Genomic DNA, 244,157 nt, shown 5'->3' on the forward strand with positions numbered 1-244,157 from the left:
GGAAAAGGTTGCTGAAGAGATAGCAGATGCATTGGCTATGATCTTTCAAGAATCACTTGATTCTGGCATGGTTCCAGAGGACTGGAAAATTGAAAACTTTAAGAAGGGATGAAGGCAAAAGAAAGGAAATTATAGACCAGTTAGCCTAACCTCAGTTGTTGGGAAAGTGTTGGAGTCTATTATTAAGGAAGAGGTTTTGGGGTTCTTGGAGACTAATGATAAAATAAGTCAAATTCAGCATGGTTTCTGTGAAGGGAAATCTTGCCTGAGCAATCTGTTGGAGTTATTCATGGAAGTAGTAAGCAGGATGGACAAAGGAGAGACAGTGGATGTCATATACTTGGATTTTCAGAAGGCATTTGATAAAGCGCCACACATAAGGCTGCTTAACAAGATAAAATCCCATGCCATTACTGGAAAGATACTGGCATGGATAGAGGAATGGCTGCCAGGCAGGAGGCAGCAAGTGGGAATAAAGGGGCCTTTTCTGGTTGGCTGCCAGTAATTAGTGGTGTTCCTCAGGGACCGCTACTTTTCACATTGTTTGTCAGTGATTTAGACAATGGAATTGGTGGCTTTGCGGCAAAGTTTGCGGATGATACGAAGATAGGTGGAGGGGTAGGTAGTGCTGAGGAAACAATGTGATTACAGCAGGACTTAGACAAATTGGAAGAATGGGCCATAAAAGTGGCAGATGGAATTCAGTGTTGGGAAATGTTTGATAATGCATTTTGGTAAAAGGAACAAAAGTCCAGACTGTTATCAAAATGGGGAGAAAATTCAAACATCAGAGGTGCAAAGGAACTTAGGAGTCATCCTGCAAGACTCCCATAGGGTTAATTTAGAGGTTGAGTCTGTGGTGAGGAAGGCAAATGCAATGCTGACATTTATTTCAATAGGAATAGAATATAAAAGCAAGGAGGTAGTGCTGAGGTTTTATAAGACACTCGTCAGGCTGCACTTGGAGTATTGTCAACAGTTTTGGGCCCCATGTCTCGGAAAGGATGTGTTGTTACTGAAGAGAGTCCAGAGGAGGTTCACGAGGATGATTCTAGGAATGTAGGGGTTAACATATGAGGAGCATTTGGCAGCTTTGGACCTGCATTTACTGGGATTTTGAAGAATGCGGGGTGGGGGGGAATCTCATTGAAACCTACTGAATATTGAAAGGAATAGATAAGGTGGTTGTGGAGAGGATGTTTCCTATGGTGGGGGTGTCCAGAATTAGAGGACACAGCCTTCAAATTGAGGGATGACCCTTTAGAGTTAAGGAGGATTTTTTTTAAATCAGAGAGTAGTAAATCTGTGGAATGCTCTGTCACAGACAGCTGTGGAGGCCAAGACACTGGGTATATTTAAAGTGAAAATTGATAGTTTCCTGATTAGTCAGGACATCAAAGGTTATGGTAAGAAGGCAGATGTATAGGGTTGAATGGGATCCGGGATCAGTCATGATGGAATGGCAGAGCAGACTTGATGGGCTGAATGGCCTAATTCTGCTTCTATATCTTATGGTCTTATAATAAAAAGTGAGAGTGACATTGACTGTTACTTGATGCAGAGTGATGCACCAATTAAATGCATTTCCTGTTAAAAGTTAAACGAAACCTCTTGCCTTCCACGTTATATATTAATGGATGCCAGAACTGATGGCTTTGTGGCCAACTCTGCAGATGATACAAAGGTAGGTGGAGGGGCAGGTAGTGTTGAGGAAGCAGAGTCTGTAGAAGATCTTAGACACATTTGGAGAATGGGCAAAGAAGTAGCAGATTTTATATTGTGTATGGAAGCCCATGGTCATGCACTTTGGTGGAAGGAATAAAGGCATAGATTATTTTCTAAATGGGGAGAAAATTAAAAAATCAGAGGTGCAAAGGGACCTGAAAGTCCTTGTGCAGGATTCCCTAAAGGTTAACTTGCAGCTTGAGTCGGTGGTGAGGAAGGCAAATGCAATGTTTGCATTCATTTCGAGAGGACTGCAATATAAAAGCAAGGATATAATGGTGAGGTTTTATAAGGCATTGGTCAGACCACCCTTGGAGTATTGACAGCAGTTTTGGGCCCCTTTTCTAAGATAAGATGTGCTGGCATTGGAGAGAGTCCAGAGGAGCTTCATGAGGATGATTCTGGGAATGAAATGGTTAACATATGAGGAGCATTCAAATGCTCTGGGCCTGTACTCATTGGAGTTTAGAAGAATGATGGGGAATCTCATTGAAACCTCTCGAATATTGAAAGGCAGAGATAGAGTGAATATGGAGAGGATGTTTCCTATAGTGCGGGAGTCTAGGACCAGAGGGCACAGCTTCAGAGGGATATCCATTTAGAACAGAGATGAGGAGGAATTTCTTTAGCCAGAGTGTGGTGAATCTGTGGAATTCATTGCCAAAGATGACTGTGGAGGCCCAGTCATTGGGTATATTTAAAGCGGGAATTGATAAGTTCTTGATTAGTCGAGGCATCGAAGGGTACAGGGAGAAGGCAGGAGAATGGGGTTGAGAGGGATAATAAATTAGCCATGATGGAATTGTGGAGCACACTTGATGGGCTGAATGGCCTAATTCTGCTCCTGTGTCTTATAGTCTTATGGTCTTATCAATATGACTATGTCATAAAATAATTTGCAGCGTGATGGACTTTTTGACTAAGCATAAAATTACCTTAATTTAGCAAGGGAAAGAATTATCTTCAGGGCTTTCCGCATTGGTTTATTTCCACAAAGGGTGGAGTCTATGCTGAATGAAACATCACATGAGCTGAAGAAAAAAATATTCAAAGAAAGTATGTGACACTACAAAATGCAATCAGTGTGTCAAGGTTAAAAGGCATGCCTCAGTTTGCCCAGGCATGCAAAAGGTTAACCCATCCTTGCCAATCAGCTCTCCCATGGAAGCCAATGATAGGAGCATCGATGCTCCTGTGTGAAGTTATATAGTGTTGCGTGTAAAGCTCACACACATCGAAACCCACTTGAGATGGAGCGCCAAACCACAGGCCCTCCAGCAAACAGCAGGAACATAGTCAATGGATTTGTCACCTTCTGCTGGAGCCAAATAATTGCTTCATTTTTTTTCGTGGTACTGAGTCTATTGCCTCAGGGAAATCGTTTGTGGGAATACGGGGTTGTAGCCAACAGCCTCATCTGTTAATTACAACCATCACCTCTCAGAACCACTTTGACTCCAATAGACAGTCTCTAAACAAACCTCCTATAATACACATAGACTTTTTGTTCCAGTTTGAAAATGTGCCCTGTTATTTCAATAGCTACACTTATATACTAAGACTCCTTCACGATATAAAGAGAGTGAAATTTCTCCCCATCGCATCATGCCACACTAGACTCTTAGACTCCAAACTGGATCCTCTCTGTGTTGTGAAATAAACATTCAAAATACACCCTGCATCTCATCCAAGAAGCAACCCTTAATGCTTGGGATTCTGGAAGACCTCCTTAAATGAACAAAAGGGCCTTTAACAGAAAATGCTGGAAATTCTTAGCTGGACAGAAAACATTTGAGGAGAGACAAGTATTTCAAGTTGATAACCTTTTAGAGTCCTTGATAATGAAGATGAAAAATGAGCTGAGGGGTTGGGGAGGTGGATAAATGGAGAAAGGAGAGGGCAAGAGACAGAGAAATAGGGAAGGATTTATGGTAGAACTACTTTAGTTGAGTAGCGTTCTATAAAATTGGGTATGCAGCTTTTGTTCATTTTTTTCTTTTGTTTAGAATTATGGTCTAATATGTTCAATGCAAAATAAGGAGTTGAGAGGCATATTGTCAGGAAATATAGAGGCGTGGAGCATGACTCAGTTATCTCCTGAAGTGTCAAGTCTTACAAGTTGATATTATTAATGTTTACTAAATAAAGCCAAAACACCGAAGGCTGTGGATCTCTCCCTGATTGTCAGAAATTTGTCACATTTACACCTTTCAGACTGGACTCTATCTGGCATAATACTACTTCCCAAATGCTTATTGTATATCAAGTCAGAATACATTTTAAAAAAGCTGAAGACTTTTACTTCAATCCCCCCCTTGGACACTGAACTCCAGGTCCTACTACACTTTCAACAAAATCTCGGAAGTAAAGAAGTAGGTGCTGGTTTATTTTTTTGTCAGCATTAGGGCTGAGTTCTGTTGCAATTCTTTCATCGATGATGTTGGCTCAGTTTTTATCACTCACTATTAGAACAGCCTGACCTGCTACAGTCCATCATAAAAACAAGAGATTCTGCAGATGCTGGAAATCCAGAGCAACACGCACAAAAATGCTGGTGGAGCTCAGTAGGTCAGGCAGCATCTACAGAAATGAATAGAACAGTCAACATTTTGGGACGAGACCATTCATCTGGACTGAAAAGTAAGGGGGAAGAAGTGAGAATAAGAAGGGGGGTCTGGGGGAAGAGAACAAGCTGGGAGGTAATGGGTGGGTGGGGGACGGGGTATGAAGTAAGAAGCAGAGAAGGCAAAGGGCTGGAGAAGATGGAATCTGATGAGAGAGGGCAATGGATCATGGGGGAAAGGAAAAAAAAGAGGTGGGGCACCAGGGGGAGGTGACAGGCAGGTGAAGAGAAGAGGTAAGAAGCCAGAGTGGGCAAATGAAGAAGAGGGAAGGCGAGGGAGAAAAGTGGGCAGAAGTTGGAGAAATTGAATCAGGTTGGGGGTTCCCCAGACGGAATATGAGTTGTTGCTCCTCCACCCTGAGAGTGGCAGAAGAGGAGACCACGGACTGACATGTTGAAGTGGGAATGGGGATAGGAATTGAAATGGTTGGCCACCAGGAAATTCTGGGGTTTTTTTGCAGATGGAGCTGAGGTGCTCAGCAAAGTAGTCCCCTAATTTACATGGGGGCTTACCAGTGTAGAGGAGGCGACAGCAGATTCACAGGCGAAGTGTCACCTCACCCGGAAGGACACTTTGGGGCCCTGCATAGAAGTGAGGCAGGACGTGAATGGGCATGTGTAGCATTCCTCTCACAGGGATATGTGCCAGGAGGGGGAGTAGTGGGGAAAGACAAATGGAGGAAGTGGTCCCTGCAGAAAGCAGAGACTGGTGTGTAGGTAAAGATACGTTTGGTGGTAGGAGCCTCTTGAAGATGGGGGAAGTTACGGTGAATGATGTGTTGGACGTGTGAGGCTTATGAGGTGGTAGGTGAGGACAAGAGGAAATCTATCACAGGAAGATGGACTGAGAGTGGATCTCTGGGAAATGGAGGAGATGCAGATGAGGGCAGCATCAATGGTGGAGGAAGGGAAACCTCTTTGAAGAGGGAGGACACCTCTGATGCCCTGAAATGGAAAGCCACATCCTAGGAACAGATGCAGCAGGGTCAAAGGAACTGAGAAAAGAGAATGGCATTTTTACACAAGACAGAGTGTGAAGAGGTATAGTCAAGATAGCAGTGGGAATCAATGGATTTATAAAATACATCAGTAAACAGTTTGTCTCCAGAGATGGAGACAGAGAGATTGAGAAAGGGGAGGGAGGCATCAGAAATGGACCAAGTGAACTTAAGGGCAGGGTGGAAATCGGAGGCCTAGATGACAAAATTATTGAGCTCAGCATGGGTGCATGAAGCAATGTTTCTAGTTGCATTCCACCACCAGCTATAAGGAGTTGGTATGCTCGTTTTCCCCAGGACTATCTGGGCTTCCTCCAATTGTTCTGATTTCCTCCCATATTCCAGAGATGTATGGGTTAGGGTTAGCAAGCTGTGGGCATGCTATGTTGGTACCAAAAGCATGGCGACACTTACTGGCTGCAACACAAACAGCACATTGCACTGTATGTTTCGATGTTTCAATGTACATCTGACAAAAGTTGCCGAGAGTCAGATTTTGGCCTTAGTTGAGGAATGCTTGGGTCCATACAAATGGGTAGCTCATGCAGTATTGGCAAGAGGAGAGGATCCCTTTTATTGAGTGCCTTGTTGTTCTAACTCATAGTATTACATATCCTTTCTTTTAAATGTAAATACTTCTGATGATGAACCAATGTTGAATTTGAGAGGACATGAAACATTGCACTTCATGGTCTGAGATTAAAGCATTTTTCTGCAAAGGTGTTTTTCTCCTTGGAATGCGAGAATCTTTGCCAAGGCTGTCGCTTATTCCCCACCCATAGATACACTGGGATGTTGGTTGTAATGGAGCAGTTTGCTGGAGGACTGTTGAATCATATAAAATTGAAGAAGGTTACAACACAGAAGGAAGACATTCAGCCTTATCTCAGTGTGCTGTCAAAAAAGGACGTCAGGTTACTTTTACCTCCCAGCTCTAGGCCCATATCGCTATCATTATGACTCCACATCCAAATAACATTGTAAACGGTGGAGCTTCTACCTGACAGTGAGTTTCAGAATTTGTTGCAGGCGTTTTCCCTCAACTCCTTTCTAATCATTCTATAGTTAAATCTATTTCCCCTGATGTCTAATCAAAAAGGAAATCAGTGTTATTTGTTTACAAAAGCCTTTGATAATTTTATACTCAAATAAGTCTCTCCTCAGACTCTTTCATCCCACAGAAAACAGCTCACTCCCCACATACAGCCCAGGCTGGCTGGGACCAGTTCTCTGCCTTCCTCTAAAGGATGCTAGGTATGGCATAGCAGCTTTACGGGTTTGAACTTCTGAACATAAATGGTTAATGGAAACAAAATGCCTTGTTGTAAGTTACATTGTTGAACCTCTTTAAGGGACAGAAGGATACTAGGACACAATTCCTACATGCTGTGGATATTCAAAGATCAAGAAAATTCAGTGGCGTCCAAGAACACCCTCAAGCTGAGGTTATTGTTACAGGCACAAGTATGGTGAGGTACAAGTGCAATGAAAAACTTGCAACAACATCACAGGCATGTAGATTTAGACAACACAAGAACATAAATTATATAAGACAATAAAGAAAAAGACTGCAAAATAAGACATTAGTACAAACGTAAAACACAATCAGAGACAAGTCCATGGTAATACAAGAGATGGTCCACAATGTTCCATTGCTGAGATAGTCATGCTCTATTCTGGCTGCTGTCGTCAGGAAGAAGGTACAAGACCCTCAGAATTTGCACTAAAGAGTTCAGGAACAGCTATTACCCCTCAACCATCAGACTCTTGAACCAAAGGGGACAACTTCACCCAACACTGAAATGAATACAATCTATGGACTACTTTCAAGGATTCTTCATCTCTTGTTCTTGATATTTATTGCTTATTATTATTTCTTTTTTTGTATTTGCGCAGTTTGTTGTCTTTTGCACATTGGTTGTTTGTCCATCTTGATGTTAACAATCTTTCACTGATTCCATTGTGCTTCTTTGTATTTATTGTGAATATCTGTAAGAAAATGAATCTCAGGGTTGTATATGGTGGCATATATGCACTTTGATAATAAATTTACTTTGAACTTTGAACTTTTGAACTTTGGTCACACTGGTGAGAGGGATCAACTCAGGAGATCTGGGTCAGAGTCATAAGGAAAATGTATGGGAAGTGACATTGATCGAATGGGCAGCCAGAGACTTTTTCCCAGGGTGAAAATGGCTCATACAAGGGGGTACAAATTTAACATGATTGGAGAAAAGTGTAGAGGTAGTAGTAGAGACAGGTACATTAGGGATATTTAAGAGACTTTGATAGACAGATGGATGATAGAAAAATCTATGGTTATTTGGGAGGGAATGGTTAGATTGATCTTAGAGCAGATTAAAAGATCAGCACAATATCCTGGGCAGAATGGCCTGTACTGGGCTGTACTGTTCTATGTTCTATGAAAACCTCAACTGGGCCGCAACCCTCCAGATGGTTGTAAGCTTGCGATACAAGAGGTGGGTTTGAAGCAGGATCTGAGGTGAGATGTTCCTCAATGGAGTAGGTCAGTAAATTAAAAGGAAATTACCTCAGTAAGGTCTCCAGTGATGGGTTGCAGTCTGTTCAGGGGTGTTCCCTTTAAATGATACTGTAGTGGAGAAAAGGGCACAGTTAGAACCTGGTTGCTCTGAAGAATCCCAGTGACAGACGTACTCCTTATCAATAATCACTTTTACAACTCCCAGAGGGAAAATGCATCATTAAACGTGCATCCAATGCAGTAAGGGCGTTAACTGAACAACTGTAGTTCATAACTGGAAGGTCGGGAATGGCACAATTCAGAGATAAGATGTTCCACGTCAGAAAACACATGTCATGTGTTTGAATTTCTTGGCCTTTTTTTATATCTGCTAAGCTGCATTCAAATTCACGGCGTAAATACGAGAGGCTCTGAAGATGCCAGAAATCTTGACGTTTCGAGCCGAGACCCTTCATCAGGACTGGAAAGGTAGGAGGCAGAAGCTAGATTAAGAAGGTGGGGAAGGGGAAAGATTACAACCTGAGACCAGGTGAGGGGGTGGGGGTGGATAGAGGAGGGGGATACTGTATTTGAACATATTTTCTAGTTTATCAATCCAGGTTTACCAGGTTACTAGCTCAGTAAGCACTATACTAACGTATAGACAGGGCTTTAGTGAGTCATAACTCCAATGAGAAGAAGAGCAGTACAGTGATGTATTGATCTTCTGAATGTTGAGCGTAGGCTATTTGCCGTCCTGCTGTTGTCTGTCAGAAGCCTGAGCCCAAAAAGCTAAGCTAACGCTGCAGTGCACTGTGGGGAGGGGGCGAGGTTCGACGTTAAACTGAGGCTCAGTCTGTTCTCGCACATGGATGTACACAATCCCAAGATGGGAATTCAGTGTCCTACCAAATAACGGCAAGGAATAGATTGTCTGGTCCATATACCACCTACTCCTTTTTATTCATTTGGAGATAGAGCACGGTAACAGGCCAACTTGGCCCAATGAACTCAGGCTACCCAATTACACACGTGCCAAATGAACCTACTAACCCACATGTCTTTGGACTGTGGGAGGAAACTGGGCCATCCAGAAGAAACCCACATGGTACAAGGAGGACATACAAACTCTTTACAAAGAGCAGCGTGAATTGAATCTGGGTCGCTGGCTCTGTATCAGTGTTACGCTAACCACTATGCTATCATGATGCCCTCATTATACTTATTCTCTGTGGGAGCTTGCTCGACTCAATTTGGCTGCTGTGATTCATTCTTTATGACGGTATTAATACTTCATTGGCTGTGAAGTGGAATGAGATGTCCTATACAGGCACAATGGGAATGCGAGACTTTTTTTTATTGAGAGTCATATTCCTGTCCATATGAAGCCCCCTGCAACTAAGTGAAGTCACACTTCTATGCATTTAAAAGGATTTCTCAAAAGGTTCTTCTTGGAACCTGGCTCCAATTTCACTGCAAATACCGAGCAAAATCATCACAGACATACTTGTGCAGCCAGGAGACAGAGCAACCAGAGAGGAATTCCAACCCCATGGAATCGGAAATTATGGAGGACTGACAGTCAGACAGTAATCTTTTGAGTACAGCTGAAATGAATATCTGAAGTGGGAAGAGAGCATCATAAAGGCTTGTTAATAGCACAAGGGGGGGGGGGATCAAAAGAGTTTCCTTAAATTATGTACAAACCAGTCTGGGTCTTAAAGACCAGATGAATCCTCTAAAATAATAAGCTATGCACATACACAACAGAGAGAAGCAGAGAATAACTAATGCATCAAATGAATTTTTCTCATCATCTTTCATGGATGAAGCCTGAAAAGTACAATCAAACCAGTTGAATAATCCCTAATATATGCGCATGTGTTATGCACATGTTAGAAAAGAACTCAAAGTATTAAATATATGAAAGGCACCTGGCCCAGATGGGTTCCACCCTAAATCCTCAAAGGAAAGATAGAGGAAATAGTTATGACACTGGTTACAATTTAAAAGACCTCCATAAATACAGGGATTGTAGACAGTAGATAGTTGTGGATACAGCTCTGCACCACATGGACACTGGCCTCCACTCCATAGACCCTGTCTAAATTTCTCACTGCCTTGGAAAAGTAGCCACTTAATCAAAGATCTCACCCACCACAAATATTCTTTATTCTCTCTTCTCCCTTTGGACGCAACGTACAAGGGCCTGAAAGCACAAGCCACCTGGTTCACGAAGCAGACTCAATGGGCTAAATGGCCTAATTCTGTGCCAATGTCTTATGTCTTATAGACAAATTCTATCCTACTGTTATAAGAGTATTGAATACGATAATATGGACTCTTAACCTCATAATCTACCTCTTTATTGCCTTTCACGGTATTAACAGTATTTGCCTGCATTGCACTTTTGCTGTAACTGTAACATTTTATTCTGCATTCTGTTATTGTTTTCCCCTTGTGTACTGAGTTGCTGCCACATGATTGGCTTATTATGCTTTTGCATTAACGAGCAGGTGTACAGGTATTGGCTTGAACCAGTCTGGCTATTCTCCTCTGACCTCTCTCATTAACAAGACATTTTTGCCGACAGAATCTCACTCTGTTCTTTGCAAACTCTAGAGACTGCTGTGTGTGAAAATCTCAGGAGCTCAGCAGTTTCTGAGATACTCAAACCACCCGTCTGGCTCCAGCCCATTCTGATGATTGGTCTGAACAACACCTAAACCTCTTGACCATGTCTGCATGCTTTTGTGCACTGAGTTGCTGCCACATCAGTGGCCGATTAGATATTTGCATTAACAAGCAGGTGGTCAGGTGAATAAAGTAGCCACTGAGTTTATTGAAGCCCCTTAAATTCAGGAAAAGTTATTACCCTACAACCCTCAGTCTCCTGAACCAGCGTGGATAACTTCACTCACCGCAACTCTGAACTGATTGCACAACCTACAGACTCACTTTGAAGGACTCTACAACTCCTGTTCTCAGTTCTATTTATTTGCTTATATTTCAATTTGCACAATACGTCTGTCCTTGGTCCCTCATATAATCGCCATTATGAAGAAAGAAAGGCAGTGCCTCTACTTTCTTAAAAGTATGTGAAGATTTGGCAAGTTATCTAAAACTGACAAACTTCTTATAGATGTGTGGTGGAGAGTATATTGTCTGGTTGTATCACAGCCTGGTATGGAAACATGAATGCCCTTGAATGGAAAATCCTAAAAAAGTAGTGGACACGGCCCAAGCTATCACAGGTGAAGCCCTCCCCACCACTGAGCACATCTACACAGAGCACTGTCGCAGGGAAGTAGCATCCATCCTCAAGGCGCCCCTCTACCCAGGCCGTGCTCTCTTCTCACTCCTGCTATCAGAAAGAAGGTACAGGAGCCTTGGATCCCACACCACCAGGTTCAGGAACAGTTATTACCCCTCAAACATCAGGCTCTTGAACCAGAGGGGATAACTTCACTCAACTTCACTCACCTCATCACTGAACTGTTCTCACAACCTATGGACTCACTTTCAAAGACTCCTCATCTCATGTTCTTGATATTTATTGCCTATTTATGTATTGTTATTATTTAAATGTTTTTCTTTTACATTTGCACAGTTTGTTGTCTTTTGTTTTTCCATCCTGTTGGGTGTGGTCTTTCATTGAATCTATTGTGTTTTTTGTATTCACTGTGAATTCCACAAGAAAATGAATTTCAGGATTGTACACGGTGACATATATGTACTTTGATAATAAATTTACTTTGTACCTTGAAACATGTGTACAGAGGAATGCTTGGATGAGGAATAGGAGGAAAACATCTAAATTGGTGGTATCATCAGAGGAAGTGTGATACAGGAAGCATAAACTAGGAACTAGAAGCAAAGTTGGCAATGGAATTGATGTAATTTAAGTTTAGATGGGATACAACATAAAAGATCTGAGAATCAGAACATTGTCCTGCACATTCCACAATACGACCATAGGATGTAAGAGCAGAGTTGGACCATTTGGCCCATCAAGTCTGCTGCATGTAAATCATGGCTGATTTACTTATTTATTTTCCCTCTCAACCCCTTTGGAACAAGTATGAGGAGACATCAGACAGTCTCTGCAGTGTAGAGATCAGTTCATCAATCTGCAACAGTCCCTTCCTTGTCAACAAGCTTCATAGTTCACTACAGGAATTGGGTGTTGCTCGTAAGACCAGTATTTACTGCCCATCCCTAATTGCCTTTGAGATGGTGAACCGCCTTCTTGAATGTCTGTAGTCCTTTAAATGAAGGTACTCTCACAGTGCTTTGGGCAAAGGAGTTTCAGGATTTAGATCCATGTTAATGACGCCATTAGGGATGGGCTTCTTTGAATGGGGAATTGCCAATTCGTAAGAAGCTAAACTGTGATGAGAATCAGAACTGAGGTCATGGTCAAACTGATAGTTCATAATGAGATGATTCAGAACAAGTTGAAGAGAAGGACTCAGAGAGAATGAGGATTTTAAGCATAGAATGTTAGAAACAAGGTCATAGAGTCATAGAGTGCTACAGCACAGAAACAGTCCTTTTGGCCCATCTAGTCCATGCTGGCATGCTTTACTGCCTAGTCCCATTCACCTGCACCCGGGTCATAACCCTCCATATCTCTCTCATACATGCACCTATCCAAAACTCTCTCAAATATTATAATTGAACCTGCTCCTACTTCAGCTGACAGCTTGTTCTGCACTCACACCATCCTTTGTGACTGGCAGAAGTATGAAGGGATTAAGAAGAGACCAAAAAGCAAAATTTTAAAAAATTGCAGATGCTAAGACCCTAAATCAAAAGCTTAAATCATTGGATATACTCAGCATGTCAGAATCAGAAACAAAATCAGGTTTATTAACACCAGCATGTGACGTGAAATTTGTTAACTTAGCAACAGCAGTTCAATGCAATACATAATCTAGCAGAGAGAGAAAAAATAAAATAAGAAAAATAATAATAATAAATAAACAAGTAAATCAATTACATATATATTGAATAGATTTTTAAAAGTGCAAAAACAGAAATACTGTATATTAAGAAAAAAGTGAGGTATTGTTCAAGGGTTTAATGTCCATTAGGAATCGGATGGCAGAGGGGAAGAAGCTGTTCCTGAATCGCTGAGTGTGTGCCTTCAGGCTTCTGTACCTCCCACCTGATGGTAACAGTGAGAAAAGGGCATGCCCTGGGTGCTGGGGGTCCTTAATAATAGACGCTGCCTTTCTGAGACACTGCTCCCTAAAGATGTCCTGGGTACTTTGTAGGCTAGTACCCAAGATGGAGCTGACTAGATTTACAACCCTCTGCAGCTTCTTTCGGTCCTGTGCAGTATCCCCTCCATACCAGACAGTGATGCAGCCTGTCAGAATGCTCTCCAAGGTACAACTATAGAAGTTTTTGAGTGTATTTGTTGACATGCAAAATCTCTTCAACCTCCTAATGAAATATAGCTGCTGTCTTGCCTTCTTTATAGCTACATCGATATGTTGGGATCAGGTTAGATCCTCAGAGATCTTGACACCCGGGAACTTGAAGCTACTCACTCTCTCCACTTCTAAACCCTCTATGAGGATTGGTATGTGTTCCTCCATCTTACCCTTCCTGAAGTCCACAATCAGCTCTGTTTTACTGACGTTGAGTGCCAGGTTGTTGCTGCAGCACCAGTCCACTAGTTGACATACCTCACTCCTGTACGCCCTCTCGTCATCACCTGAGATTCTACCAACAATGGTTGTATCATCCACAATTTTATAGATGGTATTTGAGCTATGCCTCGCCACACAGTCATGGGTATACAGAGAGTAGAGCAGTGGGCAAAGCACACACCCCTGAGCTGTGCCAGTCTTGATCGTCAGCGAGGAGGTTATGTTATCACCAATCCGCACAGATTGTGGTCTTCCAGTTAGGAAGTCGAGGATCCAATTGCAGAGAGAGGTACAGAGGCCCAGGCTCTGCAACTCCTCAATCAGTATTGTGGGAATGATGGTATTAAATGTTGAGCTATAGTCAATGAACAGCATCCTGACGTAGGTGTTTGTGTTGTCCAGGTGGTCTAAAGCCGTGTGGAGAGCCATTGAGATTGCAACTGCCATTGACCTATTGTGGCAATAGGCAAATTGCAATGGGTCCAGGTCCTTGCTGAGGCAGGAGTTCAGTCTAGTCATGACCAACCTCTCAAAGCATTTCATCACTGTCGATGTGAGTGCTACCGGGTGATTGTCATTAAGGCAGCCCACATTATTCTTCTTAAGCACTGGTATAACTGTTGCCTTTTTGAAGCAAGTTGGAACTTCCGCCCGTAGCAGTGAGAGGTTGAAAATGTCCTTGAATACTCCCGCTAGTTGATTGGCACAGGTTTTCAGAGCCTTACCAGGTACTCCATTGTGACATTCCGCCTTGCGAGGGTTCACTCTTTTTAAAGACAGCCTAACATTGCCCTCTGAGACAGAGATCACAGGGTCATCAGGTGCAGCAGGGATCTTCACAGCTGTAGTTGTGTTCTTCCTTTCAAAGCGGGCATAGAAGGCGTTGAGTTCATCTGGTAGTGAAGCATCGCTGCCATTCAATGCTATTGGGTTTCACTTTGTAGGAAGTAATGTATTGCAGACCCTGCCAGAGTTATCGTACATCCAATGTCACCTCCAACCTCATTCGAAATTGTCTCTTTGCCCTTGAAATAACCCTCCGCAAATCATACGTGGTTTTCTGGTACAGGCCTGGGTTGTCAGATACACTCATCCACATAGCTTTTAATGAAGTCTATAACAACTGCAGCATACTCATCCAGATTCAAAGATGAATCCCTGAATACAGTCCAGTCCACCAATTCAAAGCAGTCCTGTAGGTGTTCCTGTGCTTCCCTTGTCCATACCTTCTTGGTCCTCACTACTGGTGCTGCAGTCTTCAGTGAGAGGAAAACAGAGGCAACGTTTCAGGTTGGCGAATCACATATAAAGAAGTCATCAACCAATCATATTAATGCTGCTTCACTCCCAGCAGATGCTGTCTGGCCCATTGAGTATCTCCAGCATTTTCAAATGGAGCAGAGTTCTCTGTGGTAGAGGGTTCTCTGTGGTAGAGGGAGTGACTCAAGTCAGAGGAGTGATAGTGAGAGCAAGGAAGGTGGTGTGAAATATAACCGCCAGCATCAAGGACCAAGGTTCAACTTTATTCACCATATACATTTACATGTATTAGGAATTTGTTGAGGTGTGTTGGCGCAACAAGCAACAGAAAACAACAACGTTCAACAATTGTGAAGAATATAGAATTATATTACAATAAAGTTAGGTTAAAGTAACATAGGGAATAAAATATGTATAAAAATGCCAGTATCTATTTACAATGTAAACAGCGTTGTAACAAGTTTTTATGATGCAGTGCAGTGATGGAGGTAATAGATAGAGGGGGTGGGGAGGGGGCTGACTAGAACGGTTGATCAGATCATCTGCCTGGGGGAAGAAACTTTTAAGAGTGCATTAAGCTTTAATAGCGCTTTACAGAAAGGAATTTTTGGAAAAGACAGTTATCAGGGTGTTGGTCCTTGTTTTTCTTTATGTTCTTGGAAAATTCACAATACTAAAATCATGAAATGGTGGCATTTTAGTAAATGTGTAGGCCACTATTATTTTTCTAAAAAGATTGCTACTACACTTTTGCAGAAAATCTAAGCTTCTGTGTTAATCTAGTTCAGTTGCCCTCATTATACTCCAACATTTTTAAACACTTTAGTGATGTGAAACGGACTGCATTTTCTGGACTCAGTAGGAATGGATTGTCTTTACGCAGGTGAATACAAGTCCATTGATTGGTTGGGCCACAGCCCCAAAAGCTCACCTGCAAAATTTGGTCTTTAAAACAATGTGTGTCTAATGAAGAGCCTTGTTAAATGGCTAAAATATTTGAGCCCACTAAAATCCAATTAATTTTTAAAGGTTAAGTTTTACTAAATCACTTCACACTTCACCCGTGTGTTGGATTAATTGCCAGGTAATTGCAGATTACCCTACCCTACAACCATCAGGCTCCTGGACTGGTGTGGATAACTTTACTCACCTCAATGCTGCACTAACTCCACCATCTATAGACTCACTCACTAGGACTCTAGTGAGTCAAATTCAGTATTATGTATTTACTTTTTAAATTATTTGCATAATTTGACTTATTTTGTTCATTGGTTGTTAGTCAGTCTTTGTTATTATTAATTTTTCATAAATTCTATCGTATTTCTTTATTTTCCTGTAAATACCTGTAAGAAAATAAATCTAAAAGTAGCATGTATGTTGATAATAAATTTGCTTTAGACTTTTAAAATAAATATTCCTGCTGACTCATTCTCTCTCTGTCTCTCTTTATCTCCCTCTCCCTTTCTTCCACTCACGTTTGCCTCCCAGATTCCTGATTCCACTTTCCTTCTCTGATCTGAAAGACCAACTTCACTTGCTGAGGCGGTCCTGGGGCTTCAGTGTCAGCCGGTCCTCCACCAATACAGTGGAGTGAAGTAGATGGACCAGAGCAGGGCACAGCTCCTCGGGACCGAACAAGAACTCCAGGTGGTTTTGCTCAATCATTTATGGAGGTCATGGCCGAATTTAGCAGAGTGGCTAGTGCAACGCTGTTATAGCTCGGGGTATCGGAGCTCAGTGTTCCTCTTTAAGGAGTCTATGTACGTCCTCCCCGTGGAATGCGTGGGTTTTCCCTGGGAGCTCCAGTTTCCTCCAACAGCCCAAAGATGTGCTGGGCCGGTTAACTGGTCATTGTAAATTGCCCCCTGATTAGATTATAATTGTTGGGGGTTGCTGGGCGGCCTGGCTTGAAGGGCCAGAAGGGCCAAATCCATGCTGTATCACTAAATAAAATAATAGAAGTCCACTTTTCCAGTAATTCTTTCAGCACATTATATCCAAGGATCTGTTGATCTCAGTAATTGAGTATTCAGAACTCGTTAAGTTGTGAAATTTCTCCTCATTCTAATCATACGTGCCTGATATTCTGTTCTAATATTATGACCCTAATTCTAGTCCTTCCATTAGTGGAAACAATTTCATGTTGTTTATCCTCTTATAACCCTTAATCATTTTATATACTGTGGTTCAACAAGATCACATGTCATTCTTCTCCTCTCTAGGTAACATTGACAAATCTAGTTAACTCTTCCCTCTGTCCCATCCTCCAGTCTGCCCTCTTACTGTTCTCGGTCCAGGGAATACATCCCTCTTTGATAAGTACATTCTCCTTAGGTGCCACAAGACTAGACAGTGCTCCAGGTCTGGTTCTATCAAGCCTTTGCACAATTGCACTAGAAAGTAATTTGTGCACTCAATATGCATCATGCTAACCCTGACTTCAATGGAGCAGAATTTCAGAAGTCCAATTCAAACGTACATGAGCACCACACGTACAACAGAAAATAAGTCTCTCACCCTTATGTTCTAATTCTATCTACACTTCCCGCTGCTTTAGTAAAGCAGCCAACATTCCTTCAACCATTCAGCAAAACCCTAATCACTACAGCTTAGCAACACTATGACCACTTTGCACTAAAATGGACTATTTTTGTTCTAATTGTGCTTCCTTGAAAAAATTAAGTATCATTTATGTTTTACTTGTGAACATTGCTTATATGATGTTATGTGACTGTGATGCTGCTGCAAGATCTTCATTGCATATATGTATTTGTGCATACAACAATAAACACGACTTTAACTTTGACTTTTGAATATAAACAAGGATCCTTCCCATTCCAATCATTCTCTCTTCTGGCACCATAGTGGCGTGTGGAAGATAAAAAGGCCTGAAAACATATACTGCCAGGCTCAAGTATAGCTTCTACCCATCTGTTACTTGAACAGAGCATCTATACGCCTAACGTGAACTCTTGATGTCTGAATCTATGTTAACATTGGCCTTGCACTTTATTTGTCTACCTGCACTGTGCTTTATCCGTATACTGCATTCTACTTTCTTCTCCTTTTGTACGACTTTGGGGTTTACTTACATATGGATTGTCTGTCTGGGTGGCATGCAGACAAAAGCTTTTCACAAACACAAGAGCCTCTGCAGAAGCTGGAAATCCAGAGGAACACACGCAAAATGCTGGAGGAACTCAGCAGGGCAGGCAACATCTAGGGAGAGGACTGAACAGGCTGAGACCCTTCATCGAGATTGGAAAGAAGACAGAATAAGAAGGAGAGGGAAGGGGAAAGAGTGCAAGCTAGCGAGTGGTGAGGGACTAGGTGGGTGGAAGGCGGAGGGGGAATGAAATAAGAAACCGGGAGGTGATAGGTGGAAGAGGTAAAGGGCTGGATGAGAAGGAATCTGATAGGAGAGGAGAGTGAATTATGGAAGAAAGGGAAGAAGGAGGGGCACCAGAAGGAGGTGATGGGGCAAGTGAGGAGCTTTTCACTGTACACGTAATAATAATAGACCAGTTACGAATCACAATCAATAGATCAGCACAGCACAGGAACAGACCCCAGACCTGCATCAAATGTTATGCCAATCTGAACTAATCCCATCCGTCTGCACGCGGTCTGTACCCCTCTATTCTATCTTCATATGTCTGTCTAAGTGCCTCTTAAATGTCGCTTTCGTATCTGCTTTGATCACCTCGCCCACCAGTGCGCTCCAGGCATCTACCACTTTTTGTGCAGAAAAGTTGCCTTGTAAATCTCATTTAAACATCCTTCCTCTCAAATGAAACCTACGCCCTCAAGTAGTGATATTTCCACCCTGGGAAAAAGGCTCCATCTACCTATCTATGCCTCTCATCATTTTATAAACATCTGTCAAGCTAACCCCTCAGTTTCCAATGTTCCAGACAAATCAATCCAAGTTTCTTTCTTATTAATTAAAAAGCTTTATTGGATTCATACATTCTCCTGAGGTGCCCAACCTCTCTTATAGTTAATACATGCCAACATCCTGGTGACACTCTTCTGCATCCTCTCCAAATCCTCCACATCCTTCTTACAATATAGTATCCAGAGCTGCACACAAAACTCCAAACTGAAGTTTTATAAAACTGTGACACAGCTGATCAACTTTTATACTCAATGCCTCGACCCAATGAAGGCAAGTCGTGCTGTATATCTTCTTTACCACTTCTGTTGCCACTTTCAAAGAGCTAAGGACTTGAAAACCAATATCTCTCTGTATGTAAATGCTCCAAAAGGTTCTGCTATATACTATACACCTTCCTCTTACATTTGCCTCCCCAAGTGCATCAACTCACACCTGCTTACATTAAACATCCAGGTTAAGCCATTTCTCTGCCCAAATTTCCAACTAATTTATATTCTGCTGCATCTTTTGACAACCTTCCTAACTGTCCATAGCTCCACTAATTTTCGTGTCCTGTGCAAAATCATTACTTAGACCATGAATATTTACATCCAAGTCATTTATATACAGTGCCTACCAAAAGTATTTCCCACCCTTGGAAGTTTTACAACATTGATTCACAGTGGATTTAATTTGGCTTTTTTGGCACTGATCAACAGAAAAAGACTCTTTTGTGTCAAAGTGAAAACAGATCTCGACAAAGTGATCTAAATTAATTACAAATATAAAACACAAGATAATTGATTGCACAACTATTCACCCCCTTCAAGTCAGTATTTAGTTGATGCGATTTTGGCAGCAACTACAGCCTTGAGCCTGTGTGGATGGGTCTTTATCAGCTTTGTACATCTGGACACTGCAATTTTCCCCCATTCTTTTTTACAAAACTGCTCAAGCTCTGTCAGATTTCATGGGGATCGTGAGTGAACAGCCCTTTTCAAGTCCAATCACAAATTCCCTATTAGATTGAGGTCTGGACTCTGACTTGGCCACTCCAGGATATTAACTTTGTTGTTTTTAAGCCATTCCTGTGTAGCTTTGGGTTTATGCTTGGGGTCATAGTCTTGCTGGAAAACGAATCTTCTCCCAAGTCGCAGTTCTCTTGCAGATTGCATCTGGTTTTCCTCCAGGATTTCCCTGTATTTTGCTGCTTTAATTTTACTTTTTACCTTCACAAGACTCCCAGGACCTGCTGCAATGAAACATCCTCATAGCATAATGCAGCCAGTACCATGCTTCATGGTAGGGATAGTGTATTTTTGATGATGTGTGGTGTTTGGCTTATGCCAAACATAGTGTTTAATCTGATGGCCATAAAGCTTAATCTTGGTTTCATCAGACCAAAGAACCTTCTTCCAGCTGACTTCAGAGTCTCCCACATACCTTCTGGCAAACTATAACCGAGATTTTGTGTGAGTTTTTTTAACAGTGGCTTTCCCTTTGCCACTCTCCCATAAAACTGTGACTGGTGAAGCACCCGGGCAATAGTTGTTGTATGCACAGTCTCTCCCATCTCAGCCTCTGAAGCTTGTAACTCCTCCAGGGTTGTCATAGGTCTCTTCCTGTACTCCCTCACTAGTCCCCTTCTTGCACGGTCACTCAGTCTTTGAGGACAGCCTGCTCTAGGCAGATTTATAGCTGTGCTATATTCTTTCCATTTCTAGACTTACCTGTACTCCAAGGGATATTTAGTAACTTGGAAATTTTCTTGTATCCATCTCCTGACTTGTGCTTTTCAATAATCTTTTCATGGAGTTGCTTAGAGTGTTCTTTTGTCTTCATGGTGTAGTTTTTGCCAGGATACTGACTCACCAGCAGTTGGACCTTCCAGATACAGGAGTATTTTTACTACAATCATTTGAAACACTTTGACTGCACACAGGTCTCCCAAAACAGATCTCCATTTAACTAATTAAGTGACTTCTAAAACCAATTGCCTACATCAGTGATTTTTGGTGGGTCATATTAAAGGGGGGGGGGTGAATATTATGCATTCAATTATTTAGTGTTTTATATTTGTAATTAATTTAGAACACTCTGTGGAGCTGTTTTCACTTTGATACGAAAGAGTCTTTTTCTGTTGATCAGTGTCAAAAAAGTCTAATTAAATCTACTGTGATTCAATGTTGTAAAACAATAAAACAGGAAAGCTTCCAAGGGGGGGTGATACCTTTTATAGGGACTGTATATTACAAAATATTTGAAGTCCCTCAACTGAACCTTCTGGAACATTGATGGTCACAGACCTCGAGGCAGAGAAGCACCCCTCCACCACTACCCTCTGTCTTCTATGACAAAGCTAATTTTGTGTCTAACTTAGGATCCACCATGGTGAATCCGCAGGAGGACTAATTGCACAAAAATTACTCAGTAGCATTTATGAGTCTCGATCTCAAATTATATAGTGTAATTCATTATATATTAAGTTATTGAACTGCTATAAATGTTTTACACAAATTATTTTTGGAATTTCCCAACTATTATAAGAGTTTACATACCCTTGAGACACTTAATGCATGTATAGATCAATGGATGAGGGTTTTAGCAGAGGGCTACAGTCAGGTGATACTACAAAGATCAAAAAAGGGATCTTAGACCCAAGAGATTCTGCAGATGCTAGAAATCCAGAGCAAATCACATACAAAATGCTGGAGGAACTCAGCAGGTCAGGCAGCATTTATGAAGAAGAATAAACAGTCGACATTTTGGGCCAAGACCCTTTGTCAGGACTGAAAAGTAAGGGGTAAAGAAGCCAGATTAAGAAGGTGGGAGGAGGAGAAGGAGTACAAGCTGGCAGGTGGTAGGTGAATCTGGGTGAGTGGAAGATGTGGGATGAAATGAGACAGGTGGAAGAGGTAAAGGGCTGAAGAAGATGGAGTCTAATAAGAGAGGAGAGAAAGGGAAGGAGGAGGGTCACCAGAGGGAGGTGATGGGCAGGTGAGAAGAGAAATGGTGAGAAGGGAGCCAGAATGAGGAATGGAAAAAGAGAGAAAGGGGAGGGAGGAAAATTGATGGAAGTTGGAGAAATCAATGTTTATGCTATCAGATTGGCTACCCAGATGGAACATAAGGTGTTGCTCCTCCAACCTGAGTGTGGTCTTATTATGGCAGTAGAGGAGGCCATGGATCGACATGTCGAAATGGGAATGGGAAGTAGAATTAAAATGGTGACCGTCGGGAAACCTCACCTTTTGTGGTGGATGAAGCGAAGGTGCTTGATAGTGACTGTTCAAGTGGAAAACAGCCCAGAACTTTCAGATGAACCTGTATTGAGCAGCAGGGGAGTTAGGGGGAGCCAATACAAGGTCCCTAGCTTTAAAATGCCTGTCTTTGACTTGTCTTATGTTGTTCACCATTCTTACCTTTAATTACCAAAATAATGTTGCTAGTACTAAGTTTCGGCATTGTATTAAAACAGCAATTAGTGTGTTAATTCCACACAAAGTACTCCATACTTTAGACAATAAAAACTTGAAACCTTTGGATTGTAACGTCCACAATAGTTAATAGAACCTAAAACATAGAACATTACAGCAAAGTACAGGCTCTTTGACCCATGACATTGTGCCAACCTTTTAACTTATTCTAAGATCAATCTAACCCTTCCCTCCCATATAGCCCTCTATTTTTCTTTCATTCAAGTGCCTATTTTAAATTTCCGTAAAGTATCTGTCTCTACTACTACTTCTAACAGTGCATTCCACACACCTATCGCTCTCCGTAGAAAGAACTGGACACTCTACCTACACCTCTTGTCTTCTTATGCAAATCTATAAAGTCACCTCTCATCTTCTTTCATTCCAAAGACAAAAGCCATAGCTTGCTCAAACTACCCTCATAAAACATGCACTCTAATTCAGCCAGCATCTTGGTAAATCTTTTCTACACCTTCTCTAAAGGTCCCATATTCTTCCCATAATGAGGCGACCAGAACTGAACTCAATACTCTGAATGTGTTTTAACCACAGTTTTATAGAACAGCAACAGTACCTCGTGCCTCTTGAACTCAATTCCCTGACTAATGTAGGGCAACACACCATATGCCTTCTTAACCACTCAATCATCTTGCGTATGTTTTTGTTGCAAAACATTATTGGACTTTTGGATCCTGGAGCCCTACGTTTTCTCAATAAGTGTGCCTTGGGATTGTCTTTGAGCCAAGCAAACTTTGGTCAGTGCCAGCTGAGTAAGTTTCTGTGGTCTGGATTGCTGTTGGGATATTGTGTGTACCTGGGCTTGGCAAGAGAAAAACTACTAAGCTGTTAGTCCCTGGCCCTTCCATCAACTCAAAGAGTGGGATTACGTGTGGGTCCTAAAATCTGAAGAAAGTTTTGATGAAGAAAGTCCTTTAGGGCCCTCCAGCTGTAATCACTTCCCATCACTGTCTCTAGAAAATGCAGGGTACCCTGATCCCCAAAGTACCCACGGGAGATACACTCTGACTATGAACCATCCTTTAACAAAACTGGGCACTCACCAATACTCAGTGCTCTTGCTCACACTTTCAAGTTCATGATGCGTGTGATTAATTGTCTTCATGTAAGAAAGAATAACTGACAAAAGACTATGCCAAAATATGAGTAATATTTTAATAACCTTTTTTTCTGATGCTCAGCAGAAACTTTATAAACTGGTTCATAGCTCTAAGCGTGCAAGGTCAGAACTCATGTAGCAACAGGGGGATGGCATAGTGGCACAGCTAATAGATCTGCTGTCTCATGTTTCCAGTGACCCAGGTTCAATCCTGACCTCCAGTGCTATCTGTGTGGAATCTGCACGTTCTCTCAGTGACTGTGTGGATTTTCTCCAAATTGCCCCTAGTATGTAGGTAAGATTTGGGGTGAGATGAAGAGAATAAAATGAGATTAGTGTAAAATTAGTATTAATAGGTGATTGATTGGCACAGATTCGATGGGCTGAAGAGCTTCTTTCCATACTCCATTCATGTCAAACCAATAAAGCTGGTGATGCCTAATCTCTTCTGCCTGAACATGGTCCATATCCCTCTATTCTTTGCACATTAATGGGTCTAAGAGCCTCTTAAATGCCTCTACCAGATCCTCCCCCACCATTACCACCCTTGGAAGTTCATCCAGACACCCTTCAATTGCTAAGATTCCTTAAATTCACTTGGTCCATTTCTGACATCTGTCTCCTTTCTTAATCTCTCTGTCTCCATCTCTGGAGACTAACTGTCAACCAACATATTCTAGAAACCTATCAATTCCCATGTCAATCTTGACTATACCTCTTCCCGCCCTGAATCCTGTAAAAATGCTGTTCCCTTTTCTCAGTTCCTTCATCCCCGCAACAACTGTTCCCAGGATGAGACTTTCCTTTCCAGGATATCAGAGATGTCCTCCTCCTTCAAAGAACAGGGTTTCCCTTCCTCCAGCATTGATGCTGCCCTCACCTGCATCCCCTCCATTTCTCAGACATCTATGCTTACCCCATCTTCCCACCACCTTAAAAAGGACGGATTTCCTCTTGTCCTCACCCACCACCCCATGAGCCTCCACATCCAACATGTTATTCTCTGTGTCTTCTGCCGTCTTCAGTGGGATCCTACCACTAAACACATCTTTACATCCCACCCCCAATGTGGACCTGTTGAGATGGTAGGCAAATTGAAGTGGATCTGAATCGCTCCTCAGGCAGGAGTTGATGTGTTTCACCACCAACCTCTCAAAGCATTTCATCAGAGTGGATGATAGTCACTCAGGCAGGTTACTATGTTCTTCTTGGGCACCGGTACAAATGAAGACTGCTTGAAGCAGCTGGGTACCTCAGACTGCCAAAGTGAGAGGATAAAGATATCAGTTAACGCTCCAGCCAGTTGATCAGCGCAGGCCTTCATTACTCAGCCAGCTACCCTATCTGGGCCATATGCTTCCGGTGAGTTCACCCTTCTGAAGGACGCTCTCATGTTGGCCTCAAAGACCGAAATTCATGGTCTTTGGTGGCGGTGGGAATTTGTGAAGGTGCCTCCGTATTATAATGGTCAAAGTGAGCATAAAAGGCATTGAGCTTATCTGGAAGCGAGACCTTGTTTCACCTACATCGCTTGGTTTCATTTTGTAAGAGGAGATGGCGTTCAAGCCCAGCCAGAGCTGTCAAGCGTCCTTTAGTGATTCCCGTTTAGTCAGGAATTGCCACTTCACATGCGAGATGGCTTTCTGGAGGTCATACCTGGACTTCTTGTATTTTACCTGGTCACGAGACCTGAATGCCACCGATCGGGCCCTCAGCAGATTACCGATCTTTTCCTCATCCAGGACTTCTGGATGAGGAAAACAAAATGATTTTGTGGGGATGCACATGTCTGTGACTGTTTTTATAAAGCCAGTCTCATCTCCTTTTAACTCTCCGTCTCTAACCTTAAATGCATATTAGACACTTTGTCCCTGGGAAAAAAAGATACCAGCTGTCTAATCTATCTATGTTATAATCTTCTGACAGGTCTCCCCTCTGCCTCCACCGTACCAGAGAAATCAACCTGTTTCACCACCTCTCCATGGGCTCTAATCCAAGCAGTATCCTGGTAAACCTCTTCTGCACGCTCTTCATAGCCTCTGCATCCATCCTATAATGGGGCTGTCACTATTGAATGTGATACTACAGATGCAGCATAACCAGAGTTTTAGAAAGCTGCAACATACACTCAGTGGCCACTTTATTAGGCACCTGTACCCCTGCTCGTTAATGCAAATATCTAATCAGCTAATCAAGTGGCAGCAGCTCAATGCATAAAAACACGCAGACGTGGTCAGGAGGTTCAGTTGTTGTTCAGACCAAACATCAGAATGGGGGAAGAAATGTGATCTAAATGTCTTTGATTGTGGAATGATTGTTGGTGCCAGATGGGGGTGGGTTGAGTATCTCAGAAACTGCTGATCTCCTGGGATTTTCATGCACAACAGTCTCTAGAGTTTACAGAGAATGGTGTGAAAAACAAAAAAAAAATCCAGTGAGTGGCGGTTCCATGGGTGAAAATGCTTTGTTATTGAGAGAGGTCAGAGGAGAATGGCCAGACTGGTTCAAGCTGACAGGAAAGTGACAGTAACTCAAAGAACCACACATTACCACAGTGGTGTGCAGAAGATAATTTCTGAATGCACAAAACATCTAACCCTGAAGTGGATGGGCTACAGCAGAAGACCACGGACATACACTCAGTGTCCACTTTCTTAGGTACAAGAGGTACATAATAAAGCGGTGACTGAGTGTAACTTTCTGACTCGTGAGTTGTATTCTTAAAACTGCAAGTCTCAATGAAGGAATAGGTGCTGAGTCGCCTCATATTTCAATGGAGAATGGCAGGTTGCAACAATTATTTCATAAGAGCAGACACACTAAGGTGTTTCAAACTTTTGTTAGAGTAGGCATATCCTGGATTTTTAAATCCAGCCTTCAAAAACTGGGACAGAGGTTATGTCATCCTGCCAGTATTGTCACCCAGTGATTAACTAGGAGGCAGGTTTTCTGTCTGTCATGTTCAGGCCAAACATAGAACATAGAATAATACAGCACAGAACAGGCCCTTCGCACCCCAATGTAGTGCCAAGTTTATAATCTACTCCAAGATCAATCTAGCAATTCCCTCTCCCATAGCCCTCCATTTTTCTTTCATCCGTGTGCCTATCTGGGAGTCTCTTAAATGTCCTTAATGTACCTGCCTCTACCACCACAGCTGGTATACAGTCCACATACCCATCACTCTCTGCATGAAACATCTATCTTTGTTGTCCCCCTTTTACTTTCACCCAGTCAACTTAAAATTGTGCCCTCTCATATTAACTATTTCTGCCATGGGGAAAAGGTCTCTCGCTGTCCACTCTATAAATGCCTCTTATCTTCAAAGGTTTCAAAGGTAATGTCAGAGAAATGTATACGATATACATCCTGAAATGCTTTTTCTTCACAACCATCCACGAAAACACAGGAGTGCCCCGAAGAATGAATGATGTTAAATGTTAGAACCCCGAAGTCCCCCCAGCTCCCCTCCCTCCCGTGCATAGCGGCAGCGAGCAACAATCCCCCCTCCCCACACCAATAAAAGAAAAGCATCAGCACCACCACCGAGCACTCGAGTGTGAGCAAAGCAACAGCAAAGACACAGACTTGCAGTTAACCCAAAGACTTTGGTATTCGATATAACACAGGCTCTCTCTCCCTAATAAGGGAGAAAGAGATGTCTCCGTTTCACAGCGAGAGGGGAGACATAACAAACAACTCGCTGGTTTACGATGTTAAACGTCCGTTGCATCGTTTTTTCCGAGCTCTGTGCCCAAAGATCTTGGGTCTCGGGGCCCACAGCCTTAGATCTTCCATCTCACATGACACATCGATCTCTTGCCCGGACACCGAACTCCAATCCCCCCATCTCCAGAGCCACAAAACCTTGGTCCTCTGAAGGCAAGTGAAGCTCTTAGGCTGAGCCCTTGATGTGCCAAATAACAGCCATTCATGAAACCCCAAGAGTGGGTCGCAAAGAACTATAGTCAGCGTGTAACTCCAGGTCAGGGTCTTCAAAAGAACCTTGAAAGGGAAAAATAGAGATATTTAAGATGGAAGTAGAGCTGATTCTGAAGATGCAAGCAAAGGAGTCGCTGTTTGGCACCATTAATCCTCTTAAGCTCCTCCCCGTTAGACCATAAGACCATAGGACATAGGAACAGAATTAGGCCATTAGACCATTGAGACTGTTCTGCCATTCCATCACGGCTGATTTATTTAATTCCGACATCCAAATCGTTGACATACAATGTGAAAAGAAGCGGTCCCAACATCAATCCCTGCAGAACACCACTAATTACTGCAGCCAACCATAAAAGACCCGTATTTATTGTCACGCTTTGCCTTCTGCTGGTCTGCCAATCTTATCATATCCATGCTAGTATCTTCCCTGTAGTACCATGGGCTTTTATCTTGTTAAGCAGCCTCATGTGCGGCACCTTGTCAAAGGCCTTCTGAAAATCCAAGTACACAACATCCATTGAATCTCCTGTCAGTTATTTCCTCAAGGAATTTCAGAAAGGTCTATAATGCTGCAGACTATTTTATGACATGCATAAGGCTATTGATAAAACCATATAAGATATGTCAGACAAGATTTCCCTTTAAAGAAACCATGCTGACTTTAGCCTATTTATCATGTGCCTCCTAGTACTCCAAAGCCTCATCCTTAAAGGCTGTTAACCAGACAGGTGACAATTGCAAGCTGTATATATATTGCATTTTTTTTCATTCTTTTTCTTGTTTTGATGTGGACGTCCAGGTTTTTGTTTTTCCACTGTTTTTGTAAATAAAAGCACCTCAATCTATTTTTGCGACTCAAGCCATCTGGTTATTCTTCTTAGACAGTTGACCCACAGTTACTCGTGACAGATGGACTTCAACATCTACCAACCACTGAGGTCAGTTTAGTGTGACCTAACTGGCCTATAATTTCCTTTCTTCTGCCTCCCTCCCTTCTTGAAGAGTGGAGTGACATTTGCAATTTCCCAGTCCTCCAAAACCATTCCAGAATCTAGTGATTCTAGAAAGATCGTTACTAATGCCGCCACAATCTCTTCAGCTACCTCTTTCAGAATCCTAGGGTGTAGCCCAAAGGTGCAGGTGACAAATCTACCTTCAGACCTTTCAGTTTCCCAAGCACGTTCTCCTCAGTAATAGCAACCGCATTCACTTCCGCCACCCCCCCCCCCCCCACGAAACTCTCAATTTTTCTGGTGCTGGTGTTTTCCATAGGGCAGACTGACGCAAAATACTTATTAAGTTCATTCGCAGTTTCTTTGTCTCCCATTACTACCACTCCAGCATCATTTGCCAGTTATCTAATATCCACCCTCACCTCTCTTTTACTCTGTATATATCTGAAAAAGTGTTTGGTGTCTTCTTTTACATTATTAGCTAGCTTACCTTCATATTTCATCATTTCTCTCTTTATAGGTTTTTTAGTTGACCTGGGCGGGCGGGGTTTGAAAGCTTCCCAGTCCTCTAACGTCCCAATACTTTTCACTATATTATTTGCCCCCTCTTTTCCTTTTATGATGTCTTTGACTTCCCTTGTCAGCCACAGTTGCCTCATTGTCCTTTTAGAATACTTCTTTACCTTTGAAATGAATCTATCCTGCACCTTCGAAATTGCCCCCAGAAACACCAGCCATTGCTGTTCTGCCATCATCCCTGCTAGCGTCCACTTCCAATCAACTTTAACCACCTCCTCTCTCATGCCTCTGTAATTCCCTTTACTCCACATGAAACTGATACATCTGACTTTATCTTCTCCCTCTCAAATTGGAGGGTGAATTCTATCATATTATGATTACTGCCTCTTAAGAGTTCCTTTACCATAAGCTCCCTAATCAAATCTGGCTCATTACAAAACACCCAATTGCCTTTCCCCTAGTGGGTTCAACCACAAACTGCTCTAAAACGTCATCCTGTAGGTATTTTACAAATTCCATCCTTTAGGATCCAGCACCAACCTAATGTTTATCCTTAGATGTTAAGCTCCCAACTATGATCTTCTTTCAGCCACGACTCACTGATGCCCACAATATTATTCCTGCTGATCTCTAACTGTGCTACAAGATCATCAACCTTATTCTATACACTGTGTACATTCAAATATAACACCTTCAGTCCTGTATTCATCACCCTTTCCGATTTTGTCCTCATGTTACACTTCAACTCATCCCACTGACGGCAATTTTGCCCTATCATCTGCCTGTCCTTCCTCACAGTCTCACTACACACGGCATCTAGTTGTATAGCAACTGCCCCTTCCTCAGCCCTATCACTCCAGTTCCCATTCTCCTGCCAAATTAGTCTTCTGATGCACCCTTTTCAATCCTTCAAAGCGAAAAGCCCTAGATTGCTCAACCTTTCCTCATAAGACACGCTCTCTAATTCAGGCAGCATCCTGGTAAATCTCTGCTTCCTCTCTAAAGCTCCTACATCCTTCCTATAATGAGGCAACCAGAACCGAATACAATACTCCAAGTGTGGTCTTACCACAGTTTTATAGAGCTGCAACATTACCTCATACCTCTTGAAATCAATTCTCCAACTAATGAAGGACAACTCACAACATGCCTTCTTAGCCATTAGGTATCCATTCATATTAATCCACTTACCAGTACCCAGACCACAGGTTTCTTTCCTTAGTGATACAGTTGCTCCTTTACCTACTTCTTCAATGTTGTGAGAGCACCTGCTTTCACTCCACATTCCATCCACCTTCTGAGTGAAAGAATGCTTCCTCAGATCCCTTATAAACCTCTCTTCACGCTGCTGCCATTGCGAAGGAGGTACAGGAGCCTTAGGTCCCACACTACTAGGTTCAGGAACAGTTATTACCCTTCAGGTTCTTGAAACAGCTAAGATAACTGCACTCACCTCAATACTGATGGCTGGTGGTGTAGTGGAACCTGCACCAGACTTCAAGGCGAGAGGTCCTGGGTTCGAATCCGGCCAGCTCCTTGCATGCTTTCCATCCGTGCTGGGTTGAGTGTCAAGCTAGCAACTCTGCCTCGTAAAAAACAGACAAAAATGCTAAAGAAATGGCAGGATTGCTGCCTGATGCGCCACAAAAATTATGAGGGGTATGGATATGGTAAATGCGCGTAGACTTTTTGAGTGAAATTAGAGCTAGAGTTCATAGTTTAAAGGTGAATGCTGAAATACTTAATGGTGAAACCTGAGGGAACTAGGGAAAAGAAAAGATGGGCCGTAGGGCCTGTTTTTGTGCTGTAGAACACTATTAATATGATTCTATGACTAATATCTCCCTGCTGTTGTCGTGTATTTCCTGTATCTTCCTCACCAGTTTACCCATCACCTCTGCACTAACATTTCCTGTATCCTGCCCCTATCCTCCCAGTGCACCTGTGGTCAATTCATTAGTGAGAGAGGGAGGGGGTCAGAATTTCACATTAGTTAAAACGTTTTATCTAGAATCTCACAATCCCAGCTATTGAAAGCTTTAGTGCTCACTCAGGTGTGTGTCCAGTGCCCTACCCTCTTATTGAATAATGTTTCACACAGGGTATCACTGTAGAATTAAACACTTTATTACTTTATGGCTCTCAGCCAATCACAAATCACAGGTCGTAAACACAAGAGACTCTGCAGATGCTGAAAATCTAGAGTAACACACACACACAAAATGCTGGAGGAACTCAGCAGGGCAGACAGCATCTATGGAAGGGAACAAACAGTCGATGTTTTGGGCCAAGACCCTTCATCAAGACTGGAAAGGAAGGGGGAATAAGAAGGTGGGGGAGGGAAGGAGTACAAGCTAGAGGGTGAGAGGTGAGGCAAGGTGAGTGGGGATGGTAGGTGCGTAGGGGAGGGAGGATAAATTGAGAAGCTGGGAGGTTAGAGGTGGAAAAAGTAAAGGGCTGAAAAAGAAGGAATCTGATAGGAGAGGAGAGGGGGTCATGGGAGACAGGGAAGGAAGAGGGGTACCAGGGGCAGGTGATAGACAGGTTAGGAGAAGAGAAGAGGTAAGCGGGGAGCTGCCGTCTGTAAGGAGCTTGTGCTTTCTCCCCGTGACCGCATGGGTTTCCTTTGGGTGCTTCGGCTTCCTCCTACATTCCAAAGATGTAGAGGTTAGGTTTAGTAAGTTGAGGACATGCTATGTTGGCACTGGAAGCATGGCGACACTTGCAGGCTGCCCAGCATAATCCTCGCTGATTTGATTTGATGCAAATGATACATTTCCCTGTATGGTTCAGGGTCTACATTACTAATAAAGCTGATCTTATAATTTTAATAAAAAGTTTGTATCTCTGTCATATCCCTTCATGATCTCAAGATATCCCTGGTCACCTTAACAATCATTTAAACTTGTCACTAATATAATGTAGGAAACTTGATAGCTGATTTGCATTCAACAAGCTCCCACAAGCATCCTGTAATAATCTCCCAAACTCTGGTTTTGTAACAGTGCTTGAGCAATTGGCCTGCGCACTGGAGGTGACTCATGCGCTTTTGTCAAGTCATAAAGTAACACAGCACAGAAACAGCCTTCGGCCTAACTTGTCTACACTGATCAAGATTCCCATCAAGTACAAGTCTACCTGCCTGTCACAGAGCCCCAGAGCATGGGTTCATTGCAGAGTGAAGCTCCCTCTATACTGTCCCATGACATAATTCCAGGGTTGGACATAGAGTGAAGTTCTCTCTACAATGTCCGGTCACACCTTCCTAGGGTTAGATACACAGTGAAGATCTCTCTACACTGTTCCAGCATACCCTCCCCGGACACAGGTTATACACAGAATGAATTCCCCCCCTACGGTGTCCCGTCACATATTTCCAGGGTTGGTCATAGACTGAAGATCTCTCTACACTGTCCCTACACACACTCCCAGGACTTGGGTTAGATACAGAATGAAGCTCCTCTTACACCGTCCTGTCACACACTCCCAAGGCATGAGTTAAGCCCCACCCTATTTATATTTGGCCATCCAGTAAGGAGGGGGCATGGAGGGATAAGGATGTCTCTGTCAACTTGCTCCTGGGGCTGGCGAAAACAGTCATCTGTGGGTCTTGGAAACAGGTGGCGGGAGGATCTGCCCGGGCAGACTGCCTGGCAATGTTTAGGGGGTATGTTCGTGCCCGGGTAAATATTGAAAAGGAACACGCGCAGTCCACGGCGACCATGGAGGCGTTCCAGGACTGTTGGGTGCCACGGGAGGTAATTGCCATCATTGACAGAGATGGAACCATTTTGGTTTAATGTGTATTGTCTATTTGTAGTGAAGTAATTGTGTTAGTCACTGATTTGCACTGTTTTGTATATACAACACTGAATTTGTAATAAAGATATTTTGTATGAAAAAAAGGCATGGGTTAGACACAGAGCAAAGATTCCTCTACACTGTCCTAGGACACACTCTCAGGACATGGTTTAAGCACAGAATCAAGCTCCCTCTACACTGTCCCATCAGACACTTCCAGGGTTACGCTTTCTGAACAAGTGATTTGAGATCCTTTACATCCATACAAAAGGGCAGAAACAAAACTTAAATTTATTGCCTCATCCAAAATGTAACAGCAAGAATGCATTCTTTGGTACGTCAGTGTAAGTTTCGTGCTCAAAATTCTGAAGTAAACTTTGATGCCACAAACTCCAGTGCGTTGAATCTTGTTACTTAGCGCCGAGCTCCATAACGTTATTTGGCAATCAGTCTTCTTTTATCACTGATATGTATCTGTGAATAAGATAAAATTTCACACATTGCAATCCTTCCGGTCTTCAGTTATAATGTTGCAACCTGCATGAATGAGATCAGGATCTGAATCAGAATCGGGTTTAATATCACTCATAGGACAAGCTGTCCAATCTAGGAATCATCCTGGTTAGTCTCCTTTGCACCTGCTCTAAAGCTTCCACATGTTTACTATAATGAGGTGACCAGAACTGAACTTAACACTTCAAGTGTGGTCTAACCAGAGTTTAATAGAGCTGCAACATGACTTTAATGCTCTAGAATGTAATCCCCCAACTAACGAAAAGGGAGTGGTCACTGATTATTGCACAATGATTAATTAAATTAACAGCTCCCCAGCAAACGAGGTAGCCTATGCCTGCATGGAGCAAGACTCAGACAACGTTCAGGTACAGACTGATAAGTGACAAGTAACATTGTGGAGACAGATACATTAAGGACTCTTAGATAGACACCTGAATGATAGAAAAATGGAGTTCTATGTTGGAGAGAATGGTTAGATGAATGTTAGAGTAGGTTAAAAGGACAGCACAAAATTGTGGGCCAAAGGGTCTGTACTGTACTGTAATGATCTACAGTGCCTATAAAAAGTATTCCCTACTCCCCTTGGAAGCTTTCATGTTTTATTGTTTTACAACATTGAATCACAGTGGATTTAATTTTGCTTTTTTTTGTGATCAACAAAAAAAGACACTTTTGTGTCAAAGTGTAAACAGATCTCTACAAAGTGATCTAAATTAATTAGAAATATTAAACACAAAATAATTGATTGTATAAGTATTCACCCCTTTCAAGATGGTATTAAGTAGATGCACCTTTGGCAGCAATTACAGCCTTGAGTCTGTGTGGATAGGTCTCTAGCAGCTTTGCATATCTGGACACTGCAATTTTTCCCCCATCCTTCTTTACAAAACTGCTTGAGCTCTGTCAGATTGCATGAGGATCGTGAGTGAACAGCCCTTTTCAAGTCCAATCACAAATTCGCATTTGGATTGAGGTCTGGATTCTGACTTGGCTGCTCCAAGGCATTAACTTTGTTGTTCTTAAGCCATTCCTATGTAGCTTTGGCTTTATGCTTGGGGTCATTGTCTTGCTGGGAAACAAATATTCTCCCAAGTCACAGTTCTCTTGCAGAGATTTTACTCCAAGAGTTCCCTGTATTTTGCTGCATTTATTTTACCCTCTGCCTTCACAAACCTTCCAGAGTCTGCTGCAGTGAAGCATCCCCACAGCATGATGCAGCTACCACCATGCTTCACGGTAGGGATGGTGTGTTTGTGATGATGTGCGGCATTTGGCTTACGCCAAACATAGCATTTAGTTTGTTGGCCAAAAAGCTCAATTTTGGTTTCATTAGACCATAAAACCTTCTTCCAGCTGACTTCAAAGTTTCCCACATGGCTTCTGGCAAAATTTAGCAGAGGTTTCATGTGTGTTTTTTTTCAATAGTGACTTTCTCTTTGCCACTCTCCCATAAAACTGTGACTGGTGAAGCACCCGGGCAACAGTGGTTGTATGTGCAGTCTCTCCCATCTCAGCCACTGAAGCATGTAAATCCTCCAGAGTTGTCATAGATCTCTTGGTGGCCTCCCTCACTAGTCCCCTTCTTGCACAGTCACTCAACTTTTGAGGACAGCTGCTCTAGCCAGATGTACAGCTGTGCCATATTCTTTCCATTTCTTGATGATTGACTTAACTGTATTCCATGAGGATATTCAGTGACTTGGAAATTTTCCTGTATCCATTTCCTGACTTGTGCTTTTCAATAGCCTTTTCGCTAAGATGTTTGAAGTGTTCTTTTGTCTTCATGGTGTAGTTTTTGCCAGGATACTAACCCACCAGCAGTTGGACCTTTCAGGTGTATTTTTTCTACAATCAATAGAAACACCTTGACTACACACAGGTGATCTCCAGTTAACTAATTTTGTGATTTCTAAAACCAATTGGCTGCACCAGTGATGATTTGCTGTGTCATATTAAAGGGAGGGTGGATACTTATGCAATCAATTATTTTGTTTCAAATTAATTTAGTTCACTTTGGGAAAAATCTGTTTTCACTTTGACATAAAAGAGTCTTTTCCTGTTGATCAATGTCAACAAAGCCAAATTACATCCACTGTAATTCAATGTTGTAAAACCTGAAAATTTCCAAGAAGGGTGAATACTTTTTATAGACATTGTATGTTCTGTGTTCTTTGTTCTATCACTGACATATGATGTGAAACTTGTTGTTTTGTGGCAAGTACAAGTAAATAAAAATTAACTGTAATTTACAGAGTCAGTGACCTGGCTTCAATTCCACCGCTGTCTATAAGGAGTTTGTCCATTTTCCTCAGGACCATGTGGGATTTCCTGGTGCTTCAATTTCCTCCCACTTTCCAAGGACATACAGGTTCGTAGGTTAACTGGTTAGAAGGACGTAATTCGGTAGTGTGTACTGTCACAGTGCTGTACCTCTAAATAAATAGATAGTGCAAAAGGTGAATAATGAGGTTCATGGGTTCATTGCTCTATGCTGGGAACACAGCTACTTACAGAGCATATGGAATTCTCATCTCAGTCACGAACCTAGTGAAGTCCAGATCTTTGTTTGTTTACCAGTATACTTTGTGTCAGAATTATTTATCAGTTAACTTCCTGCCCAGGCAAATCAATATTTCTGTATGTCATAACAAGGGTGAGTCATAGCCTTCAAATTCCCCATCAGGCTACACATCAACCTTTCTAGGCCACTAGGTTAAATCTGTGGAAATTCCCACAAAACACTTCCTTCACTGCAGATACTGCAGCAATTCAAGGACACTCACCACTAGCATCTCAAGAGGAACCAAAGTGTTCAAATCCCATTAGCTTCTGGAGAAACTGAAATAGGCTTTAAAAATCTGAATGAAAGGAGCAAGTGTCAGGGGGAAATTAGTTATTAATTCTTTAATGTTGTTTTGATAAGAGGAAACTGCACCAATGGACAAAAATTTTGGGAAGGTCTTAAAGACTTAAGGCAGTTCCTCAAGAAGGTGGCATCCATCATTAAGGACCCTCACCACCAGGGATGTGCCCTCATCTCATTACTATCATCAGCAAGGAGGTACAGGAGTCTGAAGACCCACACTCAATGATTCAGGAGCAGCTTCTTCCCCTTCATCATCAGATTTCTTGATGATCCATGATGCCATAAACACTACCTAATTTGTCTGTGGAGCAGGATATCATGGAGTGAGTTGGAGACAGTTCCTTGTGGACTTTGTACGCCAATTCTAAAAAGTGACAAGGATGTGTCAGGACTTGTCTGCAGAGCGGGAGATTGCTTGGGTTAATGGTAACTAGGCGGCCCAGGTTTGATTCATTCCAAAGATGAAGAAATTTTCAAAAGGGAAGATGAGGCAACTGTGGTTGATAAGAGAAGTCAAAGACAGCATAAAAGTGAAAGTGTGAAAATAGAGCAAAAATTTGTGAGAAGTTAGAGGATTGGGAAGATTTTAAAAATTAACAGAAGGCAACTAAAAATCTTCCCAATCCTCTAACTCCTCACAAATTTTTGAAAGTAAGCTTGTCAAAAATATAAAAGAGGATATAAGTTTTTTCAAATAGATAAAAGGTAAAAGAGAGACGAGAGTAGATATTGGATTGCTGGAAAATGATGATGGTGAGGTAGTAATGGAGGACAAAGAAATGGCGGATGAACCTAATAAATATTTTACGTCAGTCTTCACTGTGGAAGAGACTAGCAATATGCCAGAAATTCAAGAGTGTTGGGGGCAGAAGTGAATATAGTTGCCATTATTAGGGAGAAGGTGCTTGGGAATCTGAAAGGTTTGAAGGTAGATAAGTCACCTGAACCAGGTGGACTGCATAACAGAATTCTGAAAGAAGCAGCTGAAGAGATTGTGGAGTCATTATTAATTCTTTCAAGAATCACTAGATTCTGGAATAGTTCTGGAGGATTGGAAAATTGTCAATGTCTCTCCACAAGAAGGGAGGGAGGCAGAAGAATGGAAATTATAGGCCTGTTAGCCTGACTTCAGTGGTTGGTAAGTGTTGGAATCCATTATTAGAGATGAGGTTTTGGGGTACCTGGAGGCATATGATAAAATAGGCCAAAATCAGCATAGTTTCCTTAAGGGGAAATCTTGTCTGACAAACCTGTTGGAATTTTTTGGGGAAATAGCAGGCAGGATAGACAAAGGAGAGTCAGTTGCTGTTCTTTACTTGGATTTTCAAAAGGCCTTTGACAAGGTGCTGCACATTAGGTTACTATACAAGATAAGAGCCATGGTATTACAGGAAAGATATAGCATGGACAGAAGATTGGCTGTCTGGCAGAAGACAAAGAGCAGGAATAAAGGGGGACTTCTCTGACAAGCCACCAGTGACAAGGTGTGCTCCGCAGTGGTCAGTATTTGGACCATTTCTTTTCACATTATATGTCAATGATTTGGATGATGGAATTGATGGATTTGTGGCCAGCTTTGCAGATGATACAAAGATAGGTGGAGGGGCAGGTAGTGTTGAGGAAGCAGGGAGACTGTGGAAAGACTTGGGCAGATTGAGAAAATGAGCAAAGAAGTGGCAGATGGAATACAGTGTCAGGAAGTGTCTGGAATATAGTGAAGCGAAGCGTATGGTCATGCACTTTGGTAGAAGGCATAAAGGTGAAGGAACAGGGGGCACAGGCACAGAATAGAGAGACGTCCCTTTAGAACAGAGATGAGGAGGATTTTCCTTAGCCAGAGGGTGGTGAATCTGTGGAATTCATTGCCACAGATGGTTGTGAAGGCCAAGTCATTGAATAAATTTGAAGCAGAGCTTGATAGGTTTTTGATTAGTAAAGGCATCAACAATTATGGGGAGAAAGCAGGAGAACTGGGTCAAGAGGGTTAATAAATCAGCCATGATGGAATGGCAGAGCAGACCTGATGGGCTGAGTAACCCAATTCTGCTCCTATTGTGGTCTAATTATTCCCTTTTTTGCACTACTGTATTTATTTATTTTGTAATTTATAGCAATTTTACATCTTTGCACTGTACTGCTGCCGCAAAACAACAGGTCCCACGTCATATAAGACAGAGACAATAAACCAGATTCGGATTCGGATTCTGAGTTTCTGCCCAGAGGGTGGTGGAGGTCAAGACATTGCATAGATTTGAGGAGAGTGTAGATAAATATTTGTAACATTGAGCAATTCGGGATATGGGGAACTGGTAAAGACACTACCTCACAAATACTGTATAAGGTGATGGCAGATGAACCTGTCAATCCTGTACATGGTGGCATCGCTGACTGGTGGGGTGAAAGAGATTACTACAGTCACTTTCCTTTCCAATTTGCTATTAATGCATCTCTGTCCCTTCCCTTTTGAGCTATTAATTTCCCATTAAGGCAGGTTGTTGTAAGTGACACCATCCTTTTACATTCACCAATTATGTAGGTATTGCTCTAGCTAGTGGATGATTAATCTGATGTGCTGGCATTGGAGAGGGTCCAGAGAATATTCACAAGAATGATCCCAGGAATGAAAGCGCTTACGCATGAGGAACTTTTGATAGCTCTGGGCCTGTAGTCACCGGGTTTTAGAAGAATGAGGGGGGATTTCATTGAAACTTAATGAATATTGGAAAGCCTAGGTAGAGTGGATGTGGAGAGGATGTTTCCTATAGTGGGGGAGTGTAGGACCAGAGATCACATCATCAGAATAGAGGGCCATCCCTTTAAAATAGAGATGAGGAGAAATTTCTTTAGCCAGAGAGTGGTGAATCTATGGAATTCATTACCACAGGTGGCTGTGGAGCCCAAGTCATTGGGAATATTTAGGACGGAGGTTGATAGGTTCTTGATTACAGGGTGTGAAAGGTTGTGGGAAGAAGGCAGGAGAATGGGGTTGAGAGGGATGATATATCGGACATGATGGAATGGCAGAGCAGACTCAATGGGCCGAAAGGTCCATTTCTGCTCCTACTGTATGCCTTATGGTCTTATCTCTGTCCATTCTGTTCTGAGCTATTAATTCATCATTAAGGCACGGTTAGATGTTTCTCACCCTCTGCATGCCACCTTGGCTGAACAGAGAAGCACTTTTAGTAATAAACTAAGACTAATGCACTGCTCCAAAGAGCGTTTTATGGGGTCATTCTTACCCTCAGTCATCAGGCTCTATAATGAGTCAACCTATAGCCGGGGATGTGATCTTGTAATCTTTGACTTGTAAATCCTGTACCTCTTATTTTTAAGGGATGCCACCACCAAGCACATCGTTCCCTTCTCTGACTTTTTGCTTTCCACAGGGATCGCTTCCTACGCGACTCGCATTCGTCCCTCCCCACTTATCTCCCTCCTGCCACTTATCCTTGCAAGCGGAACAAGTGCTACACCTGCTGCTCCTCCCTCACTAACATTGAGGGCCCCAAACAGCCCTTCCAGTTGAGGCGACACTTCACCTGTGAGTCTGTTGGGGTCATCTACTGTATCCAGTGCTCCTGACGTGGCCTCCTGTGTATCGGTGAGACCCATAGTAGATTGGGAGACTGCTTCACTGAGCACCTACCCTCCACCCACCAGAGAAAGTGGGATCTCCTCGTGGCCAACCATTTTATTTCTACTTCCATTCCAATATGTCTATCCATGGTCTCTTCATTACTGTTGCAATGAGGCCACCCTCATTGGAGGAACAACACCTTATATTCTGTCTGGGTAGCCTCCAACCTGATGGCATGAACATCAATTTCTGACATTTCCAGTAATTCCCCCCCCCACCCCTCTCTTTCACCATTCCCCATTCCCCATTTCTGTTTCCCTCTCTCTCCTTATCTGCCCATCACCTCCCTCTGGTGTTCCTCCCCCCTTTTCTTTCTTCCATGGCCTTCTGTCCTCTCCTATTAGATTCCCCCTTTCTCCAGCCCTTTATCTCTTTCACCAATCAACTTCACAGCTCTTTACTTCAGCCCCCCCCCCCTTCCTGGTTTCACCTTTCACCTTGTGCTTCTCCCTCCCCTCCCCCCATCCTTTTACTCTAACTCTTCAACTTTTTTTCTCAGAGTTCTTGCTGAAGGGTCTCGACCCGAAACATTGACTGTACTCTTTTCTATAGATGCTGCCTGGCCTGCTGAGATTCTCCAGCATTTTGTGTGTGTTACTTGGATTTCCAGCATCTGCAGATTTTCTCTTGTTTATTTTTAAGGTAACTTATTTTCGTTCTGATTTCTCTTCTGATATTTATATACCTGTGCACTTGTAATGCTACTGTGACACTGTGCTTTCCTTTGGGATCAATAAAGTATCTATCTATCTAGCTTTCTAAATGGCACATCCTTTTGCATTTCTCCATTTTGTAGATACTGCTCTTGATGGTGCATGCCTCATCTTGTTTTCCTCCATTGCCCACATCAGGTGCTTCCATTAACTATCTCTATGTTGCAGTTAGGACTGGGAGCACCAAAGAATTTTCCCATCAGAAAACAGTGAACTTAATTGTACTGAACTTAACTTAACCTGTACCACCCTCCAGCTATGTTTAAGCTTGTGTCATTACAGAGAAGGCACAACAGCGCCTCTACTTTCTTAGATGTTTTTGCAGATTTGGCATGCCATCTAAAACTTTGACAAACATCTGTAGATGCACAGTGGAGAGTATCTTGATTGGTTGCATTATGGCCTGGTATGGAAGCACCATGCCCAAGAATGGGAAAAGCCCGCAAAAAGTGATGGATACAGCCCAGTCCATCACAGGCAAAACCCTCCCCACCACTTATCGCATCTGCAAGAAGCACTGCTACAAGAAAGCAGCATCCATCATCAAGGACCCCCACCATCCAGGCCACACTATTGCCATCAGGAAAGTGGTACAGGAGGCTTATGATCCCACATCACCAGGTTCAAGAACAATAATTAACCTTCAAGCATCAGGCTCCTGAACCCGCATGGTTAACGTCACTCCACAATTCATGTTGTCAGTATTATGTAATACTTATTAATTATTATTTGTGTTATTTTGTATTTGCACAGTATGTCTTCTTTTGCACTTAGCTTGTTTGTCTACCTTTGTGTGTAGTTTGTTGTTTTTTTTTGTTCTATTGTGAATGACTGGAAGAAAGTATCACAGTAATGTAGCAGCTAGTGCGACATTCTTACAGCTCAGGGCGTCCGAGTTCAGAGTTCCTTTCCTGTGCTGTATGCTCTCCCTGTGACCGGGTGCTCCGGCTTCCTCCCACAGTTCAGAACGACATTCTGGTCAGAAGGTTAATTGGTCATTGTAAGTTATCCTGTGATTAGGCTCGGGTTAAATCGGCGGGTCGCTGGGCGGTGCAGCTCGTTAGGCCGGAAGGGCCTGTTCTGCACTGTATCGCTAGATAAGTTTAAAAATGTACCTCAGGTATATGGTGACTAATGTATCTAAGGTATATGGTGACTAATGTATCTAAGGTATATGTATTTTTAGAATAAATTTACTTTGAACTTTGAGCTAAGGTCATCCAATTTAGTGTTAAATTGGTTTATCATTTTATCCTTAGTTTTCTTGTATCTTTGTTTTTAATGTTGCGCCTTCCTCTTCCAGTCCATTTTGAGGACAGGACCATGGGAGTGCGCTCTTTCTGTTTCAACCATCTCCATTATTAGGTGCAGGAAATATGCTCACAGAACAAGTCCGACTGGTTTTACTTGTCCCCATTGTAGTATGCATTCTTATGCTGCTGCATTGTATTGCGCTGCGTTGGTCTTTGCTATTACATAGACTTACACCATGGAAACAGGCTACTGAATCCAATAGTTTCGTTCCAGTGTTTATGCTTCACGCAAGTTTCCTCTTGCCCTTGCTCACCCAAAGTTTCTTTCCATTCCTTTCTTTAGCTTGTTTACTTGGTTCCCCTTAACTCCACCTGAATTATTTACTGCAACTCCTTGTGGTAAGGCAGTTCCACATACCACACTTTGGCTGAAGCAGATGATCCTGAATTGCCTAGTGGATTGATTAGTGACTATTTCTCAGACTACTGGGATGCCCCTTCAGAACAGATGAGGAGGAATTTCTTTAGCCAGAGGGCGGTGACTCTGTGGAATTCATTGCCGCAGACAGCTGTGGAGGCCAAGTCATTGGTTGTATTTAAAGCAGAGGTTGATAGGTTTTTCATTAGTAAGGGTGTCAAAAATTATGGGGGAAAAAACAGGAGAATGGCCTTGTTCTGCTCCTATGTCTTATGGCCTACTTCGCATTATTGTGCCCTCATTCTGGCCTCAAATACAAGTGGAAACATTCTCCATACATCAAAACCAAGAAACACCTTCACAATCGCATAGATCCTAACCATGAGACCATAAGATAGAAGCAGAATCCAGCCATTCGGCCTATCAAGGCTGCTCCTCATTCCATCATGATTGATTTATTATCCCTCTCAATCCCATTCTCCTTCCTTCTCCCGTAACCTTTGACACCCTTACTAATCAAGAGCCTATCAACCTCTGCTTTAAATAAACCCAATGACTTGGCCTCCACAGCCGTCTGTGACAAAGAATTCCACAGATTCACCACCCACTGTCTAAAGAAATCCTCCTCAACGCTGTTCCAAATGGACGTCCCTCAATTCTGAGGCTCTGCCCTTGGGTCCTGGACTCCCCCACTATAGGAAACATCCTCTCCACATCCACTACAATCAGGAATTAAATATTTGATAGGTTTCAATAATTAATTCAACCAAGTCACATGTTAGTTAAACTTCCTTGAAGAAGGAAAGATCCTCAGGTTACTTCTTGTTTTCCAAATAAGTGCCAACCTCTTGTTTCTGGCATTATTCTAGTCAATTCTTCATTACACTCTCTCTGTGCTTCTTTCATGATGAGGACAACTAACTTGTTCAGCAAAGAATATCAGGTCAAAGCACTGATCATCTCTGTTGCTAAGTACCTCTTCTGGTACACAACATGGCCATATTGCTCACAACAGTGGCAGAATTCCCATCAGAGCACTTGTTTCGGATATCAAAATCAGATTTACTGCATTTATCAGATTTCAGATAAATAGATCAGATTTTAGATTCAAATTTATTTTATCACATTTAATAGCCCATCAGTGATAGTCAGTCAGGCATGAATAAGAAGTCAGAAGATCGAAATAGGTTCAAACAGCATTTTAGTGCCTGCAAACGTCTCTTTACAATCAACAATTTTTGAAATGATGTCAATGCTGCAATCAAAAGAAGAAAATGTCCTCACACTGAGTGTCCTCTACACTCAGTGGCCCCTTTACTGGTTACCTCCTATACCTATTAAAGTGGCCACTGAGTGTCTGTTCGTGGTCTTCTGCTGCTGTAGCCCATCCACTTCAAGGTTCGATGTGTTTTGCGTTCAGCACACCTCGGTTGTAACATGTGATTATTTGAGTTACTGTCGCCTTCCTGTCAGCTTGAACCAGTCTGGCCATTCTCCTCTGACCTCTCTCATTAACAAGGTACTTTCACCCACAGAACCACTGCTCACTGGGTGTTTTTTTTCCCACACTATTCTTTCTAAACTCTAGAGACTGGTCTGCATGAGAATCCCAGGAGATCAGCAGTTACTGAGGTACTCAAACTGCCCCATCTGGCACCAGCAATCATTTCACAGTCAAAGTTACCTAGATCACATTTTTCCCCTTTCTGATATTTGACCTGAACAACTGAACCTCTTGACCACGTCTCCATGCTTTTATGCATTGAGTTGCCACCACATGATTGGCTGATTAGATATTTGCATTAATGAGCAGGTGTACAGGCACCTAATAAAGTGGCCACTGAGTGAACACCTGCCTGTGATAGAACCTGCCTGACCTGCTGAGTTCCTCCAGCATTTTGTGCCCGAAATGATAATGGTGCCTCTTGCCTATCTAACTGCTTGCCTCAATAGCAATTCTAATCTGTTTCCATCAAAAGTACATCACTGGAACAAACTACTGCAAGTTATTGATCTCTTTGTGGTATTTTGCTATTCTCCTGCATTACTTCCTCTAATGATTTAAGATTAAGATTTAAGAGATTTGTTTTAAGATTCATTTTATTTCTTACATTCATTTCACAACATGAGGGAGTAAAAATCTTTTATGTTGCATCTCCATCGCTATGTACAAGCAATAAGAAAGGGAAATGTGGGAGGATATTTCCCAAACACTAAGATTTTATACATAATTGACCTGTATACATGTATATACAGTCAGATATACAATCACATCAATGTGTATTGATAAATCTGATGGCCTGGTGAAAGAAGCTGTCCTGGAGCACATTGGTCCTGGCGTTAATGCTGTGGTACCGTTTGCCAGACGGTAGCAGCTGAATCTGTTTGTGGTTGGGGTGGATGAAGTTCTTCATGATCCTCCGGGCCCTTTCAACGCACCTGGTGCTGTAAATGTCCTGAATAGAGGAAAGTTCACATCCTCAGATGTACTGGGCTGTCCGCACCACTCTCTGTAGTGCCCTGTGACTGAGGGTGGTACAATTCCCATACCAGGCAATGGACACAGTCATCTAGGATACTCTCGATGGTGCCCCTGTAGAAAGTCCTGAGGATCTGGGGACTCATGCCGAACTGCGATAAATATTTATTTTTGTTCTTTTCTCCTGTGTCTGTTGACTTGGTTCTCCTTAAATACATCAACGCCATTTCCCTCCTAACACCAAACAGCCCCACCTTATCAATTATAAGGCAGAAACAGTTTCTCCTGATCTATTATTGACTCCTATTTTCATGACCCTATTTTTTTTGGATAGTTTTGCCCCCGAATCCGCCCCCCTATCCTGTAATCTTATTTAACATGATTCACATCATGTACTCAGAGAGAGAGACAGGAATTTAGAGGTTTTATGCATTCCTGATGGGATGTAGTAAAGGTAAAATAATGGTGTAAGTTGCTAAATCTACGAAGGTTAGGCTGCAATAACTTCAAACAAAAACATATTATAGTAGGTGGAGAGAATTTTAAAGGCGTATATGTAAGAGCACATATTCAAAACTATAATTTATTTTGACTCACATTTCTATCATTACCTTTAATTAACCAGCCCCTGCAAACAAGAACATTTGGCTCGCAAGCCAGAAATGAGAGACACCCCTCAGCCTTTAATCTTGTGGGGGATTATTTTACAACCCTGCCTGCCCGAGGTCATGTTCTTAAGGCATTGTTTTACAGGCAGACTTTTGAAGAGCAAAGCTGATTCAGCTCTCAGCCTTCTCCCCTACTTTCTGAAGGAGCCGACTCAGTCTCTGCAGGCGCCAACCACCTTCCAGCATCTTGCCCCAGATGTCCATTCTTCGCTCACGTGCCCAGGCAATGAGACCAAAGGACCATAAGACACAGGAGCAGAGTTATGCCATTTAGCCCTTTGAGGCTACTCCGCCATTCCATCATGGCTGATTTACTATCCCTCTCAACCTCAATCTCCTGCCTTCTCCCCGAACCCTTTGATGTTCTTACTAATCAAGAACTTATCGAACTCCGCTTTAAATATGCCCAATTACTTGGTCTCCACAGCTTTGTGTGGCAATGAATTCCACAGATTCACCACCCTCTGGCTAACAAAGTTCTTTCTCATCTCTGTTCTAAAGGGATGTCCCTCTATTCTGAGGTTGTGTCCTCTATTCCGTACTCCCACACAGAAGGAAACATCCTCTCCATGTGCACTCTATCTAGGCCTTTCAATACGATAGATTTCAATGAGATGCCCCCTCATTCTTCTAAACTCCAGCGAGTACAGCCATCAAATGCTCCTCATATATTCAGCTTTTCATTCCGAGGCTCATTCTCTTGAACCTCCTCTGGACCTTCTGTCAGCACATCCTTTCTAAGTTAATGACCATCTTTGTTACTTCAATCGGGATGTTTCAAGCAGAACCAAGTTTCATTCTAACTCAGCATCATACACACACACACACATCACACACACACACACACACACACACACACACACACACACACACACACACACACACACACACACACACACACACACACACACACACACACACACACACACACACACACACACACACACCATACTAAATCACAGCTGCTAGAGCCACTGCCTCCCATACTGGTAATCTGAGTTCAATCCTGTCCTTGTGTTCTCTCTGTGATCATATGAGTTTCCTCCAAGTGTTCCAGTCTCCTCCAACATCTCAAAGAGATGCTGCTAAGTTCAAAGCTTAAAGTAAATATATCTCACCATATACTACCTTGAAATTCGCTTTCTTCGAAGTTCAAAGTACATTTATTATCAATAAATTATTATTTGTGCAACCCTGCATAAATAATTTCTTGCAGGCAGCCTCAATAAATCCAATAACCATAATAGAATCAGTGAACATCTGCACCAACTGGGCATTCATTCAGTGTGCAAAAGACTACAAACTGTGCAAATAAAAAAGAAAAATAATAATAATAATAAATAAGCAATGAATATCGAGAATATGAAACGAAGAGTTCTTGAAAGTGAGTCCATAGGTTGTGGGACTATTTCAGTGATGGGGCAAGTGAAGTTGAGTGAGCTTATCCCCTCTGGTTCAAGGGCTTGATGGTTGAGGGGTATTAACTGTTCCTGAACCTGGCAGTGTGAGTCTGAGGCTCCTGTACCTTCCTGATGGCATCAGTGAGAAGAGAGCATGTCCTGGATGGTGGGGTTCCCTGATGATGGAAGCTGCTTTCCTGTGCCAACGCTCCTTGTAGATGTGCTCAATGGTGGGGAAGCCTTTACCTGTGATGGATTGGGCCATATCCACTACATTTTGTAGGCTTTTCTGTTCAAGGGCATTGGTGTTTCCATATCAGGTCGTGATACAACTAGTCAATATACTCTCCACCGCACATCTATAGAAGTCTGCTAAACTTTTAGATGTCATGCTGAATCTTTGAATGCTCCTAAGGAAGAGGAGGTGCTGCCTTGTTTTCTTCACAATTGCATTTAGATGCTGGGCCCCAGACACGTCCTCAATTCCTTGGTCCTCAGCCAAGGAATTTAAAGGTTGCTCACAATTGGCGACTGTACATTACCTCTTGTGAGTGGTAAAATCTGGGTGCTGAGGAGGTTACAGAGAAGATGTCAGCACAGGAATGGGATTGTTCAGTAAACTGGCATCGACTCAAAGGACAAATGCTCTCCCAGTATATTGTGTGAAAATATGGCTAGACAATGTTCATTGGAAAACAAATCCCTAACTGAATTTACCCCTTCCTAGCTCTTTTCTATTTTCTATGTGTCTTTTATGTCCACACACGTCCCAGAGTACTTTTCTGCCAAAGGATTTCTTTTCGTACATAACATCAGTTATGGTGTAGAAAATGCAGAAGCTAATTTATGCATAGCAAGTAATATGAGAATGTTGGCTGGCTGAGGGATATGTATTGACCAGGAGATGTGGGATGACTCCTCTGGCCTTAAAATTAGAGAGTCATAGAAAACTACTACACAGAAACAGGCCCTTCAGCCCATCTAATCTGTCCCAAACTGTTATTCTGCCTAATCCCATTGACCCACACCTACACCACAGGCCTCCATACCCCTCCCATGCATATGTCTATCTAAACTTCTCTTAAGTGTTGCAGTCAAACTCACATCCATCATTTCCGTTGGCAATTCATTCCCCACTCACACCACCCTCTGAGTGAAGAAGTTCCCCCTCGGGTTGCACTTAAGTTTTTCACCTTTAACCCTTTGCTCTCTTTCTGCACTACTTATTTATTTTTATGTATTTCTTATTGTAAGTTATGGTAATTGTTTTGTATATTGCACTATAGTGTTGCTGCAAAACAATTTTCACGACATTTGTCAATGATAATAAACCTGATTTAGATTCTGACCCATGACCTCTAGGCCTAGTCTCACACAAGCTCAGTGGAAAAAGCCTGCATGCATTTACACTATCTATACCCCTCGTCATTTTGTATACCTCCACTGAATCTCCCCTCATTCTCTTACACTGCAGGGAATGAAGTCCCAACCTGTTCAACCTTTCCTTGTAACTCAGGTCCTCAAGTCCCAGCAATGTCCTTGCAAATCTCTTCTGTGTCATTACAATCAGTCACTGTGTTAGTATAGGAAACTTTACAACTGATTTTATGTCCATGTCTATACCAAACTGTAAACATTCAACCAAAGCAAGAAAAATCAGAGCAGGTTGGAGGTAAAATCTCAAAGGAAATGTTCTGTTTTTACTATACAGAGGGGAAGAGGGCAGGAAAGGCTATAATTAAAGCAATATATGGTCCTGATATTGTTACGCCCATTGTCTTGTAAAACAGGCTTGAAGTGCTTTGCTGGTCAGTAATTATATACCTTTCATTGTCAGTAATGTTCTAGCCTGCAGCCTCCTTTTGATCTTTTGCATGCGTTTAGGCAAAGCAAGCAAGACCCGACTAGCTCTCAGGAATGTATTCGGGTGACTTCAGGTGGATAGAGGAGACCTGTTGGTATGCTCATGATCAACACTCTTCCAAATCCCAAGGTCAAGTGGCAGAATGAAAAGAATCCTAACTCGAGCCTTCCATTCAAAAACTTGTTTTGCAAATAAATGTGACCAGATGAAATGCCTCTTATAACTAGTTAGTCACTGTAAATGTGTTCCCATACATCATAGAAAATAGAACAGTAGAGCACAGTACAGACCCTTCAGCCATGATGTTGTGTTGACCTTTTAACCTACTCCAAGATCAATCCAAAACTTTACTCCCACATAGACCTCCAATTTCTTTCACCTACATATCTAAGAGTCTCTTAAATGTCCCTATTGTATCTGCCTCTACTATCCCTGGCAGTGTGCCCCACACACTTATCACTCTATGTGTAAAAAAACAATATTTGTAAAAATTATACTCAGCAGTTGCCTACACAATTCTTTGCTTACAGACTATGATCTTTACTGTGGCAATTGTATGAACTGGTGTAAGAGATGAGGCAATTAGAGCTGATTGCCTGCAGCCTGCAGCCCTTTCAGTCCCTCAACCCTCTTGCACTATTCATGGGTGGAATGTGACCAAACCCAATGTAATGATTTTTGGCTCTTATCCTGTCATACAGGTTGATAAAAGTGCATCAAACCCAAGATTAAAAATTATCAATTGAACTAGCTACAGGAGAGTCTTTCCTTTTACAGAAGAATTCCCAATTGCCATCAGCCTCTGCGTGTAACAAACAAGATTCCGGAGGAACTCAAAATGCCTGGCATCATCTCTGGAGGGAAATGGCAGCCCAGATAAAGGCTTTCAACCCAAAACATTAACTGTCCATTTCCATCCACAGATGCTCCCTGACCTGCTGAGGTCCTGCAGCAGATTCAAGGTTCAAGATCTGTTTCATTTGTCATGTGTACGTCGAAACATACAGTGAAATGCATTGTTTGTGCTTACAACCAACATACCCGAGGGTGTGCTGGGGGCAGCCCGTAGGTTTTGCCACACATTCTGGTGTCAACGTAACATGACAACAATTGTGGGCACATATTGTTTGTTGGTACGGATTCCAGCATCTGTGGTCTGTTGCATCTCCACTCTACTCTTTGTGTTAGATGTATTTTGCTTCTTAAAGACTTTTCTTCTAACATCCTGCCTAGATTTGAAGATCAGAAGAAATAAGGACTTTCTATCCATCCTTGCCAATTCTTCTAGAAACCTGAAAACTTTGACAAAATCATCAATTAGTTTTCTAATTTCCACGGAATATCATTTTAGTTTTGTAAATTCTTAATATAACCTTTGGAATCTGGTATTATTATTCCAGTGCCATTTAAAGGAAAACCAAGTATCTTTGCAGCTCTAGAACATCACAGGAGGAATTGTTCAGGGCAGTATTCTTGGCCCAATCATCTTCAGTTGCTTCATCCATGTCCTTCCTTCCATCAGAAGGGCATAAGTGGGGTTATCTATGAATGATAGTACGATATTCAGCTCCATTCCTCAAGAAAACATAGCAGCCCATGCCAACATGCATCAAGACCCAGACAACATTCAGTCATGGGTTGATAAATGACACATAAAGCCTGTACAACAGAAGTGCCAGCAAGAGGAAATCTAATATTCAATGTCAATGCCAAGTATCTGGTCATCAATATCCCAGGATCACCATAAGCCAGAAATTGACCTGGACCGGCCATACAAAGACCATGGCAATGAGTGGGTCTGAGGCCAAGTTCCCTGCGACAAGTGATTCCCCACCTAAAATTTCCAGGTCTTTCCACCATTTACACAGTACAAGACCAGAGCCTGAAGCAAAACTTACATACACAAATGCAATTCCAATAGCCCTCAAGATTCAGGACAAAGCAATCAGACTGAGACTAGAACTAGAGGTCATACGTTTAGGATGAAAGGTGAAATATGTAAGGGAAGTCTGAGGGGAGCTTCTTCACTCATCTGGTGGTGCAAGAGTGGGACAAATGTGATGTAGGTTCTATTGTAACTTATAGCATAAGAGAAGTTTGGATAGGTGCGTGGATGAGAGAGGTATTGAGGGCCATGGTCCAGCTGTAGGTAGACGGGACTAGGCAGAAGATCGGGCTGGCATGGACTAGATGGGTTGTAGAGTAACAGTCATGTCACTCGACCCACCTCTTAAGGATTCATTCTCTCCACCACTGGTGCACAAGGACTCAAGTTTGAACCAATTATTAGATGTACTATTGTTATTCATCAATAGCTACCCAGCAGGATCTCCCAAACATGTAACCTGTAGCACCAAGAGGGACGAGGGCAGCAGGTGCATTGGAACACTACCATCTACGGGTACCTCTCCGGGTCACCTGATGTCCTGACTTGAAATATATCACTGGTGCTCTGCTATCACTGGCACTCCCTACCCAACAGCACTGTGGGAGCACCGTCAGTAAACGCTCAGCAGCATTCAATGAACCTTCTCAAGGGCAGTTACCAGTGGACAAAGTCTGGACACACCAGCACCATCTGGATCCTGAAAAGGAATAACAATTAATAACAAATACTATTGAGTGTGATATCAATAATAAATCTTGAATTGTTCCAATGTGATCACCAGCAATGGCCCATTAAACTCTGCAAAGTTCTATAAATAACAGGAACAAACTGATCAGCAAGTACCCCCCAGACAGTGGGACCTAGGATCAGAGGTCATTACGAGCATGAGGGCCGGTGCCCTCCTAGGTCAGTGAGTTGGCGAGTCCAGAGTTCGAAGCTTGAAATTCTGGACCCTGTCATCAGCGAGTCCAGAGTTTCGGGGTCCCGTCAATTTCAAGTCCTGGGGTTGATAGTGAAGATTGAAGGCTGAAGTCAGTGAGTCCGGAAGTCAAGGGCTGATAAATCCTGGATCTGTGAGTCCACTGGGAAACTCAGAGGCCCGATGTCTGAGAGTCCGCAAGTCTCATAGAGGCTGGAAGCCTGGAGATGACCTGTTCTTGGCTTGGAGGAGTGTGTGTGTGTGTGTGTGTGTGTGTGTGTGTGTGTGTGTGTGTGTGTGTGTGTGTGTGTGTGTGTGTGTGTGTGTGTGTGTGTGTGTGTGTGTGTGTGTGTGTGTGTGTGTGTGTGTGTGTGTGTGTGTGTGTGTGTGTGTGTGTGTGTATAAAAGGGATGGAAGGGGCTTATTTTGCTGTTGTTCTGGGCATGCTATGTTGGTGCCAGAACGTGTGGTGACACTTGCAACCTGTCTCCAAGACATCCTTAAGTTGTGTTGGTTCTTAATGCAAACACATTTCACTATGTTTTGATGCACATGAGATAAATCAATGAATCTGAGTCAGAATGTTTCTACTTCTCATGTTTTCATTCTCTTTTGTTCTTATCTTTGTTTCCAAATGCCTACCATGACAGAGTAACACACACAAAGTGCTGGAGGAACTCAGCAGGTCAGGCAGCATCTATGGAGGGGAATAAACAGTCAATGCTTCGAGGCAAGACCCTTCATCAGGACTGGAAAGGAAGGGAGGAAGAAGCCAGAATAAGAAGGTGGGGGGAGGGGAAGAAGTACAAACTGCCAGGTGACAGGTGAGACCAGGTGAGGGGAAAGGTGAGTGGGTGAGGGAGGGGGGAGATGAAGAGAGAAGCTGGAAGGTGATAGGTGGAAAAGGTAAGGCATACATAGCCATGACATAGTATCTTGTTATCAGTAAAGTCACTCTATAGTTGGCAGCCATGCCTTCAGCTGTGAAGATCCTAAGCTCCATAATTCCTTCCTTAAATCTCTTCCTTTAAGAATCTCTTTAAAAAATTACACATTATCTGTTCAAATACTTCCTCATGTAAATTGTATTTGTAAAGTTGTGTGTAATTACACTCATTTGAAGAAGTTCAAGATGTTCAGCATGTTTAAGGTGTGTTGTTGCTACTATTTGCCTGCAGTCTTTCTGGCAAACTCTTTACAAAATAGAGACAGGTTCACTCACAGATTCCGCAACTGACAGATCCCACACCGGCAGGTTCAGGAACAATTATCACTCAACAATCATCAGGCTCCTGAACCAGTGTGGATAACTTCACTCATCTCAAACTGAATTGTTTCTACAACCTATAGCCTCACTTTCAAGGACTCTACAACTCAAGTTCACAGTATTATTTATTTACATTATTAAAAATATTATAAATTTATTTGCATAATTTGTCTTCTTTTTGCACATTGCTTGTCTGTTTTTGTATATGTATAGATTTTCATAAATTATCTTTCCATACTTTCCTGTAAACTACTGCAAGAAATTAAACTCAAAGTAGTATATGGTAGCATACTGTATACATTTTATACTTTGATAATAATTACTTTGACTTTGACTTTGAAAGAAGAATCTATTTCTTGCAGTGACAACAATTTTCTATGATTTCTAGATTCAAAGTCACGATTCAAATTTAGTTGTCACATGTACATCAAAACATACAGTGAAATGCATTATACTCCAATGCCATATTCAAGTTTGCTGACAACACCACTGTCGTTGGCTGAATTAAAGGTGGTGACGAATCAGTATATAGGAGGGGGATTGAGTGGTGCCACAACAATAACTTCTCCCTCGATGTCAGTAAGCCCAAGGACCCGATTATTGACTTCAGGAGAAGGAAATCAGAGGTCCTCATCGAGGGTCAGAGGTGGAGAGGGTCTGCAACTTTAAATTTCTTGGTGTTATCACTTCAGTGGATTTGTCCTGGGCCCAACATGTAAATGCCATTATGAAGAAAGCATAAGTGGTTTGCACAGATTCAGCATGACATCTAAAACTTTGACAAACTTCTATAGATGCGTGGTGGAGAGTACATGAACTGGTTGCCATCACAGCCTGGTTTAAAAACACCAATGTCCTTGGATGCCAAACCCTCCAAAAAGGAATGGATACGGCCCAGTCCATCATGAGTAAAGCCCTCTCCACCACTGAGCACATTTACACTGAGCGCTGTCGCAGGAAAGCAGCACCCATTATTAGGGACTCCCACCACCCAGGCTTCTCGCTGCTGCCATCAGGAAGGAGGTACAGACATCTCAGGACCCACACCACCAGGTTCAGGAACAGTTCTTGCCCCTCAACCATCAGGCTCTTGAACCAGAGGGGGTAACTTCACTCAACTTCACTGAACTGTTCCTATAATCTATGGACTCACTTTCAAGGACTCTTCACCTCATGTTCATGATATTTATTGCTGGTTTATTGTTATTATTTCTTTTTTTAATTTTGTATTTGCACAGTTTGTTGTCTTTTGCACACTGGTTGTTTGTCTACCATGGGTGTGGTCTTTCATTGACTCTGTTATGTTTCTTGTATTTACTGTGAATGCCCACAAGAAAATGAATCTCAGGGTTGTATATGATGACATATATGCACTTTGATAATAAATTTACTTTGTACTAATGACCAATACAACCCCGTGCGTGCTGTGGGCAGCTGATGGGTGTCGCCACACATTCTGGTGCTCTCCTTATTTAAAAAACAGAGCTGCAGGGTCTGTTCAGTGTCCAGAAGGTCTGTATCTTCCTGTGCTTAATCTACCACCCAGGTTCAGAGTCAAAATCCACGGTTACACTGCCACAAGACTGCTTTATACCACACTTCTGCTATGGTAAAACACCTCAGAGTGCTTCTGAAGAGAATGATCAAACATTTGTTTCTTTACTTATTTGGAGATACAGGTCCTTCAACGAGCTGTGGTACCCAGTAACCCACCTACTTAACCATAGCCTAATCACAGGACAATTTACAATCACCAGTTGACCTACTAACTGGTACTTCTTTGGACCGTGGGGAGAAACCAGAGCACCCGGAAGGAACCCACACGGTTCACGGGGAGAATGTACAAATTTCTTACAGACGGCGTCGGAATTGAACTCCAAACCCCAACACGCCAAGCTGTGATAGTGTTGCGCTAGCTGCTACACTACCACGCCACTACATGGTGCCCCACATTAATGAGGCATAGTAGTGCGGTCACTCAAGTTGAGTAGGATGCTCTCCTAAGGCATAGTCAGTTGGTGGGTCCTCGTGACTGAAGAGGCTGATCTGGGTTCCAAATAACCAGGATGTTACAGTGAATTCCCTTAGTGCGGAATGTCTGTGTGTGACTTTGTTTAATGTGGGGAGGCTGATGCACGGGCAGCCACTACACGGTCCTTGACAGATCAGGGTCAGGGTCCAGTGGCATGGAGTGCAATACGACTGGGGACCCTTCACTGCTGCAGCCTTCCTCCACCTATGATCTATCTTCATTCAATAGGGTTCAGTAACAACAATTTATTTGAATCGTCCTTCCCAAACTGCCTTTCACCTGACTCATTGGGAAAACCACATATTGACTTATTGTGTAAAGCTTCTGAGAAATTTCATGATGGTCCATCCCTCACAAAAAGAAACCTGCTTCCTGCAGGAGGTTCCAACATTTAGGAAATATAAGGAAACAGACAAGAAGATACTTATTTCAAAACAGAGCCATAAACTTGCAATTGTATCATCCTTTAATGTAGATAAACACTGATAAGGAAGGAGTAATATGGCATAAAAACGACAACCTTTCCATCAACATCAGTAAAACACAAGAGACTGCAGAGAGCTGTGGACATGGCTCAGCACCTCACTAAAACCAGCCTCCCTTCCATAGACTCTGTCAATACTTCTTGCTGCCTCAGTAAAACAACCAGCATCATCAAAGACCCCACCCACCCTGGACGTTCTTTCATCTGCCCTCTCCCATTGGGCAGAAGGTATAGGAGCTAGTAAACAGTACGAATAATTTCAAGGACAGATTCTATCTCGCTGTTATAACACCATTAAACAGTTCCCTAGTATGATAATTTGGAGTCCTGACCTCACAATCTAACTTATCTTGCACCCTATTGTCTATCTGCATTGCACTTTCTCAGTAGTTGTTACGCCTCATTCTGCATTGTTATTCTTTTACCTTGTCACAATGCACTGTATGCACAGTATGCAAGACAAGCGGAATTGGTCAATATTGACACATGTACCGAAATGTCAAACAACCAATTCCAGTTCCAGATCCAATACCCATGTTGTCTGTTACTGCATATGGGGATTGGACATTGAATATAAGATAGAGGAGTCTAATGATGATGGAAAGAGCAACAAGGAGTGGCCTAAGGTAAGTGAAAGAGCAGCTTTAGGAGGAACTGAGTGTTGAAGGTTTATGGAGAGAGTTAGACTCTAAATCACCAATATTAGTGAGGTATTCTCCCTAAGTGGCTAATTTATGTAATATGTATGGCATTTATTACAAACCATAACAGTTAGAGGAGTTTTATTTTTTATTTTGTTGAGATACAGTTCAGAACTGTATCAGTTCTCCAGTTCAGGACAGGAAAGGAATGGAGGGTTATGGGCTGAGTGCAGGTCAGTGGGACTAGGTGAGAGTAAGTGTACAGCATGGACTAGGAGGGCCGAGATGGCCTGTTTCCGTGCTGTAATTGTCATATAGTTATAACTGGCCCTTCCAGCCCTTCAAGCTGCACTGCCCAGCAACTGCCGATTTAACCCTGACATAATGAAGGAACAATTTACAATGACCAATTAACCTACCAAATGGTACTTCTTTGGACTGTGAGAGGAAACAGGAGCACCCAGAGGAAAACCACACTGTCACGGAGAGAACATACATGGAATTGAATCCGGGTGTTTTCCCTTTTAATATGCTGTCTACACACTGTGTTTTACCTTTCCAGGGTTGCTAGGATGAAATCTGACATTTTTGGTCAGTGCAAGGAACTGAAGTGACTGACCCAACCTATGCTCCTCACCCTACCCCTGCCCCTCCCTCTACCTTTCTTTCTAGCTTCTGCCCTCTTCCATGCCGGATCTGATGAAGCATGGAATGTCGACTGCTTGTTTTCCTCCATAAATGCTGCCTAGCCTGCTGAGCTCCTCCAGCGCTTTGTGTATGCTGATTTCCAGTCTCTCTTGTGACTGAGCAAAGCATTATCCATCATAGAAATAGATTGGGTCTATCTCAGTCAATGTGGGTGGGAGAGGAGTGAAGAGAAAAACTCTAATTATTTCTAAATATAACTCTTAAAACGTTCCTACTCTAATTATGTTATTGGTTCTGGATATTAAAGGAAGAATTACTGTTTATCACTGGCTACTAAGTGTTCACACCTCAAAACTAGACTCTGTTAAGAATGGACATGAAGGTCAAAGTTCCTGTTGGGAAATCTTTGGAGTATTTGCATTTGAAGTTTGTGTACTTAGTTTTCCTAAAGAGAGCCTAGGATCTTATTGTGGTTATGATTCATCAGGAAACTTCAAAAGGGTTGCGGCAGGTTTTCCAAGAGCTACATTGTGACATCAACAACAAAGGAAGAGTGATTAAACTGGTAAATAGAAGTTTACAGGCAGACAGGGCAAACTTCCAAACTGGCCAACCTCATCAATTTGAGGCTCAGTCCATTTGACTGCTTGGCCATGAAGCCACCCATCTAAATGAGGCAGAGCATCCAATAACTGTCATTGGCCATGCCTACACTTTCATGCCTATCATGTCCAGACATCTATCTCCTCCTTAAATATGTCCAATGACTTGGCTTCCAATGCCTTCTGTGGTAGAGAGTTCCACAGTTCCATTGTCTTCTGAGTTGGAAAATTTCTCCTCATCTCATTGCTTAGCGTCAGAGCCTGCCCCCCCCCCCCTCATTTTAGACCCTCTGCAGCCAAGGGAAGCATCCACCCACATCCAGTCTCCTCAACCCTGTCAGAGTTTTATGTTTCAATGTGAACCCTTCTGCTTCTTGTAAAAACTAGTTGACCCGGTCTTGAGAGAAACAACATGACAAGGGAAATTGCACCAAATTTTATCAGCGGCGTATTTGTGTTTGATCTTTGTGTACTTAGTTTTCCTAATGAGAGCTCAGGATCACGCTGTGGGTGTGATTCATCAGGAAACTTCAAAAAGGCTGCTGCAGACTTTCAAGACTGCATTGTGACATCAACAACAAAGGAAGAGTCATTAACCTGCTAAACAGTTGAGATCAACAGATAAAGTTAAAGACTTAAGAAGATTAGCTTTATTTGTCATATGTACATCAAAACCCACAGCAAAATGCGTCATTTGCATCAACATTCAACACAGTCAGAGGATGTGCTGGGGGCAGCCTGCAAGTGTCGCCATGCTTCTGGTGCCAATGTAGCATGCCCACAACTTACTGACTCTAACCAGTACACCTTTGGAATGTGGGAGGAAACCAGAGGACCCAGAGGAAACCCACACAGTCATGGGAAGAATGAACAAACATTCTTGTAGACAGTGGCGGGAATTGAACCCCAGTCTCTGGCACTGTAAAGTGTTACACTAACCATTACGCCACTATGATCTCTCCTTATCTCAGGAATCCAACTGGTGAAACTTCACTGCATTTGCTCTTTGAAGAATATATCTTCTTGTATGAGACCAAAACTGCAAGCAATGCTCAATGAGTGGTTTCATGATGACCCTGTACAATTGAATTGAGACATTATAGTTCCTATTCTCAAAACTCCTCACTAAGAATGCAAAGTCATGAGGGCTATGATAGGGTGAATGCATGCAGGCTTTTTCCCCTCAGGTTGGGTGAGACTTGAACTTGAGGTCATAGGTTTAGAGTGAAAGCTGAACAATTTAAAGTTAATTTTAAAAACCAACTATCTAAACTATCCAAGTCTCTCTGCAGGCTCTTGCTTCCTCAACACTACTCGCTCCTCCCCCTACCTTTGTATCATCAGCAAACTTAGCCACAAATCCATTAATCCCCTAGTCCAAATCATTGACATACATCGTAAAAAGCAGTGGTCCCAACACTGACCCCTGTGGAACTCCACTGGTAACTGGCAGCCAGCCAGAGTAGGATCCCTTCATTCCCACTCTTGGTTTTCTGTTGATCAGCCAATGCTCCACCCATGCTAGTAACTTCCCTGTAATTCCATTGGCTCTTACTTTTCTAAGCACCTTGTCAAAGGCCTTCTGAAAATCCAAGTACACCTCATCTACTGCATCTCCTTTGTTTACCCTGCTTGTAATTTCCTCAAAAAAATTGCAGTGGGTTAGTCAGGCAGGATTTTCCTTTCAGGAAACTGTGCTGGCTTTGGCCTATCTTGCCATGTGCCTCCAGGTACTCCGTAATCTCATCCCTGACAATCAATTCCAACAACTTCCCAACCACTGATGTCAGGCTAACAGGTCTATAGTTTCCTTTCTGCTGCCTCCCACCCTTCTTAAATAGCGGAGTAACATTTGCAATTTTCCAGTCATCCAGTACAATGCCAGAATCTATCGATCCTTGAAAGATCATTGTTAATGCCTCCGCAATCTCTCCAGCTACTTCCTTCAGAACCCAAGGTGCATTCCATCAGGTCCAGGAGATTTATCCACCTCAGACCATTAAGCTTCTTGAGCACCTTCTCAGTCGTAACTTTCACTGCACATACTTCACTTCCCTGACACTCTTAAATGTCCGGTATACTGCAGGTGTCTTCCACTGTGAAGACTGATGCAAAATATGCATTCAGTTCCTCTGCCATCTCTGCGACTCTCATTACAATATCTCCAGCATCATTTTGTATTGGTCTTACATCTACCCTCAACTCTCTTTTACCCTTTATATACTTAAAAAAGTTTTTAGTATCTTCTTTGATATTAGTTGCCAGCTTCCTTTCATAATTTATCTTTTCCTTCCTAATGACCTTCTTAGTTTCCTTCTGCAAGTTGTTAAAAGCTTCCCAATCCTCTATATTCCCACTAGCTTTGGCTTCCTTGTATGCCCTCTCTTATGCTTTTACTTTGCCTCTGACTTCACTTGTCAGCCATGGTAGTGTTCTTCTTCCCTTCAAAAATTTCTTCTTATTTGGAATATATCTGTCTTGCACTTCCCTCATTTTTCACAGAGACTCTATAGAGGGGCGTCCATTTAGAACGGAGATGAGGAAGAATTTCTTTATCCACAGAGTGGTGAACCTGTGGAATTCGTTGCCACAGGCAGCTGTGGAGGCTAAGTCATTGGGTATATTTAAGGCAGAGGTTAATAAATTCTTCATTAGTCAAGCCATGAAGGGATATGGGGAGAAAGCAGGAGATTGGGGCTGAGAGTGAAATGGATTGGCAATGATGAAATAGTGGAGCAGATTCAATGAGTCCTCTCTCTAATGGTGTTATGGAATCTGAGGGGAAATTTCTTCACTCGTGGGTGACGTGGGGCAATGTGGGTGTGGAATGAGCTGCCAGCAGTTGTGGTGGATGCAGGTTTAATTATAATATTCAAGAGAAGATTAGATGGGCACATAGTATGGAGGGCTATGGTTCAGGTGCAGGAAGAGAAGACTAGGCAGAAAACCAAGCTGCAAACAGTATAGGCACTGAAGGGCCTTCTTCAATGCTGTAGAGCTGTATGACATTTAGTCAGTAAGACATAGGAGAAGAATTAGCCATTTGGACCATCATTCCATCATGGCTGATCTATTATTCTCTCTCAACCTCATTCTCCTGCCTTCTGTGGCAATAAGTTCTACCGATTCACCGTCCTCCTCATATAAGTCATTTTATTCGAGGCTGTGTCCTCTGGTCCTAGACTCCTCCTCCATAGGAAATAACCTCTCCATGTCAATCCACTCTGTCTAGGCCTTTCAATATTTGGTAGGATTCAACAAGGTTTCCCTCCTCATTCTTTCAAACTCTAGCGAGTGCAGGCCCAAAGCCATCAAGTGTTTCTCATACATTAACCCTTTCATTCCGGGATCATTCTTACAAGCCTCCTCTGGACCCTCTCCAACACCAACACATTCTTCCTTAGATATAGGCCCAAAACTGGTCATAATATTCCAAGTGAGGTCTCATCAATGTCTAATAAAGCATAATCATTACATCTTTATTTTTATATTCTAGTCCTCTGGAAATGAATGCTAACGTTATATTTGCTTTCCTTACTACTGACTTTTTCTAAGTAACACACACAAAATGCTAGAGGAACTCAGCAGGTCAGGCAGCATTTATGGAAATAAGTAAACAGTCGACGTTTCAGGCTGAGACCCTTCTTCAGGACTGAGAAGGAAGGGGGAAGATGCCAGGATAAAACGGTGGGGGGAGGGGAAGGGGGAATAGCTGGAAGGTGACAGGTGAAACCAGGTGGGTAGGAAAGGTAAAGGGCTGGAGAAGAAAGAATCTGATAAGAGAAGAGAGTGGACCATGGGAGAAAAGGAAGGAAGAGGGGACCAGAGGGAGGGTGGTAGGCAAATGTGAAGAGGTAAGAGGCCAGAGTGGGGACCAGAAGAAGAGGGGATGGGGAGGGTATTTTTTCACCAGAAGGAAAATTCGATATTCATGCCATCAGGTTGGAGGCTACCCAGACAGAATGTAAGGCGTTGTTCCTCCACCCTGAGGGTAGACTCATCTTGGCACAAGAGGAGGTCATGGACCGACAGGAAAGGGAATTAGAATTAAAATGTTTGACTACCAGGAAGTTCCGCTTTTGGCGGATGGAGCAGAGGTGTTCGATGAAGCGGCCCCCCCAGTTTACAATAGGCCTCACCAATGTAGAGGAGACTCCTAAGTCCCTTTGATTGTCCAATTTCTGAATTCTCTCCCCACTTCAGCAGGCAAATGAATAAAATGGAATTAAATCTATTTAATTGCTATTTTCTGTTGTCACATTCTTATGATGAAACATTCCATACTTGTAAATCATTAATCTATAGCTGGTTCCTGTCAATCACATTCTCCAAAAGGTGTAATGTTGTGTATAAGCCAAAGAAAAATTCCATTGCATTTTGAAAGTAAAAGTTTGTAATGATGCAATGTTTCTTGTATTCCTGCCTCTCTGCCAAGGCTGCACACATACTTTCACTACAACTCATGGAGGGGCAGAGCTGGGATGAGAACCTCCTCAATCATGGGGCTTTGGGAGTGACAAAGATGCTGTTTTTGTTGATGTTTTTAAAAGTTTACAGTACTCAATGCACCTACCACTAATTTAAAGGTGTTTTGTACTGATTTTTGTATGTATTTTTAATCATGAATAAAGTCTATTTTTTGAAATTTTAAAAAAGTACATGCTTGTACACCCATTACTCTTTATTTAGATTTAATATAAAAGCTAGAGTATGCAGTTTCCCACACAAACTGAAAAGCTCTGTGGTTTTAAGATTAGTATGTTCATGCAGCAGATTGTCTCATGTCATCAGCAGTCCCAGGGAATATACCCATACTGTCTGTGTAAAATCACTGATCCAAGACAGTTAAATCTCATAAAGTCCTTCAGTCTGTCCCAGTCTCCCCAGTTCATGTCAAACCTTCCCCACATTGTACAGCTGCTGCATATTCAGTCCCTTATTTAGCTCCTTACAGAGGTGCACCACACACACACACACACACACACACACATAAAAGATGAAGCAATAGGACATAGAACAGTATAGCACAGGAACAGTCCCTTCAGCCCACAGTACTGTGCCAAACCAATTAAATTAGTAATCAAATAGCCAACTAAACTAATCCCTTCTACCTACACAATGTCCATAGCCCTCCCATTCATGAGACTATCTAATGTTCAGAAGTAAAGATATCATTTCTCCAGCTTTAAAACTGCTCGAAGCAGATTGTCAGGCTGGCAGACTACAATGGGTGACTGATTTTTAAACACTAATTTAGTGGTAGTGGCCATTAAGAAATATCCAATACTTTATCTCACCCAGTGTAGTAGTTGACTACTGGGGAATGTATTGGAATTGGTTTATTATTGCCACGTACTAAGATACAGTGAAAAGCTTGTCTTGCATACTGCTCATTCAGATCAAACGATTACAGTGCATTGAGGTAGAACAAGGTAACACAATAACAGCGAAGAATAAAGCGTAACAGCTTCAAGAGAGAGTGCAGTGCAGGTAAACAATAAGGTGTAAGATCATAACAAGGTAAATTGTGAGGTCAAGAGTCCAACTTGTAGATGACCCCACAATTCAGTGCTTCCTTTCACATACTACCATAAGACATAGGATCCGAATTAGACCATTCAGCCCATCAAGTCTTCTCCACCATTCCATCACGGCTGATTTATTATCCATCTCATCCCCATTTTCCCACTTTCTTTCTGTAACCTTTGACGCCCTTACTAATCTAGAACCTATCAACCTCTGCTTTAAATATACCCAGTGACTTGGCTTCCACAGCCGTCTGTGGCAATGAATCCCACAGGTTCACCATCCTCTGGCTAAAATTCCTCCTCATCACTGTTCTAAATGGAGATCCTTCTATTCTGAGGGTGTGCCCTCTGGTCCTAGACTCCCCCACTACAGGAAACATCCACTCCACATCCATTCTATCTAGGCCTTTCAATATGTGGTTTGAGAAGCCAATAGGAGTGTCCGTGGCAGATCCTGGGAAAGGTTCAATTTTGTCTTCACACACCTCCTTCCATTAGAAATTACTGGAGAGTAATCTGGGACAGAATCTCAGGGTAATTCTCTTTCTAAACCCAGGGGCACTAGTGTAAAACATTGTAGCAAAGGGCAATCAAGCCAGAACATGCACAAAACACAGTGATTAGTTCTCAGAATAATTTATTGGCAGGGATGCACTTAAGGATGTTGTGAAGACATGAAGAAGGCTATAGAAATGCAAATTTATTTCCTTCCTTTCTTAGCCTAAATACCACAGGTGCAGGTCTAGTTGTTATTCCCTGGTGAGAAATCAGGAAAATCTGGCTACTTGAACCAAACCATTGCTGAGATTAGCACAAAGCAAATCCACCCTGAAGCTATGACCTTCCTTACCTGTGAATATCGAGGATTTAGCAGCAAAACTGTGTACGGTAGAATTAGAATACTTCAGCAATCCGAAGGCATTTTCATTCATTTATTGCTTGGATAAAGTCACCACATTTATTATTGATGCTTCGTACCTCGGGGTCTCTTTTTCTGTAGAAGTTCTCATATTCAAATTCATTTATGTATCACCTGTACTTTGAAACATCAAAGTTTTCAAAACTTTGTTTCACTGGCATGGAAATGCTTCTCCCACGGATGAGCTCAATGCCTTCTATGCTCACTTTGACCATCAAAACATGGAGGCACCTTCACAAACACCCACAGCCCCTGATGATCCTGTGATTCCAGTCTCCGAGGCCGATGTGAGAACATCCTTCGGAAGGGTGAACCCACTGAAAGCATCTGGCCCAGACAGGGTACTCAGCCGAGTACTAAAAGCAAGAGGATAAGATGTGAGAGAATAGGACCAATCAAGTGTGACAGTGGAAAAGTGTGTATGGAACCGGAGGAGATAGCAGAGGTAATTAATGAGTACTTTGCTTCAGTATTGGAAAAGGATCTTAGTGATTGTAGTGATGACTTACATCGGACTGATAAGCTTGAGCCTGTAGATATTAAGAAAGAGGATGTGCTGGAGCTTTTGGAAAGCCTCAAGTTGGATAAGTCACCGGGACCAGACGATATGTACCCCAGGCCACTGTGAGAGGCGAGGGAGGAGATTGCTGAGCCTCTGGCGATGATCTTTGCATCATCAATGGGGACGGGAGCGGTTCCAGAGGATTGGAGGGTTGTGGATGTTGTTCCCTTATTCAAGAAAGGGAGTAGAGATAGCCCAGGAAATTATAGACCAGTGAATCTTACCTCAGTGGTTGGTAAGTTGATGGAAAAGATCTTGAGAGACAAGATTTATGAACATTTGGAGAGGCATAATATGATTAGGAATAGTCAGCATGACTTTGTCAAAGGCAGGTCATGCCTTACGAGCCTGATTGAATTTTTGTGGATGTGACTAAACCTGTTGATGAAGGAAGAGCAGTAGATGTAGTGTATATGGATTTCAGCAATGCATTTGACAAGGTACCCCATGCAAGGCTTATTGAGAAAGTAAGGAGGCATGGGATCCAAGGGGACATTGCTTTGTGGATCCAGAACTGGCTTGCCCACAGAAGGCAAAGAGTGGTTGTAGACGGGTCATATTCTGCATTGAGGTCAGTGACCAGTGGCGTGCCTCAGGGATCTGTTCTGGAACCCCTTCTCTTTGTGATTTTTATAAATGACCTGGATGAGGAAGTGGAGGGATGGGTTAGTAAATTTGCTGATGACACAAAGATTGGGGGTGTTGTGGATAGTGTGGAGGGCTGTCAGAGGTTACAGCAGGACATCGATAGGATGCAAAACTGGGCTGAGAAGTGGCAGATGGAGTTCAACCCAGATAAGTGTGAGGTGATTCATTTTGGTTGGTCAAATATGATGGCAGAATATAGTATTAATGGTATGACATTTGGCAGTGTGGAGGATCAGAGGGATCTTGGGGTCCGAGTCCATAGGACACTCAAAGCTGCTGCGCAGGTTGACTCTGTGGTTAAGAAGGCATATGGTGCGTTGACATTTATCAATCATGGGATTGAGTTTAGGAGCTGAGAGGTAATGTTGCAACTATATAGGACCCTGGTCAGACTCCACTTGGAGTACTGTGCTCAGTTCTGGTCGCCTCACTACAGGAAGGATATGAAAAACATAGAAAGGGTGCAGAGGAGATTTACAAGGATGTTGCCTGGATTGGGGAGCATGCCTTATGAGAATAGGTTGAGTGAACTTGGCCTTTTCTCCTTGGAGAGACGGAGGATGAGAGGTGACCTGATAGAGGTGTACAAGATAATGAGAGGTATTGATCGTATGGATAGTCAGAGGCTTTTTCCCAGGGCTGAAATGGCTAGCATCAGAGGGCACAGGTTTAAGGTGCTTGGAAGTAGGTACAGAGGAGATGTCTGGGGTAAGTTTTTTACTCAGAGAGTGGTGAGTGCGTGGAATGGGCTGCCAGTGACGGTGGTAGAGATGGATACGATAGAGTCTTTTAAGAGACTCCTGGACAGGTACATGAAGCTTAGAAAAATAGAGGGCTATGGGTAACCCGAGATAATTTCTAAGGTGCAGCATTGTGGGCCGAAGGGCCTGTATTGTGCTGTAGGCTTTCTATGTTTCTAAATACCTATGCTGATCACTGGCCAGAGTACTCATTGATACCTTAAACCTCTGGCTTCGGCAGTCTGAGGTGCCTTCCTGCTTCAATTACGTCAGTGCCTGGAGAGAACATGGTACACTGCCTCAATGACTATTGTCTGGTAGCACTTACATCCACTATGAAGTCATGCTTTGAGAGGTTGGTGATGAAACATATCAACATCTGCAGGAGAAGCAACTTGGATCCAGTCCAGTTTGCCTACCAGCACAACCGCCATTTCATTGGGTCTTCACTCAACCCTGGAACATCTGGACAACATCAGCATTTCATTGACTACATCTCAGCGTTCAATATTATCATACCCTCAAATCTAATCAATAACCTTCAGGACCTTCTCCTCAATACCACTTTGTGCAATTGAGTCCTCGATATCCTCACTTGTCAGTTCAGATTGGCAACAACATTTCCTCTACAATCCCCATCTGCCCAGGTGCACCACAGGGATGTGTGCTTAGCCCCCTGCTCTACTCACTTTATACTTCTGACTGTGTGGCTAAGCACAGCTCCAATGCCATACTTAAGGTTGCCAATAACACCACTGTTCCTGGCTGTGATGAATCAGCATTTAGGAGGGAGATTGAAAATCTGGCTGAGTGATGCCATAGCAACAATCTCTCACTCAATACCAGCAGAACCAAGGAGCTGATTATTGACTTCAGGAGGAGGAAACTAGAATTCCATCAGCCAGTTCTCAGTGGGGGATCAGATGTGGAGAGGGTCAGCAACTTTAAATTCCTCGTTGTTATCATTTCAGAGGACCCTGTCCTGGGTCCAGTATGTAAGTGCAATTACGAGGAAAGTACTCTATTGCCATGCTGTTGCCATTGGAAAGGAGGAACAGAAGCTATAGGCCCCACACTACCAGGTTCAGAAACAGATATTACCCCTCAACCATCAGGCTTTTGAACCAACACTGAGCTGATTCCACAATCTATGGACTCTACAGCTCATGTTCACAGTATCTATTTATTTATTTGCACAGTTGTCTTCTTTGCATATTGATTGTTTGTTAGTCATTGTTTATGTATAGTTTTTCATTGATTATAATGTATTTCTTTCTTCTACTGTGAACGCCTGCAAAAATTGAATCTCTAAGTAGTACATGGTGACATACACGTACTTTGAGAATAAATTTACCTTGAAATTTAATTTGGAGAGATGATTTTCATACTAGTCAAGTTATATGGGTGAATTCAAATCTATTATATCAAAACATAGACAACCCAGCACCTTTAAGCCATTGGAGATACCAAACAGCCAGATTCTCCATAGAATTGGATTTTACTCCAATGAATACTCAAACAAGCTTTAATTTAACTTTATTTAAATTTTACACAGTAATACAGCAAATTTTCCAGTGAACCCATCGAGTTTAAAGAGAGAAGTAAAAGCTCCAGTTGTAAACCTGCCCACACTCCTGGCCCCTGGTGTTTGGGACACATCTCAGCCCCCATTCTGGACCCTGTCTGTGGTCACGATCCAGGCTCCTGTCTCCAGCCACAGAGCTCATTTGCATTCAGGACCCTTGTCTCACATTCCAGACAAGCGAGCAAGTCGGATGCCAAACCAACAGAGCCTCCAAACTATCGGCTGTCAGACTATCGGAATCTTTCTGTGGGTGGTATAAAAGAGCCATTTAAAAAATCTGTGCTTTTCATAACATCACAGATTAGCCATTGGTTCAAATCAGGTGGAAGGGTCACAGGACCGGTCTTTGACCTGAAATGTTAACCTTTTTTAATTTAAAAAAATTGTTTAGAGATACAGCATGGTAAAAAGCCCTACCGGCCCAAAGAGGCCGCGCCACCCAATTACACCCACGTGACCAATTAGCCTAATAATGCGTACATCTTTGGTCACAGGTGTTGTAATAGCATTATACTGTTATGTTAATGTGCCAGCCTACTGTGTGTACTACCATGGCACCCTACAATGCTACTATGCTATCTTTCTTCTCACTCCACAGATGCTGCCTGACCTGCTGATTGTTACTGATAGTTTTCTTTTTCATATTTGTGATGTTTCATGTTCATCACCCAGGACTGGATTACTGCCTACAGGAGGTCTGAAAATGCTGCAAACACTCAGCAAGTTAGGTACCATTATAATTACAAAAATTACAAAATTACAACATTTTGCAATTACAAAAACACAAATAATAACTAAGTAAACAAACAAACAAACAAACAAATAAATAAATAGGCAGATAGATAGATAAATAAATACTACTGAGAACATGAGTTGCAAGTCCTCGAAATTAAGTCCATAGGTTGTGGAATCATTCAGAGTTGGGGTGAGTGAAGTTATCCACGCTGGTTCAGGAACCTGATGGTTGAGGGGTAATAACTGTTCTGAACCTGGTGGTGTGGGACCTAAGGCTCCTGTACCTCCTTTCTGAAGGCAGCATTGAGAAGAGAGCGTGGCCTGGATGGTGAGTGTCCTTGATGAGGGACGCTGTTTGCTGGTGGCAGTGCTCCTTGTAAATGTGCATAATGGTGGGGAGGGATTTTCTGTGATGAGCTGTGCTGGAACTAGGAAGGTAACTGGAACACCCAGGAGAGATTGTACTTGGTAACAATCAAGGCTTTTAATTTTAGATGATGTCACCTGCTATAAGAAGCTTAATTCCCTATTAACAATTAATGATCTTGCTCGGATTTACAAGGATTTACAAGAACAAAGAGATTTGCCAATTGTAAAATCTGCAAAAGGATGTTTAATCTTTTTTCCACATACTCTTGAGGAGATTCACATAATTTGTACTAATTTGGTGAAAACCGGCTTAAGTTTTCCAAAATGTGGGTGCCAGCCAGTGAGCAGCTGAGAAAAGAGGGGAAAAGTTCCTGGTCCCACCTCAATCTTTGTTCACGTTTCATCCAAGCCTGTGAGGGTGATGAAGTGGACTAATGGACAACAGAATAGCTTCAGTAAATCAGCTAACGAAAACAAAGACCCCACCCACCTCAGACATTCGCTCTTCTCCTCCCTTCCATCGGGCAGAAGATACAAAAGTTTGAAAGCACGTACCACTAGGCTGAAGGATACTTTCTACCCTGCTGTTATGACTACTGAATGGTGCCCTAGTATGAGAAAATGGCCTCATGACCTCTCCCAATTTACCTTATTGTGACCTTGCACCTCACTATCTGCTTGCATACACTTTCTCTGTAACCATAGTACTTTATTCTGCATTCTGTGATTGTTTTCCTTGTACAACCTCAATGTATTGTTGTCATGAAATAATCTGTGTGGATGGCATGCAAAACAATGATTTTCACCATACCCTGGGTCATGTGACAATAATAGATCAATTTACCAAATTTATCACATGTAAACTCTTAGATAGGTACATGGATGGTAGAAAAATGGAGGCTATGTAGAAGGGAAGGGTTAGATGGATCTTAGAGTAGGTTAAAAGGTCGGTTCAACATCGTGGGCCAAAGGACCTGTAGTATGCTATACTGTGTTCTATGTTCTAAATTTACCTCAGATAGAGAGAAGCTGCCAAGAGACTCATCTTCCACTGTGATGTCTTGTGCATCCAGCCAGTGCACAACCGTGGCCCGACGGCAGAACGCTCACCACTCAAATTGAAGGTTGCGAGTTGGAACTAGAATACCAAATCCAGACGGTCATTGCCCTGGTCAGACAGAGGGACTCCTGCACCGGTAAAATACTGGAGGACCACCAAACACCAGCCTGTCCTCCGCTCTCGTCTTCGCCGACTTCAACCTTATTCGATGCCTCAATCAGAGAGAAGCAATGGAGCCAATCATAGGCTCACACCTCGACTCCAGGTTTTCAGGCCTCCAGGCCGCACACTCTGCTCCAAACCTCACCAAACTCCCTTGGAGATAAAGGAGCCAGATCACTCAACTGGCCCAAAAATGGCTATTGAAATGTAAATCACAGGTTCCAATCACACACAGCTCAGTAACAGAATCATATTTGAAAGAAGAAGAAGTAAAAGAAGTAGTTTCGTAAATTGGTTGCATTGTTTGATTTCAGCATTTAAGAGAAATCTGGATAGGTGCATGGGTATGGGGGGCTGTGGTCTAGGTACAGGTTGATGGGCTAAAGGGCCTGTTTCTGCGCTGTAAAGCTCTATGACTCTAATATCCAGTAGTGATCTGACCGGTGTTACCTGAGTGCTCCGGTTGGCCAGTGTGTTTTTGTACGAAGACCAGAATTGTATTTCCTTTACCAACTTGCATCATGATGTTATTGAATAATATTCAGTCATTAGAGTTACCAGCAAGCTTGCTCACACCCGTGGAAATGTATTCCCAGCGAGAGTCAAACCCTCAGGCCCCACAGGAAGCATACTCTGTACAGAGAAAACAAAACATTCAGAAAATAAGTTTTGTTTTATCCAATCTGACTTTTCAAGTTCCTATCATTTCAGGATCACAGAAGTCTCTTCGTTAGATCTACACTGGGGCCAGGTGAGAGAGAGAGGAAGCTGTTGATCCCTTAAAGCACACCAAGTGAAGTGGACGTAAAAACGTAGTGATGGAAAGGCCCGACATCTACCACAACAAAAGCTTTGTGGCTCCCCAATTAAAAATAAAGATACTTGGGAAGTGCAAAAAACTGCTTCAGGGAATTTTTAAAATGCTTTCAAATTTCCATTAGCTGATTCCTAACGTTAGCTTCAATTACAATTATAATAACTTTATTAAAATCAACAAGCTAAAACTTGCGCAGTAATCAGTAATCAAACACTGCTGGGATTGCAAGTGTAGGGCCAGTGATCGACTGACCGTCAGAACTGGGACGGGCAACTTTCAATACATTTTTTTCATGGATCTATGAAAATTAGGAACCTTTTGTGTTTTGCATATGCAGGCTATTTCTGAACTGCCTTCAAATGTGTCTCTTTCCGACCTCACCAAAGGCACAGAGGCAAAGGTTGCAGAGGTAATTGGTTTAGCACAATGGGAGGACGTCTTCCTGTGCTGTACTGTTCTATGTTCTATGTTCCAGATAGCCAATCCTAATGTCTACAAGCAGTCCTGGACATTAAGCATTGGCAATCTACATCACTATATTATTCACACACATACATCACCTGAATGAGAAACAAAAAAGGAGCAAATGCGACTTTGTCCTTCCTTCAACACAGGGCTCAACATCAAACATTCTTAATCTGTGTTGCTTGGTTACATCCTGTTCAATTACAGTACCTTGTGTTTATAGACTGGCTTTAATGTAGCAAAATATTCTTTGCAGGAGTATTATTAAATAATATTTAACATAGTCAAGTAAGGAGGTAACTGAGGCTATCACAAAGAGAGGCTCTACGGAGATTCTTAAAGGAGAAAAGAGGGATACAGAGAGATTTCCAGAGCTTGGCTTGACTTACTTCCCCTCCCCCCATCTTCTTATTCTGGCTTCAGCCCCCTTCTTTTCCAGTCCCAATGAAGGGTCTTGGCCTGAGTGTCGACTGTTTATTCCCCTCCATAGATAATACCTGAACTGCTGAGTTCCACCTGCATTTTCTGTTATATATGGAGAGTGGTGGAAGAGCAGACCAAGGAGTTACAAAAGAGTTCCTTTCAGAATGTTTGTACTCCTTCCCCACTCCCGTCCTTCTTATTCTGGATTCAGCCCCCTCCATTTCCTGTCCTGAGGAAGGATCTCAGTCCAAAACATTGACTGTTTATTCCTCTCCATAGATGCTGTCTGACCTGCTGAGTTCCTCCAGCATTTTGTGTGTGTTGCTCAAGATTTCCAGCATCTTCAGAATCTCTTGTGCTCGCAATACTGTATATTGTGAGTTTCACAATGAGCGTCCAGCTGAGTATTGCTTTAGCTCCCATCAAAACAAAACATTAAGGAGACACAACTGAGATTATGTAGATGGATCTTAACTGAAGAAGGTCCAAACAACATTACCATGTAATACATTTGCTTAATGTACTAGTATCCTCTGAACATAGAAACCACAGCTAGTAACTTTGAGATAATCACCACACAAACTCTTCAAAATAAAGTGGAACAATATTCACAGTAGCTGAATACATTGACTTGAAAACAAGCACTCATAAATTAACATGTTTATCATGCATTTATAACTAACAATATTCAAGAACTTCTACACACATATATAAAAGCCATGATTGCAATATAGATTAGAGATCATCGTAATGGAAGACACTACCCTTTGAACTACACACCCTTCCCCACCTTCTCACCTACTGAAAACCAGCTTGCATCTTTTACGGTTCTGATGAAGGGTCACCTATTTGAATTATTGGTTGTTTCTCTTTGCAGAGATGCTGCCTGACCTGCTCAGTTTTTCCAGCACTTTCTGCTTTTGCTTTAGGTTTCCACCATCAGCAGGTTTTTCTTTGAGTTATAGATCCCTTCCTCTTCTTAAGAACTTCTCTCTAAGAACCCTTTGACCTGCATCTCCTCTTAACCTGGATATTCAGTGGCATGCACCTAGATCCACATCAGTTTCTTGCAGATTGATAAATTGCAGATCTGTTTCTCTTTGTATGTTTTTTAAAGAAGCAATCAAATGTAAGTCCAATTATTGCATCTCTTGTTTCCATTGAATTCACACCTCTGTAGATAGATAGATAGATAGATAGATAGATACTTTATTCATCCCCATGGGGAAATTCAACATTTTTTCCAATGTCCCATACACTTGTTGTAGCAAAAACTCATTACATACAATACTTAACTCAGTAATAATATGATATGCATCTAAATCACTAACTCAAAAAGCATTAATAATAGCTTTAAAAAAGTTCTTAAGTCCTGGCAGTTGAATTGTAAAGCCTAATGGCATTGGGGAGTATTGACCTCTTCATCCTGTCTGAGGAGCATTGCATCGACAGTAACCTGTCGCTGAAACTGCTTCTCTGTCTCTGGATGGTGCTATGTAGAGGATGTTCAGGGTTTTCCATAATTGACCGTAGCCTACTCAGTGCCCTTCGCTCAGCTACCGATGTTAAACTCTCCAGTACTTTGCCCACGACAGAGCCCGCCTTCCTTATCAGCTTATTAAGACGTGAGGCGTCCTTCTTCTTAATGCTTCCTCCCCAACACGCCACCACAAAGAAGAGGGCGCTCTCAACAACTGACCTATAGAACATCTTCAGCATCTCACTGCAGACATTGAATGACGCCAACCTTCTAAGGAAGTACAGTCGACTCTGTGCCTTCCTGCACAAGGCATCTGTGTTCTGGAAATAATTTCCTCAGGTTAGCATGAACCAGATTGGCTGAAGGGCCTGTTTCTATGCTATATAACACAATGGCTCTGTCGAGTCCTGAACTACCCTCTATCACAGTATCCCCTTGAAGTTTTGAAACATAAAACAGTTGACATTACCTATTTTGGTAGGAAAAGAAGAAGTAGAGCTTTATTGAAGTAATGATAAACTGGGAGATGTTGATGTGCAAAGAACCCTGGGTGTCCTCATAGATTAGTCACCAAGATCAGACATGTAGGTGCAGCAAGCTGTTTATGAGTACAACGCCACAGGGCCTCAGTGACACCACGTATGTGTGCACTTTTAACCTCCTTATCTGAGCAAGAGGATACATTCCATAGAAGGTGTGCAGTGATGTTTCAACAAATTCTCAGATTGGTTGGACTGTCGTATGAAAGGAGATTGGAAATGCAGCTGGAATTGATTCATTATTGCCACGTGTACCAAGATACAGTGAAGAGCTTGTCTTGCGTACTGTTCAGATAGGTCAGATCATGACTCTCTTGACCAGGTCTGCATGAATTGCTGCCATGTGATTGACTGACTAGAGATATTAGCACTAACAAGCAGGCGTACAGGTGTACCTGATAAAGTCTTATTATGTACATACATTCTCATTCATAATAGAGCAACCAATATCCTCAAATTGTTTCTGAAATTGATCTCTCTGATATTGGACAAACTTGGATTGTTTTCTGTGGAGTGGTGCTGGCTGAGAGGAGATCTGATAGAGGCACAGATAGAGTAGACAGACAGTGTTGTTTTCCACATATCGAAATGTCTAATACCAGAGGGCATGTATTTAAGGTGAGAGGGGTAAGTTCAAAGGAGATGTGAGGGGCAAGATTTTTACACAAAGAATGGTAGGTGCTCTGTTTAACTTGGTCTGTGCCTTTAAGAGATTGTAGCATTGTCCATATGATCAAAACTCCGCCATGGTCAGTCCCAAGCTCGGTTGTGAAAGGAGGAGGGTTGGGCATGGTACTAGCAACCCCACCCTGTAAAAATCTAGTGCTACAGAAACATCGACAGAAGGTCCAAAGATCTCATCCCTGGGTGAAGAAGGATTTAAGCCATTAAGATGTATGAAGTCCCGAAGTGGAAGCCACAAGTCTGTGGAACCCACAGAGCCATTCAACCTTCTATCATCCAGGACTACCACCATTGGAACATGGAATGTAAAGAGCCAATGTGGACTCCCCAGGGAACGTGAAAGAGAGGCAGCCCAAAGAACACCTGGTGACACAACTTTGAAGCTGACACCTAGAAGATGGGTTCCACCTGGGACAACTTGAAAGAATGGTCCAGGACAGAGGAGTCTGGTGAGCTGCCACCAGCAGCCCATGCCCCAGTGGTGATGATGGGCTTAATTAACTAATATATGAAGAAGATTAAGGACAAATTTATAGATCTTTCAAATAGTTATCAAAATTATTTCACAATCGGAATGAATAAATGGAAATTATTTATTCTTTTACTGAGATTACATTAAGGGTACCATCTGGCCTATTGCAAATTTTTCTATTGGATGCACATTCAATTTAATTTTGAAAGTTGCTTTTGATTCTCTTATCATTTCAGACATATCAGAATTAGAGAACATTTACAAGGATGTTGCTGGGATTTGAGAACCTGAGTTATAGGGAAAGATTAATAGGTGAGAACTTTATTCCCTGGAGTTTAGGAGAATGAGGGGAGATTTGATAGAGATATACAAAATGATGAAGGGTATAGATAGGGTCAATGCAAGATGGCTTTTTCTTTAGCTTGGGTAAGACAAGAAATATAGAGATCATTGGTTAAGAGTGAAAGGTGAAATGTTTAAGGGGAACATGAGGGGGAAATTCTTCATTCAGATGGTGGTGCAAATGAGGAATGAGCTGCCAGCGCAAGTGGTAGAATCAGGTTCAATTTTAACATTCAAGAGAAATTTGGATTGGTAATGGATGGGAGAGGTATGGAGGGCAATGGTCTGGCTGCAGATAGATAGTATGAGGCAGAATTTTCTTTTTGGCACAGACTAAATGGCATGAAGGACCTGTTGCTGTGCTCCATCAGAGCTACCCACTATGTGTAAAAAATATCTCATCTGGCCTCTGTTCTTCCACCAACTATTTTGAACACTGAATGCAATGGATTGTCATGGGAAAAGCCAATCATCCAAAAAAATTAGCGAAAATCCTGAAATAACTTATGAAGTTTTCTAAAAAAAGTTGACAGAATTTTCTGTGAAACGCAAACATATTTGGAAGTGGTTGGGCGTGGCAGTACGTCTTCAAAAGTAAGGAGCGGCTTTGATAATTGTAAAATGCAGCCTGAGTGTGAGCAGCTTTGCAAGAAAAAAAGAAGGAATTCTGTCTCTTTAAAATACATGTGAACCCACCCATAAACAACTTAAGATACAGCAAAGTCTGGCGTCAAACAGGCGAGTCTGGAGACACTAATGACTGTGCACTTGAACAACAGTCCCTCAGCGCCATGAATCAAAAGAGGCAAGGCAGAGGTTTATGAGGAAGTGTCTCTGCTGCTGCAGGTGTTTCGTCCATATCAAAGGTAGACCAACAGGAAACTCCAGGTCTCAAGATAAAAGCTTTCAGCTCGTTACAGTCAATCCAGCCTGGATGTCTAAACCACAGAATTCAGACTGCGCCAGCTGGGATCACCCCAAAAATTCTCCACCCAGCCATTCCTGAGAGAGAAAAAAATCACGGGAGCATTTTCTCCGTAATACCACCCCTTTAAATTGCCAAGATGACTGAAGGAAGACTTTTATAGCAATGTCCTGTATTTTTGAAAAATGAAACATTGCTCACTCATTGCTTCAATACTGGTTCAAATTAGATGTATTTAGTTTGAAAGACAGAACAATCAACCCAGTTTTTACTGTTCTTACTTCAGGTTTCCTGCATCTGACAGTTTTTAATATTCACTTAAATGTTCTTAGCTGCCGAGTAACATTTTGAACCAAACGTCAATACTGCAAGTCAGTTTATATTATATTTTCATATTCGATAAATTTTTATGAATAATGATTTATTTTTGTGAGCATTTTCACTAAGTTAGGGAAGTTTTGTTTTAAACAATTCAATTTTGCTTTGAAATGATAAGCTTTTTAATAGCTCAGTTTTTCTGATGAAGTATACAATTACGTTTAATCAAAGGCACAAAATATGTGGCTTTGAAATCGCAAGGTTAGTTAGAGGTGAAATGTTGGTACAGAAATATTTATAAATTGATAAGTTCTTTCTAGTTGTGAGGTTCCAGCTCCAGGTCATGACCCTTCTTGAATTAAATTTCTGTGTAATTTGTGCTTTTATAAACTTCTAACACTTTGCAAAATCTGATAGTCAGGTATTTTTATAGTTCATTTCTTGAACTTCTTTGGTAGAACATAGAACACTACAGCACAGTACAGGCCCTTTGGGCACAATATTGTGTCGACCTTTTAACCTGCTCCAAGATCAATCAAACCCTTCCCTCCTATATGATCCTCTATTTTTCTTATAGAACACAGAACATTACAGCAAGAAGATAAAACATTACAGCAGAACATAGAACACAGAACATTATTCTTAAAAGATACAGCATTGCGTCTGATGAAAATACAATCATGAGTATACAATAAAGGTTCTAACAGAATCTCTTTTTATATCTAAAGTACAACTTGACTATATTTTAAAATTTTATCCCTTAAACTAAGTCAATACTTTTATTGGGTGTATATCACTACAAGTATCTTAAACTCTTAGAACAGACGTGTGTACTAATGTTTCAAACATAGTGTGTCATTGGCCAGTCTGGGGTTGACACCGAAGATCGTTCGGAAGTCCAAAAGTCAAAACCTGGAGGCCTAAGCTGCCGTTGGAGAATTGTCTGTTTGTGTGGGTGTGTGGGAATGAGGATATGGGCTTGTTTTGTTGTTTGCCATGTTTTGTTGGATGTTCTCCTAACGAATATTGTGGGTATGCTTTGTCAGCGCCAGAATGTGTGGCAACAATGCCCCCTGTGTGGCAACACTTGCAGACTTCCCCCAACGCATCCATAGGTTGGTTGTTAACACATTCAGCACATTTCTCTCTATGTTTCCATGTACACATGCTAAATCAATGAATCTGAATGTTTATGTCTAATAGATTTCTAAAGTATCTTTTCACAAGAGAATTATTCCTGATTCTGGGATTGTATAATAATTCTTTGACCACGCTTTATTTTATTTGAGTCTCAAGTTAATAACATCTGTTCACCACTCATTCCCATTTACATTTAATATTGTTTGTACCTCTGAGATGTGCATGTGGCTCCAAATGTCTCCTCCATTGTTCCCACCTAAACATTTTGATACAAAAGTGGAATTATTCCCTCATTGTCAAGCCTATGACCCAATAGTCCTCTGGAGATAACATCAATCACCTCTACATCAACAGGTTTATCAACTGGGCTACTGATGAGATGAGGCTGGGGGGGTAGTGGGGGCAAGTTTTTGGAATGTGGTCTTTGCCACCAGAAGTGCTTGAGAAAGACCATTGCATTATATAAGGGTAACTTGGGGAGCAATTGTAGTAACAGGAAATTCAGGTCTTGAATAAGAGTGATAAGCTAATTTTGGAATGTTCTAACAAAGATCAGGCAGCATGGTTGCAAGAACGCCCATTTTGATGTTCTAACTAACTGAACAACCCAAGAGCAATGTCCTTTACCAATCCATCTCTTCTGAACAACATTACCTTCCAACAATATAGGTCCTGACAAGACGGTGGAAAATGTGGACTACTATGTATATTTTGGGATTTTGGGAGCTATCCCTCAGTGAAGGCAAACATCCATTGAACACCATCTTTAATGAGCCAGTAAAACGTTTTAGGAAAGGATATTTGAAGTCTGTGAACTCAATCTGGGCACAAAACTATTGGTCTATTGGGGAGCTAAGATCCTTGCTCTCTGATATGCTTCTGAGACCTGGGCTAGCTACAGCAGGCATCTCAAAATAAAATCAGTGTTTTCTTCACAAAATTCACTGGCAGGACAGGTAAGCCAATGTCAGTAGAAGTTCCTAAGCCATGATTCCCACTACTAATATCTTACTTACACCTAGTCTGCTCTGTTGGACAGGCTATTATATCAGCATGCCAGAACTGGACTCCAAAACAGGTGTTCTGTTCTGAGCTGTGTTATAGAAAGAGGTGACCAGATTGATAGCAGAAAAGACTAAAGAATGTTCTCAAAGCCTCCTTTGACAAGTACTTACCAACAACCCCACCAATTCCTCAGAATCTCTGGTGCATGACCACTCCCAGTGGAAAATAGGCATGCAGAATGCTATTGAGAACCTGTGGGCCATTCATTGGGAGCACTCACAGGTCCTACACAAGTGACTTAAGGATTACACTACCTCACAGACTAAAAACTACATAGGTCCCATCTGTGAAAGAGGCTGCCTTTCAAACATACCTTATTCGCCACCTCAGGAACCCACAAAACCAAAGTCACCCTTGATCTCAGGGGCTATCTACGTAGGATTGTTATTTAGCTCATACTATTGACTCTACAACATTATTGAGTCCAATGAGGCCCTCCGTTGGTCAGAGTTGACCATGGATATTGCGTCCTGGCTGTCTATGTGACTCCCGAGCCTGGGCAGTACGAAATGGAGAGCAAGCTGTTGTCCACGTAGCAAGTTCCCCCTCTCCACGCATCTGATGATTGGAAAGGAACAGCAGAGACCGATACAGTTTGGTACCAGTGGTGTCACAGGAGTTGCCAGTCAGTGCTGAGCTCAATGTAGGACTGCCTCGGGGACTCCAGCTCCGGATTTTCCCTCAGGGTTTTCCTCCGAAGCCTTCCCCATGAGCGGAGACAGCCGCAAGGCAGCGGAGGTTTGAGATCAGAGTTTTCCTTCTCCTAGATGAGCTGCCAACTACGGCTGACGAGCCCCATCTGCCCGAAGCGACTGGTTTTAAGGTGCCAGTAACCCGGCTTTGCCTCTTCTCCTGTCCGCCGGGCTTAGTGGCTAAGGCACACGTGAAGTAGCTGAAGTAGTTTGAGACGCACCATTGGGAGCATTTAATAGATAATGGGAGCTTATCCCCATTACCACCCCCAGTGACTACAACTTTCAGAAACCTATTGAGTCCAGTGGCATTTAATATAATGCATTCTATCTGAGCAACGGAAAAGTATTTGAGGTGTTGTCAGCACCAAAAAGATGTTTAAAATTCAAGAAATTAATTCTAGACTGCATTTTCTTATTAAAATAAGAACCTCATAGAATAAACCCCATGAAAATCCAAAGGTGCCACATTAGGGAAAATGATATCAAGAAATAGTGTTGGTCGATATCATATATATATAGAAAGGTGCCAGGGAAAGGCCAGCAATATGATGAAGGATCGCAGCCACCCTGCCTATGTTCCACTGCCATCAGTGAAGAGGCTATGCAACATCCACACCAGGACACCAGATGCAAAAACAGTCACTTCCTCCAAGCCATCAGGCTGAACAACACCTCCACCCATTAACCACCCCACCACCATTTCCTGTCAAAGTCACCTTATGTAGAGACACTCCTGTACACAGCGTCACTTTATGGACAGACAATCGATCTGTGTATATCAGCTAGTCCTATATATTTACATTAATTTTGTTGTTTTATTATTCCTTATTGTATGATTTTTGTGCTGCATCGGATCCAGAATAGCATTTACTGTATTTCATTTTCCTTTACATTTATGTACTGGAAATGTCATTAAACAATCTTGAATCTTGAATCAAGAGACCTCCTCTTCAGAAAGAAGATTGGCCAAAACAGCTGATGGCTTTGGTGGATACTTTTATAATACGCAATTATATTGATATAGATTTCAAAATTATATTAACATCATATAAAAGAAAATTTCAGATGTGCGGCAACAAAGGCCATATGCGCAAGAGCATTTCAGTTACTGCACGGCCACGCACCTGCGCAATTTAGAGGGAACCGTATTCTCTTTTCTCCACCTTCCAATCTGGCAGAAGGTTCAAAAGTCTGAACATAATTACCACCAGGATCAAGGGCAGTTTCTACTCCACATTAATGAGACTATTGAATGGCTCTCAAGTATGATAAGATGAACTCTTGACCTCACAATTTATCCCATTATGATCTTGCACCTTATAGTCGATCTGCATTATCTGTAACACTTTATTCTGTATTCTGTCATTGCTTTACCTCAATGCACTGTTATAATCAACTGATCAGCATGGACAGAATGCAAGACAAGTATTTCACTGTACTTCCTGTACACTTTACTAGTTACCTGCAAAGTTTTTCCCTTCAAACACTTATCCCAGTGTAGGAAGACACAAGAAATATTAAGATATGAGGAGGTAAATTCAGTGGGGCAAGAGCAGGCAGAAACAATTGACCTACAGTCGTGCTGTTTGTAGATCTTGAGTAAGAGATGAAAGTCTGAAGTATGGGATTGGGGGAAGTATGGGAAGTATCAGATTAGAGACTGTGGAAGGGAGATCTCTTGGTGTGATGAAATCTATAATGGTGTGGGAGACTGTGGCCTGGTGCTTGTTGGGGGGTTCATGATGCAGAGGTTGCCTGTCCAATTCTAATCTGAAACTCAATGATTGAAAATGCTTTCATCGGCCTTTCAGATGCATAGAAAAAGCGGATTGAGTGGCTGATGAATTTAAGTCAGACAAGTGGAAAAAGCCCACTTCTGGAAAGTGTTGTAGGACTATTAAAACAAAAACCTCATGCCATCTTAAAAGTTTTCCCCCCAGGCAGTTAATATAATCAGCTATTCTGGTTTGCTCTCCTCCCATCTATTACCTCATCTTGAGAAAACCTGCAGATGCTGGAAATCCAAAGCAACACACACAAAACACTACAGGATCTCAGCATGTCAGGCAGCATCTGTGGAAAAGGGGAAACATTCAACGTTTCGGGCCGAGGTTCTTCTTCAGGACCCTGAAGAAGTCCTGAGCCCAGTAGGTCAGGCAGTATTTACAGAAAAGAGGAAACAGTCGACATTTTGGGCTGAGATCCTTCTTCGGAATCCTGAAGAAGGGTCTCGGCCCAAAGCATTGCATGCTTAACCTTTCCTTAGATGCTGCCTGACCTGCAAAGTTCTTCCAGCATTTTGTGTGCATTACCTCATCTTATCACTGCACTGCACTGCAGACACTTCAAACCACTTCTTATAACGATGTTTACATTATAAATACATGCTGGTAGTTATGTATTTACGTATATTTTATTCCACATCCGTCCTTTAATCTCTAATTTCTAACCTTTTTTATATAATCCTTAATTCTTCACAATTGTTGAATGTTGTTGCTTTCAGTTGCATGTCACACCAACGCACCATGGCAAAATTCCTAATACATGTAAATGTATATGGCAAATAAAGTTTATCCTTGGTCCTTGATGCAGTTTGGATAGTTAAACCAGGGTCAAAGGACAATACAATGAATATCCACAATGCATTTCAGAACCCTGGGGTGTGTAATAGATCAGGGACCTAGGGGTAGAAGCACAAAGTTCCCTGAAAGCAGTGATGCAGGCAGACAGGGTGGAGAAGAAGGCATAGGGCATATTGCTTCAGTGGTCGGGGCACCGAGTATAGGAGGTGAAATGTCATGTTGCAGCTGTACGTGGCATTGATGAGACCACACCTGCAGTACCGTGTGCTCACCACACCATAGGAAGGATGTGACTAAGCAAGAGAGCATGCAGAAAAGATCCACAAGGATTTCTCCAGGGCTGGACGCTACATTTTGTAACTTCAAACATTAACTCATTCAAAGGAAGACACGGGAGTCCGAGATGTGAGTCTAACTTTGAGTTTACTTTAATTGAGGCATGTGGTAGTGCAATGACGTCTGCAATTAACGTATCCATTCATATAACTCGTAACAAATTATTTAAGCAAACAAGAATGCTTAATCAACCAACATATAAACAAGATTACTGAACCATTACTTAAACATCAAATATACAACACTGGAGAGCTTGAGTTATAAGGAGAGGCTGGGCATGTTTTCCCAGGTACATGAATGTGGAAGAATTTAGTCCAAACAGAGGCAAATGGGAACTGCTTGGATGGGACCTTGGGCAGCAAAGATGAGCTGAGCTGAAGTGACTCAGATTACAACACCTTCCTGCTCTAAAAGGCTCTCCACAGAACCCCTCTGTTTTCTTGCCAACTTTCTTGAGTCTCTGAGTTTTGGTTATGAGCTCTTGCCAGTGGAAACTTTCTTCTCATGTATTCAGGCAAAACCCTTCATAATCTCTACCACCTCAATTAAATTTCCACGGAACTATACTTGGCCTTCTTTAAGGAGAACAGTCCCTCCTGCCCAATCGTATGAAGCATATTTTCAAATGTCTGTAAAACATAGCTGTTTAACATAATTACTATTTTTTTTTATTTTTGAGCTTTTGAATCAATCCTCTTGAATAGGGAGATCTGAAACTTTTATAAATCATACAGGATCAGAAACACATGTGTGGTTTCAATTTGAAGCTATTACATTCCTGTTCCTTCCAACACCTTTGATAATGTTTAGCCATGAAAGAGAAGTGGGGATGAGGTGAGAGGAGGGAAAGCAAGCATAGGGAATGGTTCAGACCATAAGACATAGCTGCAGAATTAGGTCATTTGGCCTATCGAGTCCACTCTGCCAATCCATCATGGCTGATTTATTCTCCCTCTCAACCCCATCCTCCTGCCTTCCCCCCATAACATTTGACGCCATTACTAATCAAGAACCTGTCACACTCCGCTTCAAACATACCCAATGACTTGGCCTCCATGGTAGTCTGGCAATGAATTCCACAGATTCACCACCCTCTGGCTAAAGGAATTTCTCCTTATCTCTGTTCTAAAGGGGTATCCTATTCTGAGATTGTGCCCTCTGGTCCTAGACTCACCCATGATAGGAAACATCCTCTCCATATCCACTCTATTTAGACCTTTCAATATTCAATAGGTTTCAATGAGATCCCGCCCTACCACCAATCCTTCTAAACTCCAGTGAGTAGAGACCCAGAGCCATGAAACACTCCTCATATGTTAACCCTTTCATACACAGGATCATTTTCGTGAATCTCCTCTGGACCCTCTCCAATACAACAATATACTTTCTTAGATAAGCGGCCAAAAACTGCTTCACAAAATTCCAGGTGCAGTCTGACCAATGCCTTATAAAACCTGAACATTACATCCATCGATTCTTGGTTAAACACAAGAGATCCTGCAGATGTTGGAAATCCTGAGCAACACACACAAAATGCTGGAGGAACTCAGCAAGTCAGGCAGCAGCTGGGGAGGGGAAAATCTGTTCATAAAGTTTTGCATTTACTCCTTGACATATGCAGCGTGAGATAAAGCTCCTTGACCACAAGGCTCAGCAGCAAAACAGCAGCCTCTAAACCACTTTGGTCACTGTCCATTTTCAAAAAAAAATGTGGAGGGGAATAAACAGTCAATGTTTCAGCCTGAAACCCTCCATCAGAACTGCAAAGGAAGGAGACAGAAACCAGACTATGAAGGTGTGGGGAGTAGAGCAGAGAGCACAGAACATAGAACATTACAGCACAGTACAATCCTTTCGGTCCACAATGTTATACTGATCTTTTAACCTATGCCAAGATCAATCTAACCCTTTCCTCCTACATAGCCCTCCATTTTTCCATCATCCATGGAGGGGAAGGAGTACAATCTGGTAGGTGAAAGGGGAGACCAGGTGAGAGGGAAGGTAGGTGTTTGTTGGGTGGGGAAGGGGGAAATGAAGTGAGGAGCTGGGAGGAGACAAGTGGAAGAGGTAAAGGGCTGAAGAAAAAGGAATCTGATAGGAGTGGAGAGTGGGCCATGAAAAAATAGAAAGAGAAGTGGAACCAGAGGGCAGATGAGAAGAGAAGGGGTGAGAGGGTAACAGAATGGGGAATGGAAAAAGACAGCTGGAGAGATGGAGGGATGGGGAGAAATTACTGGAAGTCAGAGAAATTGATGTTGATGCTGTCAGGTTGGAGGTTACCCAGACTGAATATGAGGAGCCGCTCCTCCAAACTGAGTTTGTCCTCAACATAGCCACAGAGGAGGCCATGGACAGACATTGCAAAGTGGCATCGGGAGGTCAAATTGAAATGGGTAGCCAGCAGAAGATCCTCCCTTTTGCGACGGACAGAGCGAAGGTGCGCGACAAAGTGGTTCCCCAACCTGGGTCAGGTCTCACCAATGTAGAGGAGGCCGAGATGCAGGTGAGCGCAGCCTTGATGGTGGTGGAAGGGAAACCCCACTCTTTGAGAAAAGAGAACATCTCAGATGTTCTAAAGTAGAAAGTTTCATCCTGAGAAGAGAGGCAGCTGAGACGGTTTGGTGGGGTGGGGCGAATGGTTTGATCTGGGGCTGGAACCTAATGCTGCAGCAAAAGTTAGTAAATATGAGATCCAAGACATTCTTAGAACAAACTCAGCAAGACTCCTCCAGTGATTGTAGAAAGGATTAATCTTCAAAACACCACAAACCACAAAGCAAGGCTTTTGTATTCAAAAAAAGGGCCCATTACTTTTCCATGTATAATTCAAAAGTAGTGTCAAATCCAACCAGCAGTCTAAGTCATCTGTAGGCAAATCAAAAATAAACTGCAGATGCTGGAAATCTGAAGTAAAAGTTGAAAGTGCGGGAAACTGATTTTTGGTTGATGTTTCACTTTGTCTGCACATGGGATTCTCGAAGCAAGCACCCTCTTTCAAGATCCAATTTTGTAATCAATTACCAGAAAGCCAGGGGAAATGCTTCAATTATCTCCTCAAAAGCACCTTGAGAACATGTAACGTCTTAATGTATGGAAATTTCTTGCCCACACAGACTTAAATGGGCATCTGAGAAGGCACTGAGAGTTTCAAGTGTCTGTAAGTGGAACACATGGAAGATAGGTGCAGCCTGTGAAAGGAAGGACACCACAATTCAACCCACCATCACTACAGCCTAACTCCATTTGCCTCATATGTGGCTGAATCTTCAGATCCCACCTCAGAACTTGTAGAACTGGAATGACAAGTCATCCTCGAACCTGGAAAATGATTTGCAAAATGGAAAATAGTAGTGCAATTGTTAAAATCTGAAAAAAAGAAAATGATTGGAATTCTCAACTTTCCAATGAAAGGTCATTTCCCTGAACTATTATCTCTGTTTTTCTCTCCACAGACCCACTGATTATTTCCTATAAATCTAGTTTTCACTATTAAAAAATCTGAACTCAAGAGATTCTGCAGCTGCTGTAAATCCAGAGTAACACACATCCAGTGCTGGAGGAACTCAGCAGGTCAGGCAGCATCTATGGACAGGAATAAAGAGTCGACGTTTCTGGCCAAGACCTGATTCCTGATGAAAGAATCACTCACTTCTGCTCCCCTGACAATCTTGAATTTCTGACATGCTGCTAGCATCTTCCACAGTGAATACTGATGCACAGTACTTATTCAGTTCATCTGCCATTTCTTTGTCCCCCTTTACTACTTCTCCAGCAGCATTTTCCAGCGGTCTGATGTCCATCTCTCCTCTCTGTTACCCTTTATATATCTGAAATAACCTTTTCTATCTTCTTTTATATTATTGGCTAGCTTACCTTCTTATTTAGTTGCCTTGTTGGTTTTTAAAAGCTTCCCAATCCTCTAATTTCCCACTAATTTTTGCTCTATTATATGCCCTCTCTTTGGCTTTTATGTTGGCCTTAACTTCCATTATCAGTCATGGTTGCATCATCCTGCCTTTAGAATGCTTCATCTTTGGGATGTAACTATCTTGCACCTTCCGAATTGCTCCCAGAAACTCCAACCATTGCTGCTCTGCCATCATCCCTGAAAGTGTTCCCTTCCAATCAACTTCGACCAGCTCCTTTCTCGTGCTTCTGTAATTCCCTTTACTTCACTGTAGTATTGACACATCTGACTTTAGCTTCTCCCTCTCAAACTGCAGAATGAATTCTATCATATTATGATCACTTGCCCCTAAGGGTGCTTTACCTTAAGCTCCCTAATCAAATCTGGTTTATTACACAAACACTCAATCCAGAATTGCCTTTCCCCTCGTGGGCTCAACCACAAGTTTGCTCTAAAAGCCATCTTGTAGGCATTCAACAAATTCTTTCTCTTGGGATCCAGCATTGGGTGCTCTAGTTTCCTCCCACATTCCAAAGGTGTACAGATTAGTGAGGGTTATAGTTATAGTTTGGCACAGGTAGCATGGTGACAATTGCGTGCTACCCCCAGCACATATTTGGAAAATATTTGTCGTTGACACAAACAATGCATTTCACTGTTATGTTTTGATGCTTTGATGTACATGTGACAAATAAAGCTGATCTTTATACTTTCCCAGGCCAGCAATAGCTATTATGAGAGGGCATATTTTTAAGGTGATTGAGGGAAAGTATAGGGAGATGTCAGAGATCAGTTTGTTGCACAAAGAATGGTAAGTACATGGAACATACAGCCAGGTGTGGTGGTAGAGATAGATACACTAGAGGCATTAAGGATGAAAGAAAAATGGAGGCAAGGGTTAGACTGATCTTGGAGTAGGTTAAAAGGTTGGCGGAACATTGTGGCTGAAAGGCCTGTTCTGTGTTCTGTGTTCTATTTCAATAAGGCTAACACAATTTACTAAAATTTAGAAACTAGAGACCCATTCTATTCCTTCTCCATCCTATCTCAGAATATAATTCAATGAACCTCTGCTTCGCTATCTCTAAGAGAAATGAATCCAAGCCACACGTTATACAGGACTCCAGGTGTGGTCTTACCAAGCCCTGTATAATTGTATAATTGCAGCAAGTGCCTTACTCTTGTAGTCCAATCCCTTGGCAATAAAGGCAAACATACCATTTGCTCTCTTAATTGCTTGTTGTACCTGCACATTACCTTTCTGTGACTTATATACAACAACTGCAAAATCTCTTTCATGACAATATTTATCAATCTCTCACTTATTAATTTGTAAAGCTGTTTACCAACATCCACTAGAAAAGAAATGTCTAAAACAGAGCAAAAAGTCAAACTCCCTCAATGATGTTTTCAATCATTAAACAAATAATCTTTATATTCAAGTCCTTATAATCTTTACAGTATATTCTCATATATGTACAGTATTAACAACAGCCTAATTTGTGGGATGCCACTTTGCAAATCCCTTGTCTGAAATGATTCATTAATGACTATTTTTTGCTTAAACTAACTTTCTATTCATGCTGTTCAATTGCCTTTGATACCATTAGCTTTAATTATCCTGCTGAATTTTGGATGAGTCACTTAATCTCTCAGTGGATACAAAAAAAATCCCTGACGGTACTCGTAAAAGAACAGAGGAATTACCTCTCACTGTCATTCTTTTATTTTAAAAATAGATTTTATTCATAATAAATAATATACACAAAAGAGGAAACACTACAATTTTTTTCCTATTCGTGGTCATTACCTTCAGTAATGTAAAGATACACTCCATGGGCCACTTTATTAGGTACACCTGCAAGTATCTAATCAGCCAATCATGTGACAGCGGCTCAGTGCATAAAAGCATGCAGACATGGTCAAGAGGGTCAGTTGTTGTTCAGACCAAACATCAGAATGGGGAAGAAATGAGATCTTTGACTGTGGAGTGATTTTTAATGCCAGAAGGTGACAGTAAGTGAATCAACCACGTGTTACAACAGTGGTGTACAGAAGAGCATCTCTGAATGCACAATATGCTGAGCCTTGAAGTGGATGGGCGACAGCAGCAGAAGACCAGGAACACATATTCAGTGGCCACTTGATGTAAACTTATTTAAAAAAATCAAACAAAGCAGAGCGCCATGCCACTTGCACGACCCCTGTGATGCCCTTTTCATTGTATGAGGGGCTTCTCCACCTGACTCCACCCCTCCCTCAGCAGATACTCCCCATATCTTGTCTTTTCTATTTTCAAAAAAATAGACCTTATTCATGAGCTGGCAATTAGCATATCCTCACATTGTGTTGGTTGCCAATGCAATCAAAGCACTTCACTGCATGTTTTTATGGATATGTGATTAATAAATAAATCTAAACTAATCTAATCCAAATATACTGACTATATGGAGGGAGAAACAGTGCAAAAATAACCCCATTACGTTTGAGGTTCAATAGTGTAAATTTAAAACAACACAAACAAACAGCATCATTGCCACTGATGTGTCCTCGTGAGGTGAATCACACTTTCATGATTTGAGAGGTTTCCCCGCCTTACTCAGCACCTCCATGAGAGGTAGCGGAAGAAGCCAAAACTGTGGTCGGGAAGGACCTCAGCTTGTACACTAGCAGCCTGGACTGCGCGACTTAGCAGCATTTCTTTACAGACACCTCACTGTGCTCAAAGACCAACAAGTCTCGAGTAGATCAAAGATTGTCCTTCACCAAATTGACGATTTCCAGCAGCGTTTGATGTCCATCGTGGTGTGTTTCCCTGGAAGCAGCCCATAGATCAGAGAGCCCTGTTACACAGCTGCAGGGGAAGAACGAGACAACGACCTTTGCACCTATCTCAACACCCTCTTAGCAAATACACAATCTGCAAAGAGGTGGGGGGACTGTCTCTTCTCCACCACAACCATCCCAAGGGCAGCATACACTGTGGATAATATGTCGTCTGTAGAGGAAAGCTCTGACTGGGAGAGCACCTCTCACCATCAACCAAGCACGGTCTTGATGCTTGTTGGTCAGATCTGGCGATATGACATTCTGTCAGATGACTTGGACTGTTTGTTCAGGGAACAAACCCACAGGATTCATGGCTTCCCTGTACACAGTGTCTGCAGTACATTCCATCTTGACCACTACTTGATGGACTTATAGTCAAAGATATTTACCGAAAGAGCTTTTCCACAAAGGACAAGAAGTGCAGCTGATTGGGGCATTGCACAGCCCTTCTGCAACACCACGAACAGGTAGAACCTTAGCATACAGTGACACTTGATGTCGATGTACTTGGGGTTCACACACCAAATGATTAAACCAGGGTGATGCCAATTTTAGGTACACTTTTGCCCCCATTCTCAGGGGACGTGCATCGTAATCCATCAGACTCGCTCCATCTTGGACCCCCAGAAAAACTGGAAGATGTCCCAGGTTATTACTGAGGTGAAGAACAGGAAACAAGCACACATTTGTGCCCATACAGCAACTCTGAGAGCATAATGCATGTGGTGATCAAGCTCTTCCCAGTTATTGGCAGAGAACACTGTTTCCACAGGCCAATTTCCTTTGACCTTCCCAGTCCTCTCCCAACCAATTCTTATTACACACCTTGGATAGCAGTGCAATCACAAGTAGGTTTGTAGATGCTGGAAATCTGGAGCAACACACTCAAAATGCTGGAGGAACTCAATGATCCTGGCAGCATCTATGGACAGGAATGGACAGCTGCTGTTTTGGGTCAAGACACTTCATCAGAACTGGAAAGAAGAGGTCAGAAGTCAGAATAAAAGGGTAGTGGAGGAGTAGAAGCATGAGCTGGCTGGTAGGTGGATCCAGTTGAGAGTGGGAAGATAGGTATAGGGGGAAAGAAGAGTAGGAATGATGAAAGAAGCTGGAAGATGATAGGTGGATGTGACATCGGGCTGAAGAGGGTGGAATCTGATTGGAGAGGATGGAATCTGATAGGAGAGGACGGTGAAAGGAAGCAGTTGAGGAGAGGAACTGGAAGGACAAAGTGTGCAATGGGCAGATCGTGGAGACGGGGAGAGAAAAGAGCTGGGATGACGGGGCTGATGGGATAAGGGAAAACAAAGGGGAGGAGGTAGTTAGAGAAATTGACCTTCATGCTACGAGACCAAGGCCAAGTATGAGGTACTGTTCCTCAAATTTGTGTCTTGCCTCAACTGGCATTAAAGGAGTGTGGGAATGGGAAATGGAATTAAAATGGCTAGCTATCAGGAGATCCTGGCAATTACAGAAGATGGAGTAAAGGTGTTCAATTAAGCAGTGCCCCAGTCTACGACAGATCTCACTGAGGCTGAGGAGTCTGCTCTGGAAGCACTGGTTACAGTAAATGACACCAATGAATTCACATGTAAAGTTCTTCACCTGGACGGGAGTGAAGGAGGAGGGGAGGAGGTGCAAAGGGCAGGTGTAACACTTAGTGTTGATACAGGAATAAGTGCTTGGAAGGGAATTGGTGGGGCGAGACAGGTGGACAAGGGAGTCATGGAGAGGGTGATCCCTGTAGAAAACAGAGAGGGGGAGATGTGCCTGGTGGTGAAATCCCAGATGTAGATGTTGAGGAGGTTGAGGAGGGTTGTGGGGTGGTAGGTGAGGACAAGGAGAGCCCTATCCCTGTTGTGTCTGGGAGGGCAGATGAGAGCAGATGTGCTGGAAATAGAGCAGATGCAGGTGGGGGCTGCATCAATAGCAGTGGAGGAGGAATCCGGTTTCCTGAAAAAAAGGGCACCTCAGACGTCCTGGAATAAAAGACCCTCATCCCGAGAATAAGTGCGGTGAAAATGGAGGAACTGAGGGAAGAGAATAGCAAGATAATCAGGTGCAGGTTCACTGACAAATGTCATGAAATCTGTGGTTTTGTGGCAGCAATACAGTGCAATATATAAAGATTACTATAAATTACAATAAGAAATATAAAAAAGTAAATAAGTAATGCAAAAAGAGAGCAGAAGTGAGGTGGTGTTCATGGGTTCATGGACCGTTCAGAAATCTGAAGGCAGAGGGGACAAAACTGTTGAGTGTTTGTCTCCTATTCCACCTCCCTGATGGCAATAATGGGAAGAGGGCATGTCCTGGGTGGTGAGGATCCTTAATTATGGATGCCAACTTCTTGAGGCATGGCCTTTTGAAGATGTCCTTGACGGTGATGCAATGCCAATGATGCAAGTAATAGGGTGGGAAGAGGTGTAGGTGAAGTCTCCGTAGATGGACCAAGTTAATTTGGGGAGAATTTAATGACAATGTGTAATTTTATGATTATTATTTTTTTCTCAGCTCAAGCTGGTAACACCTGAAGTACGGGCAGAACCAAGCATGCTCATTTCTCAAGTGCTCGGAACTTTCAGACTATTCTGGTGGCATTTAGTATTATGGTTTTCTGAAGATTTACATAGATACTACTGTGTTGTCCTAATTGTTTAATGCTATTGCGTAGTATCTTTGGGATGATACCAGTTGTAGATATTACTATTGTGACAAGGTATACCCTGTTCATGTTCCAAAGTCTTTCAATTTCCTCTTTTAATTCAGCATATTTCTGGTGTTTTTCACATTGATTTCTGCATGTTGTGTGTGTTTGGAATGGCTATATCTGTTACATAAGTTGTTCTTGCTTGTTAATCCTGTAATATTATATCCAGACAGTTATTATGGATTGTCCTATCTGTAATAATATAATTGGTCTTAATATAATTCTTGGGATTTTAACCCTAAAACTGGATCAGGCTTGTATTTATAAAGTATGATTGTGTTAAACTGATACAGGATCCTGTAATGTGCTGGATTGTTTCTGGTTTTCCTTAGCATTTTGTATATTTATCATCTTGAATTTGTTGGTCTTTTATTTTTTATATATATTTTTTAATGTTAAGCACCCTCTTGAAAAGCACCTCTTTTTCTGGGAAGAGGTCTCCAACTTTGAGCCAGGCATTCGATGCTTCCTTGTCAACATCTAGTCTGCTGAGATCGTGGGGATGTCTTCCATGGAGGGGCATGCTCTTCCACTGGCTAACTTTTCTTCAATAGTGATAATTTCTTCATTTTTCTGGGTTGTGCTCTCATTTAAGTTTAGTGATGTATACTTATCAGAATTGCATATGTTTGCATGGAGTGCTGAATCCTGTTTTCATTGATGAAAATATATCCTCAGAAGTCTTATCTGACTGCTGTATAGATTATTATTGTTGTTGTTATTATTATTATTACTATTATTACTAGTACTACTACTCTGGACAACAAAGATTTAGCTTCCTGAAGACTTTTGGGTGTATCTTACGGATTTTGGGTTGTCAGTCATGAAAATCACCACGAAATTTCCCTATTATAACCATATAACCATATAACAATTACAGCACGGAAACAGGCCATCTCAGCCCTTCTAGTCCATGCCAAACACTTACTCTCACCTAGTCCCACCGACCTGCACTCAGCCTGGACACTTAAGCAAGAAGTCTCAGGCACTGAGTACAAATGAAAATCATCAACAAAATGTTTTTAGCTTATTACGGAACATGTTTTTGAAATCACCCATATTTGTTATTTCAATTCATAATTCAAGTCAGAATAACTGATGCCAAAATTAGGGAAGGCATTTTTGTTGGTCCACAAATCAAACAGGCAATTCAAAGAACTTCTAGTTGGACCAGAGAAAATCGAACGGAAGGCAATCAAGGATGTTGTTGAAAATTTTCTTGGCAGCTACAGATCACCAGACTACATGCAGCTGGTTGACAACATGCTTCAAGCATACAAAACCATGAAGTGCAACATGTCACTAAAGATTCACTTTCTACATTCACGCTTAGATTTCTTCCCTGCAAATCCTGGTGCTGCCAATGACAAGCATGGTGAAAGGTTTCGCCAGGACATTGTGGTCATGGAGAAATGGTATCAGGGCAACTGGAATCCATCAATGCTGGCTGATTATTGTTGGACACTAAAGTGAGAAGCCTGAGGCACTGAGTACAAATGAAAATCATCAACAAAATGTTTTTAGCTTAGTTGAACTATTGAAAAACGATGGCCCCGTTATGCAATTAAATGTATTATATTCAATAAAAGTTAATTTCTTGTTTCCCCAAATTCCTACATGATAAAAGTAGTCTGAAGTTATATTTGTGTTCTGCTTTAAGCAGTCCATTATAAACAAAAAAAAATTGAGGAAGCAAATCTTTTGAAAAAAATTGTTGTCCAGTGTTATCATTCAGAGATTATACCTGTGTCATCCGCAATTATACACATATGACCAATTAACCTACTAACCTGTACGTCTTTGGAAACAGGAGCACCCAAAGGAAACTCAGGCAATCATGGGGAGAATATACAAACTCTTCACAGAGGCTAGCGGAGTTGAACACAGATCGCTGGCACTGTAATACAAGCTGCCAGGCTACCGTGCTGCCTCTAAGCATGATTCAACAATCACAGTTCTGGGGCAGTGAGTGGCTGACAATTCCATATCTTGTGAACCAATAAGTGATAATAAAAATAATTACTACAAAGTAAAATCAAGTTCCCACACAGAATTGGTTAACAATTGCCATCACAACCATCCAACTATCTTGACCAGTCCCTTCAGCTCCAGAACAGGTATCAATGCCTGCTGCATTTTTTCCTCCAGTACTATTGGATTTTTAATCACAGTATTCCAATACTTAATAGCACAAGATGGAGAGCAATCCAGATAAAAATATCCTGATCTCTTCCTTGTTAAACACTGACTACAGGAGTAGACCCATTTTCATTCCTATTTAATTGATTAATACTTGAGGTAAACTTAATAGAGCAATGGAAATGTACCAGCAATCTGTGCTCTTTCACATGGCCAGCACAGACAAAATAAACTGTATGGCTTCTCTTGCATAATTCTAGTTGGATCACTTATATTCATACTTATATTGATTTGTGTCACAAAATACACTCAGCAGGTATTTTATTGGGTACCTTCTGTACCTAATAAAGTGGTCACTGAGTGTATATGTGTGGTCTTCTGCTGCTGTAGTCCATCCACTTCAAGGTTCAATGTGTTGTCCATTCAGAGATGCTCTTCTGCACTCCACTGTTGTTACACATGGTTATTTGAGTTACTGTCACCTTCCTGTCAGCTTGAACCAGTCTGGCCATTCTCCTCTGACCTCTCTCATTAACAAGGTGTTTTTACTCTCTGAACTGCCACTCACTGGATATATTTTTGCTTCTTGCACCATTCTCTGTAAACTCTAGAGACTGTTGTGTGTGAAAATTCCAGGAGATCAGCAGTTTCTGAGATACTCAAACCACCCCGTCTTGCACCAATAATCACTTCACAATCAAAGTCATTTAGATTACATTTCTTTGAGTATGAGTCAGTGGACTAGCAGTGTTGAAGGACTCATCTAAGGATCTGAATGAATACACCATGGTTGTCAGAGATTTTATAAGAACAGTGTAGGTGAGTGTGTCCTCACAAAATCATTCAGAGTCCTCCCTAACCAGAAGTTCTGGATGAACCTGCAAACTGCTGAGGGCCAGATCAGTGGCATTCAGGTCTGGCGACCAAGTGAGATACAAAAGGTCCAGGTATGATCTCCTTAAAGACATCTCGCGTGCGAGTGGCAATTCCAGACCAAACTGGAATCACTGAAGGAAGCTCAACATCTGTGGCAGGGCTGGAATGCTATCACCTCCTACAAAGTGAAACCAAACTACACAGGCGACAACAACACTTCACTCCCAGATGAGCTCAATGCCTTCTATGCTCACTTTGACCATTAAAACATGGAGGCACCTTCACAAACCCCCACAGCCCCCAACAACCCTATAATTTCAGTCTCTGAGGCTGACATGAGAACATCCTTCAGTAAGATGACCCCGTGAAAAGCATCCAGCCCAGCCAGAGTACCTGGCCGAATACTGATCAACTGGCTCGAGTGTTCACTGATAGCTTTAACCTCTCGCTTTGGCAGTCCAAAGTACCCACCTGCTTCAAGCAAGTTTCAATTATACCAGTGCCTAACCTGCCTCAATGACTATCATCCAGTACCACCTACATCCACTGTGAAGTCGTGCTTTGAGAGGTTGGTGATGAAACATATCAGTACCTGCCAGAGAAGTGATCTGGATCCACTCCAATTTGCCTACCACCACAACAGGTCAACAGCAGGTGTCATTTCCTTGGCTCTTCACTCAACCCTGGAACATCTGGACTACAGTTCAGCATTCAATACCATCAGCTCCTTAAAGCTGTTCAATAAGATTCAAGATCTAGGTCTCAGTACTTCCTTGTGCAATTGGATCCTCAGTTTCCTCACTTGTGGACCACTGTCAGTTTGGATTGGCAACAACATCTCCTCCACAATCTCCATCAGCACAGGTGCATCACAGGGCTGTGTGCTTAGCCCCCTGCTCTACTCACTTTTTCCTTATGACTGTGAGGCTAAGCACAGCTCCAATGCCATACTTGTTGCTGATGACACCACTGACGTTGGCCGAATCAAAGGTGGTGACAAATCAGCATATAGGAGGGAGATTGAAAATCTGACTGAGTGGTGCCACAACAACAATCTCTCACTCAATGTCAACAAGATGATGGAGCTGATTATTGATGTCAGGAGAGGGAAACCAGAGGTCCATGAGCCAGTCCTCATTGGGGGATCTGAGGTGGAGATGGTCAACAACTTTAAATTCCTCAGTGTTTGCACAATATATCTGTCCTGGGTCCTGCATGTAAGTGCCATAATGAAAAAAGCAAGGTAGCGCCTCTATTTTCTTATAAGTTTGCAAAGTTCTGCATGTCATCTAAAACTTTGACAAACTTATATAGATGTGGGGTGGAGAGTATATTGACTGGTTGCATCATGGCCTGAAATGGAAACACTAATGCCCTTATATGGAAAAGCCTACAAAAAGCAGTGGATTCAGTCCAGCACATTACAGGTGAAGCCCTCCCCACCATATCTGTATGGAGTGCTGTCACAGGAAAGCAACATCCATCATCACCATACCATCCAGACCATCTCACTGCTGCCATCAGAACCCACACCACTGGATTCAGGCTCTTGAACCAGAGGGGATAACTTCACTCAACTTCACTCACCTCATCACTGAACTGTCCCCACAACCAATGGGCTCACTTACAAGGACTCTTCATCTCATGTTCTCGATATTTATTGCTTATTATTATATGCTTGTTTTAAGTTTTTTGTATTTACTGTGAATGCCCACAAGAAAATGAATCTCGGGGTTGTATGTGGTGACATAGGTGCACTTTGATAATAAATTTACTTTGAACTTTGTACTTTAAGGTAGTCAGAATATTTTTTCTCACAGCAGAAATGTCATAGGTTAGAGGGAATAACTTTAGGTGAGAGGGGAGAAATTTAAAGGAATATGCAATTCCATATTTTCACATTGTGGTTGCTCCCAAAACATGAACTGTGTATTGAGGCCTAGGTCATGAATCTTATTGAACAGTTTGATGGTATTGAATACTGAACTGTAGTCGATGAAGAGTATCCTGATGTATGCATTTTCGCTGTTCACATGCTCTAAGGATGCAGCCTCGCCCGCTAAATTCCTCCAGCAGATTGTTTTAGTTTGCTTCCAGATTCCAGCATCTGCAGTCTTTTATGTCTCTCGTGTTCAAAGGGACTCGGTGGCGACAGCAAAAAAAAATGCGCTGTTCCCATTAAGTTTACTGATTGCCTATTATTTTCTGACCTGTAATCGGCGCAAACTGAAACACGGCGTGGCCCGCAACGCCGCTCCCCCCTCACTCCATTCCGCACCTTTTCAAGGTGCTTTTGAAGAGCCTGTGCATGGTTACTACATTCCTGTACCTCACCTCTACTCACCTTCCTCCGCGTACCTGAACATAAATCAGACAAAACTGCCGTGGACTTTAAAGGGGAGTCGCTTCTGTAATTACAAGCCAGTAGAAAAGCTGCAGGGAACTGAGAATCGCGGGCGCCCAAAAGTGTGCGGGACCCTGATGCTTTAGAAACCCCGAAGTTGTGGCTGGCTGGGGTTTGTTAGGATTCTCCGCTGCAGGTTAATTGTCAACGCGTGGGGGATAAATGCCATCCTTGAGTATTTTGGGAATGTGTTAGTTTAGTCTGTGTTAGTCATGATTTGTCTGGTTTTTGTTTAGGATGTGATTGTACAATAGTACTGTATTGGTTTGAATTTATAATAAAAGTATTTTTGTAAAAACAAATGCGTGAACTTCAGTGGAGAAGGGCCTGCAGTTGTAAAGCGCCTTTTCCACTGAAATCCACTTAAGGATTAAGAATCAAATTTATTTGCCATATACAGTACATTTCATGTATTAAGAATTTGGTGTGATGAGTTGGCACGACATGCAACAAAAACAACATTCAACAATTATAAGAATAAAGAATTATATAAAAATAAGTTTAAAGTACGGATATAGAATAAAATGTGCATAAATCATAAATACCATCATGTATTTACAGTGTCAACAACATTATAAAAAATGGTTTAAAGTGTTAAGACCCTTTGCAGCCAATTAACTCCAAACTTTCGGATGTATTTCACAAATGGTAATTAATGCTAAGCTGATAATTAATTTTAAGTGTTAAGAATGACGTTTTATTTTTGTTAACTGAAAGAAAGTAAGGGAAATGGGGTGGGGGAGGCAGCTGTACAGCATGTCTGGCAGAGATCTCACCGTTCTAATCCGATTGAAAAGCTGAATACGTAGTTCCTTGGGATCTAAGGTCCCTGAAGGTGGTTACACAGGTTGATCAGGTGGTTAAGAAGACATATGGCATACTTGCCTTAATTAGTCGAGGCATTGAATTCAAAAGTCAGGAAATTATGTTGCAGCTTTATAAAACTCTAGTTAGACTGCATCTGGAGTACTGCATATAGTTCTAATCGCCCCCCCCCCCCCCCCCCCCCATTATAGGAAGGACGCCGATGCTTTGGAGAAAGCGCAGAAGGAATTTACCAGGATACTGCCTGAATTAGAGTGCATGTGCCAAAATGAGAGGTTGGACAAGACTGGGTTGTTTTCTCTGGAGCAGCGGAGGCTGAGGGGAGATCTGATAGAGGTTCATAAGATTATGAGAGGCAAAGATACAGTAGATAGACAGTACCCTTTCCCCTGGGTTGAAATGTCTAATACCAGAGGGCATGCATTTAAGGTGGTGGGGGGGGGGGGGGTAAGTTCAAAGGAGATGTGAGGGGCAAGTTTTTTTATACAGGGAGCGGTGGGTGTCTGGAATGCGCTGGTGGTAGAGGCAGATACATCAGGAACGTTTAAGAGACATTTAGATAAGCACGATTGTGAGGAAACTGGAACAATGTGGACATTGTATAAGTAGAGGAGTAAATTTAGTTGGCTGTTTGATTACTGATTTATATGTTCGGCACAGCATTGTGAGCCGAAGGGCCTGTTCCTGTGCTGTGTTCTATGTTCTATATCCAACCATCTGATCACTGAGACAATGTTCTATACAGAGTTGCATTGTTCAATAGTTAACATGGGGCTCTGTTTAACTTGGTCTGTGCCTTTAAGACCACTACGCAGTGAGAAACCCTCAGGACGGTGGCACAATCGCGCAGTGCAACGCTTTACAGCGCAGCTGTAGAGATCAGGGATCGATTCCCGCCGCTGCCTGTAAGAACTTTATACATTCTCCCCATGACCGTGTGGGTTCCCACAATCCAAAGCCGTACGGGTTAGGGTTATTAAGTTGTAGGTATGCGATGTTGGCGCCGAAAAAGTGGCGACACTTGCGGCCTGTCCCTGACACAATCCTTGATGGTTTCAGTTGACGCAAATGACGCATTTCATTATATATATTTTTTGTACATGTGACAAAGGAAGTTCATCTCTCTTTATCTTAAACAATAATGTGACTGAAAATAATCACCAAGGGACATCACATCTTGCAAAACTCAGCTCTTGACCTTGGTAGATAACAAATAATAAAAGTTACTGTCCGTAATGGCTTCTGCATTGTGTCGCTGTATAGAAACTTGAAGTTGCTCATAGCTCTCAAAGGGATTAAAAGGTTAGCCCCCATTTGCTTTCTACTCTTTCTGAGATTGTAGCATCGTCCTTAAGATGAAAACTCCGCCATGGTCAGTCCCAAGCCCGGTTGTGAAGAGGAGGGTTGGGCATGGGGCTAGCAACCCCACCCCGTAAAAACAGACATGATAGAATGACGAAGCAGGCTCTATGGGCAGAATGGCCAAATTCTCCTCCTACGCCTTATGGCCTTAAGCCTTTATCACTGACTTTCCTAATTCTGAATACATTTTATACCTATCCACTCCAACAAATTTCTTCATTATTTTAAGATCTCTAGAATTTTTCGCGTAAATTTTAACATTGTCGATAATAGGTTCCTGTCTGCTAAATTCAGCCATGAACAAACCAAGTTAACTTTAATCACAATAAATGGCGAATGTTTGTATTATAAAACGGGTATGTTTCTGTATCATTATGTGCATGATACGTGCAATATTAGGTGTGTCGGTGGATGAGTAGCATATGGAAAGGGGTGTTTAATTCTATATATACACCTACTAACACACCCAGTGATGCATATACTAACGAATACCTATTTGTGCCACCACTAATGCATAATAGAGAATAGGTGCAGGAGTAGGCCATTCGGCCCTTTGAGCCAGCACCACCATTCACTGTGATCATGGCTGATCATCCACAATCAGTACCCCGTTCCTGCCTTCTCCCCATATCCCTTGACTCCACTATCTATAAGAGCTCTATCTAACTCTCTCTTGAAAGCATCCAGAGAATTGGCCACTGCCTTCTGAGGCAGAGCATTCCACAAATTCACAAATGTCTGGGTGAAAAAGTTTTTCCTCAACTCTGATCTAAATGGCCTACACCTTATTCTTAAACTGTGGCCTCTGGTTCTGGACTCCCTCAAAACAGGGAACATGTTTCCTGCCTCTAGCGTGTCCAATCCCTTAATAATCTTATATGTTTCAATCAGATCCCCTCTCATCCTTCTAAATTCTAGTGTATACAAGCCCAGTCACTCCAATCTTTCAACATACAACAGTCCCGCCATCCTGGGAATTAACCTCGTGAACCTACGCTGCACTCCCTCAATAGCAAGAATGTCCTTCCTCAAATTTGGGGACCAAAACTGCACACAATACTCCAGGTGTGGTCTCACCAGGACCCTGTACAACTGCAGAAGGACCTCTTTGCTCCTATACTCAACTCCCCTTGTTATGAAGGCCAACATGCCATTAGCTTTCTTCACTGCCTGCTGTACCTGCATGCTTACTTTCAGTGACTGATAAACAAGGACACCTAGATCTCATTGTACTTCCCCTTTTCCTAACTTGACACCATTCAGATAGTAATCTGCCTTCCTGTTCTTGCCACCAAAGTACAGTTTGTAGATAACCTCACACTTATCCACATTAAACTGCATCTGCCATGCATCTGCCCACTCACCCAACCTGTCCAAGTCATCTTGCATTCTCATAACATCCTCCTCACATTTCACACTGCCACCCAGCTTTGTGTCATCTGCAAATTTGCTAATGTCACTTTTAATCCCTTCATCTAAATCATTAATGTATATTGTAAATAGCTGCAGTCCCAGCACCGAGCCTTGCAGTACCCTACTAGTCACTGCCTGCCATTCTGAAAGGGACCCGTTAATCCCTACTCTTTGTTTCCTGTCTGCCAACCAATTTTCTATCCATGTCAGTACCCTACCCCCAATACCACGTGCTCTAATTTTGCCCACTAATCTCCTATGTGGGACCTTATCAAAGGCTTTCTGAAAGTCCAGGTACACTACATCCACTAGCTCTCCCTTCTTCATTTTCATAGTTACATCCTCAAAAAATTCCAGAAGATTAGTCAAGCATGATTTCCCCTTTGTAAATCCATGCTGACTCGAGTACACCCTTTGTAAATAATTGACGTTCACTTTTATGGTTAGCATTACGGTTAATTTTATGATTAGTTCTTCACACTCAAACGTCCAAAGACAGCCTGAATATTTTCCAGTGTTAACATTTAATATTAATATTTTTAAATGTTTATAGTAGAATATATTGTTTGCAGCCCATAATGTTAATAGTGACACACAAAATGCTGAATGGACTCAGCAGGCCAGGCAGCATCTATGGAAAACAGTACAGTCAATGTTTCGGGCCGAGCATTTTGTTTGTGTTGTCTGCAGATTTTCTCATGTTTGTGAATGTCAATAATGATCCCATCCAATTCATTGTTTTGTTTTGTTTAAGCCCATCTCCCCTACTGGGGCATCGGCCATGGACAGCAGTTCACCAGAGATCTCTGTCTTAGGCCAGTCCTTCAAGTTGTCCCCAGGTGTAGCCCATATTCTTGGTATCCATCCTCTCCCAGGGATGAGGTCTTTGGCGTTTCTGTAGCACTAGGCTTTTACGGAATGGGGTTGCTAGCCGTGGGACCGTCCATGGCAGAGATGGTCCATTCATAATCCATTGCAAAACTTTCCAAAAGACAACAAACAAAAGTATATATCTCATAATCGACCTTTAAATTTAATATTATATAATTATACTAATAGGATCTGTCTTGTGAAAAGGTATTTATTATTATTTATTTAGAGATACAGCACGGTAACAGGCCCTTCCGGCCCGGTGAGCCCGCACCACCCCATTACACCCATGTGATCAATTAACCTCCTAACCTGTAGGTCTTTGGCATATGGGAGAAGACCGGAGCACCCAGAGGAAACCCACGTGGTCATGGGGAGAACGTACAAACTCCTTATGAACAGCAGCAGGAAATGAACCTGGGTTGCTGGGCGCAGTAATACATTACGCTAAACTCTACGCTACCATGACGGTGGCAACTGTTTTAACACGATTCTAATATCTCAACAAAGAGTCACAAGAGTCTAGCTTACACTGAAATATGCTTTGGTGAAAGCTGAGTTTGAACCAGATTTGGAATGTATTTAACCGTAGATTCGTTGGATGAGAATATCCACAAGATTCGTGCATAGGGTGCTAAAGGAGGTGGCCCTGGAAATTGCGGATGAATTGGTAATCATTTTCCAATGTTCCTTAGATTCAGGATCAGTACCTGAGGATTGGAGAATGGCTAATGTTATCCCACTTTTTAAGAAAGGAGGGAGGGAGAAAACAGAAAACTATCGACCTGTCAGCCTGACATCGGTGGTGGGGAAGATGCTAGAGTCCATTATTAAGGATGAAATAGTGGCATATCTAGATAGCAGTGATAGGATTGGGCCGAGCCAGCATGGATTTACCAAGGGTAAATCATGCTTGACTAATCTGTTGGAGTTTTTCGAGGATGTAACCAGGAAGTTAGACGGGAGAGATCCAGTGGATGTAGTGTACCTCGATTTTCAGAAGGCATTTGATAAAGTCCCACATAGGAGATTGGTGGGTAAAATCAAAGCTCAGGGCACCGGAGGAAGACATTGACATGGATAGAAAACTGGTTGGCAGCTAGAAAGCAAAGGGTAGCGGTGAATGGGTGTTTCTCGGAATGGCAGGTGGTGACTAGTGGGGTGCCACAGGGCTCGGTATTGGGACCACAGCTGTTTACAATTTACGTCAACGATTTGGATGAAGGCATTGAAAATAACATCAACAAATTTGCTGATGATACTAAGCTGGGTGGCAGTGTGACATGTGATGAGGATGTTAGGAGAATTCAGGGTGACTTGGATAGGCTGGGTGAGTGGGCAGATACTTGGCAGATGGCGTTTAATGTGAATAAGTGTGAGGTTATCCACTTTGGGAGTAAGAACAGGAAGGCAGATTATTATCTGAACGGTGTAGAGTTAGGTAAGGGAGAAATACAAAGAGATCTAGGAGTCCTTGTTCATCAGTCACTGAAGGTGAATGAGCAAGTGCAGCAGGCAGTGAAGAAGGCTAATGGAATGTTGGCCTTTATTACAAAGGGAATTGAGTACAAGAGCAAGGAAATCTTCTTGCATTTGTACAGAGCCCTGGTGAGACCACACCTGGAGTATTGTGTACAGTTTTGGTGTCCAGGGTTAAGGAAGGACATCCTGGTTGTAGAGGAAGTGCAGCGTAGATTCACGAGGTTAATTCCTGGGATGTCTGGACTGTCTTACGCAGAGAGGTTAGAGAGACTGGGCTTGCACACACTAGAATTAAGGAGATTGAGAGGGGATTTGATTGAAACATATAAGATTATTAAGGGATTGGACAAGATAGAGGCAGGAAATATGTTCCAGATGCTGGGAGAGTCCAGTACCAGAGGGCATGGTTTGAGAATAAGGGGCAGGTAATTTAGGACAGATTTAAGGAAAAACTTCTTCTCCCAGAGAGTTGTGGGGGTCTGGAATGCACTGCCTCAGAAGGTAGTGGAGGCCAATTCTCTGGATGCTTTCAAGAAGGAGCTAGATAGGTATCTTATGGATAGGGGAATCAAGGGATATGGGGACAAGGCAGGAACCGGGTATTGATAGTAGTTGATCAGCCATGATCTCAAAATGGCAGTGCAGGCTCGAAGGGCCGAATGGTCTACTTCTGCACCTATTGTCTATTGTCTATTGTCTATAACTCTCTTGGAGAACTAAATAGAAACAGAAACATACAAAACCTACAGCACAATACAGGCCCTTTGGCCCACAACGCTGTGCCGAGCATGTATTTACTTTAGAAATTACCTAGGGTTACGCATAGCCCTCCATTTTTCTAAGTTCCATGTAACTATCGAGGAGCCCCTTAAAAGACCCGATCGTATCTGCCTCCACCACCATCACCAGCAGCCCATTCCATGCACTCTCCACCCTCTATGTAAAAAAACTTAACCCTGACATCTCCTCTGTACCTACTTCCAAGCATCCTAAAACTGAGCCCTCTTATGTCAGTTATTCCAGCCCTGGGAAAAAGCCTCTGACTATCCACACGATCAATGCCTCTCATCATCTTATACACCTCTATCAGGTCACCTCTCATCCTCTGCCGCTCCAAGGAGAAAAGGCTGAGTTCACTCAAGCTAGTCTCATAAGGTATGCTCCCCAATCCAGGCAACATCCTTGTAAATCTCCTCTGCACACTTTCTATAGTTTCCACATCCTTCCTGTGGTGAGGTGACCAGAACTGAGCACAGTACTCCAAGTGGGGTCTGACCAGGGTCCAATATAGCTGCAACATTACCTCTTGGCTCTTAAACTCTTAATCCCATGGTTGATGAAGGCCAATGCACCGTATGCCTTCTTAACCACACAGTCAACCTGCGCAGCAGCTTTGAGTGTCCTATGGACTCAAACCCCAAGATTCCTCTGATCTTCCACACTGCCAAGAGTCTTACCATTAATGCTATATTCTGCCATTATATTTGACCTACCAAAATAAACCACTTCACACTTATCTGGGTTGAACTCCATCTGCCACTACTCAGCGCAGTTCTGCATCCTATCAATGTCCCACTGTAACCTCTGACAGCCCTCCACACTATCCACAACACCCCCAACCTTTGTGTCATCAGCAAACTTACTAACCCATCCCTCCACTTCCTCATCCAGGTCATTTATAAAAATCACAAAGAGAAGGGGTCCCAGAACAGATCCCTGAGGCACACCATTGGTCACTGACCTCCATGACCTGTCCACAACCACTCTTTGCTTTCTGTGGGCAAGCCAATTCTGGATCCACAAAGCAATGTCCCCTTGGATCCCATGCCTCCTTACTTTCTCAATAAGCCTTGCATGGGGTACCTTATCAAATGCCTTGCCAAAATCCATATACACTACATCTACTGCTCTTCCTTCATCAACATATTTAGTCACATCCTCAAAAAATTCAATCAGGCTCATAAGGCAGGACCTGCTCTTGACAAAGCCATGCTGACTATTCCTAACCATATTATGCCTCTCCAAATGTGCATAAGTCCTGCCCCTCAAGATCTTCTCCATCAATTTACCAACCACTGAAGTAAGACTCACTGGTCTATAATTTCCTGGACTATCTCTACTCCCTTTCTTGAATAAGGAAGCAACATCCGCAACCCTCCAATCCTCTGGAACCTCTCCCATCCCCATTGATGATGCAAAGATCATTGCCAGAGGCTCATCAATCTCCTCCCTTGCCTCCCACAGTAACCTGGGGTATATCTTGTCCGGTCCAGGTGTCTTATCCAACTTGATGCTTTCCAAAAGCTCCAGCACATCCTCTTCCTTAATATCTACATGCCCAGTCTTTTCAGTCACTACAATCACCAAGATCCTTTTCCATAGTGAATACTGAAGCAAAGTACTCATTAAGTACCTCTGCTATCTCCTTCTCATGGCCCCTTCTGGCTCTCCTAATTTCATTCTGAAGCTCCTTCCCGCTAGCCTTCTAATCTAAAAGATATCTACTATTACCTAGTTTTTTTAACCTTTCATAAGCTTTTCTCCTTGACTAGATTTTCAACAGCCTTTGTACACCACAGTTCCTGTACCCTACCATCCTTTCCCTGTCTCATTGGAACATACCTATGCAGAACATCACTCAAATATCCCCTGAACATTTGCCACATTTCTGCTGTGCATTTCCCTGAGAACATCTGTTCCCAATTTATGCTTCCAAGTTCCTGCCTGATAGCTTCATATTTCCCCTTAGTCCTATTAAATGCTTTTCTAACTTGTCTGTTCCCATCCCTCTCCAATGCTATGGTAAAGGAGATAGAATTGTGATTACTATCTCCAAAATGTTCTCCCACTTAGAGACCTGACACCTGACCAGGTTCATTTCCCAATACCAGATCAAGAACAGCCTGTAGGCTTATCTACATACTGTGTCAGGAAACCTTCCTGAACACACCTAACAAATTCCACCCCACCTAAACCCCTTGCTCTAGGGAGATGCCAATCAATATTGGGAAAATTAAAATCTCCCATCACGACAATCCTGTTATTATTACTCCTTTCCAGAATCTGTCTCCCTATCTGCTCCTCGATGTCCCTGTTACTATTGGGTGGTCTATTAAAAACACCCAGTAGAGTTATTGACCCCTTCCTGTTTCTAACTTCCACCCACAGAGACTCAGTAGACAATCCCTCCATGACTTCCTCCTTTTCACTATCTCTGATCAGCAGTGCCACGCCCCCACCTCTTTTGCCTGCCTCCCTGTCCTTTCTGAAGCATCTAAAGCCTGGCACTCGAAGTAACCATTCCTGCCCCTGAGCCACCCAAGTCTCTGTAAATATTGGTCATTTCTCTCAAACTCCTGGCAAAGCTTTCAATACAACTGAATGATTCCTCAACTTCCTTAGAAGAGTCAATCATGTTGATGTGGACTAGACTCACATTGGGGCAAGTAATTATCACAGCCTACCTTCCCTGAAGGACATCTGTAAACTAGATTGGTTTTAGATTATTGTTTGGTTTCTTGATAATCTTTACCCATACCAAACGTTAATATCCCAAAGTTGTATGCGTTCAGTAAAAGAACCCTGTTCTCAAAATAAGTTGTTTAGCTCACTGAAGGATAATGCAGTCATTATGCGTGGTTGAGGTTGTTTCAGAGAATGGAACAATATTATACTTAATCGACAACTTAAAGTAAGATATAACAGGAATTAACACCAAAAATAGAGTCAGTTACATATGACTAAAACAGTGAATAGAACAGATAGCAATGAATATTAAGGTTTGAAGAGAGTAAGGAAATAGACAAAGTATGCCAATTGCTGAGAATATATTCGCCACAACTTTTAATTCAGAATGGGCTTGTGAATTCTTCTGCAAGTTGTGGCTTAACCTCTTTATTTGGAACATCTGCTCTATTTGTTTCACGAACAGATGGCTCCACGGATCGCGAGAGTAAGGCATCATTGTGAATGTAAAACCTCAAACACAACTCAACCACTCGGCTGTACCATCTGGGAATCGTGTATATTATATCAGAGAATGCCCGTCATTTTAAGGTTTGTCTTTGATGATTCAATTATTTGCGTTTATCTTATACCCTGTGTCCCCCACCCCTCTCTCTCTCTCCCCCCCCACACACACTCACACACACACAACTCTCTCTCACGCATTCAAAAATCTGTCTCTCACTCACACCCACCCACTCTCTCTCTCTCTCTCTCTCACACACACACACACACACACACACACACACACACACACACACACACACACACACACACACACACACACACACACACACACACACACACACACACTTCCTGTTTCTAAATAGCACTGCAAATTTGAACTTTTTTAAAGGCGCGTTGAAAACATTGGTGTCATTCCCAAGTGATGGGAGAAGGTGGGTACAGATTTTAGTAACCATTTTTTTTTCTTCAAGCCAGTTCTGCAAACAGTAACTAACTCCCCACCCGGCAGGGTAAGAATCCTTCTAATTCCCTTGTAAAGCTTCTTCTGAAAGCGATTTGCAAGATCACACAAGTACTTTACACGGATCTAAACCAAATTAGCGTAGATGGCGAAAGCCTGAAGGTACAAGCAGAGAGCAAATGAAGTTTTGTCGGTCAAGTCTTCCCAAGTCAATCGATTTGACATTTCTCCGGCGCATTAGCGTCCTTTCAGTGTCCGGGACGCCGGAATTAAACACAGAACTGTTTAAAGTTAGGGCGAGAGTCACACAAACTCCTGCTTTAGATTGTTTAATGTCATTTCAAGTACACAAGTGTAAAGGAGAATGAACTAATTGTTACTCTGATCTGAAGCAGCACCAAAACAAAACAGTAAGATAAAGAACACAACAAATATAAGTACATAAAATAGCTTATATACATAGATTGATTGTATGCCACTGGTTATGCCAATTGTAAATCCTTAAACCGAGCTTCTCCGCTCTGTGAAACAACTTTGTCATTATTTAGCATAAAATCACTTTCATTTCTAGTTTTTGATCGTACAATTCTTATTTTTAAAAATCCCACAATCTCATTTACAGATACGAGTACGTCGGTTGATTTGCGAAATGGTCTTGTACTTTCTGCTGCTTTTAATCTAAATTCATGCCCGACCTCCACGCTCACCTCAAGTGTTGTCATTGAAGAAATAAACCATTAGACCAAAGCACGAAATCCGAATTATTATTGTGTTGACTAAGGTCCGGCGCGGCTTGTGCAATCCTGCAAATGGTTCCGTCACGCCAATAAACTCACCCCCATATTCCAAACCTTTTATCCGTTTACTCTACCTACAAACCGCCAACGTTCCCCACAATTTCCCCATACATCCCTTCCACACATGTAAAGCTTTATCTCACTACAACAACTCCATGGATCAAACACTGCATTCCGCCTCCCCAATAAATTGACCGTGTACCAGCGATATCATTTTTTTATATTTTAACCGGAGATCGAATCTTCTCCACATCCCCGTCGGTCCAAAATGTTAAATTTTACTCGCTTCCGCCGGGTTGCGGAGACAGAAGATGCTGTAAGATTCTGTGACTGCAGGTACTGGAATATGGAGCAACAATCTGCTGGAAGAACTAAGCGGGTCAAACAGGACTGATACACATACAACAAATGTTGGAGGAGCTCGCAGGTCAGGCAGCATATGGAAAGGGATAAACAGTCGACGTTAGGGCCGAGACTCTTCATCAGGATTGATGCAAGGTTTCGACACGGATTTCGGTCCCACAGAAGCCACTGAGTTCTTCCTGCAGATTGTATGAAACTAGCAGGCACCCTCTGTGAATGAGGGATTTGCAAATTGTTCGTTTCGAAGTCCCATTGTGAACGGTTGGATTTGTCTATTCATTTAATTTGCTTTCGTCCGAAAATCTTGTTGTTTACTAAAGCTATTAGCGTTTCACTCTTCTATTGTAATTCCATTCACAGGGCGTTCAGTTCAGGGGACACAATTTCTCAAGTCAATAGAATCATGTAACATAATACATTCAGCATCTTATTTCCTTTCCAAACGGAGATTCCCACCGTACTACAAGATTAAAACCTGATGCAGAAATATTTACCGCAAACTAAGTACAAAGTTAGTGAAGTCGACAAATGAATAAATTCAGCCCTGATGTGATGTGATCTTCTTTTAGACAAGTGTGGGCAATTAATCTACCGATTTCAATGTATTGCTTGCTACCGTTTTTTTTGCGATTCCCGTTGGAAATGGGGGTGAAAATCTAAAACAACAAATATGCGGCAATAAAGTTGGGTCGGTGTACGGTTAGATGAAAGATTCCTACTCCAAATGTTAATCAAAAAATTAAAATTAAAAATATCTCCCTTTTGTTGATCCGATCTACAATGCAAGTAGTAGCAATAGAGGCTCTCCCGCTGATTAATTTAACGTTGTAGTTGAGCGGTAGCGATATTAGTTGGCAGACAACCCACAAGCACCTCTGAGTTTTAAAGTGAATTTATTATAAAAGTACATATACCGTATATTACTCCAGATTCATTTTCTTGTGGGCATTCACAATAAATACAAAGAAACACAATAGAATCGATGGAAACGTACACACTAAATACGGACAAGCAACCAACGTGCGAATACAAAAGGGTAAAAAGTAATGATAATAATAAATAAACAATAAGTATGAAAAATATGAGTTGTAGAGTCCTTAAAAGTGATTTTATTGTATGTCCATATGTTGTGGAATCAGTTCAGTGTTAAGGTGAATGAAGTTATCCATGTTGGTTCAAGATGAGTAATAACTGTTCCTGAACCTGGTGGTGTGGGACCTGAGGCTCCTGTACCTCCTTCCTGATGGTAGCAGCGAAAAGAGAGCACGGCCTGGATGATAGGGGTTCTTGATGACGGATGCTACTTTCCTGCGACAGTGCTCCTAGTAAATGGTGGGGAAGACATGACCTGTGATTCCTGCCTTTGATTGCACTACATCGAAGTTCCAAGGATCCCTCTTGGCCCTTCCCTTCTCCCTCATCTTCATGCCTCCTCTCAGTGACCATCCGCGGTTAAGAAATGCGCTTTCACGTGTAAGCTGATCACGCCCCGTTTTACCTTTCCTCCGTCTACTTCCACCGGACAACCAATTGTTAGACGGTGATGAATTGGTCAATGTATTTTTCCAGTTCATTATTTTGACTCTAACTCCCCACTCCACTCCCATGGTTGATGCCTGTCTGTGGAATTTTTCGCACTTGATCAGGCCTCGTCGAAACTGGACATCTACATGAGCCCTAATCAATACCAAGCGTGGTTCCTTCCGCCCGGGATCACCCGTCCCTGTCACGCCATTACTTACTTGATTCCTTGTTGGCATCTCACAAAATTGCAGAATGGTTACCACTGGGTGGAGGCAGTTCGGCCCATCGAGTTCTTACCGGCTCTAAGTACCACCCAGCTAGTCCCCATTCCCAACTCGTTTCCTAAACCCTGATTTTTTTTCCCGTCTTTCAAGTACAAACTATGAATTCCCTACCACCTGCCCGGTCTCATCACGTATGAAGCGCCAGTTTATACTGTTTACTTTTTAACTTATATCATAAATGCTAAATGTCGATCTTCTGGAATATATGTTATTATTTGTTAATTTATTTGTGGTAATATTACTGTTTATGTTTTGTGTGAGTTATACAGTATGCACCGTGTTGTGCACCTTGGTCCGGAGGAACATTGGTGTGTTTTGCGGGTATACATGTATATGGTTGAATGAATTAGAATTAAGTTTAATATCGTGAAATGTGGTGTTTTGCGACCTTGCAACACATAATTCAAAAAGCTATAAGTTATAATGTATATAGATATATCCAGTATATATATTAAATAAGTAATGCAAAAAGAGCAAAAAAGAAAAAAATGGTGAAGTAGTGTACTTTGGTTAATTATCCATTCAGAAATCTGCTGGTGGAGGAGAAGTTGTTCCTAAAACGTTGAGTGAGTGTCTACAGGCTCCTGTACCTCTTCCCTGATGAGAAGAGGGAATGACTAAAAACTTGAACTTGATCTTCCTTTTTAACCACTATTCGTAATTTCAAAAGACACCTATCCATATCCGTTTGCCCTCTTCCCATCTGTTTCCTTGTAGTCTAACTCCAGTACATTTCAAGAAGAGCTTGTAACGTTATGTCTGTTCCACTCTCCATGGACGCTGCTTGACCAGCTCAATATTTTCCGCTATTTTCTCCCGTTTTAGTCCCGTCCACTGATTTTCCTCGCCAACCCCATTCCCCCAACTCGCCCCCACCACACTCAGGTTAAAATCCCTGTGGCGTCCGCACATCTCTCGGATCATAGTCTCCGACTTTCCCCTACCTAACCCCACCGAGTCCGGTAGAAGTAAACCTATCCTTTATTCTCTACAATTCCTTCCCTGAATTTCCCGCCCGCCAGTCATTTAAAACATATATCATTGCAGCGGAAGAGACATTTTGGCCCCTCGTAACCATGTCGCCAAAAGAAAAATACCTATTGCAACTAATCGCAGTTGCCAGCTTTCAGACTGGAAACCTGCAAAGTCAAGTGGTCGCCCAAGCAGTTTTAGAGTGATACAGCACAGAAGTGGATCCTTCGGCCCATCACGTTCATGCCGACAACAACACCAATTTACGATAATCCCATTTTATTCTCCCCACGTTCGTCAGATTTTACCTCTCTTATACACACTAAGGACCTTTTACAGCGGACAATTAACCTAAGAGCCGGGGTGTGGGAGGAATCCACGCAGTCACAGGGAAAATGCGCAAACTCCACACGGACAGCACCGTAACCAGGACTGAACCGGGGTCACTATACTAATGTGCCGCCCGTGGATTTTACCGTAAACCCCATGAGGTTTTCTCTCTCAACTACTATTTCAGTCAATGTGTCCAAAGCTCCCATTATCCTATCCGTCGGTCAATTAATGACAAACGTTTTGGCCAATTTTGGATCGGCTATCCAATGTCCCGCCTACCCCTTTCCTTGTTTTTGTCTGCAAATTGTTACAAGTGGTCTCAACACTCAGAGCGATGAATGAATACACCTTGTACGTTTTCTTCTTCTCAAGCCCATCACGCCTACTGGGGCTTAGCCCGCCGACATCAGCCCGCCAGACGGCCAGAGTCCTCTTTCCTGGGCCAATCTTTCAAGTTGTCTCCAAATTTAGCCCATATTCAAAGATCCTTCCTCTCCGATGTTTGGAGCTTCTGTTGGCGTTTCTGTAGCTCTGGGTTTTTAAGGGAAGAGGTTACTAGTCCCATGTCCAACCCTCCTCCTTTTGCAGCCAGGATTGGGACCGTCCATGGCGGAGTTACAACTTGTACGTGGGTACTTAGCACTATACAACGGGGACATAAACACCTCTTTATTATAAATGGATCAGAAGTAGCAATCTCCAATAGGTAATTGACTTAGATGAATGGTGCCGAGGGTACTTGGATGCACTTTGTACACCGTTGACCGCGAATCCATCATTCCTTTGCGCGATGTGGCAAGTTCAAAGGATACAAGAGCCAACACGTCGGGTTAAGGAGGATCGGGTCAGTTTCAGTTCACTCCCAGTAAAAGACTGCGAGCTATTTCGATTGCGAGAATTTAAAAGTTTACCTGAAGTACGATTTCAAGTTGTGGATATTTTAGAATATCCAGAATATTTCAGAAAACACCTAATATGTTCAGAAATCGAATGAATTACCTTAAACTACAATTCAGTTGTGAAGCCAATTCTCCCCAACCCCCAAAATTAACGAAATTTCGTTTGTGGTCTGAATTTCTTCTCGTAACCACCCGACTCAGTCCCATCTCCAATGTGTTGCGAGCGTCTCGGAAGACGGCGTAAATTGGTCCACGCACACTCAAAGTTCCGCCATAGTTCACGAATCCTCGATCTAGTTTGGTGGTGTGTGGAATGAACCCGATGTCAAAGATGAATCACTATACAGAGAGCGCGATACTTGTGACTCCTATAGGGTGGTCTCCCAAATTGATGCAAGGTTCTTCATAGTTAGTAAATAATTTTGGACAACATCTGCTGACGTTATTTGTGAAACAATCTTAACTCGTAGCAGAAGCTAACGGACATCAATTCCGTTAGCAAGTGTATAAGATTGTTAAAAAGATGTAGTGTACAGAACACAAGGTGTATTGATGGTTTGATACAGACACCAGTAACAATCTGCCGGAGGAAATCAACCGGTCGGGCCGCATCTGGGGAGGGGGAATGAACAGTCTATATTTCGGGTAATATTGGGTTTATTACCGTCATTTGTACCAAAATACAGTGAAAATCTTTTGGTTGCATGCAGTCTGGATAGATCAAAAGTGCATCGAGACAGTAAAGAGAGAAAACGACTATAGCACAACAGGTACAGAGAAAGTGCTGTGCAGGTAGACAATGGTCAGGTAGATTAGGAGATCAAGATCGTTAACTAGTGCTTTCATCTGGACTGGATTAATAAAATGTTCTGTTAAGAGGCTGGCTTTCGCGGTTGTATGGTTATATTATGAATATTAAAATGAATGTTAAACACACCTCCACCTCCCGGCTGATAGAAGCTTCAGGGGTGTCGGTTGGAGATCTTGTTTGGCTGCGGTTGTTTTTTTTTTCCCGAGGTTGCACTTTGGTGTCGAGTCATTGGTTGGGAGGGGCCAGCGCCCGATCCGCAGTAAAAAAGAGCAACTCGTCCAACCCAGCCAGCGCAGAAGAAGAAGGAGCAGTTCGGAATCGCTTGCGTCCAAGTGCAAGCGTCCAGGTAACCCGTTGCTTGCCCGGCCCCAGGGTAAATACGATCCATGACCTAACCCCTTGCGGAAATTCGACGTCTCGAAAAAACCCCTGAGCCTCAGGAGAAGGGTTTGCTCTGGTCAGCCGAACACTCCGCGCGGCTGGTGTACATCACCGTGCGTTCACGGAGAGAAGGAAATCGGAAATTTACTTCGCCGGCGACAGTGCAGGTAGGTGATCACTTTGTCCAGTGTTCTCGGCGGGGACTGGGACTCCGTCCGCGAGAACATAGTGATTTCTGCACCTCTTCCCTCGCTCATGGGAGGGCGTTGGGATACAGTAGCGCTAGCTGATACATCCCCTCCCGGATTCCTTGCAGGCAGGCCGGTCCTCTGGTCGGTGGGACCGGCAGGCGAAGGTTTGAAGAGAGAAGTGTTTTTAACACCCAAGCCCTCGCGTTCCAATAGCGCCGCAGTCAGTGCAGGGAAATGCACACAAAATGCTGGAGTATCTCAGCAGGTCAGGCAGCATCTATGGAGAGGAGTAACAAACAGTCGACTTTTCGGGCCGAAACCCTTCATCGGGACTCGCTGATAAAGTCTGTGAGTTAGTGGAGGTTTCCGCCTTATCTCTATACACAATTTTAACTAAATAAAAAGAGAGCTTCGCGTTTCTGTAGTCCACCATTACCTCGGGAACAATCCAATGCGCTGACCAGTCACAGAAGCAAGGCTTTGAAAGTTGAGAGTCACATTCAGCATGGAAACATGCCTCTGCGGTTTAACTCATCCACGTCTACCCGAGCTAGTCCCATTGCTTGAGTTTGCCCTATGTCCCTCCAAACCGTTCCTATCTGGCTTCCTCCGGCAGACACCTACCAACCACTGATAGGAAGAGTTGCCCCTCGGGTCCCTTTTAACTTCTCTCCCCTGTCACTTTAAATCTAGGCTTTCTAGTTTTGGACTCCCCTACCCCGGGAGAAAGGCCGCAAATATTCACCATATCTATGTGATTTTATAAACCGAGTTAAGCTGCTGATGCAATGTCGTAAACAATTAAACCTAAAACGGGAAATGGTGGACAAATCACGAGTGAGAGCTTCAACAGGTGGTTTCAGGTTTTATATGAACGTTTTGAAATGTAGTGCTATCAGCCAGCTCATTATGTAGCCGGGACTAACTTGACTTTGTGGCGCGCAGCAAACGGATGCTAATAAGAATCGGACACAAAATGCTGGAGGAACTCAGCAGGTCAGGCAGCATCTATGGAAATGAATAAACAATCGACGTTTCGGGTCGAGACCCCTCATCATTCCTTTTCATAGATGCTGCCTGACCTGCTGAGTCCCTCCAGCATTTTGAGTGTGTTACTCTGGGTTTCCGGCATCTGTAGAATCTCTTGTCTTTCTAATACAGAATCAAGAGTGTCTGTGTGTGTGAATCAACCAAGTATTTCCTTTATCGTTATGATACGCTAATTTATTGACATGCAAATATTATCTAGTAATTCAATAATCTGAACATTTTTATTGTTGGAAACACGACCGCAGCTGCTGAAATCTGGAAGGAAATGGACAATCGACATTTGAAGTCCAGTCCTTTCAGCTTGACATGCATATTTCCCTTCACAGATGTCTTTTGATCAGCTGAGATCTTCCAGCAGTTTGGATTACTTTTATATTCTTATAGCTCTTGCGAACACTTGCAAAGCCTTCACACGCACTCAACGCTTTAGGAACAGCTTCTTCTCCGCCATCAGATTTCTGAACGGACAATGAACCAACCCATGAGTACTTCCTCAATATTTTGCTCTCTTTTTGCACTTGTTTAATGTATTTTAAATATATTTCTTATTGTGATTTATAGCTTTTATTATCATATATTGCAATGTACCGCTGCCGCAAAACAACAAATTTCACGACATATGCCACTGATATTAAACCCAATTCTGAAAGTAAGAATCTCAAAGTACTTGTCTCCGCGAACTAAAACACATGCGAGAGGGGGAAAAATCACAAGCGGCATGAGTACCCGTTTTCCGTCACGGGTACCCATGATAAGAAAATAACTCCGGTTTCCAGATAGGGTGGCGTCCTGAGCCAGAATGAAACCCCGTATTGAAATTAGCGAAAAAGGAAAATTCATTTTGTGATTTTTTTTTGTTATACGGGTTTCTATAGGGCTATGGACACCCACGATCCTGAAACGAGATTAACAGGAAATAACAATTAGGCGATGCTTAGTTGGGGTTTTACAGCCCACGAGTCTGTAAATCTCATGGTTTGTTAGTACCAGCCACTATGTACATTATATTCACTTTCTTTAGTATATTACGGGATTAGAAAAAGAATAAAACGATGCAGGGTGGTGCAGTAGGGCTTTGGTCCGGGTGCAGGTCGATGAGACTAGGCACGGAGTAGATGGGCCGAAGGGCCTGTTATTTGCTGCAGTGTTCTGTGACTCTATATAACTCTATGATTGGTTGATAATTTGAAATTGTTCCTCAAAACGATTAACAGAGAAAATGTACCTTGGACGAATTTTGAAATGTATATTGTTGAGTTTGTTAACGCTGCGGGCGAGGACTTGTTAAAATCCTGTCACGGTTGGCCAATCGGCAGGGCTCTAATCTCTTCGACCCTCGTGAAATGAATGGTGGCCTTCTCCCGGAATGATCCGAATTCTAACTTCGAGAGTGTGGCGAAGAATTTGGAAATCAAATTCATTCGTTTTTGAATGAACCCTCTTTCGGGGTTGTCATTCACAGCGAAAGCTCAGAGTGTCTCGGGAAGCTGAAAAACAAACAGGTTCAGCGCAGTTTGTAAAGTCTGTGGCCATAAATTAATACCTACGACCAGACGCAAAGTCTAGTATTTTTTGCGCTAAGATTAAATTCTATTTCTGAAGCAAACAACCCACAATCAATGTCCGCTTCACTCGTCCAAACGCGTCTCAAGAGTTTGAGAACGTTAATCATAATCATTTCTCTTTAATCGAATGTTTCATTTTCAACAATTTCTTTTCTCTTTCTAGTCGCGTTTAAAGTAAAATAAATGCAAAAATCTGCAACTAGATTCCTATATATAACCTATATATATTCCTATATATAACCTATTAATTATGTACTTTCAAACTCTCTGTATTCATGTTTCATTTATGTTTGTTTAAAATCAATAAAAAGATTTTTTTTAAAGATTCCTATATGGGGAAAATGCGCAAAAAGCTTCCTAAGTATAATACCGGCCTCAGGATTAAAGATTTTGAAGGGCTAGTAACAATATTTATAGATTTTCAAGAGACAAAAAACGAACTTAAATTGTTCAAAATGCCAGCATGTAATATTGAAACATCCCAGCATTGTATATTTTCCCGACGATAAAATAACAATGTTAGTACTACTTAAGTGTCAAAAGTACATTGATAATATTGGGGACAAGTTGACAATTTGAAGTAGTTTTCTTTATTGTTGCCTGTAACGCATGGTGACCGCTAGCAACCAAACCGTTCTTTGAATTTTAAGACGCCGGCCTTGGTAAAATTAATGTCAGCCTCAGACCATACGACCATAAAAGAAAGGAGCTGAATTAGACCATTCGGCCCAATAGAGTCTGCTCCATCATTTCATCATGATTGATTTATTATCCCTCTCGACCCCATCCCCCGTAACATATGACACCCTTACGGATCAGGGACCTGTCAACCTTGCTTTAAATATACACAATGACTTGGTCTAACTGTGGCATCTGTGGGAATGAATCCACAGATTCACCACCCTCTGGCTAAAGAAGTTCCTCCTCATCCCTGTTCTAAAGGGGCATCCTTCTATTCTGAGGCTGTGTCCTCTAGCCCTAGACTCCCCCCACTATAGGAAACAGCCTCTCTACATCCACTCTTTCTAGGCCTCTCAATATTCGATAGGTTCAGTACACCCCCTCCCACCCCATTCTTCTAAACTCCAGCGAGTATGGACCCAGAGCCATCAAACGCTCCTTACACGTAAACTCTTTAATTCCTGGGATCATTATCGTGAACCTCCTGTGGACCCTCTCCAATACCAGCACATCTTTTCTTCGATAAAGGGACCAAAATTGCTCACAATACTCCAAATGCTGTCTTACCAATGCCTTATAAAACCTCCGTATTACAGCCTTCATTGTCACACACGGTGTTTAAACACGTTAGTTGATTCCCACGTCCATCAAAATGCCATATCACTAATAAACAGCTTTGACCAAATTATACATCAATAAGAAACAGCTAAAAAAAACATCAGTAACGTGAGCTGGAGGATAGATAATGTGAATTTCTTCCGATACCGTAAGCGCAGTTTACATATATTGTCGTTGGGCGCGCTGAGATCTGTGGAAAAGCTGTAAAAGAACTACAGTATATTGCAGCTTTATAAATCTAGCGTTATTCCGCATCCGGACTATTGCATTCAGTTCTGGTCCCCACATTTTCCCCAGGGCTGAAATGGCTAACACGGGAGGGCACAGTTTTAAGGTGCTTGGAAGCAGGTACAGAGGAGATGTCAGGGGTAAGTTTTTTACACAGAGATTGGTGAGTGCGTGGAATGGGCTGCCAGCGACGGTGGTGGAGGCGGGTACAATAGGGTCTTTTAAGATGCTCCTGGACAGGTACATGGAGCTTCGAAAAATAGAAAGCTATGGATAACCCTAGGTAATTTCTAAAGTAAGTACATGTCCGGCACAGCATTGTGGGCCGAAGGGCCTGTAGGTTTTCTGTGATTATACGAAGGATGTGGAGGTTTTGGAAAGCATGCAGAAGAGGGTTACCAGGATGAATGCTTGCATTAGACGGCATGTGCAAATACGGAGTTGGTGGGCTGGCTTGGGACGTTTTCTTTGTAGCGGCGGAGGCTGAAGAGAAGTTTATAAAATTATGATAGACGGCATCTCTTCCCCAGGCTCTAATGTCTAATAAAATATATTTAATGTGAGAGGGGGTAAGTTCAAAGGATGTGTGTGGGGCAATTTTTTAACAGAGTGCCGGGTGCCTCCGGAGGTAGTGGACGATAGAGTCGTTTAAGAGACTCTTCTATCGGCTCATGAATGTGCCGAGAATGGGAGTAATATGCTAATTCGGCGCAACATCGGGAGCCGAATGGTCTGGTTCTATGCTGTTCCGAGAGTCACAGTCCCTTCAGTACATGGAGTCCACGCCGAACACGTGATGTATCCGTAAATAAATTATCAACCACCGGACACCATTCTAATTTCTTTTTATTCGCGCAACATTCCTATAAAACTCTCCCCAGATGTTACCACTGCCTCAAACAAGGGAAAATCTGAAGACGCTGGAAATCCGAGCCACGCACACAAAATGCTGGATTAATTCAGCAAGCCAGGCAGAGTACAGTCGACGTTTCGGGCCGAAACCCTTCGGCAGGACTGTCCCTCCAGCATTTTGTGTGTGTTACTGCTGCCTATACACTAGCGGCAAGGTGCAATGACCAACCAACCCATCAAAAGACTGCGCATCTTTGAGGTTTGGGAGGAAACGGGAACACCGGGGAGGGAAGGGGGAGACCTACACGGTCACGGGGAGAATGCAGAAGTAAACGTGCGCAGAGAGCACCCGAGGTCAGGATTGAACTCCGGCGCTGGAGAGGAAGTGGCTCTTATCGCTACGCCACCCTGCCGCCTAATATTCTTCCCAGTTCCTCCGGAAAAAAGGATTGGGCAACGGAACTGTTTTCTTTCATTCATTTCATGAAGAGTTTGGACCGCTTGAGCGACTACAAATGGTACACGAATATTTATCCTTCCTGTAACAGCTGCCCGCAGACTTTCGCCAAAGCTGGGCGTCAGGCAGATTGATGTTCTAGCAGTTCTGTGGAGTTCGGGTTGCAGACCTTGAAGAGGTTGCAAAGGGTAATGAACTTTTTCTAGTATGTAGGAATGATTGGTCTGCGGTGGGAACTGGTGCAGCGAGATCTGATGACGGTGGGACGCGATGAACGGGAGATCTGGTGGGGATAAGCTGGGGTAGGTGCAAAAGGCGGGTGACCCGACGGCTTAGAAGTCTTGACAAAGACGAAGGAAACAGTTCAGGAGAGATTAGACGCTGGAGATCTGGTAATATTTTGACGACTCATAGTTGAAGAAATGTACAAGAAGCGCTGCCACTAGAAAGCAGCATCCGCCATCATCCAGGGCATGCTCTCTCTTGCTGCTGCCATCAGGAAGGAGGAGGTACAGGAGCCTGAGGTTCCACACCTGCAGGTTCAGGAACAGTCATTACCCCTCAACCATCAGGCTCCACCAGCGTGGATGACTTCACTCACCTCAACACCTAGCTGATTCCACAATCTATGGACATACTTTTAAGGATTCTACAACTCGTGTCCTCAGTTCTATTTGTGTGTTTGCACAGATTGTCTTCTCTGCTGTTTGTCGATCGTTGTGTGTAAGTTTTCATTGATTCTATTCTATTTCTTTGTTTTACTGTGAATGGTCACAAGAAAATGAATCTCAGGGTAGTATATGGTGACATTTAGGTACTTTAATAATAAATTTACTTTGAACGTTGAACTTTGACTCATACGTCTGACGAAGCAACTTGAACTAAAAGTTATTTTGCTGACGTGATGAGCAAGAATTAAAACTTTGGGAACTCTGTTATCAAAGGCAATCGACTAATCATTCTCCCAAAAACTAATAAGAGCCCCTGTGTTGTCTGCAATTTCCCCAGGTGCTTAGTTTTCCACAACCCAAGATGTGCAGGTTGGACAATTGGCCGCTGTAATGCAAAATTTAAGTGGAGAAATGGGGGGAAGGATCGCTCAGTGAGGAATGGGGCTGTTCTCTGAGTTGACATAGTTTAATGCATTGAAATGCCCTCCCTTTATGCTGCAAGGAAGTATAAGAATGATCCACTCCAAGAAATACTAAACTCCAGGAAATAGCAAAATATATAATAAACACAAGAGATTCTGCAGATGCTGGAAATCCAGAGTAACATAGAAAATGCTGTTGGAACTCAGCAGGTCAGACAGCATCCGTGGAGAGGAATGTTTCAGAGTGAGTCCCAATGCTGGGTCTCAGCCCCAAACATCGACTGTTTATTCCTCTTCATAAATGCTGACTGGCCTGCTGCGTTCCTCCAGCATTTTGTATGTGTTATTCAAACAAATAAAGTGAATCTTTAAATCTTTAAGATCAACCAAATACTTATGGAGAACTAGGCAAACAAAAGAGATTCTGCAGATGCTGGAAATCCAGAGTAACACACACAAAGTGCTGGAGGAACTCAGCAGGTCAGACAGCATTTATGGAGAGGAATAAAGAGCTGACATTTCAGGTGGAGAGCTTTCATCAGGACTCAAACATCAGGATTTCAGGCTCTCAGAAAAACATTCAAGAGTCTGGAATACTCTACAAAATTTAGCTCCTGATTTGCGGGCTAGAAAACAGACTCAGTTGAAATCCATGGGGTGAATTGTTTACTGATCCATTTTGAAATAGGCTGTACAATTACTAGCAAATAAATTTGTAAATGATGCAAATCTGAGATAAGTCTGTTCCTCTTTCCGCAGATGCTGCATGACCTCTGACCTGCCAACTGTTTCCAACATATTGTGTTTTTATTTGTGTACGACTACTAGCAATTGTTTCCCTCCTATTTGCCAAATTTCTCCAGTTTCAATAGTTCATTCCTTTTTGATAATGAGTGGACACCCTTGGTACAGTCAATCAGTGGGGTGGATGAGTGAACAATGAGCTAAGTTTAGGTGTAATGGTCTTTGTGGAGTCTGCACGTTGCACGTTCGCACCATGGCAGTTTCCTTAGGTCCTCCAGTTCCCCTCCCACATCCCAAAGACGTACTGGTTGGTAGGGCAATTGGTCGCTGTAAAACTGCAAAGAGAAGCTCAAATTTGAGCACTGACTTAAAAACAAAATAACCTTGATTTAATACAACTCCTAAATACTTTACTGGGAAACCTAAGATTCCTTCAAATCCTATATTGAATCGGGTGACTTTAATTGGTAGGATCAGGCAGCCATTGATATGGATCTGCAATGGTTATCCAACTGAGCCAACAATCCAAATGTTTGGACTGATAATCCCAGGATGACAAGTTCAAATGCCAACAGAGCAATGGGAAATATATTTGAATTAAAAAGCAGGCACTAACAATAGTAACCATGAAATTGCAATGCAATAAAAGAAATCCTTCTTACCTCTGCTCTAAAAAGTTGCCCCTCAATTTTGAGGCTGTGCCCCTCTAGTTCTGGATACCACCACCATAGGAAGCATCCTCTCCCCATCCACGCTATCTAGTCCTTTCAACATTTGGTAGCTTAAATAAAGTTGATCTTCTATCCTTTGTTATACTGTCTACCTGCCATTCTTCAAGTCTATTTCCATTCACAGATGCTGCCTGAACCATTGTGTTTGTCCTGCTGGTTTGTGTGTTGGTCCAGAGGTCCAGGACCTGCAGACTCTTGTGTCTCCACTATATTCTATATTCTGCAGTCTGCCTTTAATTATCTCAATGTACTTACGTATGTATGGTATGATCTGTCTGGATGGCATGCAAACAAAACCTCACTATGCATGGTGCATGTGACAATAATAAACCAATAACAGCAGCAATGCAAAAAGATGCACCAATTATCATCCTTATCCTGTCTAATAGTGACTTTTGGCCCATTGCTAAGTCGTTAATATTCAAATCCCTTGTGAAGTGGCCCAGTGACCCACTTCAAAAGCATTTAGGAATGGAAATATATACTGTTTTGTCAAAAACTCTGACATTTAGTGAAAACATCAAATATAACTTTGACCTTACACAGGCTGGATTCTTAGCAATGATTATTTTCATCTGGGTTTTCCAGTTTCTTCTCACATTCCTAAGAAATATTGACTGATAGTCTAATTGCTCCGAGTGTAGATAGATAGATAGATAGATACTTTATTCATCCCCATGGGGAAATTCAACATTTTTTCCAATGTCCCATACACTTGTTGTAGCAAAACTAATTACATACAATACATATTTTAACTCAGTAAAAATATGATATGCATCTAAATCACTCTCTCAAAAAGCATTAATAATAGCTTTTAAAAAGTTCTTAAGTAGTTTACTTAAATACATTAAATACAATCAACCCCAGCACTTTATCATATCTTACTCCTGGCGGTTGAATTGTAAAGCCTAATGGCATTGGGGAGTATTGACCTCTTCATCCTGTCTGAGGAGCATTGCATCGATAGCAACCTGTCGCTGAAACTGCTTCTCTGTCTCTGGATGGTGCAGAGTTGATGATGTGGGGCAAATGTTGTGGGATCATTGTAGGATTACAGAGGGTGAGAGATGAAGGCTATGCTGACTGGTTGCATCATGGTCTGGTACACCAATTCAAATATGCAGGTCCACAAGAAGCTGCAGAGAGTCGTGGACTCAGCCCAATGCAACATGGGCACATCCCTCCCACCATTGAAAGTATCTACATGAGTTGATGCCTTAAGAAGGCAATGCCTGTCATTAAAGACCCCACCATCCAGTCCATGCCATCTTCTTGCAATCACCATCAGGCCAAAGGTTCAGAAACCTAACTCCCACACCATCAGATTCAAGAGCACCTACATCCATTCAACATTCTGTTCCTGAACTCACCAGCAAAACCCTAATCACTACCTCAACATTAAGACCACTTGGGCCAGTTTGCAGTACAATGGACTAAATTTCCTTTTTTTGTTTCAATTCCATTCTTCCTTGTATGAAATTGTATACTTTGAAATTGTTTGATTTTCCATTCTTTCTTGTATGATTTTGTAAACTTTATGTTAATTTATATTTTTCTTGTGTATTTGATTCTACGTTCATGTGCTGCTGTTTTCATCGCACCTGTGCATATGACAGCAAACTTGACTTTGACTATTTGGCTTTGACTCAGCGGGCTAAGGGGTCTGTTTCTATGCCCTTCATGACCTTCTCTGTTAAATATGAATGCTTCTTGCAGTTCGGTATTGATGTATGTTAGTTATCTTGTCGAAGGCACACAGCTGCAAAGGGTTGTGAAACAGCCACGTTCTTCCTGTGGCAAGCTTGCAAATGCATTGATTAAATGGCGCGCTATTATAAATTTGACAAATCTAATGACAAGCTTGACTTGATTTCCCCCCCCCCCCCCTCGCTGGCTCAGAAAGAATCATCCTTTATCCCCCGCTAACATCTCCTATCTTTTGCAGTCGGCCTCGGCTCCAGGTGGAGATCGTCTTGGCAATGCAAACGGCCACATGGAGTAGCATCGGGGAACAACCGGCCTCGCCTCTAACCTCCGGCTTCAACTCGTGGAAATCGGCAGCCCTTCCCAAGAATCTAGGCATCGCCACGTCCGGAAGCAGTGCCTTCAGCCCCTCAAACACAGGTCCCAATTTTTCCTTGAATAACAAGTATGCCTTACTCAACAGCCCAAGCTTAAAGACTCAGGATTGTGGTCAGTTTAAGCCCAACCTCCAGTCAACGGTTGAATACTTTTCAAACCCCTTGCACCCACGTGTTGACATGGCTCACTATCATGACTCCTGGTTTAGACCCTCTCATCAAGGGGGTCCCTCTGAAGACGGGGGTCTCTCGGCCACCTGGTGGGACCTACACGCTGGCTCGAGTTGGATGGACCTGCAAAATGCGACAGCAGGTCTACAGAACTCGACTCATCCAGCTGGGTTTCAGCCACCTCTGGGCAACTATGGGTCTGAGCACCAGATCTGCGGCCCCCCAACTCACCTCTTGCAGTCCAACCAGGTTATGATCAACCAGGACGGATATAAGCAAACTGAGCCTGTCCAGGAGCCCCTGGTCTTGAACCAGACGCTGGATGGAGCCTCTCGACCAAAGGGCACCCGACGGTCATTGTCTCGAAGCTCGGCGCAGGGGAACTGCCGTTGTCCCAATTGCCTCGAGGCTGAGAGACAAGGGGCATCGGTGGAGGGAAGCAACAAGAAGAAAATGCTGCATAATTGCCACATCCCCGGCTGTGGGAAGGCATACGTAAAGACCTCTCACCTCAAGGCTCACCTAAGGTGGCACAGCGGAGACCGGCCTTTCGTCTGCAACTGGCTCTTCTGTGGCAAACGCTTCACCCGCTCTGACGAGCTCCAGCGTCACCTGCAGACCCACACGGGCTCCAAGAGATTCCTCTGCCCCATCTGCAACAGGGTCTTCATGAGGACCGACCACCTAACCAAGCACATGAAGACACATGGCGAGGCCAGCCAGGCGGGCACCAAAGAGAGTGGCAGAGAGGGCAGCAAGTGTATCTCACTGCCTGGGCCTCCCCAGTCTCCGGGAAGCCTGCAGAGAGACTGTGAGGGGAAGGGGGTCAGCGATGGACTCCCAGTTACTGATGTACAGCAAAACTGAGACCTTGCAAACATGTCTTCATTGTCAAATTTAGGTATTGTTAGTTTGTGAAATAGTTGCACTTGCTAAGCGCTGTATGTTATGGTATAGACTCTGAAGGAAGTTCAACATTCCCAGAAAATGTTACCCTTCTCCAATAATCTTTGCATTATTAAAGCGGCACTAAAAGGCATGGTGGAAATCTGTTTTATTTTATTTACAAAAATGAGAAGTTATGACATGGAAGGAGGCTATGCAGCCCAGCTGGTCCTGCTGCCCACCCCACTGCCCCCCTCCCCTTCATGCCATTTACTTCTCCTTTCAAGTACTTATTACCGTCCGTAATTGAATCTGCTATCACAGTGCCCTTCATATTTTACCTCTCCTTGTCCAAAAAATATTTTCTCATGTTGCTTTCGTTTTCTTACCAGTCACCTTCAGGCTATAAACACACAAGATTCTGATTCTGACACATGGATCACAAGGTACCTTTACTGTATTGCACACCATTAACACAAGATATTCTGCAGATGCTGGAAATCCAGAGCAACACACACAAAACACTGAAGGAGCTCAGCAGGCCGGGCAGCATCTAGGGAAGGGAACAAAGAGTCAATGGTTTGAGCTGAGACCCTTCATTAGGACTATGCTTCTTAATAATTCTGTCAATGGGAGTGCTCTGACTAGGACCTTTGTTATATAGGTACCTCGGTCAGATTCTCTCATGTTCAAAGATGAACAACTTATCCAGACCATTCACATTTCAAGAACCATGCTAGTACCTGGGGTGGAATGGTAGCTTAACAGTTAGTGTAACACTTTACAGTGCCAGCAACTCAGGTTCAATTCGTGCTGCTGTCTGTAAGGAGTTTGTACGTCCTCCCCACGTCGACAAGAGTTTCATCGGGGTGCTTCAGTGTCCTCCAACATCCCGGAGTTGTACGGGTTAGTAGGTTAATTGGCCACATGGTGTAATTGGGCAGTGCAGACTCATTGGACCATGTTATTGTGCTGTATCTCTAAATAAGCAAATCTCTTCTGCACCATCCCTATGGCTTTTACTCATTTCCTTAAGTGTAGTGCCTAGATCTGGATACAATATTCCAGATAGGGGAATATCAGTGTGCATTTTACAAAGTCTCATCATGGCTGGTTTGCTCTTGTTTCTGCATGTCACTGTTAGGATTTTGTCTCGATTGTGCTCAACCTATCCATGTACCACCAGGTCACTCTGTTCCTTCTAGAACTGTGCACTCTCATTTAATGTTCTCTCTCCTCTTCCTACCAAGATATAATGCCACATTTTTCTGTGTTAAATTCCTCGTGCCCATTCTGCCAGCCAAGTCCGCTGCTGCCCTGGCATTTCACCATATTTCTAACTTTTGTGTCATCTACAAAATTTGGAAATTGCGCCCTATACCTCCGAGTGTAATATGTATTAAAATATTCAACATTCCTGGTATCAGTCCCTGGGATGCTCCACTGTAAACTTCTCTTATCAATAGAACAATCAATCATCCACTACTACTCTCCTTTACCTGTAACTTAGATGACTTTCTCTCAGCATGGTAGCTTAGCGGTTAGCGCAATTGCTTTACAGTGCCTGCAAACACCGATCGGGGTTTAATTCCTGCTGCTGTCTGTAAGGAGTTTGTACGTTCTCCACGTGACTGTGTGGGTTTCCTGCGAGTGCTTCAGTTTCCTCCCATATTCCAAAAGCACACAGGTTAGGCTTACTGAGTTGTGGGCAAACTATGTTGGCGGCAGAAGCGTGACAATACTTGCAGGTTGCTCCGAGCACAAGCCTCGGACTGCATTGGTCATTGATGCAGAACAACACGTTGCACTGTATGTTTTGACGTACAATGTGGCAAATAAAGCTAATCTTCATCTCCTTCTTATTGCTCATTATTCCATGCACTTTAGCTGAGATTACCTTGAACTTCATAAATTGTCCTCTGAATCTCCATATACACTGCATCAGCTCCAGTTCCCTTACTGAAACTGTAATCTCATCAGTTATTGCAACATAATTTGCCTTTAATAAATCTATACTGTCTCACATGAAAAGACATAAAAAGAGCAGTGTTGCGATAATCATGGGCATTTTCAATATACAGGTACATTGGGAAAACCTGGTTGGTGCTCGATCCCAAGACAGGGGATTTGTAGAATGCCCGCGAGATGGCATTTTAGAGCAGCTTGTTTGGTTGAGAACATGAGGGGGAAAGTAATTCTGGACTGGCTATTATGTAATGACCCAGATTTAATTAGGAAGCTTAAAGTAAAGGTACACTTAAGAGGCAGTGATCATAATATGAAAGAATTCACCCTGCAGTTTGAGAAGGAGAAGCTAAAATTGAATGTAGCAGTATTACAGTGAAGTAAAGGGAATTACAGAGGCATGAGAGGAGCTGGCAAAAGTTGATTGGAAGGGGACACTAGAAGGGATGATGGCAGAACAGCAATGGCTGGAGTTTCTGGAGGAAATTTGGAAGGCACTGGAAAGATGCAACGCAAAGATGAAGAAGTATTCTAAAGGGGGGATGAGGCAACTGTGGCTTACAAGGGAAGTCAATGACAGCATAAAAGCCAAAGAGAGGGCATATAATATAGCAGAGATTAACAGGAGGATAGAGGATTGGGAAGCTTTTAAAAACCAACAGAAGGCACCTAAAAAAGCCATGAAGAGAAAAAAGATTAAATATGAAGGTACACTAGCCAATAATATAAAAGAAAAGACAATAAGATTTTTCAGATACATTGGGAGTAAAAGAGAGACAAGAGTGGATATCAGACCACTGGAAATTGATGCTGAAGAGGTAGTAATGTGGAACAAAAATTGGTGGAGGAAATTAATGAGTGTTTTGCGTTGGTCTTCACTATGAAAGATGCCAGCAAAATGCCAGATATGCAAGGGTGTCAGGAGACCGAAGTGACAGTCGTTGCTATTACAATGGAGAAGGTTCTTGGGAAACTGAAATGTCTGAAGGTAGATAAGTCACCTGAACCAGATGGACTACACCCCAGGGTTCTGAAAGAGGTGGCTGAAGAGATGGTGGATTACTAATGATCTTTCAAGAATCACTAGATTCTGGAATGGTTCTGGAAGAGTGGAAAATTGCAAATGTCTCTCCACTCTTTAAGAAGGGAGGGAGGCAGAAGAAATGAAATTATAGGCCTGTTAGCCTGACTTCAGTGGTTGGAAAGACAATAGAATCTATTATTAAGGATGAGGCTTCTGAGTACTTAGAGGCTCATGATAAAATAGGCCAAAGTCAGCATGGTTTTCCAAAGGTTGCTTGACAAATCTGTTGGAATTCTTTGAGGAAATAACAGGCAGGATAGATAAAGGAGAATTAGTGGATGTTGTGGACTTGGATTTTCACAAAGCCTTTGACATTGTGCCACACATGAGGCTGCTTAACAAAATAAGAGTCTATGATATTATGGGAAAGGTACCAGAATGGAAGATTGGCTGACTGGCAGGAGACAAAGAGTGGGAATAAAGGAGGCCTTTTCTGGTTGGCTGCCGGGGACTAGTGATGTACCTCAGGGGTCAATGTTGGATGACTTCTTTTCACGTTGTATGTCAATAATTTGGATGAAGGATGGATGGAATTGGAGATGATATGAACATAGACAGAGAAGCAGGTAGTGCTGAGGAAGCAGGGTGTCTGCAGAAGGAATTAGAAAGACTGGGCGATTGGGCAAAGAAGTAGCTGATGGAACATAGGGAACGTAGGGAAGTGTATGGTCATGCACTTTGGCAGAAGGAATAAAGGCATAGACTATTTTCTAAATGGGGAGAAAAATTCAAAAAAATCAGAGATGCCGATGGACTTGGGAGTGTCACACAGGATTCCCTAAAGGCTAACTTGTAGGTTGAGTCAGTGGTAAGGAAGGCAAATGCAATGTTAGCATTCATTTCAAGTGGACTAGAATACAAAAGCAAGGCATTTTTCAGGCTGTTCGAACTATTGTGAGCAGGCCCCATATCTAAGAAAGGATGTGCTGGTATTGGACAGAGTCCAGAGGAGGTTCACAAGAATTATCCCACGAATGAAAGGGTTAACATTTGAGGAGTGTTTGATGGCTCTGGCCTGTACTTGTTGGAGCTTAGAAGAGTGAGGGGGTATCTCATTGAAACCTATTGGATATTGAAAGGTCTGGATAGAGTGAATGCGGAGAGGGTGTGTCTAGGACCAGAGAGCACAGCCTCAGAATTGAGGGATGTACATTTAGAACAGAGATGAGGGAAAATTTCTTTCGCCAACAGGTGGTGAATGTATGGAATTCTTTTACACAGACTGCTGTGCAGGGCAAGTGACTGGGTATATTTAAAGTGGAGGTTGATAGATTCTTGATTAATCAGGGTGTCAAAGGTTACGGGGAGAAGGTAGGTGAATGGGGTTGAGAGGAATAATAAATTAGCCATGATGAAATGGTGGAGCAAACTTGATGGGCTGAATGGCTTCATTCTGCTCCTGGGTCATACAGTCTTATGGGTTTTCCCCATTCCAAGTAACTGCTAATTCTGTCCCTGATTATCGCTGCTAAAAGTTTTCCCATCATAGGTTAAACTGACTGGACGATAGTTGCTAAGAATCCCCTTCCATCAGGTTTTCAATAATTACCCAGTCGTCAGGTACTAGATCCACACCTACATATATTTGGAACATCGTGGCTGGTAGCTTCATTATTTTGTCATTTCCTTCTCTCAGCAACCTTGGATGCATCCCATCTAGACCAGATGATTTTTCTACTTTCAGTATAGCTTGTTGTTCAAATACTTCTCATTTAAAAATGTAATTTATCCAGCTACATGTTTCTTTGCTGAAACTCCAGCAGCACACCCTTCCTTTGGACTTCAGCCACGCTCCCTCACCCATGAGTAAGTTGTCCCTGACTGATACTGCCTCTTTTCTCACTTCCTGTTCACTGTAGATTCTCTTATACTGTCTCCTTGCCTTTCATTTACTTTCATCATTAACTTTCCATCATTTGTGGGCTTGTGTTCCAGTTCTGTAGATCCCAGACGTGGTAATGAAGCCAATGCTGGCATGGGGCAGGTGGAAGGTGATAGGGGAAGGTGGGTGGATAGCATACAAGGTGGTCTTCTGATCATAATGTATTGAGCACCTCCACACCATCTACCATAAGTGGGAATACCCGGTGGCCAAACATTTTAATTCCAATTCCCATTCTCATTCCAACCTGTCGATCCATGACCTCCTCCTGTGCCAAGAAGAGGCTACCCTCAGGGTGCAACACCTTATATTCCATCTGGGTACCCTCCGACCTGATGGCATGAGTATTGATTTATTCTTCGGGTGAACACATTTCTCTCTCCCTTCCTCTATTCCCCACTCTGACCTTTCACTTCTTCTCACCTGCCTATTACTTACCCTGCATCCCCTCCTCGTTCCCTTTCTCCTATTGTCCACTCTCTTCTCCTATCAGATTCTTTCTTCACTAGCCCTTGACCTTTCCCACCCACCAGCTTTCACCTATCACCTTCCAGCTAGCTTCCTTCCCCTTCACCCTGCTTTTATTCTAGTATCCTTCTCATTCCTGAAGAAAGGTCTCAGCCCAAAACGTCGACTGTTTACTCTTTTCCATAGATGCTGCCTAACCTACTGAGTTCCTCCAGCATTTTGTGTGTCTTGCCTCAGATTTCAGTAACATTACAATGCTCCTTCAGCATCTATGGAGGGGAATATACAGTTGATGTTTCATGCCAAGACACTTCATTAGGTCTGTGTGAAGGGCCTCAGCCTGAAATGCCAACTGTTTGTTCCCCTCCATAGATGCTGCCTGAACTGTTGAGTTCCCCCAGCATCTTGCGCGTGTTGCTCAAGATTTCCAGCATCTGCAGAATCTCTTGTGTTTACAATGCTCCTTCTCCACCTTGAGCAGCTATGGACCAGAGATTCCCAAGAATCGATGGAAATGATGCAATTCTTCAAGAAGGCTTTGAGTACATTCTTGAATCTTTTCCTCCATCCACCTGGTCATCTTTTCCCATGACAGACTCCAATTGAATAATACCTTAATACCTCGACACATAATATAACCATGTCTCTTCATAGTCATGTGGTGTCTTTCCTAATTTCAACCATATTCTAATTTTGCCCTGAGACATTATAGTCTGTCCCAACCATTCCCTGAGACAATCTATTACATGACCAAACAACCTGATGTAGAAAGAACCTGATATCAAGCTCTCTCATTCACTTGTTGATCCAGGTTTCAGAATCTGCAGTCCTTTCTGCTTCTCATTCACGTATTGCCTGCTTTAACTCAGTGCCTATCCATTAATGACCTCCGATTACTCTTCTTATCGACTCCAAGGAAAAGAATTGTATTTGTAAAGAAAAAGAATACAGTGTTAAATCTCCTTACGCTTCTTTGCCGCAATGAAAATTATTGCAGGACCTAAACTTTCTCCTAATAAATTTCTATGCTGGGATCCTTCTGAAAAATCTGCTCCCTGAGACACAAAAGATTCTGCAGATGCTGGAAATCCTGAGCAAAACACACAAAATACTGGAGGATATCAGTAGGTCAGGTAGCATCAATGGAGAGGAATATCAACAGTTGATGTTTTGAGCCGAGACCCTTCATTAGGACTGATGAGTCTTAATGAAGGATCTCGGCCCGAAATGTCAACTGTTTATTTTCCTCCATAGATGCTGCCTGACTTGCTGAGAATCTACTCTCTTAATTACTTTAATGTCCCCTGTTAGGAAAAGAGTTGGCCAATTACTTTCATTTCATGAAGGATGTTTCCTCCTTCGAGTCTTTGGGGTTAGGGATGTTTTCTCTCAAACCTTAAAATGCCAAATTGAACAAAGAAACACTGTTTCGCACAGATTGGAGATCAAGTGTGATTATGACAAAAGGATTTATTTACAAAAGTAGGTTGATTTTACAAATCATGATCTCTGCGACAAACTGCATAAGAGACTGGGACATGCTGCATTGGAGGAGTTGTCATACCTGTGCTGCAACCTGCTTTTGTGACCTAAAAAGACATTGTTCACAGAAACATACCATACCTATTGCAGCATCTTCTTTGTAAATTAACAAATGTACATTTCTTTGTTTTCTTAAATTTTAATAATGTCTGCGCTTCAGAACAATTCACCACCTTGAGCATTACAAGATGTGTTGTTTTATTCAGGCATTATCAAAGTGCAACTATCTTTGTCAAATGCTCTAGCCCTCTTAATGAGCTTTATGTGGGCTTTGAATGGAGGAGATTTTCATGTCATAACCAATACAACATTCCGAAGAATTGGTGCTCAGCCTGGAAGTACAGCAAAGAGATTGATCAAACATCTTGAATATTTCCAAAGAAGAGTTTACTTCACACCCTTGGTATTTTTATATCTATATATCAAAGAAAATTGATTCACTTCTCATTATCCAGGCAAGAGTTTGACGGCAATAAATAAAACACTAATGAATTTAGTTGTAAGATAGAGTGTCTACGATCTCCTAGGGTGCAAGTTGCAAAATATACCGCAGTAGTCCCAATAGCTTTTTAGAGTCAGCATCATGTATACAGTGTGAAAATGTGTCAAAGCATTAATAGATGAGAATGGGTTTGCTTGTTGCCTTTCGACACACCAGAGTGATGTGGCATAGAACAAGGGAGACTTTGAAAAAAATCAAACTTAAATAATTTTTTGGTTAAAGAAATCACTACTTCTGGTAGGTTATGGTTGTGAGTAGTTTTGTCATGTTTTTTTTAAAATACTGTACCTTCTTACATGCATTTTCAGATGTCTATTCTTCTGTTTTATTCTGTGGACATTAATGTAATTTTAATAGTTTGCTTCCCATGGAAAGTGGATGCATGGGAATGAAATGACAAAACTTGTCCTCCAGAAAATGTGAACCATCGCACATGGTATTGGATTGGTGCCAGGAAGTCAATCAATATCCATTTGAAGTTATTGGACCACTGGGATAGACACTGAAATGTTTAATAAAAGGTATATTTACATTAAAATGGATACTTATCTTTTTTAATGTAAATGTTTAGAATAAATCAACTTTTAAACTTGTTTTGTCATTTTCGGATTCCTTCACTTGAGAGCGATTGAAAACACTCCTGCTGGTGTTTGCTGTGGGATATTGGTTGTTGCCAACTACAAGGTAATCTGGTGGTGAGCTACTAGTTGCAACTGCAATAGCAAATAAACAATATTAATCAGCAATCCTATAGAGAAAAGCTAAGCCACTTCTTCCTCTAGTAGACACCTCACAGCTTTAGACATTGGCCCCTTAAAGGACCTCTTGATGAAGACGCTGTTCTTGTTTTTCTTGTTCCAGCACCCTAAACTTAAACCTTCACCTCCTTAGTCATACCCATAGCTCTGAAGATCCAGACTATCAGATGCTCCTGTCTTCTGAAGTGTTTGCTAATGTTTTAAAAATAATCTTTCCTGTGAAATGGGCATTGCATTTATGAACCTTCCCTGATCGCCACTGGTGGCAAATATACTACCACACCAATGATAGATAGGGATTTCCTGCCAACCTACTATACTCTTAATTGGTAAATTAAATGGGTTTATTGTTGTCTTGTGTATTGAGCTACAGTGAAAAACATGTTTTTGCATGCCATCCATATAGATCATTTTATTATAACAGTGCATTGAGGTAGTTCAGGGAAAAACAATAATAGAATGCAGTATAAAGTGTTACAGTGGAAGAGAAAGTGCAGTGTAAGTGAACAATAAGGTGCAAAGTCATAATGAGTTAGATTCTGAGGCCAAGAGTGCACTATTATACTCTACTGTAAGATGTTAAAGAAAAACAAAATAATAAAATGAGAAATTCCAAAAAAATCTGAATTACCAACAGCTTCATTGGTTTCCATAAAGGGAAGCAAAGGTTAACATTGAAATCTTCACTCTCAGCCAGATAGGAAACATTTGCCCACCTTTCTCTGAATGGAAGTGCTGGAGTTCCAGTGTGTTCCCACTTTATATGCTTACATGTAACCATAAACCCTTTCTTACACATCACAACCCAGGAGCTGTGTTAAATGTTCATGAGATAGAATAAATTTGTTTCAGTTCAACCAAATTTGGAGCATGGTAGAACGTTACGCATGGGACTAGTCCATTCAGTCTTCTGGCTGAAGATATGCTTAAACTTTGCGTGAGTCTTCACTCTATTCTCTACCCCAACCCCTCCCATCACCCAACAATGTCAGGGCGGCCCTTTTTTCCTCTGTCCTGTTTGTGGTTCCTCTCAAAACCTGGTTGATCAGTGCAATATTAGGTAACTCGATCCCCTCAAACCAACTCTTGTTGCTGAATATAATTATCCATATCATAAATGTTGCTCAATGTAATAATGGTGGAACAAAGCAGATCTTACACAGTTCCAATGGTGCTCAAACATTCAGAAATGAAATTCCATGTTTTGACATTACTGTACTTGTATTGCATCATATACTCATCCCCCAAAACTCATCTCTAGGTTGATAGGTTCTTGATCAGTCATGCATCAAAGGTTCCGGGGAGAAGGCAGGAAAATGGGGATGAGAGGGGTAATAAATCAACCATGATGAAACGGCGGAGCAGACTAGATGGGCAGAATGGCCTGGTTCTGCTCCTATGTTTTATGGTTGTAAAAAACTTGTCTAAAGAGTGTGATATACTAGAATTCTGCTCTGTAGTTCAAATACTGAAACGTTTGTTAAAGTAAAACATTCCATTGAACTCCTATGACCATATGTCCTTACAGAATCTGGAGGGCAGAAATTCAGCTTGGGAGGCGACTTTACACAGATGGTATGGACCCAATCTTCCTTTATGCACGGCACCTGATATTCAGGTCCACTGGCCGCAATGCAACAAATATTGGGAACTGAATCGAAGTCCTCCCCTAATGAACCATCTCTCAAGAAAAATTTCTGCTCTCCACGAGTTTATGCTGTGAAATACATACACAATAGGATAGTAATGCTGTGCCTTTTATTTAATTAACATTGTCCTTATAAAAAGAAATAAAGTTTTGTTTTCAAATGTTTCGTTGGCCTCTGGTGTGATTTCTCAGGAGGACAGATTTTATAATGTGGCATACATTCCACAAAGTGGGGAGAGAAAACAATGCTGAGCGATGAGACTTTCATTATTCAATGTTAGCATTCCCACTGGTGTTATTGCACATTCCCTAAATCCATTAGAACTTGGATTCAAAATCACCCCTGACTAAAATAATGAATGATCTTGAAGAGATTTGGCATGCCAACAAATAGATGTACCATGGGAAGCATTCTGACAGGCTGCATCACTGTCTGGTATGGAGGGGCTACTGTACAGGACAGAAAGAAGCTGCAGAGGGTTGTAAATCTAGTCAGCTCCATCTTGGGTACTAGCCTACAAAGTACCCAGGACATCTTCAAGGAGTGGTGTCTCAGAAAGGCAGCTTCCATTATTAAGGACCTCCAGCACCCAGGGCATGCCCTTTTCTCACTGTTACCATCAGGTAGGAGGTACAGAAGCCTGAAGGCACACACTCAGCGATTCAGGAACAGCTTTCTTCCCTCTGCCATCCGATTCCTAAATGGACATTTAATCTTTGGACACTACTTCACTTTTTAAAATATACAGTATTTCTGTTTTTTGCAAGTTTTTAAAAATCTATTCAATATATGCACAGTATACCATAATTGATTTACTTATTTATTATTATTATTATAGTTTGTTTTATTTATTTTTTTCTCTCTGCTAGATTATGTATTGCTTTGAACTGCTACTGCTAAATTAACAAATTTGACGTCACATGCTGGTGATAATAAACCTGATTCTGATTCTGTTCTCTCTGCTGATTCTAAGAAGCCAATTTCACAATGAAAAAGAGCAGTTTTATTGTGATGTGTTGCAATACAAAATTACACACCAGATATTAACCTTGTTCACAAAATCTCCAAATTGGAATGAGTTAAACACTGTTGAGAATGACAGTGGGGAGGAAGGATGCTTGACCTGGGGGGTGTTTGAAGCTAAAACTGGGTGAAAGGAAGGTTCGCTGCTCAACGAGGGAATAGCTAGATCTGTCTTCGGATTTTGTGCAGCATAATATATTTTATATAATATAATATATTTTCATTATAACACTGCAGCTGTAAGATCCATTGAGACGAAGGTCACCAACTGAATTATAATTTGCAGGAAGTCTCTTAGCAACAATACTAAACATTGCAGCGTTGTAACAAAAGAGCTGATGTTTGTATAAGGATGGACCTTTTTATACCTGTTGGGTTCAATGGTTCTGTGCAATTTTAGTAACAGCAATGACAATATTTCACAGCTTTGCCCACAATTTCAGGTCGGTTGAATTAATGGTGTGTTTAATCAGCCACTGTTGTGTGCAGGTCATCTTGACGATGAGTTCTGCGCCTGCACGTTTCAATGCAGATGTCAGGGGTGAACTGTTGGTCAGATACTGGACCTTTGGCTCCTGCTCCAGCAGTGGACCCAGCAGCTGGTCCAGGGTGAAACCTACATGTATAGAGCTAAGGGCCTAAATACATTTCATAAATATCTATCTACCTTACTTACAAGCCATGGTTGTCATATCCAGTGCTGCTCACTCACTTGAATAGGATAACCAACCAAAATGGGCATGAGCAGTAGGCAGTTTCAAACCATATGACTCTTAAGACCACAAGACCTAGGAGCAGAATTAGGCCATTCAGCCCATTGAGTCTGCTTCACCATTCCATCATGGCTGATTTATCATCCCTCTTAATCCCCTTCTCCTGCCTTCCCCCTGTAACCTTTGATGCCCTTACTAATCAAGAACCTATGAACCTCCACTTTAAATATACCCAATGCATTGACCTCCTCAGCCATCTGTGGCAATGAATTCCAGGAATTCACCACCCTCTGGCTAAAGAAATTCCTCCTCATCTCTGTTCTAAAGGGATGCCCTGTTATTCTCAGGCTGTGCCCTCTGGTCCTAGACTTCTATACCATAGGAAGCATCCTCTCCACATCCACTTCGTCTAGGCCTTTCAATATTTAATAGGTTTCAGTGAGAACCCCCCCTCATTCTACTAAACTCCAGGGCCACCAAACACTCCTCACATGTTAACCCTTTCATTCCCAGAATCATTCTTGTGAACCTCCTCTGGACCCTCTCCAGTCCCAGCACATCATTTCTTAAATAAGGGGCCCAAAACGGCTCACAATACTCCACGTGTGGTCTGACCAGTGCCTTATAAAGCCTCAGCATTAAACATAGAGGCCTTTTAGATAGGCATATGAATAGGAAGGGAATGGGGGGGGGTGATATAGATGATACTACAAATTATGAGGACAGGCCATTCAGCCCACAATGATGTACCAATTCTGATTCCAATTTATACTAATAGCTCTCTTGCTGTGTATATCCATATCCCTCCATTTCCTTCATATTCTACCTAAACATCTCTTAAACTGCACCAAACTGCCAGCTTCCACTACTATCCCTAGTAAAGGGCTGGTAGTGAAGCTGTCCAAAACAGGAAATGGTGCATGGATGACAGGAAAATGGAGGGTTTTATGTAGGAGGGAAGGGTTAGATTGATCTTAGAGTAGGTTAAAAGGGTTTGCACAACATTGTGGGCCAAAAGCCCTCTACTGCGCTGTAATGTTCTATGTTCCATTCCAGGTACCTACAACTCTCTGTCTAAAAAACCTGCCCCTGATATCGCCTTTAAAGTTCTCCCCACCCCAACCATGCTCTCTGGTATTTGACATTTCTACCCTGGGGAAAAGACCTGGATTGTCTAACGCCTCAAATAATTTAAAAACCTCCATCATGTCTTCCCGTCAGCCTCTGGCATTCTAGGGAGGACAACCCAAATTGGTCCAATCTTTTCTTATAGCTCATAACCTCTAATCCAGGCAGCATCCTGCACCCTCTTGTGCACCCTTTCCACAGTCTCCTCATCCTCCCTATAATGGGATGACAGAACTGCACAGAACACTCCAAGTGTGATCTGACTAGAGTTTTATATAGCTGCAATGTGACTTCCTGATTCTTATACTCAACACTCTTCCCAATGAAAGCAAGTATTCCATACACTTCCTGATGAAGGGTCTCATCAACTGTGTACTCTTTTCCATAGATGCTGCCTGGTCTGCTGAGTTTCTCCAGCATTTTGTGTGCGTTGCTTGGATTTCCAGCATCTGCAGATTTTCTCTTGCTTGGGACTTTCTTTACCACTTTTTTTGTTCCAGTTTATTCAAGTTTAAGCTTAATTGTCTTTCAACTATACATGAATGCCAATGAATATAACCAAATGAAACAGCATTACTCTGGGGCCAAGGTGCAAAACACAGCATGGTGATATACAGCACAAGGCACATACAGCACATACAAGCTTCCAACATATAAAATTCTTAACTTAATCTTAATATTTTACTTATTTTTATTAACACATTTTAATTAAATTTATTATTTTAATTGTTAAATCTACTTAATTTTTCAGTTAATGAAATCTCTTTCAACTGCTTGTAAGTACGCCATTTACAACAACGAGCCTTCAAAAAGCCAGCAAGGTGGTTAGACTGGGGTCATTAAACCTTGTGCCCCACCCAACTCACAAAGCCACCATTGTCTGGCCATGGGATGAGTGCAGGGTGTTGACTGAATCAAGGACAATTTAGTCCATTTTAAACGGACTTCAGGGGAACTTCACACAGATGCAGTAATAGTCACATTGCCATGCTTGAGGTGTTTTTGGTAATCCTGTTAGTGAGGCTACGGCAGAAAGAGTGAGTTCTGGGTAGTACCAGAGACCTAATCAACTCACCCTAAACTCCAGTTATTACCATCAGGCTCCCTGACCAGTGTGGATAACTTTTCATCTCAGCTGTAAACTGATTCTACAACCAATGGACTCACTTTCAAAGGTTCTACAACTCATGTTCTCAGTGTTATGTATCTTATCTTATCGATCTATCTATTTACTTGCACATTTTGTCTTCTTTTGCACATTGGTTGTTTGTCAGTCTCTGTTTGAGTGTAGCTTTTCATTGATTCTATTCTATTTCTTTGCTTTCTGCAAGAAAAATTAATCTCAAATTAGTATATAGTGACTTTGATAATAAATTTACTTTGAACTGTTGAACTTGGAATCCCATCAAAGCAGTTGGGAATTCCAGTTCAATAAATTAATGAGCAACTGTCAGTAATGATGAACATAAGACTGCTGAATTGTTTTAAAACTATTTGGTTCTCTTGGGAAGGTAACCTGCCATCCCTACCTGATTTGGCCAGTATGTAACACCAGCAAAGTGATTGGCTCTTCCCTGCCCTCTAAAATGGCATGTTTAGTTCAGGGGTAATTGGTAATAAGCAATAAATGTTAGCTCAGACAGTGATGGCCAGATCAGAAGAATGGATCAATTAGATTAGTTTCGGGCCGACCTCTCCAGTCTGATACAAATATCTCAAATGGAAGTGTAATATGGCATGATTTTATCAAAGTCACCCTGACATTTTGCCTTCTCTCTCATCGTTGCAGCACAAAAATGCAAACTGTGACAATGCCAGTCAGATCAGACTTCCACTCATAGATTGACATTCTGTTCTAAGACACCCGCTTCTGGTGGCATCAGCACCATTCACGTAGTCTTAACCGACGTTGCCAAATAGATCGCTAACTTTAACACTGAACTGTGACTGTTTCACTAGCTGTAAGGATATGTAGAGCAACACACACAATATTCCTCCACATATGGAGGAATTCCTTGGGTCTGGCACATCAATGGACAGGAATAAACTGTGGCTATTTTGGACTAAAACATCATGCACAGATAAATATTGAATACAACGTTTGCACTTACAATCATTATTCCACCTCGTCTCTGATTGTCAGCTTGCAAACTTTGCTACCTTTTCAGATTTTAAATCACTTCCTATTAGTAACCTGTTTGATGGTCAGAAATTCAGAGGATTTGATCTGATGTTGCTGAACGGATTGCTAACATTCACATTGAAGTATGACTGTTTCCCCAGCTGTAAGGATATATAGAACCACACACACACACACACACACACACACACACACACACACACACACACACACACACACACACACACACACACACACACACACACACACACACACACACCCCTCCCCCCCCCCCCCCCAACCTGGAGGAACTCAGCAGGTCAGGCAGCATCTATGGAGAGGGATAAAGAATTAACATTTCAGGCTAAGAAACTTCATCAGGATTATGGATATACAGTACTGTGTAAAAGTCTTAAGCACATATATAAAACTAGGGTGTCTAAGACTTTTGTACAGTAATGTGTTTGTCTTATGTATTGCACTGTACTGCTGCCACAAAAATTCAAACTTCAAAACATAGTTGAGTAATGATAAACCTGATTCTGATATGGGTCTCTATTGTGGACTGAGAGAGGGAGAGAGGGAATCATGGTTGGGAAAAGGGGAAGGGAGAGGGGAGGGAGTGGGAAGCACCAGAGAGACATTCTGTAATGATCGATAAACTAATTATTTCAAATCAAATGACCTTACCTGTTGTCCCAGGGCTGGGTGTATCTGCACTGGTGCCACCCCACCCCTGGCACTCCTTCTCTGACACCTGTCTCACTCCCCTCCCATGGCTCTGTCCACTCACGCCATTCTCAACGTCTTTTGCTCCCGCCAGATTTACAAACTCAGTCTCCACTCCATTGATAAATACAGTACTGTGCAAAAGTTTTAGGCACCCTAGCTATATATATATATATTGCACCCTATGTCACCTCTTCAGATTTTAAATGAATTCTTATGAGTAGCCCGTTTGATGGTTAGTAATTCAGTAGGTTTGATTTGTTTTGCTTCACTTTCCTTCACAAAGGAATTTCCTACACTGTTTTCTCTGAGTAAACTTCAGCCCATCCAAATGCTCCCAGTAAGTTATCTGACTCCACGTTTTCAGCACCACCGTGCTCACTTACACCTGGGCCTAAATGACTCAGTGCTATCTCCATGTTCAAAGTTCAAAGTACACTTATTATCCAAGTACATATACATGATACAACCTTGAGGTTCATCTCCTTACAGGCTGCCAAGAAAATTCAGATTCAGGTTTATTTATCACATGCACATTGAAAAACACAGTGAAACGTGTCACTTGCATTAACAACCAACACATTCTAACACCAACAGAGCATGCCCACAATGCTCAGCAGTACAAAACAGAACACAACAAGCAACAAAACAAGCCCTTTTCCTCCCTGCCACCCACCCACACTCGGACAGTCCTCCAACTCCTTCCATTATCTTGTCACTCCTCGCCTCCTATATCACCTCCAGCTCGCATTCCCCATCGTTGCAGTTCATCGCCCTCCCTCTGACCTTCAGCTGCCTAGGACCCAAACTCAGGCATCTTAAGATCACTCTACCTTATGGCCCTCTGAGCAAACCTTTGGTCATTTATCCTTATGAATCTTCCTTTGCCACTATGTCAATTTTTGGTGGATTATGCTTCTAAGAAGTATGTTGCAATGTTCACTTGTTTAAAGGAGTTCCATAAATCCAAAATTCCATTGCTCTTTTGGTCAGAGTGAAGCCATCATTAAAAAGGCGTCTCATGTAGTTCCCTTTAGTAAGTCAAGAATCTGAGGGTTCCCAGTCACCAATCGAAGCACTCACTGAATATATTATTCCATTTACAGTTAATCCAGACATAAAAAGACTCCATTTGGTTTTGTTTATGGACAGTACCAGAAAGCAATGAATACTTTCTGTATCATATCATTTTCAGAGGGTTAAATATAGAATTATGGAGAGTTAGACATGAGTGGAAAGGCTATAATTTACTTTGGTGGCATCAGAAACCACGATAGCAGCTTTTAAGTGAATTATGAATGTTGCCTCAACCCAGAGATTAAATTATAGCTTTCCACTGTCTACCATCTGTGTTTTCTTAAAAACAAAATACACAGCACCCTCAGTCAAATGGGAAGGATGCTAATCATTCCTATAGGAACACTGCCGCCAGTAAATCTGTTTTGCTAATCTCTTCCTGTGTTTGTCTGTAGGATGCTTTGGTGGTTATGCCTTCAGTCAACTAGGCACCATGGTCTGGAACTTGTTCCTTGCATCCAGCAAGCTCTCCGCCCTTCAAACCCTGTCAGAAACCACTTTCCTTGACCGCCTTTCTGGCATCTCCTTCTCTGAGTCTTGAGTCTACAATGTGGTGTTCCAAAGTTCTGTTGGATCCTGAAGCTTTTGCGATCCAAAGGATTCTTCGGAAGTTAAGAATGAGGCTTACGATCGTTTTATTGAGTGTTGCAAGAACAAAGAAGACAAAGGAGTGTGAGGAGAGAGAATGAAGGAGAGCAGAGCAGGGGAAGAGAGCCTAAGGAAAAGAAATGTGGTCTGGACCACTGTTAATATTAAATTCCATTGATAGCATTAACCAATCAACTAGCCAGACTCAAATAATATGATATCTGCCACTAAAACTAAGAAATTTCCAGAAAAATACAGAGGAAACTGTAGCCACTGAAAAACTCACTGAATGGTTGTATTATATAATAGGTGATTATATAAAAATACAAACAGCCATAACAAAGTTAAACTAAAATAAAAATAGCAATTCTACAGCCCTATCCAGCAGTTCCTTGGGATAGTTTTCGATATCGAAGACAGCACACAAGGGCAAACTGTTAATCCTGTAGCTTTCTTGAGAACCACAAGAGCAATGAAATACATACAATAGTGTGCAAAAGTCTTTGGCACATATATACAGTATAGCTTGGGTGCCTACCGCTTTTGCACAGTACTTTGCAATTTTAAATATTGCACTGCACTGCTGCAAAAAAACAAAACAAATTTCATGACATACATGAGTGATGATAAACCTGATTCTGATATGGGTCTCTGTTATGGACTGAGAGCGGGAAGGGGGCAGGGAGAGGGGAATCATGGCTGGGAAAAGGGGAAGGGAGAGGGGAGGGAGCGGATACACCATGGAGACATTCTATAATGACCAATAAACCAAATGTTTGGAATCAAATGAGCTTGCCTGGTGTCTCAGGGCTGGGCGTGTCTGCACCCGCATCACCTCCTGTCCCTGACACTCCTTCTCTGCCACCTGTCCCACACTTTTCCCACAGCGCTCCACCCTCACCATTCCCAACATCCTTTGCTCTCACCAAATTTACAAACTCACTCTCTGCTCCACATTGACAAATACAATACTATGCAAAAGTGTTAGGCACCCTGGCTATATATATATATATATATATATATATATATATATATGTCCCTAAGACTTTTGCACAGTACTGTAGCAGATAACTTTTTGAAATAATGAGGGATAAGTTATCAGGACACCTCCATTTGCTTTCCTTTGAATAGGAGAACAGAATTTCTACATCTGCTTGGAAGTGACCAGGGTCTTTATTTAATGTACAGTATATTCTGAAAAACTACTCCTCCATTGGTACAGCATTTCCTCAGTAGGAGTTTGAGGAAATGTGCTATGTCACCAAAGACATTAGTAGATTTCTACCTACATACTGTGGTACTGATATGGAGGGGAGAATGCACAAGATCAAAAAAAGCTGCAGATGGTTGTAAACTCAGGAAGCTCCATCATGGGCCCTTGCCTCCTCACCATCAAGGGCAGCTTCAAAAATGATTCCCTCCGAAAGACAGTATCCATCATTAAGGGCCCTCATCCTTTAGGACATGGCCTCTTCTCATTACTACCATCAGGGAGGAGGTCTATCAGGAGCCAGAAGACGCTCACTCAATGTTTTAAGAACAGCTCCTTCCTCTGTCATCAGATTTGTTTATAGTCCGTGAACCCATGAAAACCACTTCACTATTTCTAGTAAAACACACAGACTGCTGGAGGAACTCAGGAGGTAAGGCAGCATCGGTGGAGAGGAATAAAGAGTTGACGTTTCAGACCGAGACCCTTCAAACCTTCATCAGGACTATTCTACTCTATTTTTCCTCACTATTTTTGCACTACCTATTTATTATATACAGTATATACAGGATATATATTATTTATAGTGTGTGTATATATATACTGTAATTTATAGTATATTTAATGTATTGCATGGAGCTGCTGCCACAAAACAACAAATTGTGTGACATACAGTATGTCAGTGATAATAAACCTGATTCGGATTCTGATTCAGAACTGGCGCTTGGTTGAGAAAGATTTTCAAGAGTCTCCTGAGTGAGCATTGAACCCACAACCTCCAACACAATAGAAAAAATGTTGCCATTGACTCCAGACCAAATATTATCAAAACACTCAAGGCTGGACAAAATTCCTTCTTCCTTTGAACTAAAAGTGGATCTCTTTGCATCCACTCATCCAAACGGTATGACTGAAGTCTATGTGGATCCAATTTGGAGAACGTTGGTACAGCATGGTGGGGAAGGTGGAATTCATTGCCTGAGATTCTGGCCTCTGACATAGCCAATAACTCTACAACTCATCTTCTCACTATATTTTAATTATTTGCACAATTTGTCTTCTCTTGCACATTGGTTGTTTGTCTTTGCTATGTAGAGTTATTCATAAACTCTGTTGCTTTTCTTTATTTTCCTGTAAATGCATGCAAAAAAAGAATCGCAAGGTAGCATATGGTGACATACACTCAGTGGCCACTTTATTAGGTACACCTGCACACCTCCTCATTAATGTAAATCTCTAATCAGCCAATCATGTGGCAGCAACTCAGTGCATAAAAGCATGCAAACATGGTCAAGACGTTCAGTTGTTGTTCAGACCAGATGTCAGAATGGGGAAGAAATGTGATCTAAGTGACTGACCATGGAATGATAGTTGGTGCCAGATGGGGTGGTTTGTATATTTCAAATCACTGATCTCCTGAGAAAAACAACAAAAAAAAACATCCAGTGAGGGGCAGTTCTGTGGGTGAAAGTGCCTTGTTAATGAGAGGGATCAGAGGGGAATGGGCAGACTGGTTCAAGCTGACAGGAAGGCAACAGTAACTCAAATAACCACACGTTACAACAGTGGTGTGCAGAAGGGCATCTCTGAATGCACAACACGTCAAACCTTGAAATGTCAACTGTTCATATTCCCCCTCCATAGATGCCGCCTGGCTTGTTGAGTTCCTCCAGCATTTTGTGCGTGATTCAAATGCTCAAAGAGTACCTGCCTCTACCGTACCCTCAGACAGGTTCCAGCCAATCTCTAGGTTAAAAAATCCCTCCTCATCTTCCCTCTAAATCTTTTACCCTTTACCCGAAACCAATGCCCTCTATTAACTATAAACTACCCTCATAGCTTAGTATACTTCTTTCGGGTTTGCCCCCACTCTCACCCATACACCCCTCCTCCATTCCAATGGAAACCACCAAAGACCCTTCAGTCTCTTCTTCTAACTAAAACACCCTGGTGAATCTCTCCTGCTGTCACATCTGACTTGTGTGTGCGTGCCCTTAACTCCTGGTGGAGCTGTCGGGGTGCCGTAATGACACCAATCTTTTTGGTGATTGCTTATCATACGGCGTGTCTTGGGCATCTGAAACCTGGCGGAGCCCATCCCTCTCCAGGATTATTTTTTACGAGGTCGAGTTGCTAGCTCGACACTCAACCCAGGCACGGATGGAGATCATACAAGGGAGCCGGCCAGATCTGAACTCGTGACCTCTCACCCCAAAGTCCAGCGCTGATGCAACTACGCCACCAGCCAGCATCTAACCATCTGTGGCCTAATTAACAGTTTATACAATTGCACCATAACCTCCGCACTCTTATATTTTCTTCTTTGACAATTGAAAACAAGTATCCTGTATGCTTTCTTGACTACCTTATCCACCTGTGTTGCCATTTTCAATGAAACTTTAGATGTGTACACTAACGTACTCTCCCTTCAGCAGGTCCTAGGGTCCCACCATTCATTGTGTATCTCCTGTCCATATTAGTGCTTCAAAAATGTATTGTTTCAAATTTTCAGGATTAAAATCCATTAAACCCACCATTGAGCACATTTACAAGGAGTGCTTCCACAAGAAAGCAGCATCCATCATCAAGGCCCTCACCATGCAGGTCATGCTCTCTTCTCACTACTACCACTGGGCAGGAGGTACAGAAGCCTTAGGTCCCACACCACCAGATTCAGGAACCATAGGCTCCTGAACCAGTGTGGACAACCTCACTCACCACAACTCCGAACTGATTCCACAACCTGGAGACTCACTTTCAATGACTGCAGCTCATCTCTTCAGTATTAAATTTTTTAATTTGCAAAATTGGTCATCTTTTGCACATTGTTTGTTTGTCAGCCTTTGTTTATTAATAATTATTCATAAATTCCACTGCAAGAAAATTAATCTCAGGGTTGTATATGGTGACATACTGTATATTTACTTTAATATTAAATTTTCTTTGACTTTACCATCTTACCAACTCTTCAACTGCCCTCTTTGGACTCACAACCACCACCATTTTTTCCTATCATTTGCAAACTTATTAATCATATATTCATATCCATACTGTTCATGTATAAAACAAATAGCAAGGGTTCCCGGATGGTTCCCTGTAGTATACCAGTGGTCAAAGGCTTCCAATCAGAAAACCAGCCCCTGACCATTGCTCTCCACTTCCAATCACTATGCTGGCTTTGCATTCAGTTTACTAACTCGCTCTAGATCCTGTGGGCTCTGTTTTTGGATGAGTCGCCCATGCAAGACCTTATCAAAGATCTGGCTTAAATCCATGATGACATCATCATTGCACTACCCTCACTGACACACTCTGATACTCACACTCAATTATATTGGTCAGACAGGATCTCTCCTCAACAAAGTCAATCTGACTAATCCTGTCCCTCAATATTACCCTACTATGGATGTTAGACTCACTGGCCTATAATTATTTGGCTATCTCCACTGTCCGTCTGACATAAAGGTACAACATGTGCTCTCTCCCAGTCATATGGATTTTTATCAGAACCTTAACAATCTCCTCTCTTGCCTCCTGCAACAACCTTGGATTCATCTTATCAGGCCCTAGCAATTTACAGTAACTTTAAACCCACTAAGGCTTCCAATATTTCCTTTTCAATGGTGTTTTGCTCTAGAATTTCACCTATTTTCTTCCAATTTTCCTTCTTTGTGCATTTGTCTTTGCTATTTTTGTTCTTTATCCAACAATGCCACTGTTCAGTTACAGTTACAGTTACAGTCTCATCTGACAGACAATAAAGTAAATTCTGTTTTCAGATACTTAAAGCTCTTTTAAAATTCCTGAAATCTCAGAGGAACAGCTCCTCCTAATGGTCGAATGGATAAATGCAAAACCTATAATTATGCAAGTTCTTCAGTAACGTTTAATGGCAGCTGGCAAGGTGCATTACCGCCTTCTACTGAGTTGGTGTGTGGAGCAAAGAGACAAGGAAGTATACCTACTAAATCCACCCCCCCAAAAAAACTCAAATATTATCAAAAAGTCTAATGCTTTTCAGAAAGTCAAATAGGCACGTATATACATTACAATGGTAGTGATACCCTAATAAACTTTCCATGTTAAACTGTGTCTGTCCCAAAGATCTGATTTTCTTTTGCACCTCATAGGACCTGGATTCAAACAATGCATGCTGCACCATTTCTTAACAAGTGCCCTCTCTACAGATGCCCGTATCATCAAGGAATTATTCAGCCTAGTTTGTCCAATAATTATAACTTCTTCTCTCTTTTTATACCCATCTCCAGTTGAGCTCCCACCATTCGATGAACTTTATATAAATGCCATCCTTTTTCCTTATCCCAACTTTGTTGCCACAGTGATTGAATAGACTTTTTAATTGTGGTTTTCACAACCGCTTATGCAATGTCACCATTATATTTATATCCTTAATTTTAAATTGGCAAGAATATCTGTCAACTTGTTTCCTTCAAGCCCAACATGGAAAGGGACCCATGAGAAACAGATACACAGACCTAGACCCTGCAGCCTCAACAGATGTTGTCAATCTCAAGAAGAATGTCTGGCCTACAATTTGAAATACCTGTTTTAACAGATAACAAGGCAGAATGATTCGGAGCACAGAAGTACAAAATCAGGTCGTACTTTTTCGACCCATTCCAAGGCTAAGATGATAGCAATCATCTCAGACATGAATACTTATATTTTGTCTGATAATCTTTTCTTAATAGTCACTTGAAACTTTGGAACAATTGCGGAAGTTCCCAGTGGTCACATGAGTTTACCTGATCCGCAATCAGTTACTGACAGAGTTGCCGAGCCTCTATGATTGCGTGTGGAGTTTCCAAGTGTTGGCAATTAAGATTGCAGGCATTCCTACAAGCAACATGGAGAAAGTTTAGCAAAACATTACAAGTAACATTTGCACTATTTATTTAAATTAATTTTATATATATATACACACACGCACATTTCTTATAGTAATTAAAGGTATTTTTAATCATTGCACTGAACTGCTGCCGCAAAACAACAAATTTCATGACATATGTCAGTTGTTACAGATTCAGCAACAATAAATATACAAGTGAGGGAGGGTTTTTATAACAAATAAAACATTTATTAAACACTGAAAAACAAACCCCCAAAAGTAAACAAACAACTAACGCAACCAGAAATCAGCTGCTGTGCGGCAGCTTGAACAGTTCTTAAAGCGATAAAGCAAAAATAGTTCTTAAATCGATGTTGCAAAAACAGTTCTTCAAAGTAGTACCGCAAAAGTTCAAAATGCTTACAGTCCATTAAAGGAGAGACTTTTTAGATGATTTAAATTCTCTTTCACGTTTTGTTGCAGTTCCCAGTCGAACTATACTTTTCCTGGAGAATTTACGAAGATGAAAATGAAACGGCTTAAAGGCACTGACCTTTCCTTGACAAAACTGTACCCAACCCTTTCTGCTATTATTTGCAGGGGTTACCACGGGCACAGCCAACGAATTCCTTCCGAATGAGGATCAAACAAGGTCAAACCTATTTCACCGTCGAAATCGACTTTCCTCGATCTTTTAGCTCCCGAACTCCGATCTTCACTCTCCACCAATTTTTAACTGGCAGTATTATAAAGAAACTGCCAGCAATGACCTTTTAAACTTTAGGCATTAAATAAAACTCCACCTTTCAACCAAACTGCGTCATAATATTGGACCACGCAGTGGCATGGAGTTAAAACGGCAAATCCAGCCACGAACTGCCCCTCCTCACAGGGAGGGGTCCTTCTTTTATACCCTGTAAAAAAAACCTGTCACATGACCTCTACTGGTGGGAAATTGACGTCACTCCACCATCACAAGACCACTACCTTAAGTCCAGTATAGCTTCAACACCACTGTCACGTGACAAGTACAAGATACCCACGGGTACGTAACATAGTAATATTAAACCTGATTCTGATAATTTCAATTTGATGTTGAGACAGACAATTGGGACAAAGGGCTTTATTGTGCATTGCAGAGAAGTGGGAATATTTAAAAAATAGTTTCTTAAATGCGCCTAATGTATCTACCTCTACCATTACCCTTGGCAGTGTGTTCCATGCACACACCAATCTCTGTGCAAAGAACTTGATTTTCTCATCCCTCTATACTTCCCTCCAGTCACTTTAAAATTATGCCCCCTTCACATCAGCCATTTCCTCCCTGGGAAAAAGTCTTGGGCTGTCCACTTGATCCATGCCTCTTATCATCTTGTACACCTCTATCGTCACCTTTCATCCCAATTCACTCTAGACTCTTTCATCCTATCCTCGTAAGACATGCTCTCTAGTCCATATAACATCCTGGTAAATCTCCTCCGCACCATCTCTAAAGCTTCCACATTTAATTTGTGTTCCTTTATTATCTTTGATTATATTCCAGCAGTAATTGTAATGTAGAAATGAGGCAATTAATTTACAGATGGCAAACTCATACAAACAGTATGAGCAAAAAAAGACACAAAATGCTGGAGGAACTCAGCAGGTCAGGCAGCAACTATGGAAATAAACAAACAGTCAATGTTTCAGGCTGAGACCCTTCAGGACTGGAAAGGAAGAAGGAAGATAATCCCTAGATCAGACTAAATAATCTGCTTTGGTAAGATGAAAGGTTGCTAAATATTGGCCCAGAATTAACTCCTTATTCAAAAATAGTATACGTCCACTGGCTCTCTGAGTTCTGAGGTGACAGGTGAGCCTCTTTAATATATGGAGCAGGAGATGCCTAACAGGGAGTCAGATAAGAAGGTTTTAAAGCAGTGTCCTCCTTTTGCTATCTACACAGTGCTCCTGACGCAGGGACTGAAGGTTCTCAATGCTATCCAAAACAGTCCATTTCCTCTTTAATTGACCATGCACCAGGTATTTTTGGTTTTGATCTGGATTTCCACCAACTGCAGACTTTTTTTTCTCCAAACCCTACAGTGTTAGTCACTTTGACTCAAAAAGTGCTGAAATTATGGTGAGAGCTGACATAGATTGGGTGGCTGCTTTGTCAAGCACCTTTGCTTCATCCATCGCAAAATAGAGGATCTCCTGGTGGCAACCCATTTCAATTTGATTTCCCATTCCCATTTTGACGTGTCTGCCCATGGCCTCCTCTACTGCCACAATGAGGTCAAACTCAGTTTGGAGGAACAACACCTTATATTCAGTCTAGGTAACCTTCAACCTGATGGCATTAACATCGATTTCTCTATCTTTGGATAATTTCTCCCCTCCTCTCCTTCTCTATTTTACCATTCCTTATTCTTGTTATTGTCTTACCCCTTCTCTTCTCTTCAGCTGCCCATCACCTCCTTCTGGTTCCTTCTGTTCTTCCTTTTTTTCATGGTCCATTGTCCTTTCCTATTAGATTCTTTCTTCTTTAGTTCTTTGCTTCTTCTACATATCACCTCCCAGCTTCTTACTTCAACCCCTTCCCCAACCCACCTTCCACTTCACCTGGCTTCACCTATCACCTACCAGCTTGTACCCCTTTCTCCCTCCCCACCTTCTTATTCTGGCTTCTGCCGCTGTCCAATTGAGTCCTGATGAAGGCTCTCGGCCTGAAACATCGACTGTTTGTTCCCTCCATCGATGCTACCTTATTTGCTGAGTTCCTCCAGCATTTTTGTGTGTGTTGCTCAAGGTTTCCAGCATTTGCAAAATGTCTTGTGTTTAGGAAATTATGGTGTGTTGTCCTAATTCCCTTTTTGTAAGGAAATCTCTTGGCAGCAAGGGTGGCTTGCTTCCATTCCAATTCTGAGTGTTCTGAGATGGCTGATGAGGGCAAGGTGGTACCTGTAGACTCTATCACAGTTAGTAGTTAGGGAGGCAGCTCAACCCTTTACACTGGGCTTCTGTGTACTCCCAGCATGTAAATGCCATCTCAAAAACTACTCCTCCATTTTGAGTAGCCATGTTCCTGGGGCTACTAGGGTTGCTACACCTGGTCATTGGTGACTTTAACAGCATCCTTGAATCAATTGCTCTGTATTGCTGTGATTGAGCTCAGAGTAGAATTACTTTCAAAGTTCAAAGCAAATTTATTATCAAAGTACATCAGACTCATTTTCTTGTAGGCATTCACGTTAGAACAAAGAAATAAAATGTAATCAATGAAAACCGCATTCCAAAGATGTACGGTTTGGGTCAGTGACTTGTGGGCATGCTATGTTGGTGCTGGAAGCATGGTGATACTGGCAGGCTGCCCACCACAATCCTCGCTAATTTGATTTGACACAAACAATGCACTTCACTGCATGTTTTGATGTACAAATGACAAATAAAGTTAAATGTCAGCACTTTAGGGGCCAGTAGATGGCTTAAACAGCATCCTTGAATTAATTGTGCTGTATTGCTGTGGTTGAGCTGAGAGTGGAATTCCTTTGGAAGCCTGCGTCAGCCTGCCCAGTGGAGCTGATCAAAGTCTGGGAGAGGATGCTGACTGCAGTGTGCTAATCATGCTGATTGATTTGAAGGATGTTTGCAGAGACTGTGCTGACTCTTCAGAACTTTGAGGTGCCAGCTACAAATAATCAAAGTCTCAGGAATGTGCATGTGTCAAGGAATTAATGCTGCCCATTGTCTGAGATTCACGCTGGGTTTGAGGGTTTAATCACAATATTCATTTGCATTGTTGGCCAAGGGTTCTGCAAACTCACTGAACGTAGAACATAGAACATAGAAATCTACAGCACACTACAGGCCCTTCTGCCCACAATGTTGTGCCGACCATGTAACTTACTCTAGAAATTGCCTGGAATTTCCCTACCGCATAGCCCTCTATTTTTCTAAGCTCCATGTGCCTATCTAAGAGTCTCTTAAAAGACCCCATTGTATCCGCTTCCACCACCTTCGCCAGCAGTACATTCCACGCACCCACCACTCTCTGTGTGAAAAACTTACCCCTGACATCTCCCCTGTACCTACATCCAAGCACCTTAAAACTATGCTCCCTCATTTTAGCCATTTCAGCCCTGGGAAAAAGCCTCTGACTATCCACATGATCAATGCCCCTCATCATCTTATACACCTCTATCAGGTCACCTCTCTTCCTCTGTCACTCCAAGGAGAAAAGGTCAAATTCACTCAACCTATTCTCATAAGGTATGACCTCCAATCCAGGCAACATCTTTGTAAATCTCCTCTGCACTCTTTCTATAGTATCCTCATCATTCCTGTATTGAGGTGACCAGAACTGAGCACAGTACTCCAAGTGGGGTCTGACCAGGGTCCTATACAGCTGTAACATTACCTCTTGGCTCTTAAACTCAATCCCACGGTTGATGAAGGCCATCACACCATATGCCTTCTTAACAACACTATCAACCTGAAGGTGGTAGTGAATTTTATTCTAATCATTCTTGCATGGAAATCATCAACATAAGAGATGCTGGAAATCCAGAGCACCACACAGAAAATGCTGGAGGAACTCAGCAGGCCAGGCAGCATCTATGGAGAAGAATAAGTAGTCAATGCTTTAGGCTGAGACCCTTCTTCAGGTTCCATGTTACTCTGTACTAAAATAGATTATGTTTGCTCTGATTCACCATGGAACTGATCACTGAACACAGCCTGTGGACTCACTTTCAAGGACTTGATGATTCTTGTTCTGTTCTACTTATTTATTGTCATCATTATTTGTTTTATTTTGTATTTGCACAGTTCATCTTCTTTTGCATATTGGTGGTTTCTGTGTAGTTTTTCATCGATTCCATTGTATTCATTTGTTCTACTGCGAATGCCCGCAAGAAAATGAATCTCAGGGTAGTATATGGTGACATAAACGTACTTGGATAATAAATGCACTGTGAACTTTTTTACTCTAATCAATATTAAGACTAACGCGTGTGGTGTCTCCTTTTAATGCTAAGGTACAGTAGATTTTCATCTCTGATCCTCACTAAAATGGAATTTGAAAGATTGTGAGAGTTCATTATCCGTGTCATTTCGTGGAGCCCAGGAGATGAAGAGATTAAAATAAACGCGGAACGTCTTTACGTACGAGTTACTGTTCCACTGGAGTGAGGGAGTACAATTGCTAATGGAAGAGCGTTTCATTTCCGAGACCACAGCACAGGTTCTGAAAGATTAACCCTACCAACACAGCAACTGTCAGCTGACCGAGAAGGCGAGAGAGAGAGAGAGACATTCGTCCGAGCTCAGTCTGAGTGCTGCTGAGACTTTCTGAACGAGGTAAGGACGTAATTTGGAGTTACCCGTTGAATTTTCTAACCCAGCCTTCCTTCGCTAACAGCTAAAGCAAGCACAGTGACGGTGCTCTACTGCCGAGGAAGTTGATCAGGGGCGTGTTGCATTGTGATTAGCAAGGTGCATGGGATTTACAGGGCCCGGCTGCTGCATTGTCGCTTTCGGTGTGTTCCATGGTGAAATGGAGTTCTGCTGGTGTAATTGTGTTATTCTCCCCAGTAAGAGGATTTAGATTTGGGCCCAGTGAACAGTTGAGCTGTTATTGTGGTCATCAAGGATTGACGCAGTCACACTTCCGGTCATGATCGGCATAGAGATAGCTTTTCTGCTGGCCAGCCTTGGTACCCCTCCTTGCCTCTTTCTTTGGAAGGCCGTAGATTCAGATCCACTCCAGAAATCTGAGATGTGGCCCGGTTGACCTTTCCAGTGTGGGACTGCGTTGTGGGAGGTGCTGCCTTAAGGGCACGCGTTAAATACAATTTCCATTCAGGAGGATAGGTTCTCTATTCGTACGAGATCCAGGAAACTCATTGTAGTTTCCTTACAAATATTTATGCCTCATCAGCTTTTAACCGGTTAATTCATGTTCCTGAGTGTGGCTTTCTGCCGTGGGCTAATTGACAGCTATATTTCCCACAACAGCGACAGTAGTTCTTAATTGGTTTTAAACCCCTGAGGTCCAATAAGGTATTATAATAACGCAATGTGCATAAAGTAGGTGGGGTCTGCCAGGTTCCCAGAGCTCATTTGTTTGTAGAAACTACATTTTTTGTATTTATTATGCACTCTTTATTAAAAATAGTTTTCAAATGTGTGCTGACATGGTGTGAATTGTAATAATGTTTTGCCTGTTCTATGTTGCATCATCAAACTGCCCTAAAGCCCATCTTCCTTGCTTGAGGCTGGATGTTCAGTGAGATGTGCAGCTGTGGGAGGTATCACATTCACTGGAAATATTCACAGGGGTGAGATAGGGACCAGGAGCAAGACAGATGATTCTATTTTGAATGAATGAAATTAATTTATTTCAGTCAGTACAAACATAACAAAAAGCATGATTTACAACAATGATTTCATAGGACAAAATTACAACAAAAAAAAGATATTCTTTAAAACAGACCGAAAGGGTGTAGGCTGAAGCTACAGCTTATTATGCCTACCCCGCTTACTTATTCAACATATTTGGTGTCAATCATCACATTTTGATTAGTAAATTTATTATCAAAGTACATTCATGTCACTATATACAACTCTGAGATTCATTTTCTTGCAGGCATTCACAGTAGAACAAAGACATGATAGAATCAATGAAAACTACACAAAGACTGACAAACATCCAATGTGCAAGACAATGTGGAAAAAATACAAAAAAAACCTGATAATTATCTGTTATAAAACTGATATTATTATTAATAATAAATAAATAATACTGAGAACATGAGTTGTAGAGCTCTTGAAAGTGAGCCCATAGATTGTGGAATCAGTACACAGTTGAGGTGAGAAGTTGTCCACGCTGGTCCAGGGGCCTGATGGTTGTAGGTGTTATGTTACTTCTGTTTAAACATACCGCAGGCTAACAATAAAGAATCATATTCTGGAAGAATTAGAGAACTTTTATTTACGGAAATAAACAAACCATCTTAACCCTGCCACATTCTGGCAAATCCCACACATGCTTAGTGCTCTCCAATCAGGAACTGGCACATCATTGCATGAGGTATCACCGCAGTAGGGTAATAACTATTCCTGGGCCTGATGATCTGTAAGGGTTCTTCCTTACAAACAAGAGCTCTGGCTGATGGTAGCTGCCTTGGCTAACAGTGAGAGCGCATAATAAGCTTTGGACTGAATGTATTTGTACTGTGGCCGTGTAAATTGACTTATTGTCATGTTTAGCTAGGTGCAATGAAAAACTTTACATGCCAACCTTACAGACCTTTTCATTACAACAGTCCACTGAGGGAGTACAAGAGAAAACAATAACAGAATGCAGAATAAAGACATGAAGTCTACAGATGCTGGAAATCCAAAGCAACACACACAAATTGCTGCAGCAGGTCAGGCAGCATCTATGGAAAATGAGTAAACTGTCAACATTTTGGGCTGCGAAGTCCTGCTGAAGGGTATCAGCCCAAAATATTGACTGTTTACTCTTCTCCATAGATAATGCTGAGTTCCTCCAGTGTTTTGTGTGTGTGTGTGATGCAGAATAAAGTGTTACGTTTACAAGGAAAGTGTAGTGCAGGCAGATAATAAGGTGCAAGGCTATAATAAGTTAGATTGTAAGGTCAGGAGTCCATCTTATTGTACAAGGAGACAGATTCAATAATCTTATTTTAATAGGAAGATGGAAGCTATCCTTGAGCCTGGGGGTACATGCTTTCAGGCTTTTGTATCATCTGCCAATGGAAAAGAGGAGAAGGGAGAATATCGGGGTGGGTGGGTCTTTGATTATTCTGGCTGCTTTACTGAGACAGCGTGAAGTGTAGAGAGTTCACGGAGGAGAGGCTGGTTTCCATGATGTGCCGAGCTGTGTCATTTTCAGCAGTTAGATTCCTATGAGAGAGAACCTTTCATTCTAGAGTAAAATTTCTAACTAAATTGGTATGATAACTTTTTTTTTGAATGAATTTTAATCTTGGTGTTGATGCTGTTATAGGATTGACAATGCCCAACTTTACTTTCTCTTGAGAAGATGCTTGTGGGTCATTGTTAAGGGTGGTTCCAGAGTTTTAAACCAGAGACAATGAAGGAATATCATGTTCTCTGGATTTCCAGCATCTGCAGAATCTTTTGTGTTTGTGACAACAAGGGAATGATTTTTGGCTTGGGGAAAGTTTAAGGCTTGGTGTAATCAATCCAATCCAGACTTTGGTGTCATCTCTCCCTCTCATACAGAATGGCAGCCAGCACTCTGTGTCTTCCCTCTTCCTGTGACTGCTTTGTTGCTCTCCCACCGGCCACTGAAAGGAGGGAAGTGATTTTTGGAAAAAATTCGGACAGACCACGGGAGGAAGTCCAGGAAGTAGTCTACTTTCCTGCAGCTGAGCATGCAGAAGGCTCCAAGGTAGAGGTAAGAGATGGGCGTAGCATCAGATGCGCTAGTTCCAGACACATGAGGAATCTAGTGAATCTAGGCTGAAGAACTGAGCCAACCAAGCACTGTTATACCTCCAGTCTTCTGATTGAGAATCAAATGGGGCTTTGTTCATACATGTCCCATGTAATCTAATCTTAGTTTTTGGAAGGACCTTGAGGAAAATGTGCAGGAGTGGGCAACAATATAAATTGGTTGTGTACGCATCAGGACTGAACTGCATAACGTATACACATTATAAATTACTTTTTGGGAAACATTTTTGGAACAAGGTGATCTCACCTGGTCCCTCAACACCACCTCTTTAGTCAAGAACACAAAGCAGTGTCTCTGCATCCTAAGGATATTGAGGCAAGTGACTCCTCCACAACCCCCCCCCCCCCCCAATCCATTCTACTCAAATTTCACAGGAACACTGTTGAGAGCGTCCACCAGCTGCATCACCGCCTGGTACGGGAATTGCAAAGCATCTGACCACAAGTCCCTACAAAGGATTGTGAGGACTGCTGAGGGGATCATCAGGTCTCTCTTCTACCCATCAGAGACATTTATCAGGAGTGCTTCATATGCAGGGCCTCAGTATTGTCAATGATCCCTCCCATCCATTCAACAATCTCTTTGATCCCCGACCATCAGGCAGGAGGTACCTTGGCATTAGGACAGGAACTGTTAAGATGGGAATCAGCTTCTTCCCTCAGGCTGTGAGACTACTGCAACCATCCAGGTCTCACCACGTTCGAAGCACTGGTGGCATTATACTGTTTACTTTTTAACTTGTGTTATAAGTGCACCTTATTACTTGATAAGTTATTGGTGGTAATATTACTTTATGTTGTGTGTGAGCTCTGTATGCTGTGCTATCCACCTTGGTCCAGAGGAATGTTGCTTTGTTTAGCAGTATACATCTATATGGTTGAATGATGATAAACTTGAAAATTGTTAGAATTGTTTATTATTTGTTTTGTTCCACTAGTGCAGATTTTCTGTACACTAATTAGTTCCACCTCCTATCATAGTATCATAAAATATAATAGCGTTAGAAAAGGGATGGGTCATCTTCTTTCAAGCCTAGTTTCAACATCAAAGACAAGCAGTCTTGCACTGAGATGGGCCATGGGGGTGGAAGTAGAATTTGCAGGTCATTGCACCGAATACCTTTCTGATTATTTTTTGAATGTAGAACATTAAACACAGTACAGGCCCTTTGGCCCACGATGATGTACTGACCTTTTAACCTACTCTAAGATCAACCTAACCCTTCCCTCTTAGTAGCCCTCCATTTTTCTATCGTTCATGTACCTATCTAAGAGTTTCTTAAATATCCCTAATGAATCTGCCTCTTCAGCTACACCTGGCATGCACTACAACTCCCTGTAGTTAAAAAAAAACACTTACCTCTGACATCCCACCTATACTTTTCTCCAATTGCCTTACCCAATTTCCCTCAGGATCAATAAAGTATGTCTGTCTGTCTGTCAAAAATTCAGCACCCTAATATTAGTGTTGCCAGGGACGGTGGTAGAGGCAGATACATCGTGGGCACTTAAGAAACTCTTAGGCGCAACACAAAAATGGAGGGTTATGTAGGAGTGAAGAATTAGATTGATCTTAAAATAGGTTAATAGTACAGTAGAAGATTGTGAGCCGAAGGGCCTGTACTGTATAGCACTAATGTTCTCTGTTCTACGTAATACTTTTCCAATGTGTTCCCGTTAAAATGCAGTTATGATGCTACTCCTTTCCTGAGTTCCTTAAAATCGTACATGAGCTATACAGCTCCTTAGTCCTCCATTTAGCTAAGTAATGATTGCCCTGTACCTTAACTCCATTGCCTTGGTGCCAGAATTTTTAAAACTCTTAACTACCTACAAGTTGTAAAATATTTAATTTGTTCTCAGCCTCGATAGAAATTGTTTGTGGGTGGGGTATTCTAGATTTCCACTGCCACATGTGAAGATCTGTTTCCTAATGTAATGAATAAAAGAGGCTGATTTTAAGGAATCCTTGAATCAGGTTTACTGTCACTGACAAATGTCATGAAATTAGTTGTTTTGCAGGAGCAGTACAGTGCAACACATAATTACTATAAGTTATAATAAGAAATGTATGAAAAAATAAGTAGTGCATAAAGAGCAAAATAGTGAGGTTGTGCCAATGGACAAAGCATAAATCTTATGGCAGAGGGGAAAAAGCTGTTCCTAAAACATTGAGTGTGTGTCTTCCGGCTCCTGTACCTCCTCCCTGATGGTAACAATGGGAAGACTGCCTGTCCTGGGTAGTGGGGGTCCTTAATGATGCTGTCATTTTGAGGGATAGCTGTTCAAAGATTTTCTCGATGGTGAAAGTCGTCCCTGGCTCTTTGTGCTGGATTCCTCCGTCGTTTCTCTCTTTGCACCCACATTACATCATTTAATCACCTTAAACAACACAATCAGACTGAAACTTCTGAAAGATTCCACTTTAATAGAGATCACCATGTTACAAATAGTGCATTACTTCTCTCTATGCCCATTTTATGGAATCAAAGAAGGACCCATACTTAATTCTATGTTGTGTTTTATTGAACAGTGCACATACATTGAAATTGAGCAGGTGGAGAAGACACATGCAGTGATTCTTAGTCGCCCGGCCTGGTTGTGGGGAGCTGAAATGGGTGCCAACGAGCACGGCGTCTGCATTGGCAACGAGGCTGTGTGGACCAAAGAGCCCATCAGAGAGGAGGAGGCACTGCTTGGAATGGATCTTGTTAGGTAGAAGCTTGTGTTTTATTTATTATTTAAAGATTAGCTTTAACTTGTTGCATGTACAGGTTTCCCCCGCTATCCGAAGGTAGAGCGTTCCTATGGAACGGTTCGTAAGCCGGAATATCGTAAAGTGAAGAAGCAATTACCATTTATTAATATGGGAAAAATTTGTGAGCGTTCGCAGACCCAAAAAATAACCTACCAAATCATGCCAAATAACACATAAAACCTAAAATAACAGTAACATATAGTAAAAGCAGGAATGATATGATAACTACACCGCCTATATAAAGTAGAAATACTTTTCTGCAATCATTGCAGCACTGTCTAGCGTAGCGTATAATCTCACTACGTACCGGAAGCAGTCTCACCAGAAGCAGCCTCTCCAGTAACCTTTAAGCTATGAAGCTGCCAAATCATACCAAATAACACGTAAAAATACACAGTCTATATAAAGTAGAAATAATGTACATACAGTGTAGTTTCACTTACCGGAATCAGGAAGACAGTGAGCACACTAATGATGGTGTGTTAGGCTGAGATTGCTGGGAACTTTTCGGCAGCTTCAGTATCAGCTGAAGCACTATCTCTAGTAAACGTAAAACTACGAAGCTGCCCTCACCTCAGAAACCGATCAAACCACCCATGACTACCTTTAAATTCCACTTTTGCAACACTTTCATCACCATTGTCCAGTGCTTTCTGTTTCAGCTTATTAAATAGACTGACTGATTTCTTCTTAAGTATAAGATAACTTAAAGGAACACCATGCTTTGTACACCCACCAATCCACTCAAGCAATAGACTTTCCACTTTATCCATTATTGGATACCAACTAAGAGAGACCACTTTGCTACGAGCAGAACCAACAGTAACATCGGCAGCTTTCAAGATTCTTTCTCTGCGTATAAATACTGTAGTGCGAATGGTGGACGTGGGCAAGTTCAACACGCAGACAATGTCCTTACTTCGTTCATCATGATCAAAACGCTTTATTATGTCTAGTTTTACGCTAAGTGTAACACCCTTACGCGCTCTTTTAGGCTTTTCCGATACCTTAGAACTCATCTTGCTAACGGATGCACAAAATAAATCAACATAAAGCACAGATGCTCACAGGCACGTGTTTAAGCAATGGCGGCTAGAATGCAGTTCCAGGGGAGGAGCTTGGCTGTTCGGAGCGCATGCTGCCTTTTTTCGTAACAGTGAAAACACCAACTAATGTAGGCCTTTCATAACAGTGAGTTGTTGTAAAGCAAACGTTCGAAAAACAGGGGCCACCTGTACAGGTTTCCCCCGCTATCCGAAGGTAGAGCGTTCCTATGAAATGGTTCGTAAGCCGGAATGTCGTAAAGTGAACAAGCAATTACTATTTATTGATATGGGAAAAATTTGTGAGCGTTCGCAGACCCAAAAAATAACCTACCAAATCATGCCAAATAACACACAAAACCCAAAATAACAGTAAAATATAGTAAAAGCAGGAATGATTTGATAAATACACAGCCTATGTAATGCAGGAATACTTTTCTGCAATTATTGCAGCACTGTCCACTGCAGCGAAAATCTTATGCAAGTGCTCTCGGCAGAAAGACTTGGTGCAAGCGCTCTCGGCAGAAACACACGGTGCAAGCGCTCTCGGCAGAAAGACTCTTTTCAGTAAACTTTAAGCTATGAAGCTGCCAAATCATACCAAATAACACATAAAAATACACAGCCTATATAAAGTAGAAATAATGTACGTCCTGTGTAGTTTCACTTACCGAAATTGGGAAGACAGTGAGCACACTGATGATGGTGTGTTAGGCTGAGTCGTCGGAGGTTGGGGTGGTGGGAGGTAGAGGAGACTGGGGTGTCATCTCATCGTCGTCTGTTTCCACCAGGGCAGACAGGTCACCTTCCATGTCTGCCTGCCTCGATGTCGAAGGTCGAGTTTCATCGTCTGCTGTGGCTGATGTGGAAGGCTTGAAAAACAACAGTATGCTTGACTGCTTAGCCTCACGCATTTTTCTATCATACAGTTCTTTGTAAGCACTCAAACCATCCTGCAAATATGCCCTAAACCTACCCTTTCAAAATTAAAGTCATACTTTTCTGCAATCACTGCAGCGTTGTCAATTGCAGCGAAAATCTCACACAGTTGCTTCACGTTTAGTTCCTGGACGACTTCACTTTCGGGCCGTTCACTACTGCATTCGGTTTCAATTGTTATCCTTTCCTCTTCATCAGCTCTTCATCTCTCATCTTTGGTCATGGGATGCCAAAACCTCTTCAACATCACCTTCATCAACTTCCACAAACCCTTAGCCAAACTCACTATATCCTTACTTCTCTCACCACGATCGAAACACTTTATTATGTCTAGTTTTCTGCTAAGTGTAACACCCTTACGCGCTCTTTTAGGCTTCTCTGATACCTTAGAACTCATCACTAATGCTCACAGGCACGTGTTTAAGCAATGCCGGCTAGAATGCAGTTCCGGGGGAGGAGCTTGGCTGCTCGGCGCGTGCGCTGACTTTTTTTGCACGCTGCCTTTTTCGCGCACTGCTTTTTTTTTTGTAACAGTGAAAACACCTTCTGTTAGCGAAAACAGGTAGGTCTTTTGTAACAGCGAGGTGTCGTAAAGCAAACGTTCGAAAAACGGGGGACACCGTACATGGAAACATACAGTGAAATACCTCGTTTGTGTCAATGACCAACACAGTCCAAGCTGTGCTGGAGGCAGCCCGCACGTGTCACCATGTTTCTGGTGGCAACGTAGCATGCCTACAACTTATTGACCCTAACCTGTATATCTTTGAAATTTGAGAAGAAACCGGAGCACCAGAGGAAACCCACATGGTCACAGGGAGAATGTACAAATTCCTTACAGGCAGCGGCGGGAATTGAACCCTGATCACTGGTGTTGTAAAGCATTGCACTGACCACTGCACTACCACGCTTGGTTTTAAATATGAAATATAATCCTGTTAGTTTTGCATTAAGAAAATAATCCCACTGATTTTAATTGTTTTTGTAATTTGTATCCGTTTTAAAAATTCAGGATCTCGGCTTTGCTGGCAAGGCCAGCATCAATTTGTCATTCAGAGGCAGCTGCCACCTGTGATTGGCAAGTTCAGGGCTTGGTCGTGCTCATATTTCCAAATTTGGATTTATATGCAACCATCAGAATCAGGCTTATTACGATTGACTTGTATGTCGTGAATTTGTTTTGTTGTAGCAGTGAAGTGCAAAGACATAAAATTACCATAAATTACAAAATAAACAGTACAAAAATACAGGAATAATAAAATAAGGTTAATGGACCTTTCAGAAATCTAATGGCAGAGGCTAAAACCTGCCAGTAACAGGAAGTGGGCATGTTGCAGATAGAATCAGAATCGGGTTTAATATCACTGGCATATGCCGTGAAATTTGTTGTTTTGTGGCAGCAGTACAGTGCAATAGATAATTTAAAAAGCTATAAATTATAATAAGAAACTAAATAGTGGATTTTGTTTAATTGGGACACATTGGGACCAGTACTTTTTGTTTAATTAAGGGGCAGTCCCAACTAGCCGAAGCTTCATGGAAATAGTTAAAAAGGTATAAAAAAGACAAATTGTTTAACTAAGTAACATATATATTGAAATGAAATACAGGACAAATTGGAACACTACCAATGCTACTACAGTCCTATAAAACTGTGTTCTCAATAGCTATCAACGGAGGAATTCAACCAGTATATGCTACCATGTTCTTTTGGTTGACTTTAAATTTGACTATTTACAACCCTGGCCGTTACTTGCATCTTCGAGCCCAAAACCACAGTGAGCAAAACAATTCTGAATTGTCCTACTGCTTATTTCTCACCAACTACCAATGGCAAAAATCACTGCTTTTTGAACACAAACACACGCAACTGACGCTTTTTAAAAACTGTTTGCTCTAAGCACAGTGTAGTGTCTAACAGCCATACAAGTGCACACGACTGACCTTAGTTAGAAACTGTTTGTCAACAGTCTCCAGTCCCAATTAAGCAGCATAATATTTTAAATACATAAATAAAGGGAATCCTGGCTATTTTCTTGATTAATTTTTCCTTTAAGAGTTATTTCAAATAAGCAGCTGCCCGATTAACCAAAGGCCCAATTAACAGAAATCCACTGTATATATAAAAAGTATATTACTTAAGTAGTGCAAAAAGAGAACAAAAAAAAGGGAAGAGGGCATGTCCTAGGTGATGGGGGTCCTTAGTGATGGATGCCACCTTTTTAAGGCATTGTCATTTGAAGGTGTCCTCAATGCTGGCAAGGCTAGAGCCCATGATGGAGCTGGCTAATTTACAATTCTCTGTAGCTTTATCCCAATCTTGGGCAGTGGCCCCTCCATAGCAGACGGTGATGCAACCAGTTAGAATGCTCTCCACATAGAGCTTTACGGCACAGTATAGGCCCTTCGGCCCACAATGTTGCCAACTGAGGGTCCTTTGTGCTGCATGTGAGCGCCTCAGTAAAAGACTCATCTATGAAGTTTTCAGCTTCCCAGATGGACCCAAGTACAAACGTACATCCAGCTCCAGTTCCAGTTCCCTGACCTTGTCAGTTAGGAGATGAAGTTGGGTGCACTTCCCTCCACATACAGTTATCCGTTGGGTACCCTGAAACCCCACATCTCGCAGGAGGAGCATTCCACTGCCTGAACTACTTTCCTGGCTACACTTGTTATAACTCTGATTTCTCAAACTTAAGTTCTAGCCTGCGCCTATACTCGCCCATGCCTGACCACTCTAACACTGGCCCACTCCCAGAATGACCACTCCACTTATATGTCACTTCTTTTTATTGGCCCTTGCTGAGTGTCTGAAATATCATCATGATTGCAGCCGATTGAGAAGTTCTGAAAGGCCCTGAGTGCTTTTTAAACTCGCTTGGCCTCACCGATGAACAGCCTCTTGCAATGATTGCAGCCCGTCAAAAAGTTCTGAAAGGCCCCAAGCTTTTTTTTAAAACCTTGTGCTGTGTTGGAGTAAGTGTCTTGACTTGCCTGCTCTTCAAAAGCCACTCTGCCATGGGAGGCAGGGACTGGCCCATATAAGGAGCATTCCAACCCTTCCCACGAGCTTCTGTTCAGCTGATGACATCACAGTGCCAGTAAGGTTTAAATCTGGGATGTGGCCTCTTTCTCCCACATCGGGTCGCTGTGGACTAGGTAGATGACAGGTGTCATGGAAATGGTAGACAGTACGGGTTATGCTGTAGTGAAGGCCCGTGCACTCACTTTAGTTACATGTTTGTCACTGTGTGTATGTTCAGTGTCTGTTTTGTCCTGCCTCTTCGGGCACTCAGTTTGGATAAGTATCTGTAACAGGATATAGCTTGAAGGGTTATTGAATGTTTAGTGTCATAATCTTGTAATTTAGGGGATTTATCTGTGTACTTGTTTGACTTGGATGCTTGGTTGAGCGTTTCACTGTGTGTCTTGTAAATAACCAGTTAGCAATCAATGTCTTCCGTTCCACTTACTGAACCAGTGAATCTGCATCCCTGTCACATGCTGCCGCACCAGTGAACGACCTCTCACGAACAGAATCAGGTTTAATATCATTGGCATATGTTGTGAAATTTGTTGTTTACGTCCACAATGCTTGTCGGCCAGAAAACAAGGCAGAATTGCGATAACAAGTTATCTTTTTGAAGAACATTACCAAAGTAGTTGATTTGATTTGAGTTCAATGCCTTTCTTTTTTGTTTCTAACCATGAATGACCAGTTTTATTATATTTAATTTCACAGCTCACTATAATAGTATTTGAACTTCTGAATGTTACATTGTCATCAGTTGATGCAAAAATTCCACTGTCTCTTATTAAAAAATTTGAAATTAGTTAATACTTGTATTAAAATAGATGGAAGAACATGCTTCGAGCTTGTGGAAAAATATACTTAAAAACAAGTCTCTATAATAAGTTGTTAAAACATTGATTTGCCAACATTACTGACAATCAAATAAACTCTTCTTGGGCTTCCAGCCAGGTACAGGTATTGATTTTTAACCAACGTTTCAATGACAAACTCTGCCATCTTCATCAGGGATGATGCCTGGGTATATTTAGTCCAGTGGTATTTATACCCCTGTTATCTGTCCCTCCTGATTAGCTAGTCCTCATCCAATCAAGTTTCTGCTGTCCCACTTTGTTTGCAGTTGAATTCCAGTTCTTACTTAGAGCGATACCTTCGTCTTTGTTAAAATTCTTTTCCTCTAGTTTTATTTCAATGGCTTCCTTCACCAGGCGGTCCCAAAAGCCATTGGTGTGGCATCATGGTTTTGTGCCGTCAAAGAACAAGGAGAAACCCGTCACTACCACCTGTCTTCCTTGTATTTCCTTGGTTTCTGGAAGGATTGCCAGGATACTGAAGAAATACCAGATTAATACCATCCATAAACCTGTAAGGAAGCTCAAATCACAGTTTACGTGGGTCAAAGATGACCTGGACTCAGGTTGGTTGGTGTTTACAGGATTCCCTGTGAACGTGGGGCAGCGTATATCGGCCAGACAGGACACATGGTGGAAACCCACATAAAGGAGCACAGGAGGTGTATCTGTTTGGGTTACCCGGAGAAATCGGTGGTAGTAGAACACTGCATTCGCAATGGCCACGCCAATGGCTTTTGGGACCGCCTAGTGAAGGAAGCCATTGGTCAGTCTTCATCCAATCAGGAGGGACAGACGACGGGTATAAATACCACTGGATTAGACACGCCCAGGCATCATCCCTGAAGAAGATGGCAGAGTTTGTCATTGAAATGTTGGTCAAAATCGATAATTGTACCCGGCTGGAAGCCCGAGATGAGCTTATTCATCATATACGCCAGGAAAACACTATATCCTTTATTACTGACAGTCAATTCATTTGTAATCAAGTGTTATCCACTTGATAAGTGTTGAACAAATTTTTATCTCAATTACAAAAAACTCATAGTTAAATCATCTGGATTGCAACACATTAATGTTCATGTAACAGATCTGCAGGAGGATGTTAGCAGGTCAAGCAGCATCTGTGGGGAAAGGAACTGTCAACATTCAGGTCGAAACCCTGCCTCAGAACTGAGAATGGCGAGGATAGATGGCCAGTATGAGGAGGAGAAGTGGAGTGCTGCGACAGAAGCCTAAGGTGATTGCTGGTCTAAAGAGGGGTAAATGAAATCAGGCAAGTTACATTAGGCTGTGGAGATGGAGGGGAGGTGGGGCTGGGAGACAGTATCAAGTGGATGATAGCTGGAGGAGAGAAAGAGATGTGGGGGAAGAAGTGTGCTAAGTTTGGAATCGGTTGCAGGGAGCAAAGCAGAAACCCAGGGCCACCAGTGCTGAACTCTGATAAGTAAATACACTCAGTGGCCACTTTATTACGTACCTCTTGTGCCTATAAAATGGTCACTGAGTGTGTGTTTATGGTCCTCAGCTGCTGTTCAAGATTCGATGTGCATTCAGAGATGCTCTTCTACACACCGCTGTTGTAACGTGTGATTATTTGGGTTGCTGTTGCCTTCAGCTTGAACCAGTCTGATCATTCTCCTCCGACCTCTCATTCACAAGGCGTTTTCACCCACAGAACTGCTGCTTACTGGATGTTTATTGTTTTTCACACCATTCTCTGTAAAATCTAGTGCGTGAAAATCCCAGGAGATCAACAGTTTCTGAGATACTCAAACCCACCCTGTCTGGCACCAATAATTATTCCTCGGTCAAAGTCACTTGGATCACATTTCTTCCCCATGCTGATGTTTGGTCTGAACAACAACTGAACCTCTTGACCATGTCTGCATGCGTTGAGTTGCTGTCCCACGACTGGCTGATTAGATATTTACATGAATGACCTGGTGTACAGATGTACCCTATAAAGTGGCCACTGAGTGTACAATTATTGTTTATGTGAGACTTCATAATGAGTTTGACATACAGGGTTCTCCCCCATAGAAATGTTGAGCAGACAGACGTGTTTGCGAATACCATATATTGTACCCTCTTCCTCTTTTTAATTCCTTTTTTCCATTCTTGTGTCAGGCTTGGACTGGAGAGAAGTACCACAGCTAAAGAAGCTCTGCATGTTATCACCTCCCTGGTGGAACGACACGGTCAGGGAGGGAACTGCAAGGAGTCCCTGGAAGCATTCAGTTACTATAATACGTTTCTACTTGTGGACCGGAGAGAGGCCTGGGTGCTGGAGACCTCTGGGAGATACTGGGCTGCTCAACAAATTACAGGTTAACCGTGCTGAAAGAATTGAAAAACAATTTGAGAGTGTTCTTTGTCAATTGAGTGCTGTAGTCCACAGTTGTCACATTGTGGTGACTTCTAGTCACTGCACCAAAGCAAAACTCCAATATATTTCACAACCAAATACGTAATTCATTTCTGAGTAACGCACACAAAATGCTAGAGGAACTCAGCAGGTCAGGCAGCATCCATGGAAAGGAATAATGAGCTAATGTTTCAGGCTGAGGTTCTTCATCTAGACTTCCATAGATGTTGCCTGACCTGCTGAGTTCCATCAGCATTTCACATGTGTGTTGCTCTAGATTTCCAGCATCTGCAATATCTGTTGTGTTCAATAATTCATTTCTGAGACTTAAATTACACAGAGCTCAGAAATGCACCTTTGACCCAGCAATCCTGTGCCAACCACCAATTAATCCCATTTTGTTCTCCCCATATTTTCTTTAACTACCTCTTCCCCCTTCCCCCAGATTCTAGAGGCAATGTTCAGTGGCTAATTAACCTGCCAAAACCACATCTTTGGATTGGGCAGAAATTGAGGCAGAAACCCACACAGACACAGGGAGAATGTACAAACTACTCACAGACTGCACTGGATATCGTTATTTGTTGCTATGAGGCAACATATCTACTAGCTGCACTACTAGTAATGGGATATGTAAGCCTTTCTTCTAGCTACTTTGTTTTAAAAAACAAGTGTAATACAGGATTGCCAATACTGGATCAGTGATGACTTCAAGTATAAATTTGCCCAAATACTTGTGTCAGATGGCCTGATTAAAATAACTAAATTAATGAAATGAAAATAAATTATTTTCCTTACATTGGTTACATAAGACTAAGTCACTTGGCCTCCCTTCCATCTTTAATGCAATATATTTTTCATCTAGTTCTCCTGTTAGAATGTAAAACAATCTGTAATATGCAGCACAACACACAGAAGATGGTGGAGGAACTCAGCAGGTCATGCAGCATCAATGGAGAGGAATAAGCAAACTTCTGGCTTCTTCCCTCTTCCTTTCCAGTCTGGATGAAGGGTCTCACTCAAACATTGACTGTTTATTCCTCTACAAAGATGCTGCCTGACTTGCAGAGTTCATTCAGCATTTTGCATGTGTTGCTCTGGATTTCCAGCATCTGCAAAATCTCTTATGTCTGCAATATCCTGTAGTCCATTGTTCCTTCAAATACCTGACCCACCAAGTGATCTTTGATAATCTGAGAGTAAACTGGGAAAGAAGTGTGATTTAATGATTTAGCTACATACTGTTAGTTAAATCAAATCCCTTTTGAATTTGTTCTAAGCCTTTAGGATTTGGAAATACCTTCGAATTGTTTCTTAGTCATTCAAAACTGCAATGTTAGGAACACATTGGTGCTGTTTGATCACAGTGTGGTAAATTTAGTATCTTGGTGTCAAAGCCAGAAACTATGGAGTTGGGTTTGCAGAAACAAGGTACTCATTGCTGACCATAACCTGCCGAACTTCCAGTTGCCAGGAGATTTATTTCTGATAACCAGCTCTCCTCCAGTGAAATCACTTCCCTGGATATACACTTTTATAATTGTGATCTTCCAGTGGGATTATTCATCTTTTCTTATTACTTGTGCACCATCTAAAATGAAACATTGAGTAGTGATGCTATACATAGACACATGGATTCAGTCTATATTTTTCATTCTCTGGAATTGGGAAATTATACTCTAACTGCAGGAAAGTTGATTTCTAGTCTGTGATTAAACCAACTAGTCCTCATAAGGGTTCTCGTAAATGCCTTAAGTGCCCTGCTCTGTAACTGATCTTTGTATTAATTGACCTTGAGTTTCAGTCGAATTGATATTGGCACGCCTATCAGTGCATTCCATGCACCAAACACTGCGTGCGTGTAAAAAAAATCAACCTCCAACATCTCTCCACCCCCCCCCCCCCCCCAACATATTCTCCTCCAAACACCTAAAAGTATTAGCATTTCTGCCCTGGGAAATAGTTTCTAGCTATCCTTTCGATCTGTGCCTCTTATCTTATACACTCTACATTCTCCATCTCTGACACCCCCCCTCCTTTCTTGATCTCTCCCTCCATCTCTGGAGACAAACTCTCAACCAACATCATTTATAAACCTATTGATTCCCATGGTTATCTCAACTATACTAACTCTTCCCACTCTATCTCCTGTAAAGATACTATTCCCTTTTCTCAGTTTCTTCGCCTCCACCGCATCTGTTCTCAGGATGTGGCTTTTGATTCCAGGATATCAGGGATGTCCTCCTCCTTGAAAGAACGGGGTTTCCCTCCCTCTCCTATTGATACTGCCCTCACCTGCATTTCCTCCATTTCCAGTACGTCTGCACTCACTCCATCTTCCCACTGCTGTAATAGTGGTGCTGTGAGAATTACATTCCTGGACTTCTCTAGTGCTTTTAACACCATCCAGCCCAAGATCTTAAGGCACAAACTAACGGAGATGGGAGTAGACTCTCACATGGTGGATTGGATAGTGGACTACTTGACAGATAGACCTCAGTATGTGCGGTTGGGAGACTGTAGGTCTGACACGGTGGTCAGCAGCACAGGAGCGCCGCAGGGGACCGTGCTCTCTCCGGTCCTGTTCACCCTGTACACATCAGACTTCCAATATAACTCGGAGTCCTGCCATGTGCAGAAGTTCGCTGATGACACGGCCATAGTGGGGTGTGTCAGGAATGGACAGGAGGAGGAGTATAGGAAACTGATACAGGACTTTGTGATATGGTGCAACTCAACCTACCTGCATCTCAATATCACCAAGACCAAGGAGATGGTGGTGGACTTTAGGAGATCTAGGCCTCATATGGAGCCAGTGATCATTAATGGAGAATGTGTGGAGCAGGTTAAGACCTACAAGTATCTGGGAGTACAGTTAGACGAGAAGCTAGACTGGACTGCCAACACAGATGCCTTGTGCAGGAAGGCACAGAGTCGACTGTACTTCCTAAGAAGGTTGGCGTCATTCAATGTCTGTAGTGAGATGCTGAAGATGTTCTATAGGTCAGTTGTGGAGAGCGCCCTCTTCTTTGTGGTGGCGTGTTGGGGAGGCAGCATTAAGAAGAGGGACGCCTCACGTCTTAATAAGCTGGTAAGGAAGGCGGGCTCTGTCGTGGGCAAAGTACTGGAGAGTTTAACATCGGTAGCTGAGCGAAGGGCGCTGAGTAGGCTACGGTCAATTATGGAAAACTCTGAACATCCTCTACATAGCACCATCCAGAGACAGAGAAGCAGTTTCAGCGACAGGTTACTATCGATGCAATGCTCCTCAGACAGGATGAAGAGGTCAATACTCCCCAATGCCATTAGGCTTTACAATTCAACCGCCAGGACTTAAGAACTTTTTAAAAGCTATTATTAATGCTTTTTGAGATAGTGATTTAGATGCATATCATATTTTTTACTGAGTTAAGTATTGTATGTAATTAGTTTTGCTACAACAAGTGTATGGGACATTGGAAAAAAAGTTGAATTTCCCCATGGGGATGAATAAAGTATCTATCTATCTATCTAGTGATAGAGACCCTCTTGTCTTCACCTACATCCCCATCAGCCTCTGCATCCAGCACATCATTCTCCACAACTTCTGCTATCTGCAAAGGGATCCTACCACTAAGCATATTTCTTAACCTTCCCCGACCACCCCCCCCCCCCTCAATTTCCACAGAGATCGCTCCCTCTGCGATTCCCTTGTCCATTCATCCCTCCCCACTAATCTTCCTCCCGGCACTTATCCCTGCAAGTGGCCTAAGTGCTACACCTGCCCATACACCTCCTCCCTCACCTCCATTCAGGGCCCCAAACAGTCCTTCCAGGTGAGGCAACACTTCACCTGCAAATTTGCTGGGGTTATCTATTGTGTTCGGTGCTCCCAATGCAGCCTCCTCTACATAGGTGAGACCCATCATAAATTGGGGGACTATGTCATCGAGCACCTCCGCACTATCCACCAGAAGCAGGACTTCCTGGTGGCCAAACGTTTTAATTCCGATTCCCATTCCTGTTCTGACTTGTTGATCCGTGGCCTCCTCTTATGCCAAGAGGAGGCAACCCTCAGGGTGGAGGAGCAACACCTTATACCCAGACAGAGTACCCTCCAACCGATGGCATGAATATTGATCTCTCCTTCCAGAGAACAAATTCTCCCGCACCCCCCCCCCCCCCCATTCCCCACTCTGACTTTTCACTTCTTCTCATCTGCCTATTATTCTACTATTTCCTCCTGGGTTTCCTCCTCCCCTTTCTCCTACTGTCCACTCTCCTCTCATATCAGATCCCTCCTTCTCCAGAGCTTGACCTTTCCCACTCACCTGGCTTCACCTATCACCTTCCAGCCCACCTCTCTCCTCTCCCCTCATCTTTTCATTCTGGCATCTTTCTTTCCCCCCCCCCCCCCCCTTCTATCTCAGTCTTGAAGAAAGGTCTCAGCCTGAAACATCAACTGTTTACTCTTTTCCATAGACGCTACCTGACCTGCTGGATTCCTCCAGCATTTTGTGTGTTGCTCTGGATTTCCAGCTTCTGCAGATTTTCTCATGTTTGTGATTTGGATCTCCATAAAGTTATCTTTTATCCTCCTCCTCTCCAAAAAGAAAACTCCTAGCTTCTCAACCTGTCCTCTAGCTGTTCATGCCTCAATGAGTATGTACGCATGTCAGTTAAAACAGGGAATGCCAGATACATGTGCCAGCTGAGGCAGCATCTGTGGAAAGAGAAACGCTCAACATTTCACTGAACCCCTTTTATTCTGTTTCCACAGATCCTGCCTGACCTGAGCATCTCCTGCATTTTGTGTTTCTATTTCAGGTTTCTAACACTGGCATTTTGTTTTGATTTTCATCCGATAAGCTATGCTGCCTTGGATTAAATGAAATGCTCTCTTTAAAAAGGTCACTGCTGAAGAATTAACCATTTGATTGTTTTAATCAGAGTGTTGTTGACACTTGCAGTAATATTCACAGTATGACTGAAGAAAGATTTGAGACAAAGTTAATTCAGTATTACAGTCTGTATACACCCACAAGAGAGTACCCAGTTCCTTTAAGCTCCTATGCTTTTTATATTTAACAGAAGGTGCCAAAAATATCTCAAATCAGCTGACCATCACCACAGAGATCAACGAGGAGCACCCTGACCTTCGGAATTACGCCCAGAGTCAAAGATGGTGGGACGGTGAGGGAGACTTCAACTTCTCACAGGTTTTCTCTCCAACGAACCCACCAGTGAGAATGGAGGCTGCAAAGGCTCGTTACTCTGGAGGCCAGGAGCTGCTTCGTAAGCAAGAAGGTGAATAAGAACCCAAGAAACAGTTGGCTATTGCATGTTCGAATATCAGGAAAGTGAGGTCAAATTAGAGCTTTGATCATTTGGAAACGCATTTATTGGGGCTCCAAGTTTTGTACACAGCAACATGGAATCAAGTTCAAGTCTAATTTTAATTGTCATTCAACCAAACGTGTATTTTAATTGTCATTCAACCAAACAGTTGAATGAAACAGTGTTCCTTCCAGGGCTAAGGTGCAAAACAGTATATACAGTCACAAAAAATAATCATAAGCATTTGAGTGGCATAGATGGTGCATGGGGTGTTGTCCTGAAGCCACGTTTCTGCAAAAATAAGTACACAGCAGTTCCTCATTTCACGCTGGTTCAACAGACAAAAGCGACACTGGAGAGCAGTACTGACGGGAGGGGCCAGACCCCAACCCAGCATGGATAATATTTCCAGTATGCTCGTCGCATCTCTATTCTGTCCCACATTGCCTCTGGTGCCTCCTTGCATGGGTGGCTATAACAGGTGACGTTGTGGCATCAGGGCCTTTAATCACAAGAAAAACATTTAAGGCGCACATTTGCACCATTTGTTGGACTCGGAGACACCGCTGCAACAAAGCACACCACCATCTTACCAGAATTTCTGCAATGTCTCTTATCATCTATGAGGAAAATAGAATTCTAACTAAACAAAAGAAAAAGCACAAAAAATGCTGGAAATATTCAGGCTGTATCTGTTAGAAGAGAAACAGAGGTAGCGGACCTACATCAAAATCTCAACCTACATGACTCTTTTTTTAAAAACTTTTTTTATTGTGTTTTCAAATAGTTACAGAATAAAAGTGTGTGAAAAAGAAAATATGTGTTACCCATCCCCCCTCCCCTTAACCCCTCCCCCCTAACATCCCTATTGAAAAAAAGAAGAAAGAAAGAAAGAAAAAAAGGAATGCCTGGATATTGGAAGATCCCCACATGCTCCACGGAGTTCGTAATAACTTTAGTATATATATTTATTTCTTTCCCCAAGTAACCAATTATTTCATCTTCGGAGCACCTATATATTTAATCCTATCTTGTAAATAAGGGTGCCAAATTTTCAAAAATGTTTCATATTTATCTCTTAAATTATAAGTAATTTTTTCAAGTGGAATACAGCCATAAATTTCTTTCTTCCAACGATCTATACTTAAATATGTATCCGATTTCCAAGTAACTGCAATAGCTTTTTTGGCTACTGCCAATGCAATTTTTATAAATTCTTTCTGATATTTATTCAATTTGGATATCGGTTTTATCCCTTCAATATCACCTAGTAAAAGTAATATTGGATTATGTGGAAGTTGTATTCCAATAATTTGTTCCAATAAAACTCTTAAATATGTCCAAAAAGGTTGAATTTTAGAACAAGACCAAGTAGAATGTAAAAAAGTACCAATTTCTTGGTAACCTACATGACTCTTGACAAACTGTGTCTGCCTTAGCTGAAACATTGACTCCTTTTTCCACAGATGCAGCCTGACCTGCTGAGAATTTCCAGCATTTTGTGTTTTTTTTGTTCTGGCTAAACTGCTCTACAAAAGTGGTTATGGTTCAAAACTAACTTTCTGAGATTGGGTTTGAGGAGATCCAAGTGTGAGTGCAAGGGATGACCCAGGAACAGCATTGATGATGAGTTACACACACAAAATACTGGAGGAACTCAGCAGGCCAGGCAGCATCTATGGAAAAATGTATAGTTGACATTTTGGGCCGAAATCCTTCAGCAGGACACTGAGACTTGAGTCCTGCTGAAGGGTTTCAGCCCAAAACGTCAACTGTACTTTTTTTCCATAGATGCTGCCTGGCTTGCTGAGTTCCTCCAGTATTTTGTGTGTGTTGCTCAGATTTCCAGCATCTGCAGATTTTCTCTTGATTGCTTGCAGTGCATTCTTTAGACTCTGATCAAACCTTTCCACCAAGCCATTGGTAGCTGGGTGTAGGGTGCAGATGTAATATGTCTTATTCCATTCATTTTCAGGAAAGACTGAAATTGTTCCACAACAAACGGTGAGCCATTGTCACTGACTAAATGTTCTGTAACACCAGACTTTGAGAAAAGTCTTCTTGGCACATCAACAGTGTGCAAGGCTGTAGTGGAGTCTATTGGGAAAACTTCTGGCCATTTTGTAGCTGCATCCACTACTACCAAAACACTTGTGCTCATGAATGGTCTGGAAAAATCCACATGAATCCTCTGCCAGGGCAATGCAGACCATTCCCAGAGATGGAGAGCGCTGTTCTTGGCATGCTGAAGAGTGCATGGCAAGCTGCTTGATCTGCTGATCTACCCCAGATCATCAGACAGAGCTTCACGCCAACACTTTCATTTTGACCAGGCCTATATGACCGGCATGTATCTTTTCCGACACTTTAGCTCTCAGCTTGGATGATACAACAACTCTCAAGCCCCACATAAGGCAACCCCTGTCAAGGGCAAGTTCATCTCCGTGCTGTTAAAAATTGTGGAACTGGAATTTCTGCTGCACATTCCAGCCACTTTTGGTGGCCATGTGGACCTGAGACAATGTGGGATCTTTTCTAGTTTCCCTTTGGATCATCTCTGCCGTAACAGGGAGACTATTGATTTGCATTAGGGAGAATACGTCAAGAAGAGTGTCTCTTTTGTAAATTGTTCAGGTATTTCCTTTTCCAAGGGTAAACGGGACAATCCATGATTAGTTGTTCTCTTGAATTCGATCTTGTAATTGTGTCCTCCAAGAAACAGAGCCCACCTCTGCATTTGTGCTGCTGCTGTGAATTGAAAATGGACTCTAGTGTCTGATGATCAGTAATTCCCATTACTTCCCATGCAAGTAATGGTTGAAACGTTTTAAACCCCAAACCAGACTCAAGACCTCTGTCAAACTGTGCATAATTTTCCTCTGCAGCGGTAAGGGAGTGTGATGCAAAGCTATCAGGCATTCACTTCCATCACTCAAACCATGACTGCACCTCTACCATAAGGTGAGGCGTCGCAGACAAGCTTCACTGGATGAGGTAGATCATCATATGTGAGTACGGTGTCTGACTTTAACTTTACCATTCTGAAAGCCACTTCACACTCCTTTGTTCTTCCTTTTCTTCCCGATCTGCAGTAATGAGTTCAACGGGTGGAATACAGTAGCCGGGTTTGGCAGAAACCTGTTATAGTAATTGATAAATCTTAAAAAGGACCACAACTGTGACCACAACCTTGGGTCACCCACCATTGCTTGAATTTTCTCAGCATGCTTGTGTAATCTTTGTGCGTCAGTGGTGTGACCACAGTAAGTGATGCTTGGTTTAAATAATTTACACTAGTCGTGTCATGCTCTGAGCCATAATCTTATTGTTTTAACACCATCTTGAGATTTTGGAGATGTTCCTTGTCATCCTCAAGTACCTGAGCCTTGAGTACCTGAACAGCCTTGCAGCACCTGGTCCGTAGCTTACTGTCAGAGTGCAGGTGCAGATGCTACTCTAAAAATAAGCCTATTATAGCGATAAAGCCATTTGTTGTGTTTATGGTGAGAAACACTTTGGACTCTGCTTCCATTTCCATCTGTAGGGAGACCTCAGCTAGATCTACTTTGCGGAAGTGTTTTCCTCCAGAAAGGTTTGCAAATATATCCACTATCCTTGGCAGAGGCTATCGATCTACTTTCAGTACTGGGTTGATGGTGACCTTAAAGTCACCACAGATCCTGACAGACCCATTCTTCTTACCTACTGGGACCACTGGCGTTGCCCATGGGCTCCACTCAGCCTTGAAAAGAATTCCTTCAGCCTCCCTGTGATCTAGCTCACTGGCTACTTTATCACCGATGGTATAAGGAACAGGACAGGCTTTGTAAAACTTGTGTGTGGCATTTTTATTTAACACTAATTTACCCTTGATATGTTTTTGAGTTTTCCAATGCCATCCCTGAACACTGCTGTGGGATCATCCAGTACCTTTCTTAATCCACTTTCAATTGACTCTATTGCAGGGAGTGTGGCATGCGAATGATGAATGGATCTTCGATCAAGTTGTAGTTATCTCAGCCAGGATCCCACAATGCTGGTCCTTCTGTTTTTACTGCATACAAGCCCAATGTGGTTTGTTGGATGTTCCATTTCATTGTTACAAATGTCATTCCCACAGGAGTTATCTATTCCCCAGTATAAGTTCTTAGCTGGATATCAGTCAGCTTCAGTTTGGTATCTTTGAAATTCTGCTTAAACTCATTTTGTGGAACAACTGAAACAGCTGAGCCTGTGTCTAATTCCATTTTAATTAATTTGCTGTTCATTTTTGGTGTAAGCCATATTGCTTTTCTATTGTTAGTTTTCACATTATAAAACTCAAGGCTACCCAGTCCTGTGTCATTCCCATCATTATCAGATTTTTCATCAACAACATGCAGATTAGTGTTCTTTTTGAAACTACAACTTGACTTTTTATCTTTATCTCTTCCCTGTGCAGTCTATATATTTTGTCTGCCCGACATGCTCTTTGAATGTGTTCTACTTTGTTGGATTTTCTGCAAGTTTCACCCATAAACCTGCATAGTTATGGTGAATATGATCCCCTGCCACAACGGCAACAGAATTTGTTCAGCCAGGCAGGTTTCTGTTTAGATGTTGCAATTTTGTTCACGCTCACTTTCATTCCTGACAGTGACTCATTTGTGTCTCTGGCTGCTGTTTCCATTGATATAGGGATTTCAGCACCTCTTTTTAATGTAAGTTGAGCTTCAGTTAGAGCTGATTTTGAATGCTTTCTTGTAAGATTCCACAAACTAAATGATCTCTTAGTGCATCATTAAGCCCATTACTGAACTGACAATGCTCAGACAATTTCTTCAATTCAGCAATGTAAGCTGAAATGGACTCCCTTTTGATTCCGCTTATGAAACCTAATGTGTTCTGCAATCAGCAATGGTTTTGGTTCTAAATGTTCCTGTATTACGTTCATGGTATCAGCAAAGCTCATTTCAGCTGATTTAGTTGTAGCAGTTAAACTCCTAAGCAAGCTGTATGCTTTTCCACCCAATGCACTCATTTCTTAGCGGCTATTCCTTTTGCTTAAAAATACTGCTTAATTCGTTCAGTATACACCATCCAGTTATATTGTGCAATCAAATGCATCTATCTTTCTGATGTAATCAGCCATTTCTGCTTTTTTAAATTTATTATTATCATCTGGTACTCATTGTTTGTGAACCTCTGGCCATGCATCTTGCTTGTTAATTTTGTCTGTTTTCTGCTTTTTTATTAACTTCACTGTCCCTCTCTCCTTCCAAAGAAACACGTGCTGCACTTATTTTTTAAACTCTAATGTCTCTCTCCGCTTCTGACGGGAAAAAAACATGCTGTGCTTCAACAGGTAGGTAGTCATCTCAAGTTCATTCTAAAATTTCCTCAAAGGTTTCAAAGGTACATTTAATGTCAGAGAAATATATATAATATACATCCTTAAACGCTTTTTCTTCACAGCCATCCACGAAAACAGAGAAGTGCCCCCAAAGAATGATTGACAGTTAAATGTTAGACCCCCCCCCCAGCTCCCCTTCCTCCCGCAGGTAAGCGGCAGCAAGCAACAATCACCCCCCCTCCCCATCGGCAAAAAAAAAGTATCGGCACCCACCACCATGCAGTCAAGCGTGCAGCAAAAGCAACAGCACAGACACAGGCTTGCAGTACTCCAAAGACTACGCGTTTTCACCCGGTATTCGACATACCACAGGTTCTCTCTGTCTCCCTAATAAGGGAAAAAGAGATGTCTCCGTTTCACAGCGAGAGTGGAGACATAACAAACAGCTCACTGGTTTACAACGTTAAAAGTTCATTGTGTCGCTTTTTCCAAGCTCTGTGCCCAAAGATCTCAGGTCTCCGGGCACACAGCCAGAGATCTTCCAGCTCCCACGACACCGGTCTGTTGGAACACTGACCTTCGATCCACCCATCTCCAGACCCCCGAGATCCTAGGCCTCCAAAGGCGAGCCGAGCTCTTAGGCCACACCCTTGGCATGCTGGATAATGGCCAGTCGTGACACCCCACAAGTGGGTCCCATTCCCACAATGAACAAAGTCAGCGTGTAACTCCAGGTCAGGGTCTTCAAAAGAACCCTGAAAGGGAAAAATAAAGATATTAAAGATGGAAATAGAGCTGTTTCAGAAGATGCAAGCAAAGGAGTCGCCGTTTAGTGCCACCTTAACACCACTATTCTCATTGCTACTATTATGTTTTGTAACTCCAGAAACTAATCAGTAGGAAAATCACGGGAGCCAAGATGTGTGTGTTTAGTCTTTTTCTTTAGTGAGCTGCACACACACGGCGTGATGGCATAATGATGTATGCCATTCATGTACTTTTTGCATTTAACCCATAATGAATTATGTAAACAAACAATGCTTAATCAAACAATATATTTACAATATTACTCAGATGTTACTGAAATACTAAACACACCACCATATACTACCCTGAAATTCATTTTCTATCAGGCATTCATAATACTATAGAATAAATGAACAACTACACATTGACAAGCAAACAGTGTGCAAAAGACAAACTGCAAATACAAAAAAAACCACAAATAGTAATAAATAAATAATGTTGAGATCATGAGTTGTAAACTCCGAGAAAGTAAGTCTATAAGTTGTGGAGTCAGTCCAGAGTAGTGGTGAGTGAAGTTATCCACGCTGGTTCAGGAGCCTGTTGGTTGAAGGGTAATAACTGTTCCTGAACCTGGTTGTGTGGACCCAAGGCTTATTCTTAATTCCTTGGTCTCACTCCTCAAATTCCTAATGAAGTATAGTTGCTGGTGTACCACATATCAAACTCTGCACAGAATGAGGAAGAAGTTGGTGGGGGGGAATGGCAGCCATTGAAGTTAGGTTATAGAATATAAATAATTTTCAAATTTATCTTTAACGTAGTATTTACTCAGAATATTCGATTTTTTGATGTATAGCCACATTTCTTCATCATAACAACTATCCATCCTCTTACAGGTGGAAATGGAGGGTTAAAAATCAGATTGAATTCCTATAATCTGCTTTTTTGTACCTGCTGAAACATGAGTCAAATCTTTGGTTTATTTTCTGGTCCATCATAGGAAATGGAAGGGATGAAATGATCAATGTTTATCTTCTTTATCTACCATTCTGGAAGTCGAGTTTGCACGAATTAGTCTTGCCAATGCAGCCAGTATTTACCAGCCTTGAGAAGGTCATATGTCCCGCTTGGTGGCGCAATAATATCAGCGCCGAACTCCGGAGCGAAGGTTCCCGAGTTCAAATCCAAGTCGGGTTGAGCGTCGAGCTAGCAACTCGGCCTCGTAAAAACAAGAATAGCTTGCTACTGAAACACTGTCATGACAGTGCCCCGATAACTCCACTGCCGTGTTAAGGGCTATTCTTCTTCTTTGAGAAGGTCATGGTGAGCTATCTCTTTGAACCACTACAGTCCACACAGTGGATGAACTCCCAGAGCAAGATTAGGGAGGGGCTTTCCTGGACATTGACCAGCAATAATAAAAGATAGTGATACCTTTCCCAGTTGTCACGGTACATGGGTTGAAGTGAAGGTGCTCGCTCCCCTGCATTTGTTGTGCGGATCAATAAACAATCTGCTGGAGGAACTCAGTGGACCGGACAGCAACTGTGGGAAGAAAAGAACTGTTGGCATTTTGGGTCAAAAGCCCTGCGTCAGGATGAGTCAGAACATTGATAGTTCCTTTCCCCTATAGTACTGCTCGAGCTCCTCCAGATTGTTTTTTGCTCCAGATTCTTGTGTCTCCTCAGTTGCCCGCGAGGCTGGGAGGTGAAGTTAAAGAAGTCTCTCTGTGTTTCTCTGCAACCATTTCGGAGCTAGGATACATTGCAGCCAAAATGTGCCAGTGGTCGAGAGCTTGATATTAATGACACTGGAGTTATTGACCAGTAAATTCCATCAATTAATGTACAACAGACCCAGATACAATGCAACGAGCTGCTTGTCTTCAGGAAACTAAAAGTTCTTTTTTTATTGTGTCACTGTAGGTAGCATTAAAGCAGAGACTATCATGGACATCTTGCGCAATAAGGAGAGTGGAATCTGCATGGACTCTGAGGCTTTCTGTACCACTGGCAGTATGGTGTCCATCCTGCCTCAAGATGATGCCTTGCCTTGTGTGCACTTCTTTACAGCAACCCCTGATCCTTCAAGGTCAATAACCCACCATTGGTAAACGCACTCAGTGCATTAAAGTGTAGTGTTGAAAGATTCTACCACTTTATCCTGGTATCTGACTGACGTCCACCTTTGTAAAGTTATACCTCTTATCAGCATTGCCTTAAAGTGAAAACTTCAAAAAAAATTATTAAGACTAAATGAGAAAATGTAAAATTGAATTCATTTTGCAATTTGTATAACAGATTAATTATATTAGAACTGACCTGATTACCTTTAATGTCTATGCTGGAGGGGTTAGAAGTGATATTAAGAAACATTTTACACACCATTATTCACATGTAGGAGGATGGTTACAATATTTTGATTATTTAATTCTTCTATCTGTGACCTTTTTCCCTTTCGTGTTTTGCAACTCTTTTATTAATAGATCTGTCTTCAAACCCTTTATCTTTATTGATGATGTAACACCGGTTTCTATGGTGATTTCTCCATCTTATGGTGAGGAGGATCCTGTCCGGAGGAAGCCGCGGTTCCAGAGCAAGCCAGATCGCAGGCATGAATTGTATAAGGCACATCAGCAAGCCAAAGCTACAATGGAGAGTGGACAGGTACTGTTGCTTTTAATTTGGGGAAAGAACTATAGCAAAACTCTGATCATAGAACCATACAACATTACAGCATAGAACCAGGCCTTTTGGCCCTTCTTGGCTGTGCCAAACCATTTTTCTGCCTAGTCCCACTGACCTGCACCTGGACCATATCCCTCCATACCCCTCTCATCCATGTACCTGTCCAAGTTTTTCTTAAATGTTACAAGTGAACCCGCATTTACCACTTCATCTGGCAGCTCATTCCACACTCCCTCCACTCTCTGAAGAAGCCCCTCCTAATGTTCCCTTTAAACTTTTCCCCCTTCACCCTTAACCCATATCCTCGGGTTTTTTCTCCCTTAGCCTCAGTGGAAAAAGCCTGCTTGCATTCACTCTATCTATAACCATCATAATTTTATATACCTCTATCAAATCTCTCCTCATTCTTCTACGCTCCAGGGAATAAAGTCCTAACCTATTCAACCTTTCTCTGTAACTCAATTTCTCAAGTCCCGGCAACATCCTTGTAAACCTTCTCTGCACTCTTTCAACCTTATTAATATCTTTCCTGTAATTCGGTGACCAAAACTGCACACAATACTCCAAATTCAGCCTCACTAATGCCATATACAACCTCATCATAACATTCCAACTCTTATACTCAATACTTTGATTTATAAAGGCCAATGTGCCAAAAGCTTTCTTTACTACCCTATCTACCTGTGACACCACTTTTAGGGAATTTTGTATCTGTATTCCCAGATCCCTCTGTTCTACTGCACTCCTCAGTGCCCTACCATTTACCTTGTATGTTCTACCTTGGTTTTTCCTTCAAAAGTGCAATACCTCACATTTGTCTGCATTAAACTCCATCTGCCATTTTTCCAGCTGGTCCAGATCCTTCTGCAAGCTTTGAAAACCTTCCTCACTGTCCACTACACCTCCAATCTTTGTATCATCAGCAAATTTGCTGATCCAATTTACCACATTATCATCCAGATCATTGATATAGATGACAAATAACAATGGACCCAGCACTGATCCCTGTGGCACACCACTAGTCACAGGCCTCCACTCAGAGAAGCAATCCTCCACTACCACTCTCTGGCTTCTCCCATTGAGCCAATATCTAATCCAATTTATTACCTCTCCATGTATACCTAGCGACTGAATCTTCCTAACTGATCTCCCATGTGGGACCTTGTCAAAGGCCTTACTGAAGTCCATGTAGACAACATCCACTGCCTTCCCTTCATCCACTTTCCTGGTAACATCCTCAAAAAACTCTTAATAGATTTGTTAAACATGACCTACCACACAAAGCCGTGTTGACTCTCCCTAATAAGTCCCTGTCTATCCAAATACTTGTAGATCCTATCTCTTAGTACTCCTTCCAATAACTGGCATCAAACTTACCAGCCTATAATTTCCCAGATTACTTTAGAGCCTTTTTTAAACAACGGAACAACATGAGCTATCCTCCAATCCTCCGACATCTCACCAATGGATACCGACATTTTGAATATATCTGCCAGGGCCCCTGCAATTTCAACACTAGTCTCCTTCAAGATCTGAGGGAATACCCTGTCAGGTCCTGGGGATTTATCTACTCTGATTTGCCTCAAGATAGCAAGCACCTCCTCCTCTTCAATCTCTATAGGTTCCATGACCTCACATCATCTTGGAACTTTGGTGTTGGATTGGCACACTCCTGTATCAATTGACTTTATTAATTCTTCAATTCTTCTTCCCTTTCAGGAGCAGGGTATACAGTTGCATGAGACAATGCAGAACCTTGAGAGGCAAGGACTACAGGCTATCAAGAACATGTTGGTTAGTGGAGCATCCTTCAACCCAGAAGAAATGGCAGATCTCTTCTTTGACTGTGTTGATACAGAGATCAAGTTTTATAAATAAACCTTCAAAGCTGTTACTTCACACATCCTGCCATAGGTACATTTTATACTCTGCTTGTTTAATCCCTTAAATGTACTTCATGTCCAGCACGGGGATGGTCCTTCAGGAGATCCTGTAGAAGTAGCTGCTAGGATGAGATGGGGGCGGTAACCTGCTCCTCTTGGCCCATCTGTTCACGATGAAGATGTACTTGGAGATATTGGTGGTCTGCTGAATCTGAGCCTCTTCAGATGGAAGATTGCAAGTTCTATCTAGGTGCAGGTGGAACAAGAGGTGTACATGATCATGTGTAGTGCACCATCTGGTACAATGGATAACAGCGTAGATAGACTTTTCTGCCTATTATAACTCTGATTTCCAACCCAAGTCTGAAGAGTCCTTGTAATTTTCATAAATTAGCAGAGACTATGCCAAACCGAGAGTTCCCTGACCAAGCCATGGTTAGACAGATAAAGAGGAAGGACAGTGCTGCTGGTGTCAAGATGTCAGACATGCTGAACTTGTCCCAAACAGTGACCCTTGCTGGTAGCATAGAAGTACAAATATCTACCCTGCAATTTTCTCCACCACTGTTTAAAATTAAAATCCATTTACTATTGCACCCAATCTGATTATGCTAAATATCTTTGCAATCTTGTTGGAGCACACTAAAATCCAGTGACTATTCCATAGAGTCATAGAACACTGCAGCCCAGAAACAGGCCCTTTGCAGGGCCGTGGTACAAATTTTAATTGAACTTTTCATGAAGTGCTGTTCAGAGAAACCAGCAACTAGGAGGTCTCACTGAGATTAAATTAAAAGATGAAACTCAAACCTAAGTCATTCATCTGATGTGTAACTCCTGCTGAGCTTTAGAATCTTCCTGTACAGTCAAGAGATCTCCAGACAAACGCAGCAAGAGGATGGTCATGTTTTGTGGGAGGTGATTCATCCCAGTGAAGTTTATGTGAAATAAAAACACATCAGGTATGAAATAGTAGCTGGATTTTGATTCGTCACACTCATTCATAGTCACTTTAGGCTGAAGTGTGCTCCTAAAGATTACAAACATACTTAACAAATTGAGACAATGTAGGCATTTTGCATTTGTGCAGGTACCTAATTGCACCCAAATTTTAGAAAGGTATGGTAAGGAGGAGTCTCTGTAACAGATTCATGTTTAGTTATAATGCTAAACACAAGATTCTGCAGATGCTGGAAATCCAGAGCAACACACAAGATGCTGGAGGAACTCAGCAGGTCAGGCAGCATCTATGGAGGGGAATAAACAGTCCCGATGAAGGGTCTCGGCCTGAAACATCGACTGTTTAATTCTCCTCCATAGATGCTGTATGATCTGCTGAGTTCCTCTAGCAGTTTCTGTGATGGTTATAATGTTTATTGACTTTGAACTTTGTTCATGTACAAAGAATGGGGTTGGAAATGCAGGGAGAAGGGTTTCCAGTGAAGAAAATGTCTCGAAGAAATCACCAAGCTTGGCACACAGAAGGACAGATTGTATTGCAGGGAGGAGGTGAGTGGGGTAGGAAGTGGTATGATTATTCTGCCACACACACTCACACTCACACTCACTCTGCTGGAGGAATTCAGCAGGTCAGGCAGCATCTTTGGAGAGGAATGAACAGTTGATGGTTCAGGGCCAAACCCTTCTTCAGGATTTGGAAAGAAGGGAATTGGCCTTATTAACAATGCTTGATCCTAATCATCTACAATTTGAACAATAACTTCAAGGACAATGAAGAATTAAACACGTGGAGTTTAAGCTAGGCAAGAACAGCAGATTTTCCCTTCATCAATATGTTTGTAGAAATAGTCCTGAAGTTCTCTGGTTCCCAGTCTAGTCCAGATTTATTTAACACAGATTTAAATCCCTCAGTAACCATGATATAATCTGACCTGGGATCACTTGATTACTAATCCAAATCTTGCAATATTAGTCTACTAAGTTAAGATATTAACCGGTGTGCTGTCATATCAAATCGTATTCAGAACTATCCAGTCAGATTGCAGGCAACAAAGCATAAAATCATTTGTACTTGTTCAAAAATTTTCAATGATTTAAAAAAAATCAGTTGACCTCTTCCAGATGCTCCTTCCCTTTCTCCCATTGTCCGTTCTCTTTTCCTATCATATTCCTTCTTCTTAAGCTGGTTACCCTTTCCACCTATCACCTCCCAACTTCTCACTTCATTCCCCCCCTTCCCCACCCACCCACTTTCCCCCTCGCCCTGTCTCACCTATCACCTTCCAGCTTGTCCTCCTTCACCTCCCTCCACCTTCTAATTCTGGCTTCTTCCCCCTTCCTTTCCAGTCCTGATGAAGGGTCTAGGCCAGAAGAGTTGACACTTTTTTCCTCTCCATGAATGCTGCCTGACCTGCTGAGTCCCTCCAGCATTTTGTTGCTGGAGGTGTTGCCTTTCCAGCATCTGCAGATCTTCTCGTGTTGCTGATTCTACTGCTCCAGCATTTTGTGCGTTTTGCTCCTCCATGATTTTTTTTTGTATGGATTTTCAGATGTTGCCAACTGCCAGGCCGTTGACCTACAGAAGCAAATGAAATGGGCGACTTCCTTGGAGCCATGAGTTTTTGTCACACACACAGACACTCACCCCCCCCCCCCCACAATAGATCTACCCGTTGTACTGATAACTGAGCCAAGTTTGCCATTGTCCCTCCTCTTCAGAGACTGCCTAGAAGCAGACTGGTGGATTTACATCACAGTTGTCTGAAGTGTCCAACTGTGAACTAACTTGATTGGAACTAATAAACAAGATCGGCTGAAACTTGAATTATTTGTTTTAATTTGCAAGGCTGGTCCTACCCCTTTAGTTTTACCTGGATATTGTCTTACAATATATTCCTTTTGATGTCTCACTTTTTGAGAATGTTTCAACATTTGCAGGTAAGGGAAAATTCTGTAGCTCCAATTTTCCAGGGATACAGAGTCTTTGGGGAAAATGTGTACATCTCTGAATTAATTAAAAGGATAGTGTAATTTACTAAACTGCCACATAATCCTGTGTTATTTTTAAAAGATGCATTTACTGGCGTCTTGCTGTCTCTCTGGGATCGGTGGGATAGAATTTCTTGATTACTTGTTTATTTTCTCCCCTTGTAATTAAAGAACACCAAAAAGTAGCTCTATGGATTTGTCACATTTCCATAGTTTCAGAGATGCATTTTTTTAGCAAGAATTTGGTGGGAGCGTTGGGGAAAGGCATTTCCTCCTCTTTTTAAGGTGAGTATGTGGTGTTGATGGGGTGGGTAGTGAACAGGCAGAGAGATTTTCTAGAACATTTTCCCTGCTGCAGCAGTGAGAGAAAAAAGTTTGTCAAATATTCCAAGTGTTATCTCACTTCCTTCCCATCTTGATGACCTGGCATGAACACTTGAAGTTTTGGACCAGCCACTGATTTATCTTAATAATTGAAAGTGTCTGATATCAAAATTTGAAGACTAACTTCTTTTCCCCCTAAAACTGAAAACTGTGTTGCAGAAACAGTACTTGAAATAATTCATACAGAACTTTAGTGTGTTTATGTTCTTTAGAAGTAAATCATGTTGTCTTTCATCTCCCCTCTCATCTTGCCAGTCATTTATAGCACCTGCTCACCCAATAAGGTTTTGTACTTGAGGAAAATGTCCGCAGCCCATATCAGTAACTTAAAACTTCCCTCTCCCTTCGTGACTGTGAATTATGCTATATACATTTCAGTTTGGTTTATTTTCTTGGTATATCTTTGCTGCCAAAAGACATAGGAGAAGAATTATGCTATTTGGCCCATTAAGTATGCTTCACCATGTGATCATGGCTGATTTCTTCCCCCCCCCCCCCCATGCCATTCTCCTACCTTCTCCCTGTGACCTCCGATATCCTCACTAATCGAGAACCTATCACTTTCTGCTTTAAATATACCCAATGATTTGGCCTTCACAGCTGTCTGTGGCAATGAATTCCAGAGATTTACTGCCTTCTGGCTAAAGAAATTCCTCCTCATCCCTGTTCTAATAGAATGATCTTCTGTTCTGTGCCCTCTGGTCTTAATGGAAACATCTGCTCCACATTGACTCTTTCAATACTTGGTAGGTTTCAATGAGATTCCCCCCCCCCCCCCCCCCCATTCTTCTAAACTCCAGTAAGTACAGGCCCAGTGCTATCAAATGCTCATCGTGTATTAACCCTTTCATAGCCAATCAACTTCTGCTAGACGACATCTCTCTTCCTTAATGAAGGTGTTAACTTGTGTTTTATATTTGAAATTTTCAGCACTGTCTGTACCTGTTGTAATGTGGTGATACCAGGACTAATATAATTCCAGTTGCAATCTAACACACACTAAAAATTAAATCCCCAGAAATGTCACGTTTAAACCAATAGTTTTGAAGGAGACGCAAGATATTGATACATGTTCAGATTGTCCTGCAGTTGTGCAATATTGTGAGCAAGTCAGGTGAAAACACTTCTATTTATGCATTCCACAATGTGAAACAAAAAGAAATGGGTGTTGATTTAATACTGCACCAAAGTTGGTAAACTTGTGTGCACTGCTGTAGATAGAATTCTGTTGGAAAAATGTTGAAAGAACTGCAGCATAAGATTACCCTGCTGTAAACTATTATTTATGATACTGTTAACTAATAAAGATATGAATGACTATTCAAACACTTTGAATTACTGATGTTCATGGTACCTAAGCTGGTTGAATATAGTATGTTAAAATATTTTGCAAATGTTAAGTGTGGGCATTACTCCTCACCTTAAAATAGAAAGGTTGTGATTCACTTACTAAATGCAGTTTCTATTGTAGAATAGAACTGATCCATACATACACAAATAAAGCATACCCCATCAAATTGCCTGGACTTTAACTTCCCTGTAAATTCAACTCCAACTGATTTAAAATTCTATACTTTTACATTACTACAAAGCAAACAACAGAAAACAGTTTCCTGCTGCTAAGCCTTTCAGTGCCATCCAATCTCCACCCACCAGAAAGCCCATGTAGCCCTTCCATTTTTCACTCATCCATGTCCATCTCTGAGAGTATCTTAAATGTCTCTATTGTATCTGCCTCTACCACCTCTCTAAGTTCTATATTGGGTTCATTCGTAATCATATTATCTTTGATCCCTTGCTCCATTCTCTGCCGTGTGAAAATGGTTCCTCTGTATGTGCCCTAGAATAGCCCTCTCAAACCTTCAAAGATGTCTGCCAGATTGTCCCTCAGCCTTCTCTGAAACAGTGTTCCCACCTAATCTAGTGTAGTATAAAGCTGTCAGTTCTGCTATTGCTTCTTCACAGCTGGTGAAAAGGTTTGGGGTTGAGAATTAAAAACACAAGAGATTCTGCAGATGCTGGAAATCTTGACGAAGGGTCCTAGCTGGCAATGTCAGCTCTTTTACGCCTCTCCGGAGATGCTGCCTGACCTGCTGAGTCCTTTAAGCATTTTGTGTGTTGGGGCTAAGAATCATTGCTATAGGAAAAATGCAGAGCCATTGACTGTAAAAGGATTTGGGAATTTACACCTTTTCAAGATGCCAATCTTGATACTGTTGAGTGAGGATTAGGGGCTAGTTACCCCATTTTCTTCAAGTAGCACAATGGAATCCTTTATGAATACCTGATAGAGCAGCTAACAGTTACTACCTTTAGCAGTGTAGTACTTCACTACAAAGGTCTCCCGGCTGTCTGCCCTAGGCGCTTCTCAGTCGTCTCTTCCTAGTAGTCAACGAGTTAATAAAGAAGACCGAGCGCTGGAAATACTGCACAAGGCAGGCAATATGTTTTGGAGTGAGAAAGAGTGCCGATGGGACAAGTCCATGGTCTTCGAGAAGTTGGTATGTGCTAATAGAAATCCTGACCATCAGGGGGCGACGTTTTACCGGCCGGCCAGTGGCATCTCTTGCACATGCTCTGAACTCGTTGGCGTCGGCTAGCGGCAAGAACGGGATGGTTGGCATGGTAACAGCGTGCCGAGGCAGCTGAGACATGGAGCAGGAGAACGGGCCGGGGCCGGCAGGAGATTCGGAGGAGAGCGGCCCGGGGTCGGCAGGAGATTCGGAGGAGAGCGGCCCGGGGTCGGGTAGGTAGGTAGGGCATAGAGTGGTAGATCCCGGGACGGGCCCTGCATCGTCACTCTCGACCGTAAAACCGACAGCAAGATTCGACAGTAACAGCCAAACACCAAAAGGGAGTCATGTCGCCTCCAACCTCCGAACGCTCCACCCCCAACTTCCCTCCCCACTCACCCACGAACACTCCACCCCCAACTTACCCCCTCCACCTTCCACTCCCAACCCACTAACTCTTCCACTTCCCAACTTCCAACAACATGATGCTAAATTAAATTAAATCTCTTCTGCTTGCACATAATCTGTATCCCTTCAACTCTGCATATTTATGTGCCTATCTAAAAGCTTCTTAAATACCACTAAGCAAACACGAGGAAATCTTCAGATGCTGGAAATTCAAGCAACACACACAAAATGCTGGTGGAACACAGCAGGCCAGGCAGCATCGAGAAGGAGAAGCACTGTCGACGTTTCGGGCCGAGACCCTTCTTCAGGACTAACCGAAAGGAAAGATAGTAAGAGATTTGAAAGTAGGAGGGGGAGGGGGAAATGCGAAATGATAGGAGAAGACCAGAGGGGGTGGGGTGAAACACCACTAAGGCAGTCAGATAGATGCTAGATGATGGACTGAAAATTATGCAGGTAGACTGAAAAATGAAATTGAGATTAAAACCAGATGAACGCAAATTTGAGGGGCCCAGTGGTCTATACTTCCTTCTAATTATTGTGTTCATATATGAATCAAGGACTTGTAATGGAGTATTTCCTGTTTGAACAGCTAGATACTAATGCCCAAAAATAGGCCACCACATTTCTTGTAATAATTTTCTGAACAAGTTCATTAAATGTATCATTAGATGTAAAGTGTTTTAAGATATCTAGAGGCAGATGTAAGGAGTGTTGAATGCTAACACAGTTTAGGTTACAGATGAATTACACATTTAGATTTCTGCTGATTCCAGATGAATAATGGACCTGTCTGGAGATTGAGCAAAGGCAGATCAACCTGGAAGATGGATTAATAGTGTTGACTGACACATTAAGAATGGCTGTTTGGGTAATGTAATGTGGAAGTGTAGCATTGTGGAAGTTTGTCCCTTTGTCACTAAGAAGCCGAAGAGGAAGAATAAATAGAGGAACAAGAATAGTACATAAAGATGTACTGTACGAAGGCTGCTCAGCCCATCAGATACACTCAATCTCATAGACTTGTCCTGAAATTCATGGTGCAGTAGGCAGTGGCTACTTGTTGAGGAGGTCTGGCAGGAGTTTAACAATTAGATATGCCCAAACTGGGAAATCAGACTCTTGAGACTCAAGAAATAAACCTTACCTTAACTGACATCATTGATAAACTGTGAATGCATTTTAGCATTTATTTAAACTTCACTTTTGTTTGCATCTTCAAAAATGGGCAGGCTCACTCAATTCAGTAAAACTCTGATAATCCACTACCTGAATATTCAGTAATCTGAACAGTTCAGCATTTGCTTCACCATATAATGTTTGCCATGCTCCCTTCCCACGTATTGTGGGCCCAGTTCCCATGATCTCTTTAAACTTTCATTGGTTCACTGGAAAATTTATTATATCTTAAACAATATCTGTCAGTGTGTGATGGATTATTGGAGTTTTACCAAATATGCCTTGAATGTGGTTCATTTCTTTAAAAAAGAAAACAGTAATATGTGCAGCACACACAAAATACTGAAGGAACTCAGCAGGCCAGGCAGCACCTAGGAAAAGAGTACAGTCGACATTTCGGGCCAAAATCCTTCAGGACTGGGTAATCCACAAAACAATAGTAAGTGTTGTTTTGCTTCTGACAGCTAAAATGGAGTTGTTTAATTGTCTACCATCATTCATGACTAGATGTGTAGGACTGCAGAATGAAAATTGACTAAACACACAAAATCAGAATTAGAAGGAAGTTTGTTATTTTGCAGCAGCGGTACAGTAAAAGACATAAAAATACCATAAGTTGCAATAATAAATAAATACATAAATAATGCAAAAGAGGAATAAGAAGGTAGTGTTCATGGCTTCATGGACCATTCAGAAATCTAATGGCAGAGGAGATTTAGCTGTTCCTGAAACATTGATGTGGATCTTCATAAGACATAGGAGCAGATTTAGACCATTCATGCCATCAAGTCTGCTCTGCCATTCCATCGTAGCTGATTTATTATCCCTCTCAACCCCATTCTCCTGCCCTCTCCTTGTAACCTTTGACGTCCTGACTAATCAAGAACCTATCAACCTCTGCTTTAAATACTGTATACACAATGACTTGGCTCACACAGCCATCTATGGCAATGAATTCCACAGATTCACTACCCTCTACTAAAGAAATTCCTCCTTAGTACCTCCTCACAAATGGTGGTAATGAAAAGAGGACATGTTCCATGTGGTGAGGGTCCTTAATGATAGATGCTGACCTCTGGAGGCACTGCCTTTTAAAGATAACTTCAATGGTGGCATGCTGGAAGAGCTCATAAAGCCAGGCAACATCTATGGAAGGAAATAGACAGTCTATGTTTCAGGTTGAGACCTTTTATCTGAACTGAAATAAAGAAGGAAGATAGCCTTGTACAAAATGGTGGAGGGAAGAGGTGCAGCAAATACTGGCTGGTGATAGGTGAATCCAGGTAAGGCAGTGGAGGAGAGTGGAAATTGGTAGAAGAAGAAGATCTGATCCATAGGCAGTTACCTCATTTTGTTTATATTATTTGCATGCAAGTATGGTCTTCTAATTTCACTAAGTTGATCCTTCTCTCTGAATATATCTGGTTTTGCTGCTGGCATGCTCTCCTTCACTTTTCATTTTTCCATTATGTACTTCTGGTTCTAAGTTTGGATTTAATTGGGAAGGCCTTTTCATTTTCAGTTTTGACTGAAAAACGTGTTTAGGAAAAATCTTCTGGCTCTTATTTTGGATTCATTAGTACATCAAACACTAAATGACACCTCTGGCTAGGTTATTCCCAAAGATTTAATGAAGCACAGAGAGATGTGTAGAGGCAATTAATCTGTAAACCTCTTGATTTTTACAAGCCTTTAGTTAGTACCTCAAGAAAGAATGTATCAACTTGATTTGAAAGCTGATAGATTCTTTCTCGAGTTATTACTTTCCAACTTATAGTAACGATGTGATCCTATTGATTTCAGAATACTCACCTGAATCAGAGAAGTTGGTACAGATTTCCATGTCGCTGGTTGCTGAGCGAAATCTGCATGCTGAGGAACATAGAATGGAAGATATGTGAGTGACAGCTCAGTAGTTGGAATTTATAATGAGCAGAGCTCTGTCTTTACAACTGAATGCCGACACAGTGATAGTAATAATGTGAAGAAATAGTTTATATCATAACTTGATGTTAATTGGCTTTGTTTGATATGCCACCAATGGATTTCAAAAACTCCAAGGTTTGCTGATTTGTCTTTGAGCTCAGGACACTGGTATAGTTGCTACCCTTAGCCTCAATAGAAAGGGTACAAACTGATCCAGGGGTTCCCTGCTTGCTGTCCTACGAACTTTACAAAGCAGTTTCTATCTGTCAGCTTTGTTGCCCTATGTAGTGAAATTGTGAGTTAAATCTCATGCGAAGAATAGTGACTTGGGTCAGGTACTACAGGACTGCCAACACCCTAGCAAGGGTCACAGGGGCACAAGAGCAAAATAATAATATGGGGGGCATAATTTTAAGATGATTGGAGGGAAGTATGGGGGGGGGGATGTCAGAGTTTTTTTTTTACACAGAGTGGTAGGTGCATGGAATGTGCTGCCAGGAGAGGTGGTAGAGGCAGATACAATAGAGACATTTAAGATACTCTCAGAGATGGACATGGATGAATGAAAAATGGAAGGGCTACATGGGCTTTCTGGTGGGTGGAGATTGGATGGCACTGAAAGGCTTAGCAGCAGGAAACTGTTTTCTGCTGTTTACTAGAGAGGGATCCAATATACAGCATCTTGCACACTCATTCCAGGGGTGACAGTCCAGCCTATTAATGAGGGTGCTCAACGAAGATATCTTTGGGATGGGATATTAAAATGAAGCCATGTCTGACCTTGCTTGTAGATACAGAATATCTCATGGCAGTAATCTGTAAGATATTTACGCCACAACCAGCATCAATAAAATAAAATTGTCTGTTAATTATTCATCTGTTTGGGGTCTTTCTATTCACCCTGGTATTGTGGCTATGTAGCGGACTAATAATCTAGAGCGTAGGACTAATGCTACAGAGGAACAATATCAATTCCTGCAACAGCAGTTGGGAAATTTAAATTAAATTAAATTAATAAATTTGAAATTAACCCGGTATCACAAGTGATCATAAGACATAGGAGCAGAATTAGACCATTTGGCACGTTGAGTTTACTCATTCAATCATGGCTAATTTATTATCTCTCTCAACCCCGTTCTCCTTTCTTCTCCCTTTGACATCCTTACTAATCAAGAACATATCAACCTCGCCTTAAATATAACCAATGACTTGGCCTCCACATCTTTGGCAATGAATTCCACTGATTCTCTACCCTCTAGCTCGAGAAATTCTTCCTCGTATTTGTTCTAAAGGCACATCCTTCTAATCGGTGCTATGATCTCTGGTCCTAGACTCTCTCACTTAAGGGAGCAACTTCAATTGATCTAGGTCTTTCAATATCCGGTATGTTTCAATGAAATCACCCCTCACTCTTCTAAACGCCAGTGAGTACAGGCCCAGAGCCATCAAAGCCATCAAACACTTCTCATACATTAGCCCTATCATTCCTGGAATCATACTCGTAAACTTCTTCTGGACCTGCTTCATGATGATGGGACATGATGACAATGAAGCTGCAGGTATTGTTAAAAGCCATTTGGATATAATGGACTTCAGTGAAGGAAAGTTGCCAGCCTTATTTTTCTGTGTCTCCAAACCCGCTTTTCTTAACTGGCTTAGCAAGTCAGTCGGTACAAGGTCAGTTGGTATGGGAATTGAATTCTGGCCTTGCCAGTGATGTCTGTGTCCCATGAAAGAACAGGCAAAATCAGATGCCTACATTGCAACAATGACTACCTAAAAAGCTTCTCATTTGTTTTGAAGTGTTTGAGTGTTGCTGATGTTGAGGGAGGACTTTTATAAATTCAGTAGCTAAATGTGAGGGTAAACCACATGTACTAATGTAAAAGTAATTTTAGATAAAGTATTAATGTTGTTATTTTGAAATGTATTCTGTTCAATATCATATTACAGAAATTACCAAGGAATGAGTTTAGAAATAATGAGTTTGGGTTAACAGTGTTATAATTTGTATAATATGTATTGTTCTGCATATATAGTACTGTGCAAAAGTCTTAGGCAGTTTAGATTTTTTTATCTAAATTTTGTTTTAGATATTTGTTTTTTGTCTTCTGTATTAGTGTGTCAGTAGAAAAGAGCAAATTTTAGATTTCCATATGTTTATTTTCTAAAAATTAAATGTTAGAGTAATTTTAGTAATTTTAAAGAAAGTAACATAATAGACCACTTTTCAAATAAAAACATGATGACTTTGTAGGTATATAGCCTAGTGCATGATTAAGCAAAGATAACAAACAGGATGCTAATGATCAATGTCGTAATGAGTTGAATGAACTAAGCTGATTAACTGAAACATATGGGTGTACAAGGAATCAAACTGGGTGAAGGACAACCAGATTGAAAGGTAAAGGTGTGGCAGATGTGACAGTTTATCCTTCAAATCATCAATTCTTACACCATGGTGTTACGAATGTGTCACAACTCTGAGGGGCCGAAGGATACAAAGTCGCCCCCTCCTTCTTGAGAATCGCAAGATCACTATTAATTCGGGTCTGGGACCCAGGAAATGAGAGAGAATCCTCAAGGTTTTGGAATGTGTCCTGGCCCCTCAGCAAGACAAAGCCACGGATAACGGCCATTGTCTCTTGGAGACGGAATTGTGTATTGAGTACTGTACTATTCATTGAAGCCCTCAGGGGATGACCAGAGTGGGCTGGTTGAGGGATTGCATCATCCCAACCTGATTGACATCTGAGACCCCGTGAGTAAGGATAAAAGAGGGTCTGGGGAACAACCCCTTCAGACACACCAGGAGAAACGTATGAGACCGGTGGGGACTTGTGTGTGTGTCCATCCTTGCCTGGATGACAGGTCCTCCACGGAACGGCCTCGCTAAAGGACGAATACGGATCAAGATCAGATCAAGGAAAGCCAGCAAGTTTCTTTTCTCAAAATCTCTCTCTCTCCAACAATTGCAAATTCAGCTGAAGCCAGCAAACCAAAGGCTGAAGCCTGCATGAACTGAGTGACTTTTATATTTCCATCGGACAATACATTATCCCCTAGACAACGATAGAGCTTATTTCTCATTGATTATTATTATACCCGCACTTTCAGATTTAGTATTGACGACGTATATTATCTGTATGTTTGCATTGATATTATTTTTGTGTATTTTTACTAATAAATACTGTTAAAAATCATATCATCAGACTTCAACGGACCTCTCCATCTTTGCTGGTAAGTGACCCAGTTATGGGGTTTGTAACAATGGAAAGAATGAGCATAGCAACAAGACACAAGGTGGTTGTGGTGTGGAGGAAAATATTTGAGTTAAAGATTTTGATAGCAAAGGGTTAGTATTAGCTTTTGAGTATGGAAACCAGTTTGCAGCTTTATTTGTTATAGATATGGCCTTGACTTTTAGCAGAGACAGTTCATAGAATAAATACCTGCAGTTGCTTATCTTGTAAGAACTAGCCTCAAGGATATGAGACAAACTGTTATTACAAAATTGTATACAGGACTGAATTTTTAATGTTTGGTGTTGCTATGGATATAGTTCAGCACAAGAGAACTGCATGTGAACTTAGCTTATCTATTGTAATTCACAAGGTTAATTGAACAGCCTTTGCTTTTGCAATCAATTTGTACATGTATAAAAGGAACTGTATTATTTGGATTCAAAACCCACTGTTAGCTGTTCCACTCCCCCATGATATTGTGAATAAAGCTCTCTTTACTTTGAAGTCCATGTCTATTTACTTACAATCAACTTTAATTGATTTCCTTAGTAAATTAATTTTCCTAACAGTGCTCATCCTGCATCAGCAAGGTCTCTCCAAAACAGAAATTTTGCAACAGACAGGAGTTTCAAGGTGTGCTGTTCAGGCTCTTCTGAAGAAGCACAAAGAAAAGGGCGAGATTAAGGACCAGAAACACAGTGGTCAGGCATGAAAACTAAGTGCAGATGAGCGAGAGATACATTACACTGATGTCCCTTCTAAATCGGAAGAAATCCAGCACTGCTATAGCTCTGAACTCACATAAACTACTGTAGCCCAAGTACACCCCTCTATAGTCCACAGATGACTTGTCAGAAGTGGTCTTCTTTGAAGAGTTGTTGCCAAAAAGCCATTCTTCTGAAGTGAAACAAAGCCAAGAGACTCACCCACGCACAAAAATACAACGACTGGGGTGCTGAACTGGTGAGTCAAAATTTGAAATTTTTGGCTTGAACAGGAGGCAGTTTGTCCATAGAAGTGCTACATGAATGAGTGTCTGCAGCCAACAGTGAAGCACGGCGGAAGTTCCCTGCAGGTTTAGTGCTGCATTTCTGCAAATGTAGATGGTGTTCTGGTCAGAGTTAATGGAATCCTCAATGCTAAGAAGTACAAGCAGCTTTTCATCCATCACGCAATACCATCACGGAGGTGTCTGATCGGCCCCAACTCCATTCTGCAACAGAACAATGACCCCAAACATATGTCCAAGTTCATAAAGAACTATCTTCAGTGAAATGAAGAACAGAGTGCAGCAACAGATGGTGTGGCTTCCACAGAGCCCTGATATCAACATCATCGAGGCTGTCTGAGATTACCTAGAGAGACAGCCAAAGTCTGCAGAAGAACTGTGGCAAGCTCTCCAAGGTGCTTGGAACAGCCTACCAGCCAATTTTCTTATAAAATTGCTCAGCAGTGTACTTAAGAGAATTGATGCAGTTTTAAAGGCAAAGAATGTTTGCAGCAAATATTGATTTAGTTTTTTTCTACTGTTTAACTGCTCTTTTTATAGTAAATTGTTTAATATTTAGAAACTTCATTACATTATTTTTGAAAGCATCTTCGCTTCACAGAATTTTTTTAAACTATGTTTAAGACTTTTGCACAGTACTGTATCTTAACTAAAATGTTGCCGTAAGCTCTATCTTCCCCCTGTTTTTAAGTCTTCCAGTCAGTGTTTAGTGTCTTTACAACACCAAAGTCAGTCTTACAAGCCCCCATTTTCAGTTACTTCTCAGTCCTTGGATTTGTTTCCTTCACTTTTTCAGCTTGTGGCGTCGGAGCTCAATTCCAGAGCTGCCAGTAAGGGGTTTGTATGTTCTCCCCATGACCATGTGCATTTCCTCTGGGTGCTCCCAGTTCCTCCCACAGTCCAAAGACATACTGGATAGTAGGTTAATTGGTCATTGTAAATTGTCCTATGATTCAGCTAGGGTTAAATAGGTGGGTTGCTGGGCAGTGCCGTTCGTTGGACCAGAAGGATCTGTTCCGTACTGTATCTAAATAAAATAAATTTTAAAAATCAGGATTATAACTTGTTAAATGTAAGTACTCCATCTGGTGGTTGTTCGTAATGCCATCCTAATTTCAAGATACTGTAACAAAGTGTGTCTCCAAACATGTAATACTGAGGTGTCTCTTCATTGCTCTAATTTTTGGTGTTAATGAGCCCACATTCTCTATACAGGAAAGAAGCTCTGGCAAAGCTAATGACTATTCGATTAGACCGAGAGAATATCAGCACCCTAGGAAATTTTGAGTGCGTGGAAAATATCTGCAGTCTTTACCTTCAGCAGGTAATTCCTGCTCCCGCTGGTGATTTCACTGAATTGATTGAAGAGAAACTGCGTTGTCTTTTGATAGTTCTTTGGGTAAATCAGTTGTTGTAAAATTAAGACTTACATATTGTAAATTTCCAAATTTGTCTCCAGATGGCATAGATATCTCAGCCAGTGAAGTGGTAGTGGTAAAAATATTTTGCCTGAGTACTGTGGGAAAGAGGGAACTTTGCCACTTGCCACCCTGATGCTGGAAAGTGGTGCAATGGATAGAGTGAGGAGAAGACCAGACTCAACCACAATGTCCACCTGCAGCTCTAACTGTGCTTGTACATGAGTGGCAAAGCTCATCCAAACGATTGGTAAATGCATTATGGGCTTCTTTCTATGCACCATTGAACTCCATATCCCAGTTATTAGAGATTGGACACTGCCTGTGGGATTGGGTCTCATGCATCAGAAGCAGAGACAAGAAATAAAATATTAGTTGTAGCAAACCATTTTAAGAATGAATGTTAATAAGGGACGTTGAGGCTCTCATGTTGAATAAGCAAACTAATGTATGGAGATGCAGTCAGTTACCCAAATAGGTTTTAACAGGGGATCATAGTACAGTAATAGCAATGATATCCAAGTTTTCACCTGCAGAAGATGGGACTCTTTGCCCTTCGTTTCTCTATATATTATTTGATCAATCAAATAGGCATACAGAAAATGGGAACTTTTACAAGACAAATTTAATAGAATCTTGAAGAGTTGTGTATGTGTTAATATTTCTTGTGTTGTGTATGTGGAGCTGGAGTTGTGTATGTGTTAATATTTCCTTTTTAATTCACCTAACTCACAATTTAAATCAAATTGTCTTCAAATTCCAGATATTTAAGTTGAAATTAAAACAGATGACACTGAAAATACATAAAAGGCCAGTCTTAATCTTAAATTGAAAATAAGTTAATATTTTATCCTTAACTCCTCATGTGTACTAGATTGTAGAAAGTTTGACAAGCAAAACCTTTATATCAGAAATCATTCCACCTCAGGACATGTGAACAGTTGAGCCTTTAACTGGAAGTTTACATCAGTCATTCATTCAGTCTTTCTATTTCTTCAAATCCAATCACAGAATCAAATTAAGAAGATAGAAAATTTAGAATTGTTTCACAATTTAAGGTAAGTGAGTTTAATGTGATGTGAATTTTGTCACTGGTGAAGTATTGTACTTGTAATGCATAAAAGACACGTTAGTTCAGACAAGCTTGCCTTTTCTCATTTCAGGCGGCACTATTTACACTCTCATTGATGCCTCTCACTCTTCACCTTTCCATTAGTGCCTCTTACCCTTCAGCTTTCTAGTCTTTGAATCCCTTATCCATTGCCCACTTGCCCTCTAACTTCCTTCCTCCAACATTTGCAACCCCCTTCCTTTCACTTGGACCTTACTGCTTGGTCATCTTTGCACTGTGTGCTTCAGTGAGGAAGGAGAAGGAGCACAAGCTAGTGGGTAATACAGAATAATAGGTGAATCCAGGAGAGGGGGGAAGGTAAGAAGGTGGAGGGGAGGGCATTATGTGTAAGAGGTGGAAAAGGCAGAGGGCTTACGAAGATGGAATCTGAAAGGACAAGACAGTAGACCACGGAATGAAGAAAGAGGGCTGTGCAACCAGAGAGAGGAAGGTGTAGGATATGGGCAGGTCATGAGGGTGGTGGATGAGAAGGAGATGGGGTAAGGAGACCAGAGTGATGATGGAAAACATAGAGGGGTGAGGGGAAGAGAGAGGAGTGATTATGGGAAGTTAGGGAAATCGATATTGATTGCATTTCAGGTTGGAGACTACCAAGGTGAAATATGAGGTGTTCAATTATCGGTTGTGAGTTGAACTTCTTGCCCTCTGCTATGGATCAGAGATATAGATTTCTTACAGACACCTCAAGGAATTGGAGAGATTCCAGCAATATTGATTAAACATGGAAGGGATGTGTCCAGCACCCATAACCCCTGGAGCCTACAAGTCCCACACTCATCAGAATCCACAGAATTAGAATGCAAGCAAGTTATCTGACAGACTATCGGAGAAGAAAAAGCCTAGTAATACTTGTACATGGTTCCTTTTCATTCAGAACGAATATCCCTAATGCTGTGAGATTCCACTCGTCCAATGAGAGTGTGTCTACTGATTGAGACGATCACCAGTCATTCAGTGTAAAGATTCCTGTTTATTCTGCATGTAGTCTTTGCTGAGAAGGTGCAATCATTCACTTTGTGGACGTACAATTACTAAATTTGAGGACTGTTGTTTGTACTTTGTAATTGTCCAAAGTAGAAATGCCTACTGGTTTTGAATGAGTACTGTGTAATATTCTTAATGCCTAGTACAAGGGCCATGTTGAGAGGGAGCCCATGTATAATGCAAGGGGATCTGAAAAAAAGAGGGAGTTATTAAGCTGTTTAATTTGGTGTACAGGTTTTTGACACTGGCTGGCAACAGAATCCAGAAAGTGGAAAACCTAAAATGCTTACAGAAATTGGGATTCTTAGACCTCTCAGATAATCAGATTGAACAACTGGATCCAGGTTAGTTTACTTCAGTCATCATTTCATTGCTTGAAGTAGATATTATTCAGTAATTGCCTGCACCAATTAGTCTGTCATTTCATTTCTAGAAGCTATTTGGATCCACATCAAGTCAATGGCAGCAAATTGTTCTCTCGTTAATGGCTATGGGTATGATTAATGAAATTGGCTGCAGGAATCTCAGTTTATAGGTAGAATTTAACATGAACTTGCAATGATTCAGCACAAATTATCATCTCTGTGTTGGGCTCTTTCAAACATAATCTGTCAGTAATGCTGTTTCAAATTTTGAGTGTTAAGGCATATTTCCGAAGTGGGGTAGAGAATTTTTGACCAAGCTGTGACCTACTAGCTTGGGAATGGTTCATACTGAAAGCATAAAGTATTTTGTTAACCAATAAGCAAAATATTTCTAATGAAAAATTTTTCCAATGAAATAAAATCTTTTCATTCTCTCAGATCATATTTTAAGTCATTTTCATGATTATTATAAATCTATCCAAACAGAGGGATTTCAACTGTAACACTTTATTGTGTGTAGAGCAGTGATTCCCAACCTTTTTCTGCTCGTGTTCCACTTGGGACTTCCATTTACCTCTGTACCTCTCTCTCCCCCCCCCCCCCCCCCACCCACCATAGTCTCAGTTAGATGCTAATTTTTTTTTGGTCAACTGTACTAATTCTAATACACAGACAATATTTATGATATAACAAGTTATAAGCATTATTATATGTTAAATATAATATTACAAGTGTATATGAAAAATAAAACTATTTCAAAGCTCTGAATAGGATACATTATTTATAATATATAATATTCTTCCAACCAGCAATGAAAAAGTGATTAATATTGTTATTTTGGGAATTTAGTGAGTTATTTGCGACTGATGCAAACTACCAGGTTTTTGAATATCTGGTTGCAATTTGGTTAAAGATCATCTCTTTTCACAACATCAAAATGGTTACAAGCTTTTGATAGCATGTGAAGAGCTTGACTAAAACCACATTCAACTAGGTGAGAGGTAACTAGGTAAATTAAAAAACAACTTTGCTTTCTCCCAGAGCTGTGGAAACTTATTCTGAATATCACTAGTTTTCCAGACATTTTGCTGACTGTGTTTGAACTTTGCTTGAGCTGTTTATCACTCTGCAGCTCAAGTAGACATTCTTGCAATGTGGTGTCAACATCATTCACATTCACCCGAAATGGATCCACCACCCAATCTGCATGAATATCCATCTTCAACAGGTCTTTGAACAGAAATTCCGCATCAGTGTGCAGTTGTTTCAAATAATCAACATATACAATCAGATCATCATCTTGCAGTTCTACTTTGAGTGGCCAATGAAGGAAATTGCATAAATTTAACTGCTTATCACTTGGAAATGCTGCAATACTATCTCAAAGTGCAACAAAACAGAAAAATAGTTATCCTTTGCATCATCTAACACATGTTCCCATTCATTTCATTGAAATTACATATATTCATTTCTTTTTTATTTATATATTTTAGTCATATTTCATTAAAACAGTAAACTTATGGCCCATTCAGAAACTTGTGGTCCACAGTTAATTTTTTCACTCTTCAGCTACCTCTTTCAGAACCCTGGGGTGTGGTCTATCAGGTCCAGGTGACTTGTCTACCTTCGGACCTTTCAGTTTCCCAAGCACCGTCTCCCTTATAATAGCAACTGCACTCACTGCTAGTGTTTTCCTCAGTGAAAACTTAAATACTTATTCAATTCGCCCACCATTTCCTTGACCCCCATTACTACCTCTCCAGTGTAATTTTCCAGTGGTCCAATATTTACTCTAGCCTCTTTTATCCTTTATATATCTGAAAAAAATACAAATCCATAATTCCTTGAAAGTGGTGTTTTGGGTAGATAGGGTCGTAAAGAGAACTTTGGCACATTAGCCTTCATAAATCAAAGTATTGAGTACAGGAGTTGGGATGTTATGTTGAAGTTCTTTAAGACATTGGTGAGGCCTAATTTGCAGAGAAAATGCACAAGGATATTGCTGGGACTTGGGCACCTGAGTTATAGAAAAAGGCTGAATAGGTTAGGACTTTATTCCCTGGAGCGTAGGAGAATAAGGGGAAATTTGATAGAAAATTATACAAAATTATGAGGGGTATACATAGGGCAAAGGTGGGGGTTTGTGGAAAGAGCTGGAAGTGGTGGATGTGAGTTTGATTTCAACATCTAAAAGAAGTTTGGATATGTGCATGGATGGGAGGGATATGGAGGGCTGCAGTCCATGTGTGGGGTGATGGGACTAGGTAGAATAATAGTTTGACACAGACTACAGACTAGATGGGCCAAAAAGCCTATTTCTGTGCTGTAGTGCTCTATGACTCTGGCTAATGCTAAAGATCCAAAAAGTGATATCAAATGAGCAAACCAGAGGACTGGGATATATTTATTAGTCTGTATGCATGGCACATGGTATGAAAAAAATCATTGTGATGTTGAAATGCAAATTAATCCAATTAAGCTCACTTTCAAACCCCAAGGACGTATTGATATATTTTCAAAACGACTTAAACATTGCAGTATTCTGTAATGGCTACAGTAACATTGTGATTATATTATTGGGTAAGAGGGCTGGAGTAATTTAATTCCTGTGTGAAATTCAGCATAAGTGACGAATTAGGAAGTTGTGATCCACTAATGGTGACCATAAAACTACTGGACTGTTGTAAACATCCAATTGCTTCACTAATGACCTTTATGGAGGAAACTTAACTATTCCGGCCTGGGCTGGCCTAAATGTGCTCCTGTTCTATTGTAATGTGCTTGACATTTAACTGCCACTCAGCTTCAGGACAGTATAGCTTGCCCATGTTGCTCAGACCCCACAATAGACTATAAAATACAATTAGAAGTTTTCCACATGATAATTTGACAAATGTAACAGAAAAAGCCTAAAGAAATCAGCATGTCCCTGTCGACTTTTACCAAATTTTATTAATGTACCATAGAAAGCATTCTGCCTGGGTGCATAATGGCTTGGCATAGCAACTGTTCTGTACGTGACCTCAAGAAATTACAGAGAGTTGTGGACACAACTCAGCACATCTCACTGCCTCATTAAAGCAGCCAGTGTACCTCAGACATTCCCTACTCTCCCCTCTCCCACCGGGTTCAAGGATGGCTACTATCCCACTGTTATCAGACTCTTGTATGATAAGACAGACACTTGAGCTCATAATTACCTCGTTATGATCTTGCTCTTTATCATTTATCTGTATTGCACTCTTTCGGTAGCTTTTACACCTATTCTGCATTGTTATTGTTTTACCGGATTCAAGTTCAAAGTAAATTTTATTATCAAAGTACATATATGTTGCCATTTACAACCTGAGATTCATTTATCTGCGGGCATAGTCAGCAAATTTATAGAATAGTAACTATTACAGGATCAATGGAAGATCAGTTGGAGTGCAAATGCAAAGATAAATAAAAAACAATAAATAATGAAAACATGAGATAACAAGATGAAGAGTCCTTAAAGTGAGACCATTGGTTTAGGGAACATCTCAATGGATGGGCAAGTGAGTAGTTATCCCCTTTGTTCAAGAGCCTGATGAGTGTGGATTAGTAACTATTCTTGAACCTGGTGGTGCAAGTCCTGAGGCTCTTGTACCTTCTACCTGATGGCAGCAATGTGAAAAGAGCATGGCCTGAGTGGTGGGGATCTCTAATAATGGATGCTCCTTTCCTATGACAGTGTTTCATGTAGATGCGCTTGATGGTTGGGAGTGGTTTACCCATGATGGACTGGGCTGAATCCACTACCTTTTATAGGATTTTCCATTCAAAGGCATTGGTGTTTCCATACCAGACTGTGATGCAGCTAATCAATATACTCTCCACTGCACATCTATAGAAGTTTGTCAAAATTTTAGATGTCATGCCTAATCTCCATAGACTCCTAAGGAAGTAGAGGCACTGCCATGCTTTCTTCGCAATTGCACTTATGTACATGCTGGGTCCAGGACAGATCCTCTGAAATAGTAACACCCAGGAATTTAAAGTTGCTAACGCTCTTCACCTTTAATCGTCCAATGAGGACTGGCTCATGGGCCTCTGGTTTCCCTCTACTGAAGTCTACAATGAGTTCCTTGATCTTATTGACATTGAGTGAGAGGTTGTTGTTATATGACACCACTCAGCCAGATTTTCAATATCCCTCCTGTATGCTGATTCATTGCCATCTTTGATTCGGCCCACAACAGTGGTGTCATCAGCAAATTTGAATATAGTATTGGAGCTGTGCTTAGCCACACAGTTATAGGTGAAAAGCGAGTTGAGCAGGAGGCTAAGCACACAGCCCTGTGGTGCACCTGTGCTGATGGAGATCATGTCCGAGATGATGTTGCCAATCCAAAATGACTGTGGTCTAAAGTCAGGAAATCCAGGATCCAATTGCAGAAGGAGGTACTGAGGCCAAGGTCTTGGAGCTTATTGATTAGTTTTGAGGGATGATGGTGTTAATTGCTGAGCTGTAATCGATAAAGAGCATCCTGATGTATGCATCTTTGTTGTCCAGATGTTCCAGGGATGAGTGAGGAGCCAATGAAATGGCATCTACTGCAGACTTTTTGCTCCAATAGGCAAATTGGAGTGGATCCAGTTGCCTCTCAGGCAGGAGCTGATAAGTTTCATCATCTGCCTCTCAAAGCACTTCATCACTGTGGATGTAAGTGCTACTGAATGATAGTCACTGAGGCAGGTCACCATTCACTTCTTGGCCACCGGTATAATTGAAGCCTGCTTGATGCAGGTGGGTACCACACTGCCGAAGCTAGAGGTTGAAGATGTTAGTGAACACACCAGCCAGTTGGTCAGCACAGACTTGAATGCCTCTGATCTGGCCCTCAGCAAATTTTGGATCTCATGGTTCATCCAGGTCTTCTGGTTGGGGAAGACTCCGAATGATCTTGTGGGGACACACTCCACAGCCATTTTAATAAGTCCGTTATAACCACGGTGTATTCATTCAGATCTCTAGATGAGCTCTCGAACATGGTCCAGTCTACTGACTTAAAGGAATCCTGTAATCATTCCTCTGCCTTTCATGACCACTTCTTAGTTGTCCTGATTGTAGCTTAATGCACTGAGTAATGATTTGATCTGTATGAACAGTATGCAAGACAGCTTTACACTGTATCTTGGTACATGTGACAGTGATAAACCAATACCAATAACGTTCATTCTAGCTGTCAACCCAGACAATTCTGCAATTTTTATTTTGACATCCATCTGTTCTAGATTGTTCTTGAGTTTTTGCAAATTTCTGTACCTTTGTCCATCCTACACAATTACCACTATTTTTATGAAGAGCTTTCTTTCATTAGTCAATAGATTTAGTTTTGAAGATATACTGTTTGAACATTTGACCCTTTCTCAGCCTCTAAACTGTGAGTTACTGCCACAGTGCAACTTGTAGTCATTTAAAAATAAGCCTTTTATGTTCTAGGTCTCTGACAGTTGTTTATGCATGAATAAATACAGAATTTCAGTACCAAACAATTGTCAAGGTTGATGGGAATGTAAATTTCCTGTATCCTTTGCTTTTTGAGAGTGGCATAATTGTGTGCAGAGAAGATAAATGAGCTCGAAAGAGATGAAATATGTTCTCAGTACAATATTTATATCTTGTACACCCATAGTAAATAAATTGCATAATTATAAAATGCTAAAGTTTCATACAAGGCCATTTTGCTCATTATGCACATGCCAACTCTCTGAAAGAGTTTCACAGCTATTTGAGAGATAGTTGCAGGATTTAGGTATAGCTATATTGAAGGAATGGTGATCTATTTCTGAATCAGGACTGTGAGCAATCCAGATGGCAGCATGCAGATAGTGGTGTTTCTATGTTGCTAAACCCCTTGTTCTCCTTTGTGGTGCATATCACATATCGGAGAGATCCTGTTAGAGTGGCCTAGACGGCTGTCTGCAGTGTTCTGTGTCAGTGGTGAAGGGAGTAATTTTTGAGGAGGTAAATGGATTTCCAATCATGCAGGCTGCTTTGTGCTGCATATATTATTGGAGTTGCACTCACCCAGGCAGTGAGAATTTTCTTTTGCACTGCTCTAGATGGTGGAAAGGCTTTGGGGTGTCAGAATCTGAGTCACTTACTCCAGCATATGGAGCCTATGACAAGCTTTCATAACTAGAGTGTTTTTGTGACTACTGTGATGTTGATGGTAAGGTATTTATTGATGGTAAGATCATTGATCCTTAATGGTAGGTGGTTAAACACTGCTGGGATGGTAATTACTGTGCCCTTTTTTGGATTGTGTAGCACTTGACTCTTATTAGCCCAAGCCCAAGTTAAGCTCTTGTTGTGTGCAGAGATGACTGCTACATTTGCTGAGGAATTGTAAAGGGGATTGAACCTCTGCAGCCATCAGAAATCATCCCCAATTCTGACTTGATAATTGCCATTGATGATGCTGCTGAAGATGGTTGAATTTGGGCCACTAACTGGAAAAACGTCCATGATGTCCTGGGATTGGATGATTGGCTTCCAGCTACCAGAGTGATCTGCTTTTGTGTGAGGTATGACTCACAGCAGTGCAGTTTCCTTGTTTGCCTATTGTTTTATGTTTTATCAGGGCTATTTGATGCCACACTTGTTCAAATGAAATTTTAATGTCAGGGGTAGTCACCTTCACCTCATATCTCAAGGACCTGTCAAGTTCCCTTTTAAAAGCTTCTTACTCACCATATATTTCAGAAGTTTGTTCTCAGGATTAATGAATCCTGAAAAGAGATTAACTGCTATGGACCATGTAGACCTATTCTCTTAATTATACCATATTTACACATTTCAAATAAACAGTTCAAAACAATCAATATGTAATCCCAATATCATCATAAAATGCATTAACCTAATTAAATTGATTAGGAAGTCAAAGGTTATGGGGAGAAGGAGAATGGGGTTGAGAGGGATAATAAATTAGCCATGATCGAATGGCGAAACAGACTTGATGAGCCGAATGCCTAATTCTGCTCCTAAGTCTTGTGTTCAACTCATCAAAAAAAATTAATGAGTGTATGAGCAAAATGCCATTGTTTGGTATTTTATCATTGCAATGTCACCATTTCTTCATTGTGCTGCACTAACAGTCAATGTTAAATTCTAATGGACAGGGTGAGAAAAGTATGTGACCGTGATTCATGACGAAGGAAAGGCTGTAAAGTCAGTGGGCAAATCGGAATATTTATTTATTTTGATATCTGTTGCAGCTGTTCTGGCAACACTTTTAAATGTGCAAGGTAGTTACCTCATCATTGACGTTTTTTGTCTTTATACACTAAGGTGAATTTCCAGACCGTCTCATCATTCTGAATATGTCAGGCAATGACTGCACAAAACAGGAAGAATATAGGTGAGTCATGAATTCTGGCATATTGTTTCAAGAGCTTATATTGCAGATTTTGGGGGGCCAGCAAGGAGTATGCAAAGTTGACTAACAGAATAGTTGATATCTGTTCTGCAGATCTTCTTAAAAGGAAATGGAAGTAGCAGGATATTTCTATACTCTTGACTCTGCCTGAGACAGAAAATAAGTTTTTAATTTATTAATAAATTATACACATTGTAGGCATTTATTGCCTATTGCAACTGCCTGGAAGTAGTGGTCATAGAGAGGTATACCGCAGAATCGCGTCTTTAAGAGAATCATCCCCCCACCCCATCCAGGACATGTACCAGATGTGCTGCATTCGCAGAACCCTCAACATTGTCAAGGACCCCTCCCGTCCATCTCACAATCTCTTTGACCTTCTACCACCAGGCAGGAGGTACCACAGCATAAGAACAAGGACTGTTTGGCTGGGTAACAGCTTCTTCCCCCAGGCTGTGAGACTGCTGAACACCCGGCTACCACCCAGTACACATTGCTTATGACAGCGCCAGTGGCATTATATACTGGTGTATATTTAGCTAGATATTGTATATGCACTTTATATCAACTTGTACATCTACAGAATACTTTTTACCTGTTAATATTATTGTGTTAATATTATTTTATGTATGTGATATATGTACTGTGTTCTGCACCTTGGTCCCAGAGGAACATTTTTCATTTAAATGTACAGTTGAACTTGAACTTGAACTTGAGTCTACTATACCTGTACTATCAGTCACTCATTTGCACTAATTCTAATTTTCATTCCAAAACATTGATTGTTTATTCCTTTCCATAAATGCTGCCTGACCTGCTGAGTTCCTCTAGCATTTTGTGTGTGTTGCTCTGGATTTCCAGTATCTGTGGAATCTCTTGTGTTTATAATTCTATATGAATCCTTTTTGTTTATTCTTCCGTAACTCCCAGTCAGGATTCTACCACTCACATACACACAATGGGCAATTTATAGTGGCCAATTAATCTACCGACCCTTTGGGCCATGGGGGAAAACCAGAGCAACAGTAGGAAATGATGTGGAAAATGTGCAATCTCAGTGCAGACAGTTCCTTTCAGATCTCTGATGCAGTGAGATACCATCTGTGCCACCGACTTGAACGGCTGAACAACACCCAATTAAGGTATTCCAAGAGTACTGGAGGGTATTGGGATCCAGTATTCAGACTTAGTGATGATGAAGAAACAATGATATATTTTAATATCATCACAGTATGTGCCTTAGAAAAGAAGCCACAAGAAATGTAATTTCCACGCACCAGGTTCTCCTGTCATTCTTGGTGTTAGATTGGATTGTGCAGTTAGATGGATTAGGGTAAATAATTGCAGTTTTTTTTTTAATGGGACACACTGTAGCCATGCATACTAGTAGCAGAGGGAGTAAGTCTTTAAGATAGGATAGCTAACAAGAGAGCTGCTTCATCCTGGGTGGTGCTGAGTTTCTTGAATGTTTTTGGGGTTAGTAGAAATGAGTCAGAAGGTGATCTACTACAGGATACCCAGTGCATTGTAGCCTGCATATTTGTAAACTAATTCCTTTATGTTTGTGGTTAATATTGCCTTGTAGGATATTGATGGTGGGGTCTTAAGTGATAGTGATATCATTGAATACTTTGGAATGTGGTTAAATTCCTGTGTTGGGAATGATCATGCCATGGTGCTTATGTGGTACAAATGTGATTTGTCCCATACCCAGCCATGCCTGAATGTTTTCAAGGTCTTCTTACAGTCTGGGCTGCTTCACTTTCTGAAGAGTTGCAAATGGAATTCAACATTGGACTTGTTACAAATTTTAACAAAGCTCATTTGGCAGAGCACCCATTTCACACCGTTCCCAATTTCCCACAGACTTCAGTAGAAAATAACATTTGTCTCTTTTTGAAATGAGCAATCCTGTCAGTTTCCTGCCCCCATCTCTCTCTGTGCTGTAAAGGAACAGTTGGTGTACATGCTCTATCCACAATGTAACGCGGTATTTGTTGATGGAAACTGATAATCGGGCCTTCTGTCAGTGATTTCCAATATTTTACAGGGAGCAGGTGATACAGACTCTTCCTGTCCTGCAGCAACTTGATGGTATCCTTGTCCAAAGAAAGAAAGATCCAAATGAAGCTGGAGAAATTCATGATTCAGATGGTTCTGAAAATGAGGAGGATTCTGATGAACTGGATGACACTGAGGTTGAGAAGAATGATTCATTACCTAACATCTTCACTTCACCAGAAAAAATAAAAGGTACAGACTATGTAGAGCATGATTCAAGCATGACTAATTCCAACATTTACAGCATTCCAGTGTTATGTAGAGAAGATATTCTAATGTTGGGCTTGAAATGCAGGGGTAAGCTCTTAATCCTGCATAAAGAAATTACCTTCCTTTTTCCTCAGTACAGAAGAAAGTACGTTTAGGAATTCTCGTATTGTTGAAATGTCCTGAGAATAGAGTGGTTAGCCACTTTATTAAATCTCATTTAGAGCCAAAACAAAAATGAATGTCTGATTTTCTTCAGGTTTGTTTAAGTAGCTGTATATAAATTTGCCAGTGTTATGCTGGAATTTGAACTTGTGTCTCCAGATTGTTCATCTAAGCCTCTGGATTGCTCGTCTACTAACAAAACTTATGTGCTTTCCTGCTATACTGAATGAAATAGAGAGAGTTATGCTGCATGAAAGCAGGCCTTTTCAACCATGCTGAACAAGTTGCCTTCCTGAGCTAGTCCCATTTGCAAGCACTTGGCTCATATCGCTCTAAAGGTTTCCTATCTGTGAACCTGTTCAAATGTCTTTTAAATGCTATAATTTTACCCACCTCTACCACTTCCTTTGGCAGCTTTTTCCATATACCCACTCTCTTCTGTGTGAAACACACACACACAATGCTGAAGGAACTCAGCAGGTCAAGCATCATTTATGGAGGGGGAATAAACTGTCAACATTTCCAGTCAAGACCCTTCATCAGAATGTCCAGCATTTGTAGAATCTTTTGTGTTTATGACCTCTGTGTGGAAAAACTTGCCTCTCACGTCCCTTTTAAATCTTTCCCCTCTCATCTTAGACACTCCAACCCTGGAAATAAAGACTATAATCATCCAGCTTATCTATGCCCTCTCATGATTTTATAAACCCCTATAAGGCCACTCTCACTCTCATTCACTCAGTCTCTTTTACTCCAGGGAAAACAGTCCAAGCCTATCCAGTCTCTTCTCATAGCTCAAACCGACCTGTGCCAACCACAACTTCGTGAACCACTTCTGCACCCTCTCTAGTTTACTTGCATTCTTGTGTTAGTTTATTTTTGTTTGCAAAGACACAATTCTTTTTGGAGTAATTCTAACATTGAACCCCTTCTGCTAGAGGGGAGCTTATGTAGATCCCAGCTAGCACACGATTTGACTTGGTATGATGTTCTCTTCATTCACAATAGTGAATTGTATGACAGATGGTTGCGGAGTAATGACTTGTGTGTCTGACATCATCCACAAATCACAACCCACCAAGTGTAAAGAGATAAAATTTTTCAAGCTCACCAATCCGGGATAATATTTTTTGAAAACACAATTATTCAGATTTAAAATCCAGAACTTCCTACCCATGGGGTAGACATGTTATGAAAACACCTAGGTTTAATGTCATTCTAACATTCTTTTTAACCTGCAGCCATTGATCTCTTTATATACTTCTCACTAATATTTATTGAATTCTGTGCTGTGACAGAGAAAAAAACATACTATTTCCTGCCAACCGAATCAAAGCAGTATCTGCTTCTTGTTTGAGCTGCAACATTCTGCTGTATTCCTTAATCTGGATATTTGCCATCCTTTCCATTTTATTGTCCATTTAGCTCTGTACTGAGTGTGATATCCAGATAAAATTGCTCTTCATATTACTGCTGTCATTAAAATGTAACATTTGGTCCAATAAATAGATTTAATAACAGGATGCATTTATTATTGCTTGTTGTGATTCAAAGTGCAACCATGGCTAACAATACAGACACTGACATTTTAGCTACGTTGTAAGATGCATTGATAAAACGGTACATATTTGGGGTTAAGCATTCTGGTTTTTGAGGTTTTGGGTTAAATCACTCCTTTATCTCTGATGTATTCAGATTAGATTAATATTAATGTTCATTTTTAATCTATCATTGTTTTCTTCGAGCTCCCAGACCAGTATTCCCTATGATCAGCCACCAGGAGGCACCTGAAACCCTTGGATATCTCTCCACTTCCAATCTTTTCCTTTCCCACTAGAAGATATTGCCACTTTGGCTTTGGATTGTTTCTGTGATTAGTTTAGGAGCCAAGTTGAGTTGCTTTCATAACTTCATTCTTTCCTATTGTATAATTCCAAAATTCAAGCATTTTAACATGCAGTGAAGCTGGCCACTTTGAAGCTGCTACCTTTTAATCTTTATTGCTTTGTTCCCCTACCCAAGTTTCATGTCTTGTTTCATGGAGGCATTTCAGCTGACAGAATATCAAGACACTCCCTCCACCTCTATTTATTTTACCTTGTACAAGTCATGAAAAAAAGCATTACCAGTGTTATTCTTCCTCTCAATGTCCCTTCTTTCTCATTGTTCTCTGCTTGACTGCATCCAATTACTACGATTGAAAATATAACACCATAAAGAACAAAAAGCACGTTTCACCACTAAGAGTAATGGGGATAGTACTCTGCACACTAAAGAACTGAATCTTGTTCAATGTTTATAGAACATATTTATTTAAGAATATGGAAAAGATTGTTGAAATTGTGTTTATCATTTAAATCTGAAAGCAAAAGTGTTTAAATTTTACTTTCCAATCAGAAAATACTACTCAAATTAATTCATACCTAGTTCAATGGAGCCATTTTCATGAATATAGTAAGCGGTGATATGATGAGGTGTTTAATTTAGGTAGCTATAACTTGCTTCTATTGGGTGAGGAATCTGTGAAAAGATTATATATAACATTTGTGAAGAAATTTCAGGACTGAGAAAAAGCAAGATTTTTGTACAGAGGTCTGAGTCATTGATTGAACCGGAGATTGTTATTATGTTAAAAATAGGTTTAGATAATGATTAGGGTAATAAAGAGATTATGGGAATTGAGCAGATACACAGATTTAGGATTACTACTGACATGAGGAATAAATACTAAAACTAATGAGTAGGGCTAACAGACTTCTGAACATTATAATTTTATTATAATGTAATGTGTGTCACTGTTGCACTTAAGAGCTCATTAATGCCACTTGCAAGAAAACTGCAAGTAACATTATTAAATATGTTATTGTTGTGGTCTTTGATGAGACTGCAAATAGAAATAGCTGCATCACCATGGCAAGTCAAAACTGTAAGCAGATTTTATAACAAATGCCCAGCTTTTTGTCATCACATTTTTTTTTGCAGTAAGTTTACCTTGGCTGTGGTTCCAACATTAAGTGAAACAATATGACCCGTAGTTTAGAATTATTAGACCATTGCAGATGTTACCAGCAACAAAATTCAAGAAGATGCTGAAAATCTAATATAAAAATAAAAAGTACTAGAAGTACCCAATAGGGCAGGCAGCATGTGTAAAGAGGAAAAGAGTTAATGTCTCAGTATAATAGTTTTGTATCAGAATTGATGCAAGCTATATCAGTTGTTATATGGGGAACTTGAAGTCTGAATGGATTCATTTGTCATCACCTGTTCATTTGCCTACATAGTTATCAAAGTGTGCACAGATCTCAGACTTCAGAAAATTGTCTTGATAATCTACAATAAAAAATTGATCTTGCCTAAAAGGTTAAACTCAAGGTAATTGTGTTATTTTTAGATAATGCAATTCTGTGGTACAATCTGGGAGTTGCTAGTAATATGGGAGAATAAAATAAGATTAGTGTAAAAGGATGCTAGACAGTTAGTATAGAGTCTGATTCATGCAGTATGATTCTGTGAACCAATTCCCATGTATTAAAATACTGTCCTAAAAACAGCTATCAAAAACACAGTATCCACTATTGCAGTCCGGGTGTTAACAATTGATTGTAAATAGATCAGAGAGTCAGCCACAAGAATAGACAATGGTATATCACAAGGTTTATGGGATTCTTGCTTTTTCATGTTTGAAGCATAGAATTCAAGAGGTGAGAGAGCATGCTGGAACTGTTTAAATGATTAATGTGTACAGTACTAGTCACCATTCTACAGTAAGAATGTGAAATAAGACCATAAGACAGAGGTGCAGTGTTAGGCCTTTTGGAATCTGCTCTGCCATTCCATCATGGCTGATTTATTATACGTCTTAACCCTATTTTCATGTCTTCACCCTGTAACCTTTGACATCCTTACTAATCAAAAACCTATTAAGAACCTAATAAGAAACGACTAGTGAGAGTGCAGAGGAAATTCGCAAGGATGTTGTCAGAGCTGGAGAGTCAAAATTATGATGTGTAATTGTCCAGGCTGCTTTGTTTTGTTTGGAACAGAGGAGGCTGAATGATATTTAATTGAACTGTACGAAATTGTGAGAGCCCTAGAGAGGGTAAGGAATAACCTGTTTGCTTAAGCATAGAGGGTAGTAATCAGGGAACATAGATTAATGTTAATAGGTGGAGGGATTAGAGGGGAATTGGGAGGGAATATTATTTCACACTCAAGATGTGAGTGTTTTGAACTTGCTGCCTAGATGAACGGTGGAGGCAGTACCTCTCAATGTATTTAAGTGGCTGGGTGAGCACTTGAAGTGCCACAACCAATCTGGATCAAGAGATGGGAAGTAGGATGCACCTACAGGCCAGCTTTAGCTGGTGTGGTTGTGATGGCCTGAGCTTCTGTGCCATAACTTCTTATGAGCCTGATTGTGAGAAGATTTCTTTTGCTGTGTTTGCCCTTTAGTTAATAGTAATTTGGAAATATTCCCCTGTTTTTAGTACTTGTCTGTTTTTGTATGTTCTTTGGCATATAAATTATTTTAGATTATGTAGCTACCTACATACTGAGGGGGCATGGTAGTGTAGTGGCTAGTGTAATGCTATTACAGTGCCAGCAATCAGCAATCAGGGTTCAATTCCTGCCGCTGTCTGTAAGTAATTTGTATGTTCTCTTCATGACCCTCTCGGTTTCCTCTGGATGCTCTGATTTCCTCCCACATTCCAAAGGTGTATGGGTTTGGATAGAGTGGATGTGGAGAGGATGTTTCCTATAGTGGGGGGAGTCTAGGACAAGAGGGCACAGCCTCAGAATAAAGGGACATCCCTTTAGAACAGATAAGAGAAGGAATTCCTTCAGCCAGAGGGTAGTGAATGTGTGGAATTCATTGCCACATCTGGCTGTGGAGGACAAGTCATTAGATATATTTAAAGCAGAGGTTGATGGGTTCTTGATAGGTAAGGGTGTCAAAGGTTATGAGGAGAAGGCAGGAGAATAGGGTTGAGGACTAAGTATGGAGCCATGATGGAATGTTGGAGCAGACTTGATGGGCCAAATGCTCCAATTCTGCTCTAATATCTTATGGGTTAGGGTTAGTAAGTTGTGAATATGCTATGTTGGCGCCAGAAGCATAGCGACACTTGTGGGCTGCCCCCAGCACATCCTCTGACTGTGCTGGTCGTTGATGCAAATAATGCATTTCATTGTGTGTTTCGATATACATGTAACAAATAAAGCTAATGTTTTAAAATCTTTATCAAGACTACAAATATTTGTAACATCCTTTTAGCTATGCTTACTGTATTCATTCTTTTGGTTCACAGATTTCTTTGCTGAGCTTCATAAAGAAATGGTCTGTCGATCTCAACAGCGAAGGAAGGAAGCTGAAAAGGAACACAAGAACAGGCTGAATGAACTGCAGGAGATCCGTAAACAGTTAACTCAAATGCAATATGAACCAATAAAAATGAACAAGCTTTCTAATTATCCAAGAAACGATCCAAATTTTAATTTGCGAGAAGATGGCCAAAATGAAGAACATGCTGCCCAAGCTGATACCTTGGATTAACAAATTCAGGGCAGTTGTCACAGGGCTAACTGAGGAATTAGTTCAACTACTTCAACTGCAAAGATTCCTTTTTATCGAGCCAACCATAAGTCAAAAGAGCATTAACCCAATAAAACTTAAAAGACTAGTCAAGAACAAGAAGCAGAACAATTTTCTTATTTTAGGGGTAGGAAATTTAATTTGGATAAAATTAAAACTAGAAATTGAGCATTCTCTCCCTCCCGCTATTATTTTTGCCTCAATTTGCTAAATCCTCTGCATAGTGTGTTCATTCTTTAGATAGAGTGAAGGATTTATGATGATTGGTGGTTCAGGATGTAAATATTCCAGGTGGCTTTTATATTAAACTAGATAAATTGGGTTTTTCTTGGTTTCATCTCAAATCTGTTAGTTTTAGGGTGTGCATATGCTGGCATGGTTTATTCATGCTCTTCATGTGTTTCTCTGTATTTCAGTCCATCTGACTCAAGCATCTAACTTTCCTTTTCTCCTTCATGTTTATTTAGCTTTTCCTTCAATATCTCAGCTTCTTCCTATGGTAGGAACTCATAGTCTGCTTGGGAGCCTATCCCCATATTTTTTGCTTTGCATCAAAGTAAAGAATAAATCTGAGGGTTTTTGATAAACACCAAGTGGACATTTTACCCAAGCTTCAAGAGTTTATGAAATCCCTCAACATGCTCTGCCTCACTGAAAACAGTTGGGCCCTGAAGGATTCCAGCAATAATGTTCTGGGCTTGGTACAATCAGTTTTCAAAACCATCTTCTTTTGGGCAGGGTATTAACTTCTTTAGATGCCCATTGACTATTTTTACCAAAGCACCTTAATAGAACACTTAGTCAACTGTCTTAATGTTGAGGGCACCCACTCTCACCTCGTCACTGCAATTTAACTTTTTGGTAAAAGTATGGATCATGACTTCATTGATGTCTGGAGTCAACTGCTCCTGGCACAATGGGGCATTAGTAAGCAGGTCATTTATGAGTAAGTGCAGGGCCATAGCACTGTTGCAATACCATCTGTTGCTTTGCTGCTGACTTAACTGGACACTGACCAGCTGTATTAGGTTTGCCCTACTTTTTGTGAAGAGGGCATACCAGAGAAACTTTTTATAATGTCAGGTAAATGTCAGTATTTTAGCAGTTACTACATCTGTTAAAGAGCAAACTGACTGAAAGAGAATTTTTCGTTTTTACTCTGGCATCTGCTTTAATTAGTCTGCTTTTATAGAAGCAAGGCAACAACCTTGAATTTGTTTATGTGCACTCTAGGGCAATGGTACATTTATTGGCTTCCTTGAGTTGCTGCTGCATTTGGGATGACTTGCCCATTCAACGTATCATTTCATATTTTCAACCAAGAGACAGAAGGTTCGCACAAAGTACATTTTGTAGCTGTCGCTGTCTGGAATGTACATGTTCATTGAGCAAAGATTGCTGTATAACTTTCAAGAAAATTGACTACACTTGATTTTTCCATTACCTGAGCCAGAGGTATTGAGCCAACTGATGTCAGTATTGTTGCATTGGTGTGATCTCAGAACTGATCAAAGTTTAAATCTGGAATCTTATTGGTCTGCTTGAGTCATTACCAAATATTGGAATAATAGTTCATTAAAATACTTATTTTCTTGCAGAAAAAAACCATTTTCAGTGATTCTATGTACAAACCCCATTTCCAGAAAAGTTGGGATATTTTCCAAAATGCAATAAAAACAAAAATCTGTGATATGTTAATTCACGTGATCTTATTTAACTGACAAAAGTACAAAGAAAAGATTTTCAATAGTTTTACTGACCAACTTAATTGTATTTTGTAAATATACACAAATTTAGAATTTGATGGCTGCAACACACTCAACAAAAGTTGGGACAAAGGCATGTTTACCATTGTGTTATATCACCTTTCCTTTTAATAACACTTTTTAATCGTTTTGGAACTGAGGATACTAACTATAGTAGATTTGCAATTGGAAATTTTGTCCATTCTTGCTTGATATAAGACTTCAGCTGCTCAACAGTCCGTGGTCTCCGTTGTCTGATTCTCCTCTTCATGATGCGCCATACATTTTCAGTAGGAGACAGATCTGGACTGGCAGCAGGCCAGTCAAGCACACGCACTCTGTGTCTACAAAGCCACGCTGTTGTAGCCCGTGCAGAATGTAGTCTGGCATTGTCCTGCTGAAATAAGCATGGACGTCCCGGGAAGAGACGTCGCCTTGATGGCAACATATGTCTCTAAGATCCTAATATACGCCTCAGAGTCAATGATACCTTCACATACATGCAACTCACCCATGCCGTAGGCACTGATGCACCCCCATACCGTCACAGATGCTGGCTTTTGCACCTTTCGCTGATAACAATCAGGATGGTCGTTTTCATCTTTGGCACGGAGAACTCGACGCCGTTTTTTCCTAAAACTAGCTGAAATGTGGACTCATCTGACCACAACACACGGTTCCACAGTCTTTTGGTCCATCTGAGATGAGCTCGGGCCCAGAGAACTCGCCGGCGTTTCTGCATAAAGTTGATGCATGGCTTCCTCCTTGCGTAATACAGTTTCAGGTTGCATTTCTGGATGCAGCGACGGACTGTGTTAAGTGACAATGGTTTTCCGAAGTACTCCCGAGCCCAGGTGGCTATAATTGTCACAGTAGCATGACGGTTTCTTAGGCAGTGCCACCTGAGGGCTCGAAGATCTCGCGCATTCAACAGTGGTTTCTGGCCTTGCCCTTTACGCACTGAGATGTCTCTGAATTCTCTGAAACTTTTCACAATATTATGTACTGTAAATGTTGAAAGACCTAAAATCTCTGCAATCTTGTGTTGGGAAATGTTCCTTTTGAACTGACTAACAATTCTCTCATGAATTTTGGCACAAAGGGGTGAACCATGACCCATCCTTGCTTGCAAAGACTGAGCCTTTGATGGACACTACTTTTATACCCAGTCATGATACCTCACCTGCTAGCAATTAGACTGCTTAATGTGAAGTCTTCCAAACTGGTGTTACTTGAATATTCTGTGCACTTTTCAAACTTATTTTATCTCTGTCCCAACTTTTGTTGAGTGTGGTGCAGCCATCAAATTCTAAATTTGTGTATATTTAAATTGGTCAGTAAAACTATTGAAAATCTTTTCTTTGTACTTTTGTCAGTTAAATAAGGGTTCACGTGAATTAACACATCACAGATTTTTGTTTTTATTGCATTTTGGAAAATATCCCAACTTTTCTGGAAATGGGATTTGTATATAAAATTCTTTGTGATAACTACATGAATTATTCTCAAAGATGTCTATTTACTTCCATCCCAATTTCAAACTTCTCAAGCCCTTGCTCTTCTTCCTATCCTATGACATTGTTTAGACTCTTGTTTCCCAGCTCCTGGCCCTGAATCAGAACATTGTACTTAATATTCCACCACAGCAAATTGCACATAACAGCACCCCAGTGCCAGTTTTTTACATGAATCATCAAACTGAGATCTGATCTGCCTTCTTGTCTGAACATGCAAAATTCAACTGCATAATATCAAAGCAGAAGTCTTGGATATTTGGACAGGAAAGCAGAACTGAGATAATAGATCAGCCACGATCATGATGAACGATACAAGGAGCTGAGCAGCCCATTCCCTCGACTTCTGTGAATAGCAGAGGAGCTATCTGCCCTATTCATGCCAATAAATTGTGAAGGGTTTGAACCGAAAATTTAACTCCGTTTCTCTTTCCAGTATTTTTCTATTTTTATTTCATATTTCCAGCATTTGCAGTGTTTTTTTAATTTTCACCTGACAGTATTGTTCTTTGTTTGCTCCTCCATACATGCAGTGAGTGTGGATTGCTATGACTGCTTCTATTCTTGTATTTTCATGTGATTTGGCAGCATGAATAAACTCTTAATAAATGTAACATCCAAAAACAATCCAGAATACACTGGCTCTGCATTACACAGGAATATATGACTGCATTCTCCTGAATATCAGATCACACGTTGCTGGCAAAAGCAATACTGCTCGTCATGTAGAAAAAGCTTGTCAAGCACACCGCTAATGTGTTCAGAGAAATCTCTCAAATATTTTTCATAATCCAATAGTTATCCTTCAAGGTCAAAGAAACCTCTTAAAGCATCACACACATGATTTCTGACACTGCTACAGGACTCATTAAGTTCAGGACCAATTTGCAGCCATTTTCTTGCCTCACTGCTTTCATCATTGATATGCAGAAGTAGTCTAATAAAAATGTAATAGATATATTCCATAATAAACCTGAATTCAAATTACAAGTGCATTCTCACTGCACTAATTGCCACAGCTTTATATTTTCACAAGAAGGCTCCAGTGCAAATCTGGAAGGATAGGAATGGAGTTTATAATCTCTTCTGCAGTATCAACGTAACTGTATTTCCTTGGTATTTCCTCAATTGCAGGAAGATTACCCCAAACATTTTTGTCCATCGCCAAAATCTATGTAGGAAATGAGTTACTGTAGTCTTTTTTTCCCTTTCACTTGAAATATTTTAAAAACCTTTCTAGAAAGCCCATAGACTCTAAAACAACAAATATTAAAATATATTTACACTCAGGCACTAAATGGTTCTTGCAGACGAGGCAGCATTTCATCTGTAAGTCCGTAAGGGTCATTTATTGTATCTGGTGCTCCCAGTATGGGATCTTCTATATCGGCGAGACTTGATGCAGATTAGGGGACTACTTCAAGCACCTGCTCTCCATCTGCCGCAACAACCATCTCCTGATAGCCTCCCATTTTAAATCCATTTCCCATTCCACACAGACATGTCTGTCCAGGGCCTCCTTTACTGTAACGACAAGGCTAAAAGCAGGTTGGAGAAGCAATATCTCCTGTTCTATCTTGGTAGTCCCCAACCTAATTGCATGAACATCAATTTTTCTAACTTCCAATAATCATCAGCTCCCTCAGCTTCCCCCGCTCCTTTATTCCATGATCCAATGTCCTCTCCTATCAGATTCCTTCTCCTTCATCCCTTTTGCCTCATCGACCCATCACCTCCCAACTTCTCAGTTAATTCCCTTTTATTCCCTCAACCCACCCATCTTTTCCCTCTCCTGGTCTCACCTAATACCTGCCAACTTGTACTCCTTCCCCTCCCCCCCCACTGCCCACCTTCTTTATTATTCTGGCTTCTGTCCGCTCTCCTTTCTAGTCCTGATGAAGGGTCTTGGCCCAAAATGTTGACTGCTCATAGATGCTGCCTGACCTGGTGAGTTTCTTCACTATTTTGTGTGTGTTGTTCCTATAAGAGCATTAATCGTTTTCTGACTATTATTAATGTTAAACAGAGCAGGTATTGCACAGCCATGAATGAACAGAACAGATATACAGTCATTGTGCTTATTGCTAACATAATATCCTTTCACTGCTTTAGAACTCAAACTGCCTTTTCTTTATGCTTTACATAAAGTGTAAAAGTGGCCACTTTATTAGGCACACCTGTCTCTGCTCATTAATCCAAATATCTAATCAACCAATCATGTGGCAACAATTCTATGCAGACTTGGTCAAGAAGTTCAGTTGTTGTTCAGACCAAACGTCATAATGGGGAGGAAATGTGATCTATGTGATTTTGACTGTGGAATGATTGTTGGTGTCAGACATGGTGGTTTGAGTATCTCAGAAACTTCTGATTCCCTTGGAATTTTCATGCACAACAGTCTCTAGAGTTTACAGAGAATGGTGCGAAAAACAAAAAAGTCCAGTGAGTGGTAGTTCTGTGGGCAAAAATGCCTTGTTAATGAGAGAATGGCCAGACTGGTTCAAGGGAGGAAGGCTCAAATAACTACACTTTAAAACAGTGGTGTGCAGAAGAGCATCTGAACACATAATACGTTGAACCTTGAAGTGGATGGGCTACAGCAATAGAAGACCGCACTGGGTTCTACTCATGTACTTAATAAAGTGGGCACTGAGTGCATTTTCACTTCTTTTGTCTCAGGATGGCCTGAAGTATCTTGAGTCATTACAAGCAGCGATTTTGAGAGAGTTAAGGATATATATTTTTCAGTTACTCAACATTCACAGATGGATGTGGTAAATTGCAGAGATTTGATTTGATTGTTCATTGCAGAACTGCAGCAGCAGTACAGTACAATACGCAAAAAACTATAGGCCACAATAAGAAATATATATTGAAAATAAATAAATAGAGCAAAAAGAACAAAATAGTGAGATAGTGCTCATGAGTTCATTTATTATCACTGACTTACGTTGTGAAACATTGTTTTCACAGTGCAAAAATTACTATCAGTTGCAAAAAGAAATACATAAAAAATAAATAGTGCAAAAATAGAGCAAAACTGAGAACTAGTGCTCATGGGTTCATGGACCTTTCAGAAATCTGATAGCAGAGCAGAAGAAGATTGAGTAAAAAAAAACATTGAGTATGTGGCTTCAATTCCTGTGTCTCCTCCCTGATGATAGTAATAAGAATAGGGCATATCCTGGATGGTGATGGTCCCCAGTGATGGATGCCACCTTCTTGAGGCAATGCTTTTTAAAGACGTCTTCACTGGTGGGGAGGCAAGTGCCCATGATGGAGCTGGCTGAGTCTACAGCCCTCTGCAGCATTTTTTGAACCCTCTAAACCAGAAAGTGGTTCAACCACTTAGAATGCTCTCCACGGTACAAGTGTAGACATTTACTAGAATCTGTGGTGAAATACCAAATCTTCTCAAGCTCCTAATGAAGTAGATGCTGGCGCACCTTTTTCATGATTGCCCAGGATAGAGCCCAAGATGCTGACAACTAGGAATTTAAGATGCTCACCCTTTCCACTGTTGACCAGTCAATGAGGACTGGAGTGTGTTCTCACAACTTCCCCCTCCTGAAGTCCACAATCAATTCAAAGTTCAATATAAATTTATTATCAAAGTACATATATGTCACCATATACAACCAAGAGATTCATTTTCTTACAGGCATTTACAATAGAACAAAGAAATACAACAAAATCAATGAAAAACTACACACAGGCTGACAAACAACCAATGTGCAAAGAATACAAACTGTGTAAATGCAAAAAAAAGCAAATAAAATAATAAGTAAATAAATAAAACTGAGAACATGAGTTGTAAAGTCCTTGAAAGTGAGTCCATAGGTTGTGGAATCAGTTTAATGTTGAGTGAAGTTATCCACACTAGTTCAGGAGTTGAAAGGTAATAATTGATCCTGAACCTGGTGGTGTAGGACCTAAGGCTCTTGTACCTCTTTTCAATTTCTTGCTCTTACTAACATTGAGTGCAAGGTTGTTGTGACACCACTCAACCAACCTGTACAGTTTCTCGCCACCATCTGGAGTTCTATCAACATAATAGTGTCATTGGCGAATTTATAAATGGTGTTTGAGCTGTGCCTCAAGCTCTAAAGATTAAGGCGAAAGGAATAACAACTTATTCTCTCACTGAAAATTCTGTTTTCTTTAAGGCACTGCTGCTTGATGAGTAATACTATGGACTTTAGTAAGGTCAAAATGGGAGCCCACTCTGTGCTGTAGAGAATTAAGCATGTCTTACAAAGCAACACATAGGGAGCTTCAGAAACAAAAATAAAACTGCTGATGCTGGAAGTTTGGAATAAAAATAGAAAGTGCTGGAAATACTCAGTAGCACTGGTAGTATCAGTGGAGAGAGAAATAGATCTAATCCCATAGTGAATGATCTATCTTTGGGATTAGGAAAGTCAGAAATCAAAAGTGTTAAATTCCACAGGAGGGGTGGAGAAATTAAAGGGACTGTGTGTGATCGGCTGACCAAAGAGATAATAGTGTCAGCTGATGAGGTATTGAAGGCCTGTTAATCACAGCTGGTCATCTGGGGTGCCACGGTAGCGTAGCAGTTAGCGCAATGCTATTACATTTCGGGGCGTCGGAGTTCAGAGTTCAGTTCTGGCAAGCTTTGTAAGGCGTTTGTGCATTCTTCACTCACAGTCCAAAGACATTGATTAGTAGATTAACTGATCATTGTAAATTGTCCTGTGATTAGACTGGGGTTAAATAGGGGGGTTGCTGGGGCTGGAAGGGCCCGTTCCATGCTGTAACTAAAATCTGGGGAAAAGGTAAGTTGGAAGTGAATGAAGATAGAGAGAGAGAAAGAAAAGGTGGGATTCAAAGACTGCAGTTGCTGGGAATCTGAAATGAAAGGGATTGCGGAAATACCCACCTGCTTAAGCAGCATCCATAGAGACAGAAAGTAAGGAAAATAGGATACAAACTGGGAAACCTAGCTACCTGAAAGACTAGACACAGGAGATTCTACAAATGTTGGAAGTTCAGAATAACTCAAACAAATTGCTGGAGAAACTCAGCAGATCAGGCAGCATCTATGGAAAGGAATAAAGAGTCAATATTTTTGGCTGAGACCCTTCATCGGGAAATGCCTCTTCCCCATTCTTTTCCAGTTCTGATGAAGGGTCTGGGCCTAAAATGTCAACTCTTTAGTCCCTGCCCGCCATAGATGCTGCCTGACCTGCTGAGTTCCTCCAGCACTTTATGTATGTTATCTGAAAGACTCATTCATGAATACTAGGAGATATAATCTTTTTATCTCTTCCTTTCTCATTTTTCAGGGACTTCAATACACCTTTCAAGGTGAAGCAGAGACCAACTTGTACACTGCATCTGATGCTCAATGTGTGGCCTCCACAATACGAGATGGCAGTTTGAAAGAACTTGTCCATTCAGTCCACAAGGGAGACAGTAAGTTTCTAGCTGCCAGTTACTTTCCAGCTCCCATCTCTAACAAGATCACACCACCATGCACATCTTTCCCTCCCCCAACTTTCTGCTTTCCACAGGGATCGCTCCCTACATGACTCCCTTGTCCATTCATCCCTCCCCACTGATCTCCCTCCTGGCACTTATCCTTGCAAGTGGAACAAGTGTTACATCTGCCCCCACACCTCCTCCCTCACTATCATTCAGGGCCCCAAACAGTCCTTCCAGGTGAGGCGACACTTCATCTGTGAGACTGTTGGGGTCATATACTAAGTCCAGTGCTCCTGGTGTGGCCTCCTGTATATCAGTGAGACCTGACGTAGATTAGGAGACCATTTCTCCATCTGCCAGAAGAAGCGGGATCTCCCAGTGGCCACCCATTTTAATTCCACTTCCCATTCCCATTCCAACATGCCAGTCCATGGCCTCCTCTACTGTCACAATGAGGCCACACTCAGGTTGGAGGAACAACACCTTATATTCTGTCTGGGTAGCCTCCAACCTGATCGCTTGATCATCAATTTCTTGAACTTCCAGTAATGCCTCCACCCCCCTCCACACTTCACCATTCCCCATTCCCATTACCCTTTCTCACCTTATCTCCTTATCTGCCCATTGCCTCCCTCTGGTGCTCCTCCCCATTTTCTTTTTCCAGAGTTCCATGGCCTTCTGTTCTCTTCTATCAGACAGTAGTGTCAAGAAAACAACCTCTCCCTCAATGTCGCAAAAACAAAGGAGCTGGTTGTGGATTACAGGAGGAATGGAGACAGGCTAACCCCTATTGACATCAATGGATCTGGGGTTGACAGGGTGAACACCTTTTAGTTCTTTGGCATTCACATCACCGAGGACCTCAAGTGGTCTGTACACACCAACTGTATGGTTAAAAAGCCACGACAGCCCCTCTTTCACCTCAGTTGGCTTAGATAGTTTGGTATGGGCCCCCAAATCCTATGAACAGGGGCACAATTGAGAGCATCCTGACTGGCTGCATCACTGCCTGGTATGGGAACTGTACTTCCCTCAATCGCAGGACTCTGCAGAGAGTGGTGCGGACAGCCCAGCGCATCTGTAGATGTGAACTTCCCACTATTCAGGACATTTACGGAGACAGGTGTGAAAAAAGGGCCCAAAGGATCATTGGGGACCCGAGTCACCCCAACCACAAACTGTTCCAGCTGCTACCATCCGGGAAACGGTACTGCAACATAAAAGTCAGGACCAACAGGCTCCAGGACAGCTTCTTCCACCAGGTCATCAGACTGATTAACTCACACTGATTTGAGTGTATTTCTATGTTACATTGATTATTCTATTTATTATAAATTACTATGATTGTACATTGCACATTTAGACGGAGATGTAACGTAAAGATTTTTACTCCTCATGTATGTAAAGGATGCAAAAAATAAAGTCAATTCAATTCAGTTCTCCAGCCTTGTATCTCTTTGACCAATCAACTTCCCAGCTCTATACTTCACCCCTCCCCTTTCCAGTTTCACCTATCACCTTGTGTTTCTAGCTCCTCTCCCCTCCCCCTCCTTTTAAATCTACTCCTCAACATTTTTTCTCCTGTCCTGCCGAAGAGTCTCAGACCGAAACATTGACTGTACTCTTTTCCATAGATGCTGCCCGGCCTGCTGAGTTCCTCCAGCATTTGTGTGCATTGCTCAGATTTCCAGCATCTGCACATTTTCTCTTGTTTGTGAGTTAGTTTAATTTTCCATTCCGTTCCTTCTCTGAGCACAAGGTAATTGACATCCAAAAACAGTCCAATGCAACTTCAGGACCATCACACCTTCTGATTAGGCATGTTGCAGCCCTCAATGTTATATGAAATATTTTGCCAACAACCATCCCTTCCAGTGTGTGAAAGAACTAGACAGTTCTTATGAAAGGTCACTAATCTATGCTGTCATTTAGGTTTCTCTCTCTGTAATTGATGTCTGGTCTACTGGATATTCAATTTAAAATTCCAGCAACTATAGTCTCGTGTTTCAGTTTTTTTTCTCTCCCTCAGACTTGATTCATCTCTTTCAATTTCTATCTGCTGATTAACTGCATTTAATAGCTTTTCACTAACCTCTCAATCAGTACAATAATTTTTTTGCTGAATCTCTTCTGTTCTCTACCCTGATTCGGACATACATTTTACTTTCTCTGTCCATTCACTCTTTTGTAACTTAAAACATTTTTGATTTCTTGCTGTTCAGACATCTAACAAAAGGTCATTGTGAACAGTTTTGGACCCCTCACCTAAGAAAGGAGGTGTTGGCATTGGAGAAAGTCCAGAGGATGTTAACAAGAATTATCCCAGGAAGGAAAGGGTTAATGTATGAAGAGTGATTGATGGCTCTGGGCTTGTGCTCACTGAAGATTAGAAGAATGAGGAGGGACCTCAATGAAACCTATTGAATAGACCTACATAGAGTGGACTTGGAGAGGATATTTCCTATAGCGGGGGAGTCTAGGACCAGAGGGCAGAGCTTCAGAATAAAAGGACGATCCTTTAGAAAAGAGATAAGGAATTTCTTCAGCCAGAGGGTGGTGGATCTGTTGAATTCATTGCCACAGACGGCTGTGGAGGTCAAGTCATTGGGTATTTTTGAAACAGAGTTTGATAGGTTCCTGATTAGTAAGTGTGTCAAAGGTTATGGGGAGAAGGCAAGAGAATGGTGTTGTGAGGGATAATAAGTCAGCCATGATGGAATGGCAGAGCAGATTCCATAGGCTGATTGGTCTAATTCTGCTCCTATGTCTTATGGTCATTAACTTTGTTGTTCCTTGCAGAGATGCTGCTTAACCTATTGAGTATTTTCAGCATTTTATGCTCTTATTTTAGCAGACTTCAAAATTAGTGTTATGTCCTCAGCCTGCTGTTATTTTGTTCCAGGGTTCGTTGGGAAATGGTAGACTGTTCTTCAGACACCAGTGAGTTGTGTTGCAGTGATTAGATTGGTCAAGTTTACAGCCAACGTCTTCATCACTACTTCGCATTATCTCCTTAAATCTTTGAGTGTAGCTACACTTTAAATTGTAAGTAGACCTGCTTTGTGTGTTCTGCATTCTTGTCATTGCACTCTGCCAGATAATAAATCTCACTGCTTCCTCTTCTTCTGTCTTCAGAAGCTTTGATTGGACAGTGTATACAGAGAACCTTGGCAAACATACTGTTCATTTTCTTGTAAGTTGTTTCATTATAGTTGGAATCTCTGACTGTGCATGCAAAAGAATGCACATCCTTTTGATGAGGTAATTAAATGTTTCATAGTCTGATGTTATTCTATCAGAGAAACTTATTAATTTCTTTATGCTGTGCTGGAACTTCAAAGTGATTTATCTCTACATCTCTCCATTTCATTCTACAAATTGCTAAGCACAGACTCCGATTGTATTATAAATACTAAACACAAGAGATTCTGCAGATGCTGGAAATCCAGAGTAACAGACAGAATGCTAGAGGAACTCGGCAAGTCAGGCAGCATCTGTGGAATGGAATAAACAATCAACATTTGGGGCCAAGACCCTTCATCAGGACTGGAAAGGAAGGGGTAAGAAGCCCCCTTACTTTCCAGTCTCAATGAAGCCTTTTGGCTGCTCCGCCTTCCTTTCCAGTCCTGATGAAGGGTCTCAACCAAAAATATCGACTCTTTGTTCCTTTCCATAGATGACGTCTGACCTGCTGATTTCCTCCAGCATTCTCTGTGTGTATCATAAATACTCCATTCTTTCTTGTTATAAATCTTCAGACAGTGAATATGGACCAAAAAGGGCTTCGCTTCCAGTTGAGCTCAGTGCCTTCTATGCTTGCTTTGACCATCAAAACATGGAGGAACCATTATAAGCTCCCACAACCCCCAATGATCCTGTGATTTCAGCCTTTGAGAGCAACGTGAGAATATCTTTCAGGAGGGTGATCATACAGCCCAGATGGGGTATCTGGCCGAGTACTAAAGGCCTCGGCTAATCAACTGTCTGGAGTGTCCACTGAGATCTTTAACCCCTCACTTCGGCAGTCTGAGGTACCCACCTGCTTCGAGCAGGCTTCAGTAATACCGGTGCCTAAGAAGAAGGTGGTTATGTGCCTCAACGACTATCGTCCAGTAGCACTTACATCCACAGTGATGGAAGTACTTTGAGAGGTTGCTGATGAAACATATCAACTCCTGCCTGAGAAGATCTTATCTGCAATTTGAGAAGGATAAGGGCAGATCAGAGGTGTCAGTGTTGCAGATGAACTGGGGAAACTATGGAGCCATGAGGGAGGAACTGGCCAAAGTTGACTGGACGGATAGCCTAGCAGAAAAGACAGTGGAACAGCAATGGCAGGTATTCTTGGGAATAATGCACAAGGTGCAAAATCAGTTCATCCCCCAGAGAAGGAAGGATTCAAAGGGGGGAAAGGGGCCACAGTGGTTGACAAAGGAAGTCAGAGATTACATAGCATTAAAAAAAAGGAAATATGACAGAGCTAAGGTGAGTGGGAGGACAGATGATTGAGAAGTTTTTAAGGAACAACAGAACTTAACTAAAAAGACAATATGGGGAGAAAAAATGAGGTACGATCGCAAGCTAGCCAGGAATATAAAGGAAGATAGCAAAAGCTTTTTTAGGTATGTGAAGAGAAAGAAGATAGTTAAGAACAATGTTGGGCCCTTGAAGAATGAATTGGGTGAAATTGTTTTGGGAAACAGAGAAATGGCAGAAGAATTTAATGAGTACTTTAGATCTGTTTTCACTAAGGAAGACACAAGCAATCTCCCAGATGTATGGATGGGCCAAGGACATAGGGTAACAGAGGAAATGAAACAGATTGACATTCGGAAGGAAACGGTGATGAGAAGACTGATGGGACTGAAGGCTGACAAATCCCCAGGTCCAGATGGTCTGCACCCTAGGGTACTAAAGGAGGTGGCCCTGGAAATTGCGGATGCATTGGTAATCATTTTCCAATGTTCCTTAGATTCAGGATCAGTACCTGAGGATTGGAGAATGGCTAATGTTATCCCACTTTTTAAGAAAGGAGGGAGGGAGAAAACAGAGAACTATCGACCTGTCAGCCTGTCATCGGTGGTGGGAAAGATGCTAGAGTCCATTATTAAGGATGAAATAGTGGCATATCTAGATAGCAGTGATAGGATTGGGCCGAGCCAGCATGGATTTACCAAGGGTAAATCATGCTTGACTAATCTGTTGGAGTTTTTCGAGGATGTAACCAGGAAGTTAGACGGGGGAGATCCAGTGGATGTAGTGTACCTCGATCTTCAGAAGGCATTTGATAAGGTCCCACATAGGAGATTGGTGGGTAAAATCAAAGCTCAGGGCATCGGGGGGAAGGCATTGACATGGATAGAAAACTGGTTGGCAGCTAGAAAGCAAAGGGTAGCGGTGAATGGGTGTTTCTCGGAATGGCAGGTGGTGACTAGTGGGGTGCCACAGGGCTCGGTATTGGGACCACAGCTGTTTACCATTTACGTTAACGATTTGGATGAAGGCATTGAAAATAACATCAGCAAATTTGCTGATGATACTAAGCTGGGTGGCAGTGTGACATGTGATGAGGATGTTAGGAGAATTCAGGGTGACTTGGATAGGCTGGGTGAGTGGGCAGATACTTGGCAGATGGCGTTTAATGTGAGTAAGTGTGAGGTTATCCACTTTGGGAGTAAGAACAGGAAGGCAGATTATTATCTGAACGGTGTAGAGTTGGGTAAGGGAGAAATACAAAGAGATCTCAGAGTCCTTGTTCATCAGTCACTGAAGGTGAATGAGCAAGTGCAGCAGGCAGTGAAGAAGGCTAATGGAATGTTGGCCTTTATTACAAAGGGAATTGAGTACAAGAGCAAGGAAATCCTCTTGCCTTTGTACAGAGCCCTGGTGAGACCACACCTGGAGTATTGTGTACAGTTTTGGTGTCCAGGGTTAAGGAAGGACATCCTGGCTGTAGAGGAAGTGCAGCGTAGATTCACGAGGTTAATTCCTGGGATGTCTGGACTGTCTTACGCAGAGAGGTTAGAGAGACTGGGCTTGTACACGCTGGAATTAAGGAGATTGAGAGGGGATCTGATTGAAACATATAAGATTATTAAGGGATTGGACAAGATAGAGGCAGGAAATATGTTCCAGATGCTGGGAGAGTCCAGTACCAGAGGGCATGGTTTGAGAATAAGGGGTAGGTCATTTAGGACAGAGTTAAGGAAAAACTTCTTCTCCCAGAGAGTTGTGGGGGTCTGGAATGCACTGCCTCGGAAGGTAGTGGAGGCCAATTCTCTGGATGCTTTCAAGAAGGAGCTAGATAGGAATCTTATGGATAGGGGAATCAAGGGATATGGGGACAAGGCAGGAACCGGGTATTGATAGTAGTTGATCAGCCATGATCTCAAAATGGCGGTGCAGGCTCAAAGGGCCGAATGGTCTACTTCTGCACCTATTGTCTATTGTCTATATAAGAGACTTGGATCCATTCCAATTTGCCTACTGGAGCAACAAGTGCCATCCCATTGGCTCTTCACTTGACCATGGAACATCTGGACACCAAAGATGCATACATCAGGATGCTCTTTATTTTGTTCAGCTCAGCATTCAATACTATCATCTCCTCAAAACCAATAATAAGCTTCTAAACCTTGGCCTCAATAATTTCTGTGGAATTGGATCCTCCATTTCCTCACTTGCAGACCCCAGTCAGTTCTGATTGGCAACAACATCTCCTCAATCTCCATCAGCACACGTGCACCATATTGGTGTGTGCTTAACACCCTGCTCTGCTCAATTTACATTTATGACTGTGTGGTTTAGCACAACTCCAATGCCATATTTAAGTTTGCTGACAACACCACTGACGTTGGCCAAGTCAAAGGTGGTACCAAATCAGCATTTTGCTTTTTGTAACATGGATAAAATTACTATTGAAAGTAGTTTTGATTGTTCATTCTCCAGTTTACCATTAGTGAGCAAGTTGGCCAGATGGACCTATATTAATGCAACTCTCACTTTAAGATCTTTTGTGATCAACCATCAGCGAAAAAGATCATTGTAACTGGCAGAAAACTCATGAAACAAACTCTTCATTGCACACTCCTAAGTATGCAATTATATTGCATGAATCACAAAACAAGACTTTCAAGGCAGCTGTTAATTAGGGCTACAAAGTACTTGCAGTCAATGTGTGGAAAATTAACATCTTCTATTTTTAAAGTACATTGATAACACACTTCTGAAGTTCCAGTCATTGAAGTTCCAGTCATTTTTTGCATTGGATCATAGTGTGGGGCAGTACTTAATCTGGAGTCCTAACTTTAATAGGCTCTTCCCTCCAGCAGAGCCTATTTTGCTTGGAATTGCACAGATCCAGTCATCAATAGTCAGGTATAATCCTTCTTAGAAACTTTATACTTTATCCCAGCATCAGAATACACTTGACAGTTTGTCAACCTACCCATCCTGCTGAGAACCAATTAGAGACATCTTTGTCTCCTGAGGTTGACTGTCATCACAGGGAATTAGTCCTGCCCACATTGTCAGTTAATGTTCAGGAATTGAAGTAGGGAAAATGCACAAAGGCTGTAGGTGAAAGCCACCCACACCAGCTATGTATCTCCAGTACTTGCCTGTAGTAAAAAAAATGTTGGCAGTAGGGTTTGACATTTTTTTTTAAATTAAAAATAGATTAATACTTTATATAACTGGAGAATGGAGCCCAGATCCAGATCCAACCATCACATCATGGTTGGGTCACCTGTCAGCAAGGACCCTCATACCAATAAAATCATTAAAATTCTATCATTGTTGAATAGTATATTCTAAATTGTATTTACTGAAGCCAACTTTGAGAATGGGAAATGCTCATTAACCACAGGCTGATATGTGGAAACAGTGAGCTTAATGCCTCACCTCTTTACCACTTTAGTGGTAAATCTGAAACCCAGTTAGTCTAGGAACCTTTTGCAAGATTCTTGATTTTCATCAGTTCCCTTTTGTGGTTCTCCCATCATAGCTAAACTGATTCTTTTGTTTTTGGCCCCCATGATTGTGATGTTACCTATATTAACTTTGTTATATTTGACAGGGTACTTTCCCTCTTAAACCAGAGTTGTGACAGAATTTTAGAACAGTTTGTTCAGTGGGATTTCAATCACAGTTGACTGTGCTGTCCCTGAACAGTGGAAACAGTACATAGTTAGAAATACACCTACAATTCCTACATTGTATGTTTTTTGTAAATCTATACCCTAAACTGGAATCCAAAGTGTAGATGGTCTGCCAATGCGTGTGCTCTCAATACTGATGATATTTATCTCCTAAAGTTACAGCAGTTTGGTTTGAAGGAACACTGTCTCAATAACCTGAATAACCAAACTACGCATTTTAGACCAGAGAACTCAACGAAAATATGAGTTAGTTCCTTGTGTCTGAATAATGTAAAGGTTTAGCTTGGTTCTATTTTGATCATTTATTCCACTGGTACAAGAAATTCTTGCTTCCAGCTTAGCCATATTGTGTTGTGAAGCTTTTAGATAGTAGATTTTCACACTTAAACTTGCTAGCAATTTAATTGCCTCATAGCAGTTGGCAAATAATATTTATTTCACAAACTCAAAGCTGGTATTTTAATATTATAAATTTTTGAATATGTTGACAGATTATAAAATTAAAATGAAATTGACAGAATCAAGTTACTTGATCTCCAATTACTGGTGTACTCAGCTCCATGCTGTCCTAAGCAATTTATTTACCAGGCAACAAAATTTGTCTTTAGTCATTTTTGCTGAACATACAATAAATTAATGCATGACATAGACAAAACTCATATAGTTCAGTCATATAGTTGCCATGCTGAACTTTGAGTACAACCTATATCTGCCATGTGGTTGCAAGTTTAGAGTAAGTGTCCAAGGATAACTTGTACCCCAATAATTTCCTACTGATAGCTCTTTTCCTCAGTGGATCAGAGCTTGATATTAATTGACTTTTTTTTTAAAAAAGAGAAAATACACTAAACTTGCACTTGAAGAAATTGTTCAATTTTTATCAGTAACAAAACTCAGGATTGGTCGTAAATGTCAACCATACAGAATTTACATTTACTGGCATTTTGCTTTAACATGCTGCACATGGAATATTTTCTTGGATGCTGAGAATGTGAGTCAGGTACTTAATGAGTACTTTGTTTCAGTATTTACCAAGGAAAAAGATATATAGGACCAGGAGATCAGTGCTGAGTGTATAAATATGTTAGGGTGCTTGGAGGTCAAGGAGGGTAAGTGTTTGGATTCAGAACTGGTTTGCCCATAGAAGGCAGAAGGCAGTGGTCAAAAGGATTTTTCAAACTGCAGGTCTGCAATTAGTGGTGTTCCATAGGGATCTGTACTGGGATCCCTGCTGTTTGTGATGTATATAATGGCCTGGATGAAAATGTAGATGGATGGGTCAGTACGTTTGTAGATGATATAAGATTGATGGAGTTGTGAATAGTGTAGAAGACTGGCAAAGAATACAGCACGATATAGATCAGTTGCAGGAAGAAAAATAGCAGATGGAGTTTAACCCATATAATTGTGAGGTGTGGCACCTTGGTAGGGCAAATGCAAGGAGACAGTACACTGTTAAGGACAAGACCCTTAAACAGTGTTGCTGAGCAGAGAGATCTTGGGTCCAAGTTCATAGTTCCATGAAAGTGGTGATACAGATTGATAGGGTGGTTAAAAAGGCTTATGGAATGCTTGCTTTTTGTATTAGTCGAAGCATTGAGTTCAAAAGTCAGGAGGTTATGTTACAACTTTATAGAACTCTGGTTAGGCCACATCTGGAGTATTGCATACAGTTCTGGTTGCTCCACTATAGGAAGGATATTGAGGCTTTGGAGAGGGTGCAGAAGAGGTTTACCAGGATGCTGCCTGGTTTAGAGGGCATGTGCCATCATGAGAGGCTGGACAAACTTGGGTTGTCTTCTTTGGAGCAGTGGAGGCTGAGGCGAGATTTGATAGAGGTTTATAAGATTATGAGACATAGATAGACAGTGAGCATCAGTTTCCCAGGATTGAAATGTCTAATACCAGAGGTCTAATACCAAATGCATTGAAGATGACAGGGGGTAGGTTCAAGGGGGATGTGAGGGGTAAGTTTTTAACTCAGAGAATTGTGGGATGCCTGGAATGTGCTGCCTGGTATGGTGGTAGAGGCAAATCCGTTAGAGACTTTTAAGAGGCACATAGATAGGCATATAGATGTGAGGAAAATGCAGGGTTTTGGACATTGTGTTGGTAGGAGGGATTAGTGTTTGGGTGTTTTTGATTTGCTTTTTAGCTGGTTCACTACAACATTGTGGGCCAAATGGCCTGTTCCTGTGTTGTATTGCTCTATGTTTTATATTCTAAATAAGCATGCAGACCACAGAACAACCTCACTTGTTTCTTTGTCAACACTATCAATGTCTGGGTCAAGACCATGTAGATCAAGAAGGATCTATTTGGATACTCAGAACAAAATTAATATCTAATTTGTGTAAAGGTAACTACCCTCAGGTGGACTCACCCTGTCAGTGATATTTCTTCTATTCATCCCTATCCTGCTGAAAACTACCTTGTTTATTTTTAATCTCTTTCTCAGTTCTGACAGTAATCTGGATGAAAAATATTAAACATTTTTCCTTCCAAAAATGCTGCCTGACCTGCTGTATTTCTGACCTTTTCAGTTTTTGTTCCATTAAAGGGAAGATTATAACTCAAAATATGTATGTTTTGACCGAAGGAAAAAATGGCTGGAGTTGCTTAGCACTTCAATGCAAGAGTGTTTATTAGGTGTGTCAAAAATCAAACTTACAAAAATTAGCGGAAACAGTGAAAAGAAAGCTGTCAATATTTACAAAACATTATCTACCAGAAAACACTAAAATAGCTCCATGCTATTTTTTTCCAATGTGAACTCCTGGCAGCCCAATCTCTCTCTCCCTCTCCTACTCCAAGTGATGAGCCCTGTTTATTAAGCACAGGACATACCATCCCTAATTATCCACTAAGTTAACTTAGGACTACACATGAATTAGAATATGAAGTACCCCACAATATAGTTAGAATCATATTACAAAATAAACAGAGGTATCTACATTAAGTACAATATACAAACAACATATACACATCCCCATTACTAAAGAAATGGAATATACCACTGTGTGTGGCAGGAAAAGCACCATAAAGCCAACCCTTTAGGACCCATTCGTACAACATGCTGGGAAAAGACATTGAATTGCGTACATTCAGCGCAACAACAGCAGAATGATGGGTGTGGGTGCATAAATGCGCGTGTAAGGAGTGTGTTTACTGTGCACTCTCCGTCCCAACATCCACAATTGAAATAGATAGTGACTTTTAAGTTAAAGGATAATCACTTTCTATTAAAGGAAAGCTCATACCCCAGAAGACCATGAATATTATTTTTACATTTATCAGAAGATAAGGCAGGGGCAAGCAGAGTGACCATTGTTGGAGTGGACAGTGTTAGAGTGGTGATTTGAAGCTTTAAATCTTCGATGCTTCAGCAAAGAGAGGCTTAAGTGAGAGAATGCAAAAAAGCCGTAAGTAATTTTTTCTCCAGTTTATTTATTGTTTCCTTCTTTACATTTACACAGTTATAGCAGTAGGGATGCCAGGCAGCATAGTTCAATGCTCCTATTGTGGGATGGTAGGGAGACCTCATGTATCCCTGATGACTTCACCTGCAAGAAGGTAAACAGCCATTGCAGAGTATCCCTGTGGCCATCCTCTCAACAACAGGCATACCACTTTGAATATTGTTGGGGAGGTGGTGTGATCCAGCAGAGGAAAGTCACAGTGGTCAGGTCTCTGGCACTGAGTCTGGCTCTATGACTCAGAAGGGAAGGGGAGAAGAGGTGAGCTGTGGTGACAGGGGATTTGTTAGTTAGGGGAACAGAAAGGAGGTTCTGTGGATGCGAACAGGATTCCTGGATGGTATGTTGCCGCCCAGGAGCCAGGGTCCAAAATGTCTCGGATTGAGTCTTCACCACGTAGTGGGATGTTAAGCAGACAGACGTCGTGGTCATGTAATTACTAATGACATAGGCAGGAAGAGTGACGAGGTTCTACAAAGTGAGTTCAGGGAATTAGGTGCCAAGTTAAAAGACAGCACCTCCAGAGTTCTGGTATCAGGACTGCTACCCATGCCACGTGCAAATAGGGCCAGAAATAGGAAGATCATACAATTTAACATGTGGCTAAGGAGTTGGTGTAGGAGGGAGGGCATCAGATTTTTGGATCATTGGGCTCTCTTCCAGGGAAGGTGAGACCTGTACAGAAGAGACTGTTTGCACCTGAACTGAACAGGGACTAATAACCTAGTGGGAAGGTTTGCTAGAGCTGCAGGGTGTTGGGAACCACAGCACCAGAACAGTTAGTGGAGAGGTTGTGGAGACAGATGTTGTTAAGACCTCAGACAAAGTCAGGAATCAAAAGGTTAGGCATGGTGGGACTGATGCACTGAGCTGCATATATTTCAATGTAAGCAGTACTGTAGGAAAGGCAGATGAGTTCAGGGCATGGATCAACACATGGAATTATGGTATTGTAACTGTTACATACCCCGTGGGTATCTTGTGACTGTCTTATGACCATGATGTAATTTAGTATCTGGTGAGCATGATGTAATGGTCTTTTGATGGTGGGGTGATGTAATTTCCCGCCAGTGTGAGGTCACATGGTGACATGTTCCAATAGGTATAAAATGGGAAAGCCTGCTGTGACACAGGAGTTTCTGAGTTGAGTCGTCGTTTAATTCATCAGTTACTCCGTTATGCTGCGTATTTGTCTTATAACGCAGTTTCGTTTTAAAGTGGAATTTTACTTTCTACTGTAAGGTACAGAATCGTCGTGCCAGCAGTTTTGCTGATCGCTGCCAGTTTGATGTATCTTTGATTTAATTTTAAAGTCTAAGTATTGGAGAGTGAAGACTTTACCAAAGTATGGGAACCCAAAGGATCCAGTAAAGTTGGTGTCGTCGGCGGTTTACTACAGGATCGACCTTATTAAAGCTTCGTTCAGGAAATAGTGACCTGCATTTGAGATAACCCCTACCTGTAAGAGTAGAAAGGGTTGTGCAGTGTTATTCGCCAAGAAAATGGTCAGTTCCTTTAAGCAGTTTTTATTTCCTTCGTCGTGAATCCTTCGGGCAAGGCATATTTCGGCTGGGATCAGCAGTAACGTCACGTTGTCGAGGAATTCGTTACTTCATGAAAGTCTCTCCTAATTGACTGTATAAATCACTTGGACTTTCGCATTTACCACTTTAAGACTGTGTTCGCATTTACCACTTTAAGAACTGTTCCATTGTTGCCGTATAGCAGTTAACTTTCGGTTAAGTTAGTTGTTTGTTTTACTTTTCATTTTTATTCAGCAGAGTTTAATAAATTGTTACTTTGTTTATAAAAACCCGACTAAATTCTATATTTATTGTTACCGGAAACGTACCATAACATATCTATTAGTGAGACTTGGTTGCAGGAGAGGCAGGACTGGTGGCTCAAAATTCTGGGGTTCCATTGCTTTAGACATGACTGAGAGTGAGGGATTAAAGGGGGAGGGCAGACATTACCAATCACGGAAAATGTCACAGCAATGCTCAATCAGGACAAACTGGAGATCTTGACTAGCGAGGCTTTATGGGTGGAACTGAGGAATAAGAAAGGTATGAACACATTAAAGGGACTATATTATATATCACCCAACCGTCTGAGAAATTTAGAGGAACACTTTTGAGGCGAGGTCGCAGACTGTTGGGATGATTTTAACTTTTCACACATTGACTGGGACTCCCATACTGTAAAAGGACTAGATGGGATAGAGTTTGTCAAATGTGTTCAGGGAAGTTTCCTTAGTCAGTACATAGTAGTCCCAATGAGGGAGCGTGAGATACTTCATCTCCTATTAGGGAAAGAGACAGGGCAGGTGACAGAAGTTTGTGTGGGGAAACACTGCACCTAGTGATCATAATGCTATTAGTTTCAAGTAAATATGGGAAAGGATAGGTCTGGTCCAAGGGTTGTGATTCTAAACTGGAGAAAGGCCAATTTTGATGGTATCTGAAAGGATCTGGCAAGTGTGGATTGGGACTGGCTGTTTTCTGGCAAAGGTGTATTTAGTAAGTGGGTCGCCTTCAAAAGTGAAATTTTGAGAGGACAAAGCTTGTCAGAATGAAAGGTAAAGATGACAGGTTTAGGGAACCTTGGTTTTCAAGAGATATCGAGGCCCTGGTTAAAGAGGGGGAGGAGGTGCATAGCAGATATAGGCTAGTAGGAACAAAATTAGGTACTAATGGAGTACAAGAAAGGCAAGAGAACATTTGAGAAAGAAATCAGGAGGGCTAAAAGGCATAAGGTTGCTCTAGCAGACAAAGTGAAGGAAGGTCCTAAGGGGTTCTACAGGTATATTAAGAGCAAAAAGAGCAATTGATCCTCTGGAAGATCAGAATGGGATTCTATGTGTGGAGATCTTAAGTGGATTTTATTTTGCATCTGCATTTACTTGGGAGATAGACACAGAATCTATAGAAGTGAGGTAAATCAACAGTGAAGTCATGGACCCTGTACAGATTATAGAGAAGGTGGTATTTGCTGTCTTGAGGCAGGTTACGATGGATAAATCCACAGGGTCTAAAAAGGTGTTCCCTTGGACCCTGTGGGAGGCTAGTGCAAAAGTTGCCAGGGCCCTAGCAGAGATATTTAAATTATGCCTAGTGACAGGTGAGGTACCAGAGGATTGCAGGATAGCTAATGGTGTTTTGTTTAAGAAAGGATCTAAAAATAAATCAGGAAATTATAGGCCAATGAGCCTGACATCAGTAGTGGTAAAATTATTGGAAGGTATTCAAAGGGACCAGATATGAGTATTTGGAGAGACAGGGACTTATTAGAGATTATGGCTTTTGCATGATAGGCCATTTCTAACCTGTCTTAAAGAGTTTTTCGAGGAAGTTACCAGGACAGTTTATGAAGGCAAGGCAGTGGATGTTGTCTACATGAACTTTAGCAAGGCATTGATAAGGCCCCACATGGGAGGTTGGTCAAAAAGATTCAGTCATTTAAGATGAGGTAGTAAATTGGATTAGACATTGGCTTTGTGGGAGAAGCCAGGGTGTGGTAGCAGATGGTTGCCTCTCTGACTGAAGGCCTGTGACTAGTGGAGTGCTGCAGGGATCAGTACTGGGTCCGTTGTTGTTTGTCATCAATGGTCTGGATGATAATGTGGTTAACTGGATCAGCAAATTTGTGGATGACACCAAGATTGGGGGTGTAGTGAGGTAGACTATCAGAACTTGCAGTGAGATCCGGACCAGCTGGAAAAATGGCAGATGGAATTTAATGCAGACAAGTGTGAAGTGTTACTCTTTGGGAGGACCAACCAGGGTATGTCTTGCACAGTGAACGGCAGGGCACCAAGGAGTGTGCTAGAACAAAGGGATCTGGAATACAGGCTCATAATTCATTGAAAGTGGGGGCACAGGTAGATAGGGTCGTAAAGAAAGCTTTTTGCACATTGGCCTTCATAAATCAAAGTACTGAGCTCAAGAGAAAAGATGTTATGTTGAAGTTATACAAGGCATTGGTAAGGCTTAATTTGGAGTATTGTGTGCAGTCTTGGTCACCTAACTACAGGAAAAATGTAATTAAGGTTGAAAGAGAAAATTTTCAAGGATGTTGTCAGGACTGGAGGATCTGAGTTGTAAGGAAAGATTGAATAGGTTAGGACTTTATTCCTTGGAACATAGAAGATTTGCGGGGGGGGGTGGATGATTTGATAGAGGTATACAAAATTATGAGCAGTATGAATCAGGTAAATGCAAGCAGGCTTTTTCCCCCACTGAGGTTGAGTAGGATTACAACTAGTGGTCATGGGTTAAGGGTGAAGAATGAAATATTTAAGGGGAACATGACAGGAGACATCTTCATGACGGGAGTTGTGAGAGTGTGGAATGGGCTGACAGCACAAGTGCTTCATGAGATCTCGATTTCAATGCTTAAGAAAAGTTTGGTCAGGCACATGGATCATAGGCATATGGAGGACTATGGTCTGGTTGCAAGTCAATGGGACTAGGCAGTTTAAATAGTTAGGCATTGAGTGGATGGGCCAAAGGGCCTGTTTTTGTACTCTACTTTTCTATAACTAAATCATTGAATCCTGGTTTACTTGGTGACAAACAGTATGGATATTAATTCAATTATCTCTAAAATACTCCATCATTAAAAACTGCAGCACAGGACTTAAGCAAGTTTATCGTAGTTATGCTAGCCAGCCAGAAGCTTAACCACACAAATACTTCACCAGCAGCCGCACCAGAAACAGCTGGAACACTCAATCTATAAATCCACTCTGAAGGAGCAAGGAATAGCTGACACTGGAATATTTGGAGCATGTGTTCTATCATTTTATTTCAGAGTACTACTCCCAAGCAAGTGTACTGAAGTTTGAACTGGAGTTGAATTTGTAGGCAAAATATTAATAAAGCTGTGGATTTCCACATGTCCCAAAGTATTCTATAGTCAACAAAATATCTCTGAAGTCCTAGTTGTAATGTAGGAAATGGGAAGTACAATTTCCTTTTAGCATCCTGCATGTATTTTCTAGATTTTTCTTTCCCATCACCCAAAAGTGCTGCTTGCTCACAGAAAGAAAACAACATCCAACCTCCAAATCATTGAAATTGAACACAAATTAATTGCCTCATATGGCTTTCTGGTAATTCAATGCAGTAGCTGAATATCGATTTCTTGAGCAGTGATATTTTTGAATGGGATTTATTTTAAAAACAAATTACACATTTCCCTCACTCAATTCTCAACTCAGGTGTTGGTAGTTTGATCATCTAATAGTTTGATAGTGATTAGTAAGAACTCTTTTCCACACCATCTACATCTAATATGCTGTTTCATCAATAATTTTACCTCATACACTAAAGTGCATGACAAAATGATGATGCCAAAGAGGTAGCTGAGTGATTAATGGTTCAGAACCACCAACTGACAATTTAAGCACATCTCATTGTTAATAAAATTCAATAAACCTAGCAACTTGTCAGCTGCCACTGGAAAATAGTTAACAAGAAAGCTGCCAGAAAATTACAACTGGTTTACTAACATGCTCAAAAGAACTGCCACCTCTTATGCCCATTTCCACCATTATATGGAGTGGCCTCAATGAATCCGAGACTAGTATCCTTCAGTAACGCACACAAAATTCTTGAAAATGCTTGAAGCTATCATTAAGGAAGAAATAGCAAAATATTTAGAAAAGAGTGGCTCTATTAGACGCAGCATGGATTCAGAAAGGGCAGGTCCTTTTTGACAAGCTTACTGGAGTTCTTTGAGGACATAATGAGTGCAATGGATAGAGGGGAACAGGTGGATGTCATATACTTGAATTTCCAGAAGACATTCAATAAGGTGCTGCACAAGAGACTTATAAATTAGATACGGATGCATGGAGTCAGAGGAAGTGTATTGGCATGGATAGTGGATTGGTTAACCGATAGCAGGCAGAGTTGGTATAAATGGGTGTTTCTCCGGTTGGCAGTCTGTGGTGAGTGGGGTGCCGCAGGGGTCGGTGTTGAGCCCGCAACTGTTTACCATTTACATTGATGATTTGGAAGAGGGGACTGAGTGTAGTGTAGCAAAATTTGCTGATGAAGTGAGTGGAAAAGCAAATTGTACAGAGGATGTGGAGAGTCTGCAGAGGGATATAGATAGGTTAAGTGAGTGGGCCAGGGTCTGGCAGATGGAATACATTGGTAAATGTGAGATCATCCACTTTGGAAGAATAGGAGAGATTATTATTTATATGGTGAAAGATTGCAGCATGCTGTTGTACAGAGGGACTTGGGAGTGCTTGTACATGAATCGCAAAAAGTTGGCTTGCAGGTACAATGGGTTATTAAGAAGGCAAATGGGATGTTGGCCTTCATTGCTAGAGGGATTGAATTCAAGAGCAGGGAGGTTATGCTGCAACTACACAGGGTACTGGTGAGGCCGCACCTGGAGTACTGTGTGCAGTTCTGGTCTCCATACTTGAGGAAGGGGTTAACTTATGAGGAGAGATAGAGTCATCTCCGACTATACTCTCTGGAATTCAGAGGAATGAGAGGGGATCTTATAGAAACACAAAATTTTGAAAGGGATAGATAAAAGTAGGAAAGTTGTTTTCATTGGTAGGTGAGATTAGAACTATGGAGCATTGGCTCAAGATTCAGGGGAGAAGATTTAGGATAGAGGTGAGGAGAAACTGTTTTTCCCAGAGAGTGGTGAATCTGTGGAATTCTCTGCCCAGGAAAGTAGTTGAGGATTCTTCACAAAATATATTTAAGAAACATTAAGGTTTTAAGTTAAATTTAAGGTTTTACATAGTAAGGGAATTAAAGGTTATGGGGAAAAGGCGGGTAGATGGAGCTGAGTTTACAGACAGATCAGCCATGATCTTATTGAATGGTGGGGCAGGTTCGATGGGCTGGATGGCCTACTCCTGCTCCTATTTCTTATGTTCTTATGTAAAATGCTGGAGGAACTCAGCAGGCTGGGCAGCATCTACGGAAAGGAATAAACAAGTCGATATTTCAGGCCAAGACACTTTGTATTCTTCAGTGCTACATTCCAACAGAATCAAACGAGTGTCAACTTTTGTTTCTAGACAGGATTTTGAATTCTAACTGCCAGATTTAAGATGCTTCTGTAAATTTAAGCTATTTGTGGACTTTCATATGTGGTTAAGTAAAATTGTGAATTTCTCATTTTGAGTAGTCCTTCAGTTTCAAACATTACTACAGGCTTGATAAATTACTAAATTGTTAATTGTAAATTTAGTGAATTGAAAACTCAAATGGCTAATCAATTGAATAATTATTATGTGTTTATCATTATTTGTGTGCTCACATTTGTACAAGAACCATTGAATCAATTTTGGTTTGAACACATCCATCTCATTCTAGGTGAAAATTTGGTCTTTGCATTCAAATTAGAATTACATTAATAATATACCTAGTAATATTTATTGTTCCTTTTAAAACTCATTCTCAACAATTAATTTATTTAATCAAGACCACTGTCATCTACTTTGTTGGTTGTTGCAACAATGACCTTAATTATTTAAGCATGTGTTACAATGGAACTTATTTGTCTTGGAAAACCAATACATATTTGGATAGCATGAATGTAAGTACAATAAGATTGCTGTCATTTCAAAGTTACTAGTCAGTCAACTCTGCATCACTGAGCTGTAGAATCCCATTCTCCAATAGCATGGATTGGACAGACTATATATTTTGACATTCGCATAGAGAGATCCAATTTATTTCCACCTGTACTTGCAACACTGTCAAAAGGAAATAAATGTTTCTTCTTAAATTGATTTGAAATATGTCAAAACTCTCCAGTTGAGTTACCGCGTACGCAGCTCAAATAGTCTGAGTTGGCAAGGGTGCGTGTGTGTGTG

The 244,157-nt window shown here is 41.7% G+C and overlaps 3 protein-coding genes across 7 annotated transcripts; all 3 read left to right on the forward strand.

The window, feature by feature from the left end:
* The first annotated feature begins 112,856 nt into the window (after nucleotides 1-112,856).
* LOC140741318 (transcription factor Sp6-like) lies at nucleotides 112,857-134,258 on the forward strand. Of its 2 annotated transcripts, none has more exons than XM_073071396.1 (2): nucleotides 112,857-113,105; nucleotides 123,094-134,258. In XM_073071396.1, the coding sequence occupies exon 2, from the start codon at nucleotides 123,128-123,130 to the stop codon at nucleotides 124,265-124,267; it is 1,140 nt and encodes a 379-aa protein (XP_072927497.1). In that variant the 5' UTR covers nucleotides 112,857-113,105; nucleotides 123,094-123,127; the 3' UTR covers nucleotides 124,268-134,258. The 2 variants fall into 2 exon arrangements, with proteins under 2 accessions (XP_072927497.1, XP_072927498.1); XM_073071397.1 differs by lacking the exon at nucleotides 112,857-113,105 and adding an exon at nucleotides 113,882-113,982.
* An 18,349-nt stretch (nucleotides 134,259-152,607) lies between these two features.
* On the forward strand, nucleotides 152,608-187,672 carry LOC140741321 (secernin-2-like). Of its 2 annotated transcripts, none has more exons than XM_073071400.1 (9): nucleotides 152,608-152,911; nucleotides 155,825-155,999; nucleotides 158,592-158,773; nucleotides 166,811-167,010; nucleotides 172,119-172,334; nucleotides 180,369-180,534; nucleotides 180,929-181,109; nucleotides 182,850-182,924; nucleotides 185,524-187,672. In XM_073071400.1, exons 2-9 carry the CDS (start codon nucleotides 155,826-155,828, stop codon nucleotides 185,563-185,565), a joined length of 1,236 nt encoding a protein of 411 aa, XP_072927501.1. In that variant the 5' UTR covers nucleotides 152,608-152,911; nucleotide 155,825; the 3' UTR covers nucleotides 185,566-187,672. The 2 variants fall into 2 exon arrangements, with proteins under 2 accessions (XP_072927501.1, XP_072927500.1); XM_073071399.1 differs by having other exon boundaries at nucleotides 152,612-152,911; nucleotides 182,850-183,044.
* A 1,133-nt stretch (nucleotides 187,673-188,805) lies between these two features.
* LOC140741322 (leucine-rich repeat-containing protein 46-like) lies at nucleotides 188,806-226,100 on the forward strand. 3 transcript variants are annotated; one of them, XM_073071402.1, is made up of 9 exons: nucleotides 188,812-189,092; nucleotides 192,250-192,343; nucleotides 197,842-197,950; nucleotides 199,056-199,102; nucleotides 200,395-200,504; nucleotides 207,844-207,913; nucleotides 209,982-210,184; nucleotides 215,677-216,087; nucleotides 224,526-226,100. In XM_073071402.1, exons 1-8 carry the CDS (start codon nucleotides 188,999-189,001, stop codon nucleotides 215,919-215,921), a joined length of 972 nt encoding a protein of 323 aa, XP_072927503.1. In that variant the 5' UTR covers nucleotides 188,812-188,998; the 3' UTR covers nucleotides 215,922-216,087; nucleotides 224,526-226,100. The 3 variants fall into 3 exon arrangements, with proteins under 3 accessions (XP_072927505.1, XP_072927503.1, XP_072927504.1); XM_073071403.1 differs by having other exon boundaries at nucleotides 188,813-189,096; XM_073071404.1 differs by lacking the exons at nucleotides 192,250-192,343; nucleotides 197,842-197,950; nucleotides 199,056-199,102; nucleotides 200,395-200,504 and adding an exon at nucleotides 189,427-189,596 and having other exon boundaries at nucleotides 188,806-189,096.
* The last annotated feature ends 18,057 nt before the right edge of the window (nucleotides 226,101-244,157 follow it).

The sequence above is a fragment of the Hemitrygon akajei genome, chromosome 18, assembly GCF_048418815.1.
Source record: "Hemitrygon akajei chromosome 18, sHemAka1.3, whole genome shotgun sequence".
NCBI classification, from domain to species: domain Eukaryota; kingdom Metazoa; phylum Chordata; class Chondrichthyes; order Myliobatiformes; family Dasyatidae; genus Hemitrygon; species Hemitrygon akajei.

Bases quoted from the DNA above. Each gene is read 5' to 3' on its own strand.
- LOC140741322 (XM_073071402.1), top strand. From the start codon at position 188,999: ATGGAGCAGGAGAACGGGCCGGGGCCGGCAGGAGATTCGGAGGAGAGC. The intron at 207,914-209,981 runs GTGAGTCATGAA...AATATTTTACAG, and splicing joins ACAAAACAGGAAGAATATAG to GGAGCAGGTGATACAGACTC. The intron at 210,185-215,676 runs GTACAGACTATG...TTTGGTTCACAG, and splicing joins TTCACCAGAAAAAATAAAAG to ATTTCTTTGCTGAGCTTCAT.
- LOC140741318 (XM_073071396.1), top strand. From the start codon at position 123,128: ATGCAAACGGCCACATGGAGTAGCATCGGGGAACAACCGGCCTCGCCT.
- LOC140741321 (XM_073071399.1), top strand. From the start codon at position 155,826: ATGGCAGCCAGCACTCTGTGTCTTCCCTCTTCCTGTGACTGCTTTGTT. The intron at 158,774-166,810 runs GTAGAAGCTTGT...TTCTTGTGTCAG, and splicing joins CTTGGAATGGATCTTGTTAG to GCTTGGACTGGAGAGAAGTA. The intron at 167,011-172,118 runs GTTAACCGTGCT...TATATTTAACAG, and splicing joins GGCTGCTCAACAAATTACAG to AAGGTGCCAAAAATATCTCA.